General features: G+C 44.0%; 1 protein-coding gene across 2 annotated transcripts; it reads left to right on the forward strand.

The window, feature by feature from the left end:
• Nucleotides 1–1102: 1102 nt before the first annotated feature.
• On the forward strand, nucleotides 1103–236636 carry LOC134351769 (carbohydrate sulfotransferase 11). 2 transcript variants are annotated; one of them, XM_063058408.1, is made up of 3 exons: nucleotides 1103–1454; nucleotides 79401–79486; nucleotides 228561–236636. In XM_063058408.1, exons 1-3 carry the CDS (start codon nucleotides 1352–1354, stop codon nucleotides 229413–229415), a joined length of 1044 nt encoding a protein of 347 aa, XP_062914478.1. In that variant the 5' UTR covers nucleotides 1103–1351; the 3' UTR covers nucleotides 229416–236636. The 2 variants fall into 2 exon arrangements, with proteins under 2 accessions (XP_062914478.1, XP_062914477.1); XM_063058407.1 differs by having other exon boundaries at nucleotides 1147–1469.
• The last annotated feature ends 51722 nt before the right edge of the window (nucleotides 236637–288358 follow it).

Genomic DNA, 288358 nt, shown 5'->3' on the forward strand with positions numbered 1-288358 from the left:
CCCCCCCCCATATCAGACTGTAATGCAGCCAGTCAGAATGCTCTCCACAGTACATCTGTGGAAGTTTTCGACTGTTTTAGGTGACAAACCAAATCTCCTCAAACTCCTAATGAAATACTGTACAGATAATCACAAACAACAGAGGTCCTAACACAACCTTTCTGGGACACCACTGGTTACAGACTTCCAGTCAATACGGCGTTAACCTCTGCCTTCTGGGGCCAAACCAATGTTAGATCTATTTACCCACTCACTTTAGATCCTACGTGACGGAACTTTCCGTACCTGCTTACCACATGTAAATTTGTCAAATATGTCCATGTAGACATATCCACTGCCCCATTCCATTTTCATTTTCAGATTCAGATTTATTTATCACGTGCACATACAGAGTGCACAGTGAGATGAGTCATTTGTTTTAACAACCAACACAGCCTAAGGAGGTGCTGGCAGCAGCCCGCTAGTGTCACCACACGTTCTGGCGCCAACATGGCAGAACAACACAAGCAATAACAACAGAACAAAACAACAACAGCAAAACAAGCCCCTTTCCTCTCTCCCATCAACCTACCTACTCACATATACAGACAGAGAGTCCCCTGGACTTTCAGAGGACTCGTAGACACGCAGACATTGGGCTCCGGCTTCCCCAGTGGGCTTCGGCCATCCAAAACTTCCGATCGACCTTCGGGCTTTGATATTCGGTATCGACCCCAGGGCTCGCAAATAACGGGATTTTTCTCACTTGCTCAGGATATAAAAACGAAAAATGAAATATACAGGAAAAATCTTGTCCGAATTGTCTCCAGAGCGAAAACAAACCTCCGTCAGTCAGGCTAAAGCTAGACGCACCATACTTGAGGTACCAGTTCATCAATGCCACCTGCCGTTGTAATAATATTTCCATATTTAAAAAAAACAATTTCCTTGCAATAAAGCCAAACGACCCACCGAGCTTCCTGGTTACACGCTGTATCCGCACCACCAACTACCCACCCTACAGGAGTGTCCCAGATCACTGGAAAAGCGCTATGCAAATACACGTCTTCGCCTTGGAGTTCGCTCTCGAGCACAGGATCGGCGAGCACTAGGACCCAGCGGGTGCTACCGGAGATAGATAGAGAGAGAGAGAGAGAGAGAGAGGACCGCCCCGAGTTTGAGGGGTGTTGGGCACTGCCCCCTCTTGTAGTGCGGCGGCAGAGAGGGGAGGGTACGAGAGGATGGGGAAGGGCGGCCGGCGTTTGGCGCTGCGCCCCTGCGGCGAGCGAGACGGTTCAGCACTGTGAAGAGCCCGAAAGGAGAGAGGGAATCTGCGGCAGTTCCAGTACGCACGCACATACACAGCCCAGCCATGAAACAGGGGCTCCTGGATATCATGCGGATGGGCAGAAAATGCCGCATGGTGCTCGCTACTTGCCTGGGATCACTTGTTCTGGTCATCTTTTATTTCCAAAGTATGTTACATCCAGGTAGGTCAGGTTAATTTACCATTGGAGCTTTGTTTGAACTCATCTTATGTTTGCATCCGCTGTCTAGTTCTCCATTCTCTCCCCCCCCTCTCTCTCTCTCTCTCTCTCTCTCTCTCTCTCTCTCTCTTTCTCCCCTTCTCCCCTTCCCTACCAGTAACACTCGTCCCCCCTTCTCCCTCCCTCACCACACTGTCGTACTCTCTCTGAAACAAAAGAGAGGCTGCCCGCTCTGGTTTACAATCGAGAGGTAAATGACAGTATCTGTTGCTTCTGGTAATGCACGGTCCCTTTCCGTTTTAACGGGGAGAGGTAGCTGTGGGGTAGAGACTCTCAGATGAGAAGGGAAGTGGGCAGCAGGTTCCCGGAAACACCCCGGGGAATTTTATCGCAACACTTCCGAGACCTTCACTAGGGACACAGGCACCCTGAAACATCTGGGTCCCCCAATTCCGACGGCGATGAAAGCTTCCATCACCCTCTGAAGGTATCACTCCCTTTAGAGGCGATGTGCACCGTTCGGAAATGCTCCACTCAGCTACAGATGCTATTTTAGGTAGTTTTCCCCTGAAACTGTGTGTAATTTTTATTCTAACAACGGTGTTGTGTTTGTGGGTCGGAGCAGTGCGATTTTTATACAAACGTCAGTGTATCAATTTCGTTCCAGTGCTTGCGACCAAAATCTAGTCACTTTTTCCTCCCAGCGAATGAAGGGGTTCTTTCTTCCCGGGAGACCTGGTTTATTTTATCCAGGAGTTATTGCCCCTGAAATGTGACCGCCAAGTCATTTATTATTAAATATCGGGCCAGGTGTGTCATTAAGGAGAGACGCGAAGGACCAGGAGGGAGATAGAGCTTGCGTAAATAACGAAAACAGGAAATATATATTGATTGGTGGTGAGAGGGTCATCTGTGGACTCTGGGTACCCAGTAAGAGATTTTATGTAGGATAATTAGGAGGCTTGGGTGTTAATTGGGAGAGAGAGAGAGGTGGAGACATTTGCCAGTAGTGTACTTGGAAAGGACTGCGTTGTATCAAGTTAACTTTATAGGAGTCAAACCAGACAACAGCTGACTACTGAATAAAGAATTTATTATAAATACAAGAAATTCTGCGGATGCTGGAAAAAGCAACATACACGAAATGCGAGAGGAACTCTCGGGGTCTCGGTTGAAACGTCGACTGTTCGTTCATTTCCACGGATGCTGACTGACCTGCTGAATTCCCCCAGCATTTTGTTACACGTTGCAAATAATTTAACTTTTCTTTAAAAAAGTCAAAATTCAGATCTTTTGTTAACAGCACAGAGCACAAAAGCAAGTCGGGTATTTAGAACACGTGAAAAAAAATTGGTTAGGCCCAACTTTTGTCTAATTCTGATGGTCTAACTTTAGAGATGACAAGAAGATGCAGAAAAGATTTACTGGGATGGTTCCAGGGGGTATGGAATTTCAGCTTTAAGGATACAGTGGGGTTTGGGCTGTTGCTCGTGAAGAAAGGAAGAGCAAGGAGAGGTTTAATGAAGGTGTATAAGATCACAGTGGACTTTGGGTAAATACAGTGAACTGGCACAGAGTTAATATTTTGGGTAAATGATACAAGGGTGATGTGGCACCAAAGCTTTCTAACCCAGAGAGCCATAATGAATTGGGGATTTTCTGCCTGTAACGGAAAGGGAATCTAACAGACTCAGGTTTAATCTATCAGGTGTATATCATGAAATTTGTTTTGTGACTGCGGTGCATTAAAATAATATAAATTACGATAAAAATATACTTTAAAAGTAGTACAAAAAGGCGAGGTAATGTTCATGGGCCAGTCTGAAATCTGGTGGCGGAGGGGAAGAAGCTGTTCCTAAAAAGTTTAAGTGTGTATCTTAAGGTTTGTGTACTCCACCCCCCCCCCCGCCCCATGGAAGTAATGAGAAGAGGCATGTTCCAGATGGTGAAGGTCCTTTATGATGGATGGCACTTTTTTTGAGGCTTTGCCTTTTGAAGATGTCCTCTGGTGGGGAGGCCGGTGACTGACGGAGCTGGATGAGTTTATAACCTTCTGCAGCTTTTCCCGATTCTATGCAGAGGCTCCCTCCCCTCCAGATAAAATACAGTACATCTGTGAAAATTTTGGTCATGTTTCATGACATACAAAATCTCCTCAGACTCCTAAAGAAATATAGCTGTTGGTCTGCCTTCTTTGTAATTGCAGCAGTCTGTTGGGTCTAGGATAGATCTTCAAAAATTTTGATGCCCTGAAACTTGAAGCTGATCACCCTTTCTACTGCTGACCCTTTGATGAGAGCTGGTGTGTGTTCTGATTTTCCCCTTCCTGAAGTCCACAATCACTTCCTTGGTTTTACTGACGTCGAATGTGAAGTCGTTGAGGCATCACTCAACGAGCTGACCTATCTCACTTCGATGCGCCTCCCCGTCACTATCTGAGATTCTGCCAACAATAGTTGTGTCGCCAGTGAATTTATAGATGGCGTTTGAACTGTGTCTAGCCATAAGTCATGAGTGTAGGGAGGGTAGAGCAGCAGCAGACTGAGCACACATCCTCGAGGCCCGTCTGCGCTGATTGCCAGTGAGGAGGAAGTATTATTTCCGATCTGACTGACTGGTCTCCCAATGAGGAATACTCTTAAGTGTCAAAAGGGAAATGAGAAGGTACACACTTGAAAGAAATTGAACAGTAGGACAATGGGGGAAAAAGCAGAAAAAATAGGGATAATATTACAATGAACAAGTATGGACTCAATGGGCTGAATGGCCATCTTGTGTGCAGCATGCGTTTGACAAGTATGGACTCAATGGGCTGAATGGCCATCTTGTGTGCAGCACACTCTTGACCTCTACACCTCGTTGTGATTTATTCACTTTATTGAACTTTCTCTGTAGCTGTTACACTTTATTCCTCATGGTTATTGTTTTACCTAAGTCTAGCTCAATGCACTGTGTAACGATTTGATCTGTATGAACAGTACGCAAGACAAGCTTTTCACTGTATCTTGGTACATGTGACAATATAATCCAATTCCAATAATTCTAGGATACTATATTAGAAGTGAGGCAGGTGTTCCGTAAAGATGAATTCAAGCGTTTACAGGTGCCGAAGCCTGAAGACTGTACTCAATGATTTAAGAACTGTTTCTTCCCTTCCGTCATCTGATTTTTGAACGGTCCTTGAACTCTACCTCATTTTTCTCTTTTTTTTGGACTATTTATATTTTTGTAGTTTAAAGAATTTTGTGTCTCTGTTGCTGCCACAAAGCAAGAAATTGCATGTCATAGGTAAGTGATAATAAATCCGGTACTGATTCTTAAAGGAGCCGCAAGAATGGGAGAGAGGTGGGGGGGGGGCAGAGATTATTTGGAAGGGATTTGGTTGTTTTAAGGGCGCTGTCACTTTTTGCTGGGCAAAAGAACTGAGAGAAACCTTAGAGGCTGGAGATGGAATAACACACAGGTACTCAGAGGGGTGCAGGACAGGAGGAGTCATAGATAGGGAGAGAAAAAGGTTATGAAGTGTGGCTGAAAGTGATGGGCCGAAAGGCCTGTTTCAATACTGTTAGTGTGGACAAGATACAAAAATGAATTTTTTTTTGTTTTTCTGTAAATATGGTGCATACTTTATGATTGATTACTTTTGTGAATGCTGCTTATCTGATGCTATGTACCTGTGAAGTTGCTGTAAGATTTTATCTCCACTTTGCTGACATGTACTGGTGCACATGACAACAAACTCAACTTTGACTCATTTCAGCTATCACCTATCTGCTTATAATACCCCCCCCCCCAACTTATTCTGGCTTCTTCCCCCTTTCTTTCCAGTCCTGATGAATAGTTTCAGCCTGAAACATTGGCTGTTTATTTCCCTCCATAGATGCTGCCTGACCTGCTGACCCTTTACAACTCAAGTTCTCAGTATTTTTTATATTTGCACAATTTGTCCCCTTTTACATACTATTTAGCCAGCTGATGGCGCAGTGACATCAGCGCCGGACTCCGGAGCGAAGGTTCCCAAGTTTGAATCCAGTTGGGCCACTCCCGGGCACGCTTTCCATCCGTGCCGGGTTGAGTGTCGAGCTCACAACTCAGCCACGTTTTTAAAAAAAAACAACACTGTGAGAAGGATGTGGGGGGACCACTCAACCACTCACAGAATCTTTCCTCCAAGGCAACCACTTGAAAAGTGGTCGCCGAGGCTCTGGCAGAGTATGGCACACAAAAAAAAACATATTATTTTGTTTTCAGTCTTTACTTATATTTTTTGTGAAATGATATTGTATTTCTTTTTTTCTCGTAAATACCTGCAAGAAAATGAATCGCAAGGTAGTATATGGTAACACGTAAGTACTTTGATAATACATTCACTTTGAATAAAGCGATAATCTTGAAGTGACTGCCAGTGAAGGTGATGGAAGTCATGAATCAAGGCTGTCAAAAGGTAATCAGACAGGCCTTTGTGGGATAACAGTTATCAGTACTGTGGGGAAATGGAATAACGGAGTCAAAGTAGGCTCAATGGGCTGAACGGCCTCTTTTGCTGCTACATCAATTCTATGATTGATGATAGGAGTATGGCATTTTGCCCTGTCCTTGTTTGCAAGTCTACACCATGTTGTTTTGTGTAAATTTTACTGTTTATTACAGTATGTACCACGAGATATGCAGAATTGTACAGAATTCCCCCTCTGGCATCTCATTCATAATTCATCCCAAGGCCTGACCTTTAATAGAGCCTCAAAAGCCAAAATCATGTTTTGTTTTATCTTTATCTATTCTCCAAAGTCCATTTTTGGTGAAAATAATAGGTAATCTTGTTTTTTAAAAGAAGTTGGAGACATAGGGGAGTGCAGCTGCTAGAACCTGGAGCACTGGAGGAACTCAGCGGATCAGACATGGTAGCCGAGGGCAATGAACAGTCCTGGTGAAGGGTCTCAACCTGAAACCTCATCTATCCATTTCCCTCGATACATACTGCCTCACCCATTGAGTTCCTCCAGCACTCTGTGTCTTGTTTTTTAAAATGGGTCGCAAGTCCTTCCTTTCATACTGCAACTGAAAATGAAAAAAGATGGAATCTGAGATGCAACCAGCTAAAACTGGAAATACTCAGCACCTGTAGAAGGAGGAACAGAGTGATAAATTTTGGGCTCAAAAGCACAAGAGATTCTGCTGATGATGGAAATCCAGAGCAAAACCCACACACAAAATGCTGGAGGAATTCAACAGGCCGGGCGGTATCTATAGAGAGGAATAAAGAGTCAACATTTCAGCCCAAGAGTCTTCATCAGGACTGGAAGGGAAAGGGGGAGAATCAGATTAAGGAGGAAGGAGGGGAAGGAGTACAAGCTAACCAGGTGATGGGGAAAGCTGGGTGTTTGGAGGAGGGACCTGAAATAAGGAGGTGGGAGGTGGTAGGTAGAAAAAGTTAAAGGGCTGAAGAAGGAATCTGTAAGGAGAGGTGAGTGGACCATGGGAGAAAGGGAAGGAGGAGGGGCACCAGATGGAGGTCAGAAAAAGAAAGGGTGAGGGGAGCCAGAATGGGGAATGAAAAAGGGTGGAAGGGGGAGAAATTACCGGAAGTTAGAGAAATCAGTGTTCATGCCATTGGGTTGGAGGCTCCCCAGATGGAAGATGAGGTGTTGCTCTACCAACCTAGTGTGACCTTAGTGCGTAAGTAGAAGAGGCCATGTTGGAATAGGAAGTAGAATTAAAATGGGTAGCCACTGGGAAATCTAGCCTTTTGAATTGAACAGAATGAAAGGTTCCCCAGTCTACAGTGTGTCGCGCTTCAGTGTTGTGGAGGAGCCTGCAATGGATGCAGCAACAGGTGTAGATTCACATTTCCACAGCTCCTTTTTGTTCTGGAATACTTCAGTGTCCTACAGAGGTTTGCATCCAGTGAAGATTGTGAAGAGTCAGTAGCACTGAAGGAATGCACAGCATTGCAGCAGTTAGTGCTGCTGTCGTACAGCTCCAATGGCCCACGTTTGATCCTGGTTACAGTCCCTGTGCAGTTTACATGTTCTTCCTGTTGTGTGGATTTACCCCTGGCTGCTGCGGTTTCTTCCCACACCCTGAAGTTACAAAATCGTTACCCCACAGCTTGGAGTGGGTTTGAGGTGAAGCAGGGTGTCACGGTTGGGGAATGTGAGTGAGAATAGGTGACAGAGAAATGAGTGGGAGCAGTGGCATTTATCTGAGAGCTAGCTCAGAAAGGATGGGCCAGATGGTATGTGGCATGGTAGTGTGGCGGTTAGCGTACCACTTTACAGCACCAGCAATCGATTGGAAGATCAGTGTTTAATTCCAACCACTGTCTAAGGAATTTGTACGTTCTCCCCATGACCATGTGGGTTTCCTCCAGGTGCTCTGATTTCCTCCTAAAGTCCAAAGATGTACAAAGTAGGTTTAGTGAGTTGGGGCATAATATGTTGGTGCCAGAGCATGGTGACATTTGCAGGCTGCTCAGCAAGCCCTCGCTGATTTGATGCAAATGACACATTTCACTGTATGCTTTGGTGTACATTTGACAATCAAACATCTTTATTCTTCAGGCTTGGGATGGAGCATGTCAGTTTTCAGCTGCGCAGACCAACCATTGCTCTGAGCAGGAAATTTTTACACTGCCCGAAAACTGCATGCACTTTAAATGTTTTTTTTGCAATATGCATACTATAACTATTTAGAATGAAAATTGGAAAATCACATACTTTTGATTTTATTAATTGTAGGGTGTAATGAAATACAGTACAACAAAGAAAATTTTTTGTCTTTTGTAAACTTTTTCTCGTCTGTCTTTATTTCAAATCCATTGTTTACAAACACTGTCCAGATTAATTTTGCATCCAGATGAAAAATTCGTTTTAATCATCATTAGATCATCCAAATGTTCCACTTCTAGTCTGTTTCTGGATTTGCATTTGATTTAAATCATAAGACAGAATCCACGTTCGCAGCCAACACTAGAAGCATGAAATGTTCCAAAGTTGTAAACAAGAGTTAACAGTTCTTCAAATTCGTTGTTTCTAAGCACATAGTTCAATATATCAGTGAACGCCTTAGTTGACTTTCTCAGAAAGGACAAATTTGAAATCCCAATATTGCTTTGATATTTTTGGGGCAATGCTTTCGTCGTGTTATGTAATAGTAACTGAGTTTTTTTTGTGCCGGCATTCAGTGGGCCAGCGGTTTATTAACAAATGAGCTACCAACTTCCATTCTGTGTTTATTGTTACAATTTGTAAGAGTGCTGTATCTTCAAACTCTGACAATGTAAATACTTTGAAGCTCTAAAATGTTTCAAAGTAAAGGTTGAGGTAGGTTTACTATTTAGAAAAATTATGGATTATATTCATTAACACATTGGCATTTCATGATTTAACATTTCTAAAGTATATTAGCATAATTTCAAAATTGATTATAATAAAAGAAAATTCCAGCTGTGCGGCAACAAAGGTGATGTGTGTGGAAGCATTTCAGTTACCGTGCGGCCACTCACCCACACAGCTTAAAAGGAATGATGGTCTTAATGACCAACTCTGTTATACAGGATTGGTAAAGGTGGTTAAATGATTGGTATAGTGATGGTTTCTTTAGTCTGTAACAGCATAAATGGTTGGTTTAAGGGATAGGCCTTAATGAGGGAAAAGGTTGAGAGGGGAGTTGAGTGAATTCTGATATGTAGCAGCTGGGCAAGTCTTAGACCATAGCATCTATAGCACTGTAGATTGTAGTCTGTGCCAAACTGTAATTTTGCCTAGTCTCATCAACCCACATATGGGCCATAGGCCTCCATACCCCTCCCATCCATGTACTTATCCAAGTCTTTCAGGTATTGAAGTGTTTGGCAGAGCTGCCAAAGTTGGTGACAGAGGTCTGTGGGCCATATCAGAACCCATGTTCCACTGAATTGTTTGCCTAGCCCTATAATGCTTCTGAAGTTACATCCTCAACCCATAGCTGTAAATGTCAACCAAAGATACATGGGCTGTTTTTAAATGTCCATTGGATTTTATTATGGTGTACAATCTTCACTAGTGCAGTGTCAACGATATGCATTTAATTCTCCCTCAAAGAAACCGGTGGTGAAATCTGACCCAGCCTGTGTTTCACTGTTACCAATAAATAGATAGGTAGATAGATATACTTTATTGATCCTGAGGGAAATTGGGTTTCGTTACAGCCGCCCAACCAAGAATAGAGCATAAATATAGCAATACAAAAACCACAAACAATCAAACAACAAAATGCAAACTATGCCAGATGGAAATAAGTCCAGGACCAGCCTATTGACTCAAGGTTTCTGACCCTCCACTGGAGGAGCTGCAAAGTTCAATGGCCACAGGCAGGAACAACCTCCCGTGATGCCCAGTGTTGTATCTCAGTGGAATATGGCCGGAGTCCAACCGCAAAAAGTTCAATATCCGGTCTACAAACACGTTCCTCGATCATAATATGACCCGGATTGCACCATCCGTTGTTAACCAGAACAGTAAGCCCCCAACTCCTTTACACTTACCGCTCTCAGTGCACTTCTGGTCAGCCTGAACGGTCTGGAAGCCGTCTATGGAAAAGTTTTGATCAGGTACGTCCTCGTGCAGCCCCGTTCCAGTAAAACACATAACACTGCACTCCCGAAATGTTCTCTGACGCCTGGCTAGAGCCATGAACTCGTCCATTTTATTACCCACCAAACTTCTCTTCTCCACAAGTCTCTGTTGTCTTGACCCAGTCCTCTTTCCTCGCCTTTTTGATCCCCCTCTGCATCCTCTGTGTGTTTTCCTCCAGATTTCAGCAGGGGTGTCCGCCGCTCTGTTCGCTAAACCGGCCAGCATAAGCTCAATCAGTTGGTCCCTGGAATAAACAATGTGATCATGCTTCTGCCCCACTAATGAGACGTGTCGGAATGTAACTATTTCCAGCGCTAAAAAGCCAAATAAAACACTCTCTACCAGCATGTTAGAGAGGGTGCAGCTTCAACGTGTTACCATGAAAAAAAATTACAAAAAAATAACGTAAGTTAAAAAAACTAAGAAGAGAAAAGTAAGAATTAGTTGGAACAGCTGTAACAGGCTGCATGCACGACCGGTGCATGCGCACTTATGGAAGCATTGGAAAGTAGGGTAGCATAGCAGTTAGTGTAAGACTATTACAGAATCAGCAACCGGATTCAATTCCTGCTGCTGTTGTCTGTACATTCTCCTTGTGACGGTGTGGGTTTCCTCAGGGTGCTCTGGTCTCCTCCCACATTCCAAAGACGTATTGATTAGTAGGTTATTTGGTCACATGGCTGTAGTTGGGCTGGAAGGGCCTGATTCTGCCTGTGTCTCCAAACAAAAATAAATAAATACACAATGTGGAAGCAAGGGGATAGAACATTTTGGACACAAGAAACTGCAGATGCTGGAATCTAGAGCAACAGAGTCTGCTGGAGAAAGGGAGCTGATTGAGCAGCATCCTACACAATCAGGAAAGCTCGTCAGTGCCTCTAATTTCTGAGGAGGATGAAGAGAGCTGGACTACTCACATTTGTACTGCCAACTTTCTACAGGTGTGGAGAAGGGAGCATCCTAACCTGCTGCATCACTGCATGCTACAGGAATTGTACTGCAGTCAATAGGAAGGCTCTATAGCGGATAGTCAAAACTGCTCAACACATCACCGACACCAGCCCACCCAGTGTATCTACAGAAAAGTGCCAGAAATATCAAGAAGGGGAACCATCCAACCTGCTCATGGACTGTTTATTCCACCCTCTTCCATCAAGGAGGAGACTATGAAGCACCCACGTCAGGACCACCAGACTCAGAAACAGTTACTTTCCCCAAACAGGAAGGCTGGTCAACAGATCAATGCCTCCACCCGATAACCCACCGCTCCACACCCCCACTATGACTACTTGATCACCCGATAACCCACCGCTCCACACCCCCACCATGACTACTTGATCACCCGATAACCCACCGCTCCACACCCCCACCATGACTACTTGATCACCCGATAACCCACCGCTCCACACCCCCACCTCCACTACTTGATCACCCGATAACCCACCGTTCCACGCCCCCACCTCCACTACTTGATCACCTGATAACCCACCGTTCCACGCCCCCACCTCCACTACTTGATCACCCGATAACCCACCGCTCCACGCCCCCACCATGACTACTTGATCACCCGATAACCCACCGTTCCACGCCCCCACCTCCACTACTTGATCACCCGATAACCCACCGCTCCACACCCCCACCTTCACTACTTGATCACCCGATAACCCACCGTTCCACGCCCCCACCTCCACTACTTGATCACCCGATAACCCACCGTTCCACGCCCCCACCTCCACTACTTGATCACCCGATAACCCACCGCTCCACACCCCCACCATGACTACTTGATCACTCGATAACCCACCGTTCCACGCCCCCACCTCCACTACTTGATCACCCGATAACCCACCGCTCCACGCCCCCACCTCCACTACTTGATCACCCGATAACCCACCACTCCACGCCCCCACCTCCACTACTTGATCACCCGATAACCCACAGTTCCACGCCCCCACCTCCACTACTTGATCACCCGATAACCCACCGCTCCACACCCCCACCTCCACTACTTGATCACCCGATAACCCACCGTTCCACGCCCCCACCTCCACTACTTGATCACCCGATAACCCACCGCTCCACACCCCCACCATGACTACTTGATCACTTGATAACCCACCGCTCCACACCCCCACCACCACTACTTGATCACCCGATAACCCACCGCTCCACACCCCCACCATGACTACTTGATCACCCGATAACCCACCGTTCCACGCCCCCACCTCCACTACTTGATCACCCGATAACCCACCGCTACACACCCCCACCACCACTACTTGATCACCCGATAACCCACCGCTCCACACCCCCACCATGACTACTTGATCACCCGATAACCCACCGCTCCACACCCCCACCATGACTACTTGATCACCCGATAACCCACCGTTCCACACCCCACCTCTACTACTTGATCACCCGATAACCCACCGCTCCACACCCCCACCATGACTACTTGATCACTCGATAACCCACCGCTCCACACCACCACCTCCACTACTTGATCACTCGATAACCCACCGTTCCACGCCCCCACCTCCACTACTTGATCACCCGATAACCCACCGTTCCACGCCCCCACCTCCACTACTTGATCACCTGATAACCCACCGTTCCACACCCCCACCATGACTACTTGATCACCCGATAACCCACCGCTCCACACCCCCACCATGACTACTTGATCACCCGATAACCCACCGTTCCACGCCCCCACCTCCACTACTTGATCACCCGATAACCCACCACTCCACGCCCCCACCTCCACTACTTGATCACCCGATAACCCACCGCTCCACGCCCCCACCTCCACTACTTGATCACCCGATAACCCACAGTTCCACGCCCCCACCTCCACTACTTGATCACCCGATAACCCACCGTTCCACGCCCCCACCTCCACTACTTGATCACCCGATAACCCACCGTTCCACGCCCCCACCTCCACTACTTGATCACTCGATAACCCACCGCTCCACACCCCCACCTCCACTACTTGATCACCCGATAACCCACCGCTCCACACCCCCACCTCCACTACTTGATCACCCGATAACCCACCGTTCCACGCCCCCACCTCCACTACTTGATCACCTGATAACCCACCGTTCCACGCCCCCACCTCCACTACTTGATCACCCGATAACCCACCGCTCCACGCCCCCACCATGACTACTTGATCACCCGATAACCCACCGTTCCACGCCCCCACCTCCACTACTTGATCACCCGATAACCCACCGCTCCACACCCCCACCTTCACTACTTGATCACCCGATAACCCACCGTTCCACGCCCCCACCTCCACTACTTGATCACCCGATAACCCACCGTTCCACGCCCCCACCTCCACTACTTGATCACCCGATAACCCACCGCTCCACACCCCCACCATGACTACTTGATCACTCGATAACCCACCGTTCCACGCCCCCACCTCCACTACTTGATCACCCGATAACCCACCGCTCCACGCCCCCACCTCCACTACTTGATCACCCGATAACCCACCACTCCACGCCCCCACCTCCACTACTTGATCACCCGATAACCCACCGCTCCACGCCCCCACCTCCACTACTTGATCACCCGATAACCCACAGTTCCACGCCCCCACCTCCACTACTTGATCACCCGATAACCCACCGTTCCACGCCCCCACCTCCACTACTTGATCACCCGATAACCCACCGCTACACACCCCCACCACCACTACTTGATCACCCGATAACCCACCGCTCCACACCCCCACCATGACTACTTGATCACCCGATAACCCACCGCTCCACACCCCCACCATGACTACTTGATCACCCGATAACCCACCGCTCCACACCCCCACCATGACTACTTGATCACCCGATAACCCACCGTTCCACACCCCACCTCTACTACTTGATCACCCGATAACCCACCGCTCCACACCCCCACCATGACTACTTGATCACTCGATAACCCACCGCTCCACACCACCACCTTCACTACTTGATCACTCGATAACCCACCGTTCCACGCCCCCACCTCTACTACTTGATCACCCGATAACCCACTGTTCCACGCCCCCACCTCCACTACTTGATCACCTGATAACCCACCGTTCCACACCCCCACCATGACTACTTGATCACCCGATAACCCACCACTCCACACCCCCACCATGACTACTTGATCACCCGATAACCCACCGTTCCACACCCCCACCATGACTACTTGATCACTCGATAACCCACCGTTCCACGCCCCCACCTCCACTACTTGATCACCCGATAACCCACCGCTCCACGCCCCCACCTCCACTACTTGATCACCCGATAACCCACCGCTCCACACCCCCACCTCCACTACTTGATCACCCGATAACCCACCGCTCCACGCCCCCACCTCCACTACTTGATCACCCGATAACCCACAGTTCCACGCCCCCACCTCCACTACTTGATCACCCGATAACCCACCGTTCCACGCCCCCACCTCCACTACTTGATCACCCGATAACCCACCGTTCCACACCCCCACCACCACTACTTGATCACCCGATAACCCACCGCTCCACACCCCCACCACCACTACTTGATCACCCGATAAACCACCGTTCCACGCCCCCACCACCACTACTTGATCACCCGATAACCCACCGTTCCATACCCCCACCACCACTACTTGATCACTCGATAACCCACCGTTCGACACCCCCACCACCACTACTTGATCACCCGATAACCCACCGCTCCACACCCCCACCATGACTACTTGATCACCCGATAACCCACCGTTCCACACCCCACCTCTACTACTTTATCACCCGATAACCCACCGCTCCACACCCCCACCATGACTACTTGATCACTCGATAACCCACCGCTCCACACCACCACCTTCACTACTTGATCACTCGATAACCCACCGTTCCACGCCCCCACCTCCACTACTTGATCACCCGATAACCCACTGTTCCACGCCCCCACCTCCACTACTTGATCACCTGATAACCCACCGTTCCACACCCCCACCATGACTACTTGATCACCCGATAACCCACCGCTCCACACCCCCACCATGACTACTTGATCACCCGATAACCCACCGTTCCACACCCCCACCATGACTACTTGATCACTCGATAACCCACCGTTCCACGCCCCCACCTCCACTACTTGATCACCCGATAACCCACCGTTCCACACCCCCACCACCACTACTTGATCACCCGATAACCCACCGCTCCACACCCCCACCACCACTACTTGATCACCCGATAAACCACCGTTCCACGCCCCCACCACCACTACTTGATCACCCGATAACCCACCGTTCCATACCCCCACCACCACTACTTGATCACTCGATAACCCACCGTTCCACACCCCCACCACCACTACTTGATCACCCGATAACCCACCGCTCCACACCCCCACCATGACTACTTGATCACCCGATAACCCACCGTTCCACACCCCACCTCTACTACTTGATCACCCGATAACCCACCGCTCCACACCCCCACCATGACTACTTGATCACTCGATAACCCACCGCTCCACACCACCACCTTCACTACTTGATCACTCGATAACCCACCGTTCCACGCCCCCACCTCCACTACTTGATCACCCGATAACCCACTGTTCCACGCCCCCACCTCCACTACTTGATCACCTGATAACCCACCGTTCCACACCCCCACCATGACTACTTGATCACCCGATAACCCACCGCTCCACACCCCCACCATGACTACTTGATCACCTGATAACCCACCGTTCCACACCCCCACCATGACTACTTGATCACTCGATAACCCACCGTTCCACGCCCCCACCTCCACTACTTGATCACCCGATAACCCACCGCTCCACGCCCCCACCTCCACTACTTGATCACCCGATAACCCACCACTCCACGCCCCCACCTCCACTACTTGATCACCCGATAACCCACCGCTCCACGCCCCCACCTCCACTACTTGATCACCCGATAACCCACCGTTCCACGCCCCCACCTCCACTACTTGATCACCCGATAACCCACCGCTCCACGCCCCCACCTCCACTACTTGATCACCCGATAACCCACCGCTCCACGCCCCCACCTCCACTACTTGATCACCCGATAACCCACCACTCCACGCCCCCACCTCCACTACTTGATCACCCGATAACCCACCGCTCCACGCCCCCACCTCCACTACTTGATCACCCGATAACCCACCGTTCCACACCCCCACCACCACTACTTGATCACCTGATAACCCACCGTTCCACGCCCCCACCTCCACTACTTGATCACTCGATAACCCACCGCTCCACACCCCCACCACCACTACTTGATCACCCGATAACCCACCGCTCCACACCCCCACCACCACTACTTGATCACCCGATAAACCACCGCTCCACACCCCCACCTCCACTACTTGATCACCCGATAACCCACCGCTCCACACCCCCACCATGACTACTTGATCACTCGATAACCCACCACTGCACAACCCCACCATGACTACTTGATCACCCAATAACCCACCGTTCCACGCCCCCACCACATCACCCGATAAACCACCGTTCCACACCCCCACCACCACTACTTGATCACCCGATAACCCACCGTTCCACACCCCCACCACCACTACTTGATCACTCGATAACCCACCGTTCGACACCCCCACCACCACTACTTGACCATTTCCTGTCAGTCACGTTGCGTACAGACACTGCTGGGCCTTTTTGAACATACGATCTATGTATGTAAGTTATATTTTATGTATTTATGTTTATTGTGTTTTTGTTAGTGTCCTTTGTCTTAATTTTTTTAGCTGCATTAAATCCAGAGTAACAATTACTGTATTTCCTTCTTCTTTACACTTGTGTACTGAAAATGACATTAAACAATCTTCAATTTTTTTGCACCCCTAAGGTGAAAAGGGAAAGATTTAATAGTAACTTGAAGGTCAACTTTTTCCACACAGAGTGGAATGATCTGTAGAAAATGGTTAAGACTGAGACAGGTATAATTAGAATCATAGAGGAACGCAGAGTGGAAAGAGGCCCTTCAGCCGTCTGATCCATGCTGACCAAAATGCCTTTCCAAGCTAGGCTCATTTGCCTGCATTTGGCCCACAACCTTCGAAAGCTTTCCCAAACATGTAATTGTGGCCGTTGCTACCACTTCCTCTGGCAGCTCACTGCGCCTGCCTGTCACCGTCTATGAGGAAGAAGTTACCCCTTCAGTTCCTTTTTCTTCTTGAACCTTTGGGAATGTGGGAAGTTTTGTCCATTTTCCTACTTGTTGCCAGATATAAACCTTGTAAGTATTCTGTGTGTCTCTCTGCTTACATGTGCAGTAACCCTTTGACTGCATTGAAATCTTCATGCCGGCTTGCTAAACTGTACCGGCATTCATTCACCTTCCTTAAAATATTCACTTAAACATTGAAATATATAGAGCAGAGAGAGAGAGAGAGAGAGAGAGAGAGAGAGAGAGATTATTGGATCTGTGACTTGCTCTATAAAGAATGAAATCGTTATTGTTTGAAAGATCGCTGTAATGGTCTGGATGCTTCCCTGCTATAATTGGATATGAGTCACTTCTAATGTTTACTCTGGGAAATCTTGCCTCCTACCAACACAATGGGTTTCCTCGCTTCTCCGTAGTGGTGTGGACACTCTATGGGATGACGGATCCCAAGCTAGCCGCTGAGAATTTCCAGTGTGGTGACTGGACCAGTTGGCCATCCGGATCAGTCACCCGGCTTTGACCCCTGGTGCTGTCCATGAAGTTTGCACATTTTCTCTGTAACTGTGTCTATTCCCTCCCTAGGACTTGGGTCCATTGGCCACTAAAATACCCCTTAAGTAGCAAAACACGTAAGTTGAGCTTGTGTGAGAGTGAGAGCAAACAGGGGCAGTGGGATTGCCCTGTTGGGAGCTGGGGGGAAGAAACTCAAGGGTATCCTTCTGTGTCTCAATGAATTAATCCTGGTACAGACACTCAAGGGAATAGGGGAGAACAGTTCAGACCCCAGGTCAGCTGTCACAGAATGCTGCATCCCTCGCGTGGAAGCCATTCAGCCTCTCGTTTCAGTGCTAGCCCTTCAGAGAGAACTAACCAACTGGACTCGTTCTTTCTCCCCCATTTTATATTTAAAGGAATTCGTAACATGACCCAGGTTGTTGGCAGTAACTCTATTTATCTAGAGGTACAGCATGGTAACAGGCCCTTCCTTCCAGCCCAATGGACCCTTGCTGCTAATTGTACGCATGCGACCAAGTAACCTACAAATCCGCACATCCTTGGAATGTGGGAGGAAACCCACACAGTCACAAGGTGAATATGTGAACTCCTTGCAGAGAGTGTCAGGAAATGGGCCCTGGTCACTGACGCTGTATAACATTACGCTAACCACTACAGTACAGTTTTGCCCCAAGTACAATGGACTTGAGTGGTTGCCAAAAATGAGAGATAAACACACAATGGCCACTTAATTAGGTACACCTTGTTAGTGTAAATATCTAATTAGCTAATCATGTGGCAGCAACTCAGTGCATAAAAGCAAGCAGGCATGGTCAAGAGGTTCATTTGTTGTTCATACCAAATATTAGACTGGAGAAGAAATGTGCTCCAAGTGACTTTGACTGTGGAATGATTGTTGGTACCAGACAGGGGCGGATTGACTATCTCAGAAACCGCTGGTATTTGCATTCATGACAGTCTCTAGAGTTTACAGAGAATGGTGTGGAAAAACAAAAAAACATCCAGTGAGCGGCAGTTCTGTGGCTGAAAATGCCTTTTTAATGAGAAGGGTCAGAGGGGAATAGCCGGACTGATTCAAACTGACAGGAAGGTGACAGTAACTCAGTTAACTATGCATTACAACAGTGGTGTGCAGGGAAGCATCTCTGAATGAATAACATGAGAACCTTGGAGTGGCTAGGCTGCAACAGCAGACCACAGACATACAGTAGTGTACCTAATAAAGTGGCCACTGAGTGTATATGTAATTACACAGTTCCAGACATGCTGGAATGGGAAAGGGGCTGGAGGTAGGGAGGTTGTTGCTTTTCCCTGCTGCACTAACGCATCATGAGAGATGAGACGAGGGACTTCAAGCCACATGTCCATCAATCACAGCAGCCAGCATTTCGGCTTGAGGGGATGATGGCCGGGAATTAGCAAACAGCCGACGGAGGCAGAATTTCTCATTGCTTTGCGAGTCCGCGGCAGTGACAAGAGTCACTCAGTGAATTCCGGATTGTGTCCCTTCCTCGTTTATCGGCCAATTTGACCTATAGCAGAGGCTGTGCTTTATCCTGGCAGCTGCCTCCGAAATCTGGATGCAAAGTATTTGTGTTCACGCCCGTGGCACCCAGTTCACAAAGGTCATTCTTTAAGATTTTTAACACCAGCCTGAAAAGGAATAACTTGCATTAATAAGCACCTTTGTCTTGACCGTGGGATAGTGCAACATACATCGTCCTCTGAGTGTGATAATTGCAAAATGTCTAGTTGTCGGACTGTAAGACCATGAAGTATCGTGGCTGGATTAGGCTATTTGGACCTTCGAGTCTGCTCTGCTATTCCATCATGGCTGATTTTATTTCAACCTCACTTTCCTGCCTTCTTTCCATAACCTTTAACCCCCTTACCAATCAAGAATCTATCAATCTCTGCCTTAAATGCAGTACCGTGCACAGATTGCCGGATATAACTAGGGTGGCTAAGACCTTTGCACAGTACTGTATATTATGTCTTTTCAGTTACCAAATAACACTTAATACTACTGAGCTAAACAAAGCTAAGAACTCTTATTTCTGTTTCCCAGCCACCTTCCTGTTCTAACCAATATATAGTACTGTCTATCTGGCTATATGTAATGTGACATTCTGCGGGCTATGTGCAATACTTCTAAATATACCTCTTATTTACTGAGTATAGTCACAAAAAAATGAATCTCAGAGTTATATACAGTGACATGAATTTACTTTGAACTTTGCGCACCTGATGATTTGGCCTGCACAGCCTCAAATTTCACAGGTTCATCACCCTCTAATCTAAGATGGCGCCAGAAAGTGACAACTCTTTGTGTGCTGCTCTGAAGAGAATCATCAAGTATTCCCGATTAGGACTACTCCAGCTGAAATCTACTGTCAGGGCTTGTGGGTACTTCAGTAAACAACATTGCAAAGGGATAAATTTGCTATAAATGTATAGTAGAAGTAGGAATAATGAGGTTGTGTTCATAGACTGTTTAGAAATCTGGTGGTGGAGGGGAAGAAACTGTTCCAGAATTGTTGAGTGTGTGACTTCAGGCTCCTCTACCTCCTTCCATTGGTAGTAATGAGAATAAAGCATGTCCCAGATGGTAAGAGTCCTTAATGATGAATGCTGCTTTCTTTAGGCAGAACCTTTTTTTTGAAGATATCCTTGATTTTGGGAGGGGTGGGGGGAAGGAAATGGTTGTAGTTGTGATGGAACTGCCTGAGTGTACAACCCTCTGGAGACTCTTACTATGCATTGAAGCCTCTATACTAGGCAGTGATGCAACCAGTTGATGCTTTCCTCCATACTATGAAACTGTTGATACCCAGAGCCTCCTGTGTTATTTCAGATTCCTCCTCTCACTTTGGTCTTGTGCTTCTCCCATAGTTTAGTCTGTTTTAGAAACATAGAAACATAGAAAATAGGTGCAGGAGTAGGCCATTCGGCCCTTCGAGCCTGCACCGCCATACCCCCGATCCCCGTAGCCACAAGGGCCATATCTAACTCCCTCTTAAATATAGCCAATGAACTGGCCTCAACAGTTTCCTGTGGCAGAGAATTCCACAGATTCACCACTCTCTGTGTGAAGAAGTTTTTCCTAATCTCGGTCCTAAAAGGCTTCCCCTTTATCCTCAAACTGTGGCCCCTTGTTCTGGACTTCCCCAACATCGGGAACAATCTTCCTGCATCTAGCCTGTCCAATCCCTTTAGGATTTTATACGTTTCAATCAGATCCCCCCTCAATCTTCTAAATTCCAACGAGTACAAGCCCAGTTCATCCAGTCTTTCTTCATATGAAAGTCCTACCATCCCAGGAATCTGGTGAACCTTCTTTGTACTCCCTCTATGGCAAGAATGTCTTTCCTCAGATTAGGAGACCAAAACTGCACACAATACTCCAGGTATGGTCTCACCAAGGCCTTGTACAACTGCAGTAGTACCTCCCTGCTCCTGTACTCGAATCCTCTCGCTATAAATGCCAGCATACCATTCGCCTTTTTCACCGCCTGCTGTACCTGCATGCCCACTTTCAATGACTGGTGTATAATGACACCCAGGTCTCGTTGCATCTCCCCTTTACCTAATCGGCCACCATTCAGATAATAATCTGTTTTCCTATTTTTGCCACCAAAGTGGATAACTTCACATTTATCCACATTAAATTGCATCTGCCATGAATTTGCCCACTCACCCAACCTATCCAAGTCACTCTGCATCCTCTTAGCATCCTCCTCACAGCTAACACTGCCACCCAGCTTCGTGTCATCCGCAAACTTGGAGATGCTGTATTTAATTCCCTCATCCAAGTCATTAATATATATTGTAAACAACTGAGGTCCCAGCACTGAGCCTTGCGGTACCCGACTAGTCACCGCCTGCCATTCTGATAAGGTCCCGTTTATTCCCACTCTTTGCTTCCTGTCTGCTAACCAATTCTCCATCCACATCAATACCTTACCCCCAATACCGTGTGCTTTAAGTTTGCACACTAATCTCCTGTGTGGTGGGACCTTGTCAAAAGCCTTTTGAAAATCCAAATATACCACATCCACTGGTTCTCCCCTATCCACCCTACTAGTTACATCCTCAAAAAATTCTATGAGATTCGTCAGACATGATTTTCCTTTCACAAATCCATGCTGACTTTGTCCGATGATTTCACCGCTTTCCAAATGTGCTGTTATCACATCTTTGATAACTGACTCCAGCAGTTTCCCCACCACCGACGTTAGGCTAACCGGGCTATAATTCCCCGGTTTCTCTCTCCCTCCTTTTTTAAAAAGTGGAGTTACATTAGCCACCCTCCAATCCTCAGGAACTAGTCCAGAATCTAACGAGTTTTGAAAAATTATCACTAATGCATCCACTATTTCTCGGGCTATTTCCTTAAGCACTCTAGGATGCAGACCATCTGGCCCTGGGGATTTATCTGCCTTCAATCCCTTCAATTTACCTAACACCACTTCCCTACTAACATGTATTTCGCTCAGTTCTTCCATCTCACTGGACCCTCTGTCCCCTACTATTTCTGGAAGATTATTTATGTCCTCCTTAGTGAAGACAGAACCAAAGTAATTATTCAATTGGTCTGCCATGTCTTTGCTCCCCATAATCAATTCACCTGTTTCTGTCTGTAGGGGACCTACATTTGTCTTTACCAGTCTTTTCCTTTTTACATATCTATAAAAGCTTTGACAGTCAGTTTTTATGTTCCCTGCCAGTTTTCTCTCATAATCTTTTTCCCCCTTCCTAATTAAGCCCTTTGTCCTCCTCTGCTGAACTCTGAATTTCTCCCAGTCCTCAGGTGAGCCACTTTCTCTGGCTAATTTGTATGCTTCTTCTTTGGAATTGATACTATCCCTAATTTCTCTTGTCAGCCACGGGTGCACTACCTTCCTTGATTTATTCTTTTGCCAAACTGGGATGAACAATTGTTGTAGTTCATCCATGCAACCTTTAAATGCTTGCCATTGCATATCCACCGTCAATCCTCTAAGTGTCATTTGCCAGTCTATCTTAGCTAATTCACGTCTCATACCTTCAAAGTTAACCCTCTTTAAGTTCAGAACCCTTGCTTCTGAATTAACTATGTCACTCTCCATCTTAATGAAGAATTCCACCATATTATGGTCACTCTTACCCAAGGGGCCTCTCACGACAAGATTGCTAATTAACCCTTCCTCATTGCTCAAAACCCAGTCCAGAATAGCCTGCTCTCTAGTTGGTTCCTCGACATGTTGGTTCAAAAAACCATCCCGCATACATCCAAGAAATCCTCTGTTTGTTTTTAGCCAAACTGTCTGGAACTTGTGCAATATACAAAATGTTGGAGGAATTCAGCAATCATTTATGGAGGGCAATAAACAGTTGGTGTTTTTGGCCAAGGCAACAGACCCCATTGCTCAATACTTCCAGAATCTTTAGAAGCTCTGGTGTTTGAGTCTCTGGAACTTGTTCTTCATTAACTGAATTCCTTCTCTGTCTTTGCAAACATATCTTTTACAACCCTGGTGTTGCCTGTTGAATCTCCAATGTTCTGCCACAATCTCCCCAGTCAAAACTCATTACTTTCTCTGTATTTGCATTAAGGATGCCTGCTATAACAATGATGCACACGTTTATAAACACAGACGAGAATCATTTTGAAAAAGCAAATTGTTTCATGTGTGTGTTAGGGGGATTCACTGATAACATATCACCTTATATTTCAGGAACTGATTCTATTGCAACAGCATGGTGGTTAATGTTGGTTAAGGGTTCTCTGAAATGCTTCTGTTGGTAGTCAGCTGATCTCTGCCACATTTCTCCTTTATAACAGTCTGATAGGATATGCTGTTGATTAGCTGACAATTCTGTTGAGTGGTTGAACAGTATATAAAACGGTCTCAATCCTCCACCAGACTTGTAACAGGGATGTAATTTACCTTCTTTTGAACATTAAGCACTGTGATGATAGGTTATCGGTTGGGTACAATTAGTCCCCAATTACTTTAAATATTGGTGGTGTAATGCATATTGGTCTATTATACTGATACTAAGTTCTTGAATTTGGTCCTATTTAGATCCCTGCAGAAATTTAGCGCAAGTTCTGGTTATGTGATCACTGATGCCAAGCAAACAATCTCTGAAGAGTATTGATAATGACTGGGGTCACCCGTCTTGTAAAGACACTGCCCAGAAGAAGGCAATGGCAAACCACTTCTGTAGAAAATTTTGCCAAGAACAATTATGGTCATCATGATCGCCCATGTCCTAATGACATGGCACAAAGTGATGATGTTGATATATTTCTAAATAAATAGTACAAATCAAACTAAGAGTATGATATGTATACATTTCTTGTTACCGAGACAAGTCAGGCAAATTCAGATTCTTATTTAATGATGAGATGAATCACCCTGATTCCGACACATCTCAGGAACAAAGCCTAAGAATTTTCATCCTATTGCTAACCCACAGTGTGACCATGCTCATTAATGTGACCATGGAAGCGGGTGGTGGATGGTCGTATGAGCAGCCGGTGTATATCACAAGTCCTGGATATGCAACCACTGACGCCAGGCAGACGATCTCTGAAGTGTATTGATAATGGCTTGGGGAGGGGGTGTCACCCATCTTGTGAAAACATGACTAGAAGAAGGCATTGGCAAAACACTTCTGTAGAAAAGTCCGCTTACGTCATACAATGTGGCACATGATGATGATGCCATGGGGAAATTTTTTTTACAGTAGCTAATTACCTGTCAACCTCCAAATCCTTATTGCTCAACATTTTCCAGCATCTGCAGAACCTCTTGTGTTTAACATTTGTAAGGATGTTGCCAGGACTTGAGGATCTGAGTTATAGGGAAAGGATGACTGGGTTAGGATGTTATTGCCCGGAGAGCAGGAGAATGAGGGGAGACTTTATCGAGGTATACAAAATTATGAGGGGTATAGATGGGATCAATACTAGAAGGCTTTTTCCCCTCTCGTTGAGTGAGACTAGAACTAGAATCCAAAGGTTTAATGTGAAAGGTGAAATATTTCAGGGGATACTGAGGGGGAACTCCTTCTCTCAGCGGTGGTGAGAGTGTGGAACGAGCTGCCAGTGGAAGCAGTAGAGGCAGGTTCAATTGTAACATTTAAGAGAAGTTTGGATAGTTGTGTGTATGAGAGGGGTGTGGAGGGCTAGGAATGTGAAGCTCTCATGAGGAATTCTCATGCACTTTAATATTTTCAGTGAACACTTGATTTTACTTGAAGCGTGGTGACTGAACAGATGGGCAGTGAGATCTCTACGATCTACATTAAAAACTGCGGAAGTTGGTCTCTAGAGAAGCCCAACCAAGTTAGCGGAGTGAGGAAATGAGAGAACTTGCTCCTTTTGGAACTGCTTCGTGCTGGTTGTTGTTGGCCTAGTCTCAATGCCGAATCGCAGACATAAGTTGTTGGCATGGCAACTGGCATTGTCCTTGGCTTCTCGCTCAGGTCACAAGTTCCTTGTGCAGCAGCGAATTCTCCGGCTGACTTACAAGGGTTAGTGAGTTTATCAATGGACTAGGTCAGACTTGCTTTCTCAGGGGGCAGCCTGTGAAGTCAAAGCAGAACGGGAAGTATTAATCTGGAAAAAGTGTGCTGTCACCCATTATAAAGCATAGTCCAGCATGTTTTCTGTGGGAATACAGTTCATGATAGAAATCCAAAGCAATGTTTCCTCATCAGATCACAGTGTTAAAATACCATTTGAAATATATTTCCCACAACCTATGGATGCATTTTCAAAGGCTCTACACCTCATGTTCTCAATATTATTTATTTATTTTTTGTATTTGCTCAGTTTATCTTTTGTACATTGTTTGTCTTTGTAGTTTTTCATTGATTCTATTGTATTTTTTGTTCTACTGTGAATATGCCTGCAGGAAAATGAATCTCGGGGTAGTATGTGGTGATGTATACATACTTCGATAATAAATTTACTTTGAATCAATACACCCATTGGATATCTTGTAACATAATTATGATTTTAGTAAAGCAGCCTTTTTTTTGATAATTGAGTTGTTTTTAAAGCTTATAGCTTAGGCGTTCATGCTGTGTTTTCATTTGGAGAGAATGCCTGTACCATTCATCTAGAGTCTTTTACGGTGTCTTTGTTGGAATTGGAATCGTAATAACAAGGAAGAGTTCATGGACCCTTCTAGGACCCTAACTGATACTATTTTGGGCTGGGATCAGTGGATTTTTGGAGAACAAGGGAATTAAGAAACATGGGATCAATCTGGAAACTGAGTAGGGTCCTTGACCTTCCTCAGTGGCCAAGGAGGTTTAATAGACAATATAACCTACCCCTTGTAAAGCCTCCGCTTTATATGGCATTGGTCAGACTGAAGTTGGAGGTTTGTGTACAGTTTCGGGCCCCTCATCTAAGAAATAAGATGCAGGCATTGGAGAGGGTCCAGAGGAGGTTCACGAAAATGATCCAGAGGAAGAAAGGGTTAATGTATGAGGAGTGTTTGATGGCTCTGGGCCTGTACTTGCTGAAATTTAGAAGAATGGGGGAGGGGGGTATCTCACTGAAAGCTGTTGAATATTGAAAGACCCAGACAGAGTGGGCATGGAGAGGATATTTCCAATAGTGAGGGAGTGTAGGCCCAGGGGGCACAGCCTCTGAATAGACATCCCTTTAGATCAGAGGTGAGAAATTTCTTTGGCCAGAGGTTGGTGAAGCTATGGAATTCATTGCCACAAACAGCTGTAGAGGCGAGTCAAAGTTCAAAGTACATGTATGTCACCGTATACAACCCTGAGATTCATTTTCTTGTGGGCATACTCAATAAATCCAATAACTTTAAAGACTGCATTAACTGGGTTTATAACCAGTGTGCAAAAGACTCTGCAAATACAAACAGAAGTAAATAATAATAATAAGTAATAAATATCGAGAGCGTGAAATAAAATAATCCTTGAAAGTGAATCCATAGTGATGGGATGAGTGAAGTTCAAAGGTTCATTTACTATTGAAGTATGTATCCATATACAACTCCGAAATTTGTATCTTCTGGACAGCCAAAAAATAAAGAAAGAACATGAAAGTCATTCAGAGAGAAACATCAAACCACTCCCCCCCCCACAAAACCCCCTCCCTCGCACAAAGGAACAGCAACATCGACCCCCCCCAAAAAAAACCCTGCCCCACCCAAAAAAACTTAACAGAATTCAAAAGAGCATCAACTCCCAAACACCCACCCCTCGCACAACAAAAAGGAATGGGCAATTTTTAAAAAAAAACACAATATAAAAACTATAAGTCTGGAAAAAGTCCGCAGTCCGTAAACGCAGTAGTCCAGTTCATAAACACAGAACCACAATATCACTGACATTCATCGAGAGAGAGGGACACCACTTGTGGCAGAGAGACCTACCCACCTGTCACAGTGAGCTACACAGTGATATGCCCCTCACAGACTCCTTGGGCAGCAATCAAAAGGCAGGGTCTCGGTCCGAAACGTTGACTGTTTACTCTTTTTCATAGATGCTGCCTGGCCTGCTAAGATCCTCCAGCATTTTGTGTGTTGTTGGGATTTCCAGCATCTGCAGATTTTCTCTTGTTTGTGCTTGGACCAATATGCTGATTTGTCACTTCTTTGATTCGACCTACAACAGTAGTGTCATTAGCAAACTTAAATATAGCATTGGAGCTGTGCTTGACGTCACTGTCATAAGTGTAAAGTGAGTAGAGCAGGAGTCAAAGCACACAGCCTTGCAGTGCACCTGTGCTGATGGAGATCTTGGAGGTGTTGTTGCCAATTCAAGCTGAGTGGAGTTAGTGAGTGAGGAAATTGAGGATCCAATTGCACAGGGAATGATGGAGGCCAAGGACTTGAAGCTTATTGATTAGTTTTGAGGGGATGATGGTATTGAATGCCGAGCTGTAGTCGATAAAGAGCATCTGGTGTATGTATCTTTACTGTCTAGATGTTCCAGGGTTTAAAGGAAGAGCCAGTGAAATAGCATCTGCTGTGGACCTGTTGTGCCATTTGGCAAAATGGAGTGGATCCAAGTCACTTCTCAGTCAGGAGTTATGTGTTCCATCACCAGCCTTTCGAAGCACTCCATCACTGAGGGTGTAAGTGCTGCTGGATGATAGTCATTGAGGCAGGTCACCATGTTCTTCTTGGGCACCTGGATAAGTGAAGTCCGCTTGAAGTAGGTGGGTTCCTCCAGATTGCTGAAGTGAAAGGTTAAAGATCTCAGTGAATGCTCCAGCCAGTTGATCAGCGCAGGTCTTTAGTACTTGGCCAGGTACCCTGTCTGGGCCGGATGCTTTCTGTGGGTTTACCCTCCTGAAGGATGCTTGCACGTCCACTGCTTCTCCTAATCTCTAGAGCCTTGCTCTGCAGCCTCTGCCTGCGTGCAGGTAGAAGAGGGGCAGCCAAGTGATCAGATTTCCCGAAATGTGGTCATTGGGTATATTTAAAGCAGACGTTGACAGGTTCTTGATGAGTAAGGATGTCAAAGGTTACAGGGAGTACGGTTAGGAGGGATAATAAGTCAACCAGGATGGAATGGTGGAGCAGACTCGAAGGGCCAAATGGCCTAATTCTGCTCCCCTGTTTTACGGGTCTTTTACCAATGATGTCGAGATGTGAAGAGTGTCAACTTGGAGAAGAGGACACAGGCTAAAAGTGAATGGATTATTAATTAAATCAACACTTGCTAGAATAAATGCTAACCACCTCCAAGTAAAAACAGTGAAAGAACCGGCAGCAGGTAAGATCAGTACTTGTGTCAGCAGTTTTGACACAAACTCTACTGGAAGCCAGGTACTGCATTATTTGCTGTTTTGTGTGCACAGAGCATTGCCTGCAACTTTCTGAAGCAGCATTCTTGATCCAATGTACTTTTTTTTTATCCCTGTGCCATCAGCAAGTGCATGGGGAACCTGATGGTATTTTGTGCAGAGTGAAGGCATCAACTGAGTGATTACCAGAAAATAAATGCAAGCAAGACTTATCATCAAGAGGAGGGTCATAAAGTTGTAAAGGAAGAAGAGAATCTGATTTACCTTCACCGATGTAAGATGTAAAATTTGTTTTGCAGTGCAAAAATGTAAAATTACTACAAGTCACTAAATTAAATAAATAGTGCAAAATAAAAAGGAAGAATGAGCTAGTGTTCATTGATTCGTGGACTATTCAGAAATCTGGTGGTGGATGGGAAGAAACTGTTTCTGAACCCTTGAGTGTTGGTCTGCGGGCACTTGTACCCTGATGGTAGTAATGAGATGAGGGCTTGTCCTGAGGTTGAGGGTCCTTAGTGATGGATGCCCCTTTCTTGAGGCACTACCTGTTGAAGATGTCCTCGATGCTGGAGAGGGTTGTGCCTGTTGTGGAGCTGGCTGAGCCTACAGCCTCTGTATTGAAGCCTCCACGTGGTGTAACCAGTCAGAATGCTCACCACTGCCCATCTATAGAAATTTCCAAGAATCTGGTGACAGGTGAAACACTGAATGAAGCAGAATCCACTGTGTGTCTAGGCCCAACATATGGATGCAGTCAGAATGAAGATGCTCTCGCGTAGTAACGAAGGTGCTCACGCTTTCCACCACTGACCCCTCAATGAGGGCTGGTGTTTGTTCTCAAAACTTCTGCTTCCTAAAGTCCCCAATTCCTTAGTCTTGCTGAGGTTGAGTGCTCGGCTGTTGTTCCGACACAGCTCAGTCAGGGTGGTATGGTAGTGCTTTAGAGAGGTTGGGCAAACTTGGGTTTGGAGAGGGTACAGAAGAGATTTACCAGGATGCTGCCTGGTTTAGAGGGCACGTGCTATCACGAGGGGTTAGATAAACTTGGGTTGTTGTTTCTGGAGTGCCAGAGGCTGAGGGGAGATCTGAAGGGGGTTTACAAGATTGAGAGGCATAGCTAGCGTAGACAGAGAGTATCTGTTTCCCAGGATTGAAATGTCTAATACCAGAGGGCAGGCATTGAAAGTGAGAGGGGCTAGGTTCAAAGGGGATGTGAGAGGCAGGTTTTTTTTTAAAACTCAGAGTTGTGGAGCCTCGAATTCGCTGCCTGGTATGGTGGTAGAGGCAAATACGTTAGAGGCTCTTAAGGGGCGATCGGATAGGCACATGGATGTAAGGAAGATGGTGGGATATGGACATGGGGTAGGTAGGAGGGATTAGTGTTTGGCTGTTCTTGATTTGCTTTTTAGCTGGTTCAGCACAAAATTTTGGGCCGGGTGGCCTGTTCCTCAGCTGTTCTGTTCAATGTATCTAAGTCTGAAATTGAAGCATTTTGCAGTTTGTGTTGGCATTTACTGTGTACTTCAATTAAAGAGCAGCTTAGAAATGAGAAATGATTGACAAGATATTTCAAGTAACCCAGAGAGTTACTTGAGAATAATTCTTGGCTTGGTAATCACAACTCGTAAAACTATTTTTAAAAGGATGCTGCTTGGAGACCAACTTGAATTATAAGTTGTCCATTCTCATACAAATGTGCAGGAAAGATGTGGAGATTGAATTGAATAAATAAGAGGAACAGTTTTCACAGATAAGCCAGTAACCATGATGTAAAAATTTGAAATAAATGCCAAAGTAAGCATAGAAGAATGGAGAATTTTGCTTGGTATGTTACATTGGAAGCAGATTGAATTGTAATATTGAAAGGGGAATTTACTCCATACTTGCCAAGTCAAATAATGACTGTGAGACTGGGATTAACCCTTTCACAGAAACTGCATTAACAACATGATTTTATTTGGCTTCTCGACTGCGTGGTCCTAGTTATTTTTAATTCATAAAGGGATGTGGGTTTTGCTGGAGCAGACAGTGTTTACTGGCCTTGGTTGATTGCCCTTGAGGAGTTGGTAGTGGTGAGCTGCCCTCTTGAACCATGGCCGTTTGTGTTGTGAAGTTAATCCTACACTGCTGTTGGGGAGGGGGCATCTAGACCCAGCTGGAAACTAGTGATGAGTTTCCATTTTAGGATGGTGTGCAGCTTGGAGTGAAGGCGTACAGAAAGAAAAGGCAGGCGATTCTGCAGATGCTGGAAATCTGTAGATGTGAACTTCCCACTATTCAGGACATTTACAAAGACAGGTGCATTAAAAGAGCCCGAAGGATCAATAGGGACCCGAGTCACCCCAACCTCAAACCTTCCAGCTTCTACCATCCGGGAGACTGTACCGCAGCATAAAAGCCAGGACCAACAGGCTCTGGGACAGCTTCTTCCACAAGGCCATCAGACTGATGAACTCGCACTGATACAATTGTATTTCTATGCTATATTGACTGTCCTGTTGTACATGCTATTTATTACAAATTACTATAAATTGCACATTTAGATGGAGATGTAACGTAAAGATGTTTAGTCACATATGTGAAAGGTGTAAGAAATGAAGTCAATTCATTTCAATTCAATTCTAGAACAACATGCATAAAATGCTGGAGGAACTCAGCAGGTCAGGCAGCATCTATGAAGGGGAATAAGCAGCTGGGTGTTTCGGGCCAAGACCCTTCATCAGGACTAGAAAAGAAGGGGGAAGAAGCCAGAATAAGAAGTTGGGGGGAGGGGAAGGGAAGGCAAACAAGTTGACAGATGGGACCAGGGGAGGGGGATGGTGGGTGGGTGGGAAAGTGGAATGAAGTAAGAAGTTGAGAGGTGGTAGGTTCAAAAACCTGAAGAAGAATGAATCTGATTGGAGAGAACAGTAGATCATGGGAGAAAAGGAGGGAAGAGGGCCTCCAGAGGAAGGTGATAGGCAGATGAGGAGAAGAATAGGGCTAAGAGGGGGGCCAGAATGTAAAAAAGCAAGAATGGGGATGGAGAAGTTTGAGGAATCGATGTTCATGCCATTAAGTTGGAGATTCGTATTGTTCAAAGTAAATTTATTATCAAAGTACACATATATCACCATATACTATCCTCAAATTCATATTCATAAACCTCAGGTTCATGTTTTGATGAACATAGAGCAGAGAACTGTGAAGCACAGGAACAGGACCTTTGGCCCACAATGGTGCGGGGAACTAATTAAATTAGTGATTAAATGGCTAACTAAAATAACCTCTTCTGCCTACACAGTGTCCATAACCTTGCATTTACTTTGCATTTATGAGTCTATCTAAATGACTTTGAAATGTCTTCAATGATTCCACCACCAGCCCAGGCATTGCATTCCAGGTACCCATCAAATCTATGTATTTATTTTTAAAAAATCCTGCCCCTCACATCTTTGAAATTACCCGAGTCACCTTCAATGCATACCCTTTGGCATTCAGCATTTCAGCCCTTGGAAAAAGATATTGTCTACCTGCTCTATCTATGCCTCATAATTTTATAAACCTCTCTATCAGATCTCTCCCTCCTCCCCCCACCATTATGACAAGCTTTGCACCAGTTTGGTGTGCTCATCGTGTGGCGTGTCTTGGGCGTCTGAAACCTGGCGGAGCCCATCCCTCTCCAGGTTTGACCACAGCTGATTTCCTCCAACTAGGTGGCTCGCCTTGGTTGTGAACACATGGCCATTATAGTTCATCTGAGAACCTTTCCGTCCTGGCCAGTGACTTCATCATGGAAGTCTTTCGCCCAGTGGTGCCGTGTTAACATCACCCCCTCACGTGGTTTAGCCCGCCAGCTGAAGCGATTTACCGGGGTATGGCGCTTGGAGCCAACACCTGAGAAATTTAGGAGATGGATGAGGACCAGTGATGCCCGTCCACCCTGTCTGGTAGGGAGCAGCATGCCAGACATCAAAGGTACTACCTCTATCCAGAGCCGCCTATACCCCTAATACTTAACATCTGGCCAGGTTAAACTCCATCTGCTACTTCTCTGCACATATCTGCAACTGATCTATATCGCTTTGTATTCTTTGCCAGTCTTTTTCCCTATCTGCAACACCAGCAATCTTCGCATCATCTGCAAACTTAATATTCCTTCCATCTGCATTTTCATCCAGGTCATTTATGTGCATCACAAACATCAGAGGTCCCAGTATGGATTCCCCATGGAACACCATTAATCACAGACATCCAGCTGGGATAAGTCCCTTCAACCACCACCCTCTGTCTTCTACTGGCAAGGCAGTTCTGAATCCAAACTGCCAATTCACCATGGACCTCATGCAGATTTAATCTTCTGGATGAGCCTCCTATGAGGGATCTTGTCAGATGCCTTACTAAAATCCAAGTTGACGACATCCACAGCTCTACCTTCATCAATCACCCTCGTCACCTTGTTAAATATCTCAATCAAGTCAGTTAGATATGCCTTATCCTGCACAAAGCAATGTTGACTCTCCATAATTAGGCAATGGTTTTCCCAAATGCTCATAAATCCTATCCCTGAGAATTCTCTCCAGTACCTTCCCTACCACTGACGCAAGATTTACCAGTCTGTAGTTTCCAGGATTATCCCTGGTTCCCTTCTTGAAGTGTAATGGTAATTAGAAAAAAAATTGTGAAAAAATATTCAGTGCAAACATTACCTCTATCTATTTATAAAGTGTTGGCAATGTTAACTTTTTGAGAAAAAACATTCCTTCTTAGGAAATTCTCCTTGACTCTGTAGGGCAATCAAACAAGCTTCATGTTATCACGGAAAAGGGAGTGAAAGGTTTGGGAATTCACAGTGAATGTTGTACGCACATTGGCAAAGCTTGGTGTTATCAGTAGGGGGGTGATAATCAAGGTTCGTGTCACAATGTGTGCTTGTGAACATTCTCATTAGTATTTCCAGCCAGTGATTTGGAGAATGTTTGAACATACACATGGCTGACCAAAGCTGATGGATCGGCTTCAGTTTAAACAAAACTGCTAGATCTACAGTTCTTTCAGTATTAATCACCACTGATTTCCTTCCTGTAAGTCCTGTGCATGCACAATGAGCACATGCTCCCTGTACGGAACTAAGTTGGCACTTACTCAGATTATCTTCAGTTATAGGCAAAATCATCTTGCTTCTACATAGACATTTGTTCAGAAGAATTATGAGGTTGCTGGAAAACTAATGGTACTTTTAACAAATTTATTATCAAGTTGCTTATATGTCACCATGTACTACCTTGAAATTCAAAGTACATTTATTATCAAAAAATGTATACAGAATACAACTGAGATTTGTTCTCCTGCAGGCAGCCACGAAACCAAAAAAAAAAACCACCATGGAATCCGTTCAAGAAACATCAAATACCTAACAAGCAAGGAAAGAACAAATTTGCACAAATGGCGAAAAAACTAGTGAATGGCTCACAGAACATTAAACATCAAACCCAAGAGTCCAGTAGTATTCAGTTTAGTTCAGTTCAGCATCGCACCACTAGTCCAATGCTAGCTACAGGGTTGTTCTTCACTAAAGCACCCCAGTCCATATTAAAGCAAAAAAAAAGGGTAACCAGAATCCAGGAACACGTGCAACATGAACTTCAATGTCCCCTAAAATGAGTCCACAGTCTTGCTGATCAATCCTTGTAACGTGGATCCAAAGACTCCTGCATTCCATCTGACAGCAGCTAGTGAGAGGGAGAGGAAGACTGGTCAAATACAGGTAACGGCACCAAACACCTGCCCGTCCTCCACTCTCGTTCCCGTCGATTTCAACCTTGCTCGATGTGTCAATCGAAGAGAAGCAATGGAGTCGATCATGGGCTCGAGCCGCTTCTCCAGTTTTCCTGACCTTCAGGCCACACACTCCACTTCAAACCTTGCCGAACTCCCTCCAAGATTGCAAAGTGCCAGATCGCTTAATCAGCCCAAAAACACACCATCAAAATATAATTCACAAGTTCCAAATCGCATTCAGATTCATTTTCTTGTAGTGTTTCATAGCACAATGAGGAAAATGTACAGAATCAATAAAAAAAAACTACACACGAAGTCTGACAACCAATGTGCAAAAGACAAACTACAAAAACTGAGAACATGAGTTGTTGAGTCATTGAAAGTGAGTCTGTATGTAGGTTGTGGAATCAGATCAGAGTCGAGGTGAGTGAAGTATCCATGCTGGTTCAGGAGACTGATGGTTGAAGGGTGATAACTGTTCCTCAACCTGATGACATTGGACCCAAGGCTCCTGTATCTCCTTCCTGATGGCGGGATTGAAAGCAGAGCATGGTCTGGATGGTAAATTTTATATAGTACCATCCAAACGGAGGCATTTTCAGTTCTTCTTGATTATTTGCTTTAAATGCCATCACTGTAATCCTTTCAATACTCATTGAAGAGTTGATTAGAAGTTTATCTTTTCAACCAGTCCATTTTCAACTGCTCGTACAAAGCGGTTCCTGTCTTTCCTACCCTGTACTGTGAAGCCTCAGCCCCGGCAGAAATATTGCACTGGTGTTTCAACAGTGCTGGCTGCCTGATGTGCAAGCAGAACATGGACCCTACACTCTGCAGGCTTCCATCGCTCCCGTACACGCACTCTCACACACACACAAACACACTCGTGCACACTCTTTGATCTTGGAGTGATTAAATTCTGAGTAGATTATTCGTAGAATTAGGTCGGGTTAGAGTAGGTTGGAAGGTCAGCACAACAGCATAGGCTGGAAGGTCTGTACTGTGCTGGAATGTGTGTTCAACTGAGTTCCACAAGCATTTTGTGTATGTTTTGTGTTTGTGATACAGATGGATTCTTGTACGTGTGAATGCATGTGTGCGCACACATACAGATTGCACATACGTATGGATACACATAAATATATGCAGGTTCTCACACACATGGGGACACGTGCTCACACAAGCACAACTTGTACATGTCTACACAGAAACACTCTCTCTTACAGTTCTCAGTCTCTCAAACATTTCTGCAAACAACACGCACATTCACATGCTCACCTATAGCCCCTTACAGACAACATCTACCTTGCATCATGCAGCCAAAGCAACCAGACTTGCTATGAAACAAAGCAAATATCTGAGGAAAACTCAATTATGTTTTTCAGATACACATTAAAATTGGTTTGCTTTATTTGACTTGTCCAAGTTATTCTTAGGGATAACTGGAGCACATTACATCAACATTGCTGACATAACATTTCAAATTCAAATCAAACTTTTAATTTCACTTACTAGTAGCATTCACTGGCGTGGCTCGTCCCCCCGCCGTAACGCATTCACTGGTGTGGCTCGTCCTCGCGCCGTAACGCATTCACTGGCGTGGCTCGTCCCCCCGCCGCAACGCATTCACTGGCGTGGCTTGTCCCCCCGCCGCAACGCATTCATTGGCGTGGCTCGTCCCCCCGCCGCAACGCATACACTGGCGTGGCTTGTCCCCCTGCCGCAACACATTCACTGGCGTGGCTCGGCCCCCGCCGTAACGCATTCACTGGTGTGGCTCGTGTCACCTATCTTTTCCTCCCAAGCACCCATCGACCCCTTGAACTCACTGCTGTCAACATTTGCTCCCTCTTCAACTGTAAGATCCATCACCAGGAACAGCCAAATGTTCACAGTCTCTCATCATTCTTGAACTCGGTGATATCGATGAATACTTCTGGAAGTGTCATGTTGATTGTGTCAATGAATTGTCATGGTACAGCTGCGACTTTACAGCTTCAAGTGTCCAGGGTTCTATCCTGACTTTGGCTGCAAGTTCTCCCTGTTCTCTCCTATGGCTACTTCAGTTTCTCAAAGATGTGCATGTTGGTAGGTTAATTGGCTGCTGAGTGGACATTGCCCCAAGTACATTTAGGTTGATGGGAACAAAGGGAGAAAGGCTTGTTGGGTGGGAATGGGGTGGCTATGAGAGTAGGCACAGACTTGATGAACCAAGTGGCATCACAGATCAACTTTATTCGTCATATACATTTACATATTAGGAATTTGCTGTCTTGTGTTGGCGTGACGTGCACCAAAAAACAAGATTCAAAGATTATAAAGAATTATATTAAAAAAATGAGGTTAATGTACAGTGGTGGAATAGAATGTGTAAAAACACAAATGCTGCCATGTATTTACAATGTAAACTGTATTATTAAAAAGTGGTTTAAAGTGTCTGCAGTCCATTGACAGGGTAATAGATAGAGAGGGGTGGGAGACTAACTAGAATGGTTGATCAGATTAACTACCCTGAGCGAATAAACTTTCCAGGTGGTGTGAAGTTTTTGTTTTCATAGCCCTATAGCACTTTCCAGAAGGAAGCTTTTGGAAAAGGCAGTTTGCGGGGTGGGTAGTATCCGCAATGATTTTCCAGCCCACTTCTTTGTCCTGGACACACACAAGTTTTACGTAGTGATGGTAGACTGCAGCTGATAACATTTTCTGCCGACCTGGGCTATCCATCCATCTGCATACAGGCAGAGGCTGAAGATCAAGGCTCTAAAGGTAAGACCATAAGACATAGGAGCAGAATTAGGCCATCTGGTCCATCATGTCTGCTCTGCTATTCAATCATGGCTGATTCTTTTTTTTCCTCCTTTTCAACCCCAGTTCCCAGCCTTCTCCCTGTAACCTTTGATGCCATGTCCAATTAAGAACCTATCAATCTCTGCCTTAAATACACCCAACGACCTGGCCTGCAACAAATTCCACAAATTCACCACCCTTTGGCTAAAGAAGTTTCTCCGCATCTCTGTTTTGAAAGGGCACCCCTTTATCCTGAGTCTGTGCCCTCTTGTCCTAGACTCTCCCACCATGGGAAACATTCTTTCCACATCTACTCTGTCTAGGCCTTTTTAACATTCAAAAGGTTTCAATGAGATCCCCCCTTCATCCTTCTGAACTCCAGCAAGTACAGACCCAAAGCCATCAAATGTTCCTTGTATGATAACCCTTTCATTCCTGGAATCATCCTTGTGAATGTCATCTGGACCCTCGCCAGTGCCAGCACATCTTTTCTAAGATGAGGGGCCCAAAACTGTTTACAATACTCAAGGTGGGGTCTCACCAGTGCCTTATAAATCCTCAGTATCACATCCTTGCTTTTGTATTCTAGACCTCTTGAAATGATTGCTAACATGGCATTTGTTTCCTCACCACTGACTCAACCTACAAGTTAGCCTTTAGGGTGTTCTGCACATGGACTCCCAAGTCCCTTTGCACCTCAGATTTTTGGATTTTCTCTCTGTTGAGAAAATAGTCCACACATTTATTTCTGCTACCAAAGTGCATGTCGGCAGATAAGGACAACAAAGAGGTTGTCATGGGAGGTAGAGGAGTGACTATGGGATTTCTTCCAGTCTGTGGACTGGACCGTATTCAAGAACTCATCAGTACTTTTACTTCCTTGGAAGTTTGCAAAGATTTGGCATGACATTTAAAATATTGACAAACGTTGGCTGATGTGAGATTTTACTTTTTTCGTTGAAATACAGCTTGGAATAGGCCCTTCTGGCCCTTTGAGCCATGCCACCCCTGTAACCCCTGAATCACCCTTAGCTTAATCATAGGACAATTTACAATGACTAATTGACCTACCAACTGGTATGTCTTTGGACCGTGGGGGAGAAACCAGAGCATGCAGAGGAAACCCATGTGGTTACGGGGAGAACGTACAAGCTTGTTGCAAGCAGTGGCGGGAACTGAACCCGGGTCACTGGTTCTGTAACACATTGTGCTACTACACTACTGTGATGCCCACAGGTGTGTGAGGATGTGTCGTGGAGAGTATATTGACTGGCTGTATCACAGCCTGGTATGGAAATGCCAATGTCCTTGAACAGAAAATTCGGCAACAAATAGTGGGTATGGCCTAGCCCATCACTGAGAAAGCACATCTATGTGAAGCACTGTCGCAGGAAAACAGCATCTATCATCAAGGGCTCTCACCACCCAGGCCATGCTCTTTTCTCGCTGCTGCCTTCAGGAAAAATGTACAGAAGCCTCAGGACTCACATCACCAGGTTCAGGAACAGTTACTGCCCCTCAGCCATCAGGCTCTTAAACCAGAGGGGATAATTTCACTCACCCAATCACTGAATTGTTCCCACAACCTATGGATTCACTTTCAAGGGTTCTTCATCTCACGTTGTTGATATCTATTGCTTATTTATCATTGTTTGTTTTCTCTTTCCTTTTGTATTTGCACAGTTGTTTGTACTGTTGGGTGCAGTCTTCCATTGATTCTGTTTTTTGGACGTGGTGAATATACCTGCCAGAAGATGAATCATTTACTTTGAACTTTTAACAGTTTACTGTAGTTTTTGTATATTGAGAGGGGATGCTACGCCAAACCAGACAGGAATGGCTGACATAAGGATGCTGTCTATGATGCAGTGTAGAGTTGCAACAGTATATTCTGGGCACCACTCCTTTGTTGTAAGGAAATACTTGGCTCTGCAAACAACAGTTCCAGCATTCCCAATCCCTCACTCCATCCTAAAGTGGTACAAATTATTCTCCCTCAAGTACCTATCCAATTCCCTTTCGAAGCATCTGACTGGTGTAGTTTCCATCGTCCCACAGACGGTGGGTTTAACATTCTTTTCCTCAATCCCCTTGTGTCTTTTGTGTTGTGTGCTTGTCTTATCAAACAGCCTCAACAATGCCCACCCTTTGTCTGCACTTTTCATGCAAGCTGATTAGGGAAAATTGGAGACTCTGAAGGATTATTCCCTTTTTCTTTCATGGACTCCAGCTCTCGGGTAAGTTGTTAGATGGCTGAATTGTTGGCCTTTTTGTGCTATGTTTACTTTTTGTCATCAAAGGGCTGCCTTCCAGCAAAGAATCCAAGTAGACTTAGAGATCAAATCTTGAACAAGGATGCTGCAATCCCACAAGTACATGGGAGAGATTATTGATGTCCATCTGTTTGTGAAATGGAGTCCATTTACACCAAGTTTAGGAGAATCTTCTAGCCTGTCTGTTTCACAGAATTGTACCAGACAGGCCCTTCAGTCGAACTGGTGCACATTGTCTGAGATGCCATAATACATATGGAGCAGAATTAGGCCATTCGGCCTATCGTGTCTGTTCTGCCAATCATGACTGATTTATTTTCCCTCTCAGCCCCATTTTCCTGCTTTCTCCCCATAACATTGACACCCTTACTTATCAAGTAACTATCAACCTCCACTTTAAATATACCCAATCGAAGTTCAAAGTAAATTTATTTTCAAAGTATGTGTATGTCACTATATACAGCCCTGAGATTCATTTTCTTGCAGGCATTCACAGTAGGGGGAAAAAACACAACAGAATCAATGGAAAAACTACACACAAAGACTGACAAACAACTAATGTGCAAAAGAAGACAATCTGTGCAAATACAAAAAAGATAATAATACTGAGAACATGAGTTGTAGAATTCTTGAAGGAGAGCCTGAAGGTCGTGGAATTAGTTCAGAGTTGAGGTGAGTGAAGTTGTCCATGCTGGTTCAGGAGCCTGATGGTTGCAGGGTAATAACTGTTCCTGAACAGCCACAGCCATCTGAGGCAATAAATTGCACAGATTCACCATCCTCTGGCTAAAGAAATTCCTCCTTAGCTCTGATCTAAGGGGACGTCCTTCTATTCTGGGGCTGTGCCCTCTGGTCCTGGACTCCCTCACTATAGGCAACATCCTCTGCATGTCCACTCTATCTGGGTATTTCAATACTCAATATGCAAGCTAGCCCCATTAGCCAGTGTTTGGTCTAACTTTTCTAATCTTTATTCAGTACCTGTCCAAATTTTTAAAAAATTGTACAGTACCTGCTGCCACTATTTCCTCTGGCAGCTCATTCCAGATAAATACTTCCCCTTGCCAAAAAAAAAAGCTTCTCAACCTCTTATGGAATCTTTCATCTCTCACCTCAAACCCTAACCCTTTTGTTCTTGATTCCCTAACCTGGGGAAAAAGACTGAGTGCATCCACTCTATCTGTGCTTATCATGATCTGACAAACCTTGAAGATTGGTCCCCTAATCTGAGGAAAGACATCTTTGCCATAGAGGGAGTACAAAGAAGGTTCACTAGATTGATTCCTGGGATGGCAGGACTTTCATATGAAGAAAGACTGGATGAACTGGGCTTGTACTCGTTGGAATTTAGAAGATTGAGGGGGGATCTGATTGAAACGTATAAGATCCTAAAGGGATTGGACAGGCTAGATGCAGGAAGATTGTTCCCGATGTTGGGGAAGTCCAGAACGAGGGGTCACAGTTTGAGGATAGAGGGGAAGCCTTTTAGGACCGAGATTAGGAAAAACTTCTTCACACAGAGAGTGGTGAATCTGTGGAATTCTCTGCCACAGCAAACTGTTGAGGCCAGTTCATTGGCTATGTTTAAGAGGGAGTTAGATATGGCCCTTGTGGCTACAGGGGTCAGGGGGTATGGAGGGAAGGCTGGGGCGGGGTTCTGAGTTGGATGATCAGCCATGATCATAATAAATGGCGGTGCAGGCTCGAAGGGCTGAATGGCCTACTCCTGCACCTATTTTCTATGTTTCTATGTTACTGTGATTACCTCCTGGTCTCGTATGCTTCAGAAATAAGGTCCTAGTTTGTCCAACCTCTCTGTGCAACCTCAGCCCTAGCAGCATCCTTGTAAATCTTTTCCAGTCATGAGTACTTGACCTATTTAGCACACCCCTGCCGGAGGAACTTTATTGGGATGAGACACGGACAGTGAAGCTGACAATGGAATTGCAAAAGACCTTGATAGACTACGTGCTGTGAAGCTGCTCCTATTTGGTGAATGGTTCAGGAACCACTGGTTTAAAGGGCAAAAGGGACAGGAGGGGTGTCAGGGTAAACATTTTAGAATGGAAACTCAAAAGGCTACAGAAAGTAATGGATGCAGCCCAGTCAATCACAGGTAAAGCCCTCCCCACCACTGAGCGTGTTTACAAGGAGCAATGCCCCAAGAAAGCAGCTTTCATCATCAAAGGCTCTCATTATCCAGGCCTGCCCACTTCCCACAACTACCATCAGGAATGAGGTAGAGAAGTCTTGCGTCCCACACCATCAGGTTCAGGAACGGTTACTGCACTTCAACCATCTGCTCCTGAACTAGTGTTCAGGAGAGAAATAACTTCAATCACCACTACTCTGAACTGATTCTACGACCTACAGACTCACTTTCAAAGACTCTTTACAACTCATGTTCTCAGTATTATTTTTACTTGCCTGGTTTGTCAACTCTTGCACATTGGTTGGTCGCTGATCTTTGTCATATATACTTCCTGTAACATTCTGTTGTAGTTTTTTTCCTGTAAATGCCTGCAAGAAAATGCATCTCAAGGTAGTATATGGTAACATCTACTACCATATTTGATAATAAATCTACTCCGTACAAAATGATGATTTTGAAATGACTGCCAGTGAAGATGATGGAAGTCATGAATCAGGGCTGTCAAAAGGGAATCGGACAGGCGTTTGAGCGGTAACAGCTGTCAGTACTGTGGAGGAAATGTGGGGAAATGGAAGAAGAAAGAATCAACATAGGTTCGATGGGCTGAGTGGCCTTTTGCAGCTGCAATGATTCTGTGATTCTATGGCAATTTGTCCTGGGTTCCTGGCTAATTTTCAATCCGCAGAATAAAAAAAGTAGTTGATTTGACTATTATCCCGTGGGATCATGCTGTGTGCAAACCAGGCAGTGTGTTTCTAGTTGATGGTGATGGCACTTTAGTGTGGCATGGTAGCATTGTGGTTGGCACAATTGCTTTACAGAGCTAGCAATTGCCAATTGGGGTTCGATTCCTGCTGTGATCTGTAAGAATTTTGCGCATTCTCCCTGTGATCGCGTGGGTTTCCTCCGACATTCCAAGAATGCACAGTTAGGGTGTGTGAGTCGTGGACATGCTATGTTTGCACCTGGGGGTGGTGACACTTGCGGGTTGCCCCCGGAACAATCGTCAGACTGTGTTGGCTGTTGACACAAAGCAATTCATTCCACTGTATGTCTCAGTATTTCAATGTAAATATGACAAATAAAGCTAATCTTTAATCTTTATGACTTCATGGACTGTGTGGCAATGTCCTGGCATTGGAAATGGTGTGAAATGAATCCAAGTCTGAGCGTATGTGTGTTTAATACAATTTCAGACACTCTCTTGGGTTTGGACATTAGGTATTTATAGATTCAAGCAGTATAATAGGCTCTTTTCTTCAGAATATCAGTAATTCTTCAAAGGTGGAGTGGAGAGAAAGAGTAAAGTAGAGGACAGTGAGCTGAATAGTTCCTCTGGGTAACATTTCATGAGGAAAGCTTCCAATTTAGAGACACTTCCAAGGGTTTTCCTTTTGGGAGAAGTACTGCTAGACGTTAATGCAGTAATGAGGTCTGTCGTCTGCAGCTAGAGAGGGGAATGACGCATTGTGGTTGGAAGGAAAATGTCAGCCCAGTGGATTCATCTGCAGGGAACAATTGCTGAGTAATCAGTTGCTGGACAGATTGCAAAGGCATCGGGCAGGAATTCCATGAGAAAAGACAGACACGAGTGGAGATTTTTTTTCCTGTGTAAATCGTATCACTTTCAGGATCTCTGCCTTGGTTATGTATGGATTTTCATGGATTCTATTTGACTTTATTTTCCTGTGGGTATCTGCAAGAAAATTAACCTCAGTGTTGGTTATGATATACATGCTTTGATTATATTCTTGCCAACCAGGGCTCAACAAAGGTATAGTGCAGAGGGAGGGCTTTCAGTGCACTATGACAGTGCTAGCGCTGAAATCGGTATTGGATTTTTTTTTATTATGGCATGTCCAGGATACAGTGAAAAGCTTGTCTTGCCTACTGTTCATACATATCAGGTCATTGAGCTGGAATAAGTTAAAACAATAACCATGCAGATCCACAAACTGTAAACTCGTGTTCAAGGATTCTACAACTCATGCTCTCAGCAATTTTTATTTGCACGTTGGTTATTTGTCAGTCTTTGTTTATGTATTTCTTTGATTTCCTTGCAGGCATTTACAGGAAAGCAATCAAGGTAGTATATGGTGACATCTACAGTATGTACATACTTTGATCATTTTACTTTGCTTTTCAGTAAAGTGTAAAAGCTTCCGAAAGAAGCACAGTGCTGGTAAACGATAAAGTGCAAGATCGTAACGAGCTAGATGGTGAGGTCAAGAGTCCACGTTATCATATAAGAGGTCCACTCAAGAAAGCAGTGGGATAGAAGCTGTTCTTGAGCCTGCTGGTATGTGCTTCCAGGCTTTTGTATCTTCTGCCTGGTGGGAGGGGAGAGAAGAGAGAATGTGTGGTGGTGGGTGGGGTTTTTGATTATACTGGCTACTTTCCTTGCTGCCCCAGTAGTAGATGTAGTCCACAGAGTGGTGGCTGGTTCTTGTGCATCCACAACTTTGTGCAGCACATGGAGAGCAGTTGCTATACTAAAGCATTATGCATCCTGATAATATTTTCTATGGTGCATCAATTAAAAATTGGTAGAAGTCAATGGGGACATACTGAATTTCTTTCATTTCTGGAAATGTCCCTCCAACTTGTTCCACTCATCCAACTCCTATAAGTTCAAAGTCAAAGTAACTTTATTATCAAAATCTGTATATGTCGCCATGTGCTACCTTGAGATTTTTTTGCAGGCATTCACATGAAAATAAAGACATATAATAGAATTTTTTTAAAAAATCTATAAATAAAGACTGACAAACAACCAATGTGCAAACAAATACAAGCCCTGCAAATAATAGAAAAATGTAAAGGTGTGATACAGAGAACATGAGTTGTAGAGTCCTTGAAAGTGAGTCTATAGGTTGTGGAATTAAGGCAGATTTATACTTGTGCGTACTAGTTTACGCTATAGCCTACGCAAGTAGGCTACGCTGTTGTCAGCATTTATGCTTGTACGTTGGTGTGTCTGCGTATCTCTGCAATTCACCACCAAAATGCTAGTTGGCAGTGGGGTTTCTATGCCGCTGTGTTGAGTAACTCAACACGAAGAAACTCAAGCTTCAAACAATGGCGACTAAAACTGAAGGGGAGTGAATTTTCTGTGCTTGTCCAGCCACTGAGAGACATGGACGAGGAAACGTATTTCAAATATTTTCGGATGTCGGCAGGTAGATTTGACGATTTGGTTCATCGTCTCCAACGATTTACTTCGCATCAGTGTACGCACAGTATACTCAGAGACTGGCAACCACCATTCAAGTTTTAGCTTTGGGTGGAAGTCAACAGGCTGTAGCAGCTAGCTACAAACTGGCGTCAAGCACAGGGTCCTCCATAATTTCTGAGGTCTGTAAAGCTTTATGGAAAGCATTGCATCCAGAGTTCCTTCCCTGCCCTTCAGTCGCCCAATGGGAAGCTATTGCAGCATAGGAGGAAATGCGATGCTACCAAGCAGACCAATCACAGTTGTTGCGTGGTCTGCGTCGCTGCGACGTGTAGTTACCTTTTGGGAGAGGTGCACGTTAGGCTACGGCGTAAGGTTCAGTGTAGAGTACAGCGTAGGGTACGCAGCTATGCTGTACCTATGGTGTACATTTGATGCACAAGTATAAATCAGCCTTCAGTTCAGAGTTGAGGTGAGTGAAGTTATCCACTCTGGTTCAGGAGCCTGAAAGTTGGAGAGTAAGAACTGTTCCTAAACATGGTAGTGTGGGACTGTGGGTTCCTATATCTCTTTCCGGATGGAGGTCGCGTCTGATGGTAGTAATTTGAGTATAAATCAAATATTCTCTTACAGTCACTGTCACACTTGCTTCTACTGCCCCTTCAAGCATTTCACTTTGCATCACTTCTCTTTGTGTAAATGGAACATATTCTTCACCTCTTCTCTACTTCATTCACAAAGAAAAACACAATAAATATAAATACATAAGATAGCTTTATTCATTGATTGTATTTCCATAAAGTGACCCTAGGCACAGTGCACGTACATGAGGTGACTGACAGGAAATGATGGAGTGGTGGTGGTGTTGGGGAGTTGGTGAGGGGAGGTGTTGATCATTCTTGCTGCTTTTTGAGTTTAGTGGTCCTGCCGTGGATGCTACATAGCCTCCTCCGTGATGGGAGTGGGAGAAACAGTCCATGAGCAGGGTGGGAGGGTTCTTTCATGTCATTACTGGTACTTTTCTTTACATATGTCCTTGACAGCGGGTAGGCTAGTGCTGGTGATGGATTGGGCAGTTTTGACAACCCGTTGTAGAGCCTTCCTGTCCGTCACAGTGCAGTTGCCATACCAAGCAGTGATGCCACTTGTTAGGATGCTCTTTACTGTGCATCTGTAGATTAATGTGAGTAAAGGCAATGGTGAGCTTTCCTGATTGTGTAGGATGTATTCTGGGACCATGAGAGGTTGTATGTGATCTGCACTCCCAGGTGATTGAAACTGGTCACTTTCCCCTGCTGTGCCGTCGATTTAAAGAGGGGCGTGAGTTCTGAAGTCGATATGCACCTTGGTCAACATCTGAGCGATGTTTCTAAACCCTATAAAGCGTAATCTTATCCTCTGTGTGTTATTCACCTTGAATTATTATGACAGAATGCTATTAAATTTAAACTATTTCTTTCCACTTCTTAAAAGCTATGAGGCTAAACCATTTTACAATGTGAATCAAAATGGGATTTATTATCACTGACATATAATGTGAAATTTATTGTTTTGCAGCAATACAGCACAAGACATGAAAAATCTGCAAATTACATAAATTAAAAATATACACTAACTCTGTGGCCACTTTATTATGTACCTCCTGTACCTGATAAAGTGGCCACTGAGTTTGTGTTCACTGTCTTCTGCTGCTGTAGCCCATCCACTTCAAGGTTCAATGTGTTGTACGTTCAGAGATGTCTTCTGCTCATCACTGTTGTAACAAGCGGTTATTTGAGTTACTGTTGTCTTCCTGTCAGCTTGAACTGGTCTGGCCATTCTCTGACATCTCTCATTAACAAGACGTTTTTGCCCACAGAACTGCCACTCACGGGCTTTTTTTTTCACGCCATTCTCTGTAAACTCTAGAGACTTTTGTGCATGAAAATCCCAGGAGATCAGTAGTTCCTGAGATACTCAAATCAGCCTCTCTGGCACCAACACTCACTCCCCAATCAAAGTCACCTAGATCACATTTCTGATGTTTGGTTTGAACAACTGCTGAACCTCTTGACCATGTCTGCATGCTTTTATGGAATTGAGTTGCTGCCACTTGATTGGCTGATCAGATATTTGCATTCAGGAGGCAAGTTTACAAGTGTATCTAATAAGTGGCCACATATTTGATTTGTGTAATTTATCTATTTTCATGTTTTTCTGATGTGTTATATGTGTAGATAATGACAGCAGAGGGGAAGCAGCTGTTCCTAAATCATTGAGTGTGGGTTTGCAGGCTCCTGTTCCTCTTCCTCAATGGTAGTAATGTCCCAGAAGTTGTTCAATGGTCTATTCTGCAGAATGTCAACATTCTGGTAATGTATGAGGTTCCCTGCAACTGTGATGTGGTTACAGAATGTGAAAGAAGATGGTTGGTGTTGTAGCGTGGATTAAATCACCGGAGAGACAGAGTCCACTGGCAGATACAAAGCAGCTTCTTTATTCGACACAACAATGTACAGCAGGCATCATACGGACTGAGAAGCTTTTCAGTAGAAAGGTCTGCTAGCCCAATGTGGGCTCGATATTTCTATGCTAAACATAAAGGCAATCGCTACTTAAAAAGTTATAGACAATGCTTCCTTTTGAAGCTACATACAAAACATCACACCTCCTAACTTCATCCTTTCATTCCGACGCCAACATGTCTGGGTTGGTATCCACAGCCTTTAGGAATGCAAGTTAAATCCACAATACATTTATTTGGCATTTTACATGCTAACATAGAAGACAATTAATATTTATAATGCATAGATAATACTGTCTTCGAAACTACAGCATCTGGTCAAACTACGGCACCAGAAGCATCTGGTATTCACACCTTTTTAGGAAGCGCATTGTTGTGGACACAATCCACAGTACTTTGTCAAGTAGAAGTCTGGTAGCCAAAGTCATTTTAGTGGAAATGAATCATCTACCCAAAAACTCACTCTAACGGTTTGGTTTGCAAAGTGTTGGACCCAGGATCCAGTGGAACTAAGATGTAACATAGCCAGATGTCCGTAAGGGAATGCAGTCCAGGTTGCAGGGTTACGCGTTAAGCAATGCACTGAAGCTTGGTGCAGCCAATGCAAAGGTTCTGTGCGGAAGGGCCACAGTCTATGCTCCTGCTAGAGCGTGTGGAGGGGCTAAGTTGGGTGGGGAACCCCTTGGGCATTGGAACAGTGTATCACCCCAGGGGGCCACATGATTTGGAATTGGTTTATTATCTACTGAGATAAAGAAAACGGCTTGACTTGCAATCTGTTCGTAGAGATTAAATCATTACACAGTGCTTTGGGTTAGTGCAATAACAGAATGCAGAATAGAGTGCAACAGCTACAGAGTAAGTGCAGTGCAGGTAAACTGTAAGGCGCAAGATCGTAACAAGATAAATGCTGAGGCCAAGAACATATCGATGTGGCTATAAAGAAGGTAAGACAGTGTTATATTTCACCAGGAGTTTGAGGGGATTTGGCTTGTCACTTAAAACACTCAGACTTCTACAGATGTACCATGATGAGCATTCTGACTGGCTGCATCACTGTCTGGTATTGGGGAGGGGAGTGGGGGAAGCTACTGCACAGGATCGAAGTAAGCTGCAGAAAGTTGTAAAATTAGTCAGCTCCATCATGGGTACTTGCCTCTGCAGTATCCAAGACATCTTCAAGGAGCAGTGCCTGAGAAAAGTGGCTTCCATCATCAAGGACCCCCACCACCCAGAACATGCCCTCTTCTCACTGTTACCATCAGGAAGGAGGTACAGAAGCCTGAAGGCACACACTCAGCAATTCAGGTTCAGCTTCTTCCCCTCTGCCATCCGACATCTAAATGGACATTGAACCCATTACTTCGCTACTTTTTTCTCTCTCTTTTTGCACTACTTAATTTAAAAAAAAATTTATATATATTTATATATTCTGTAATTCAGTTTTGTTCTATATTTATCATGTGTTGCATTGTACTGCTGCCACAAAGTTAACAAATTTCACAACATGTGCTAGTGATATTGAACCTAATTCTGAGCTTATCATATTGGGTTAGCATTCTAACAGTCAGCAGGGAAGAAACTGCCCTTGAGCCTAATGGCTCATTGTTTCAGGCTCTTGTATCTTCTGCCCTTTGGGAGGGAGGGAAAGGGAGACTATTTGGGGTGGGTAGGGGGTCTTCAATTACACAGGCTGCTTTACTGAGTCAGTTGAAGTGTGGACAGAGTCTGTGGAGAGGAGGCTGGTTTCTGTGATGTGCTGAGCTGTGTCCACAACTCCTGAAGTTTCTTGCAGTCACAGGGCAGTTGCCTTGCGAAGCTGATGTATCCTGATAGAATGCTTTCTATGGTGCATCAATTAAAAATTGTTTAAGAGTAAACAGGAACGTGCGGATTTCTTTAGCATCCTGAGGAAGTGGATCTACTTGTGAGCTTTATTGGCTGTGTTGTACACGTAGCAGTGTTGCTGTGGTTTTAACACTACTGAATGCTATGACCATGAACATAAGAGTTTTGCTATGTTTTTTTTGTATTTTTTTTATCATGAATAAAATTTGTATTTGAAATTTAAAAAAGAAATTGGTTTGGATGTAAGTCATTGCAATGTTCAAAGGACAATAGTGAACAGTAATTATAAGACCTGCAGGAATAATTATCCTTTTCTGTTCAGTGTTAAGTTTGCCAATATTACTTTTCCCTATAGTCTCTTACTGTCTAATTTTGTTTGTTCTAATTATTTTTAGATAATCAATAAAACTTTTATACCTTGGGAACCTGCAAATGTGGAACCTTAAACAGCTGTTTGAGATTAGTAGCCAATGGAAGATGTAACCCTAGAACAATATGATTGCTTTATTCTTTCTTGGTTATTAAATAAAAACTAGACAGAGTGGATATGGAGAGGAAGATTCCAATAGGTGGAGAGTCTAAGAGTAGACAGCATAGCCTGGGAATCGAAGGACACGATGAGAAGTAATTTCTTTAGCCAGAGGATGCTGAATATTTGGAATTCATTGCCACAAACGGCTCTGGAGGCCAAGTTGTTGGGTCTATTTAAAGCAGAGGTTGATCGGTTTGTAATTAGAAAGGGTGTTAAAGGTTACAGGGAGAAAGTAGAAGAATGGAATTGAGAGGGAAAATAAATCAGCCATGACTGAATAGTTGGCCGAATAGCCTAATGTTGCTCTTGTGGTTTTAAAAACTGCTATTTCCTTTGGTATAGAGCCTTGTTGTTTTGGCGATCCAAGAGTTCCAAATATAGTAATGTATCGTACCCAGATGGCCAGATCTGACGAGGTAGGATTTCAGATTAACCTTAATCTCCTTCATTGAAAGAACAGGTTTGAGCTACCCGAATGCTAACGTTTGTTATCTGCCCTTGTGTATATGTGTGTGCTTTAGACCATAAGGTATGGGATTTGACAATGTTTGGTTAAAGAAAGAATCTTTCATGATCTCTGTGTATTTCAAAGTGTTAAGTGTCATTGGAGGGCCCTTTACATTTACTTTCCTTCCTCTTTCTTTCTCTCACTTCTATTTCCTTCCCTTTTTTCCTTGCTTTTCATCCTCCCATCTGTAATTGATAAGAGCCAAAGATAGAGTGGACAGCCAGTGAGTGACCTTTTCCCCAGGCTGGAAGTTACTAAATACAAGGAAGCAAAATTTAGTGGTTTGAGGAAAGTATGGGGGGGGGGCGCGGGAGGAGAGATTTCAGAGCCAGGTTCTGGGCTGGTGTGTGGATTGCACCACCAGGGGTTGGTGGTAGAGGCAGATACATTAGGGATGTTTAGGAGACTCTTAGATAGGCACATGGACAGAAAAATGGAGGGCTATGTGGGAAGGAAGGGTTAGATTGATCTTGTAGGAAATTAAAAAGGTTGGCACAACATTGTGGGCTGAAGGGCCTGTACTGTGCTGTACTGTTCTATGTTCTTCCATGATATCTCCCTCATTTAAAAATACTTAAAAATGTCTTCTCTCCAGATCTCCAGCCACTGCTGCAATGTAAGAACACAATTAGGTCATTGAAGCCATTCTGTCTTTTAATTAAGCTGCAGATCTGGTCTGTAGCAACCTTATTTGCCTGGCACTCTTCCATAATATTTAATCCCCTCGCTTAACAAAAATCTACGTGTCTCTGTCTTGACTCAGGAGTGGAATAACTTCATTGCCACTCATCACCCTCTGTCAAGTTACTATCACTAAAATACCTTTTACGTTTGACCATAAGACTTGGGAGCAGAATCAGGCCGCTCAGCCCATCGAGTCTGCTCCCGAATCTGGAATGATTGAGAGCTCTGAATATTATTCCTGAAACTTTATTAAGCCTTCCTTCGCTGAAGTCAATTTACAAGCCAATTAATTGATCCACAAGTCAATAGATAGGTACAGGGAGGCCATTTGTGATCCTCAAAAGGAGAAAGTCATGAAGTAAGTTACAATCTCTCTTTGAAAGAACATTATTCATGTTGAAACGAGAGTCATATTTTCAGAGCAGTGCCTTCAGTCAGATTCTAATCTCTGACAGTGATGTAGAATACAGAGTGCATCTGTCACTTTGCTTACACCTCAGTGTGGACATAAAGGTCAAATAACAAAGGCAAATGATTTATAAAGGCAGTCATTTTTCTCATTCAAAGTTGTTCTATCATGTTCTCAGCGAAAGAAACAGTATGCGGAAGATTTTGACCATTGCTGTTGTTTAGAATGTTCTTTCTGTATCGGGGATAATTAACGTTGTGTACCAATTCAGGACTAACTGACAGACTCGTGAAACAAGTAATTAAAACCCTGGATTAATTTTGCTGTCTTCTACAAGCTTTTGTCTTTAAACATACCTGGAGAAAACATGCAGTCAGCCAGAAACATAGCCTGTTTGTTCCTCTCCATAGGTGCTGCCTGACCTGCTGTCTGCTTGGTTGGGTAGCCTCCAACTTGAAGGCATGAACATTGATTTCTCTAACTTCTGGTAGATTCTCCCTCCTCCCCCTTCTGTCTTTTCCATTCCCCATTCTGGTTCCAGTCTCACCTCTTCTCTTCTCCTCACCTGTCCATCACCTCCCTCCTCATTTTCTTTCTCCTGAGGTCCACTCTCCTATCAGATCCCTTCCTTAGCCCTTTACCTTTTCCAGCTATCACATCCCAGCTTCTCACTTCAACCCCACCTTCCCCCTCACCTGGTCTCACCCATCACCTGCCAGCTTGTCCGCCTACCTCTCACCCCATCTTATACTGGCTTCCATCCCTGTCCTTTTCAGTCCTGGTGAAGGGTCTTGGCCTGAAACATTGACTATTTATTCTCCTCTGACTTGCTGAGCTCCTCCTGCATTTTGTGTTTTGCTCTGGGTATGTTTTGACTCACTCCATGCCCTTAACATAGAAACGTAGAAATCTACAGCACATTACAGGCCCTTCGGCCCACGATGTTGTGCCAACCATGTAACCTACTCTGGAAACTGCCTAGAATTTCCCTAGTGCATAGCCCTCTATTTTTACATAGCCCATGTCAAAATCAAAGTAATATTTATTATCAGAACATGCATATGTTACCACATACCACTGTGACATATTTTCTTGTTGGCATTTTCAGGAAATTAAAGAAATTCATCAGAATTGATGAAAAACTATACATAGGCAAAAACTGACAAATTGCCGATGTGCTAATTAAAAAAAAAACAAATACTGAGAACATGAGTTGTAAAGAGTCCTTGTAGGACGGAGAATCAGTTCAGAGTAGTGGTAATTGAAGTTATCCACGCTGGTTCAAGGGCCTGATGGTTGAAGGCTAATTACTGTTCCTGAGCCCGATGTTGTGTGACCAAAGGCTCTTCTATCTCCTGCCTGATGGTAGTAGTGAGGAAGCGGGCATGGCCTAGGTAGAGGGAGTCTTTGATGATGGATGCTGCTTTCTTGTGGCAGTGCTCTTCGTAGATGAATTCATTGGTGGGGAGAGTGTTGCCTGTGATGGATCTGTGAGACTACATTGTGGGCCAGAGGGCCTGATTCTGTGCTGTACTCTGCTATGATCCCACTGTGGAGTGGATTTAAGTGAGCTCAGCATCACTCGGAGATCATCTCCGAAACATACCAAGTGGAAATCGGCACCTCAGCATGTTAACTCACTGGTGGCTCCTATGAAAGCAGTCTTTAACTGAAGCTTTCCATTTGCATTGTATTGTGATAAACACCTCATTAATTTAGCCATGCTCTGGTCACATAGTGGTTATGTTACTAGTAATTCAGCGAACTATGAGTTAACTTTGACGAATAGTCCAAATATGCGCATTCTCATCTAAACACAGCAGCTTGGGAATTATTGTATTTAACTTTTTTTTGGAGCAACAGTGCAGAACAGGCCCTTCCTTGGGGTGGCCATTCAGCCCATTGAGAATGCATGGGCTAACAAGTCACAACAGCCAGCAACGCTCCTATTTAGCGCCACCCCAATCGCAATTTGTAATGACCCATTAACCTACTAACTGGTATGTCTTCGGACTGTGGGAGGAAACTGGAGCTCCTGAAGGAAACTCATGTGGTCACAGGTAGTACGTACAAATTCCTTACAGACAATGTTGAAATTGAACTCTGAACTCCGAGCTCCGAGCTGTAATAACGTTGCACTGACCACTACACTACATTACTGTGGCGTCCCACGGTAAAATTCAGGAGCTCTAGCATCATCTGTTTGGAGTTTGTATGTTCTCCCTGTGACCATGTGGGTTTCTTCTGGGTGCTCCAGTTTCCTTCTGTATTCCAAAGTACTAGTTAGAAGATTAATTGGTCATTGTAAATTATCCTGTGATTAGGCTAGGGTTAAATTGCTGGGTGGCATGGCTTGTTGGTTCTGTGCTATATCTGTAAATAAATAAAAGTCCTCCAGATCCATTAATGCCCCTCAGAGGAGGCAATCTGCCACTTCCTGTCCAACAGCACCATGGCGACCCTGCGCCTGTGTTTCAATATGGCAGCTCACCACCACCTCTCAGTAGCAACAAGGGATGGGCAAAGGATGCTGACCTTGCCAGTGTTACACAGATTGCTATATGTATATAAAAGAAAATGAATAAATCGTTGACTCTGAACTATTGCCCAAAATGGCAAATTGTTATTGTCATTTCCAGCCATATCTAAACTTGCACATGAAATGAAAAACCTAACCAGAGGACTTTAGGAACTTGGACCCCAAACCCAACACTTACTGTTGGGCCCAAAGAGTGACGTAGCACAAAAGCAGGCCATTCAGCCCATTGAGAATGCATGGGCCATCAAGCACCCATAATTTCCCTCTCAGTTCACAATAGAGACCCATATCAGAATCAGGTTTATTATCACTCACATATGTCATGAAATTTGTTATATTTTTGTGGCAGTGGTACAGTGCAATACGTAAAATTACTTCAGTACTTGGGTACCCTAGCTATACATCTGTGCCAAAGACTCTTGTACGGTACATGTGACAAGTAAAGCTAGCCTCTCTTTTAAAGCTGAAAACACATATAAGGTAGATATTTACCATTACAAAAGTGCATTTTAAACAGGTCATATGTGTTAATTGGCAAAATGAAAATTAACTGTGGTGTGTTACCCTTTAGGTCTTTTGTGGTGGTGGTTCTCATTTTGTAGGATCCTGTGTTTGCAAGGAATTGGGTTCTCCCCGGAAGAAGCTCAGTTACAAGCATCCAGTGTTGGTTTGTGTTTAGTGTGTGCCTGTTTACTGGTTATACATTAAACATGACTGAAGCAAGGAGTGTTCTGTCGAGGTAAAGGAAGATGAAATGGCACTGTGTGCCTTGATAAGTGACTGGGAAAATTGTCATTCATCCAGAAGCTCCTCCCCCTATCATGGGCTATTGTTTGGACTGGAGCTAAACTACAGTAAAATCTTAGAAGCCTCTTCTACCAGGTACTGAAGGGGTAAATGGAAAGCAAAGTTTAGAGCATAGAGTAAGACTCTGGCAGAGACCAAAGGTAGCTGTTCGCATTTGTTTGCATAAAGTACCCCACCCCAAAGGGAGATTGCTCTCAACCCAGTCTCAGCTGAAGCATTGTTTCCCTGTGCCAAGGGGCTATGGAAACATTGAAGTAATGGTGGATATTATGAAGGGATGCTCGTGCCAACAGAGTACGTGAAACCTTTCAGAAGCCACAATCGTTGTAAAACTAAAACCTCACTTGACATGTCTTCTCAGGTCATCTGGGAACAGAGCAACAAGGCACACTGAAGTACGTGAAATATTACTCCTATGCGTGACTGGTGTTTGGTGTTGAGTGCTTTGTGCTTTAAAATGAATCCTTTAACTTTTCAATGGGATTGTTAACGGGAGCCCAGCCTGCTACAAATGAGCTAATCCAGATGTTAGTGACAGGCCTCCTCAATTTAAAAAAAATTCCAATGTTGCTGCTTGTTGCATGCCTGTGAGATGCAGAGAGGCAGGAGAAAATGCTGGAAACACTGAGCAAGTTGGGCAACATCTCTGGAGAGAGAAACAGTTAATGTTTCAGATCCAAGACCCTTCTAAAACATTTTTTCCTTTTTATACTGTATATAATTTTTATAATTGATTTTTTTTGTCATGTCATACCTTGACCAACACACTACAGTAAATTCCTAATGTATGTCAAGGTACATGGCCAGTAGAGTTGATCCTTGATCTGCTGAGTGTTCTCGCCATTATTGGTGTTTAATTTCAGATATCTAGCATCTGCAGTATTTTATTTTGGGGAACATGTTCAGTAGTTCTGAGACTGTGAAGGACATTGTGGAGTTTCTGGGTTTCTGCCAGCAGCAATGCTGTACTATTGGTTTTTGGTGGGAAATGCAAATGACTGTAGCTTTTTTAAGACCAAATTTCATGCAAGCAGTTGGGGAAATCACTGTCTGAAAGTTGGATGACCCAGAACAGAACCAATTTCTTGCTACACAAAGTATATACGTCCTTAGCTGTATCATTTCCCAATGGGTTAGGAGAAATTGGTGTATAACTCTGCTCTACAAGCCAAGCTATGGGAAATTGCCTCTAAAACTTGCTGGAAGGAGGTAAAAGTAAAATATAATTTCTGCAGTGAATTTTATAACCTCAGGGTATTTTAAAATCTTTACTGCAGGTGAGGTGGTATTTGAAGTGTAGTCCCTGATGTACTGTGGCAAGCTCCTACAAAATCTCTTTTGGTGATGTTGAATGGGTGATGAGTGTTGGCTAACTACACTCAGAGTATTGTGTACAGTTTTGGGCCCTATGTCGAAGAAAGGATGTGCTCACATTGGAGAAGGTCCAGAGGAGGTTCACAAAAATTATTCCAGGACTGAAAGGGTTAACATATAAGAAGCTCTGGGCCTACACTGGCTGGAGTTTAGGAGAATGAGGGGGGGAATCTCATTGAAACCTATCGAATTTTGAAAAACCAGAGAGTGGACCTGGAGAGGATGTTTCCTATAGTGGGAGAGTCCAGAACCAGATGGCACAGCCTTAGAATAGAAGTTCTTCCCTTTAGAACAGAATTGAGGTGGAATTTCTTTAGCCAGAGGTGGTGAATCTGTGGAATTCATTGCCACAGACAGCTGTGGAGGCCAAGTCATTGGGTATATTTAAAGTGTTGGTTGTTAGATTCTTGATTAGAATGGATGTCAAGGGTTATGGGGAGAAAGCAGGAGAATGGCGTTGAGAGGGATAATAAATCTGCCATTATAGAATTGCAGAATTGTCTCAATGGCCTAATTCTGCTCCTGTATCTTATGGTCTTAAAATACAAAATCCTACCTTGGTGCCTCACCGTGGCGTAGGAGTGACACTGGCCGAACATCAGCGAAGTACGGGAGAGATTCGTTCTCTGGGAGGTCTAACCTAGCCGTGAAGGTGCTGTTCCATCGGTATACTACTAGACTAGATCTAGTAGTAGGATCGTAGCTAGCTAAGTCAAGGAGGTAAGAATGCCTTTGCTACTTTGTAGGGTATGACTCTTCACGCAAAGGCTGTACCCAACGAGGATGCCGGCAGCAGGGCATCTGATGGTGTCTGTGGCAGATGAATCCAAAAGGGTCAATGGTACAGCCACCTTGGTGGCACACGGAGGACCAGAGTGCTGGTCAACGGATGGCATCACTAGACTAGTTAGTTGTCACTGCGGGGCAGCTTCCTTATCCGCTAAGTCTGTTACACTCCTGTGTACCATTTAGCATCGGATTTGGAAGGGCAGAGAGACTTGTATGGTGGGGGAATGACACCGTCTGTCTTATTGGAAGAGGTGCAGTCGACGTTTCAGGCCGAGACCCTTCGCCAGAAGGGTCTCGGCCTGAAACGTCGACTGCACCTCTTCCTATAGATGCTGCCTGGCCTGCTGCGTTCACCAGCAACTTTGATGTCTGTTGCTTGAATTTCCAGCATCTGCAGAATTCCTGTTGTTTCCGTCTGTCTTATTACTGTGCAAGGCGTGTACAGTCAACATCGAAATCAATAGATAGCCGAAGAAGAAGAAGAAGGTCTTAAAATAATTGAGAGAATTGTGTTCTTCAATCTTTGACAGCCAGAACAAATCTTAAGGGTTGGTAATGCATCAAAACCTGGGCGGTGTTTGCACTGTGGCACAATCCATAGTGACAATTTCAGATTTTGATTACACTAACAAACTAAATGAAATCATGTAAGTAAAATGAAGCAGGTGCTTACTTAAGGATTACTGCTGTTTAAACTATTCTCATTACCACTGGTAAAATTAGTGGTGCCACGGTAGCAAAGCAGTTAACGCCACACTGTTATAGTTCAGGGTGTCTTGAGTTTGGAGTTCAATTCTGGCGCCATCTGTAAAGAATTTGTACATTCTCCCCATAACCGTGAGAGTTTCCTCCTGGTGGTCTAGTGGTCTGGCTTCCCCCCACAGTCCAAAGATGTACCGGTTGGTAAGTCAGTGGGTCATTGTAATTTGTCCTGTGATTAAGCTAGTGTTAAATTGCTGGGTATTGTGCCAGAAGGGCCTGTTCCACACTGGATCTCTATAGAAATAAATAAAATTCCACAAACGTCTGCATTTTTTGGATGGTATGTTTATCAGTTTTATTCACTGGCTGTCTCTAGTTCTCTATTCTTTTTCTTGCTGTTAATAGAGTTCAGCACTATGCACCTCTCATTGGTAAGCCCTCACCCATCATGTCTAGATTAGTTCACAGCAGTGAAGTGTAAAGGCATTTAATCAAGGTGATGGGAGGCTGATGTTTCTTCGTGCATCAATCTTTCAATCATTTCTTTTCACAGAGAACTATGTTTAGCTGCATTTTCTAATAAACAGTTAATAATGTGTGATAGCTAAATAAGTAACTGGAAATCACCATGAGCCAAAGTACGCAATGCAGGAGGAGGCTCTAATCATAGCAACACATCCCTCTATGTTGGTGTGGCGTGCCCCCGGGGCCCAGTGGTGGCTGGTGTTATTCTGTACTAGATATCTAGTTATGTACTAGATATCTACTGGATTGGGCTAATGAGAATCAGGATGCAGTAGATGGACTAAATGGCCTTTTGTGCTATAGTGATAAAGCTGGACTTGTATTCAGTGTATGTGTTTTCTTATTGGGCGAAGGAACATGGAAAAGCTTCATAGAGATGTGTGTCTTTTTATAAGCAAACTCAGAAATAAAATTATCATGGTAGCCAGTACAATCAATAATTGACTGAAAATCGACGCAGCGTGCAGCGGCCAATCCGGTGATGAATATCTGTAATGTGTCAAGTAGGGTGCCGTGCACAATTCTGATTTGATGGAGGCAGACGTGAGAGCACGGAGGAAAATCTGGTGAAACTTCTGAAATGCCTGTTTCGCTGCCGCTGCTACTGTGTGATCTGAAATCTCCGGAGGGGAAGGCCCCGAGTCCTCAGCTTTGCTTGTTGCTCGGTTGCCGGGGCGGGGTCAAAGCGCTCGGCAGAGATGGTGCTCGGTGTGGGAGGCTCGGAGTTTTCGGACGGACCCAGTGTCGGCTGTGGTCAGGTGCTTCCAGGATGCTGCATCGGCAAGTTTGTGGTGCTGAAGCTCATGGCAGGGAGAGTTTCTCCCTTCTACCATCTGCATGAGATGTTGGGGCTATCGGGACTTTGAGACTTTTTTTTTACCATGCCCATGATCTGCTCTTTATCAAATTATGGTATTTCTTTGCACTGTTGTAACTATATGTTATAATTATGTGGTTTTTGTCAGTTTTAGTCTTGGTTTGTCCTGTGTTTCTGTGATATCATACTGGAGGAACATTGTATCATTTCTTAATGCATGGATTTCTAATTGACAATAAATGAGGATTGAGTGTCCTCATAATCTAATCTAATCTAAAATGACATTGATTAAAATAATTGTATCATAACCATTTTAAAGATTATTAGTGTGGGAAGTTAGCCTGGAAGAAACTGTTTAACTATGACCCATTGAAAACGTAGAAATTAAAGTTCAATCTTTAAATGTTTGTCACAAAGAAGAATTCCATTTGATTCATTTTCTCTCTGCTAGCTCCTTATTAATCCATCAGTCCAAAGTTACTCCTATTCTTGCGGTCTCCCGAGAATCTGTTTCAAATGTTAATTACTTATTAAAATGCAAAAGTAGGCCATTTAGCATATCTGGTCCATGTCAGCACTCACTGGAGCCGACCCATCAGTCCTATTCTCCCTCTCGTTATTATATTGATGCAATCACAAAGAAGGTATGCCAGTGACAATATTTCATTAGGAGTTTGAGGAGATTTGCTTTGTCAACAAGGACTCTAGCTGTCACTAGCTTTTTTTGTTTTGTCGTGTTGCTGCTTGTGTTGTTCTGGCGAGCATTGTGGGCACGCTATGTTCCGGCGACACTTGTGGGCTGCCCTCAGCACGTCCTTGGGTGTGTTGGTTGTTAACACAAACAACACATTTCAATGTATGTTTCAATATTACATATGACAAATACATCTGAATAATCACTGTCTTACCACACCCATTGATATCGTTCTGTGTATGGTTCTGTAACCAGGTAGCATAGTGGTTAGAACAACGCCCTACAGTGCAGGTGACACTCGGGTTCAGTTCCCAACGCTGTCTGTAAGGAGTTTGTACATTCTCCTCGTGGCTGCGTGGGTTTCCTCCATTTTCCTCCCACTGTCCAAAGATGTGCCGGTTGGTAGGTTAATTGGTCATTGTAAATTGTCCCGTGATTAGGGTCAGGTTAAATCGGGGATTGCTGGGCGGCGCGGCTCCAAAGGCTGGAAGGTCCTGTTCTGTACTGTATCTCAATAAATCAATACATTTTGTGTGATTATGTACAGCGGGTAATTGTGAATCAGAATTTCATTGCAATGGTGCTTCCATTAACTTCAATGGAAATAGGATTCAGTAGATGTTTCTCACTGTAGAACAGTAGTGGAGGAACAGCCCCTCTGGCCCATCACGTCTTTGCTGAACACAATGCCAAATTAAATTAAATCCACTCTGCCTGTGCATGATCCACATCCCTCCAATTGTGGGCTTCGGGAAGGGTAAGCTGAGAGAACACACACCAGTTCCCATGGAGGGATCAGTTGTGGAAAGTGTGAGCAGTTTCAAGTTCCAGGGTGTCAACATCTGTGAAGATCTATCCTGTGTCCAGTATACTGATGCAAATGACAGAGAAGGATAATTCTTTGTTCTTTGTCAGGGGCTATGTTTCTTTAGGAGTTTGAGGACTCTAGTAAATTTCTACCAATTTACCATGGAGAGCATTCTAACTGGTTGCGTCACTGTCTGGTATCATGAGGACACTGCACGGGATTGGAAAAGACCACAGAAAATTGTAAACTCAGCCAACTCCATCATGGGCACTAGCCTCCCCACCATCAAATATGTCTTCAAAAGGTGAATGCTCAAGAAGGCAGCATCCATCATTAAGGACCCTCACCATCCAGGACATGCCCTCTTGTCATTACTACCATCAGGGAGGAGTACCAGGAGCCTGAAGCCACACACAAATGTTTTAGGAACAGCTTCTTCCCTCTGCTATCAGATTTCTGAAAAGACCATGAACACCACCTCACTATTTTTATATTTCTTTGTATAATATACAGTATTGCACTGTACTGCTGCCACAAAACAATAAATTCCTTGATTTGTGTCATTGATAGAAGCCTGATTCTGATTTCCTCTTGCACTACTAGTTTATTCTCTCACACATGCCTACTGAATCCCCCTTTAGTTCCTCTTCCTCTTACTTATACTAGAGGTAATTTAAAGGAGTGAATTAATCTTACCAGCATGTTTGTCTTTGGGATATTGAGGAAATGGGAGCAGATGGAGTGAGTCTGCATGATTTCAGAGAATTTTTAACTTCGCACAGTTACTACCGTTGTTGCAGCCATCTTCGAAAAGCAGTATCCATTATTAAGGACTCTCACTATCTGTGACATGTTCTCTTCTCCTTACTGCCATTGGGGAGGAGGTACAGGAGCCTGAAGACATGCACTCAATGATTCAGGAACAGCTTCTTCCCCTCTCTCATCAGATTTCTGAATAGTCCATGAAATCTGTGAATATTGGCTCGTTATTCCTCTTGCACTATCTATTTATTTTATAATATATAGTGAATTGTGTCTTTGCACTGTATTGCCACCAAAGAACAACAAATTTCACATCATACGAGTCAGTGATAATTATCCTTCTGAGTCTGTTGGTGCCTAAGGTCAGAATTGAGCCAGAGTCAGTGAAGCTATAAGGCAGCATAATTAACTGCTACACACACAGAATGCTGGAGGAACTCAGCAGGCCAGGCAGCATCTACGGAAAAAAGTACAGTTGACGTTTTGGACCAAGACCCTCATCAGGACTTTTGGCCGGAAACATCGACTGTACTCTTTTCCGCAGATGCTGCCTGGCCTGCTGAGTTCCTCTAGCACTCTATGTGTGCAGCTTGGATTTCCAGCATCTGCAGATTTCCTCTTGTTTATGAGTAACTGCTATGCCATCAGGTGTTAGTCAAATCTTCATTCACTTAAAAGGCTCAAAAGAAAGCCATCTGAAGCCCTTCCATAATCAAATAGACATAATGTGTGAAGTTGCTCCAAGCTTGTGGTCCCAGTGTGACACGAGGACCCCCAGTGAGGAGGGAAAGTAACCCATTTCCTATACACATTTACAAAATATTACGTGTCTCCAAGGAGTTTAAAGTACATATATGTCACCACGTACAACCCTGAGATTCATTTTCTTGAGAGCAATCATGGTAAATAAAAGAAACTCATAGAATCAATGAAAGATCTCAGCAAATAGGATGGAGAAACAGCCTATGTACAAAAGGCAAACTGTACAAATGCAAAAGAAAGAATAAAATAAATAAATAAGCAATAAATATCAAGAACATGAGATGAAGAGTCCTTGAAAGTGAGCCCAAAGTTTGTGGGAACAGTTTGGTGATGGGGCGAGTGAAGTTGTCCTCACTGGTTCAAGAGGCTGATGGTTGAGGGGTAATAACTGTTCCTGAACATGGTGGTGTGGGTCCTGAGGCTTCTATGTCTCCTTCCCAATGGCAGCAGCGAGAAGAGAACATTGTCTGGGTGGTGGGGTCCTTGATGATAGGCGTTTCCATACCAGGCTGTAATGCAACCAGTCAATATATTCTCACCTCACATCTATAGAAGTTTGTCAAAGTTTTAGATATCATGCAGAATCTTTGCAAACTTCTAAGGAAGTAAAGATGCTACTGTGCTTTCTTCATAATTGCATGTGCACTGGACCCAGGACAGATCCTCTGAAATGGTAACACCGAGGAATTTAAAGTTGCTGACCCTCTCCACCCCTGATCTCCTAATGAGGACTGGCTCATGGACATCTGGTTTCTTCCTCCTGAAGTCAATAATCAGCTCCTTGGTCTTGCTGACATTGAGTGAAAGGTTGTTGTGACACCATTCAGCCAGATTTTCGATCTCCCTCCTGTATGCTGATTCAACATCACCTTTGAGTCGACCAATGAAGTCAGCAAACTTAAGTATGGCATTGGGGCTGTGCTTAGCCTCACAGTCATAAGTGTAAAGCAAGTAGAGCAGGGGGCTAAGCACACAGCCTTGTGGTGCATCTCAGAATTTCTGAAATAGGATAAACATAATTAGGATTAAAAGGTAATTTTTCTCAGAGGAGCTTGAAGACAATGAAAAGGAAGTGCAAGGGGACTATGAAAATGCACACAGCCATGAAACTTTCAGTGAGTCAGCTCTTTCACATTGCTGCCAGTGAGCCCTGATGTCCCCCAAAGGTTGATAAATCGTTGTTTCATGCCCCCTTCATGATTTGCACATGGAAAGTAATTAGGAAGTCTAATGGAATGTTAGGCTTAGTGTAAATGGGAATGGAATGAGGAAAGGAGTGAGATTGATTGGCTGTTTGTCTGGTGTCGCAACAGCATCCTTGTACTTAATGTCAGTAAGACCAAGGAATTGGTTGTGGACTTCAGGAAGGACAAGTTGGGAGAACACACACCAGTCCTCGTTTAGGGGTTAGCGGTGGAAAGGGTGAGCAGTTTCAAGGTCCTGGGCATCAACATCTCCGAAGTTCTATCCTGAGCCGAACATACTGATGCAATTATAGAGAAGGCACTCCAGTGGCTACATTTCATTAGAAGTTTGAGGAGATCTGGTATTTTACCAAAGACTCTATAGATGTACTATGGAGAGCATTCCTAGCTGGTTGCAGCACCGTTTGGTATGCAGGGACCACCACACAGGATTAGAAGAAGATGCAGAGGGTTGAAAGCTTAGTCAGCTTTATAATGGGCGCTAGACTCCCCATCATCAAGCACATCTTCAAAAGGCAGTGTGTCAAAAAGGCAGCAACCTTCATGAAGTACCCCCAGCACATAGGACATGCCCTCTTCTCATTACTACCATCAGGGAGGAGGTACAGGAGCTTGAAGACCCACACTCAACTTTCCCTCTGCTATCAGATTTCAATTGGACAATGAACCCATGAATGCTATATCAGTATTTTTTGCTTTTTTTAAAACGCTACTTACTTATTTTATATATATATTTCTTATTTGAAGTTATAGTGATTTTTATGTATTGCACTATACTGCTACAAAACTACAAATTTCATGACACTGTACAGGCATGTGTAAAGAAAATTCTGTAAAGTGAAGATGCTTTCAAAAACAATGAAATGAGAAGGTTCTAAATATCAAAAAAACTATAAAGAGCAGTAAACAGTAAAAGAACTAAATCAAATCAATATTTGGTGTGACCACCGTTTGCCTTTAAAACTGCATCAGTTCTCTTAGGTATACCGTTGTGCAGTTTTATAAGAAAATTGGCTGCCAGGTTGTTCCAAGCCACAGCTCTTCTGCAGACTTTGGTTGTCTCACTTGCTTCTGTCTGTCCAGGTAATCCTAGACAACCCTCAATGATGTTGAGATCAGGGTGCCGTGGAGGCCATGTCATCTGAAACCATATTTTTAAGAAAAATTTAGGTTGCCTAAAGCAAATTTGTTGACTGATGCTCATAATACCATCAAACTCTAGTGATTGTAACGAACTTCTAATTATGAATCTTGATTAAGAGGCCAGTACATATAATTCAGAATCAGGTTTAATATCTCTGGCATACATGATGAAATTTGTTGTTTTGTGGCAGCAGTACGTTGCAATACACAGTAATGAAAACTATAAATTTACAATAAGTAATATATATTAAAAAAATTAAATAGTGCAAAAAGAGAGGGAAAATTACTAAGGTAGTGTTCATTGGTTCATTTTCCATTCAGAAATCTGATGTTGGAGAGAAAGAAGCTGTTCCTGAAACATCAGGCTCTTGTACCTCCTCCTTGATGGTAGCAATGAGGAGAGGGCATGTTCTAGGCTTTGGGGTTCCTTAATGATGGATGCCGCCTTTTTGAGATATTACCTCCTGAAGGTGTCCTGGTAACTGGGGAGGCTGGTGCCCATGATGGAGCTGGCTGAGTTTACAACTTTCTGCAGCTGTTTACAATCCTGCCTGGTGGCCCTTCCAATCCAGACAGTGATGCAACCATTTAGAGTGCATATGGGGAAATTTGTAAGTGTCCTCAGTACATACCAGTTCTCCTCAAATTCCTAAATATAGCTGCTGCCGTGCCTTCTTTGTGATTTATTCAATATGGTGGGCCCAGGATAGACCCCAGATTGCCAGCCAGGAACTTGACCTGCGTACCCTTTCCACTTCTGAACCCTCTGAGGACTGGTATGTGTTCCCTCAACTGAAGTCCACAATCAGTTCCATGGTTTTACTGACATTGAATGCGAGGTTGCTGCTGCAACACCACTCAAGCAGCTGATCTACCTCCATCCTGTATAGCTCCTTATCACCTTCTGAAATTCTGCCAACTATAGTTGTGTCATTGGCAAACTTGTAGATGTGCTGTGAGCTGTGCCTAGCCACGCTGTCGCGGGTGTAGAGAGAGTAGAGCAGTGACCTAAACATGCATCTTTGAGGTGTATCAGTGTTGATAGTCAGTGTGGAAGAGATGTTATTTCTGATCTGCACAGACTGTGGTCTACCAAGAAGGAAGTCAAGGATCTAGTTGCAGAGGGAGCTACAGAGGCCCAGACTGTGAAGCTTTTTGATTAGTACGGAGGGTATGGTGGTGTTGACAATAGGCGAATTGCAGTAAGTCCAGGTCTTTGCTTGGGCAGGAGTTGATTCTAGCCATGATAAACCTCTCAATGCTCTTCATCACAGTGGATGTGAGTGTCACTGGGCAATAGTCATTGAGACAGCTCACCCTGCTTTTCTTGGGCATTAGTGTTGATTGTCTCTCTTTTGAAGCAGGTGTGGACCTCCCAGCTGCAGCAGTGAGAGATTGAAGATGTCCTTGAATACTCCCGCCAGTTATTTGGCACCCTATTTACTGTGTCTGGCCACAACAAAATGAGCCTCAGGGCAGAATGTGGTGACATATATGTACTTTGATAGTAAATTTACTTTGAACAATGTATCTATCTGTAGTAATACCATTTACTCCTATCTTTTGCCTTAGTGGGTCCAAGTACGTGTCTAGATGATTCTTAAGTGTCGTGAGCTGCCACCACCTTTGCTACATGGAGTGCATTCCAGACCCCAGCCACCCCCCCCCCTCCGCCCCGTGAGAACGATTCCCCCTCAGATCCCCCTTTAACCTTTCACCTTTCCCCTTAAACCTATGTCCTCTTCTTAGACCATTGGAAAAAGGTGTCCACTTTCCCTTTTATTTATCTCTCAAATAAAATTTTAAATGTCATGATCAGATCACTCACCAGGGAAACAAACCCAGCCCTTTCAGCTGTCCTAACTACAATCCTTGAATGCAGGCACCATTGTTGAATTCCCTCTTCACTCTCTCCAGCGCAGTTTGTTAGTACTGTGACCATATGCAAGGCAGATGAAGTTTGGAGAAAGAATTTCCTTTCCTGACTGACAGAAGTGAAACAGATGACAGACCAGCTGTTTCATGTTCACTGTAAAAGCTACTAGCTTTTTATTCTGGATTTATTTAATTCCTCAAATTTAAATTCTCCCACTGCTTTGGTGAAGCGCAGACTGTATCTCTATGCTCTGTGCAATCAAGCTTTCATTGTGCCTTGGCACAGGTAACAACAATAAACAAAGTCCATCACTAGTCCAAAATAAAAAAGGATTTAAAGGATTAGCTTTACTTGTTGCATTTTCATTGAATCTCTGAAATGTGTTGTTTGCTCAAGTCATTGGCTGCTAGATTCACATCCTCTTGTGAATGCTTGCTGAGCAATGGGATGTCTGTGTCTGTAAAACACAGTAGCTCAATTAGGCCCTTCGGCCCCTTGCTTCATCTCCTCCATTCGGTTATGGCTGATTTATATTGCCTCTTAACCCCGTTCTCTTGCCTTCTCCCCATAACTTTTGAAGCCTGCCTAATCAAGAACCGATCAACCTCCATTTTAAATATAGTCTGCTGTCTGTGGCAATGAATTCCACAGATATATCACCCTCCTCATTTCCGTTCTAGCAGGAAATTCTTTATTCTGGAACTGTGACCCCTGGCCCTAGCTCCCCCACTATATGAAACACAGCTGCTCTATGTGGTGGTGGCATCCGTTAGTCTCGCGAGACCATGGATCTGCGCCTGGAAAGTCTTACTTCAGTCTGTGTTAGAGCAGCGTCTGTTGTGGCTGTAGAGGCCCACACGGTAGTGACAGTCTCAGCTGCAGCGACTGCACTTGAAGGCGCTGTCCTCCAGTGTTGTCTTGGTGCTGTTTTTCCGGCGAGTGCGGTTTTCTTCAGCAGCAAGCCTCAGCTTCTCCTCTCCTCCTTTTAGACCTCTGAGTAGTTCCAGCCTCTAGCGAGAGCGATGGCTTGCAATGTCCTCCCACCTCTCGACATTCATGTTCTATATAGGCTTTTCAATTTCTTTAGTTTTCAATAAAATCCCCCATCATACTTCTAAACTCCAGTCAGTACAGGCCCAAAGCCATCAAATGCTGTTTCCTAACTGTAACTTGCTTGTGACTGCTACATCCTCCAAACATTTCTTTTTGCCTGATCCTGTCACAAGTTTTTCTGCTTGTCTCTTTTTGTTCAGTAACACACACAAAATGCTGGAGGAAAATGCAGCATCTGTGGAGGGAATTTTAGAGAGAAATGAGCAGTCAATGTCTGGGACCAAGACCCAAGGAGTCTCATTTTGTGTGTGTAGCCCAAGGTTTGCAGAATCTCTTGTGTATCGCTTTTGCTTGTTTTTTCTTTCAAAATTGACTGCCCTGCCTCTGGAATTCGCTTCTCTCTCACCTCTCCATCTCACTCCATAATCGGAGCAGGAGTTGGCCATCAGCCCCTCAAGCCCTGCCCCATCGTTCAAAGTGGTCATGGCCGATCCGTTAGAACAGATATGAGAAGGAATTTCTTCTGAACTCTGAACCCAGAGGGTGGTGAATCTGTGAAATTCATTGCTACAGATGGCTGTGGAGGCCAAGTCTTGAGTATATTGAAAACTGAGGTTGATAGGTTTTTGATTAGTAAGGGTGTCAAAGGTTATGGTGAGAAGGCAGGAAGAGAGGGTTAATAAATCGATCATGATTGAATGGCAGAACAGACTCTATTTCATAGATTAATCAGCCTCATTGTGGCTTCAGTGAAACATTCAACACTGACTTGGAAAGATGTAGATTGTAAGTGACTTCTGGTATCAGCAATATTTGCTGGAGTTAATCGTGTGACTAGGGCATGGTTCCCTCTAAGCTGCACAGTGCATGGCCATGCAGTAACTGAAATGCTCCTGTGCATATACCCTTTGTTGCTACTCAGCTGGAATTTTCTTTTATATCACGTTTTATTAAAGTGCCACACAGTTTTTACGCTGTGTAATAAATAAACAAACAAATAAAAATTCCTGCTCAGAGCAATGGTTGAAATTAATAGATATATAGATAGATTAGATTACAGAACATTAGACTATGTGTACCTGTCTGGACTGTGTTACGTACCCCGTAACCGGGTTGCCAAGCCAGCAGAAATGGATCACTCAGTTGGAGTCTGGATTACTGGAACTAAGAAAGTTTTATTAAAGAAATAAGCAACACAGTACTCTAATAGTAAGGATATAAATGCAACAGGTTAGCACTGAATAAACACACATGTACACAGAACTAGGATAATAGGATCAATCAAGCTCTATCGCAGTCCAGGGGTAAAATGTTCAATCACAAGTGACAGAGTTCAGTTTAGTTCAGTTCACTGCAATCGTTGTTGTGCCATTGAAGAGAGAGAGAGAGAGAGAGAGAGCGAATGCTGATATTTAAAATCGGATTCAACAGACTTTTGATATTTCTCACAGTTAGCTTTCGGGCGAGCCCTTGGTAATGTCTTCTGAGGTCACCGACTGTGACCCCTCCGTTTTCAGATACGATCGTTCCTCTGCGGTGAACCCGGCACCCAGGCAAGGGTGGACACACACACCAGGTTCCCGCCGACCGAATCTTTCCATCCTGTGCGTCTATGGCTGGTCCCGTGACCAGCCCTCTAAAACTCCCACCAACTTGTGGGGGTGCACCGCTTCCAGGGTCTTGATACCTCGTGGTGTCGTGAGTGGTGTCTCGTGTGGTGTCTGTTGCCTTAGCGAACCCGTCCCTTTTTATCCCCCTGTTGGGGTATCGCCTGTCCATCGCTTCAAACAGTTCAGGTTCAAAGCAAACCAGTCTTGACAATACCCAGACCAGTGTCTCCTTCCGTTAATCTCTCTCATCTCTTCATTAACATTTCCAAATGCTGCTCCATTGTCTTACTTATCTCTCTCCTGAAGACAGGTGGCAGATCAACTGTTGATCCCACTGGTGATAGCACAGGACAGTCAACATCTTAGTCTATGTGTACTTTCGTCACAACTGGAACCGGAGGAGAATACTGAAGGGTAAACAGCTGAATCATGAACAGAAGTCCTATTCAGTCTTATTTGCTACTGCTATCAGGAAGGAGGTACAGGAGCTTCGGGTCCCACACCACCAGGTTCAGGAACAATTATATACCCTTCAATCATCAGGCTCCTAAACCAGTGTGGATAACTTCACTCACTTCAACACTGAACTGTTCCACAACCTATGGACTCGCTTTCAAGGACTCTGCAATTCATGTTCTCAGTATTATTTATTTACGTATTTATTGGTATTGTTGTGTTTTTTTGTTTTTTTTTCTCTGCTCAAGTTGGTAAAACCTGAGCAAGGGGCATAGCCGAGCACGCTCATTTCCCAATTGCTAGGACCTATCAGACTATTCTGGTGGTGTTTAGTATTGTGACTTTTTGGAGAGTTACATAAATATCGCTGTGTTGGCCTAATAGTTTAATGCTATTGTGTAGTGACTTGGGGATGGTACCAGATACTACTTTTTGTAGGATTTTCAGTTCAAAGGTATTGGTGTTCCCATTCCAGCCCGTAATGTAGCCAGTCAATACACTTTCCACTACACATTGATAGAAGTTTGCCAAGGTTTTTGATGTCATGCTTAATCTCCACAGACTCCAGAGGAAGTTGTGATGCTGTTGTGCTTTCTTTGCAATTACATTTATTTGATGGGTCCAGGACATAGAAACATAGAAAATAGGTGCAGGAGTAGGCCATTCGGCCATTCGAGCCTGCAGCGCCATTCAGTATGATCATGGCTGATCATCCAACTCAGAACCCTGTACCTGCCTTCTCTCCATACCTCCTGATCCCTTTAGCCACAAGAGCCATATCTAACTCCCTCTTAAATATAGCCAATGAACTGGCCTCAACTGTTTCCTGTAGCAGAGAATTCCACAGATTCACCATTCTCTGTGTGAAGAAGGTTTTCCTCATCTCGGTCCTAAAAGGCTTCCCCTTTATCCTTAAGTTCCTCTGAGATAGAGACACCCAGGAATTAAAAGTTACTGACCCTCTCAGTTAATGATTACTGGCTCATTGACCTCTGGTTTCCATCTCCTGAAGTCTACACAATCAGTTCCTTGGTCTTACTGACATTGAGCGAGAGGTTGTTGTTATGACACCACTCATCCAGATTTTCAATCTCCCTCCTTTATGCTGATTCATCACCACCTTTGATATGTCCCACAACAGTGGTGTCATCAGCAAACTTGTATATGGTGTTGGAGATTGTGGAGATGTTTTTGCCAATCTGAATTGACTGGGGTCTGCAAGTGAGGAAATCTAGGATCCAATTTCACGAGGGGGTATTGAGACCCAGGTCTTGGAGTTTACTGATTAGTTTTGAGGGGATGATGGTATTAAATACTGAGCTGTATTGGCAAAGAGCATCCTGATGTATGCACCTTTGCTGTCTAGATTTTCCAGGACTGTGAAGAGCCAATGAGATGACATCTGATGCGGAAACGTTGACCTGTTGCTCCGGTTGGCAAATTGGAGCAGATCCAAGTCACCACTCAGACAGGAGCTGATACGTTTCAATGCCACCCTCTCAAAACACTTCATCACTGTGGATGCAAGTTCCACTGGACGTTAATCATTGAGGCAGATCACCACAATCATCTTGGGCACCGGTACGATTAAAGGCTGCTCGAATCAGGTGGAGCCACAGCCTGCTGAAGTGAGAGGCTGAAGATATCCATGAACGCACCAGCCAGTACAGGTCTTCAGTACGTGGCCAGATACTCTGACTGGATTCACTCTCTTGAAGGCAGCCTGCATCTCATCTTCAGATGCTGAGACCAAAGGATCATCAGGAAATGTGGGGTGAGCGATAGTTCCTCCCTGTTTTGGTGGTCAAAGTGAGCTGAAAGCATTGAGCTCATCTGGAAGTGAAGATCTGCTGCCCCCATGTTGCTTGATTTAACTTTGTAGGAGATTATGGCATTCAAACCCTGTCACAGCTGTTGAGCATCCCTTATTGATTCCCACTTTTGCGGAGCTATGGGCTTGGACCCAAAGAATCCCGTGTACATCAACACTGTTGGGTCTTGTTATTGTTTTGTCATTAACAGCGTACTGTCCCTTTGCCTATGACCTTCGAAAGTACAACACCTCACATTTGTCTAGGTTGCGGTTGACAAATGTATTTAAATATTGGTGATGCAGTCAATGTCCCTGCCTGTCCTGGGGGTAGATGATTTCACTGCATATTTCGATGTACATGTGATAAATAAATGAATTGGAATCAATCTACCTCCTTGAAGGCCCTTGCACTTTATTTGTCTGCTTGCACTGCAATTTCTCCGTGACTGTAGCACAATATTCTTTTTGTTAAGTTAGCATACTTATGCATGCAGTGATCTGTATGGATGGCACACAGACAAAAGCTTTTCACTGTTTCTTCAATCAAAGGTCTGGAAGTTGAGGCCTGATGGCCAAAACCCTGAGTATGAGTCTATTGGGGAAGTTAAAGGCCCAATGTCTATGAGTGCAATGGAGACCGGAGGCCAAGAGGCGGAGTGTCCTGGGGTTGGTGTGTGTGTGTGTGTGTGTGTGTATATATCTATATATATATATATATAAATAAAGGGGCTTGTTTTGCTACTGTCGTTTTGTTGCTGTTGTTCTGCGGAACATTGTGGGCATGCAGCGCACGCAAAATGCTGGAGGAACTCAACAGGTCAGGCAGCATCTATGGAGATGAATAAACAGTTGATGTTTCGGGTTGGTTCTAGAATTTTTTTTATTATTAAGTGCAATCGTGAACAATAGCCAGATCAGAAATGCTGATCAAGTCAATTAGTTCCCAAAGAGAACTCTGATAGGCCAATCAGATGGTTCACTGCTGCTCAGCGATAGAACAGCAAGTACATAGGACAGGCACAAGGGTGGCTAGCCCCTGTACCCCAGAAACACACCTGAGCGGTGCGGCGGAGATATGTGCTATGCATCTGAAAGCGTCATGTTGACTCATAACAGATCACGTTCACGGTGGAACAGCTTAGTCAGGGATGGGGTGATCAGCACAGATGGACAAATTATACTTCCACTACCCCGTACAATGTGTACAACACTTGCGGGCTGCCTCCAACATATCCTTAGATTGTTAATGCAAATGACACATTTCACTGTATGTTTCAATGTATATGCAATAAATAAATGAATCTGAATATTACCTAATCTCATAATGCTATGGGAAAGGAGTTCAATTCAGTATTTATTGAATACATCAGAATACTATCAGATTCCTCCTCCTCCTGCTCCTCCTCCACCTATCACCTGCCAGCTTCTCATTTCATTCCCCCTTCCGGTTCCACCCACCCACCCACCTCCCCGCTCACCTGGCTTCACCTATCACCCGCCAGCTTGTATTCCTTCCCCTCCCCCAATTTTATTCTGGCTTCTTCTCTCTTCCTTTCTGGTCCTGATGAAGGGTCTATGCCCCAGAATGTCCCATAAATGCTGCCTGACTTACTGAGTTCTTTCAGCGTTTTGTGTGTTTCTTTAAATGTATATGCTGGCATTCTAGCAGAGAATATCTCAACAGATTAGTTGAAGTCGAATCAAAAACACCACAGAAGGCCACTTAAGTTTACTTGGCCAGTGAAACACCTCTCCAATTACTCCTGACGAAGGGTCTTGGCCTGAAACGTCAACTGCACCTCTTCCTAGAGATGCTGCCTGGTGCTGCGATCACCAGCAACGTTTATGTGTGTTGCTCCAATTACTTCTGCGCTTTTTAGAGCCCAGTAGATTTTTATTAGGCAATTATTTACCCAATCCAACTTCGGCTGAATTATCTTCCCCTGCCAAATCACAATGACTCACTTTAGATAAAAATACTGCTCATCCTCTTTCTCTGTTTGTCTAAATTTGTTTCCTCTGGTTGATTCAGCTGTAAAAGAAGCTCTCTATATTTACTGTTTCGAAAGATCTCATACTCTTGAGTACCTTTATGAAGCTTTTCTTGACCTTTATCAACAGCAATCTTCAATAGTTTTCTCAGAGCTTTCTAACTACCACCAAGTCGTATTTAGAGAAAAATAGTCTAGTTTTACAAAGACTGTTCTGACCCTAGCAGCTTCACTGCTTTCTTTGTAGTCTCAGGCACATCACTCATCAGTGTTATATGTGGTATAGATATGCTAGTGCATAGAATTGTCCATCATCTTCCCTCTGCCACTTTTAGGAGGAGAATGTAATGTCTGGATGGGATGTTCTGCTTGCAAGATTCCCCGAAAATGCTTTTTGTTGAAAGAACCTCTCGAAGTGTCAATCTCATTCCTCAACCGCCGTGGATGACTTCACTCACCACAACTCTGAACAGATTCCCTAGCCTAAAGGCTCGCTTTCAAGGATCGGCAACCCATTTTCTCTGTATTTTTTCCGTTTTATTTGCACAATTTGTCTTCACTTACACATTGGTTGTTTGCCAGTATTAGTTCATGTACAGTTTTCCTTAAGTTCTATTGTATTTAATTATTTTGCTGTAAATGCCTGTAAGAAAATGAATCTTAAGGTCGTACATGTTAACACAGAACATAGCACAGTACAGGGGTTAACACCCCTGATATTGTGCTACCTCTCTGACCTACTCTAAGATCGATCTAATACTTCCATTTTTTTTATCGTCCATGAGTCTATCTAAGAGTCTCTAAAATGTCCCTAGTGTCACTGCCTCTATCACTGCCCCTGGCAATTTTACCCCTGGTAGTTTTGCATAAATTCTGTTGTATTTCTTAATTTCCTATAAAAACCTGCAAGAAAATGAATCTCAAAGTCCAAAGTAAAATTTATTATCAGAGTATATACATGTCACCACATACAACCCTGAGATTCTTTTTCTGCAGGCATACTCAGTAAATGTATAGAAAAATAACCATATTCTGTAAACATCAGGAACTGTTAACTGTAAACAAACTGCGCAAGTGCAAATATAAATAAATAATGAGCAAGAAATAACAGGATAAGAGTTTTTAAATGAGTGTAGTTAACCCGTTTTGTTCAAGAGCCTGATGGTTGAGGGGTAGTAACTGTTCTTGAACCTGGTAGTGTGAATCCTGAGGCTCCTGAGGCTCCTGTACCTTCTGCCTGACGGCAGCAGTGAGAAAAGAGTATGGCTTAGGTGGTGAGGATTTTTGATGATGGATGCCGCTTTTCTACAGCAAAGTTTTATGTAGATATGCTCAATGGTTGGGAGGGTTTTACCCGTGAAGTACTGAGCTGAATCCACTACCTTTTGTAGGATTTTCTGCACAAAGGCATTGGTATTCCCATACGAGGCTGTAATGCAGCCAGTCAGCACACTTTCCACCACACATCTATAGAAGATTGCCAAGGTTTTTGATGACATTCTGAATCTCCACAGACTCCTGAGGAAGTAGAGGTGCTGTTGTTCTTTCTTCACAATAATATTTGTATGATGGATCCAGGACAAATCCTCTGAGATATGGACACCAGGAATTTAAAGTTACTGACCCTCTCCACTTCTGATCCTCTGATGATTACTGGCTCATGGACCTCTGGTTTCCATTTCCTGAAGTCCACAATTAGTTCCTTGGTCTTATTGACATTGAGTGAGAAATTGTTCTAACACCACTCATGTGTTGGCACGTGGCCAACTGGTTAAGGCATTTGTCTAGTGATCTGAAGGTTGCTAGTTCGAGCCTTGGCTGAGGCAGCCTGTTGTTTCCTTGAGCAAGGCACTTAACCACACGTTGCTCTGCGACGACACCTAATGCCCTTCCCTTGGACAACACCAGTGGCGTGGAGAGGGGAGACAACCTTGCCCAGGCCTGCGCCCTGGAAACCGTCCAAGGCACAAATTCATGGTCTCACAAGACTAACAGGTGCCTATATAAACTCAGCCAAATTTTCAATCTCCCCCTGTATGCTGATTCATCACCTCCTTTGATAGAGCCCACAACAGTGGTGTCACCAGCAAACTGTATGTTGTGTTGGAGCTGTACTTAGCCACACAGTCAAAGGTGTAAAGCAGGGGACTAAGCACACATCCCTGTGGTGATCCTGTGCTGGTGTTTTTGCCAATCTGAACTGACTCGGGTGTACAAGTGAAGAAATCCAGGATCCAATTGCACAAGGGGCCCAGATTTTGGAGTTTATTGAATAGTTTTGAGGGGATGATGTTAAATGCTGAGCTGTAATCAATAAAGAGTTTCCTGATGTATGCGTCTTTGCTGTCCAGATGTTCCAGGGTTCTGTGGAGAGCCAGTCTCAAGGTAGTATATGGTAACATAGGCATACTTTGATAAACGCAAACAACAGGAATTCTGCAGATGCTGGAAATTCAAGCAACACACATCAAAGTTGCTGGTGAACGCAGCAGGCCAGGCAGCATCTGTAGGAAGAGGTGCAGTTGACGTTTCAGGCCGAGACCCTTCGTCAGGACTAACTGAAGGAAGAGTGAGTAAGGGATTTGAAAGTTGGAGGGGGAGGGGGAGATCCAAAATGATAGGAGAAGACAGGAGGGGGAGGGATGGAGCCAAGAGCTGGACAGGTGATTGGCAAAAGGGGATACGAGAGGATCATGGGACAGGAGGTCCGGGAAGAAAGACAAGGGGGGGGACCCAGAGGATGGGCAAGAGGTATATTCAGAGGGACAGAGGGAGAAAAAGGAGAGTGAGACTTTGATAAATTTAACTTTTACCTTGATCTCTACCGTCATCTGCAAAGACGAGGATAATGCCACAACGAGCACTCTCCTTCCGAGTTCTGCAGATGTTAACAAACCATCCTGAATTGGAAATATGTTGCTCTATCTTTCTCTTCGTTGACTCAATCTCCAACTATCCTCTGCCCAGTAGCACTATGGGAAGACCTTTGTGCATGTTTTATGAAGGCAGATGTTACCATCTCTCGAGCAGTTAAAACTGTTTCTCTCCCTTTCAAATTTCACATAATTGTACACAATGTAAACTGGAGAAACACGTCAAAAATGCTGCAGGTTATGCAGCATCTATGAAGAGAAATACACAGTTGATTTCTTTTAGGCCAATACCCTTCATCAGGACTGGAAAGGAAGGAGGCAGAAACCAGAAGAAGGTTAGGGGAGAGGCTGAGTACAAGTAGCAGGTGATGGGTGAGACTAGGAAAGTGGGATGGGGGTGATTATGTGAAACTGAAGAAGGAATCGGGTAGGAGAGGACAGTGAACTATGGAATAAAGGGAAAGGAGTGGCATCTGGAGCGAAGTGATGGGCAGGTCATGATGGCCACTGGAATATGTGGGTAGGGAGTTGAGGAACAGAGGGGAGTGCTTACTGGAAGTTAGAGAAATCGATGTCTATGCCATCAGGTTGGAGACTACCCATATGGAACATGAGGTCTAGTAGATAGTCAGCTATCTTTTCATGTGGTTCAATGCCCATAGTCTTTAGGTTATGTTGGGTTATGTGAGGAACAGCAACATTGAGAGCATCCTGACAAGTTGCATCTCCATCTGGTATGGGAGCAGCCGAGTATTGGACCTGAAGTCCCTACAAAGGACTGTGAGAACAGCTGAGAGGGACATCAGGACCTCCTTAGCATCCATTGGGTATATTCATCAGGAGTGCTGGGCATGCAGGGCCCTTAGTATTGTGAAGGATCCCACCCATTCATCCAGCATCCTCTTTGTCTGTCTACCATCAGGCAGGAGACTCCGATGCATAAAAATAAAAACAGTTAGAATGAGGAATAGTTTCTTCCCCGGGCCATTAGGCTTCTGAACTCCCCGTCGCATCGTATTTGAAGTGTCACTGGTTGATCTGTTCTGTACCTGACAATATTTAATATTAATGCACTTCAGTTTGTTATTTGTGATTCATCTATTGATTTTTATCCTTGCTTTCTTAAGTTATTGTGTGTTATGTGTACTACTGTGCATTCACACTGGTTCAGAGAAATGTTGTCTAGTTTCTGTATACATTACGTGGTTATATACATTTATATACATGTATCTAGTTAAATGACAATAGACTTGATTTTAGAATGGTAGGGGACGTTAAGCATTTCATTGTGACAAATGGGAGACTTTAAAATAAGCAGTTACAGGATTATAGGGATTATGATATTTCGGCAAATGCTTCAGCTTGCGTCTCAATCAATGTTCAATTATGAACAGTTACTTTCAGACAGAGATTTCTGTTGTATTTTCCTCAGAATGAAGACTTTAAATAAACTGTGTCAGGGGATTTCTGGAAGCAGTTTGAACAGTAGAGTTTCAATTACTAATTTAAAAACACAAGAGATTCTACAGATGTTGAAAATCTAGATCAAGACAAACAGAATGCTGGTGGAACTCAGTAGGACAAGCAGCATCTTATGGAAATGAAATGAAAAGTCATTGTTTCTTGCATGGGTCCTGATGGAAGAGTTTTGGCCCAAAACGTCGGCTGTTTTCTCCTTTCCGTAGATGCTACCAGACCTGCTGAGTTCCTCCAGCATTTTGTTTACGTCACTTTAGATGGGCTGAAGGTTTGTTTCTGTGCTGTAATGCTCTGAGGCCCTCCACTGGTCAGGGCCGACCATGGATATTGTGTCCTAGTTGTCTATGTGCTGCGCGAGCCAGGGCAGTACGATATGGAGAGCAAGCTATTGCCCATGCAGCAGGTTCCCCCTCTCAGCAGCTGATGGATCCAAAGGAATGGCAGAGATGGATCAGTTTGGCATCGGCAGTTTTGCAGGAGTTGCCAGTCGGTGTTGAACTCAACTTAGGACTGCCTGAGGGACTCCAGCTCAGGATTTTTCCTCTGGTTTTACTTCCAAAGATCTTCTCCATGAGTGGGTATAACCGCAAGGCAATGGAGGTTTGAGATGAGAGTTTTTGTTCTCCTAGATGAGCTGCCAACCACAGCTGACAAGCCCTGTCTGCCTGAAGTAACTGGTTTTAGGGTGCCAGTAACCCAACTTTGACTCTTCTCTGGTTAATAGAAATGGTTCCACCAGGTTTAGTAACTAAGCTACACATGAAGGCCAGGAGCTGGACTTGGTTATCAGAAGCTATTTGAGACGTATGCCATTGGGAGCCTATTGCCACTACCTTCCCCAGCTATGACAACCTAAAGCTTCATAGTGCTCTATGACCTGAAAATACTATTCTTGTCATTTATTAACAATGAGTCAAAGTATCGTGGCTGCCTACTGAACAGCAGTATCTGGAGCACAGTTCACCACCATCTTGACAAGGATTCTAAAGGATGCATGAAAGGTATAGGCTTTTCTGGCGTTAGAGGTTGCTAAGCATTAGTGTAAAGCACCAATGCTCAATATGTTGTATAAATCCCATATGAAGACTCACTCTCCTTTTTCAAACACTCATTTTGCATTTATACCGGATCACTATTAAAAGTTAATGATCTTATTTATAATTTACACCTCAAGTCAGTAAGGCTGTAATAATGTACAAACTTGCAGTTAAATAGTGTGTAATTGTGGTCGCCCATTACAGAAAGGCTTTGGAAAGTGTGCAGAAGAGGTTCACCAGACGCTGCTTGGACTCGAGAGTAGGCCTGACCTCTAGAGCTTCCTCTGGCGGCTTGTTCAATATATTCACCATCCTCTACATGGAAAAACCTGCTCCCTTTCCTCTGTCACCTTAAACCTAAGCCCTCTGTGTTTAGATTCCCTGACTCCTCTGTCTCCCATGCTTCAGGGAAAATAATCCCAGCCCATCTGGCCTCCTTTTTATAACTCGAGCCCTCCAGTTCTGGTTAACATCTTTATGAAATCGGGCATAAATCCTCTCTTGACAACCCAAGATGCTAGAGGAACTCAGTGGGTTAGGAAGCATTTACGGGGGAAATGGATAATCAACGTTTTGAGTTGCGACCCTTCATCTGGATTGAAAAGTAGAGGGGAGACAGCGAGTATAAAGAGATGGAGGGAGGAGTGGTGCAAGAGCTGGCATGTGTAGGTGGATCCAAGTGAGGGGCGGGCGGGTGGATAGTATGGTGATTGGCTGATAGGCGAAGGAAGAGTGAGAGTGGCACCAGAAGCTGGAAGGTGGTAGGTAAAAATGACAAAGGGGTCAAGATGATAGAGTCTGAAAGGACAGGAAGGAATCCTGTCCCATCTTCAAATTAATGGTGTTGAGACAGTTTGTGCCTTCTGGCGGTATCTAAGATTTAGAAAGGAGCACCCCTGAATAGTGATCTGGAGAGTCATCTAAGTGTTTATGCTGGTGCTCTCTTGATTGGGCCTTTGGGGTGGGGGAGTGTGTTGCTAGAGTTCAGTTACTAATGGACCTCCTGTACTAACTTCGGTCTCGTCTCTTACTCTGCAGTGATGCGCCGGACACCATTTGGGATGGACGTCTGCTGCAGGAAAGGATCAAGGAGCCCTCTGCAAGAACTCTACAACCCAACCCAGGTCTGTACTCTGTGATTCACATGCCGAGCACGCTCAGGTGGGACTGGACCACTGGCAAGTTATGAAAGTCCCAGAAGTCGGTAAAATACTAGGGGGGCACTAAAACTCTGAGACCCAAGCTGCCCTGTTCTGGATACTGAGACTAAGCACATGATCCAGAGGTTGTGGGCAGTTTTACCATGGAAAATGTTTGGATTGTAACAAATTTACATGGACGGAGTTTAGCAATTTGAGTTAATCTCTTATTTCCTGAAATTACCACAACATGTTTTCCCTGGCTGGATTCTATGCAGTTGTTTTAATAAAGTTTGTAATGTGCTCGGTTCAGAGTTAAAGTGATCTGATTCGTCATTGCTGACCAGAATGTAGACTGTGTTATTATGCCCAAAAAGAAACACAATCTCATCATAATCTATAGAGAATTTGCTGCCTTTTTAGGAGCTGCTTTTGAAATAATAGATCTAGCAACGTTATTTGAGATGTTTAGGTTCTGACTTAAGCAAGCATTTGGAGAGGTTTTGCCATCTGTGTGTTCTCTGTCACTCTGTGACATGTGACTTCCCCTTCCAATGGGTAAGAGGAGGAGTAAGAACAGTGGCTTCCAGATTTATCTTGTAAGAATGTATTGTCTTTGTTTAACAGGCAGAGCTCAGAACTCAAGATTCTACTCTTTATTCTGTGTCAGAAGGCCACTTAGTTTTACCAGACGTATTGGAAGTTTATAAAGTTAGGAAATGCACAAGACATAGGACCAGATTTAGGCCAATGGGCCCATTGAGTCTGCCCTGCCATTCCATCATGACTGATTTATTACTCGTCTCAACCCCATTTCCCTGCCTTCTTTCTGTAACCTTTGACACCCTTACTAACCAAGAACCTATCAACCCCCACTTTAAATATGTATATCCAATGACTTTTCCTCCACGGTGTTTGAGGCAATGAATTCCACAGATTCACCACCCTCTGGCTAAAGAAATTCTTCCTCATCTCTATTCTAAATAGATGTTCCTCAAGTCTGAGGCTGTGCCCTCTGATCTTGGACTCCCCCCACCCCTCCCCAAAGGAAACTTCTTCTCCACATCTACTCTATCTAGATGTCAATGAGATGCCTCCCCCCTCATTCTTCTAAACTTCAGCGAGTACAGGTCTAAAGCCATCAAATACTTCTCAAACTGGAATTATTCCTTTCATTTCTGGGGTTATCTTCCTGAACTTCCTCTGGACCCTCTCCAATGTCAGCACATCCTTTCTTAGATAAGGGCCCCATAACTGCTCAAAATACTTCATGTGTGGCCTGAAGAATTCCTTATAAAACCTCAACATTACATTCTTGCTTTTATGTTTTAGTCCTCTCGAAGCAAATACTAACATTGCATTTGCCTTCCTTACCACCAACTCAACCTGCAGATTAACCTTCAGGGTATCCTGCACGGTTAGTACTTCACATTTCTATCCTGCAAATCCCACCTTTGCACTTTTGATTTCTGAATTTTCTCCCATAAATAGGGTAGACAGTCAGAATCTTTTTCACAGGGCAGAAGGTGGTCTTTATTCTTTGGAGCGTAGAAGGTTGAGGGGGGACTTGATAGAGGTGTTTAAAATTATGAGGGGGATTGATAGAATTGACGTGGATAGGCTTTTTCCATTGAGAGTGGGGAAGATTCAAACAAGAGGACATGAGTTGAGAGTTAAAGGACAGAAGTTTAGGGGTAACATGAGGAGGAACTTCTTTACTCAGAGAGTGGTAGTTGTGTGGAATGAGCTTCCAGCAGAAGTGGTTGAGGCAGGTTCGATGTTGTCATTTAAAGTTAAATTGGATAGATATATGGACGGGAAAGGAATGGAGGGTTATGGGCTGAGTGCAGGTCGGTTGGACTAGGTGAGAGTAAGAGTTCGGCATGGACTAGAAGGGCTGAGATGGCCTGTTTCCATGCTGTAATTGTTATATGGTTATATAAAAATTTAAGTTGAAAGGGGGAGATTTTAAAGGAGGTAGAGGAACAACAGGCCCTTCAGCCCACAGTGTTGCATCAAACCAATTAATTAGTAATCAAATGGTCAACTAAGCTAATTTCTTCTGTGTGCACAATGTCCATATCCTTCCATTTTCCTCACATTCATGTGTCTATCTAAACGTCTCTTAAAAGTCCCTAGTATATCTGCCTCTACCACCACCCCAGGCAGTGCATTCCACACCCCTCACATCTCCTTTGAAATTACCCCCCTCACCTTAAATGCATGCCCTCTGGTATTAGACATTTCAACCCTGTGAAAGAGATACTGTCTGTCTACTCTATCAATACCTCTCATAATGTTATGAAACTCTGTTGGATCGCCCCTTGGCCGCTCCAGAGAAAACAGCCCAAGTTTGTCCAACCTCTTGTGATAGCACATGCCCTCTTGATGTGCGGAGTAAGAGTTTACACAGAGAGTGCTAGGTGCCTGGAACAGGCTGCCGGGCACAGTGGTGGAAGCAGACAAGATACTGCTGTTTAAGAGGCTTGGCATGGTAATGTAGTAGTTAGCACAGTACAGGTGACCCAAGTTCAATTCCCACTGCTGCCTATAAGGAGTTTGTGCAATCTCCCCGTGACTGTGTGGGTTTCCTCTGAGTGTTCCGGTTTCCTCCTACCATCCAAAGCCATTGACAAGGTGCCACACGTGAGGCTGCTTACCAGGTTAAGAGCCCATGGTATTACAGGAAAGTTACTAACATGGTTAGGGCATTGGCTGATTGGTAGGAGGCAGCGAGTGGATTTAAAAGGATCCTTGTCTGGTTGGCTGCCAGTGACTAGTGGTGTTCCGCAATGATCGGTGTTCTGCAGGGGCTGGTGTTGGAACCGCTTTTTATGCAGTATATCAATGATTTAGATGATGGAATAGATGGCTTTGTTGCCAAGTTTTCAGATGATACAAAGATTGGTAGTAGTGCAGATAGTGTTGTAGAAACAGATGGGCTGCAGAAGGACTTGGACAGATTAGGAGAATGGGCAAGAAAGTGGCAAATGAAATACAATATTGGAAAATGCATGGTCATGCACTTTGGTAGAAGAAATAAATGTGCAGATTATCTTCTAAACAGGGACAAAATCCAAAAATCTGAGGTGCATAGGAACTTGGGAGTCCTTGTGCAGAACTTCCTAAAGGTTAACTTGCGGGTAGAGTCAGTGGTGAGGAAGGCAAATGCAAAGTTAGCATTCATTTCAAGAGCTCTAGAATACAAGAGCAGGGATGTGGTGCTGAGACTTTATAAGGCACTGGTGAAGCCTCACCTTGAGTATTGTGAACAGATTTGGGCTCCTCATCTAAGAAAAGATCTGCTGGCATTGGAGAGGGTTCAGAGGTGTTTCACAAGGATGATTCCGGAATGACAGGGTTATCAAGGAAAGTTTGATGGTTCTGGATCTGTACTCAGGAATTTAGAGGGATTGTGGGTCGGGGGCGGGGGGTATCTCATTGAAACTTTTCAAATGTTGAAAGGCCAAGACAGAGTACATGTGGAAAGGATGTTTCCCATGGTGACGGATTCTAGGACAAGAGAGGCACAGCCTCAGGATAGAGGGGCGTCCATTTAAAGCAGATGCAGAGAAATTTCTTTAGCCAGAGGGTGGTGAATTTGTGGAATTTGTTACCACAGGCAGCTGTGGAGGCCAGGTCATTGGGTGTATTTAAGGCAGAGATGGATAGGTTCTTGATTGGACATGGCATCAAAGGTTATGGGGAGAAGGTCAGGAAATGGGGTTGAGGAGGGCAGAAAAGGATCAACTATGATTGAATGGCAGAGTAGACTTGATGGGCCAAATGACCTAATGCTGCCCCTATGTCTTATGGTCTTGTTGTACTGGTTGGCAGGTGAATTGATCATTCTCAGTTGTCCCACTATTAAGCTAGGATTAAATTGGGAGATTGCTGGACAGTGTAGCTCGAAGGGCAGGCAGGTCTTATTCCACATTATATCTCAAAACGTTTTAAAAAATAAATTCAGATAGAAATATGAATTTGGAGCAATGTGCATCTTGTACATAGAGGAGAGATTTATGATATTTTGGCATTGAGTTCAGCACAGACATCGTGGGCCAAAGGACCTGTGTTCTGTACTGTGGGTTCAAGTCACGCTCCAAACAGGTTTCAGTTGCAGACTTCTGGTCCAAGGGAAATGTTCATTTGGCACTTCATGGCCGAGTATTAGAGAATACTCCAGATGAAGCGTCCTGATCAGAAATGTTGCTGCAGTCCAGCTAGTAAAGGGAGATGACCACAAACTTTGGTGGTTTCTTACAGAACTTATTATTTCCTGAAAAATTACTATCACGTCCGCTGGTATTTTATCAGCCGCCTCAGTATTGTGTCAAGCCAGGCAGGAAGCTGATAAGTTCCTGTTTAGTGTACAGTATTTACAGGACTGAATTGCAAGCTGCCATCACCAGGTTGGGTACTGTGTTTTGCTTTACACAGAAAGACAGATCTGCTGTGTTCCTTTCATCAGTGTTACTGGAGTAGATTCTCGGGTCATTTATACCCTTCTGTTTGTGGGGCCTACGAATTACCTGCTGCATTCTTTCCATTATCACCGTGACTGCACTTCACGCTGTAACATTGAGTTGGGCTGCTCCGAAAGAGACACTTTGAAAGTACAGCTCTTTCTTTCACATTGTTGTGTGATGGAGACATAGAGTACCACAGTACAGAAACAGGACCTTCAGCCTACCTAGTCTGTTTTCTTCCTAAAACCATTACTCCTACTGGGGCACAGGCCACCAACAGCGGGTCACAGGAGTTCTCTGTCCTGGGCTAGTCTTTCAAGTTGTCCGAAGGCGTAGCCCATCTTGGAAATTCCTTCCTCTCTCAGGGATGAGGTCTTTGGAGCTGTTGGTGTTTCTGTAGCTCTGGGTTTTTACTTGATGGGGTTGCTAGCCCAGTGCCCAACCTCCCCCCTTTTGGCCTTTCTCTTCGAGCGCAGCTGGCCCTTCGGCCCTTCCTATCCAGGTGCTTTATTTATTTATTTAATGGTATAGCACAGAGTAGCCCCTTCCAGCCCTTTGAGCCGTGCCAGCCAGTAACCCCTAACAAACCCGATTAACCCTAACCTAATCGCAGGACAATTTACAATGACCAATGATAATTTACTATTCCCAGTACGTCTTTGGACTGTGGGAAGAAACCAGAGCATCTGGAGAAAACCCACGCATTCCACAGGGAGGACATACAGATTCTCCTTACAGAGGATGCTGGAATTGAACTCTGGAACGGCCCAAGTTGTAATAGTGTCGTGCTAACTGCTGTGCTACTGAGGGACCTGAACTTATCCAAATTTCTCTTCAATGTTGCAATCAAACCCACATTCACCACTTCCGCTGGCAGCTCGTCCCGTACTCTCACCACCCTCTGAGTGAAGAAGTTCCCTATACTCTTCCCCTTGAGTAGTTCTCTTTTCACCCATGACTTCTAGTCTCACCCAACCTCAGTTGTCGGCCTATTTGCATTTACCCTATCTACACCCCTCATAATTTTGTATACCTCTATCAAATCTGCCCACTTTCTCCGATACTCCAGGGAATAATGTCCTAACCTCTGTCACTCATGTCCTCCAGTGCCAGCAACATCCTCGTAAATCTTCCCTGCATACTTTCAGTCTCATTGAATGATCAATCAACATCTTATCATTATCAATCAAGAAGATAAGCCATAGGAACAGCATTAGGCCTCATCAGCCCCTTGAGTCTCATAGCTGATTTATTATCCCGCTCAACCCCATTCTCCTGCCTTGTCTATTCCTGACGGTCTATTCTGAAGCTGTGCCCTCTGGTCTCTCACTCCCCCGCTGTAGAAAATATCCTCTCCACATTCACTCTATGCAGTTCTTTCTGTATTTGATAGGCTTCAGAGAGCTCCCCCCCCCCCATTCTTCTAAACTCCAGCAAGAACAATTTAATCTTACTAAGCAACACACACACAGAATGCTGGAGGAACTCAGCAGTTCAGACAGTGTCTATGGAGAGGAATAAACGGCGTTTCAGGCCAAGACCTTCATCAGTACTGGATCTCCAGCATCTGCAGAATTCCTTGTGTTAATGATCCTCTGTTCCATTGCGAAGTTTCTTCGTGGTATGCTGCTCTGAAGAAGATTAAATCTTCTCTTCAGGAGTTCAGTGAGATCCTTTCTCGCTGCCCTGCTTCTGTGACCTCTGCTGCCCTCCATCTCTGTGACCATGTGCTCTCCCTGACTTGGTACCACAGCCACATATCCACCTATCACCTCCCAGCTTCTTATCTCACCCCCTCTCCCATCCACCTGGCTTCACCTATCACCTCGCTTGTATTCCTTCCCTCTCCTTAACTTATTCTGACTTTTTCCCCTTTCCTTTCCAGTCCTGATGAAAGGCCTTGGTCTTGAACCTTGAAGGGAATGGTTTACAGCAGCAGAAGACCACAAGCATTCACTCAGTGGCCACTTTATTAGGTACAGGAGGTACATAATAATGTGGCCACTGAGTGTACAATTTTATCTAGCAGCAATGTCAGAGTTTTGTCTTTTTTTTTCCCAACATGTTGCGTGTGCAGAGATAGTTTTCAGCAACTTTCTAAAGTAAGTCCTGGTGGACTGAAAAAGATTCAAGGATGTGCTTAAAGCTGCATTGAAGAAACACAGCATTCCTTAACTCCAGATAATTCTTCGGCTGTAGGACATTAAGGTGAGAGGTATGTTCAGAGGAGATGTGTGTAGCAAGTTTTATTTACATAGAGACCAGGAGGTGCCTGGAATGGGCAGTCATGGGTAATGGTGAAAGCAGATACAACAGTAGCATTTAAGATACTGTTAGATTATGAAGAAGGAAAAATTAGCTTTATTTGTCACAAGTCATTCAAAACTTGGATTTCCAGTATCTGCAGATTTTCTATTGTTTATCATCCAGTGAAATTTGATGTTTCAGGTCATATCAAATCAGTGAGTTTTGTGCCGGGCAGCCCACAAGTGTCACTACACTTCCAGGGCAAACACAGCATGGCCACAACTCACTAAACCTAACTTAACAAATCTTTGGAATGTGTGGGGAAGCGGTCATGGGGAGAAGGTAGAAACTCCTTACAGACAGCAGTGTGAATCAAACCCTAATCTACAGTTGGCTGCTGTGAAGTGTTGTGCTAACAGTTACACTCCCAGGTCACCCTGATAGATGCACATGATTGACTCATCAATATACAGGCAGTGGAGGGATATGGATCATGTGAAGGCAGAAGAGTTTAGCATAGACATTGTGGAATCAAGAACTCTTCCTCAAGGATCATAGGAGAATGCGGGGAGATGTGATAGTATACAAAATTATGAAGAGTATAGATAGAGTAAGTGCAGAGATTTTCCGCTAAGGTTGGATGGGACTATCAGAATCAGGTTTTGTATCACTGGCATGTGTCATGAAACTTGTTGTTTTGTGGCAGCGGTACATTGCAATACATGATAAAAAACTATAAATTGCAATAAGAAAATATATAAATATAAAATTAAACAAGTAATGCAAAAAGAGAACAAAAAAAGAAAATAATAGTAAGGTATTGTGCATTGATTGATTGTCCATTCAAAAATATGATGTTGGTGGGAAAAAAGTTGTTCCTAAAACATTGAGGCTCCTGTACTATTTTTACTATCCTCTTGATAGTAGTAATGAGAAGAGGTCGTGCCTTTGGGTGATGGGGTTCCTGGGGCTAGAACCAGAGGTCATGGATTAAGGATGAAAGGTTGAATATTTAAAGGGAACATGAAGGGGAACAACTTCAGCCAGAGGGTGCTGAGAGTGTGGAACGAGCTGCCAGTGGAAGTGATGGATGAGAGCTTGATTTCAATATTTAAGAGAAATTTGGATAAGTACATGGATGGGAAGGATATGGAGAGCTGTAGTCTGGATGCAGGTCCATGTCACTAGGCAAAGTAACAGTTTGGCACAGGCTAGGTGGGCTGAAGAGCCCTTTTGTGTGCCATATTGCTCTATGACTCTATGATCCTCAGAAGAAAAATTTACAAATTCAATTACACACAACAGATACACTTTGGAATCCAGATCTGTGGTTGAAACTTAATAAACTCAATTTTTGGAATTACCATAAAACCATAAATTGAAAATCTATATCAGTATTAATGTAAAATAATCTACTTCATTTTCAATTCAACAGCTGGCAAATAGTAACGATAGCAGCATTCAACAGGGATTATGATATCCACCTTAAAAGCACTAGGCGGCACAGTATCCTAGCGGTCAGTACAATGCTTTACAGCGCTAGCAATCACTGTTTGGGGTTCAATTCCCACTGCAGTCTGTAAGGAGTTTACATGTTCTCCCCGTGACCGTGTGGGTTTCCTCTGGGTGCTCCGGTTTCCAAAGGCACACAGGTTAGGGTTAGTAAGTTGTGGACGTGTGATGTTGGCTTTGGAGATTTGGGGCCACAGTCCTCAAACTGTGTTGGTTATTAATGCAAAATGATGCATTTTTAAAATTATTACTTTTTAAAATACTGACACATTTCACTGTAAGTTTCAATGTACGTGTGACAAATAAAACTCATCTTTAACATTTAGGTCTGGATTGAAGCAGTCTTCTGCAGACCTCATTGATGGGAAACTTCAATGAGGTGTAAAGAAAAACACAACTTGATATTCAGTTTTTCATTTTTTGGTCAGATTCGAACCAGCCCCATTATTTCCAAAAAAAAACAACGAAGTTTCTTTTGACTGACTTCAACAGAGACAAAAATTATGGAAATTAGAACAATGTGAACTCATTATCCATTCAGTAACACGATAAGAAGCACAAATCGCAATACCGGTCCTTAAATTGCAGCTAAATATATTTTCTTAAGGATTAGAAACAACTCAAAGCTCTTATAAGATTTTCCTCTTGCAATAGAAACAAGTTGCCCATAGTTTTTCGCCAAAGCCTTTTTTTTTCAAAAGTATTCCAGTAGGGGCAGAGGTCGAAAGGAATCTTAAAGGGTTTAAAGTCAATGTAGGCAGAGCAGATGGTGCTGAATAGCAACATAATAATAACACACTTCACTGGCCAAGCACAATCCAATCAATTAGTAATTTGCTTACAAGTCTAAAAGTTGACAGTATTGCTTTTGTTTTTATATAGCCTTCCTAGTTTAAATTTTTGCTAAAAGATTGGGCACATTTTAAGTAGAGATAAAAAAAAAATCTCAGGAGCAAGGAAACTCTCCTTGTTTTCCTCGTATTCTTTCATTAAAGTGATTATGAAGGGTTGTCTAGATTCAAATACATCAAAGTTCAAAGTAAATTTGTTGTCAAAGCACATATGTCACCATACGCTACCCTGAGATTCAATTTCTTGCAGGCATTCACAGTAGAGCAAAATACACCCAAATTAATGAAAAACTCCACACAGAAAGACTGGAAAAAAAACAAAAGAGCTAAAAGAAGAGAAACTGTGCAAATACAAAAAAAAGAAACAAATAAGAATAAATAAATAAATATAATAACACTGAGAACATGATTTGAAGAGTCCTTGAAAGAGTCCATAGGTGTGTTCACTGTTGAGGTGAGTGAAGATGTCCACGAAGGTTCAGGAACCTGATGGTTGAAGGGTAGTTTTGGTGAACTTGCCATGTAAAAATTGACTGCCAGTTTCTGTGTGACTATTTCATAAGGTGTTTCATTAATTATGACTTTGGGACAATCGTTTTCAAAATGCAAGTCCAAATGCTTGACAGTTGGATTGAGAAACTTCGACTGTTGGAAATAAGTTGCACAAACATCGAAGGGTTATGTAAAGTAACGGTTCGTCTGACAGCACTTTCTAAGACTTTTGAAGTCTCCAATTTCAGAGAACGTAGAATACAGTACTGGCCCATCGACCCATGATGTTGTGTCGACCTTTTAATCTACTCCAAGATCAATCTAGCCTCCCACATAGCCCTCCGTTTTTAAAAAATTCATATGCCCTACTGAAGGTTTCTTAAATATCCCTAATTATCTGCCTCTATCACCACCTCAGTAGATTGTTCCACGCACCCACCACTCACTATGTTTATATAAAAATAAAGCTCCCTCTGCCCTTCCCTCTTTACTTCTGGTCTACCCCTTTCCTCCTACACACACCCAAACAGTCCCCTCCCTAAGTCCCAGTTATTGTGTTTCTTTCCCCTTCTCAACTTACTCCATTTGCCCATCGCCCCCACCCCCCACTGTTTCCTTCTGAATCTTCCCCTCTCCATTTCTTTCCAAGGTCCACCTTGCTTTCCCATCATCCGTCATCTCTGGCCCTTTGTCGCCTCCACCTATCACCTCCTAGCCTCTGTCACTACCTTGACTCTCTGTTTAAGATGAGATTAGCTTTACGAAACATTGAGGCACATAGTGAACTGTGTCGATTTTGCCTCAACGACCAACACAGTCCGAGGATTATGTTGGGGGCAGGCATACTTGAGACGCCAACTCTGCCTGCCTGTCACCCGTTCTTATCTACATCTACGTAGCGCTTACCAACTCTTGCTTCTCACCTCTTTATACTCGCCACTCCTCCCTGTTGTTCAGTCCAGATGAAGGGTCTCGTCCCGAAGCATTGTCTGTGTACTTCTCCCCCACACAGATGCTGCCTGACCTGCTGGATTCCTCCAGAGTTTGTTTGTTTTTTTTTTGCCTTTGGGTTCTAGTGTCTATGTTCTCCTACATCTCCTCTTCACTTTAATAGGCTTGTTTTAGATGTTGGTCCATGGCTGCCTCTCATGGCAAGATGAAGCTGCCCTCAAGGTGGAGAAACAACACCTTGTATTCCATCTGGGTAGCTTTCAACCTGATGGCATGAGTATTAATCTCTCTCTTCCCTCTCCCCCCCCCCCACCCCCACACCTTCCTCTATTCCCCAATCTGACCTCTTACCTCTTCTCACATCGCCTCCCGCTGGGTCCCCTCCTCCTTCCCTTTCTCCTGTGGTCCACTTTCCTCACCTATCATATTTCTTCCTCTCCATCCCTTTACCTTTACCACCAACCTGGCTTCACCTAAAGCCTTCCAGCTAGCCTCCTGCCCCTCCTCCCACCTTTTAATTCTGGCATTTCCCCCCTTCTTTCTCAGTCCTGAAGGAGGGTCTTGGCCTGAAAATTTGACTATTTAGTTATTTCCATCAATGCTGCCTCGCCTGCTGAGTTCCTCCAGCATTTGTGTGTGTGTGTGTGTGTGTGTGTGTGTGTGTGCCTGACTTTGTTTCAGACCTGCTACCTTTGTGCATTTGGCATGGACTAGATGGGCTGAATGGCCTGTTTCTGCTGTTGTGTTCAAGATTCTGATCCTGTCAGCTAGGACAATCCCAGTGGACGTTGGACCCCAGGAACAGCCAGAAATTCAGCGACATAGTGTCAGGATAAGAAATGGCCACTTACTAAGCTGAGGGGATTTTTTCTTTACTCAGAGGGTTGTGAATTCTTTACTCAGAGGTTTGGAATTTTTTTTCTATCACAGAGGACTGGGGTGTTCAGTCACTAAGTTTGAGATCCTTGGAGCAGCACACAGAAAGAATGAAGATTAGCTTTATATGTCACCTGTGCATTGAAACATACGGTGAAATACATTGTTTGCATGAAATCAAATCCATGATGGTTGTGCTGGGCCGCCCGCAGGTCACTAACCATAACCTGTACATGGGAGAAACCGGAGCACCTGGAGGAAACTCACGCGGTCATAGGGAGGACGTTCAAACTCCTTACAGACAGCGGAGTGAATCGAACCCCAATCTTAAGGCGTTGCACGAACCACTACTACTGTGCCATGCCTTGAGGACTTGAGTCTGTCCCATCCATTTAATTAACCAAACTAATCACAGATGCTGCAGTCAAACCCGCATCTACCTCTTCCACTGGCAGTTCGTTTTACACTCTCACCACCCTCTGAGTGAGGAAGTTCCCCCTCAGGTTCCCGTTAAATACTTTACCTTTCACCTTTAACGTATGACCAACCTGAGGGGTAAAACCCTATTTGTATTGACCCTGTCTGTACCCTTCATATTTTTGTGTAGCTCAATCAAATCTCCCTCTCGTTTTCCTCTGCTCCAGGGAATGAAGTCCTCACCTGTTCACCCTTTCCCTATAACTCAGCTCCTCAACCTCCAAACTTGTTCACCCTTTCCCTATAACTCAGCTCCTCAACCTCCGAACCCGTTCACCCTTTCCCTATAACTCAGCTCCTCAACCTCCGAACCTGTTCACCCTTTCCCTATAACTCAGCTCCTCAACCTCCGAACCCGTTCACCCTTTCCCTATAACTCAGCTCCTCAACCTCCGAACCTGTTCACCCTTTCCCTATAACTCAGCTTCTCAAGTCCTGGCAACAGCCTTGTTTGTTTTTGCTCTAGATTAGAGCATCTGCCATCTCTAGAGCCCCACAGGAATGGAACGAGATAGACATATTCCAACTGCATTGTATGCAACCTCAGAGGAGGATCCCCGTATCGCAAGGGGAACGGGAAATGAAGGAACAAAGGGGTAATACGTTTCAGAAAGGCCAACCAGTGGCTTGGCTTATAGGAGGGAATCTTTCCTCCTAGTATCCGTTACCTCTCCTTGCCACTTATTTCTCTTTGCTACACACATATTTTTGCAGTCTAAGCTAACTCAAGGCCGTTTTATACAGGCGCAGACTTAAATATCTCTACTGTATTCACGAGCGAGGAAGATTGGAGCGGAGGGAGTTGACGTCGTCAGTGTCAGCAGTTTAGTGCTGAAACATTGATTGATGTGTTCTCTGACCTTAGGAATACAGTAGCAGCCAGCTACTCCTTAGCATAACCTTTCAAGCCGCCAGTCCTGAGGCAGGATGTCGGCTGCTCCTGGAGACCTTTGTGCAACTGGGCGTCATGGGTTTTCTATGTTTTCTGTTTGTTGACTTATCAGCATAATAAACAGTGACAGTACTGACAAAAGTACATTTCCTCTACTCTTTTACTGTGTAGAGCTGACATTTGTGGAGTGATCTGCCACCCTGGTCTCCTGCAGTTCAGTTGTCAAGGCCTCTAAATTAACATCTAACTCTGCCTCCAGCCTCACCCATCTGCAGGTGTGCGGAGAAGAGAGGTCCTAACCTGGATCACCCAAAATAAAACATAGAACAGTGCAGGACATTCGGCCCACATATTATGCTGAAATTTTAACATACTCCAAGATTAATATAACCTTTCCCTCCCACATAGCCCTCCATTTTTCTTTCATCCGTGTGCCCTTCTAAAGGCTGATTTATACTTGTGCGTCAAATGTACGCCATATGTATGGCATAGCCGCGGACCCTATGCCGTAGCCTAACGCAAACCTCTCCCAAAATGTAACTACGCGTTGCGGCATCGCAGACCGAAACAACTGTGATTGGTCTGCTTGGTAGCATTGCATTTCCTCCTACGCTGCAGTAGCTTCCCATCGGGCAACTGAAGGGCAGGGAAGGAACTCTGGCTGCAATACTTTCCATAAAGCTTTACAGACCTCCGAAATTATGGAAGACACATTTTGCTTTTACAAAAGACCTACATTAGTACCTGTTTTCATTAACCGAAAGAGAATTTTCACTTTTATGAAAAAAGACACTTGCTTTAAACTTGTTTACCCCGAAAAAGACTGCCATGACCATGAAGCCTTGCACGGGCAGGTGTGTGCGCATGTGTGATGTGCCAATTTTTTTCGACAAATCGATTTTGGCTCAAAATTCTCGATTCTGTTAAGTGATACTACACTGTACATACAGAAAATTCACCCTCCTTCAGTTTCAGTCGCCATTGTTTGAAGTTTGAGTTTCTTCATGTTGAGTTTCAACATGAAGAAACTCAACACAGTGGCATAGAAACCCCACCGCCAACTGGCGTTTTGGCAGTGAATTGCAGAGCAACGCAGACGCACCAACACACAAGTATAAATGCTCACAACGGCGCAGCCCACTTGCGTAGGTTACGGCGTAAGCTAGTACGCACAAGTATAAATCAGCCTCTTAAATGTCCCTAATGTATCTGCCTCTACCACCAACCCGGAAATACTTTACTTACTCTTAGTGCTAATTTATGCAGTCATTTAAACAAACTATTACTCCTCTATTCCTTTATCTCCCCCTCCCCGTGATTATGGGGTCCTTCTCTGAGGTTGCAATCAGTGTGGTGGGATTATGTCGACCTCACTCCATCCCTGTGGAGACACACGAGAAAGCGGATGCACTAATCTGGAGCAGTCAAAACAGGCAAGGATGTTACTGTGACTGAGGATCCAAGTCATGGGGACAGGTTAGGTGCATGGGGGGGGGGAGGGGGGAGAAGAAAATGCCTCTGACATCTCAGAGAACATAGAGCAGCAAAGGAACAGGCCCTTTGGCCCGCAGTATTGTGCCGAAACAATTAAATTAGTAATCATGTGGCCAACCAAATTACTCTTCTGCCTACACAATGTCCATATCTTTCCATTTTCCTCACATTCAGATGCCTAGTGAAGCATTTCTTAAAAGAATCTAATGTACTTGTCTCTACCACCACTCCAAGTGGTGCATTCCAGGTACCCACCATTTTTTTTTAAAAACAAACTTGCTCCTCACTTCTCCTTTGAACCTACACCTTCTCACCTTATCTTGTTTGATATCCAACATTGTCACCTTGGGGAAAAAAGCACTGGCTATCCATTCTGTCCATGTCTCTTATCATCTGATACATCTCTATCAGTCGCCTCTCATCCTCCTCGACTCCAGAAACTGAGCTCGCCTCAACCTTTCAGTCCTTGGGGAACACAATGAACGAGAAGCATTGATTAGTTCTGATTTATTGTGTTCTGCTTCTGATTTAACCAGCATCTGGTTTTCATTCTTTAACCATGCTCCCTTTGGTTTGACTTTATTTTTAATTCCATGCTTTCATATTATGCATTATTATGGAGGACAACAGTGGCATGGTGGTTTAGCTACTCGTGGTCTACCATGCAGCGATAATCCTTTCCCTCTTTCTGATGAAGGATCTCACCCTGAAATGTTGACTCTTTGTTCCTCTCCAAAGATGCTGCCGGACCTCCTGAGTTCCTCCAGCATTTGGTATGTGTTACTCTGTATTTCCAAAAAGCTGCATGATCATACACTTTCCAACACTATATTCCATCTGTCACCTCTTTGCCCATTCTCCTAATCCATCTAAGCTATTTTGCAGACTCTCTGTTTCCTCAACTCTATCTGCCCCTCTACCTGGCTTCATAGTGTCCACAAACTTGGCCACAAAGCCATCAATTCTGTCACTCAAATCATTGACGTAGAACATGTAAAGAAGCTGTCCCAATACCAACCCCTGTGGCACACCACTGGTAGCCAACCAGAAAAGGCTCCCTTTATCCCCACACTTTGCCTCCTGCCAATCAGCCAATGCTCTATCTAGGCTAATGTCTTTCCTAGAGTACCATGGGCTCTTAACTTGTTAAGCAGTCTCAAGTGTGACCTTCTGAAAATGTGATCTCAACACAGTTATACAATCACGTCCGATAATAGATTAAATTGGGCTAATTTTGCACAGCCTTCTCTTTTCCGATCCACGTTAACTGCTTCTGATTTTTAATTACTCGTTGCAGAAGTTCTGAAATCTCACAGGTTCCAGATACAATGTGAATTAGTTCATAAATATTCAATATATGCTCTTAGTCTGTTTGGACAAGGACACATTGCTGGATTTTGACTCTTCACTACTATTCATCTTCAAGTGAATTTGGAAAATATAACTGCCATACATATATTCAGTATTGGAATTGGATAATTATTGTCACATGTACCAAGATACAGTGAAAGGCTTGTCTTGCATACTGTTCATACAGATCAGATCATTACCCAGTGCATCGAGGCAGTCCAAGGTAAAACAACGAAATGTAGAATAAAGTGCAACAGCTATAGAGAAAGTGCAGTGCAAGTAGACAATAAGTAGCGTAGTGGTTAGCACAACACTTTACAGTATCAGCAACCTGGGTTTAATTCCTTCCACTGCCTGTAAGGAGTTTGTATGTTCTCCCTGTGACCATGAGGGTTTTCTCCAGGTGCTCCAGTTTCCTCCCACAGTCCAAAGACACGCTGGTTGGTAGGTTAATTGGTTGTTGTAGGTTGTCCCATGACTAGGCTAGTGTTAAATCGGGGGTTGCTGGGCAGTGTGGTTTAAAGGGCCTTTTCTTGGATGCATCTCAATAAATAAGCAATAAAGATCATAAAGAAGATTTGGGAGTTTAAGAGTCCAGTTTATCATACTCAGTAATCATGCATTAGTTGAGGTAGAAGCCACCCTTGAGCCTAGGATACATTGATATGGGCTGCCTTCCTATGATGGGCTGTATGTCTACACATGGGGGAGTAGACTTAGGATGGACATGAGAAGAAACTACTTCTCCCAAATAGTAGCGAATCTGTGGAAGTCTCTGCCCAGGGAAGCAGTCGAGGCTACATCATTAAATATATTTAAGACACAGTTGGATGTATTTTTGGATAGCAGGGGAATGTAGGATTATGGGGAAAGGCAGGTAGATGGAGTTGAGTCCATGGCCAGAATGGTGGAGTAGGCTTGACATGCCAGATGGCCTTCTCCTGCTCCTACTGTGGGTTTTACCACCTTCAGTGGGTTGTTTTCCTGTGGTGAGCCCAATGTCTACAGCACACTATGAACCTATTATGCACCGTGGGCCTACCAATGCATTGGAAACTTCAAAAATTCCACACCTTCGTGCTGATAAATCAACTTGAGGTTTGCTAACACATTTGTCGTGATGAAGGATCTTGGCCTGAAATGTTGACTGTACCTCTTCCTAGAGATGCTGCCTGGCCTGCTGCATTCACCAGCAACTTTGATGTGAGCGCCATTTACTTTTTTTTAAACTTGTAATAGCAGCTTTCTGGTAGCAACTGTGTCATCCACCTGGTAACCACCTTTGTGATACATTGGTAAGTTCAGGACTAATTTGGAGGAGGATTGAATTAAATTTGAAGGAGGATTGAATCAGTGCTTTGATGGCTCAGACATAGAGGAGATGTGCGGCATTGGGCCCCATATATAAGAAAGGATGTGCTGGTACTGGAGAGTCAGAGAGGTTTACGGGAATTATCCCAGAAATTAAAGGGTTAAGGTTTGAGGAACATTTGATGGCTCTGAGACTGTGCTCTCTGGAGTTTAAAAGAATGAGAGGGGGATCTCATTGAAACCTACTGAATATTGAAAAACCTAGATAGAGTATAGAAAGGACATCCTCAGAATAGAAGGGTGTCCCTTCAGAACAGGGATGAGGAGGATTTTTTTAAAAGCCAGGAGCCTGTGAATCTGGAATTCATTGTCACAGGTGGCTGTGGAGGCCAAGTCATTGGGTATATTCAAAGTGGAAGTTGATAGGTCCTTGAGTAGTAAAGGCATCAAGGATTATGGGGAAAGTGAGAAGAATGCAAGGGATAATAAACAAGCCATGATCTAGTGATGGGACAGACTTGATGGGCTGAATGGCATGGTTCTTCTCCTAAGTTCTGTGGTCTATTGGCAATTTGGACAATACTCTCAGGGCTGGGGTATGGAGGTTAGACTGAAACAGTATTGTGGCGTTCAAGAGTGAGCTGAATAATTAAAATCAGAACTCCCTGGAAACCTTTCTCGCATTTATATTGAAAGGCCCAAGCTCGCCCTCTTTCTGGCATTAATCCTGTAGCCGTGCAGGACAGGATTCTTGGTGATTGGTTTATTATGGTCACATTTTCCGAGCTACAGTGGAAAGCTTTGTGTGCCATCCAGACAGTTAATTCCGTACAAAAGTAAGTTAAGGAATTACAGAAGGAAAAACAAGAACAGAATTCAGAAAATAGTGTTGCAGTTACTGAGAAAGTGTAGTGCAGGTGGACAAATGAAGTGCAAGGGCTGTGACAAAATTGAGTTCATCTTTATTGTACAAGAGGCCTTTTTAAGAGACTTGTAACAGGCTAGGAGCTGAACTTGAGCATGGTTACGCATGTTTTCAAGCTTGTGTGCCTTCTGCCCGATGGAAAGGGGGAGAAGAGACAACAACCAAGGTGGGAGGTATTATTATGCTGGCTGCTTTCCCGAGCTAGTGGGTGGCCTTCAAGTGAAGGTCAGAGTGTCTGTAAAGGAAAAAAGTAGTAGGAATATGAAAAGGCAAGGAAATGGAATTAGCTAAAATGGTCTTGCATGGAGCCGGTACAGACTCAATGGGCTGAATAGACTCCTTCCATGCTGACACCATTCTGTTCCAGGTTTCTAATGGGGAAACAATGTAGTATAGTGCTCCACATATGAAGTGTAGCCACATTTTTTTTTTGTAACTTATTTTTCATTAAAGTTCATCATCAAACAAAACTTTCCATAAGATTTATTTCAGATACTGTACATATATATCATATAGTCATAATTGTCACAAATCTCCACATAATATTTATCTGAGGTATACACTTGTAGAAAGGAGAGGAAAGAAAGAACAATCGAAAGAAGAAAACTATGTACATAGTAGGGAGTGATCTTTTTTTTATACAACATGTTCATTGACTTGTGAGAATAAAATCAGGCCTATGAGGTGTTATGTAGTTAAACCATTTTTCCCAGTATGAATCAAATTATTCCAACTTATGATTAACAGATGCTGTTATCTTCTCCATTTTGTAAAAATGTCCACTGTAATTTCCATCCATACATTTAAAGTTGGGCTCTCCTGTGATAACCATTTCCTGGTAAGGGTCTTTTTACCAGCCACCAGCAGTACGTTCATTAAATATTTATCTCTTTTCAACCATTCTTGAGGTATATACCCAAAATATATGATCTTACTTTCTAAGGGTATTTCGCATTTAAAGATGTCCTGTAGGGCATTGTGTATCCCACTCCAATAGTCTTTGATAACGGGGCATTCCCAGAAAATATGATAATGGTTTGCATTTTGATTTCCACAATTTCTGCAGAAAATAGGGAGGTTACTATCATAATGGAATTTCTGAGAGGGTGTAATAAAACATCTTCTCAAGTTTTTCCACCGGAACTCCCTCCGTTTCTGTGAACTGGTACACTTCCATTGATACCTCCATATTATTGTCCATTCTTCCTCAGATATTATTATCCCTTCTTCCTTCTCCCATTTTGTTTTAATGTATGAAGTTGAATGTGTTTTAAGATTTGGCAAACCCTTATACACGCTTGAAGTTATTCTACTACTGTTGTCTGAATTATATGCTTTTCTAAATAGCTCTATCAAACATGTACTTGCCTTGGTTACATTTTTAACCGTCCTATTAACATACTGTCGCATCTGTAAATACCGGTAAAAGTCTTGTTTTTCTAATAAGTGTTTCTCTTTGAGCATTTCAAAACTGAATAGTGTTCCTTCTTTCATTATATTGCAAATAGCTATTATTCCTTTAGCTGTCCAGTCCTTAAATCTAGCACCCAGTTTGTTCGGCATAAAATCCGAGTCATATGCACACCATTTAAGAATTGCAATGTCTCTCTCTAGTTTATATTTTATAATAGTTTCCCATATTTTAAGAGTCCATTTCACCCATGGGTTATCAATAGTATTTATGTAACTTTGTAGGTTGTTATCAGCCAAAATTGCCTGTATGGGGGTGGAAAGTATCCTCTCCTCAATGTTTTTCCATTGAGCGTCATATGATGGATTGCACCTGCATATCACAGCTCTCAACTGTGCTGCAAAATAGTAATCTCTAAGAGAAGGTATGCCCCATTCCCCCCTTTTCCTGTCACATCTCTTTTTAATCTAGGTTAATAGACCCGAAATGATGCTATTGATGCTGTACCTAACATAACAGTGCAATCTTTATTAAATAGTTGAATGTATTCCGAGCAGAACAGCTTGCTTGTTGTGAATCATGTACAGGACTTCCTTATTCTTTTTGTATATCGAAAGGCCTAGATAGAGTGGACGTGGAGAGGATGTTTCCTAAATTGGGGGACTCAAAAACCAGAGGGCACTGGCTCAGAGTATAGGGATGTAGGAGGAACAGAAATGAGGAGGAATTTCTTTAGTCAGAAGGTGGTGAATCTGTGGAATTCATTGCCACAGACGGCTGTGGAGGTTAGGTCATTGGGTATATTTAAAGTGAGGTTCATAAGTTCTTGATTTCTAAGGGTGTCAAAGATTATGGGGAGAGGGCAGGAAAATGGGAATAAGAGGGCCAAGATGGAAAGGTAGAGCGGACTCAATGAGCCAAATGGCTGAATTCTGCTCCTATGTCTTATGGTCTTTTTTGCAACTGACCTTTGGCACTCCTGATAACTAGTGCTCTCTCCCTCTGAGCAGCTGATCAGAGTCAACTGCTCTGGCATAGTAGTTACATTTTATTGCTGTTTTGTAATTTTGGTTCCACTGTGTCAGTAGGATGGTGTGAAGAGGCTTGTGTCAAGCAAAATAACTATATGTGTTATGTAGCATCTCGAGCAACAAACCTTTAGCTGAACCACCTTGATATTGTTGGCACTCCCAATGTTCCCTCTAATTTGTAATGTGTGCAAAAATCTTGTGCTGTGCAATTTATTTGCTCAGTGACAACAACATGTGTGCACTGAATTTTATATATAGAGGTATTAATTTTAACAGCTAGCAAAACACTGTCAATAGAACTTTGATCTTCTCTGGGTTTGATCATTTTTGCTCTTGTTCATCTACACTCTCACAAAACATATGTAGCAGGCCTGTAATGGGTAACGAAGGAGTTTCTTACCAGAGCTTTTGCACACTATCCATATGTGGTTTACTTGCTAAATTACACTTTAAAAAGTCAAGTTTCCAAATATCACTCCACTTGCAAATTCTCCAGCAACTTTTGCATCACGACAATACACACAGGTAACACCAGTTTCTGTATTGTACATAAATATCTCTCGTAGCTTCACATTCCTGACCTCGTGAGCTTTCGGGGTAGCTATTTCATTAAGCCATTCCGCTTAAGTTCTTTTGTGCTTCACGCCATCTGCTTCTTTGGAATCTGACAGTAATTTCTTCAATGTGCAGACAAATCATCACAACTCCATGTTGTCAACACCGTCTGTATCAGAAACCAGAAAAGGAAATGTGATTGTGTACGATTGTGAAATATACTTAACGCGCCAACGAGGTAGAGAGTGACAACCTTTTGAGTGCAGTTGAAATTCCTCTGTGCGCTTGTAGCTAAAGAGGTGTGCACACGCACACCTTAGAGAGAATATTGGCACCAATTACCAATAACAGGTCTGTGCAACATTCGCCCAACATACAAAGGCTCATTTGGCTGGCCCAAGGTACCTGGACTTTACTGGATTGTCCTCAGCCATGGCAGAATCTCAGATGGTACACCTCTAGGAAGCTTAAACAGCTTTTCTGACTTTCAAAGACTTGTGAACAGTAAATACAGTATTTCTTAATGTCCCTGTTATTCAGAAACATTTAAAACCTCCATTTAAAAAAGCAAGAAAAATATTTAAAAATAATATTAGCTATAAATGCATGAAAATAATTTAAAACATTAAACACAGGCGGTTCTGCAGATGCTTGAGCAATGCCCTCAAAATGCTCTGCAGTTCAAGCAGCGTATTTTTGGAGGGAAATAAACTATCAATGTTCCAGGCCAAGATATTTCATCAAGTCTGAGTCAAATTTATTGAACAAAATAGAATATTTTAAAAATTTCCTTCCAGGCAATTTCTACTGAATGGTCCTTAGCCTGAAATGTTGATGTTGTTTTTCCTTCCACAGATGCTCCTCTGTGTTTCCAGCATTCTCTGTTGGTTTTTTTTTTGCTTAAGTTCTCCACTTCTACGGGTTCTGATTTTCATTCGCTCTGTCTTTCCTATTGCTTTCTCCACCTGCTACTGAAATCAGTGAGATTTATCCTGGATCCAAGTGTCAGTTTGTCACTTGCAAGGTAATTGAGGTGAAATGGGCTTCATGGGGAGTCCTATCTGGCTGAGGAAGTGACCATTGCCACCAAGTTAGTTTGAGCTATCTCTCTCTGACTGTGTATTTGGGTTGTCATAAGAGCATGGGAAATGGGAGTAGGCCATTTGGCCCATCAAGCCTGCTCTGCCATTCAATAAGAAAATGGACTCAGCTCCACCTACCTTCCTTTTCCCCACAACTCTCAATTCTCCTGCTATGCTGGACAAGCTTGTGTCTAAACAAGAAAATGTTGATAAATGTGGATCGTACTGTTACTATTGTACCGCAACACACTGTGTAATGATCTGATCTGCGGGAGCAGTATGCAAGACAAGCTCCTCGCTGCATCTCGGGACATGTGACTATAATAAACCCACTCCAATTCCCATTCGCATTCGAAACTGCCAATTGGAAGGAATTATGGAGATAGAGAAAGCTGAGGTGAAGGACTGATTTGAATTGCTCAACTGGGAACAAATGTGAAGAATAACTGGAATTTGGCAATGAATGGAATATAGACGACATAGTTTGGAAATGTAAGTGGCACAAAATGTTTTTAGAAGAGTGATGTCAAGTAAAATCTACCACAACATTGAGTAGCCGAGCCAACCGGGCCGTAAATTCAACACGGAGCTGCAGAGGTGAGAGGGAAGAAAGAAACCTTCATTGATGATGCAGTTCTTTGTCAAGTCAAAGTAAATTTATGATCAAAGTAAATGTATGTCACTGTGTACAACCCTGAGATTCATTTTCCTACGGGCATTTGCAGGAAAACAAAGAAACGCAATAGAATTTATGAAAACTACACATAAAAATAACCAATGTGCAAAATAAGACAAACTATGCAAATAAAAGTAAATAAAGAATGCTGAGAACATGAGTTATAGAGGTCTTGAAAGTGAATTGTGGAATCAGTTCAGTGTTGAGGTGAGTGAAGTTATCCACAATGGTTCAGGGGCCTGATGGTTGAATGGAAATAAGTGTTCCTCAGCCCAGTGGTGTGGGGCCTAAGGCTGAAGTACCTCTTGCCTGATGGTAATAGCAAGAAGAGAGTATGGCCTACATGGTGAGGGTCCTTGCTGGTGGATGCTGCTTTCTTGTGCAGCGCTCCTTGTAAACGTGCTAAATGTGGGGGAGGGCTTTGCCTGTGATGAACTGGGCTGTTGCCACTTCTTTCTGTAACCTTTTCCACTGGGGTTTGTGAAGCTCTGGCAAGTCAAGAGTGTAGGGGCTGGGTCTGAAATTGTCCAGAGTCATTGGTGGCAAGTTCTGCTCATCTGTATGAAATAGGACTTTTTGCAGTATTTGCCTGACCTTAGGGTTTATGAACTTTGTACAGTGCTGTTATTTCTCACTGAATTCTTAATGCCTGGAGTGTGTAAATAATTTGAAAGGTCACTAAAAGCCAAGTAAAACTTTAATATTTTTGCTCTTCCAATTATAATACTTTATCTGTTTTATAACTGCTGCAAGGGGAGTACTTTGCACTTAGCTGTTATTAACTGGATAGTAGGTTAGTCCAGTCTGTATGCTTGGATTAATTTAGAAAATTTCTACAGGCTAGATCACTCAAAATGTGTAAGACTGGACTATTCGTTAAGTCAGCCCAGGCTACAAAATTAATCTTTAACTGGCAAATAAAATTATCCAGTTAACATATCTGCACTTTCCTGTGCTAAATTTAGCAATAAACTATCTGCCTCTCAAACCCACAGTCTTTACACAGTGAGTATCTTTCAACACACACACACAAAATGCTGGAGGAACTGAACAAGTCAGGCAGCATCTATGGAGGGGAGTAAACGGTCGATGTTTAGGACTGAATCCTTCAATGATACTTCTACTGTATCTATCTTTGGGCCGATGCCCACCCCCAGCTGTAAGAATGGGGTTCAATTCCTGCTGCTGTCTGTAAGTTCTTTTGTGATGACACACTTTCCTTCAGATGCTCCAGGTTCCAGCAACATTCCAGAGATGTACGGTTAGAGTTAGTGAACTGTGGGCGTGCTATGTTGGCGCTGGAAACATGGCGACACTTGTAGGCTGCTCAGCGCACACTCACTGATTTAATTGGATGCAACCAAGGCATTACACTGCATATTTGATGTACATTTGACAAATAAAACTTGTCTTTAATCATTAACGTTTGACTGCTTGTGCCCCCTCCACAGATGCTATCTGACTTGCTGAGTTCCGTCAGCATTTTGAGTGTTCTCAAGATTTCCAGCATCTGTAGAATCTCTTGTATTGGTGTACCATTCTCACCTTTGGTTGGAAGGTTATGGAATCAAGCCTCATTTCAGGACAAAAATCCAGGCCAGCGATTCAGTACACAAAAAGCTTCTGCAGATACTGAAAATCTTGCGCAAGGCACACAGAATGCCGGAGAAACTCAGCACTAGGTCAGGCAGCACCTACGGTGGGAAATAAACTTTTGATTTCTCAGACTGGGACTCTTCCTCGGGACCCGGCCTGAGACCCGACTGTTTAATTCCCTCCTTCGACTCTAGCTGACCTGCTAAATTCCTCCTGCATTCTGTGTGTGTTGCTTACCATGCATTACTGAGGAAATGCGATACTGTCAATGGTTCTGCTTTTTGGAAAGATTTCAAAGTGAAATGCAAGCCTCTGTGGTACTATCACTGGCCAATATTTACTCCATAATCAATATTGCTCAAACATAATTGATTATCAGTTCATTATCACTTTAGTAGTGCTAGCTATGCCTAAATTGACTGCCATGTTTTCTATATTACAGTACTGACTGAATTCTTCAGTAATTCTTGAGCACTTCCGTCCCAGGTGTGGAAAACCACATTTCTTTTCTTTCCAGGGCCTCTTGGTCTGTTGTCAAACAGGTAAAACTGCTTGGGAAATGTACAAACTCCTTACAGAGAACAGCAGTAATTGAACTTCTGGTGATTGCTGGCACTATAAAGCATTATGCTTATGCTAACTGCAAGCTGCCTTCAAGCTATATTGAACTATGGTTCCAAACTTTCTAACGAGCTGATATTGTAAAACACTAGGTTGTGCACTTCAGATAAAGGGCCTGTACCAACAGGCTACAATTTCCATTAGCATTTCTGTCAGGTTCTATTTGAGCGAGTGCACATGAGGTTCAGGTTCCTTGAGTTGGCGCTTGTCTTGTGCTGAAGTTGACTGCAAAGGGAGGAGCCGCATGTCTAGACTGTGAGCTCAAAGCATTTCCAACCATTCGAGGTTATAGTGGCTCTAGGCAGAGAGGGAATTAGAAAGTACCACCATGACACCACCCGCTGTCCCCTCCCTATCTAATTTTAGGAGGTAAAAGTGACTTGTTAAACCTATCTGCAGTGTGGCAAGTTTGAAAACAACAGCTGCATTTCTGTCAACACACATAAAAAATGCTGGTGAACACAGCAGGCCAGGCAGCATCTATAGGAAGAGGTACAGTCAACGTTTTAGGTTCTGTCCCAGGTTTGAAGGGGGAAGGTGCCTGAGGGTAGGGAAGGAAGAAACCATGGCCACTGTAGAGCTGCAGCTGTTCTTGCACAAGACGTAGTGGAGGCAAATTGCGTTTTCATCCTTGGCCAAAGTCCATTTGATTTATAATTCGATACTAATAGACAATCAGTGCAGGAGTAGGCCATTCAGCCCTTCGAGCCAGCACCTCCATTCACTGTGACCATGGCTGATCATCCACAATCAGTATCCAGTTCCTGCCTTATCCCCATAACCTCTGATTCCACTAATTTTAAGAGCTCTATCCATCTCTTTTTTGAAAGCGTCCTGAGACTTGGCCTCCACAGCCTTCTGGGCCAGAGCATTCCATACATCCACCACTCTCTGGGTGAAAAAGTTTTTCCTCAACTCCATTCTAAATGGCCTACCCCTTATTCTTAAACTGTGGCCTCTGGTTCTGGACTCACCCATCAGTGGGAACATGCTTCCTGCCTCCGGCGTGTCCAATCCCTTAATAATCTTATGTTTCAATAAGATCCTCTCTCAGCCTTCTAAATTAGTCATAGTCATACTTTATTGATCCCGGGAGAAATTGGTTTTCCTTACAGTTGCTCCATAAATAATAAGTAGTAATAGAACCATAAATAGTTAAATAGTAGTATGTAAATTATGCCAGTAAATTATGAGATAAGTCCAGGACCAGCCTATTGGCTCAGGGTGTCTGACTCTCCAAAGGAGGAGTTGTAAAGTTTGATGGCCACAGGCAGGAATGACTTCCTATGACGCTCAGTGCTGCATCTCGGTGGAATGAGTCTAGTGAAATTCCAGAGTATACAAGCCCAGTCGCTCCAATCTTTCAACATATGACAGTCCCGCCATACCGGGAATTAACCTCGTGAACCTACGCTGCACTCCCTCAATAGCAAGAATGTCCTTCCTCAAATTTGGAGACTAAAACTGCACACGATACTCCAGGTGTGGTCTCACCAGGGCCCTGTACAGCTGCAGAAGGACCTCTTTGCTCTTATACTCAATTCCCCTTGTTATGAAGGCCAGCATGCCATTAGCTTTCTTCACTGCCTGCTGTACTTGCATGCTTGCTTTCAGTGACTGATGTACAAGAACACCTAGATCTTGTTGTACTTCCCCTTTTCCTAACTTGACTCCATTTAGATAATAATCTGCCTTCCTGTTCTTACCACCAAAGTGGATAACCTCACATTTATCCACATTAAACTGCATCTGCCATGCATCTGCTCACTCACCCAGCCTGTCCAAGTCACCCTGCATTCTCATAACATCCTCCTCACATTTCATACTGCCACCCAGCTTTGTGTCATCGGCAAATTTGCTAATGTTACTTTTAATTCCCTTATCTAAATCATTAATATATATTGTAAACAGCTGCGGTCCCAGCACTGAACCCTGCGGTACCACACTGGTCACCGCCTGCCATTCCGAAAGGGACCCATTAATTGCTACTCTTTGTTTTCTGTCAGCCAGCCAATTTTCAATCCATGTCAGTACTCTGCCCCCAATGTCATGTGCCCTAATTTTGCCCACTAATCTCCTATGTGGGACTTTATCAAAGGCTTTCTGAAAGTCCAGGTACACTACATCCACTGGCTCTACCTTGTCCATTTTCATAGTTACATCCTCAAAAAATTCCAGAAGATTAGTCAAGCACGATTTCCCCTTCGTAAATCCATACTGACTCAGACCGATCCTGTTGCTGCTATCCAGATGTGTTGTAATTTCATCTTTTATAATTGACTCCAGCATCTTTCCCACTACCGACGTCAGGCTAACCGGTCTACAATTCCCTGTTTTCTCTCTTCCTCCCTTCTTGAAGAGAGGGACAACATTAGCCACCCTCCAATCCACAGGAACTGATCCTGAATCTACAAAACATTGGAAAATGATTACCAATGCGTCCACGATTTCTAAAGCCACCTCCTTAAGTACCCTGGGATGCAGACCATCAGGTCCTGGGGACTTATCAGCCTTCCGACCCAACAGTCTATCCAACACCATTGCCTGCCTAATATAAATTTCCTTCAGTTCATCCATTGCCCTAGGTCCTTTGGCCACTCTTATATCTGGGAGATTGGATCTGTCTTCCCTAGTGAAGACAGATCCAAAGTACCTGTTCAATTCGTCTGCCATTTTCTCGTTCCCCATAATAAATTCACCTGTTTCTGTATTCAAGGGCCCAATTTTGGTCTTTTGGTGATGACCACTGGCAGGAAGAAATTACAGCCTGGATCCAGCGATCTGCTGTGAATATGTTGCAGGGAGTGGGAAGATGCTAAATCAGTGGTTTAGTTGCTGGCCTAGCAGCTAGAGCTGTGAGTTCAAATCCCATTGCAGTAGCTGAGGAATTTGAACTCAAATAATTAAAACAATAATTAAATGAGGGAGATAAAAAAACCTTGTCACCATAATGTTAATCATGAAGCTCTTTGATTGTTTCCAAAAATTTGAGATTTATCAAGGAAGAAAACATGCCAACACAAACACAAAATGCTGGAGGAACTCAGCAGGTCAGGCAGCATCTATGGAAATGAATAAACAGTCGATTCATTTCCTCCTGCTCACACAGAGCTACCAACTTTCCGTAATCCAGTCTAGATTTGACACCAAATTCACACCGATGAATTTGACTCTTAACTCTCCTCAGTTCTGCCTTCATTTGCATCAGAGGCAATACCCAATGTGACAGGCAATTGATGAGGACTTGTCAGTGATGAAAAATCTTCAAAATGAATAATAACTATGCCTTCATGACGAAATCTGCAGATGCTGGAATTTCAAGCAACACACAAAAGTTGCTGGTGAACGCAGCAGGCCAGGCAGTATCTCTAGGAAGAGGTACAGTCGACGTTTTGGGCCGAGACCCTTCGTCAGGGCTAATTGAAAGAAAAGCTAGTAAGAGATTTGAGAGGGGGAGGGGGAGATCTGAAATGATAGGAGAAGATAGGAGGGGGAGGGATGGACCCAAGAGCTGGACAGTTGATTGGCAAAAGGGATATGAGAGGATCATGGGACAGGAGGCCTAGGGAGAAAGAAAAGGGGGAGGGGGGAAAAATTGGCAAGACCCGACGCAGACTGGGAGATTGTTTCGCTGAGCACCTATGCTCTGTCCGCCAGAGAAAGCAGGATCTTCCAGTGGCCACACATTTTAATTCCACGTCCCATTCCCATTCTGATATGTCTATCCACGACCTCCTCTCAGGTTGGAGGAACAACACCTTATATTCCGTCTGGGTAGCCTCCAACCTGATGGCATGAACATTGACTTCTCTAACTTCCGCTAATGCCCCACCTCCCCCTCCTACCCCATCCATTATTTATTTATATACACACATTCTTTTAATCTCTCTCCTTTTTCTCCATCTGTCCCTCTCGCTATACCCCTTGCCCATTCTCTGGGGTTTTCCCCCCTCCCCCTTTTCTTTCTCCCTAGGCCTCCTGTCCCATGATCTTCTCATATCCCTTTTGCCAATCAACTGTCCAGCTCTTGGCTCCATCCCTCCCCCTCCTGTCTTCTCCCATCATTTTGGATCTCCCCCTCCCCCTCCCACTTTCAAATCTCTTACTAGCTCTTCTTTCAGTAAGTCCTGACAAAGGGTCTCGGCCCAAAACGTCGACTGTACCTCTTCCTAGAGATGCTGCCTGACCTGCTGCGTTCACCAGCAACTTTTATGTGAATAACTATGCCTTTGCAGCATTCACTCAATAGCCACTTTATTAGGTACATCTGTACACTTGCTAATTAATGCAATAATCTAGTCAGCCAATCATGTAGCAGCAAATCAATGTATAAAAGCATGCAGACATGGTCAATAGATTTAATTGTTCTTTAGATCAAACTCCAGAATGGGAAGTAAATATGATCTAAGTGACTTTGACTGTGAAATGATTGTTGGTGCCAGACAGGGTGGTTTGAGTATCTCAGAAACGACTGATCTCCTGGAATTTCATGCATAATAGTCTCTAGAGTTTACAGAGAATGGTGCAAAAAAAAACTAAGAAAAACGTCCAGTGAGTAGCATTTTGTGGGCAAAAATGCTTTGTTAATGACCGAGGTCAGAGGAGAATGGCCAGACTAGTTCAAGTTGACAGAAAGGTGACAGTAACTCACATAACCGTGCGTTACCACAGTGGTGTGCAGAGGAGCATCTCTGAATGCTCAAAACGTTGAACCTTACAGTGGATGGCTACATCAGCAGAAGACCATGAACGTACACTTCTGTGGCCACTTTGTTAGATACAGGAGGAATCTAATAAAGTGGCCACTGAATGTAGTGTCACACACGCAAAATGCTGGAGGAACTCGGCACACAAGGCAGCATCTATGGAAATAAAAGTACAGTCAACATCTCAACCCGAATCGTTGACTATATGTTTTCCGTAGATGCTACCTGGCCTGCTGAGTTCCTCCAGCATTTTGTGTGTGTGTGTGTTGCTTCGATTTCCAGCATCTGCAGATTTTCTCTTGTTACTGAATGTAGTGGGACAGTTACAGAGGAAGTGCAGTGTAAGTAGTAAAGTACAGTGAAAAGGCTATGATGAGGTAGATAAAGAGATCAAAAGTTCCGTTCAAGAGTTATAACAGCATGATCGAAGCTCTCCAACAAGCCATTCAGCCCACAATGTTGAGCTGAACTAACTGAAATAGTATTTAACACCTATCCCTTCTGCTTATACAAGGTCAATATCTCTCCATTCTCTGCACATTCTAAAAGTCTTTTAATACCTCTGTTGTAGTTGCCTCCACTACCACCCCTGGTAATACATTCCACTCGGTGTAGAAATACTTGCCCTGTACATTTCCTTTGAATCTAGTCACCCCCTCACCTTAAATCCATGCCCTCTGATATTAGATATTTTGACCCTGACAAAATGATACCAGTGATGTTCTCCATCTGTACCTCTTGGGATCCCTCTTAGCCTTCACTGCTTTAGAGAGAACAATTCAAGTTCTCCCTGTAGCACATGCCTCCAATCCAGGCAGCATCCTGTTAACCCATTCAAAGCCTCCAGAAGACAGAATGTCTGGAGTGGATGCCGTTATAAAGCTGCCTGCAAACCTCTTAATGGTAATGAAATCCCATTAAATAGTGTTTTGTCAGGTAACAATTCCACACATCATTGACTTCACCTCAGACCACAAGCACTCCAGCCCGAGGGCAGCCATTTCATCGACATGCACTTTTAGCTTCTCTACGAACTGGAGATACTTCCACACTCCACTTTCTTGTTCCCTGTTAGGCTTTGTTTATGTATTTCTAAAGAAGTTATGAGATGAATAAGCCCTGTCTGTGCTGTGCTGTTGGTGTGTAAATAAACTCCCTGCTGACTGATTTAAACTTGGGAGCTTTACACCACGTTCGTTCCTAAATTAACAAACCCTGTAGCCTCTGACAGAACAGGCTTCGCTTATCCTTCTGTGGTTTTTCAGAAATGGCTCTGACACATAGACTCTCTTCGTACTCAGTCCACTTATAAACTGCTTCATTCTGATGGAATGGGCGGCAGAGTGGCGCTGCGGATAGTGAGGCTGTCTCACAACCCTGGCCTCCAGTGTTGTCTGTGTGGCATTCCCAGGTTCTCTATGTGACCATGTGGGTTTTTAATTGCATCTCCAGTTGGCTCCCACCTCGTAAGTTCTTGGGTTAGTTGATTGAGATGCTCTAGGCGGTGGTAAAAGCAATGGATGAGATGTTAAAGGATAATTGTGAAAGTCGTTGAGTCATTCAGCCTGGAAATAAGCCCTTCAGCTAGCTGGTCCATGCTGATCAAGTCGCCCTTCCTCGATGGTCCCAATTGCAATTGGAATCTGTTTATTACTGAGATACAGTGAAAAGCTTGTTTGCATGCAGATCAGATCATTACACAGTGCAATGGGGTAGAACAAGGTAAAACAATAACAGAATGCAGAATAAAGTGTAACAGATACAGAGAAAGTACAATGCAGGTAAACAATAAGGTGCAAGATCATAATGAGGTTAGTTGTAAACTCAGGAGTCCAACTTTTTGTACCAGAGAATAATTCAATACTCTTATAATAGTGGGTCAGAAACTGTCCTTGAATCTTGTGGTGCATTCTTTCAAGCTTTTGTATCTTCTGCCCAATTGAAGATGGATGCCAATGTTTGAAACCTTTCCTATCCATGTTCCTGTCTAAACTTCTTTTAAAAGTTGTTATTGTACCTGTCTCAGCCATCAGACAAATCAACATATAGGAGGGAGGTTGAAAATCTGGTTGAGTGGTGCCATAACAACAACCTCTCACTCAACATCAGCAAAACTAAAGAGCTGATTATCGACTGCAGGAGGAAGAAGCCGGAGGTCCATGAGCCATCCTTCATGTGGGAATTGGAGGTGGAGAGGGTCAGTAGCTTTAAGTTTCTTGGTGTCAACGTATCAGTGGGTCTGGCCTGGGACCAGCACGTAAGTGTTGCATGGCAGCAACTCTGCTTTCTTAGAAGTTTGTGTGGATTTGGCATGTCACTTAAAAACTTTGCCAAACTTCTATAGATGCACAGTGGAGAGCATCCTAACTGGATGCATCACAGTCTGGTAGGGAAACACCAATGCCCAAGAATGGAAAAGGCTGCAGAAAGGGGTAGATGCAGCCCAGACTATCACAGGCAAAAGAACCCCCACCAATGCGCATATTTATAAGAAGCACCGCTGTAAGAAAGCAGCATCCATCATTAAGGCCGATGCTCTCTTCTCACTGCTACCATTGAGCAGGAGGGTTCGGAAGCCCTAGGTTCCACACTGCCAGGCTCAGTAATTACCCTGCAACCATCAGACTCCTGTATCAATATGGATAACTTCACTCACCACAACTTTGAACTGATTCTATGACCTACAGCTCACTTTCAAGGACACCTTTTCAGTAATTTTTTTAAATTTGCAGTTTGTCTTCTTTTGCACAGTGGTTGTTTGTCAGTCCTTGTCTGTTTATGTATAGTTTTAGGTAAATTCTGTTGTATTTATTTTTCCTGTGAATGCCGGCAAGAAAATGATTCTCGATATAGCATATGATAACATACAGTGCTTGTACTTTGATTATAAATTTACTTTGGAGTTGCATTTCCTCTGGCAGCCGATTTCATACTCTCACCGCCATCTGCATTAAAAAAAAAGTTCCCCTCTAGTCTCGATTAAATACCTTTCCTCTCACCTTAAACCTATGCTCTCTACTAGTTTCTGACTTCCTAACCCTGTAAAAAGGACTGTGCATCTCCCTTGTGATTTTATATGCCTCAGTAAGATTCCTCTTGCACTCCAAAGAAAAAAAAAATCTTAGGCTGTTCAACCTCTCCCTTTTATTATAATCCTAGCAACATCTTTGTAAATCATTTCTGCATTCTTTCCAGTTTAGTAGTATCTTTCCTAAAATAGGGTGATGAAAATTGAACACGAAGCTCCGTGTAGCCTCACTGGCACCTTATCCAACTGCAACATAACCTCCCAACTTCTATATTCAGTGTCCTGACTGATGAAGGCCAGTGTGTGTCTACCTTGACTCTATTTTCTAAATCGTAATCAGGTTTATTATCATCAACATATGTTGTGAATTTGTTGTTTTGTGACAGCAAGACGTAGGAATTAAAATAAGTTTTAAAAATAAATAGTGCGAAAATAGTACGTTAATGGGCTCTTCAGAAATCTGAGGTTGGTAGAAAGGAAGGTGTTCCGAAAGTGTTGAGAGTAGTTCTTCAGGCTCACACTTTCAGGGAACGATGTACCTGAACTCCATGGTTTCTCTGTTCTACAACACTCTCCAGGGCCCTACTGTTCACTAGAACAACACTACTCAGTTTTTTCATTCCAAAATACAGCAATTTAGACTTAATCTGAATTAAAGCAACACACAAAATGCTGGAGGATCCCAGTAGGTCAGGTAGTGTCTATAGAGCCCCATCAACAGTCAACGTTTTGGGCCGAAACCCTGTGTCAGCATTCTTCATCAGAGTCTTGGCCCGAAACATTGGCTGTTTATTCCCCTCCATAGATGCTGCCTGACCTCCAGTGTTTTGTATGTAGTGTTCAATATTTCCAGTAGCTGCAGAATCTCCCGTGTTTATGATAATGTTGTGTAGTAATTTGTAGAGTCTTAGCACTTAGATTTAAAAGAACAGAACAATCCATCTACCTCCTTCCTTCCCAGTCCTGATAGTGTCTCAGTCCAAAACATTGACTGTTTATTCCTCTGCCGTCTGACTTGCTGAGTTCCTTCAGCACTTTGTGAGTGTGTTACTGTAGATTTCCAGCATCTGCAAAATCTCATGTTTATTATTTGAATCAAAATCCAGAGGTATTGGATTAGTAGGTGAATGCGATTGCACTGAAAGTGAGCATTTGCTGAATGGGCTGAATAGCCTCATTCTATTGGCTTTGTTTTTTTTAAATGAGAATATGTAGGTTCTTTAGACCTTGGAGTCCAGCATGCGTGCTTAAACAATGGTGGCAGCTTACTGACAAACTTGCTTCTTGTACCGGAGGTATTCCCGCACTGTTCCAGAACTTCGGCAGCTTGTTATTTGGTGATGCATTACTCGGGTTTCAGCTGGGATATTATAACCATTTGTCCTGTCAGCCAACTAGAAAGGATCTCCTGAGGAAAAGTAGGAGACGTGTGTTAGCCAGCATTTATCCTGAGCCAGCACTGGATGTGTAGAGAGTCAATACGGATGTGTGAAATAGCAACTCTTTTTGCCTCTCTGCACATTTCCAGCAGTTCCAGTTTTATTTGAGATTTTTCACATTTGCATGATCTGCCAGAAATGGTGACTGAGGCAGGCACACTAACAACATTTAAAATTAATCTTGGTAAGTATATGATTTAAAGGGCTATGACCAAATGAGGGCAGATGGGATACAGCTGGTAGAGAGGAGTTGGGTCTATGAGCCTGTTTCCATGCTGTGTGACTCCATCCACTCCATGCTGTCTTCTCCCTGCTGCCATCAGGGAAGAGGTACAGGAGACTTAGGTCCCACACCACCAGGTTCAGGAACAGTATTACCCTTGACCAGTGGTCCCCAACCACCGGGCCGCAAAGCATGTGCTGCCGGGCCGCGAGGAAACGATATGATTTGGCGATATGAGTCAGCTGCACCTTTCCTCATTCCCTGTCACGCCCACTGTTGAGCTTGAACGCACGCGAGGTGATTACCTGCGCGTCATCCATGTCAGCATGGGAAGAAGATCAACTCCTTGACCTTGCAAATGACAGCGGGCTGAAAAGTATGTTTGACATAACATCTGTGCCGGCATTCTGGATCAAAGTCAAGGCTAAATATCCTGAGATAGCCACGAAAGCACTGAAAACATTGCTTCCATTTCCAACATACCTCTGCAATGAATGCAACGAAAACCAAATTGCAGAATAGACTGGACATAAGGAACCCTCTTCGAGTATCGCTGTCTCCCATCACTCCTCGATGGCACCGTCTTGTTGCAGGAAAACAAGCCCTGGGCTCCCACTGATTCAGCGATATTGGTGTGTTGCAATGATTTTATATGTTCATATGGGGAAAATATGTGCTGTGTGTTTAATATCCAAACGTTACTTAAAATCTTATGATGCTATTGACTTACTTATATAACCATATAACAATTACAGCACAGAAACACGCCATCTCTGCCCTTCTAGTCCGTGTCGAACGCTACTCTCACCTAGTCCCACCGACCTGCACTCAGCCCATAACCCTCCGTTCCTTTCCTTTCCCTATAGCTATCCAATATTTCTTTAAATGATAATATCGAACCTGCCTCTACCACTTCTACTGGAAGTTCGTTCAACACTTACTTCAAGCTCCCCTGTCCTCCCCTGATAATTGACTTATCGCTATATTCATGCGAGGAAAATATGCGCTGTGTGTTTAATATTAAATTCGTTAGATAAATCTATTTAGAAACGAAATTGAGTGTATTATCCACTTATCACCTATATTCTGGTCGTGAATAACACCCCCCCTGGAACAGAATCACCAAAAACAACTTGTAGAAAAAATTGGCACGTACACGCATGCGTAAATCACGCATGCGCACTGGTGTCCGCGCAAGACTTCATGGTCATTGTAGTCACTCGGGGTAAACAACGTATTTGATTGCTACTCTTGTCTGTTGGCAACCCTACCCCCCCCCCACCCCCCGGGTCGGCCGGTCTGCAAGAATATTGTCAATATGAAACAGGTCTGCAGTGCAAAAAAGGTTGGGGACCCCTGACCTTGACCATCAGGCTCCTGAACCAGTGTCGATAACTTCACTCACCACAGCCCTGAACTTTTCACTGAGCACACCCATGGACTCACTTTCAAGGACTCTACAACTCATGTTCTCAGTATTATTTATTTATTTCTTTATTTACTCACTCACTCAGCTCAAGCTGGTAAAGCCTGAGGTGTGGGTATTACCAAGCACACTCATTTCTCAATTGTTAAGAACTTTCTAACTATTCAGAATGAGAATCAGGTTTATTATCATTGGCATGTGTCATGAAATTTGTTAACTTAGCAGCAGCAGTATAATGCTATACATGATCATATAGAAAATAAAATTACAGTAAGTGTATATATGTATATTGAATAGTACAGAAACAAAAGTAATATGTATTTTAAAAATATATGTTCTTGGGTTCAATGTCCATTCAGGAATCGTATGGCAGAGGGGAAGAAGCTGTTCCTGAATCGCTGAGTGTGTGCCTTCAGATTTCTGTACCTCCTTCCTGATGGTAACGATGAGATGAGAGCATGCCCTGAGTGATGGGGGTCCTTAATAACATCGCCATTCTGAGGCACCGCTCCTTGTAAATGTCTTGGATACTATGGAGGCTAGTACCCAAGATGGAGCTGATTAATTTTACAACTTCCTGTAGTTTCTTTTGGTCCTGTACAGTAGCCCCCCCCCACCCCCGATTCTAGAGAGCGATGTAGCCTGTCAGAATGCTCTCCACAGTATATCTATAGAAGTTTTCGAGTGTTTTAGGTGACAATCCCTAATGAAGTATAACCGCTGTCTTGTCTTCTTTATAGCTGCATCAATATGTCAGGACGAGGTTAGATCCTCAGAGATCTTGACACCCAGGAACTTGAAATTCCTCATTCTCTCCACTTCTGATCTCTCTGAGGATTGTTCATGTTCCCTGGTCTTACCTATCCTGAAGCCCACAATCAGCTCTTTTGTCTTACTGACACTGAGTGCAAGGTTGTTGCTGTGACACCACTCTACTAGCTGGTATTGATGGTGGTGTTCTTGTGGTGTTTAGTGTTGTGGCTTTCTGGAGATTTACATAAATATTGCTGTGTCAGCCTAATTGTTTAATGCTATTGTGTAGTGACTCTGGGATGATACCAGTTGTAGATATTGCTATTGGGTATATCTTGTTAAATAAGTTGTTCCTGCTTTTTCATCTGTAATATTATATTTGGACTGTTATTATGGAATGTTGTTTCTGTGATAATGGATCAGTCATAATATAATTTGTAGAACTCTGACTTTAAAACTGTATAAGGCTTGTATTTATTATTTATTTATTTAAAAAAATTATTATTACTACTTTCTGTATTTTCTCTTTGTTTAGCTTTTCTTTGATTCTATTGTATTTCTTCTACTGTGAATGCCTGCAAGAAAAATACCAAGTGTAGTATTTGGTGACAAGTGTGTACTTTGATAATAAATTTACTTTGAAGTTTGAACTATCTTCAATGCACAGAACAGTGGTGCAACTATGAATGCAGCTGTCACACAGCTGCCGTGACCTGGATTCAGTACTAGCCTCCAGGGCTGCTGGTGTGGCATTTGCATCTTCTCCCTGTGGCAGTATGGTTTTCCCGTGGTGCTCCAGCCTCCTCCAACACCCCACGCCAGTGGGTTAATTGACTGCGATACACTTGTGCAGGTGGGCAGTCAGAGATTCTAGTATTGGGTAGGGACCAGAGGAGGTTTACAAGAAAAAAATCCCAGGAATGAAAGGCTTAACATATGAGAGCTGTTTGGCTGTAGGCCTGTGCTCACTGAAGTTTAAAAGAACGATGGGGGATCTCATTGAAACCAGTTCAATGCTGAAAAACCTAGGAACAGTGGATAATAGGAGGATCTTTCCATGATGAGAGAATCTAGGAGTAGAGGCCAGGGCACAGCCTCAGAATAGATGGAATGTTCGTTTAGAACAGAGACGAGCAGGAACAACTTTAGCCAGAGGGTGGTGAATCTGTGGAATTCTCTAGCACAGACAGTTGTGGAGGCCGAGTCATTGTGTGCATTTAAAGCGGAGGTTGATGGATTCTTGATTAGTAAGGCAGTCAAAGGTAACAGAGAGAAAGCAGGAGAATGGGGCTGAGAGGGATAATAAATCAGCCATGATGTACTGGCAGAGCAGACTCGATGGGCTGGATGGCTTAATTGTGCTCCTATATATATTAGGGTCTAACCCTCTGAGAGAAGAAATTTCTTCTCATCTCAGTCTTAAATGGGAGATGCTGAATCCTAAAAATATGCCGTTTAATTCTTACCCACCAGGGATAGGATCCTCACAGCATCCACATCGTTAAGCCACGTCACATGTCTCAATAAATTCACTTCTAAGCTTTACAGTAGAGGCCCAATCCCTCAAGAGCACTCGAACATAAATAATGGTTGTTTTCCTATCTCTTCTGTGATCATCAGCCCTTTGGCACTTCCAGCTATCACCTTCTAGCTCTTGACACTTTTCCCAATCCGTCCCTCCTTCATCTGCCTATCGCCCCGCTGGATCCCACCTATCACCTGCCACCTTTGACCTCGCTCCACTCCTTCCTTCCGCCATCTTGTACTGGCAATTTCCCATCTGTCTCTCAGTCCAGGCAAAGGGTCTCAATCCGAAATGTTGACCACCCACCATTCAGACCACGCATTCTTTCTTCTTGCTGCTGCCATCAGGATGGAGATACAGGAGCTTTAGGTTCAGGTTCAGGAAAAGTGATTACCCTTCAGCCATCAGTGTCAGTAACCTCAACTCTGAACTGATTCCACAATCTATGGACTCCCTATCAAGGTCTCTACAACTCATGTTCTCAGTATTATTTATTTATTATTTCTTTTTGTATTTGCAAAGTTTTCTTTTGCACATTGGTTGTTAGTCTTTGTGTCTAGTTTTTCATCGATTCATTTGCATTTTACTGTTCTATTATGAATGCCTGCAAGAAAATGAATCTCAATAATATACAAATATTTTGATTTTAAAAAATTACTTTGAACTTTGACCCTCCATAGATGCTGCCTGACCCACCAGGTTCCTCCAGCTTGTATGTTGCTCCAGACTCCAGCATCTTGTGTCTCCCTTTGATAACCTTTAACCCTCATCAGTGGCAACGATTTCTAGCAGAAGGGAAGGGACCTCACTGCTAAGTGTACTGAGATACTAACAATAAATCTGAAGAGTGTAATGCGAATTTACTGGAGCCACCAGTTTAGAAATGGAGTTTTTTAAAAAACTTAACAACCTGAACTGAACACAATATTCCAAGTGTGGTGTAACCAGGGTTTTATAAAGCTGTGACATTACCTCATGGCTCTTGAACTCAAATCCCCGATTAATGAAGGCCAAAACACCATACGCCTTCTTAACAACCCTTATTAGTTTGCCCAGCAACTTTGAGGGATCTATGGACACAGACATGGACCCCAAGATCCCTCTGTTCCACCACACTATTAAAAATCCTGCCATTAATCCTGTGTTCTGCCTTCACATTCAACACTTACAAAGTGATTCACTTGAGTGTGCTGTAATGTTCAATTTTCTGTGTAAAGAAGCAAGAACTATAATTCAGAGAGGCAAGTTTAAATGTAATTCAGCCATCTTCAGCTATTGATGAACAGATGCGACCTTTCTAAACAGGCAGTAATCACCTCCCCCTCCACCCTTTCCAGCTCCTTAGTTGTGTAATATTAAAGATGATAAATATAACCTGGCTATATAATTATAACAAGTTAATTTTTTCCCCTCAAAACATCAAATAAACGTTTCTAGGCTTACTTTGAAAAATTTAATTGTAAAATAAAATTACTGTTTATGGCCCCTACCAATAATAGTATCAGATTCACTCTAGCTGACAGAAGCCACTGTTTTTACTATTAAAGGGCCACCCCACCCTCAAAATTACAGGAATTATTACACCTGAGAAAGTAAATAGAAACCTTTGTGTCTATTGGTGTGATAGTTTAGTCTCCTACGGAAGCACTCCAATTCCTTGTGATCTGGCCGACTTTGATCAGTGATGGATTCCTGACAAAACACATGGTGCCACAGTGTTGCCCATCAGGCCAGATGTTTCTTCAAACGAGTGAGTGAGGATTTAACTGGTCATAGGTACTGCTGGGGTCAGGTGAGAGAGCTGTGTAAGCAGGGGTGTTGGCCCCATAATAAACAGACGAGGCTATGCAAATGTCCTTTCATGTTATCACTCAGTATTTAAATGTAATGGCTATACAGGGGTATGCGCACAGTGCCCTTAGGGTAGCATCAAAGGGGACTACAGCACAGAGGAAGGCCCTTCAGCCCACCTAGCTGATGCCAAACTATTATCCTGCATAGTCCCATCGACCTGCACCTGGACACTAACTGTCTATGGCCCTCGCATCCATGTACTCATTCAAACTTCTCTTAAATAGCTCAGAGAAATAGAGGGCTATGAGTAACCCTCGGTAATTTCTCAGGTAAGGACATGTTCGGTGCAGCTTTGTGGGCCGAAGGGCCTGTATTGTGCTGTAGGTTTTCTATGTTTCTAAATGTTGAAATCAAACCTGTATTTGGCACTTCTGGTGGCTCGTTCCACACTCTTGCCACTTTGAATGAAGAATTTCCCCCTCATGTTCCCCTTAAATATTTCACCTTTTACCCCAGCCCATGGCCTCTAGTTGCAGGCTTGCCAAACCTCAGTCAAAAAAGCCTGTTTGAATTTACCCAATCTATATCTCTCATAATTCTATGAAATCTCCCCTCATTTTCCTACACTCCAGGGAATAAAGTCTCATTTTATTCAACCTTTCCCTATAACTCAGGTCCTCAAGACCCGACCATGTCCTTGTAAATTTACCAAATGTAAAGATCTCCACATTTCCACTCGTGTTTACAATTGATTGTGTGCGTGTTAGCATAGGTACACATGAGTGTATGCATATATGTGAAAGACCGTCTACTGTATGAGCAACACACACAAAAATGCTGGAGGAACTCAGCAGGTCAGGCTGACCCAGCCTGAGACATCAGCTGTTTATTCCCCTGTACAGATGCTGCCTGACCTGCTGAGTTCTTCCTGCATTTTGTGTATTGCTCAAGATTTCCATCAAATGCAGAGAATCTCTAGTGTCTAATCTATGCACAGATTTAAATGCTCTATCTTAGCCAGCCAGAGCTCTAACATCCAGAATTCTCTCTGCAGCCCTCTCACCCTTTCTCTACCTCGCTCTCCTCCTCTGCCCCCAAAGCCTACTTCCTTGACCAAGGGACCAAGGTTTTGACCATCTTCACAGATGCAGTTGTTTGATGGTCAAGTTGAATTTAGTGAGGTACATTGGAAAAACTTGTTTGCATCAACATCATTGACACATAGATTCCGACAACGCACAGCAAATAAATTAAACATGTTCTGTGAAGTGGCATCTTACTGCAGTAAAGGTGCTATATGAATGTACATTATTTATGGGTGGACATACATAGCGGTTAGTACAACACTTTACAGCATCACTAATTGGGGTTCAATTCCTGCTGCCATCTGTAAGGAGTTTGTATATTCTCCCCACGACCTTGTGTGTTTCCTCCAGGTGATCTAGTTTCCTTCCACATTCCAAAGATATTTAGTTAGTGTCAATAAGTTGCAGGCATGCTACGTTGGCACCAGAAACTTGGTGACACTTGCGGGCTTCCCCCAGCACATCCTTGGACTGTGTTGGCCATTGACACAAATTTCACTATGTTTTGATGTATATGACAAATAAAGCTAATCTTTAAACTTCATATTGCTGCTGTTACAGAGAACCTATCTCACCTTGTTAACCTTTTTTTCATTAGAATGCAGCATTTAATATGGAAGTATTGTCGTGAAACAAACTAATGAGTGTTCTGTGTTGTGGTTGCTATAATTAACTTTGTTATCTATCATCCGTCATCCACTTGACAAAGTAGCATCCATCTTCAGGGATCCCCATTACCTAGGCCATGCTTTCTTCTCACTGCTGCCATCAGGAAGTTATAGGAGCTTCAGGGCTCTCGCCATCAGGATCAGGAACAGCTATTGCCCTTCAACCATCAAGCTCTTAAACCAGAGGGGATAACTTCTCTCAACTTCCCTTGCCCCATCATCACTTTCAAGAACTCCTCATCTTATGTTTGTGATATTTATTGCTTATCTGTATATTGTTATTTCTTTTTATTTTTGTAGTTTGCTCTGTTTGTTCTGTTTTGCATCCTGGTTGTCTGCCCTGTTGATGTGGTCTTTCATTAATTCTATCATGGTTATTGGATTTATTGAGTATGCCCGCAAGAAAATGAATCTCAGGTTTGTATATGGTGACATACCTGTATATGTACTTTGTTAATAAATTTACTGTGAACTTTGAAATTTGTTTGAGCTAGCTGCTGGGTGCTATACTCAAACCTGTAATTAACAATTACAGCCATCACCATGCCAAGAACATTTTATGATTCCTCACTCTCGAAGTGTACTTGCCCCAATGGCAATTGTTAGGCAGGGCATTTAACTGCAAGTTTTACAGTGATATTCATCAATAATCAAGAGTGAAAAATTATTTGGGGAAACTGAAAGGAAGGCAATTAAAATAATTTAATGCTTGGAAGATTTTGCACAAGAGGAGAAATGAAGAGAAACCTTTAAATTGATGATCTAGCAAAGATTCAAGGCACAGAATGTCCACTGACAATTAAAGTCTAAACAATGTTTCAAAGCTTTCCGTACTTTTGATTGGAAGGGAAAGGGCTTGGATCTTTATCATAAGCACTAGAGATTCTGCAGATCTGGAAATCCAGAGCAACACACGCACGATGCTGGGGGAACTCAGCAAGTCAGGCAACCTCTATGGAGGGGATAAAGAATTGATGTTTCAGGTTGAGACAGTTTATCAGGACTGGAACGGAAGGGAGAAGAAGGATCTTTAAATCATATTTGTGTTCTACTGTTTTCTGAGAAGATTAAAAATGCTATCCTCATAGCCAGAGTTCTGGATCATGCAATCGTGAGTTCAGATCACTCCATAACTCCATTCGAAGAAGGAAGTCTGAGAATTGGAGCGGGAATGCGGAGGAAGCCATTTTTGAATTTTTCGTTTTTTTTCCATTGGCGTTCAGAGAGGCGGGACTGCGCAGGCGTGCGACGTCCGGCAGTGAAGCGCGGAAGATTTAAAAGGAACAGAGCCTTGTACAGCAGGCAGCGTCGTTTGCGGGCTGCGGAGTGAGCCGGGAGCAAAGTGAAGGCTTAAGGGCTTCGGCTCACTGGGGTTAGGCGGAAACGGGCGAAGTGAGGAAGGTTTGGTATTCATTTTTTGTTATTTGAGGAGAGGGGCAGTATGAGTGTGAGGGCAGCTTGTTGTTCTCGGTGCCGGATGTGGGAGGCCCTGGAGTCTCCAAGTCTCCTGGACGTCCACATCTGCACCAGGTGCGCCGAGATGCAGCTCCTAAGGGACCGCGTTACGGAACTGGAGCTGCAGCTTGATGACCTTGGTCTGGTCAGGGAGAGTGAGGAGTTGATAGAGAGGAGTTACAGGCAGGTGGTCACACCGGGGCCACGGGAGGCAGACAAGTGGGTCACGGTTAGGAGGGGGAAGGGGAAGAGTCAGGTAATAGAGAGTACCCCGGTGACTGTGCCCCTTGACAATAAGTACTCCTGTTTGAGTACTGTTGGGGGGGACAGCTTACCCGGGGGAAGCGACAGTGGCCGTGCCTCCGGCACAGAGTCCGGCCCTGTAGCTCGGAAGGGTAGGGAAAGGAAGAGGAGGGCAGTTGTAAAAGGGGACTCGATAGTAAGGGGGTCAGATAGGTGATTCTGTGGACGCAGTCCAGAGACCCGGATGGCAGTTTGCCTCCCTGGTGCCAGGGTCCGGGATATTTCTGATCGTGTCCAAGATATCCTGAAGTTGGAGGGTGAGGAGCCAGAGGTCGTGGTACATATAGGTACCAATGACTTAGGTAGGAAAAGGGAAGAGGTCCTGAAGGAGAATATAGGGAGTTAGGAAGGGAGTTGAGAAAAAGGACCGCAAAGGTAGTAATCTCGGGATTACTGCCTGTGCCACGCGACAGTGGGAGTAGGAATGCAATGAGGTGGAGGATGAATGCGTGGCTGAGGGATTGGAGCAGGGGGCAGGGATTCAAGTTTTTGGATCATTGGGACCTCTTTTGGCGCAGGTGTGACCTGTACAAAAAGGACGGGTTACACTTGAATCCTAGGGGGACCAATATCCTGGCAGGGAGATTTGTGAGGGCTACTGAGGTGACTTTAAACTTGAATGGTTGGGGGGTGGGAATCAAATTAAAGAGGCTAGGCGAAAGGAGGTTAGTTCACAACAGGGGGATGGGAACCAGTGCAGAGAGACAGAGGGGTGTAAAATGAGGGTAGAAGCAAAAAGTAGTAAGGTGAAAAGTAAAAGTGGCAGGCCGGCAAATCCAGGGCAAAAATCAAAAAGGGCCACTTTTCAACATAATTGTATAAGGGCTAAGAGAGTTGTAAAAGCGAGCCTGAAGGCTTTGTCTGTCAATGCAAGGAGCATTCGTAACAAGGTGGATGAATTAAAAGTGCAGATTGTTATTAATGAATATGATATAGTTGGGATCACAGAGACATGGCTCCAGGGTGACCAAGGATGGGAGCTCAACATTCAGGGATATTCAATATTCAGGAGGGATAGATATGAAAGAAAAGGAGGTGGGGTAGCATTGCTGGTTAGAGAGGAGATTAACGCAATAGAAAGGAAGGACATTAGCCGTGAGGATGTGGAATCGATATAGGTAGAGCTGCATAACACTAAGGGGCAGAAAACGCTGGTGGGAGTTGTGTACAGGCCACCTAACAATAGTAGTGAGGTTGGGGATGGTATAAAACAGGAAATTAGAAATGTGTGCAATAAAGGAACAGCAGTTATAATGGGTGACTTCAATCCACATATAGATTCCTTGGAATGTATGCGGGATGGTTTTTCGAACCAACATGTCGAGGAACCAACTAGAGAGCAGGCTATTCTAGGCTGGGTACTGAGCAATGAGGAAGGGTTAGTTAGCAATCTTGTCATGAGAGGCCCCTTGGGTAAGAGTGACCATAATATGGTGGAATTCTTCATTAAGATGGAGAGTGACATAGTTAATTCAGAAACAAAGGTTCTGAACTTAAAGAAGGGTAACTTTGAAGGTATGAGACGTGAATTAGCTCAGATAGACTGGCAAATGACACTTAAAGGGTTGACGGTGGATATGCAATGGCAAGCATTTAAAGATCACATGGATGAACTACAACAATTGTTCATCCCAGTTTGGCAAAAGAATAAATCAAGGAAGGTAGTGCACCCGTGGCTGACAAGGGAAATTGGGCATAGTATCAATTCCAAAGAAGAAGCATACAAATTAGCCTGAAAAAGTGGCTCACCTGAGGACTGGGAGAAATTCAGAGTCCAGCAGAGGAGGACAAAGGGCTTAATTAGGAAGGGGAAAAAAGATTATGAGAGAAAACTGGCAGGGAACATAAAAACTGACTGTAAAAGCTTTTATAGATATGTGAAAAGAAAAAGATTGGTTAAGACAAATGTAGGTCCCCTACAGACAGAAACAGGTGAATTGATTATGGGGAGCAAGGACATGGCAGACCAATTGAATAATTACTTTGGTTCTGTCTTCACTAAGGAGGACATAAATAATCTTCCGGAAATAGTAGGGGACAGAGAGTCCAGTGAGATGGAGGAACTGAGGGAAATACATGTTAGTAGGGAAGTGGTGTTAGGTAAATTGAAGGGATTAAAGGCAGATAAATCCCCAGGGCCAGATGGTCTGCATCCCAGAGTACTTAAGGAAGTAGCCCAAGAAATAGTGGATGCATTAGTGATAATTTTTCAAAACTCGTTAGATTCTGGACTAGTTCCTGAGGATTGAAGGATGGCTAATGTAACCCCACTTTATAAAAAAGGAGGGAGAGAGAAACCGGGGAATTATGGACCGGTTAGCCTAACATCGGTGGTGGGGAAACTGCTAGTCAGTTATCAAAGATGTGATAACAGTACATTTGGAAAGCGGTGAAATCATCGGACACAGTCAGCATGGATTTGTGAAAGGAAAATCATGTCTGACGAATCTCGTAGAATTTTTTGAGGATGTAACTAGTAGGGTGGATAGGGGAGAACCAGTGGATGTGGTATATTTGGATTTTCAAAAGGCTTTTGACAAGGTGCTACACAGGAGATTAGTGTGCAAACTTAAAGCACATGGTATTGGGGGTAAGGTATTGATGTGGATAGAGAATTGGTTGGCAGACAGGAAGCAAAGAGTGGGAATAAACGGGACCTTTTCAGAATGGCAGGCAGTGACTAGTGGGGTACCGCAAGGCTCAGTGCTGGGACCCCAGTTGTTTACAATATATATTAATGACTTGGATGAGGGAATTAAATGCAGCATCTCCAAGTTTGCGGATGACATGAAGCTGGGCGGCGGTGTTAGCTATGAGGAGGATGCTAACAGGATGCAGGGTGACTTGGATAGGTTAGGTGAGTGGGCAAATTCATGGCAGATGCAATTTAATGTGGACGAATGTGAGGTTATCCAGTTTGGTGGCAAAAACAGGAAAACAGATTATTATCTGAATGGTGGCCGATTAGGAAAAGGGGAGGTGCAACAAGACCTGGGTGTCGTTATACACCAGTCATTGAAAGTGGGCATGCAGGTACAGCAGGTGGTGAAAAAGGCGAATGGTATGCTGGCATTTATAGCAAGAGGATTCGAGTACAGGAGCAGGGTGGTACTACTGCAGTTGTAGAAGGCCTTGGTGAGACTACACCTGGAGTATTGTGTGCAGTTTTGGTCTCCTAATCCGAGGAAAGACATCCTTGCCTTAGAGGGAGCACAAAGAAGGTTCACCAGATTGATTCCTGGGATGGCAGGACTTTCATATGATGAAAGACTGGATGAACTAGGTTTATACTCGTTGGAATTTAGAAGATTGAGGGGGGATCTTATTGAAACGTATAAAATCCTAAAGCGATTGGACAGGCTAGATGCAGGAAGATTGTTCCTGATGTTGGGGAAGTCCAGAACGAGGGGTCACAGTTTGAGGATAAAGGGGAAGCCTTTTAGGACCGAGATTAGGAAAAACTTCTTCACACAGAGACTGGTGAATCTGTGGAATTCTCTGCCACAGGAAACAGTTGAGGCCAGTTCATTGGCTATATTTAAGAGGGAGTTAGATATGGCCCTTCTGGTTAAAGGGATCGGGGGTATGGAGGGAAGGCTAGTACAGGGTTCTGAGTTGGATGATCAGCCATGATCATACTGAATGGCGGTGCAGGCTCGAAGGGCCGAATGGCCTACTCTTGCACCTATTTTCTATGTTTCTATAACAGCTGGAGAATTTAAAATCAAGGAATTAAGTTCTTGGAAGTTTTTATGTTTTATTGTTTTACAACATTGAATCACAGTTGATTTAATTTGCCTTTTTTTTGACACTGATCAACAGAAAAAGGCTTTTTCATGTCAAAGTGAAAACGGATCTCTACAAAGTGATCTAAATTAATTAGATTGAAAGCCTTTTTTGGTTCACTAATGTTCTTTGGGGAAGGAATTCCACCTCCCTCATTGGGTCTGGCCAATATATGACTCAAACCGGCCGTTCCACTTTTCCTCTTCTACCTTCTGGGAGAATATACAGGAGCTTAAGCCCAGGTAACCAAACTTAAAGAGCTCCTTTCTCACTGCTATCAGACTAACAAACTGAACACCTGTTTCACTCAGTAGCCTCCAACCTGATGGCATGATCCTCCTCCTGGTTTAAAAAAAATCCATCCCCCTCCCCTCTTCTTTTATTCCCCACTCTGACCCCTTACCTCTTCTCGCCTGCCTATCACCTCCCCCTGGTTCCCCTCCTTCCCTTTTGCCTCTGGTTCACTCTCCTTTCCTATCCAATTCCTCCTTCTTCAGCCCTTTACTTTGCCCACCCGCCTGACTTCACTTTCTAGCTAGCCCCCTTCTCCTCCCCCCACCTTTTTACTTTGTCATCTCCTCCCTTTCCTTTACAGCCCTGATGAAGGGTCTCGGTCCAAAACGTCGACTGTTTATTCATTTCCATGTATGCTGCCTGATCTGAGTTCGTCCAGCATTTTGTGTGTTGCTTGTTTCACATCTCCTTCCCGGTGATGCTGCCACATTGTTGAACGTTTAATTCTACCTCTTCTATTATTCTTGCTTCAGCATTTCTTTCTGCACGACCTCAGATTACATCGCTATCTTTGCACTCAATGCCACATTTATTGTTTATTTGTTATTACATAATCTGTGAGTTTCACATGAGCGAGGAATTTCTTTGCACCCTGGTGTATATGGCAACAAACTAATCTGAGTCTGAGACCCACAATAATGTAGTTGACCCTTCAATGGCTACTCAATTTGGAGTGATGATTCGGGATAGACCATAACTGGTGGCTTTGCCTGTGACAACGTTGTCCTAGTGGTATTGTGAATGATCAAAGTCCATGAGACATAGGAATAATCCATTAGACTATTCAACCCGTCAAAACTGCTCTACCATCTGATCATGGCTGATTTATTATCCCCCTCAACCCCACTCTCCTATCTTCTCCCTGTAATCTTTGACACCCTTATTAATCAAAAACCTGCCAACCTCTGCTTCGAATATACCCCATGACATGGCCTCTACAGCTATCTGTGGCAGTGAATTCCACTGATTCACCACCCTCTGGCTTAAAAAAAAATCCATCTCATCACTGTTTTAGAGTTGTAGAGCCATAGACTGCTACAGCTCAGGGGCAGGCCCTTTGGCCCATCTAGTCTATAGTGAACCGTTTCTGCCTAGTTCCATCAACTTGCCCATGGATCATAGCCCTTCAAATCCTTCTCATTGGTGTATTTATCCTAACTTGCCTTAAATGTTGAAATCGAAAGCGCATCTATCCCTTCCAGAGGCTGCTCGTTCCATGGTCTCACCACTCAGTGAAGAAGTTCCATCTCATGTTCCCCCTAAACATTTCACCTTTCACCCTTAACTTTCGGCCTGTAGTTTTGGTCTCACACAACCTCAGTTGTAAAAGCCTGCATGCATTAACCTTATCTATTTGCCCCATAAGTTAGTTTTAGTTTAAAGAAATTTTAAATGAGTGACGTTCAGTTATTATTGTCACATATATTGAGATACAGTGAAGGGCTTTGTCTTGCATTCCATTCACATAGATCACTTCAACATTTATCAAGGTAACACAAAGGGAAAAGAATACAGAATATATTGTTCCAGGACAGAGAGAGTGCAGGGTAGGTAAACAAATATAGTTCAAGGGTCATAATGGGGTAGATTCGGAGGTCAAGAGTTCCTCTTTATCATACAATCATTAATGTAGAGCAGGGGTGATTTCCAGCAGACCAGTTCATTGCAGAAGGAGGCCACTCTGCCCATCCCCCTATTGTGTCTGTGATCGAAGTTGCCGGGGATATAGAAGTCTTTATTCAACACAACAAAGCGGGCATCATTCTGAGATGCTCTCGCAGAGGCTCACAAACCCAAAGGTCCAGTACATTTTATAACCTTAAGATCAAAGGTAACAGGAGATAAGTCAGTACAATTTCAATAGTTGCAATGATGTTGTTTACGTCAGTATTTTGGGTTGGCAAGGCTTCCTTTACAGATCTACGGTGACAGACGCCTCTGAATGTTCAAAACCATTTGCTGGAGCAAAATATTTCACACAAATAGTCTATATGCTTCTGGGGATAGAAATCCCAGACACCCAGATTTAATGTTGTCAGGGCTGTCTCTGAGTGCACATATATGGTAGGTACACAAAAATTATTGTTTGCCTTTACCTGTGACCATGTTTGATATGCTAAGTGACAACATATGGCTAGTCTGCCAGCATACACTCAAATCGCAACGGTGCAAATAATTTAGCCATGTTGCCTCGTTTGATGCAAGCCAATTAACACAACCCCATTATTTTAATGTTGTGCTCTTGCATATGCAATCTCTTAATCTGTGGAGCAGCCTGTGCTTTTAACTTCAAGTCACTGCTTGCAATTTACAAAAAACTGAAGGCTAATTGCAAGCTTCCTGAACTTACTTGCATTTATAATATGAACTGAAGCCTGGTTCATGTTTGAATTAATATTCACATAACTCCAGAATACTTCCTAACACCACTCTGTGCTGTACCCAGGAACAGACTATGCAATCTATCCCTCTCCCTACACTATTCACACAGCCTTCCCTTCCAAGCACATGTTCAATTCTTTCAGATTTATCATTCGCACCTACCTGCACCAGCAGTCCTGAGCCATAACAAGTTGTGGCACAGTACATTTTCATCTTCCCACCGACTTCCTTTGCTAATTATTTAAATTTGTGTTGACAGGTCACCAGCCACCTTGCAAGTGGAAGCTTTTTCTCTGTTTTTTTGGCTTCTAAAAAATCGCTCTGTACAGGATGAGATCATTGGCAATCTCACTCCGAAGTCTAAATCTGCAATTTCATTGTTAGGCTTACAGGAATCCTCGTCTTGTTTAACAAAAAAAGCTGATGCTGGAGACAGCATTTTCTTCTCCGCGGCTGAAGGCCAGAGTGGGGATATGTGTAAACAAGCCCCAGTTAGTAATGGAAATATGGCAATGTGGTGGTGGGGTGCAGCATAGTAGTGTAGTAATTTATATAATTGCTATTTTACCGTCAGCTGTAAGATCAGGGTTCGATTCCCACCACTCCCTGTAGAGTTTGTGCATTCTCCCTGTAGATTTCACGTAAGTTTCTTCTGTGTGTTTCAGTTTATACTCAAATTTCAAAGACTTGCAGTTAGGCTGAGTGAGTTGCGGGCATGCTGTGTTGGTGTTGGACGCGTGCAGGCTGCCCAGTACAATCCTCACTGATTTGACTTGGCGCAAAGGACACATTTTGCTCAATGTTTCAATGCACATGTGACAAGTAAAGCTAATCTTTGAAATTTGGGCCACCTTGTTTCAGCTTTAAACTGTTAATGACTAGGCTAACTAACAGCTGCTTTGTGTTAATGTAAAAACCTGGCTCCCTCTCCCCCCCCCCACCTTCCTCAAGAGATGAAAGAGATATCACAGGATTTTAATAATCACAGCCTCTTCCCTTCCAATTAAGCCAAATTGCTTGAAATGTTTCTGCTTTGGTGCTAATGCCAGGGAACAGTAACAGCATCAACTTCCTTTGGTAAAGTGGACTAGCAACAAAGAATGTTGCAGGTGACTTCATATGATTGTTATCAAATATAAATTTTGGTGTCAGGTACTCTCTGCAGCTATTGGGGCAGATGACTAAAGAATCAGGTCAAAGAGGAGGAGAATGAGAGAGCGGTAGAGAGGTGGGGAGTTTATTGTATTGTGCACAAGGAAAGTGAGGTACAGGTAGAACACTAAACTTGCCTGCAGCCGCACTACGGCACGCAGTTCAGGCAGCATACAGAACATAATTTCTATGAGACGGTGAAGACAAAAGCAAGACATTAGTGCAAAGAAAGCCACAATCAGAATCAGATCTATTGTCACTGACATATCTCATGAAATTTGTTGTTTCACGGTGGCAGTACAGTGCAATACTTAAAATATTAATATAAATTAGATTTAAAAATTAGTTACAGAAAGAGAGCAAAAATAGTGAGGTAGTGTTCATGGACCTTTCAGAAATCTGATACCTGAAGGGAAGAAGTTGGTCCTAAAATGTTGGGTGTGTGCTTTAGACTCCTGTACTTCCTCCCGGTTGGTAATAATGCGGAGATGGTTTGGCATGGATGATGAGGGTCTTCAATGAGGCATTGCCTTTTGAAGATGCCCTCGATGGTGGGGAGGCTAGTGCCCTTGATGGAGCTGCTGAGATTGCAATCCTCTGCAGCCTTTTTCTGATCCTGTGCTGTGGCCACTCCATAGCAGGTGGTAATGAAACCAGTTTAAAATGCTCGATCAGGGACAAAACCTCCACAGTGCATGATGTGTTCTGTGGTATTCCAGTGCTAGAGGTAGGATTAGGGACGGTTCAAGGAACTTATGGAATAGGGAGGCAACTGCCAAGCCTGTAACCTTGGCAACCGACAGCATGGCAGGCAGTGTGGAAGAACTGAATTAGTGTAGAAATGGTGCTTGATGGTTGGCATGGTCACGGAGGAACAAAGAACTGTTTGAGTCATCTCTAATACATAGAACACAACATACATAGCTCTCCAGTTTTTTTTTGTCCATGTGCCTATCTAAGGATCTCTTGTATGCCCCTAATATATCTGGCTCTACCACCACCCAGGCAGTGCATTTCAGCTATCTCCCACACTCTGTGTAAAATAAACCTGCCTTTGATCTCCCCTTAACTTTCCTCCACTCATTTGAAAAGATATCCTCTAATATTGCCCCATTGCCACCTTGGGGGAGAAAAAGGCTGCCCACTCTACCTATGCATCTTATCATCTTACACACTTCTATCAACTTGCCTCTTGTCCTCCTTCACTCCAAATGAGAAAAGCCCCATCTCGTTTGAGCTTTCCTCACTGGACACTCTCTCATCCAAGCAGCATTCTGGTAAATCTCCTCTGCCCCCTCTCTACAGCTTCCACATTCTTTCTATAATGAAACCAGACTGAGGACAGTTGCAAAGTTGTTGTTCTTAAACCACCTCAGCCTGTGTGGTGGAGATTGCCCCACCCTTGTGTGATTTGTAGGAAACTCAGTGGCTTCCTGTGCTACTTGAGAGGGTATTTAAGAAATGGTGAATCTGGAGTCACTGACCGACCAGGTTAGTAAGGCAGAAAATTAAGTCCTTTAAGGTGGGGCTGTAGGAGACAGGAATCTGGAAGAACCCAGCGGGTCGAGCAGCATCTGTGGGAGAGAATGAATTTTGAGTCCAAACCTTGCAGCTGAAGTACTGTTTTGGCCTAAAACATTAACAATGTATTCCCTCCTGCAGACGCTGCTTCACCTGCTGAATTCCTCTAAGTGGACTATTTGTAATTTAAGATTATTAGTGAACCGAGTAAGTTTTTATTGCTATCCAGTTGCTGCATGGTCACCTATACTAGTTTATTATTTTAAGTTTCAGGTTACTTAATTAACCAGCTTTTCACTATGGCCCACTTTATTATGCTTGTTGTCTTCTGCTGCTGTTGCCTATCCACTTCAAAGTTTGACGTGTTGTGCATTCAGGGATGCTCTTCTGCACACCACTGTTGTAATGCGTGGATATTTGACATACTATCACCTTCCTGTCAGCTTGAAACAATCCAGCCATTCTCCTCGGACCTCTGTCATTAGTAAGGCTTTTTTGTCCACAGACCTGCTCCTCACTGGATTTTTTTTTTATTTTTCACACCATTCTCTGTAAATGCTAGAGACTTGTGTGTGAAAATCCCTGGAGGTGAGCAGGTTCTGAGGTGCTCGAACCACCCTGTCTGGCACTAACAATTATTCCACGGTCAAAGTCATTTAGATCACATTTCTTTCCCATTCAAATGTTTGGTCTGAGGAACAACTGAACCTCTTGTCCATGTCTGTATGCTTTAATGCATTGAGTTGCTGCTACATGATTGGCTGATTAGATACTTCAATTAATAAAGTACCTAATAAAGTGGTCACTGAGTAGATTTCTCAGCTGTTTTCTTGGAATTTAGATTCATATCAATTGATCTGCTATTGAGCACTTTTAGATTACAGTGTTACAGGTTCAGTAATCCAGCTACTGTTTTCAATCAGTGGGCTTGAACTCATACTCTTACAGACTGGTGGTTCTGATGAATGGGAGTACACACAAGGCCCAATTCAGACCTGAATACTGTACCTGTAAGCATTCAACACTGAGTTTGTTGCCAAATCTATCAGGTAAACTTAACCATTCCCTTCCTATAAATACACAAAATGAAGAAGCTGGTGAAAGAGTAAGTGTTATTTGTCTGGGGTTCTCTCCTTCGCTCTTTTCCCTATTTTATTTGCCTTACCAAACGTTCGAAAGGTCCTCTTTGAAACATTTAAGTACGGTTCTGACAGGAAGACAGGTTAGTGCTTATTACAAAGACCCACAGATGGAGGACAAGGATAGGTGCTGGAGGGATTCTGGCTTCTGTCCCCCTTTCTTTCTGGCCCTGATGAAGGGTCTCAGCCCATCTGTTTATAGATGGGGAAATGTGAATGGGATTCACATTCACCTCCCCCCCCCACACACAGAAGTGTGCTGCATTTGAGTGGGAGATGAATGGAGGGATGAAGGAGGCCTCGTGCTCTAGAAGCAGCTTAATTTAATTCTCTGTCCCCTCCCTCTACTATTCCATCCCTTCCTTGTCTTGTTCCAATAATCACCATCCTTTCCTATCAGACTCCAGAATCTTTATCCCAGCCACACTTACAGTACGCTGGAGGAACTCAGCAGGTCGGGCAGCATCAGTGGAAACGATGAGTCGACGTTTCGGGCCGGATCCCTTCGTCAGGACTGAAGAATGAAAGAGGGGGAGGATTTGAAGAATGCTTGTAGGTTCAGTTGAAAGACCAGTAATTTGAAAAACAAAGGGGTGGGGGAGGGGAAGCATCAACATCATAGGCAGGAAAACAATGGATAGTAGAAGAAGGAGGTGGAACCATGAGGGAGGTGGTAGGCAGCTGGGGGAGGGGGCAGAGTGAAATAGGGATAGAGGAAGAGATGGGGAGGGAATTACCGGAAGTTGGAGAATTCTATGTTCATACCACGGGGCTGGAGACTACCTAGACAGTATATGAGGTGTTGCTCCTCCAACCTGAGTTTAGCCTCATCATGGCAGTAGAGGAGGCCATGTATGGACGTATCTGAATGGGAAGCAGAGTTGAAGTGGGTGGCTACCGGGAGATCCTGTTTGTTGTGGCGGACGGAGTGGAGGTGCTCGACGAAGCGGTTCTCCAATTTGCGTCGGGTTTCACCGATGTAGAGGAGGCCACACCGGGAGCACTGGATGCAATAGATGACCCCAACAGACTCACAAGTGAATTGTTGCATGTGGGTGGCTACTGGAGATCCTGTCTGCTGCCTCCCTTCCTCCCTTCCTCTATCCCTATTTCACTCTGCCCCCTCCCCCAGCTGCCAATAACCTACCTCATGGTTCCGCCTCCTTCTTCTACTACCCATTGTTTTCCTGCCTATGACATCGATGCTTCCCCTCCCCCACCACTTTGTCTTTCAAATTACTGGTCTTTCAACCGAACCTACAAGCATTCTTCAAGTCCTTCCCCCTCCTTCACTCTTCAGTCCTGACGAAGGGTTCCAGCCTGAAACGTTGACTCATCGTTTCCACTGATGCTGCCCGACCTGCTGAGTTCCTCCAGCATACTGTAAGTGTTGCTTTGATCCCAGCATCTGCAGATTATTTTGTGTTCTTTATCCCAGCCTCTATCTCTATCTCTAACCTTCCCTCCCCACCTGGCTCCATCTGTTCATCACCTGGATCCTCCTATCTCCTGTCAGCTCCCGCCTAACCCCAGATCCTCACCCTTTCCTTTACACTTGCAGTCCTGTTGCAAATCTCAGCCTGAAACATCGAGCTCCTCTGCAGCTTGTTCAGCAGAAGACGACATTTGGTATGAAGATCCCCACTATCTTGGCCATGCCATTTTCTTGCAGACTCGATGGGCTGTATGACTTAACTCTTTTATCATGTCTTGTGGTCTCATTGGTAAGAGTGTCAAAGGTTATGTGGAGAACACAGGAGAATCTGATTGAGGGGGATAATAAATCAACTATGATAGAATAGCAGAGCAGACTTGATGGGCTGAATGGCTTAAATCCATTCCTGTGTCTTTATGGTCTTGTGGCCTGCCATGGAGTAGGAAATACAGAGGCATAAAGCTCAACACCACCGGGTTCAAGAACAGCTACTTCATATAAACCATTCTGTTCTTGGACCACCTGGTACAACCCTATTCATCAACTGTATGACCACGGAGATTTTTTTTGTTCTAATTGTGATCTTTCAAGTAAAAGTTTGTATAATTTATGTGAAATTCATGATTTCCTTGTGAATGTTTCCTTGTCTTGTATGCTCAGTGCTTATGATGCTGCTGCATGCAAGTTCTTCATTGCACCTCTGTCTACTTGTGCGTGTGGCAATAAACTCGACTTTGACTCCTGTAGATTAGCAGGAGGACCTTCCGGCCAAACATGTTCCAACTCCTAGCTCTCTCCTTACGCAACTCTTCAAGCATTCATCTGGGAACTTTCTTTATGAATGTGAAGAGAGTTCCTGCCTCCACCACCCACCTTTCAAGAAGTGAGTTCCACAAGCCCACTCATTAAGTGAAATAATGTTTTCTCAAATTCCTTCTAATCCTACCTCTAATTATCTTAAATCTCTGCCCTTAAGTTATTAACATTGCTGTTAAAGAAGGACTACTATCCATTTTACACAGGCTTGTCAAGTTCCATACTTCATGTTAATCTCCACCACCCCACCAGCCCTGCCCCATCCCCTTCTTTGAAAGAAACTGCCCCAGTCAGGACAATCCCTCCTCGCATCCTCATAAGTTCCCTCTACACACTCTCTCCCTCATGTTATCATGCCTTTCTCCTCCAAGGCTCTGTGCCACCACCTACCCAACAAGTTACAGTAAAGCAGTGGTTTCCTTGTGTTTAGATTGGGGGGAGTCACTGAACTGGAACAGGACTTCTTGAAAACACCCTCCAGCCTGGTTAAATGCAAAGTACTATTCCGGCTGCCCCCTCCCCCTTTGCGGGTCACTGCAAAGATAAAATCCACGCTCTTATTCCCAAAATGGAATTTTGCAGAAGAGTAGGTGTTTTAACTGGCCGAGGCAGGGCCAGATGCAAGGCTGGGTGTGGTGTAATGTGTTCCCTGGTTAGCTTCCCACCAGCTCGACGTAACAAGGGCACAATTTAATCGAGCATGAGCCACACGTACACTATTAACCTGCAGTGTTTGTTCAAAAAACAGTACACCTAGCCAAGGCTTTGGAATGTTGCAAGCCAGTCACTTTAAGAGCTCCCTGAACTGTTGTCCCTGCTTTCAGTATATCTGACTAGCGAGAGGTTTGAGCTCCAGTTTGTTTCGTTTTTGGTTCCCAATCAGTTCATTGTGGGCTCCTATCTGTGGCTGGCTGTGGATGCTACGGCAGCAGCACAGTGCCTTACTATGTTCCCGTTGTTTGGGAGAGCTGCCAGTGTCAGTTTTGGCATACTCGGGCAAGTCAACTGAATGAGGGATCTTTGAGTTTGCCCTGGACACTCGATGCTCATTGCTTAATAAAGTAACAGTGATCTTGGAGCCTGAGCCAGAAATGGATCTCAAAGACTTTTTTTACATCATGGCATTGACATGTGAAGAAGATTATGGTATCTGCAACTTCCCGGAGGAAAATTCCATTGGTTTCCAGCATGCAAATGAGGCGAATACCAAGTGATGCTCCTCCTCTTTAAATCCATTTAAAATGAAACATCTGCTTTTACTTCTTTGTAACTTTTCTCCTGTTTGTGAGTACAAGCAGCCTGTCTCATTGCCAAGGAGGCATGGTGGCGTATCAGTTAGCGTAACGCTGTATAGCACCAGTGACCCAGGTTCAAGTCCTGCCACTGTCTGGAAGGAAGTCGCGCATTTTCCCTGTGTCCGCGTGGGTTTCCTCTGACTGCTCCGGTTTCCTCCCACATTCCAAACATGCACAGCTTAGGGTTAGTAACCTTTTGGTATGCTATACTGGCCTGGAAGCAGGGCTGCCTTCAGCACCTGGAGTCATGGAGCGTGACAGCACAGGAGCGGGCCCCTCAGCCTATTTAGACCATGGCAAACTATTAATCTGCCTAGTCCCATGGACCTGCACCCAAACTATCGCCCTCCACACCCCTCCCATCCATGTCCCTGTCAAAATTAAATATTTCACCTTTCTTTCCGAGACAGGCAGCCGTAGGAATCAACCTTGATGTGTGATTGCTAGCTCTGTAAAGTGATTGTGCCAGCCGCCACGGTACTGTACCACCTTCAGAATATGTTGGTTGTTGATGCAAATGGCGCATTTTGCTGTACGTTTTGATGTTTATGTGATAAGTGAAGTTAATCTTCAGAATCTTTTATGTAATCATAAGAATGGCGCAGGTTTAGAATTAACTCTACATTCTGGTTAACTTTTACCATTGAATGTAGCTCACAGACAGTTGTTCTTGTGGGAGTGCCTGTCCATAAAGTAAATGTGTTGCCCATATCCATCTGTTCCCAAGTTTACTTGATGCTCTGGGGTGCTTTGTCCCAATATCTTGCATGGTTTTTTTTTGCAATGTTAAATAGGTCAGTAAGTCGTGCAGTAGGGTGTTCACAGTTAAGTGATGGGAGACACATTCATAATTACCATTAACTCAAAGGGTCCCTTATCTACTGAATGCTCGATTCACCTCCCCATCCAACACACACATTGGAAGACTGTTGTTTGTATTAGAGTCATAGGACACTACAGCACAGAAACAGACCCTTCGGGCCATCAAGTCCAGGCCAAGCCGTTAATCTGCCTCGTCCTGTTGACCTGCACCTGGACCATAGCAATTCTTACCCCTCTCATCCAATTATGAGATGTTGAGGTGCATGCCAGCAGCTATATGTCATTAGAAGTTTGGAGGGATTTAGTATGTCACCAAAGAACCCAGCAAATTTCTAAGGGTATACCACGGAGAGCCTTCTGACTGGTTGTATCACTGTCGGGTATGGAGGCTGCAATGCGCAAGTTCAGAAGAGGCTGCAGAGGGTTGTAGGCTGGGCCAGCTCCATCATGGGCAAAACTCACCCACTATCAAGGACATTGTCAGAAGGTGGCGCCTGAGGAAGGTGGCATCCATCAGGGAGGATCTCACCACCCAGTTTTTATCACACTTTCCCAGATAATGTCTTGGCACACGGAGACAAAAGTTGATTACAGAACGACAAGTTTCAAAACTGGCATGCAAGGGATTTTGCTTTTCTGTGTCATGGTGGTATAACAAGCTGGACTTTTGACCTCACAATCTACCTCATTATGATCTTGCACCTTATTGTTTATCTGTGCTGCACTTTCCCTGTAGTTGTTGCACTTAATTCTGCATTGTTATTGCTTTACCTTGTTCTACCTCAGTGCACTGTGTTACGATCTCGTCTAAAATAATGTCAGTACGCAAGCTTTTCATTGTATCTTGGTACATGTGACAATAATAAACCAAGTCAAATCCCAATACCAAATCTCACAATGGCAACTCTGGAATGTAAATTCAGTTAACAACCTGGAATTTGGGTTTCTAAAAAAAAGGGCCAAACTAGTCTTTGTCATGTTGGTAGCAAAAAAAAAGTATCTGGATCATTCGTAAAAACTATCTGGTTCACTGGCATCCCTCAGGTGAGGAAATCTTCTGCTCCTTACTTGCTCGGACCTTTGTGTTACTTTGCAGGGCTACTTCAGAGAGTATTTAAGATTCAGACCACTTGGTTGATTCTTAAATGCTCTGTACAGTGCCTGTTGTCTAGCAACTCATACAATTTTGCTGCCTTTAAACAGAGGAGTGAACCTCCTATCTGGAATTTTGATTTGTTGAATTAAAACCCTGTGTGGCAGGGTGAAGATACTTCCCTACCAAAGGAGGTGCAAGGTGCTCCTTCCCTCCGCTCACCTGCAGGTTGCTCTTGGGCAAGGTGTAGCACCTGCTTAGCCCCTCCCCACCCCCACCCACTGATCAGGGTCACGTGAAGCCACTGGAGCAGGAGGTGGATGGTCGTATGAGCAGCTGGTGCATATCACAAGTCCTGGTTATGTGACCACTGACGCCAGGCAATCTCTGAAGAGTATTGATAATGGCTAGGATCAAACACCTTCTCTTGAAAAATTTTCCAAGAGCAATAATGGTCGTGGGAAGACCATGATCAGCCAAATCATACGACATGAAACATGGCAAATGAATGAATGAACAACTTAAAACTCAGCTCCTTTCAATAATTGGCCCCAAATGCCTGCCATTCCTGTCCCATGCATTACTTAATTGCATGCAAAGTGGCTTTTGCCTGACATTACTGTGTTACACCTTGTTTTACTGTGTAAAGTGGCCCCAGAGAAAAGAGGAAGCAATAAACACCGGCTACACCAGCTGATGATGTAAAAGGTGATCATAGTCTTAAAATCTCTTTGCAAGCTGTTATATGACCCTGGGAACCATCAGCATCTCCTTCTGTTTCCTTGTTACAGACATTTGTGGCCTAGTGTGTGACGTTCTGGCTGTCTCTGTAGCCTTTTAGACTGTCGGAGTTCACAGCATGGGTGCTGATGGTATAAAACGAACAGTAATGTATTGTGACATGGGATTATCGTTTGGGTTCCTCAGGCAGTAATTCAAGCCAGATTGCTTGCTGCTTTTAGAAACAGAAGGATGAAATGAAATATGTGATAAGCACAGACCTGCAGAGCATTTGCTTATTAGGGGCTTTGGGCGCGTGTGTTTTAATGCATGGGGTAGAGAAGTCAGGGATGAATCTTAATGGTACGTTTCAGCTCCAGATATTTTCTCTTCGTAGCAGTCAAATAATTGAAAGGCCAACTCGTTAGCAAAGAGCGTTAATGTTCTCAATTGGTGTAACACCATCACCGATCGGGGTTCAGTTTCTGCTGCTGTCTGTAAGGAGTTTGGGACTGCAGGCAGCCTGCTTCATTACCAGAGTGACACAGCAGCAGGCGCCACGCTTTACACCACCGGTGACCCGGGCTCAATTCCAGCTGCCATCTCTAAGGAGCTTGTGCATTCTCCCCCTGACCACATGGTTTGCTCCCACATTCCAAAGGTGTCCAGGTTAGGGTGAGTGAGGTATGGGCATGCTAGGTTGGTGCTGGAAGCATGGGGACACATCGAGCTGCCACCAGCACAACCTTTGTTGATTTGATTTGACGTAAACGACGCATTTCACTGTATGTTTTGAAATTTCAATGTATGTGTGACAAATGAAGTGAATCTGATTTTGAAATCTTTACAATAAAGGGAAAAGGAACATGTTTATTCATTCATTGCAAATGTCTGATAATTTAATCTCCTTAAAGATTAAAGATAGATGAGCTTTATTTTGCACATGTACAGCAAAACATACATTAAATGCATGGAAATGCATTGTTGCATCAATGACAAACACAGACTGAATATGTACTGGGGGCAGCCTGTAAATGCCACCCATGCATCTGGCACCAACATCGCAAGCCAACAGCCTACTAACCCTAACCCGTACATCTATGGAATGAGGGAGGGAACCAGAGCACCCGGAGGAAATGCATGCAGTCACAGGAAGAACATAAAAACTCCTCGTAGGTACCAGCAAGAATTGAACTCGATCACTGGCACTGTAAAACGCTCTGCTAACTGCTATGCTATCGTGCTGCCCTCCTTCAGATCTGCAGTAAATCCGGATTAGAATAGACTTCATGAACACCAGCATCACAGTGACGGGGCAGAATCTCCACGCATCTTCCTTGATATTTAACACTTTCCTCATGCAACTTCTCTTCAAAAGGGATTGTACTAAATACAAAAAAAATGTATTTTTCAGAATTTTTATTAGTACCTACAATATCTAAGTTAACAAATTTGCATAAATTGAACTCCCTAATTTAAAACAAAACAAAATCCTTTAAATCTTGGGAATCTCAAATACAGACATCACATACCATTCTAGATGTTTAATGTCATTTCCAGAACAAAGGAGGATGAAATAATTGTTACTCCAGCTCTCATGCAACACCAAAAAAAAACAATAAGATAAAGAACACAATTTAAAAAAGCACAATAAATACAATAAATAGAAATGCATAAGACAATTTATCTGCATTGATTGTATATGCAAACAGTACTGTGCAAAAGTCTTAGGCACGTATATATATATATATATATATATATATATATATATATAGCTGGGATTCCTAAGACTTTTGCACAGTACCGTAGTAATTTTATGCATTGCAAAAAAAAACCCATGACATTTGCAAGTAATGAAAAACCCGATTGTGATATGGGCCTCTATTGTGGACAGAGAGTGGGAAGGGGACAGGGAGAGGGGAATCATGGTTAGGGAAAAGGAGAGGGGTGGGAGAGGGAAACACCAGAGAGACATTCTGTAATGATCAGTAAACCAGTTGTTTGGAATCAAACCTTGCCGGGTGTCTCAGGGCTGGTTGTATCTGCACCCCTACCACTGACACTCCTCCCATGGTACTCCATTCTTGCCATTCCCAACATCCTTTGCTCCCACTAGATTTACAAACTTGCTCTCCACTCCACGTTGACAAATACTTAAGGCTTAATTTCTCTAGCTATATGTGCACAGTAACTGTGTACGTAGATTGCAATGGAGAATTACACAAAGGTTCCAGTGCAGAATGTGCTCACTACACATGACAGGTGTATGATGATGCTCTGGCTTTCATTAAGCATTGTGACGTTCCCCTCCCCAGTAACCCTTCAGGCACACCCTTCCAAAAGATAAGGTATTCTGCAGATAAAAGTTGCTTGTGAACGCAGCAGGTCAGGCAGCATCTCTAGGAAGAGGTATAGTTGATGTTTCGGGCCGAGACCCTTCGTCAGGGGTAACTGAAAGAAGAGCTAATAGGAGATTTGAAAGGGGGAGGGGGAGATCCAAAATGATAGGAGAAGACAGGAGGGGGAGGGATGGAGCCAAGAGCTGGACAGGTGATTGGCAAAAGGGATATGAGAGGATCATGGGACGGGGCCTGATTTGCTGCGTTCACCAGCAACTTTTATGTGTGTTGCTTGAAATTCCAGCATCTGCAGATTTCCTCGTGTTTGCGTTTTTATATTCTGCAGAATGCTGGGAATCTTGAGCAACACACAAAATGCTGGAGGTTATTTCTCTACAAACATCAGGCTCTTAAACCAGCGTGGATAATTTCACTTACTTTCAAGGACTTTACAACTCATGTTCTCAGTATTATTTTATTAGCATGATTTGTCTTCGTTTTTCATTAATTTTGTTGTATTTCTCTTTTTCCCTGTAAATGTGTGCAAGAAAATGAATCTCAGGATAAAATCTGGTGACATGTACATACTTTGTTAATAAATTTATTTTGACTTTGAGATCCTGGTGAAAGGTCTTGGCTCCATGGATGCTGCTTGACCTGCTGAGTTCCTCCAGTATTCTGTATCTGTTTTCTGTATTCCTCCACCACCCTCACCATCTGCCCATCAGCCTCACACTAATCCCACTGGCTCTCCACCACCACTACTCCCACCTGCACCCACTGCCCCCTATTCCATGGGGCCAACTGCCTCTCCTATCAGATACTACCATCCTAGGCCTTTCATCTCATTTGTCCATCGCTCCCTGACCTCCATTGCTATGCCACTCTCTGCTCCCCAGATGCCTGTCAGATTCCAGTTTATTATCACTGACGTTTGTCGTTTTTGTGGCAGCAGTACAGTGGAAGACAAAAATTATCAAATTAATATAACTAACATAATTCTAAAAATTAACATAAAATTTAATATAGGCGGTCCAAACAAAAAATGAATAATGAAGATGCCACAGTGACCAGTAACTATACTTCATTAGGAGTTTGAGGAGATTTGGTAAGACACCAAAGAAACCAATTTCTTCCAGCATTAATAAAGTATGACTATGACTATAACTAAACTTTCAAATTTCCAAGTTAGATGTACCGTGGAGAACAGCCTAACTTTTGCATCCCCATCTGTTATGGAGGACTCACTGCACAGGAATGGGAAAAGCTGTAGAGGGTGGTAGACTCGGCCAGCTCCATCAATGGCACCAGCCTTCCCGTCTTCAAGGACATCTTCAAAAGATGATGCGTGAAGAAGGCAGCAGACATTGTTAAGAATCCTCACCACCCAGGACCTCTCAGTTATTACCATCGGCTGGGGAGTACAGGAACCTGAAGACACACAAGTGTCGCTACGTTACCGGTGCCAACATAGCGTTCCTACTATTCACTAACCTTAACCCTATCAATGTCTTTGGAATGTGGGAGGAAACCCATGAGGACACAGGGGAAATGTACAAACTCCTTACAGACAACAGTGGTAATTGAACTCTGATTGGTGATCGCTAGCACTATAAAGCATTACGCTAACTGCAAGCTGCCTTCAAGCAATATTGAACTGTGGTTCCAAACGTTCTGATGAGCTGATAATGTAAAACACTGGGTTGTGCACTTCACATAAAGGGCCTGTACCAACAGGCTGCAATTTCCATTAGCATTTCTGTCAGGGTCTATCTGAGCAAGTGCACATGAACTCTGTTCATTCCTTGAGTTGGCGCTTGTCTTGTGCTGAAGTTGACTGCAAAGGGAGGAGCCGCATGTCTAGACTGTGAGTTCAAAGCATTTCCAACCATTCGAGATTATAATGGCTCTAGGCAGAGAGGGAATTAGAAAGTACCACCATGACACCATCCGCTATTCCCTCCCTATCTAATTTTAGGAGGTAAAAGTGACTTGTTAAACCTATCTGCAGTGTGGCAAGTTTGAAAACAACAGCTGCATTTCTGTCAACACACATAAAAAATGCTGGTGAACGCAGCAGGCCAGGCAGCATCTATAGGAAGAGGTACAGTCGACGTTTCGGGTTCTGTCCCAGGTTTGAAGGGGGAAGGTGCCTGAGGGTAGGGAAGGAAGAAACCATGGCCACTGTAGAGCTGCAGCTGTTCTTGCACAAGACGTAGTGGAGGCAAATTGCGTTTTCATCCTTGGCCAAAGTCCATTTGATTTATAATTCGATGGTGATGACCACTGGCAGGGAGAAGTTACAGCCTGGATCCAGCGATCTGCTGTGAATATACTGCAGGGAGTGGGAAGATGCTAAATCAATGGTTTAGTTGCTGGCCTAGCAGCTGGAGCTGTGAGTTCAAATCCCACTGTAGTAGCTGAGGAATTTGAACTCAATAAATTAAAACAATAATTAAATGAGGGAGATAAAAAACCTTGTCACCATAATGTTAATCATGAAGCTCTTTGGTTTTTTCTAAAAATTTGAGATCTATCAAGGAAGAAAACATGCCAACACAAACACAAAATGCTGGAGGAACTCAGCAGGTCAGGCAGCATCTATGGAAATGAATAAACAGTCGATCCATTTCCTCCTGCTCACACAGAGCTATCAACTTTCTGTAATCCAGTCTAGATTTGGCACCAGCTCCACACCGATGAATTTGACTTTTAACTCTCCTCAGTTATGCAGTCATTTACATCAGAGGCAATACCCAATGTGACAAGCAATTGATGAGGACTTGTCAGTGATGAAAAATCCCGAAAATGAATAATAACTATGCCTTTGCAGCATTCACTTAGTAGCCACTTTATTAGGTACATCTGTACACTTGCTAATTAATGCAATAATCTAGTCAGCCAATCATGTGACAGTAAATCTATGTATAAAAGCATGCAGACATGGTCAAGCAGTTCAGCTGTTGTTCATACCAAACATCAGCATGGGAAAGAAATCTGCTCAAACGACTTTGAATGTGGAATGGTGCCAGACTGGGCAGTTCGAGTATCTCATAAAGTGCTGGTTTCCTGGGATTTTCACACACAATAGTGTACAGTTTACAGTGAATGGTGTGAAAAACACCTTGTTAATGAGAGAGGTCAGAGGAGAATGACCAGGCTAGAGTAAGCTGACAGGCGGGTAACAATAACTCAAATAACCATTCATTACAACAGTGGTGTGCAGAAGAGCATCTCTGAATGTACAACACATCGAACCTTGAAGTGGATGGCCTACAGCAGCAGAAGACCAGGAACATACACTCATTGCCACTTTATTCCATGTGGGAGGTACCAAATAAAGTGACTGTTGAGTGTATGTTAAAATATTCAAACCAAATGAGGAAGAAGAAAAATCTCATAGGATTTTATATTATTTTTTAGATAACAACTTGTTGATTTTGATCTTGGCTTTCTCAAAGTTATGAGGAATGGGGAACTTTCCCGTCTTGTGAGACTTGATCATCACTACGTGACATATTTATGCAGTATTGAGTCATAGAGTAATGGTGTTCTACAACACAGAAATGCAAATTGTTTATTATCAACATATGTACAGTGAAAGAATTTGTTCGGCATGTTATCCATACAGATTAAAGATAAAGAAAATTATTCGGTTTATTTGTCACATGTACATGGAAGCATGAAAACACACGGTGGAATGTATTGTTTGCATCACTGACCACTACGGTCCGAGGAGTTTGCCGGGAGGCAGCCTGCAAGTGTCACCACATTTCAAACACCAACATAGTGTGCCCACAACTCACTAACCCTCACCTGTATGTCTTTGGAATGTGGGAAGGACAATGGAGAACCTGGAGGAAACCCATGTTCTCAGGGCGAGTACTCTTTACAGGCAGTGGTGTGAATTGAATTATGACAGTAAGATCACTGGCTACGCTACCATGCCGCCCTTTTCATGACATCATTATTTCATTGCTTCAGTATATTGAGGTAGTAGAATGGAAAAACAATAACAGAGTGCAGAATAAAGTGTTACAGCTACAGAGAAAGTGCAGTGAAGGCAAACATCAAGGTGCAAGGCAATAACAAGGTAGATTGTGAGGTTAAGAGTCCATCTTATTTAGGGAACCCTTCAATCATCTTATAACTGCAAGATGGAAGTTCTCCTTGAGCTTGGCAATACGTGCCTTCAGAACACTAAATCCTTGCCGACCTCTTTACCCTTCTCCACTAATTCCATTTGCTCACATTACTACCATATGTGTCTATGCTTTGCCTATTTATATGTCTGTTAAGATCCCTTTTAAATGTAGAAATTGTATTGGATTGCAACACCAGTTCCGACAGTGTGCTTCAGAACCCAACCACTTGCTGTGTAAAAACAAGACTTTCCCTTTTCCTTCTGAGATCCCTTTTAAAACTCCTTCCTCTCACTGTAGACCTGTGCTGCTTGTTCTTGATATCCTCACTGTAGGAAAGTGATTTTGACTATTTACCCTGCCTATCCTTCTCATAATCTTGTGTACTTAGAACAGAGAACACTGGGCATTGCAACACAGTACAGGCCCTTCGGCCCACCATGTTGTGTCGACCTCTTAACCCACTTTAATATCAATGTAACCCTTTCCTCCTCCGCGACCCTTCATTTTCTATCAGGTCACCCAGCAACTTCCTTCGCTCCAGGGAAAACAAGCCCAGCCTGTCCAGTGTTTTCCCCATAATTAAAGTCCTCCAATCCAGAGTGTTTTGGTGAATCACTTCCTCCAGCGCAACCACATCCTTCTCGTAATATGGCCCAAAATCTGACCTAACGTGTGCTTTGTAACATTGCAACATAACTTCCTGATTCTTGAATTCCGCACTCCAATCTATGAAGGCAAGAATGCCGTATGTCACCCTACCTACCAATCAGCACTGCCAGTTTTAGGGAACTATGGACTAGGATCCCTGGGTCTCTCTGTTCATCAAAGTAAATGTATTATCAAGGTATGTATATGTCTTTATATGTTATCGTGAGATGCATTTTCTTGCAGGCATTCACAGGGAAATTAAAAAATGCTCGAGTTTATGAAAAACTGTACATAAAGACTGACAAACAACCAAGGTGCAAAAGAAGACAAATCGTACAAATAATAAAATAGATAAATAAATACTGAGAACATGAGTTGTCGAGTCTTGGAAAGTGAGTCCGTAGGTTGTGGAATCAGTTCAGAGTTGATGTGAGTGAAGTTATCCACGGCGGTTCAGAAGCATGATGGTTGTAGGATAATAACTGTCTCTGAACCCGGTGAGTCAAAAGCTCCTGTACCTCCTTCCCAATGGTAGCAGCAAGAAGAGAGCATGGCCTCTTCAAGATCATTTACTGCAAGAGATCAGTCAGTCCATTCAGTCCCAGGAAAGAGGAGAAATAATTGCTAGGAAACTGGGCAACTGCTTTCCCACAGAGAGGCAAGAGAGTCACCTAGAGATTAAAAGGGTAGAGTTAACCCTCTCATAAACATCTTCTTTCTTTCGCTGCTCCATTTGAGATAGCAAAGCCAAAATATTGTCTTTGTGCATGAAGGTGTCAGAACTTGCATGTTAATTACTTGCACATTCACAGGAGATTCTGCAGTGCTGGAAATCCAGTAACACACAAAATGCTGGAGGAACTCTTTAGGTCAGGCAGCTCTGTGGAGAGGAATAAATCGATGATGTTTTGGGGTGAGAATTGGAAAGGAAGGGGGATGAGGCCAGATTAAGAAGGTTGGGGGAGGGAGAGGTGTACAAACTGGCAGGTGAGGAGGAAGGGTGGGTGGGGGGAAGGGTGGATTAAGAAGCTGGGAGGTGATAGGTGGAAGAGGTAAAGGGTTGAAGAAGGAGGAATCTGATAGGAGAGGTGAGTGCACCACAGGAGAAGGGGAACGAGGAGAGGCACCAGAGGGATGTGATAATTACTTGACTCTTACCAGTGAAGAAGAATAGATAGGTTTTCCTTTGCCAAAGTTTATTTCACTTTAAGCTGCTTGCCTATTGCTCCCCAGCACAAATCCCTCCTCCTGCTAATTACACATAGAGTTATACATCTCACAAACAGGCCCTTCAGTCAGACATGTTCATGCCCACCAAGATGCTTACCTGACCCAGTCCCATTTGCCTGCGTGTTCAAAGTAAATTTATTATTAAAGTGTGCATATTTCAACCTGATACTACGCTGAGATTCAGTTTCTTGTGGGCATATGCGTAGAGAAAGTCCAGAGGTTGTTCATGAGAATGATTCTGGGAATGAAAATGTTAACATGAGGAGCGTTTGTCTCTGGGCCTGTAGTTGCTGGTGTTTAAGAAGAATGAGGGGTATCTCATTGGAAACCGAACGAATGCTGGAAGGCCTTGATAGATTGGATGTGGAGAGCATGTTTCCTATAGTGGGGGAGACTAGGAGCAGAGGTTAGAGTTTCAGATAAAGGATGTTCCCTTAGAACAGAGATGAGGAATTCCTTTAGCCAGAGGGTGGTGAATCTGTGAAATTCATTGCCACAGAGTGCTGTGAAGGCCAAAGTCATTGGGTATATTTAAAGTGGAGGTTGGTAAGTTCTTGATTATTCAGGGCATCAAAGGTTATGGGGAGAATGCAGGAGAATGGGATTGAGAGGGTTAATAAATCAGCCATAATGGAATGGTGGAGCAGACTCGATGGGCTGAATAGCCTAATTCTGCTCCTGTGGTGTTATGGCCCTATTCCTCTAATTCTTTTCTATCCAGATACTTTGGAAATATTTTTTTTAAATATTGTGATTATTCCCACCTCGACCACTTCCTCTGGCGGTTCATTCCTTCAACCCACCATCCTCTGTGTGAAAATGTTTCTCCACAGGTTCTCTTTAAACCTTCTTCTCACCTAAAACCCCTGCAAATTGGATCCAGGGTGAGGGCCTGTTCCTGTGCTGTATAACTTTATGACAACGGTCTGAGTCAGCTGATGTAGCCTTCAGAATCAGTTTTACACATGTCATGGAATTTATTGTTTTGTGACAGTAGTACAGTGCAAGACACTTGTTACATACACCTGTTAGGGTGCATTCTCCAGTTACCTTATAAGGTAACCGTAGCCTTCAGCCAGGAGCAGATGTCATCAGGTGGTTCCCAACCTTCACTGAGTGTTTCGACGCTTAACCACGACACTCTCCAGTTGGTGGGCCGGCAGTGGTGGCCAAATCACTGCCCGTCTGCTCCTGGCTTCTAGCTCCCCTCCTCTCGCCTACTCCAAATCCAACAAGAAGCTCGTTCTGCCTCTTCCCCCATCCTACGAGCTGCTTGTTTTTTGCTCCTTTCATCCAGGCACAGATCTGACCAGAACCGCCATGCTGATTTGGCTGGGAAACCTCTGCAGCCGATCGCCACAGAGAACAACCATGCCTGCCATCCCTTGTCTTTACACTCCTGCAGTAAGGGCTGGTACTTCAAGGCCTTTCTCTCGTTGGCCTCTTCCCATCCCTCCTCCCATGGCACAGTCAGCTCAACCAGAATTATTTTCCTGTCTTCCGTTGACCACAGTACAATGTCCAGGCATAAGGTTGCGTGTGCCACATCCGGGAACTGCAACCTCCTTCCCACATCGACCCTCATCTCCCAGGACCTGGCCGTTAGCAGCAGATTGGGCTTTGGTTGTTTGGTTACAAAAGACCTAGCTCCCTCTTTGATGAAGGTGATGACCTTCCTCAAATCTGTGCCAGCCGTCCTCTTTTTGCATCTCTCCCGCTCTAGTGTGTCAGCAAGAGCCAGAAGCACCTTATCATGGCGCTACCTATACCGTCCTTGAGTTAGAGCTGTTTTACACCTGGACAGTATATGAGCCAGTGTCCCTTTTTGACCACAGAGCTTACAGTTTGGGTCCTCTCTCATCCCCCATGGGTACAGATGTAATGGTGAAGGAAGGGTGTCATACACGGATCGCAAGAGGAAGGAAATACGGAAGGGCTCCAGTCTCCATAACACTGCCCATGAGATCTTGCGCTTAGGCAGATCCCATTTTGTCCAGGCACCCTGGGATCCTTGTTCCACTGCCTTTGAAATCCGCTTCTCTTCCTCACGGATCCGTACTTCTGCCTGTATCATGTCTCGCCTGTTCCTTATACTTGCGTTTCCCCACTTCTGGAAGTGAACTGAGCCGAGGCCTTGCCGCCCGACGCAGGGGTTGCCGATGATATCTCGCAGCTTCAGAGAACACACTGCCTCCTCCACAGCTGCGTTGGCTGCCCACTTGCCCCCAGATCTGGTTGTAACACCTGCTTGCCTTACCAAGACATCATTAGAATCTCTCAAGCTTAATAAAGCCCTGCATTTTGCCACCTAGAATTCCTCCACAACAGATGACAGGGGAAGCTGCAGTTGCCCAGAACGAATGCAGAGGCCCACTAAAGAGAAGCTTGGGGGAACTCCCAACCATCTCCGCAGATGCTTGTTGGTTTTCCTCTCGATGCCCTCTACGACTGTCATGGGGAACTCATAAAGTGTGAAGAGCCAGAGAAGCCTGGGCAGAATGCCATATTGGTACAGCCAGGTCTTGAATTTACCCGGAAATCCGGATTTGTCGATCTTCTTCAGCCTTTCCCGTGTCTGCTTCACAGCATTGGTTACATTGGCCCCATCTGTCAGTGACACATTAAACCACTTCCCCAAGCATTTTATCGGGTTATCTTCGATGGAAGGGATGACCTCACCCTGAACTTGGAGGCTAAACTTGCTAGTAACTTTGCCCTTTCTGATCACCATGCACCTGGACTTCTTGGCCTTGAAGGACATCCTCGCCCAAGTGGCTACATTACCCAGGGTTTCCAATACCCATCTTGCTTGGACATGTGACACAGTTGTTATAGTGATGTTGTCCATGACTCCTCGTAGAGCCGGCTGAACAATGCCTGACTCCAGTGTCGGGCCGTGGGTTACATGTTCTGCTGCTGATAATAATAGGTTCATTCCCATAATAAATAGGATGGGGGAGATGGTGCACCCTGTTGGAATCCCCTTCTGGAGGTCCTGCCAACTAGTTGTGAAATGGGCTGATGTAAATCTGAGCTTGAATCCTCCTAGGTAGCTGGTGATCATGTCTCGAATAGCCACTGGGATGTAGTAGTGGTCGAGTCCTTCTGGGAAGAGGTCATGTGGAATAGACCCGTAGGCGTTCGCGAGGTCTAACCAGACAACTGTTAGATCGCCTTTTTTCTGCTTGGCCTCACGGATCAAATGGCTAATCATTGAGGTGTGTTCCAGACACCCCGAAAAGCCTGGAATACCGCCTTTCTGGATGGATGTGTTGATATAGCCGTTCTGCGTCATGTAAGAAGTCAGCCTTCTTGCGAGCACAGGAAAGAAAATCTTACATTTCACATCCAGGAGAGAAATTGTCCTAAACTGGGCAATTGTGGAAGAAACCTCCTCTTCCTTTGGAATAAAGCATCCCTCTGCCAATTTCCAACTTGATGGAATAGTACCTTTGGCCCAGATCTTTCTCATGACCTTCCACAGCCTCCGAAGAAGCTCTGGACATTTCTTATACACCTTATAAGGTATGCCGCTTGGGCCTGGGGCAGCTGATGCTTTAGCTTTCCGGATGATGTCCTGGATTTCCTGCCATGTAGGCTCCTTCACATTCAGCTCAATTGATGGATTTTCCGGTCTACGCTCAGCCCGATTGGTTCCTCGTCCCTGACCCCTCCATGGGTCGCTGTGTGCCTCCCGCAGGAACTCCTCTACCTCTGGCTTCGAGCTGGATGGTAGACCAGATTTTTGTTGGCTGAGAAGAGTCCTGGTGAAGCTGAATGGACCTCTCACAAACTGCGCTCGCCTTTTCTCTTTCTTCCTTCTTTGCTGTCGCAGATGTTCCGCCCTCCGGAGTTTGCACAGCTTTTCCCGCAGCATACTGGTTAAGTCCTTGATACCTTCTTTTTCGGCCGGTGAGCTGGTTTTAAACCTCTTGTTGAGTGCCTTTAATTCGCCTCTCAAGCGACGAATCTCCGTTTCCCTCCTATTTGGTTGCCGCGGTAACTCCAGCTGGCTTCTCCGCTCCATTGGGCCAAATCATTCCTTAGCTAGATTGTACGCTATGGTCATGAGTGAGTTGATCTTTCTGTGTACTGGACCTGCTAAGGCAACTTCCAGGATGCCATCTAGGTCATCATCGAACTGCATCCAGGCGATGTTGTCTGGTGATCTAGGCCATTTGATCCTGTCTTTCCTTGACGAATGGATTGGGGTAGCCGAAGAGGAACCCACTAGGTCTGTTGTTCGGTGCTGAGGCGACTCAAGTGTGGAGAGATCTTCAGCTCTGTGAGGTGCTTCCTGGCTGGAATTCTCCTTCGTCTCACCGGACACTAAGTCTGTGCACTGCACTTGGGTCACCTTTGATCCACATTTGGACTTGCTCTGGTGTGTCTTGAGCCCTCTGATGTTTTTGCAGACTTTCCCGCAATGACATCTTACCGGAATTCCTCTCCGGTCAGTGTTGTTTGCTTTAGCTTCCTCATAGTCGTGTTTCCTGTCCTGGCCATTGACGGTATGACCATCCTGTTGAGTCTCTCATCCTCCCCCCCCCCCCCACACTCGGGAGACTCTGGGGGTATTGCTGTTCGTGTTCAGTCGTAGCTTGAGTGGTGACTAAGTTTAAAAAATAAATAAGTAATGCAAAAGATGAATGACGTATACATGGGTTCATGGACCATTCAGAAATCTGATAGCGGAGTGGAAGAAGCTGTTCCTAAAATGTTGAGTGTGTATCCTCAGGATCCTCTACCTCCTCTCTGATGATAACGATGAGAAGAGGGTATGTTCCAGATGAGGAAACCCTTAGTGATGGATGCCGCCTTCTTGGGGCACCAATTATTAGAGATGGCCTTGATGCTGGAGAGGCTGGTGCCCAAGATGGAGCCGGCTGAGTTTGCAGTCCTCTGCAGCTTCTGATCCTGCGTAGTCGTCCCTCCACACCGACTGTCAGTGCAAACGGTCGTCCCTCCACACCGAATGTCAATGCAACCTGTTGTCCCTCCACACCGAATGGCAATACAACCGGTCGTCCCTCCACACTGAATGACAATGCAACCGGTCGTCCCTCCACACCGAATGGCAATGCAACCGGTCGTCCCTCCACACCGAATGTCAGTGCAACCTGTCGTCCCTCCACACCGAATGGCAATGCAACCGGTCGTCCCTCCACACCGAATGTCAGTGCAACCGGTCGTCCCTCCACACTGAATGGCAATGCAACCGGTCGTCCCTCCACACCGAATGTCAGTGCAACCGGTCGTCCCTCCACACCGAATGAGAGTGCAACCGGTCGTCCCTCCACACCGAATGGCAATGCAACCTGTTGTCCCTCCACACCGAATGGCAATGCAACCGGTCGTCCCTCCACACCGAATGAGAGTGCAACCGGTCGTCCCTCCACACCGAATGGCAATGCAACCGGTCGTCCCTCCACACCGAATGGCAATGCAACCGGTCGTCCATCCACACCGAATGTCAGTGCAACCTGTCGTCCCTCCACACCGAATGGCAATGCAACCGGTCGTCCCTCCACACCGAATGTCAGTGCAACCGGTCGTCCCTCCACACCGAATGTCAGTGCAACCGGTCGTCCCTCCACACCGAATGGCAGTGCAACCGGTCGTCCCTCCACACCGAATGGCAGTGCAACCGGTCGTCCCTCCACACCGAATGTCAGTGCAACCGGTCGTCCCTCCACGCCGAATGGCAATGCAACCGGTCGTCCCTCCACACCGAATGAGAGTGCAACCGGTCGTCCCTCCACACCGAATGGCAGTGCAACCGGTCGTCCCTCCACACCGAATGTCAGTGCAACCGGTCGTCCCTCCACACCGAATGGCAGTGCAACCAGTCATCCCTCCACACCGAATGTCAGTGCAACCGGTCGTCCCTCCACGCCGAATGGCAATGCAACCAGTCGTCCCTCCACACCGAATGACAATGCAACCGGTCGTCCCTCCACACCGAATGTCAGTGCAACCGGTCGTCCCTCCACACCGAATGTCAGTGCAACCGGTCGTCCCTCCACACCGAATGTCAATACAGCCGGTCGTCCCTCCACACCGAATGACAATGCAACCGGTCGTCCCTCCACACCGAATGAGAGTGCAACCGGTCGTCCCTCCACACCGAATGACAATGCAACCGGTCGTCCCTCCACACCGAATGACAATGCAACCGGTCGTCCCTCCACACCGAATGAGAGTGCAACCGGTCGTCCCTCCACACCGAATGACAATGCAACCGGTCGTCCCTCCACACCGAATGACAATGCAACCGGTCGTCCCTCCACACCGAATGGCAATGCAATCAGTCAGACCGCTCTTCGCTGTAGATCTGTAGAAATTTGCCAGGAGCCTTTGATGACATACCAAATCTCCTCAAACTCCTAATGAAGTAGAGCTGCTGGTGTGCCTCCTTTGTAATTGCTTTGGTGTGTTGAGCCCACCGTAAATCCTGTTTTGGAGGGTCTCAGCCTGAAACGTTGTCTGTTTACCTCCCTCAGATACTGTCGCACCCTCCGCCTCCAGCCTTTTGTGTGAGTTGTTTAAGTGTTTCTGTCCAGGGATAAATATTGAGTAGTGTACACAGGGGAGTGTTTAAGTAGTAATAGGCCAGAAAAAAAAATTAATGCTTGACAATTAAGGTCCTCAGTTTAAATTGGTCTCTGAGGAGGACAGCTCTTACCACTTATGTGCAACAAAAAGCTTTTATCAGCAAATGCCTGTGATCACTTTTGATAGATAACTTCCTTCCTTCCTCAGCTTGTGCATTTTGATCATTTATTAATTCCACTCAGAGAAAGCTGTGTCTAACAGCTTTTAGACAGGCTCTACTTGCAACAGTGCCCTGAGTCTTGAACTTGCTTGATTGGGGTTTATAATATTAGGTGAGTGGTCTTTGAAAACGGAGGTGTATGAAAAGTTCTTCTTGCAGAGGCAAAAGACTCTTTATGATTTGATATCACAGAGATTACAGAGGCTGGATCAATGGGGATATTTAAAGAAGAATTATATGGAGTCATCGAGTCATATACAGCATAGAAACAGGCTACTTGGCCCATCTAGTTCATACTGACCTGGTATTCTGCCTTTTTCCATCTACCTGCAGCCAGCCTATATCCCTCCATACCCCTTTCAAAGTTCAAAAACTTCAGAATTTAAAGGAAATTTACTATCAAACTACATATATGTCACCATATACGTTCCCAAGATTCATTTTCTTGCGAACATATTCAGAAAATCCAATAACCGTAATAGAAACAGTGAAATGCCACACTCAACAGGGCAGACATCCAGTGCGCAAAAGGCAACTAACTGTGCAAATGCAAAATTTTTAAAAGAGCAATAAATATTGAGAACGTGAGATGAAGAGTCCTTGAAAGTGAGTCCATAGGTTTTGGGAACATTTCAATTATGGGGCAAGTGAAGTTATCTCTTCTGGTTCAAGAGCCTGATGGCTGAGGGGGTAGTAACTGCTCCTGAAGCTGGTGGTGTGAGTCCTGAGGTTCCTGTGCATTCTTCTTACTGGCAGCAGCAAGAAGAGAGTATGGCCTGGAGGTCCTTAATGATGGATGCTGCTTTCATGCCGCAGTGTTTCATGTAGATGTGCTCAGTGGTGGGGAGGGCTTTACCCATGATAGACTAGACTGTATCCACTACTTTTTGTAGGATTTTTCGTTCAAGGACATTGTTGTTTCCATACTAGGCTGTGATGCAGCCTCTTAATGTACACTCCACTGCACATCTATAGAAGTTTGTTCTAGTTTTAGATGTCATGCAGAATCTTTTTAAATGTCTAATACTTTCATCCATGTGCCTATCCAAACTTCTCTTAAAAGCTATAAATGAACCCAAATCTATTAGCTCTCTCACCCGTGTATCTATCCAAACTTAACTGTTACAATTAAGCTGGTATCCACCACTTACACTGGCAGCTCATTCCACACTCGCACCACCCTCTGAATGAAGAAACTCCCCCTCGGATTCCCCTTAAATATTTCACCTTTCACCCTTAACCGATGACCTCTAGTTCTGGTCTCACTCAAACTGAGAGTAAAAGCATTAATTTTTGCAATATCAGGGAAATGAGGGTTGTGGGGGACTAGCTGAGAATGTGGCCCAAACACAAGTAAATGGGACAAGCATAGGTCGGCAGCTTGGTTGTTGTGGATGAGTTATGCCGAAGGGCCGACGGTATTTCCGTCCTGTAAGACTCAGTGCTTTGAGTTGGTTTGGCGTGTGCAGAAAAGAGATTAAAGATCAGAAAATATTAGCTTTATTTGTCACACGTACATTGAAACCTGGAAGCGTACAGTGAAGTGTGCCATTTTGTTCAACAACCAACACAGTCTGAGGGTTGTGCTGAGGGCAGCCAGCAAGTGTTGCCGTGCTTCCGGTGCCAGTATAGCACTCCCACAGTTCACTAACTCTGAACATATATCTTTTGGAAGGTGGAAGGAAGCCCATGTGGTCATGGGGAGAATGTATAGCTTTCTTACAGACAGTGGCAGGAATTGAACCCTGATTGGTGATCACTGGCCCTGTAGAGCATTGGGCCAACCGCTACATTACCATAAGGGTTAGCAACTGGAAGAAATGTCCAGGTTGCATTTAGTTCTGGTCACCCCTTTACAGGAAGGATGTGGAGGCTTCAGAGAGGGTGCAGCAGAGGTTTACCAGGATGTTGCTGGGATTAGAGAGTTTGGACAAACATATTGTTTACTTTTCTCTAGAGAGAGGAGGCTAAGGCTCTCAGTTTATAAGATTACGAGAGGCATAGATAGAGTAGACAGCTGTATATCCTTTTCAAAGGATTGAAATATCTAACACAACGCACGCAAAATGCTGGAGGAACTCAGCAGGTCAGGCAGCATCTGTGGAAATGAATAAGCAGTCAATGCCTTGGGCCGAGACCCTTCATCAGGACTGGAAAACAAGGTGGGGAGATGCCAGAATAAAAGAAAGGTGGGGGAGGGGAAGGAGGCTAGCTAGAGACCGATAGGTGAAGCCAGGTGGGTGGGAAAGAAGAAATCCGGTTGGAGAGGAGAGTGGGCCATAGGGAAAAGGGGAAGGAGGAGGGTTCCCAGGGAGAAGTGACAGGTAAGTGAGAAGAAGGAAAAGGCTGGAGCAGGGATTTGAAGAGGGGAAGGGAGGGCTTTTTTTTTACTGGAAGGAGAAATAGAAATTCATGCCATCAGGTTGGATGCTACCCAGACAGAATACAAGGTGTTGCTCCTCCACCCTGAGGGTGGCTTCATCTTGGCATGAGAGGTGGTCATGGATCGACATGATGGAACAGGAATGGAAATCTGAATCAAATAATGGGGTGGGAAGAGGTATAGTCAAGATATAACCAACATTGGAGGGCATGTATTTAAGGTGAGGGGTGTAAATTCAATGAAGGTGCCCAGGGCAAGTTTTTTATATACGGATTGGTGGGCAACTGGAATGTGCTGCTGGGGATGGTAGTGGAGTCAAACATGAAAGAGGCATTTAAGAGGCTCTTAGATAGGATATGAGTGTGCAGAGAATGGAGGGAGATGGGCAGTATTTCAGTACTGGAACCTTGCAGCCATGATGGTGACATACATTCTCTTCATCAATATCTTCCCCATGGGATCCTGTGGAGATATTGCACACTCATGAAGGAATTGATTGTGTAGAACAAGATTCCCTTGTCTAGAAAGTAGAGTGTTCTGACAGGCGAGGGGGGCAGTGGGGTCCAAAGTTTCATTGCTTCAAAATGAGTCCCAGCCACGAAGAACAGCTCATTAGTGATTATGCCTTTGGGTTTTGGCCAAATGTGAGTGTGGTGGTGTTGCTGGGGACATTGCTGACCATTTTTGAGCCCCGTATCTGAGAAAAGATGTGCTGGCATTGGAGGATCCAGAGGAAGTTCACAAACCTATGGACTGGGGGTCAGAGGCTGGAGGTTAGGCCTCTATGGGTTTAAGAGACCTGTCGGAGTTTGTGTGAATGGTGAGTAGATGGGAGTAAAGGGGCTTGTTTTGCTGTTATTGTTTTGTTTTGTTGCTGTTGTTTTGTTGTTGTTGTTGCATTGTGGGCATGCTATGTCAGCGCCAGAATGTGTGGCAACGCTTGCAGGCTGCCCCAGTACATCCTTCGGTTGTGCTTGTTGTTAATGCAAATGGCGCATTTCGCTGTATATTTTGATGTACATGTGATAAATACATGAATCTGAATAAAACTGTAATTACCATTCCCACTTAATCTGATAACCTGAATATTAGTTTCACCTTTTCAAGCACAGGATATTTACACTTTAATGCTTCACCTTACTGAACTGGCGACGTGCATTTCACAGAACTCTTCACAGTCCCAGTGGGGCCTAATTGGACTTCTTGGGACACTTAATCAGCTTTCACCCCATCGCACTTCATAACTGCTTCCTGATTTAGATTGCGACAGAGCTTGCAAACACAATTAACGCTGTTCATTTCCTTCATTGTCAGAATCTGGAGTCTCTGCTTCTTCCTGCTCCCCACCTAGCACCCCGCCCCCTTCCCCCCCACTGTAATACGATTAACTCCAACACTTCATACTTCTTTCTAGCCTGAAACGTTTAATGGGGGAGCGAACCTGGCCTCATTCATATTGCTGGTAAATAGCTGTGCTCTTAACGGTGGCCAAACAAACAATGGACAATGGAAGTTATGACCACATCGTACAAGGTGACTTTACCTCTGACTCTCAGCAAGGGCCACCATTGTTCCGGCATCTGGCATGGACAACACGATAGCGTCACGGTTAGCGCAATGCTTTACAGCGGCCAGCTGTAAAGTTGGGGTTCAATTCCCGCTGCTGTCTGTAAGGAGTTTGTACATTTTCGTCATAACTGCATGCGTTTCCTCCAGTTTCTTCCCAGACATACAGGTTAGGGTTAGTGAGCTGTTGGCACGGTATGTCGGTGCCAGAAGTGAAGCGACATTTGCTGGCTGCCCAGCACAATCCCGATTAGATTGACACAAGACACTACGTTTTGCTGTATGTTTCGATGTACATGTGACAAATAAAGCTAATCTCTAACCAGACTGTTACCAACACCTTCATCTGGGGCTCAGCCATATTCCATTTTCCTCTATTTTCAGTTTCTCCCAGTGATGTCCAAATTCATTAATTTTTCCAGGAAGACCAGCATTTATTGATGATCCCCAAGTACTCTTGAATTGAAAGGCTCACTTGGCCACTCGGCACTTAATCAGAATAATGGGGCTTGGAGTCTCAAATAGGTTTGATTGTGTAAGGAGGGCTGATTATCATCCCTAAAAGATGTTAATAAAACTGAATTTCATTATGATCTGGTAATTTTGTGGTCATCACTACTAATGACTAACTTTCATTTAAGGCCACACTCATGTTCCGTCTGGGTAGCATCCAACCTGAAGGCATGAGTATGGAATTCTCTAACTTCTGGTAATTTCTCCCCGTCTCCGTTCTCCTTTTCTGGTCCTCATTCTGGCGCACCTTACATCTCTTCCCAACTGTTCATCACCTTCCTCTGGTTCCCCTCCTCCTCCTCTTTCTCCCATGGTCCACTCTCTTCAGCTTATTAGATTTCTCTTTCTTCAGCCCTTTACCTCTTCCACCTATCACCCTCAGCTTCTCATTTCATCCCCCTTCCCCACCAGCCAGCTTGTACTCCTTCTCTCTCCCCTACCGCCACCTTCTTATTGTAGTTTCTGTCCTTTACATTGCTAATCCTGATAAAGGGTTTAGGCCTGAGGCAGCGACTGTTTATTCCTCTCCACAGACGCAGTCTGACTTGCTGAGTTCCTCTAGCACTTTGTGTGTGTTGCATTTAAATCTTAGGTTATTAATGAATTAACACCCACAGATGCCCACAGTCTAATAAAGTCATTAGATTGTTAGTCTTCTGGATTACCATCTTGGTAATTTATCCACTGCACCAGTTTATGGGAAAAGGGTTTGAATCCTTGACCTTCTAGATAGAGTTGGGGGAACTGGCATTAAGTTATTAAAGTGTCTTGACCGGAAACATTGACTGTTTATTCCTTTCCATAGATGCTGCCTGGAGTTCCTCCAGCATTTTGTGTGTGTTGCTTTGGATTTCCAGCATCTGTGTTGGTAATGTTGGTACTTGTATCTCAGCTGTAGCTTTGGAGGATTGAGTCTTTATGCTGTACATTTTTCTATGGCTTTATAGTCTTCATTCACTTAGATTTTGCCTTTGTTTGAATGAGATTGATAAGTTAGTGGAGCGGGAGCAGATAGAGTTGGAAAATGCTGAAAATAAGCTCAGTAAGTGAGGCTTTGGAAAGAGGAACAGTCAATGTTTCAGGTCTGCAGCTGTTGATCAGAAGTGATTACAATGGTCAATAGTCAAATGTGTGGCTTTGCTGAAGAGAAGGTTGATATCATTGGTGTGTCAACTCTTCTGGACTATAGGAGCATAAAGAGAGTAGCAAACACTCTCCAGTCCACCACAGACTTGTCAATTCCTTCCATCTAGTCCAACTTCACCATGAGTTGCATCAGGAAGGCTTGTAGTATTATTAAGGCTGTCTGCCACCCTCACCATACCGTTTCTCTCTCATTTCTCTCTTCTACCTTCATGGGCACCAGCCTCCCCACCATCAAGGACACCTTCCAACAGTGATGCCTCAGGAATGTGGTATCCACTAATAAGGACCTGCATCACCCAGGACGTGCCCTCATTGCTACCATCAGAGAGGAGATACAAGGGCCTAAGGGGACACAGTGATATAAATTAATTACAAATATATACACAAAATAATTGATTGCATAAGTATTCACCTCCGTCTAGTCAGTATTTAGTAGATGTGCCTTTGGGAGCAGTTAAAGCCTTGAGTCTGTGTGGATTGGTTTCCACATCTGGTCACTGCAATTTTTCTCCATTCTTCTTTACTAAACTGCTCAAGCTCTGTCTGAATGCATGGAGATCATGAGTGAACAGCTCTTTAAGTCCAGCCACAAATTCTCAATTGGATTGAGGTCTGGACTCTGACTTGGCCACTCCATGACATTAACTTTGTTGTTTTTAAGCCATTCCTTTATGCTTGAGGTTATTGTCTTGCTGGAAAACAAATCGTCTCCCAAGTCGCCGTTCTCTTGCAGACTGCATCAGGTTTTCCTCCAGGATTTCCTTGTATTTTGCTGTATTCATTTTATCCTGTACTTTCATGAGCCTTCGAGGGCCTGCTGCAGTGAAGCATCCCCACAGCATAATGCATCCACCCTCATGATAGGGATGGTGTGTTTTTTAATGATGTGTGGTTTTTGGCTTACGCCAAAAATAACATTTAGTGTAATGGCCAAAAAGCTCAATTTTGGTTTTATCAGACCACGAACCTTCTTCCAGCTGACCTCTGAGTCTCCCACATACTTTCTGGCAAACTCTAACCAAGATTTCATGGGAGTTTTTTTTTCAACAGGTGCTTTCTCTTTGCCAGTCTCCCATAAATCTGCGACTGGTCAAGCACCCAGGAAACACTTGTTGTATGTGCGGTCTCTCCCATCTCAGCCACTGAAACTTGTAACTCCTCTAGAGTTGTCATAGGTCTCTTGGTGGCCTCCCTCACTGGTCCGTTTCTTGCACGGTCACTCAATTTTTGAGGATGGCCTGCTCTAGGCAGAATTACAGCTGTGCCATATTCTTTCCATTTCTTGATGATCGACTTAACTGTACTCCAAGGGATATTCAGTAACTTGGAATTTTATTGTATCCGTCTTCTGATTTGTACTTTTCAATTACCTTTTTGCGGAGTTGCTTGGAGTACTCTTTTGTCTTGGTATAGTTTTTGCCAGGATACCGACTCACCAGCAGGTGGACCTTCCAGATACAGATGTATTTTTACTACAATCAATTGAAACACCTTGACTGCACATGCTGATCTCCATTTAACTAATTATGTGATTTCTAAAACTATATGGCTGCACCAGTGATGATTTGGTGTGTCATATTAAAGGGGGTGAATACTTATGCAATTGGTTATTTTGTGTTTAATATTTGAAACTACATTAGATCACTTTGTAGAGATCTGTTTTCATTTTGACACAAAAGAGCCTTTTTCTGTTGATCAGTGTCAAAAAAAAGCCAAATTAAATCCATTGTGATTCGATGTTGCAAAACAATAAAACATTAAAACTTCCGGGGGGGGGGGTGGCGAGTGGGGGGGTGAATACTTCTGATAGAGTGTGTGTGTATATATATTTCTACACCCAAGACTTCTGCACAGTACTGTATGTTTGCCTGACTTCAGTTTGCATCAGGACAATACACATTATTCCATTGTTTCGGACACACCACAGTATTTAAAGATGTATTTGTTATTATCGCGTATCAATTACCGAATCAGGCTTGCTATCACTGACGTATGACATGAAAATTGTTTTGTGCTAGCAGTACAGTGCAATACAGAAAGTATACCAAAAATTACAATAAAAAACATAAGAAATAAATGAGTAGTGGAAAAAGGGAGCAACAATAGTGAGGTGGTGTTCATGGAGTGTTCACTCTGTTCACGCAAGCAAGGAATTTCATTGCAGTAGATATGGCAGTAATCAGATCTGATTCATTATGTACGCTTGTCACAAACTTAATTGCAAACTTTCACTTGTTCCATTAGTATGGAATACAATCCATCCCACGGTGACTGAACCACGTCAGTACGTTTACACTGTATGGTGTGAATACAACCGGTCCCACGGTGACTGAACAGTACGTTTACGCCGAATGGCGTGACTACAATCGGTCCCACGGTGACTGAAACATGTCAGTACGTTTACGCCGTATGGCATGAATACAGTCCGTCCCACGGTGACTGAACCGCGTCAATACGTTTACGCCGTACGGCATGAATACAATCTGTCCCACAGTGACTGAACAGTATGTTTACACCAAACGGCGTGAATACAATCCGTCCCATGGTGACTGAACAGTATGTTTACACCAAACGGCCTGAATACAATCCGTCCCATGGTGACTGAACCGCGTCAGTACATTTACGCCATATGGCGTGATACAATCCATCCCACGGTGACTGAACAGTACGTTTACACTGTGTACAGTGTGATTACAATCCGTTCCATGGTGACTGAACCATGTTAGTACATTTACACTGTACAGCTCAAATGGGACTAGCTTAGATAGGAATCTTAGTCAGCACGGGCCATTTGAGCCAAAGGACTTACTTCTGTGAGAGAGAAGAAAAGATTAGCTTTATTTGGCACATATATATCAAAACCTATAATGACACGTGTCATTTGTGTGATGTTACATCAGTGAGGAATGTGTTGGGCAGCCTGTAAGTGTTGCCACTGTTTCAATGCCGATATAACACGCCCACAACTCACTGACCATGACCTTGGAATGTCTTTGGAATGTGGGAGGAATCCACAGCACTCGGGAAATCCATGCAGCCACAGGAAGAACGTACAAACTCCTTACAGACAGTGGCAGGAAATCAAACTCCAACCCTACAGTTGATGCTATAATCACGTTACGCTGACTGTTGATCTACCGTGCTGCCCTGGACTGTATGACTATGGCTCTGTTGGAATTGTGGAAGCAGCTACCAGCTTTGAGCTTCTTTCCAACACCTTAGATTGAACCCTTCCTCCATTATTGCTCCTTCACCCTGACACATAAACGGATAAGTCCCATCCCAGTCTGATACAGCAAGCCCCGCATCCAAATGTCGAGGCTCGTTTATGGGCCTCTTATTAGGAAAGGCAGGTTGAAGTCCAATGTAAAGATCCATTTCTCTGCTAGAAATTCCTGAGATTATTTCACCCAAGGAGAGAAAGCACAGCTTCTGTGAATTAATCAAAAATGGATGATATTATTGGACAGCATCTGATCTCACTGCAACTCCTGACTTTTGCTGGTGAAAAGATTATTCATTCACTGGCGGCCTGCATCTTTAAGTTCCCTAATCAGATACAGTGCTTTCACTGTTTATGTTCTCTGTAAATGTTATTGTGGTTTATGAGTGGAAGCCAGAATGACAGTATGTGAATGGTGCACAGTTTAACATGATGCACATCTCAATAAAGTCTGCTGCAGGCTGGATCAGTGTCAGAAGTGTCCCAGGGAGTGTGATGAGATAGCCCAGAGCTTGAACAGACTTGACTCTGTTGGCTGTGATCTAAAGTATCTGAATCAATGCAGCAAAGTTTGGGCAAAGATGTTCCTCTAGCTCCACTTTTCTGATCTGAACCCCTTTCCCATGCGCCAGATATGATTTTCAGCTTCTTTTCTGGTTGTGAGATTACCATAAAGTGTCCGATGCCCATTACAGAAGCTGCTGGATTTTCTTTCAACTAGAAAGAGTGCAGACGAGATTTACAAGGACATTCCTAGGACTTGAGGGACTGAGTAATGTAGAGAGGTTGAGTAGGTTTGGACTTTTTTTCCCCATTACACCTTAGGAGAAAGAGGGTCATAGATATGCTGAATGCCCACGGTCTTTTTCCCTGGGTTGCGAACTTGTCGCCCAGAGGTGCAATGAGCTGTCAGAGAAATTAGTTGAAGAAGGTACATTTAAAGGGTACTTGGGCAGTACGTGGATAGAAAACATTTATTTGTATGTGGTTCCCAACCTGGGTCCACAGACCCCTCAGTTAATGATGGGGGTCCATGGGTAAAAAAAAAAGTTTGGGTATCCAGATTCAGGGGGATTTGGGCTGAATGCAAGCACATGGGAGTGATTTAGATGGAAATCTTGGTCAGCACAGACCTGCTGGGCTGAAGGGCCTGTTTTCTTACACTGTGACACTCTCGGTGTAGAGAGTGGGTAGTTTTCCTGCATCATACCCAAGTGGCAGTTCCTCACACTAGTCACTCAGCTGAGTTAAATCCAAGCCTATGGGCCCCTTGACAGTGTCCTCACTGACCACAAGCAGAATCACCGGCATGTGACATGAAATTTGTTAACTTAGCAGCAGCAGTTCAGTCTAGCAGAGAGAGAAAAATTAATAATAAATAAACAAGTAAATCAATTACATATATTGACTAGATTTAAAAGAATGTGCAAAAACAGAAATACTGTATATTAATAAAAGTGAGGTAGTGTCCAAAGCTTCAATGTCCATTTAGGAATCAGCTGGCAGAGGGGAAGAAGCAATTGACAATGTCACATAATTCACCCAACAGCCAACGTGGGAGCCAAGAGTCATTAACTTTCTCCTTTCATTGAACCAACACTTTATCCCAAGTCAATTAAATTCTGTAGGTTTGGTGAGGGAGATGAATATGATAGGCTGAATCCCAGACAATGTGAGGAGGTGCATTTTCATTCTGCAATACACATCTCAGAATAGCACACTTTATACAATAGTTACAGCACAGTAGTTATAATCCACTAAATCTGAATTTGGGATGAGAATTTGCATTCAGTTCATAACTATCTGGAAATAAAACCGTTTGAAACTGTCTGGCATGAGGGGAGTCTCGCCCAGATTGGCAGATATGTGAATCCAGGCCTATTTATATTTGGCCCTCTGAGCTTTTGTTTTAATTCATTGAAGGGATGTGGGGTTCACAGACTCAGCCAGCTTTTTATTGTCAGATTCTGATTCATTTATATATCATATGTACATTGAAACATGCAGTGAAATGCTTCATTTGTTTGAACAACCAACGCAACCCAAGTTAATATGGAAAAATATGGGTCTGGTCCACGGGTTGAGATTCTAAATTGGAGAGAGGCCAGTTTTGATGGTCAGAAAGGATCTGCCAAGTGTGAATTGGAATAGGCTGTTTTCTGGCAAAGGTGTCCTTGGTAAGTGGAAGGCATTCAAAACTAAAATTGTGAGAATGCGAAGCTTGTATGTGCCTGTCAGAACAAAAGACAAAGTTAACAGGTTTAAGGAACCTTGGTTTTCAAGAGCTATTAAGGCCCTGGTTAAGAAAAAAAAAGGAGATGCATAGCAGGTATACACAGGTAGGAACAAATGAGTTACTTACCGAGTATAAAAAATGCAAGAGAACATTTAATCAAGAAATCAGGAGGGTTAAACAAAGGCATGAGGTTGCTCTAGCAGACAAGGTGAAGGAGAATCCCAAAGGATTCTTCAGATATGTTAGGAGCAAAAGGATTACAAGGGACAAAATTGGTCCTCTGGAAATTCAGAATGGTGATCTATGCGTGGAGCCAAAAGATATGGGAGAGATCTTAAATTGATTTTTTTGCATCTGTATTTACTCAGGAGGTGGACACAGAGTCTATAGAAGTGAGGCGAAGCAGCATCGACTTCATACAGCCTATATAGATTACAGAGGAGGAGGTGTTTGCTGTCTTGAGGCAAACTAGAGTGGATAAATCCACAGGGCCTGACAAGGTGTTCCTTCTCACCCTGTGGGAGACAAGTGTAGAAATTGCAGGGGCCCTAGCAGAGATATTTAAATCATCCTTAGCAACAGGTGAGGTACTGGAAGATTGGAGGATAGCTAATGTTCCACTGTTTTAGAAGGGCTCTAAAAATAAACCAGGAAATTATAGGCTGATGAGCTTTACATCAGTGGGAGAGTTATTGGAAGGTATTCCACAGCCCAGATATATGAGCACTTAATTAGACAGAGACTGATTAGGGATAGTCAGTATGGCTTTGTGCATGGTAGGTCATGTCTCACCAACCTTATAGATTTTTTGAGGGAAATTACCGGGAATGTTGAGGAAGGCAAGGCAGTGGATGTTGTCTACATGGACTAGCAAAGCATTTGACAAGATCCGACATGGGAGGTTGGTCAGGGAGGTTCAGTCACTTGGCATTCAAGATGAGGTAGTAAATTGGATTAGACATTGACTTTGTAGGAGAAGCCAGAGAGTGGTTATAGACGGGTTGCCTCTCTGACTGGAGGTCTATCACTAATGGAGTGCCACAGGGATCAGTGCTGGGTCCATTGTTGTTTGTCATCTGCATCAATGATCTGGATGATAATGTGGCTAACTGGATAAGCAAATTTACGGATGACACCAAGACTTGGGGTGCAGTGGACAGTGAGGAAGATGATCAGAGCTTACAGTGGGATCTAGAACATCTGGAGAAATGGGCTGAAAAATGGCAGATGGAACTTAACGCAGACAAGTACGAGGTATTGCACTTCGGTAAGACCAAACTGGGTAGATCTTACACAGTGAATGGTAGGGCACTGAGGAGTGCGGTAGAGCAAAGGGATCTGGGAGTCTAGGTCCATAATTCATTGAAAGTGGCGTCACTGGTAGATAGGGTCATAAAGGAAGCTTTTGGCACATTGACCTTCATAAATCAAGGTATTGAGTACAAGATATGGGATGTTATGTTGAAGTTGTGTAAGACATTGGTGAGGCCTAATATGGACTATTGTGTGCAGTTTTGGTCACTTACCTACAGGAAAGATATAAATAAGGTTGAAAGAGTAGAGAGAAAATTTCCAAGAATGTTGCCAGTACTGGAGGACCTGAGTTATAGAGAAAGATTGAGGTTAGGTTGTCCCTTGGAACATAGGAGACTGAGGGGACATTTGATAAAGTGATATAAAACTATGAGGGGTATAGATAGGGTAAATGCAAGCAGGCTTTTTCCACTGAGGTTGGGTAGGACTACAACCAGAGGTCGTGGGTTAAGGGTGAAAGGTGAAAAGTTTAAGGGGAACATGAGGGGAAACTTCTTTACTCAGATGGTCATGAGAGTGTGGAATGAGCTGCCATCACAAGTGGTGCATGTGAGCTAGCTTTCAAAGATAAAGAGAAGTTTGGATAGGTACATGGATGGGAGGCTTATGATGGGCTATGGTCGGGGTGCAGGTCGATGGGCTAAGACCCTTCATCATGACTGGAAAGGAAAGGGGCAAAACCTAGATTAAGAAAATAGGCAGAGGTGGGAGAGTACAAGCTAGCAGGTGAGACCCGATGAGGAGTATGAAGTAAGAAGCTAGGAGGTGATAGGTGGAAGGGGTAAAGGGCTGAAGAAGAAGGAATCTGATAGGAGAGGACTGTGGACCATTGAAGATGATGTTGGAGTATCATGATCAGTTCTGATCACCACAGATTAGCTCTATTTGTCACATGCATCAAAACATACAGTGAGATATGTCGTTTGCATCAAATCAGTGACTATTGTGCTGGCCAGCCCTCAGGAGTCAACACATCTCCTAGCACCAACACAGCATGCCCACATCTCACTAACCCCAAATTGTACATCTTTGTAATGTGGGAGGAAACCCAGGTGGTAATGGGGAGAATGCAGAGGTGCCTTACAGACAGCAATGGGAATTGAACCCCGATATTGTGGTGTTGTAAAATGTTGTGCTAACTGCTATGCTTTCCCACTATAGGCATACTATAGGAAGGATCCATGCTGGATCATGGGGAAGGAAGAATGAGAGAGTCATTCAATTTAGCCAACTAGTAGACAAGCTCATTAGTTTAATCAGTGATAGTGACCATGGAGGGAGATGGCCCAGATCAGAGGGATCTATCTTCAGTGACCCAAGGAGAACTGAGTACTGGGACTCTCCTTGGTGATGAACAAGGTGAGCGAGACAAGTTAATTAATGCAGCACCTTTCCTTAGTAAATCATTCCAGAGATTTCACTGGAAGAATCGTCGGATAAAATTTGTCACTGATCCGCAGCAGGAAGATGATTAAAAGCTTGATTAAGGAGTATCTTGAACATAAAGACAATAGGAAATAAAAGAGGAGTTGTTTAGCACTTGCTCTGCACTTCAATTAGATTATGGCCAATCTTTCATCTCTGTGCCACTTAGTCATAGAATCACAGAACACTACAGCATGGAAACAGGCCCTTTGGCCCATCTTGTCTGTGCTGAACCATTAATCTACCTAGTCCTGTCGATCTGCACCAGGACCATATCCCTCCATACCCCTCCCATCCATGTACCTATTTAAATTTCTCTTAAATGTTGAAATTGAACCAGCATCTACTACTTCCACTGGCAGCTCAATCCACAGTCTCACCACCTCTGAGTGAAAAAATTCCCCCTCAAGTTCCTCTTAAAAATTTCACCTTCATCCTTAACCCATGACCCTAGTTGTAGTTTTAGCCAAGCTTCGTGGAAAAAGCCTGCTTGAATTTACCCTATCTATATCCCTCATAATTTTGTATACCCCTATCAAATCTCTCCTCAATCTTCTACATTCTAGGGAATAAGATTCTAACCTATTTAACCTCTCCCTATAACTCAGTTCCTCAAGTCCCAGCAACATCCTTGTAAATTTTCTCTGCACTTTTTCAATCTTATTTAGAGTACATCTTTCCTGTAGGCAGATGACCAAAACTGCACACAATACTCTAATTTTGGACTCAACAATGTCTTATACAATTTCAATATAACATCCTCACTCTTGTACTTATTGCATTGATTTATGGAGGCCAATGTACCAAAAGCTTTCTTAATGACCCTATCAACCTATGACACCAGTTTCAATGAATTATGGGTCAGTATTCCCAGATCCCTCTGTTCTACCACACTCCTCAGTGCCCTAACGCTCACTGTGTAAGACCTACCTTGACTGGCCCTTCCAAAGTGCAACACTTTATACTTAACTGCATTACATTCCATCTCCCATTTTTCAGCCCATTTTTTTTTTGTTGGTCCAGATCCCACTGCAAGCTTTGATAGTCTTCCTCACTATTCACTACACCCCCAATCTTGATGTCATCCGCAAATTTGCTGATCTGTTTACCACATTATTATCCATATTGTTGATATAGATGACAAACAATGTGGACCCAGCACCGATCTCTGTGGCACTCCACCAGTCACAGGCCTCCAGCCAGAGAGGCAACTATCTACAACCACTCTGGCTTCTTCCACAAAGTCAATGTTTAATCCAATTTACTAACTCAAAAACGACTGAACCTTCTTGACCAACCTCATCAAAGGCCTTACTGAAGTCCATGTGGACAACTTTCACTGTCTTGTCTTCATCAACTTTCCAGGTATCTTCCTTGAAAAACTTTATAAGATTGGTTAGACATGACTTACCATGCATAGAGCCATGTTGACTATGCCTAATCAGACCTTGTCTATCCAAATATTTTATATTGGGTCCCTTAGAATATCTTCTAATGACTTTCCCACGACTGATATCAGGCTCATCAATGTACAATTTCCTGGCTTATTCTTAGGACCTTCCGTAAATAACAGAACAACATCAGCTATCATCCAATCCTCTGGCACCTCTCCAAATGGCTAAGGATATTTTAAATATTTCTGTTAGGGCCCCTACAACTTCTGCAGTAGTGTCCCACAGAGTCCAAGGGAATACACTGTCAGCTGCTGGGGATTTATCTACACTAATATGCTCAAGACAGCAAACACCTCCTCCTCTGTAATCTGTATAGGGTCCATGACCTCGCTTCTGGATTGCCTCACTTCTATAGACTCTGTGTCCATCAGAGTAAATACAGATGCAAAAAATCCATTGAAGATCTCCCCCATCTCTTTCAGCTCCATGCATAGATTACCATTCTGATCTTCCAGAGGACCAATTTTGTCTCTTGATATCCTTTTGCTATTAATATATCTGTAGAAGCCATTGGGATTCTCCTTCACCTTGTCTGCTAGGGCAACCTCATGTCTTCTTTTAGCCTCCTGATTTCTTTCTTAAGTGTTCTTTTGCATTTCTTATACTCTCAAGTACCTCATTTGTTCTAACCTGCCTGTACCTGCTATGCACCTCCTTCTTTTCCTTAACCAGGGCTGCAATATCTCTTGAAACCGAGGTTCCCTAAGCTTGTTATCCTTGCCTTTTATTTTGACAGGAACATGCAAACTCTGTACTCTCAAAATTTAACTTTTGTAGGCCTTCCATTTACCAAGTACACCTTTGTCGGAAACCAGGCTATCCCAATTTAGACTTGCCAGATCCTTTCTGATACTATCAAAATTTGCCTTTCTCCAATTTAGAATTTCAACCCAAGCAGCAGACCAATCCTTTCCCATAATTGCCTTGAAACTAATGGCATTATGATCACCAGATGTAAAGTGTTCTGTCACCTCCCCTGTCTCATTCCCCAATAGGAGATCTAGAATCGCAGACTCTCTCCTTGGGACTTAAATTTCCTAAATCCATACGTATTCCTGAACACATTTAACAAACTCTTCCCATCCATCCCTTCTACAGAAAGGGGGCCCCAGTGAATGTGTAGAAAGTTAAAATCTCCTACTACCACAAACTTGTGTTTCTTGCAACAGTCAGCGACCTCTCTACAAATTTGCTCCTGTGAATCCAGTGGACTGTTGGGTGGTCTATAATATAACCCCATTAACATGGTCGTTCTTTTCTTATTTCTCAGTTCTACCCATAAAGCCTTCACTAGGTGAGCTCTCCAGTCTGTCCTGACTAAGCACTTGCCATCCCATTTTCCCTGACTAGTAATTCCACCTTCCCCCTTTAATCCCTTCCGCTCTATCATGCCTAAAACAGTAGAATCCAGAATGCCGAGCTGCCAGTCTTGCCCCTCTTGCAGCCAGGTCTCACTAATGGCCAAAATGTCATAATTCCCCGTGCTGATCCATGCCCTAAGCTCATCAGGCTTTCCTGCAGTACTCCTTGCATTGAAATAGACACAGTTCAGAACATTAGTCCCACCACACTCAACCTTGTGATTCCTGGCCCTGTATGTAGGCTTGACAACATCTTCCTCTGCAACCACTCCACTCTCTTTTCTGGTGCTCTGGTTCCCATCCCCCTGCAACTCTAGTTTCTCCCCATGCAGCAGCAGCAAACCTTCCTGCTAGGGTATTAGTCTCCGTCCAATAGAGGTGCAAACCTCTACAGGTCCCACCTTCCCTGGAAGAGAGCCCAATGATCCAGAAATCTTATGCCCTCCCTCAGGCACCAGCTCCTAAGCCACGTGTTAAACTGTAAGATCATTCTCTTCCTGGTCTCACTAGCATGTGACACGGGTTGCAACCCCAAGATCACCACCCTGGAGGTCCTGTCCTTTAACCTCGCATTATCTCCCTGAACTCACTTTTCAGGACCTTGTCATCCATTCTACTAATGTCATAGGTACTGACATGGAACTCTGGCTGCTCACCCTCCCGTGTATGAATGCTGTAGACCAATTGGGTATGTCCCTGACCCTGGCACCCGAGAGACAACAAACCATCCAGGAATCTCATTCTCATCCACAGAACCTCCTTTCTGTTCCCCTAACCAACGAATCCCCTATCACTACAGTTACCCTCTCCCCCCACTTCCCTTCTAAGCCACCCAGCTTTGCATAGCAAGATCCCAGCCTTTGCTCCATGGTGATCAGAAGCCACAGCTTAGAAGGAAACCTTCCTGCCTACTAGCCCAACTGACTGTAGGGCCATCCAACATTCACACAGCAGCCCCAAGGAGTGCGGTTAAATCCGTGCACAGCAAGGTTACGGGAGGATTCAGTTCAAGGTCACATCCCCACTTCTTCCCCCCAAACTCTCTCTTTTAATGCCGTGCCTCAGGGGCACAACACCTTAACAACACTGGGATTTAATTTTGAACGAGGCAGTATTAAAACGCAAATTACTTGCGATGTCAAGGAGCGAAACCTTTCTTTAGGCATGCTCAGAGCACAGAGCTGATAGCTGCATTATTTCAAGCTTACTGGGGTTTGAAACATAACTTACAAGCAAGATACCAGAATTTATTCAGAAAAAGGATGAATAGACGAGGGTTCCCTTCCCCTGAGACTATGGTGACCCATATTTAAAATCATGTGAGGTTTTCATATGGTCAACAGATAGAGAGAAATAGAGTTTCCGCTTGTGTGGTGAACAGGGCTACAGGCTATTCGCAAAAGATCATCAAAAAGAAATGAAGAAATGTACATATTTACCACATCTCTAACCTCAGGGCTTTCACAGCAGTTTGCAACCAGTGAGATATCTTTTGAAATATTGTCAGTGTTAGACCATAAGACATAGGAGCAGAATTAGGCCATTCAGCCCATCAAGTCTGCTCCACCATTCCATCATGGCTGATTTATTTTCCCACTCAACTCCATTTTCTTGCCTTCTCTCTGTAACATTTGACTCCTTTAGTAATCAAGAACCTGGCAAACCAATTATTCCAGTGACTTCGCCTGCTCAACCATTCGTGGCAATGAATTTGTTAGATTTATCACCTTCTAGCTAAAGAAAGTCTTCATCTCTTTTCTAAAGGTGCATCCTATTCTGAGGCTGTGCCCTCTGGTCCTAGATTCCTCCACTATTGGAAGCATCCTCTCCACATCCACTCTATCTAGGTCTTAAATTATTCAATAGCTTTCAGTGAGATCCCCCTCATTCTTCTAAACTTCAGTGAGTACAGGCCCAGAGCCATCAAATACTCTTCATATGCTAACCCTTACATTCCCGAGATCATTCTGGTGAACCTCCTCTGGACCCTCTCCAATGCCAGCACATCCTTTCTTAGATATGGGGCCCAAAACTGCTCACAATATTCCAAATGTGATCTGGTGCTATACAAAGCCTCAATGCTGTAAGGTCACAGATAAGTTACAGGCTCTCACAAACAAGCAGAGTGATTGCAACAAATGAAAGGTGCCATTCAACACATTCAGCCTGTGACCTGGCCCATTGCATTTCCCGGCAGTAAGCACTCTGTTGGAAGAACTCAGCGTGTCGGGACTGGTGCAAAGTTTTGACTTGAAATATCGACACTTCCTTTCCCTCACCCACAGACGCTGAGTTCCTTCAGCAGATTGTTGCTCCAGATTCCACCATCTGTGGTCTCTGGTGTCTCTGCCATAACTTCTCCTTTAGCCTTGCAAATTATTCTCTCTTGCTGCTGAAAGTCTCAACTGATTCAACCTCCAATATCGGAGAGGCCGTGAGTTCCAGATCATTTGTATAAAAATGCTTTCTCATGCCCCACCCAGAACTGTGCCCAGAACTCTAGAGTTCAAAGTGGTGTGGTGTATGTACTGTGTGTGTACATGAGTGGGTGGGTGGGTGGGGGGGAGGAACGGGGCCTGTTCTGCTGTTATTGTTTTGTTGATTGTTGTGTTGTGTTCTGTGTTGTTCTGCGGAGCATTGTGGGCATGCCGTGTTGTTGACGGTATGTGTGGCAACATTTGCAGGCTACCCCCTGTCGCATCCTCGGCTGTGTTGGTTGCAAATGGCGCATTTCACTGTGCATTTCTAGGTACGCGTGATAACCTCGAATCCTGAATCTTGTATTGTTTGTTAGCATTTGTCCCGTATCCCTCTGAACATTTCCTATCTGTATACCAGTCTTCGGAACTTTGTAATTGTATCTGCCTCTACCACTTCCTCTGGCAATTAACCACCACCCTCTTTATGGAAAAATTTGCCCCTGTGCCAAAGTCCCTGTGGTCCCCTGCTCCTTATTTATTAGCCCCCCACACAGGAAACAATTGGATGCAAGTGGTCATCTGAGTGAGGCAACACATGTGTTCAAACAAGAAGTAGGCCACTCTATCGAGTTGTGGAACACCAGCACAGCAAACCTCAGCACCAGCAGCAAACAAGAGAAAATCTGCCAATGCTATAAATCTGAGCAACACGCACAAAATGCTGGAGGAACTCAGCAGGCCAGGTCAGCATCTATGGAAAAAAAGTATAGTTGACGACTCGGGCCAAGATCCTGGCCTGCTGAGTTCCTCCAGCATTTTGTGAGTGTAGCTCCAGCAGCTTCGACCTTGACCTCAGGTGCTGTCCATGTGGAGTTTTCACGTTCTCTGTGAAGGCACATCGCTTTCTTCTGAGTGTGCCAGTTTTCTCCCACATCCCAAAGAATTGTGACAGATACAGCGTAGATAATGACTTCAGGAATCTGGAGCAGGCCTTGAACCAACAATTTTCTGATTAAAGGTGAACACTGCAGATTAGACAGAACCGCCTGCCCCCACACAGGAATCTGATGACACCAATCGATCAGTGTCACGTACTTCTTCTTAACGGAGCCAGAGAATAACTTGAGCCCGATTCTCAACATCCATAACAGAAAAAGTATATATATAATCAAATAAAATTCAGCACTGTGAAGTACATCAACAGAAGCCTTTCAGCAGTTCTTATCTCCAATTTAAGTTAGCATTATTCATGATTAAGTTCTGTGAAGAAATGAACATCCTTATTATCAGTCAACCATCAGGCTCCTGAACCAGGATAGGTAACTTCAACACTGAACTGATTCCACCACCTATGGACTCACTTTCAAGGACTGTTTACAATTCATGCTTGCAGCTTTATTTATTTATGTTCGCATTTGCGTAGTTTGCCTTTTGTTATTTTTGTCAGTCTTTGTGTGTAGTTTTTCATTGATTCTATTGTATTTCTTTGTTCTACTGTGAATGCCTGCAAGAAAATGAATCTCAAGGTAGTGTATGGATTTGCTTTGGGCTTTGAACTTTGAACCTAAACAGCATAACAGAACTTGAGCACTTCTTCCACAAATAATTTCATGCAAAACATGTTGGGTGAAGGGTGGGGAGTGGAATAGGGGGTTGAGATGCCTCAGTCGCTCACTCGCATACTGTTGAATGATATCTCAAGTAACATGCCTTTTGGAATAAAAAAAATGGGCCCACTCCTCACTTGTCAAAGAGTTAATGTTCCATTAATGAGCATCCTGCTAGGATTATATGCCACACATTCAGCAATGTCAGGAAGGTGACTGCTTTCATAAAATGGGTTTATGTTCCCATTAATATCAAAGATTAAAAGGTTCTGTACTTCAACTTAAAAGGACCTCCTGTTCTCTGTAAACCTTACCTAAGCACTCCCATCCCAATGAAATAGATGTATTTCAGATGTACACTCTGATCTTTAATAAATTCCTTTTGCATTGTACACAGATGTGGTAAAATATCTCGAGGGCGTCACTGAGCCTTAATGAATAAAGAGTTAGTATTAATCCATGTAAAGAAATATCTCAGGAGAAGCCAGAGAGTTTATATATGAACATATCACCAGCATTCAGTAAGATCATGGGAGATTCATCATAGCTTCATCTTCGAGAAGTGATGCCTCAGGAAGGTACATCCATCACCCAGGACATGCCCTCTCTCATTCAATGAGAAGGCACACACTCAATGATTCAGGAGCAACTTCTTTCACTCTGCCATCAGATTTCTAAATGAACATTAAACCCATGAACTCTACCTCACTACTTTTTTCTCTTCTTACACTAATTTAATTAAAATTTATATGCTTACTGTAATTTCCATTTTTATTATTGTGTTGCAATGTACTGGTGCTGCATAACAACAAATACATTAGTGATATTAAATCTGATTTTGATCTATGAATTGATGTCTGTACCTAGTCAGTTCTAGTTTATTTCCTTGTTTGTCAGCAGTCCACCTTCTCCAACTTTATAGCTGTTCAAAAACCCTCCTTATACTGACCATGGAAGTGGGGAGATGCAAAGAGTCATTTCATTTTGTGTAAAGTTACAAATCCTTATTTTTTAAGTTCCTCAAAGATCTGAACATTCCCACAAATAGAAACATCACTAATGCCCTACATAATTGTAGCATCACTTCCCTACGTTGAGTTCAGTTACTCTCATTGCAACAGCATTCTTGGAAGGTCAGCAATCTTGTTGGAAGAACTGAACAGGTTGAGCAGCAACTGTGAGAGGAAAATTTTCAACACTTTGCATCAAAACATTGCACGTTCTGGCATTTGCAAATCTCCAATAACATTGTAACAAATTTCCTAATTAATAGCTGTACCTGCACACTAATCTACTGTGCAGCAAGCTTGGTCAAAGAGGTTGATATAATGGCCTGTCCAAGGGCAGAGAGTTAAGAGGGTTGAAGGAACAAATTACACTACTTCTTTCTGGTAACACGCACAACACGCTGGAAGAACTCAGCAGGTCGGGCAGCCTCCGTGGAAATGAACAGTCAACGTTTTGGGCCAAGACCCTTCATCAGGAGTGAAGAGGGAGGGGGCAGGGGCCCTATAAAGAAGGTGGGGGGAGGGTGAGAAGGAGAAGGCTGGTAGGTGCCAGGTGAAAAACCAGTAAGGCAAAAGATAAAGGGGTGGGTGAGGGGAAACAGGGAGGTGATAGGCAGGAAAGGTGAAGAAGGAATAGGGGAAAACACAATGGGTAGTAGAAGGAAGCGGAACCAGGAGGGAGGTGATAGGCAGCTGGGGGAGGGGGCAGAGTGAAATAGGGATGGGGGAAGGGAGGGGGAGGGAATTACCGGAAGTTGGAGGATTCATTGTTCATGCCAAGGGGCTGGAGACTACCCAGACGGTTTATGAGGTGTTGTATTTTGTCTTTACTTCTTTCTGGTATCTAGTCCTCTTTCATTAAGCCTTCAATCAGTTGGCCACTTTATTAGGTACATCTGCTTGTTATTGCAAATATCTAATCAGCCAATCACATGGCAGCAACTCAATGCATAAAATCATGCAGACATGGTCAAGAGGCTCAGTTGTTGTTCAGACCAACCATCAGAATGGGGAAGAAATGTGACCTAGATGACTTTGACTATGGAGTGATTGTTAGTGCCAGATGGGATGATTTGGTTATCTCAGAAACTGCTGATCTCTTGGGATTTTCATGCACAACAGTCTGTACAGAGAATGGTATGGGGGGAAAAAAAACAGTGAGCAGCATTTCTATGAGTGAAAGTGGTTTTTTGATGAGAGAGGCCAGAGGAGAATGGCCAGACTGGTTCAAGTTGACAGGAAGGTGACAGTAACATGCATTACAACAGTGGTGTGCAGAAGAGTATGCTGTATCTGAACATCCAATGTGTCGAACCCTGAAGTGAATGGGCTTTAGCAGCAGAAGCCTGCGCCAGACTCCACTCCTGTACCACTGAGTGTAGATGCAGTTAGGCCATTCAGCCATTCAGGTCTGCTCCACCATTCACCTAGATCATGGCCGACCTTCGACCTCAGCACGTTTTCCTGTACTACCTCCATAGCTTCTGATTCCTGTCCTATCCAGAAATCCATTGATCCCTGCTTGGATGCACATAACAACCCCGAGGGTTCCAGGATGGAGAATTCCAATGATTCACACCCTCTGAGTGGAGGGATTTCTGCTCATCGTGGTCCTAAGTGACAAGCCCTGATTCTGCAACCCTCCCCCTGGTTCTATACTCCTCGGGCAGGGTAAATGGCTGGCCAGTACAAATTTTCTATGTCTCAAAGAAGATCACCTCTCCTTCATCTATAAAATGTGGGCCTCGTCTACATGACCTCTCCTCACTAGATAGAACTCCCATTCAGAATCAAAATCAGGTTTATTATCACCAGCAAGTGACGTGAAATTGTTAACTTGGCAACAGCAGTTCAACGTGTTACGTACCCCGTAACTGGGTTGCCAAACCAGCAGAAATGGATCACTCAGTTGGAGTCTGGAGTACTAGAACTAAGAAAGTTTTATTAAAGAAACAAGCAACACAGTAATCGAAAGGATAATAAATGCAACAGTTCAGCGATGCTAAACACACATGTGCACAGAATTAAGATAACAGCATCAATCAAGCTCTATCGTTGTCTAGGGGTAAATGACCAAATTTCAAAGTGACTCAAAGTTCAGTCCAGTTTAGTAGTTCAGTTCGCAGTAATCGTTGCCATGGCGATGGACAACGTGGGGGGGGAGAGAGAGAGAACAGGAACAACTGATCATTCAGACACGGCTTCACTCATAGACCGGCGAGATGGCTCACAAACAGCTTTTTGGGCGGGTCCTTGATGATGTCACCTGAGGTCACCGACTGTGACCCCTCCTCCAGATGCGGTCGATCCTCTGCAGTGAACCCGGCACCCAGGCAAGGGCGGACACACACCGGGTTCCCGCTGATCGTACCTTTCCACCCTGGCCGTTGTCTGGTACTTCCCACCGACTCGTGAGAAGCGTACCGCTTCCAGGGTCTCGTTACCTCGGGTGGCGTGTGTGTCCTGCCTTAGCGAACCGGTCCCTTTTTATCCCCCTGCTGGGGTATCGCCTGTCCATCACTTCAAACAGTTCAAGGTTCAAAGGGGGGAGCCGCTCCAGACAGCTCTCTCTCCCCCGTCCCTTCATTACACATCTCCAGACGCTGCTCCATTGTTCCTTATCTCTCCTTCCCCTGAGGGCAGGTGGCAGACCACTTGCTGATGTCACTGATGCTAACCCAGGCCAGCAAACATCTTAATTTTATGTGTATTCTCGTCACAAACGCAATACATAATCTAGCAGAGAGAGAAAAAATAATAAATAAAACATAATAATATACAAGCAAATCAATTATGTATTGTTACGAGAATACACATAAAATTAAGATGTTTGCTGGCCTGGGCTAGCATCAGTGGCATCAGCAGTTGGTCTGCCACCTGCCCTCAGGGGAAGGAGAGATAAGGAACAATGGAGCAGCGTCTGGAGATGTGTAATGAAGGGATGTGGGAGAGAGAGCTGTCTGGAGCGGCTCCCCCCTTTGAACCTTGAACTGTTTGAAGTGATGGACAGGCGATACCCCAGCAGGGGGATAAAAAGGGACAGGTTCGCTAAGGCGAGACACACGCCACTCGAGGTAACGAGACCCTGGAAGCGGTGCGCCTCTCACGAGTGGGTGAGAAGTACCAGACAACGACAAGGGTGGAAAGGTACGATCAGCGGGAACCCGGTGTGTGTCCGCCCTTGCCTGGGTGCCGGGTTCACTGCAGAGGATCGACCGCATCTGTAGGAGGGGTCACAGTCGGTGACCTCAGGTGACATCACCAAGGACCCGCCCAAAAGTTGCTTGTGAGCCATCCCGCTGGTCTGTGAGTGAAGCCGTTCTGAATGATCAGTTGTTCCTGTTCTCTCTGTCTCTCTTCCCCCACCTTGTCCATCGCCATGGCAACGATTACTGCGAACTGAACTACTAACTGGACTGAACTTTGAGTCATTTTGAAATTGGTCATTTACCCCTAGACAACGATAGAGCTTGATTGATGCTGTTATCTTAATTCTGTGCACATGTGCGTTTATCATCGCTGAACTGTTGCATTTATTATCCTTTCGATTAATGTGTTGCTTGTTTCTTTAATAAAACTTTCTTAGGTCTAGTACTCCAGACTCCAACTGAGTGATCCATTTCTGCTGGTTTGGCAACCCAGTTACGGGGTACGTAACAGTATATTGAATAGATTTTTAAAAATGTGCAAAAAGCAGAAATACTGAATATTAAAAAAAGTGAGGTAGTGTCCAAAGCTTCAATGTCCATCTAGGAATCGGATGGCAGAGGGGAAGAAGCTGTTCCTGAATTGCTGAGTGTGTGCCTTCAGGCTTCTGTACCTCCTACCTGAGGGTTACAGAGAGAAAAGGGCATGCCCTGGGTCCTTAATAATGGATGCTGCCTTTTTGAGACACCGCTCCTAGGTACTTTGTAGGCTAGTGCCATGGATGGGGCTGACTAGATTTGCAACCTTCTGCAGCTTCTTTCGGTCCTGTGCAGTAGCCCATCTATACCAGACAGTGATGCAGCCTGTCAGAATGCTCTCCACGGTACATCTATAGAAGTTTTAAAGTGTATTTGTTGATATGCCAACTCTCTTCAAACTCCTAATAAAGTTTAGCTGCTGTCTTGCCTTCTTTATAACTACAACGATATGTTGGGACCAGGTTAGATCCTCAGAGATCTTGACACCCAGGAACTTGAAGCTGCTCACTCTCTCCACCTGATCCCTCTATGACAATTGGTATGTGTTCCTTTGTCTTACCCTTCCTGAAGTCCATAGTCAGCTCTTTCGTCTTACTGACGTTGAGTGCCAGGTTGTTGCTGCGGCACCACCCCACTGTTGGCATATCTCACTCCTGTACGCCCTCTTGTCACCACCTGAGATTCTACCAACAATGGTCATATCATCAGCAAATTTATAGATGGTTTTTGAGCTATGCCTAGCCACACAGTCATGTGTATACAGAGAGTAGAGCAGTGGGCTAAGCACACACCCGAGGTGCACCAGCGCTGGTCATCAGAGAGGAGAATATGTTATCACCAATCCGCACAGATTGTGGTCTTCCAGTTAGGAAGTCGAGGACCCAATTGAGGAGGGAGGTACAGAGGCCCAGGTTCTACAACTTCTCAATCAGGATTATGGGAATGATGGTATTAAATGCTGAGCTATAGTTGATGAACAGTATCCTTACGTAGGTGTTCGTGTTGTCTAGGTGGTCTAAAGCTGTGTGGAGAGCCATTGAGATTGCGTCTGCTGTTGACCTATTGTAATAGGCAAATTGCAATGGGTCCAGGTCCTTGCTGAGGTAGGAGTTCAGTCTAGTCATAACCATCCTCTCAATCATCACTGTCGATGTGAGTGCTACCAGGCGGGAGTCATGAAGGCAGCCTACATTATTATTCTTGTGCACTGATGCAATTGTTGCCTTTTTGAAGCAAATGGGAACTTCTGCCCGTAGCAATGAGAGGTTGAAAATGTCCTTGAATACTCCCGCTAGTTGGTTGAAACAGGTTTTCAGAGCCGTGCTAGGTACTCCATCGGGGCCTTCTGGCTTGCAAGAGTTCGCTCTCTTTAAAGACAGTCTAATATCCGCCTCTGAGACAAAGATCGCAGGGTCATCAGGTGCAGCAGGGATCTCCACAGCTGTAGATGTGTTCTCCATTTCAAAGCGTGCATAGAAGGTGTTGAGTTCATCTGGTAGTGAAGCATTGCTACCATTCATACTATTGGGTTTTGCTTTGTAGGAAGTAATGTCTTGCAGACCCTGCCAGAGTTGCCGTGCATCTGATGTCGCCTCCAACCTTTTTCAAAATTGTCTCTTTGTCCTTGAAATAGCCCTCTGCAAATCATACCTGGTTTTCTGGTATAGGCCTAGGTTGCCAGACTTGAATGCCACAGATCTAGCCTTCAGCAGACAATGTACCTCCTGGTTCATCCACGGCTTTTGGTTTGGGAATGTACAGTAAGTCTTTGTAGGCACATGCTCATCCACACAGGTTTTAATGAAGTCAGTAACAACTGCATCATACTCATCCAGATTCAAAGATGAATCCCTGAATACAGTCCAGTCCACCAATTCAAAGCAGTCCTGTAGGCGCTCCTGTGCTTCTCTTGTCCAGCCCTCTTGGTCCTCACTGCTGGTGCTGCAGTCTTCAGTCTCTGCCTATATTCGGGGAGTAGAAGTACAGCTAGGTGTTCAGACTTCCCGAAGTGAGGGCGAGGAAAATGTCTGGTGATTATTCATTGCATTGCCTCTATGACAAATATATTCTTTGTAAAGCAAAGAGAGAGAAACTGTACATAATAATTCAAGGATATAAACGATACACCCATCATATGAACCAGTAATTTGACAGCATTAATTTGACACCATTAATTTGAAGCTGACAGCGATGCAGGTCGATGCTTTCCTGGTGTCATGGATTCTTGATTACCTGACTGGCAGACCACAGTATGTGTGCTTGCAACACTGTGTGTCCGACAGAGTGATCAGCAGCACTGGGGCTCCACAGGGGACTGTCTTGTCTCCCTTTCTCTTCACCATTTACACCTCGGACTTCAACCACTGTACAGAGTCTTGCCATCTTCAGAAGTTTTCTGATGACTCTGCCATAGTTGGATGCATCAGCAAGGGAGATGAGGCTGATTACAGGGCTAGCTTTGTCACATGGTGTGAGCAGAATTATCTGCAGCTTAATGTGAAAAAGACTAAGGAGCTGGTGGTGGACCTGAGGAGGGCTAAGGTACCGGTGACCCCTGTTTCCATCCAGGAGGTCAGTGTGGACATGGTGGAGGATTACAAATATCTGGGGATACGAATTGACAGTAAACTGGACTGGTCAAAGAACACTGAGGCTGTCTACAAGAAGGGCCTGAGGAGACTGAGGTCCTTTAACATCTGCCATTCGATGCTGAGGATGTTCTACGAGTCTGTGGTGGCCAGTGCGATCATGTTTGCTGTTGTGTGCTGGGGCATCAGGCTGAGGGTAGCAGACACCAACAGAATCAACAAACTCATTCGTAAGGCCAGTGATGTTGTGGAGATGGAAATGGACTCTCTGACGATGGTGTCTGAAAAGAGGATGCTGTCCAAGTTGCATGCCATCTTGGACAATGTCTCCCATCCACTACATAATGTACTGGGTGGGCACAGGAGTACATTCAGCCAGAGACTCATTCCACCGAGATGCAACACAGAGTGTCATAGGAAGTCATTCCTGCCTGTGGCCATCAAACTTTAAAACTCCTCCCTTGGAAGGTCAGACGCTCTGAGCCAATAGCTAGTCCTGGACTTATTTCCTGGCATAATTTACATATTACTATTTAACTATTTATGGTTTTATTACTATTTAATTATTTATGGTGCAACTGTAACGAAAACCAATTTCCCCCGGGATCAATAAAGTATGACTATGACTAATTTCCTCCAGCACTGGAGTACAGTGACTACAGTGTGGACTATCTACAATATTACTAGTACATGACTTCATTGTCACCTTCCAAACCAGTTACTTTTCCTATCAAGGAAAATATGTTCTGCAGAGTGTAGGAGATCACGATTGCCTACAGGCCCCTCCCCCAGATATAGGTTCACAAAAAGATATTGGTAAGATTGAATATTTACAAATATCTGAGATTAAAATGGTTAGTATGTGTGCCAGTTTAGTGTAGTGCACTCAGAATCTATGAATTTTGTTGATCCCAGGGTGCTCCTGCAGTTAGCAGCAAGCACCAGCCACATGGATATATCTCTTTCAACAATAAACCTTTCTTTTCGGTGTGTGACAACCTATGCTCGCAAATTAATTGGGATATTTTCTGTTTGCGCAATGCATGAGCTGTTGCAGACTGCTGACAAGGAGCACACTGTGGGCCGTTGAAGGAACCTGAACATGCCAGACCGGTGTAAATGCACCAAGTGTCCGCTGCTGGACGCCTCCACTCTGACTGTCATCTTTACTTGAAGCCAATCATGACAGTTGCTTCACTGAGCCAGCAAGTAGAAAGAAAGATTTGCATTGGTACAGAGTCTTCAACATCCTTTTCAGCATTTCCCAAATTACTTCATAGTCTACGGTGTCTAGTTAATATTGTACAGAAAACACTGCAGTCAATTTGTGCATCAAGCAAAGTGATAAAGTCAAAGTATTTTTATTATCAAAGTGTGTATATTTATATACGTACATTTATTACTAAAGTATGCATATGTCACCATATTACTACCTTGAGATTCATTTTCTTGCAAGCATTTGCAGGAAAAGAAATACAATAGAATTTATGAAAACTGTACCTAAACAAAGACTGACAAACAACCGGTAGGCAAAAGAAGACAAGTTGTGCAAATAAATAATACTGAGTACGTGTTGTAAAGAGTCCTTCGAAGTGTCTTTCTCTGATAAAATAGTGTCTTTCAATCAAGTAGACAAATTGTTCATGCCATTGTTAGAATGTCCAATTACATGGTTAGAGACCCCTTTATAGGCGGAGAGAATTTATTAACTGTTGGTGTAAATCCTGGAACAAAAGTCATTAAAAATTGAATATTCCGTAAGTTTTGATCTTAACAGTTTCTGAGATTCAGGACTTAGCATCTCTAGAAATTTGAGGTTTGACCTCAAGCCTAGGCAGTGCCTTTGACTCAGTTCAATCTTACTTTGACCTGGAAGAAGTCCTTAAGACCGTAAGATAGACCGTAGGACAGGGGCTCCCAACCTGGGTCCATGGATCCCTCGGTAATGGTGAGGGTCTACGGCATAAAAAAGGTTGGGAACCCCTGCTGTAGGAGCAGAATTGGGCCATTCAGCCAATCATTCTCCACAAGTACAAAGATGTGGGTTTCTACAGTGTTTTTCATAACCTCAGGACCTCCCAAAAGACTTGCTTGACAGCCAGTACAGCACAGGAATAGCCTCTTTAGCCCACAATGTTGTGCAAATAGGCTGGATGAATAATCTGGATTTGAACTGTAGTCACTGCTGCAATGTAGGAATTGCCATCGAGTTGTACAGCACAGAAATGATTTCTTCAACCTCCCACACCTAGGCCAACATTTCATTCAGATCCATTTATTTATCACGTGTACACTGAAATTCAACATTACATGTTAACAACAACACAACCTAAGGACGTGCTGGAGTCGCCACACATTCCAGTGTCCACACGGAGTGCTCACTATGTTTGTAGAACACAAACGCAACAACAGCGGGGGCAGGAGTCGAACCCCGATCTTACGGCCGGTGCTGTTATAGCATTACACTAACCGTGACGTACCCTGCTGTCTCCAGAATATATCAGCTTGCATAAAAGGTTGAAAGGAGTTTAGAAATTCAATCCTGGAGTATATGAATTTCAAGTGCTACATGATTATTTCTAGCATAAACAGTTTCAAAATTTATTGCCCTTGTAAAAGTCACAATGCTTAATGATATTTTGGATTGTACACAATGAATGATGTGTCTTTGAATCTAACATCAATCCACAGACAGTGGTATGCCCACAACTCAGTAACCATAACCGAACCCCTTTGGAAATGTGGGAGGAAATTCACGTGGTCACAGGAAGAATGTGCAGACCCTTTTACAGGGAGTGACAGGAATCGAACCCTGATATTACGACTGGCCCTGTAATAGCACTGCTTAAGTTTTATATTCTTTGCCCCCAGCAGTGAAGATAAGAATGCCATCTGTATGCCTGCTTCACCACCCTATCCACCTGTTGCTTTCAGGGAGCTCTGCTGAACTTGGAAGACACTTTGAATACAGCAAGCTCCCAAGAGATGGTGTTGTGATACGGTGTGAGGTACACTACTGTGCGAAAGCCTTGGGTGTGTGTGTGTGTATATATATATATAGAGCTAGGGTGCCTAAGACTTTTGCACAGTTACTGTAGTAATTTTATGCATTGCACTGTACTGCCACAAAAAGAAACAAATTTCATGACATATGTGAGTGATGATAAACCTGTCTCTATTGTGGACTGAGAGTGGCGAGGAGGCAGGGAGAGGGGAGTCATGGTTGGGAAAAGAGGAAGGAAGGGAGGAGGGAGTGTGAAGCACCAGAGTGACATTCTATAATGATCAATAAACTATTGTTTGGAATCAAGTGACTTTGCCTGGTGTCTCAGGGCTGGGTGTGCCTGCATCTGCACCAACCCCCACCCCGCCCCGCCCTCACACTGCTTCTCTGCCACTTGTCCCATACCCCTCCTACAGTGCTCCACCTTCACCATTCCCAACATCCTTTGCTCCCGCCAGATTTACAGATTTGCTCTTCACTCCACGTTGATAAACACAGTACAGTCCAAAAGTCTTAGGCACCTGAACTATATATAAAGACAAAAAATTCTGTAGATGTTGGAAATCCAAAGTAACACACACAAAATGCTGGGGGAATTCAACAAGTCAGGCAGCATCTATGGAAACAAATGAACAGTCGATGTTTTGCTTCTCCCTTCCTTTCCAGTTCTGAAGAAGGGTCTCCGCCCAAAACATCAACTGTTTATTCATTTTCATAGACACTGCCTGACCTGCTGAGTTGTTCCAGCATTTTGTGTATGTTGCTAGATATATATATATACACCACCTGCAATAGAGCTTGTGGGTCCAGGATAGGACTGTATAGTCATCAAAGATCTCACCGTTAAAGGAGTGGACGTTGTCATCGGATTTTGATGGACAACCGAAGAGAAGAATATATGTGCCTAAGAATTTTGCACAGCACTGTAGGTGAATTGTTTCTGCCTTCCACATTTCTCCCATCGTTAGAGGTGGTGATACTCCAGGATTCTGCTGGACATGGTTTTTTTTTCAGATGACTGTGTAGAATGAGTCATTGTACTGGAGGAATCTTCCATCCTGTGCTGGTATGCACCCTTGAAGTGCTCGTAAAACAGCAATAAGCCACAGCAGCTCAAACACAGGCTCCTTCAGCCGCCAGCCTCGCTGGGAACTGCTGGGGGATCTTAGGTAAATAAATGGTTGTATCGACATAGTGTAGTCATGCAAAAATCATTTCAGGATAACATACAAGGACTAAGCTTGGGAACCAAAGCACGATCTTAAAGGCCTGAGCTTACAAAAATGGAATGGAGAATTGATACATTGTTGGGACATGATGCATCCTGCCGTTTGTCCCTTCTTCATTCATACCATGTATCACAACTTAGTAGATCCCCCCAATAAAACTCAATGGAGCCTATGCCTTTAAGCACTTGTGACCAGTTGTTTACTGTGGGTGTGTGAAGGAGGTTCTCAAGGGATCCAGTACCAAGGAACTGTTAACAAGGGCAATTCAGTGGAAGCAATATTTTTTAAACAAAACTGAAGCTCTGTACCTCGATAATTTGAGCAGGAGCCATCTCCAGAGATGTAGAGAAACCCGGCAGAGGAATCAATGTGTCTTTGTGTGCTTCAGGTGACTGCAGCTCAGTGCAAAGAGAGTGGGCAATGGGCTTGCTATTCTCTTGCATTGTTTCAGTGTCTGCACCACGCTTAATTCAACAGCCCAACTTCAACCCCCTCAACCCAGATATCTAGCAGTTTAAAATAAATCAACTCCAGGAACTGTTGCCCCTTCCTTTCCCTGGCTAGGTTTCTAAGTGTATATTATTAAGAACCTTATTTATGCACTATATATATTCACTATTGCAATATTATGCACTATTTTATATTCATTCCTGGATTTGGTGATGTTGGCAATACAAGAATAAAAAAATTAAGATTAATGTAGGATGATTGTAAATAAGTGGTTGATGGTTGGCAGAGATTTTGTGGGAGAAAAGGCCTGTTTCCACGCAGTTTATGTACTTCTCTAAATTTTCTCTTTAAACACCCATGCCCAAGAACGGAAAAGCCTACGAAAAGTGGTGGATACAGGCCAGTCCGTCACAGGAAAAGCCCTCCCCATCTTTGAGCACATCTACAAGGAGGGCTGCCGCAGGAAAGCAGTATCCATTGTCAATGACCCACACCAACCAGGACATGCTCTTTTATCACTGCTGCTATTGAGAAGGAGGTACAAGAGCCTCAGGACTCTCACCACCAGGTTCAGGAACAGTTATTACCCTTCAACCATCAGGCTCCTGAACCAGCATGGATAACTTCATTCACCTCAACTCTGAACTGATTCCACAACCAACAGGTTCACTTTCAAGGACCCCACAACTCATGTTCTCAGTATCTATCTGTGTATTATTTATTTATGTGTTTGCACATTGGTTGCTTGTCAGTGTTTCTTTGTGTGGCTTTTTTCATTGTTACGGTTGTATTTCTCTGTTCTACTGTGAATACCTGCAAGAAAATGAACTTCAGGGTAGTAAATGGTGACATAAAAATACTTTGATAATTACTTTAAATTTAATGTTGCTGTTGTGTCAGCTTCATGACAATCCCTTTTAATTCCCATGAGAAGATGGTGACCATCTGCCTCGAACTTGTAGTTCATACAGTAAAGATGTTTTTACAGTACAAATGAGCGGTGAGTTTTGGGATTTAGACCTACTACCAAATAAGAGGCACTGAAGCCATCAGTGGGTGCCATATCTTCCACCCTTTCTCGGCAGTACCACAACATTTTCTCTCACAGGAAGGGAGGAGATGCAGGTGCTCCTGCCCATGTGAATGGTACTGAGCTAGAGAGATTCAGGTTCCTAGCAAATGAACATCACCAAATAGCCTGTTCTGGTCCTACCATGTGGACACTACCAGCCAAGAAAGCTCACCAATGCCTCTACTTCTTCACAAGGCTAAAGAAATTTGACATGCCCCCGCTGACTTTTACCGATTATTACTGATGCACCACAAAAGGCATTCTGTCTGGATGCATCATGGCTTGTTTTGGCAGCTGCGCTGCGAATCACCGTAAGAAAGTTCAGCAAATTGTGGACCCAGCTCAGCACATCACCCCTCCATGGGCTCTGTCTATGCTTCTCACTGCCTCAGTGAAACAGCCAACATTATCAAAGACCCCTCCCCCACACCACCCACCCCCATCATTCTCTCTTCTGTCCTCTTGTGGATGGCACCAAGATTAGGGGTGTAGTGGACAGCGGAGACAACTATCAAAACTTGCAGGGTCTGGAACGGGGGGAAAATGGGCGGAAAAATGGCAGATGGAATCTAATACAGACAAGTATGAGATGTTGCACCTTGGGAGGTCCAACCAGGTCTTACATGGTGAGTGGTAGGGCACTGAGGAGTGTGGTAGAACAGAGGGATCTGTAAATACAGATCCATAATTCCTTGAAAGTGGCGCCACCAGTCATTAAGAAAAGTTTTTGGCACATTGGCCTTCATAAATCAATGCATTGAGTCCAAGAGTTGGGATGTAATATTGAAATTGTATATGATGTTGTTGAGTCCAAAATTAGAGTGTTGTGTGCAGTTTTGGTAATCTACCTACAAGAAAGATGTAAATAAGATTGAAAAAGTACAGAGAAAATTTTTTAAGAATGTTGCTGAGACTTGAGGAGCTCAGTTATGGGGAGAGATTAAATAGGTTAGGACTTTATTTCCTAGAACATAGAAGATTGAGGGGAGATTTGATTGAGGAATACAAAATTATGAGGGGTATAGATAGGGTAAATGCAAGCAGGCTATTTCCACTGAGGTTGGGTGACACTAGAACTAGAGGTTGTGGGTTAAGGGTAAAAGGTGAAAAGTTTAAAGGGAGCATGAGGGGGAACTGCTTCACTCAGAGGGTGGTGAGAATGTGGAACGAGCTGACGGTGGAATTGGTGCATGCTGGTTTGGTTTCAACATTTAAGATAAATTTAGGTGGGTACATAGATGGGAGGGATATGGTCTGGGTGCAGGTCGATGGGACTGAGATTAATGGTTTGGCACAGACTAGAGGGGCCAAAAAGCTTGTTTCTGTGCTGCAGTTTTCTATGATTGTGACCCTTCCATCAGGATGAAGATACAAAACCCTGAATTGTCTACTCAAGGGAATTGTGAACTTTCAGTCACTGTATTAAGTGTCTCAGGGTCTGTGGATTCGCGTAATTAAAAAATAAGCCGCTGTTTTAAAAATACGGTCAATCACTAGGTTATGTAGTGGTTCTGTTCCTGAGAGCTGTCTATAAGCATTTTCTCTCTCTGCAGATGCTGCCTGAACTGTTCAGCTTTTTGTTTTTGCTTTGGCCGTATACTTACTATTGTAAAATATCCTAGGGTATATGTGCATCAACAAATTTTTTTTTCTACAATTTATTCAAATTAAGGTATTCTCCATTCCCAAGAAAATCTCCAAGAGATTTGGAGGACTGAGAAAGAGCAGGAGTATTGGATAACCAATAAGCTAGCACATTCCTCATGTGTTGTATAGTCCTTTTCTCTGCTATTTTTGTTCTGTGGATACTTTACCCCCAGATCTTAATTATAACCCTCAGCAAGTTCTTGTCTGGGCTTGTTTCCTGGCTTCATTAACCTGGTTCACATTGCACTTTTTGACAGTTAGATGTTGTCCAAGCAAGTCATAATGAGAGACCAACATCTAACTCTATAACGCACACCGAGTAACTCAGTGAATTGCCAGCCAGGTTATAGGAAAGCTTCTATTCTCTTGGTTAAAAAGACAGGCAACATCATGAGAAAAGTGCTCAAGCTAATCAGTACCTAATTCACTAGAAGAGGTGAAATGAATCCAGTACAGGTCCCCTCAGCTTGTGATTTATATATGTTCATATAAATCAATGTTTGGGAAACCGCCGGCATGAATTTGCCGGCTCCAGTGGGGCTGCAGACATCTGCCAGGTGGGAATTCGTTCTTTGGCTGCATTTCCACCTTGCAAACTTAGAACATAGAGCAGTACAGTAAAGTACAAGTTCTTCAGCCGCAATGTTGTGCCGACCTATATAAACCTTCTTCATAATCAATAAAACCCTTCCCTGCTCCATTTATTTTTACATCCAGGTGCTTATCTAAGAAGTTTCCTAAATGTCCCCAGTGTATCTGCCTCTACCAGCAGGTGCATTCCAGGCATTTGCCACTTTCTATGTAATTAAAACCTCACCTCTGACACCCCCCCCCCCAAACTTTCCTTCATTCACCTTCAAATGGCATCTTCTGGTATTGGCCTTTGCCACCATAGGCCGAGGACACCAGCTGCCCACTCTGTTTGCAGCTCTCATAATTTTATACACCTCTATCAGGTCATCCCTCCAAAGAGAAAATCCCTAGCTTGCTCAAGCTACCCTCATATGACATTTTTTTTCCCAATCCAGGCAGCATCCCAGTATATCTCCTCTGCACTGTCCACATCCCTCCTATAATGAGGTGACCAGAACTGAATACAATACTCCAAGTGTGGCCTAACCAGAATTCTATTGAGCTGGAACTTTACCTTGTGGCTCTAGAACTGATTCGTGAAGACCAACGTACCACACGCCTTCTTAACCACCCTATCAACTTGCACAGCAGCTTTGAAGGATTAATGGATGTGGACCTCAAGATCTCTCTGTTCCTCCACACTGTTGAGAATCCTGCTATCAACCCTGTAATCCACCTCCATGTTCTTGGATTCAAGTTACAAACAGTTCCCAAGAATGGAACCTGTTGTATCTGGGGAGGACCTATATCATTACCACCTCAGCAACTAAACAAAGTTAAGGGACATGTCTACAAAAGTTCACAAATACAAAACCTTTCCATAACTTGGGGAGGACCTGTAATTTTTAAATGGAGTGAATCATTGCTATGTTCTTTTTTATCCTCCCATAAAATGCAATAGGTTTCAATAGATACATTTAATGTCAGAGAAATGTATACAATATACATCTTGAAATTCTTTTTCTTTGCAAACATCCATAAGAACAAAGGAGTGCCCGAAAGAATGAATGTCAGTTAAATGTTAGAACCCCACAGCCCCCCCAGCTCCCCCCACCCACGCACAAGCAGCAGCAAGGCAACAGCTCCTCCTCCCCACCAGCAAGAAAGCATTGGCACCCCCCACCAAGCACTCAAGCATGCAGCAAAGCATCAATAAAGACACAGACTTGCAGTACCCTAAAGACTACTCATTCACCCGGTATTCAACATACCACAGGCTCTCTCTCTCTCTCTCTCTCTCTCTCTCTCTCTCTCTCTCTCTCTCTCTCTCTCTCTCCCCCCCCCCCCCCCACCAATAAGGGAAAAAGAGGTTTCTCCATTTCATAGTGAGAGGGGAGACATAACAAAACAACTCGCTGATTTATGGTGTTACAAGTCTGTTGCGTCACTTTTTCCAAGCTCTGTGCAGCTGGGCACACAGCCAACAGCCAGCCTGCTGCTTCTGATCTTCCTTGTTCTCCCACGATGCATCAGTTGGCGGCACCAGCCCTGAATCAGCCCGCCTCCAGAGCCACAAAAATCCAGCACCCTGAAGGCGATATCGAAAAGTGGCCGGTCTGAGGCCCTGAGAGCGGGTCTCATTCCCGCAAAGAACCAAAGTCAGAGTGTAACTCCAGGTCAGGGTCCTCAAAAGAACCTTGAAAAGGAAAAAAAGCGATATCAGAGATAGAAAACAAATGTTAAATTATTTGAATATTTAGGTACTCAAGTTTAAATTTATTGTCAAAGGCATGTGCACACAGGGTATAAATAGCATGAAAATTAACATTTTGCAGCAGTAGCACAGTACCTGATAAACATGACAGATGTAAGTTAAAGTAAAAATTAAATTAACATAAATTATACATAACCAACATATCACAACAACATTATGGCAAGTTTACAAGTTAGGAATAAAGAAATATTGTGGGAATAAAGAAATATAAAGAGATAAAATATAAATAAAAATAAAGAAAAAGTGGAGATAAAGAAATGTTGGGTGGTACAGTAGTGTAATGCAATTGAACACAGATCGTGTTCCCGTCTGCCCTCTCATCACCATCTGAGATGTGGGTTTCCTGCAGTTGCTCCGGTTTCCACTTCATTCCAAAGACGTATGGGGTAGTAGGTTACTTAGTCACATGGATGTAATTGGGTGGTGCAGAATGGCCTGTTCCCATGCTGTATCTGTAATAAATAGTCTGAGGTCCTCTACGGATTTTTCTGGTCAGTTCAAGAACCCAGCGGCACTGGGAAAGAAGACATTGTTGATCCCTGAGGTGTGGGTTTTCAGTCACCTATACCTCCTGCCTAATGGCAGGATTGAGAAGATGGCATGGTCCCGATGGTGTAGAACACAGCTGATGGGTGTCACCTTCTTGAGACATTGCTTGAGGTGTGGGCTTCATGAGCAGGCTTAACTACTGTTGCCTTGGGAAGTTGTTGAGATTCTACCTCTTCTCAAGCTTATTTACTGTGCCCCCTGGTCACTTCAGAAGGTAGCTGAGAGCTGAGTCTGGGCTAGACTATCAGCCAATTCCCTCCCTTCAGTCAACTGAATCAATAATCAGACTGAGTCAGTGATCAGACAAATTTTGATGATCACTTTTACTCTTGCCAGCTTTATGGTGTATAAATAAATTTCACAAATACCTTGCAACATACAGTGAAATACGGTCATTTGCGTCAATGACCAGCTTAGTCTAAGGATTGTGCTGGGGGCAGCCCACCAGTGTCGCCATGCTTCTGGCGCCAACATAGCATGCCCACAGCTTATGAACCCTAACCCTGTCTTTGGAATACAGTAGAAAAATGGAGGACCTGGTGGAAACCCATGCTGTCATGGGGAGAACTTACAAGCTTCTTACAGACGGTGGCAGGGATTGAGCCCCAATTGCCAGCACTGTAACAGTACACTAAGCATGCTGCTGCCGTGCCACCCTTTCTATGCTATCATGTTGCCCTTTGATGCTGGTCAGGCAGCATCTGTGGGAAGAGAAACAGAGTCACTGTTTCAGATGATCAGATCAGAGAGTCTCAACCTGAGGCATTATCACTGTTTTTCTCTCCCCAGGTGCTGCCTGACCAGCTGAGTGTCCCAGCATTTTCAGGTTTTATTTCAGATTTCCAGCATCTGCCGCTTTTCAATTTTGATTTAATTTTTAGACTTTTTTGAAACAGTTTTTGTTTAATTCTCTGGGGGATATTATTGAACCAGGTGGAGTTTTATGAACTGTACAGATGTAGGCTTTGTGGTTTAATTTAATCACTTGAGTTTAAATTGCCCAGTAGACATGGATTAGAACTCACATCTCTGGATCAGTAGTCTAGACCTCTGGATGCTGGTTGTCTGCCTTAGCCGCTCTACTTACATATTGTGCCACAGTTCAAATACTGTCATCATTCAAATAATTTATATCATCTGCAGTTATGAAATAGTTGCCAAACCATTTTTTCTCCGAAGGACATAATTGAATTGAATGTTATTTTTAAAATTTGAATTAAAGTCCTCTGATTAGCTTAAGTGTCATAAATAGAACATAGAACACCAAGCAGAACAGGCTCAGCATCAGGCCTTCCAGTCCATGATTTGTTGTGTCGAACTAATTAAACTAGAAATTAAATAACTAATCTCCCCTCCACTCTCTATGTAAAAAAAAATGTACCTCTGACATCCCCCGCACCACTGTACCATACTTTCCTCCAATTGCATTAAAATTATGCCCTCTTATATTAGTCATTTCTATCCTGGGAAAAGGCTCCTGCTGTCCACTCTAACAATTCCTCTTATCTCATACACCTCCATCAAGTCACCTTTCATCCTTCTTTGTTCCAAGGAAGTGCTATCCAACATGCTGTATTGCGATTCTTCTTTTTCAAATTTTATTTCTAGTAAATTTTTTAACCTCAAATCCTTGAGGCAGTGTTGGAATTATGTAAGTCATAGCTTACAAAACATAAAATTATCCATAAAATAAAAACAAACATAGAAATAAATATCAATACAATAACCATGTGTGTCTATTTAGACCTCTGATAACAGAAAAGGCTGTCATTCAGCGATATGCTTCACCACTATTTCCTCCCCAGGAAACCTGAATATTTGCCCCAGTTTTGTGTATAGATGTCCAATCTATCAAACTGTTTGTAAGCCTTGTTCAAAAGCTGCCACTTTGGCTATTTCTGTGACCCACGCCTGAAATGATGGTCCCCCCAAGTTCCTCCAACCTCTACGTATAATTTGCCTTCCTACCATTTTACTTGTCTGGATCCAATTTTGAGAGTGTTTATCCCCAAGTAACTCAAGTGTGTCTCCCAAGACAAAAAGTCTGGGCAGAAAGGGAGTTGAATACCTGAAACTTCACCAATATACTTATGTATCATAATCCAAAATTCTTGAATTCTGGGACAGGACCAGAGCGCATGTACTAAGTCCCCGTTATCCACCCCACAGCGCCACCATTCAGGGGTATTTTTCAACCCTAATCTATGTAACCTTGCTGGAGTCCAATAGAAGTGGCGATTCTAACCTGAAGTGGTTTAGTTTGTATTTACATTGCATGTAGGGAATCAATTGGTTAGATTTCGGTGGTGATTCTCAGTCGCAGGGTTGTTATCAAGACAAATACTTTGGGAAGTGCACCCAGACTCCCATTGTTAACAGGCCATGCTTGGTTGGGGTTGCAAGGAGCCAGTGCACACAAAGAGGTGATTGATCCCCAGTCAAGCACTGAATCAATCCACAAGAAGCCTCTGTGCTTACATTGAAGGACCTTGGTAGAATTTACATTGCAGCCTGCCGTGTCTGTCCTGGCCCAGGCCAAAGGTTGATTTACTTTTGCCAGTGCTCTGTTGGTGCCCAGGACTGAATAAATGCTACAGATAAGAACTTCTTTCGCTGGTCATGATCAGCACGATGGGCTTGCTTCTTCTGTAAATACAGGAGGGGACTATTAAACAGAGGGGTGTCATAGTCACCAAGGTAGAAAACGGTAGTTGTGTCTGTAAACCAAGAACACTTTTGTAGCTTTGCTTACATACACAGAAGTTGTGAGTTCCGCCCCATTTGAGCTTCACTGCACCAGAACTTGTAAACGTGATTATAATGAGCAGGGAGAGTGTTGCATGCAGTTGCTGGGGGAGGCCGGTGATCAGCAGACTATTTTGAGCCGAGCTAGCATTCTCCTGGCTCAAAGTTCCCCTGCAACTTTTCATGTCACAAGTTAACGAACTGGATGACAGAAACGATGGCTCAGTGGTCATGTTTGCAGATGTTCAAAGATGGGTGAATGGGCAGGTAGCGTTGAGGAAGCAGGGAGCCTGCAGAAGGGCTTCGACAGATTAGGAGAATGGGCAAAGAAGTGGCAGTGTAGGGAAGTGAGTGGTCGTGCACTTTGGTAGGAGGAATAAAGATGTACTCTACTACCTGCCTGCCGTTTGGTAGGGGCAGATACATTCGGGACTTTAAAGAGATGCTTAGATTGGCACGTGAATGTGAGGATAATGGAAGGCTGTGGACAATGAGTAAGCAGAAAAGATCGGTTCAATTGGCTATTTGGTTTTGCACAACATTGTAGGCCAAAGGGCCTGTTCCTGTGTTGTACAGTTCTATGTTTTATTTCCTAAACAAGGAGCAAATTCAGAAATTGGAGTGCAGGATTCCATAAAGGTTATTTTACAGGTTGAGTTGGTAGTAAGGAATAAAAGCATAGTGTATTTTCTAAATAGCAAGCAAATTCAGAAATTCGAAGTGCTGATGCAGGATTCCCTAAAAGCTATCTTGCAAGTTAAGTTGAGAGTGAGGAAGGCAAATGCAATGTTAGCATTCATTTCCAAGAGGACTGAAATATAAAGAGCAAAGATGTAATGCTGTGCTTTATAAAGCATTGGTCAGACCACATTAGGAGTATGTGGGCAGTATTGAGATTAACCCCACCGCCCTCAGCTCAGCTCTCTGTGGTTGTTTAAGTTATAGTGAGGAAACTGCACAACCTTCTCATGTCAGCCATTTCAGATCCCCACCAATGTCTGGGTGAGAAGATGTTTCCTTAGCTGCCCACAATCCATCCCCCAATTCCCTTAAATCTCTGTTCCTTGGTCTCTGATAGGAAGATGCCACCTAATCAGAGCTATCGTTATTGCTTACAATTTGATTAGTTCTCTTCTCAAACTGCTCTGTCTGAGAGAAAACAGGCGCCTCCCAGAAAATCCCCTCTGATAACCAAACATTCCCAAGCCTGTCAACTTCCTAGTAGGTCCGTAGCTTAAGTAAAGCTCACTATTGGTTTTTGAGCAACACACAAAATGCTGGAGGAACTCGGGAGGTCAGGCAGCATCTGTGGAGGGGAATCAACAGTTTCAGGCCAAGGCTCTTCATCAGGACTCAGCCAGAAATGTCGTCTCTTTATTTCTCCCCATAGATCCTGTCTGATCTGCTGAGTTCCTCCAGCATTTTATGTGTGTTACTCTGGATTTCCAGCATCTGCATTATCTCTTGTGTTTACACCATTTGGAGTTTTATTTTCATTCTCTCTCAAGGCCAACATTTACTGTCATTTACTAGTTCTTTGACATTATTCATTTACAGGATGCCGGTATTGTTGGCAACGCCAGCAATTATCGTCAGTTCCTAGTGTATCTGCCTCTGCTTTGTCTTCATAAGTAAGGGTTGATCAGGTTAGGCCTATAACTCATTGGAGTTTAGAAGATTGGTAGGTTATCTACTTGCCACATATAAGAATCTAAACAGGCTTGACAGGGTTCTTGATGAGAGGCGGTTTTCCCTTCTGGAGGAATCTAGAATGTGGGAAAATTGAGGGGTGATGAGGAATTGGAAAAACAAGGAAACTGCAGATGCTGGAATTGTGAATTCAAAACAGAAAATGCTGGAAAAGTTCAATAGGTCATGCGGCATCTGCAGAGAGAGGAACAGTTCAAAAGACAAAGTCAAAGTAAGTGTATTTTCAAAATAGATACATCTTACCATACACTATCTTCAGATTCATTTCTTTGCAGGCAATTGCAGAAAAATAAATGTAATAGAATTTATGAAAAACTATGCATAAACAAAGACTGGCAAACAACCAATTTGTAGAAGAAGACAAAGTGTGCGAATAAAAAATAAACAATACTGAGAACATGAGTTGTTGAGTTCTTGAAAGTGAGTCTGTAGGTTGCAGAGTCGGTTCAAAATTGTAGTGAGTGAAGTTAGCCAAACCAGTTCAGGAGGATGATTGTTGAGCATAGTAACTGTTTCTAAACATGGTAGTGCTGACGCTGGGGAAGACAGCCTCTTGGTTACCGGGGAAAATTGGAGTTGAGATCAGAATCACGTCAGTCACAACGTTACTGAACAGCGGGGCAGGCAGTGTGTCTCCCTGCCGCTCTCACAGACAATCTTACATCATCTGAGGCGGCACGGTAGCATGATGGTTAACACAACGCTATTACAGTGCCAGCAACTGGGGTTCAATTCCCACCGCTGTCTGTAAAGAGCTTGCATGTTTTCCCTGTGACGGAGTGTGTTTTCTCTGGTTTCCTCCCATGGGTTAGTAGGTTAATTGGCTTTTGGGTAGTGCGGACTCTGTGGGCTGGAAGGGTTGGTTACCATGCTGTATCGCTAAATATGAAGCATATGAAATGGACTTCTGATGTGTATAATGACCATTTCACACAACTACTTATTCATACTAGTTATTGGCACATGGTAATCTTCTCATATCCCTTTGAACAGTCTGCTTCCATCTGTATTCCCATCCTGCTAATGAAATGCCATCAGCAATCTTGGATACGTGATTCTTGACTCCCTCAGTTTTAGGGTCGGCCCGGTAGCACAACACTTAACTGCACCAGCAATCACTGAGCGGTATTCAATTCCCACCGCTGTCCATAAGGAGTTTGTACGTTCTCCCCATGACCATGAGTTTCCTTTGGGTTCTCTGGATTTCTCCCACATTTCAAAATCGTATAGGTTACTAGATTAATTGGCCACATGGGTGTAACTGGGCAGCACAGGGCCTATTGCTACATAACATCTCTAAATAATATGTAGATACTTTGATGTAAAATTTACTTTGACTTTGGTATAAGGTATATCCAAGTTCTTTCTAGCAGTAACATTCTTCTCAAAAGCTCTGAACTATTGCTGCCACCTGTCTATGCAGTCAAGTTTAATATTTTGCAATGTTCAGTCAACTTCCCAATTAACTTCACTGCCAGGTGTTGTAGATTTTATCTGGCCGTAGCTGCAAGGTTGGGAAGGGTGATAGGAAACAGAAGGGTTAGTTAGTCACAACTACCAAACTGGCCAAATAGCGATGGAACCTTTCACAACCTCTTGCCAGCCTGTAATTATGGAGGCAAATGACAATCAGTCCTTTGTATTCATGTACACTTAACACAGAGCTGCATTGCACCACAATGACGAGAGCCTTGTCCTGAAGCAAAGTGGAAATAGAAGCAAACATACAACGTCCTTCTTCGAGTATTTGCCGTAGCTCCAGGGTGGTGAATCTGAGGAACTCATTGCCACAGACAGCTGTGGAGGCTAAGTCATTGGGTATAGTTAAAGTGGAGGTTGATAGGTTCTTGATTATAAAGGCATCAAATGCTATGGGGAGAAGATAGAAGAATGGGGTTGAGAGGGATAATAAATCAGCCATGACAGAATGGCAGAGCGGGGTTGATGCACCAAACAGAGCAGGGAATTGATTGTGGACTTCAGGAAGGGTAAGTCGACAGAACACACAGCAATCATCATCAAGGGATCAGAAGTGGAAAGGGTGATAAGTTTCGAGTTCTTGGGTGGCAACATCTCTGGAGATCTGTCCTGAGCCAAAGGTCCCCGTTTCTAAACCCTAACCCCCCTCTCTGTGCTCAAAACCTTCTCTACCAACCTAATAAAAGCAACTAAAACTCACCTGACACAGAAAGAAACCAGCCAATCAAGTCTACGCTGCTTCTCCGATCATTCTGACAATGGCCCCTCAAACACAGACCAGTCCCCAGCCCCACAGTTCAAGGAAGCAGCTGGACAGACTACAAGCAAACAATCCCCACTCGCATACAGAAACGGTGAACTAAGTTTTGGTCTTTGACACCAGAAGAGCCATGAATGGATTCAGTCAAGCGTGTTATTGGTGGTTGTAGTATGGATGTGCGCCACTTTTTAATTAAACCGCATTTCTTGTCTTTATGCCACTTCTTTCCATCTCACTGTGAGCAGAGAGCTGCGATTGTGACTCTCAAAGCATTTCATCTTCTAAGTCTTCTTACGTTTTTTTTTAATCCTTTGATTCCTCCTTTCCACAGATGACTGAGCTACAAAATTCTTTCCCTCAGCATCCCTACTCCTTCTTTCTTCTCACACACCTCCTCATATCTCACCTTCCAATCAAGCCTGGTTAAATGGCTGTGTCATTAATTCCGTTATATAATGCTCTGACGTACACGTATTTTTCTGTAAAGGGAAATTGTTTAAGGTATCTTGATGGGAACATCTGATTCAGGTGTTTAAAAGTGTAATAGAGGAAAAGATTAAAGATTAGCTTTTATTTGTCAAATGTGCATTGAAACATACAGTGAAATGCATTGTTTGTGTCAACAACTAACACGGTCCAAGGATTGTGCTGGGGGCAGCCCCTAAGTGTGGCTGTGCTTTGGGTGCCAAAATGGCATGCCCATAACTTACTAACCCTAACTGTATGTGTTTGGAATGTGGAAGGAAACCGGAGAATCTGTAAGAAACCCATGTAGTCACAAGGAAAACAGATGAACGTTTCTTGCAGGCATTTACAGGAAAATAAAGAAATGCAATAAAATTCATGAAATATGCAAAAGTAGACAAATTGTGCAAGTAAGTAAATAATACTGAGAACATGAGTCATAACTGTTCATGAAAGGGAGTCTGTAGGTTGTAGAATCAGTTCAGAGCCACAGTGAGTGAAGTTGTCCATGACGGTTCTGGAGCCTGATGGTTGTAGGGTAATAACAATTCCTGAACCTGATGGGATAGGACCAAAGGCTCCTGTACCTCCTACCTTCTGGTAGTAGCAAGAAGAGAGCGTGGCCTGAATGATAATGGATGCTGCCTTCCTGTGGCAACGCGCTATGTAAATGTGCTAAATATGTCCAAGTAAATTTGCAGGCAGCTCACAAATTTGCTGGATATCCCTTATGCTCATTTCTTCTAAAAACTTGCAAAGTCCTTGTCAGTGCCAGACAATTTTAAATTCCCTTGTCCAACACACAGAAGAATAGAGCCAAGATTCTGCAGATGCCAGAATCTGGAGCAACAAACAATCCCAGTATATTGAGCAGCATCTGTAGAAGGGAAAGGAATTGTCAACATTTTGAGTCGAAACCCTGCATCAAAACTTGGATGCAGGGTTTCAACCTGAAACATCAGCAGTTCCTTTCCTGTCACTGATGCTGCTCAGTCCCTGGAGTTCCTCCAGCAGATTGTTTACTCCACAGGAGAACAGTCAAAGCAAAAGGCACATAGAGGTTATTTTTCAACTTGCAATTAGTGCAAATTAACTGCTTCAAATTATCTGCCTATTTTACAGCCAACATGCCATTCCTGGGTTGGGAATTACTCATGCGCCACAGGGGATACATATCAATTACTAATGAATTTTTTAAGTGATGGTATTTTACAACACAAGCCAGGAAATGTGTCTTGGGGTTTCTCATTCAATCCTATCTCACTCTTTTTTACTGTATCGTGACACCTTTATTCTGAGTTTGTACTGGCAAGGGCTTTACTCTTTGGAGAGAAGGAGGATGAGAGGAGACATGATAGAGGTGTACAAGATAATAAGAGGAATAGATAGAGTGGACAGCCAGCGCCTCTTCTCCAGGGCACCACTGCTCAATACAAGAGGACATGGCTTTAAGGTAAGGGGTGGGAAGTTCAAGGGGGATATTAGAGGAAGATTTTTTTACTCAGAGAGTGGTTGGTGCGTGGAATGCACTGCCTGAGTCAGTGGTGGAGGCAGATTAACTAGTGAAATTTAAGAGACTACTAGACAGGTATATGGAGGAATTTAAGGTGGGGGGGGGTTATATGGGAGGCAGAGTTTGAGGGTCAGCACAACAATGTGGGCCAAAGGGCCTGTACTGTGCTGTACTGTTCTATGTACTGGAGCTTGACAGTATTTCCAATCAATAAATGTCAGCACATTGGCTGAATGTGTCTGTATGTTCAAATTCCCATGTCCAGGACTACAGTGTCATGAAACATGGTTGTCAAGCTATCTGAGTGGCAGAGGCCCTCTTGTTTATTTCAGATGCGAAAACTGCTTGCTGTCCAGTGCTCCACCTTTAGCGACTGGCTAGAATTCCCTCACTAAATCACACCATCATTATTAAAGCCTAATGTATTGACCAACTTTCTGGTCGTCTGCCACAAATATTTGCTCTTTCAGTTTTGTCTATTATGACGCTCTTGTGACATGTGCCCACCATTGAATACATTAATAAGGAGTGCTGCCACAAAAAACAGCATCAATTATCATAGACCCCCACCATCCAGGCTACTACCATTGGGCAAGAGGTCCCACACCACCAAGTTCAAGAACACTTATTACCCCTCAACCATCAGGCTTCTGAACCAACATGGGTAACTTCACTCACTTCAGCACTGAACTGATTCCACAACCTGTGGACTCACTTTCAAGGAGTCTACAAGACGTGTTCTCAGTAACAGTTTTTTATTTGCACAATTTGTCTTCTTTTACAGTGGTTATTTGTCAGTCTTCGTTTATGTAAAGTTATTATAAATTCTATTGTATTTCTTTATTTTCCTGTAAATGCCTTCAAAAAAATGAATTTCAAGGTAGATGATGACATACTCTGATAATAAATTTACTTTGACTTTGGGTTATTTTGTGATATTTAAAGGCGGTGTATAAATACAGGCTGTTGTTGGTGGATCCTGTGATTTAGCAGGAGTGTTTGATATTGGGCAAGTTCAAAGATTCAGTGGGGCTATCTAAAGAAAATGATGTTGGTGTCCTCCCATAGTTGAAAACAGCGAGTAAACCAAGCCATATATTTATCCACAGTTGTTTATGATAGTTGTGTGGTGCAGCTGGTAGCCACTGCCTTTCAGCTCCAGAAACCCGAGTTTAATCCTGACGTTGGGTTCTGTCTGTGTGGAGTTTGTATGGTCACCCTGTGACTGAGTGTGTTTCCCCCAGGTGCTCCGGTTTCCTTCACATCCAAATGAAGAGCAGAATGGCTGCTGAATGTGTAGACGAGACCATAAGTCATAGAAGCAGAATTAGGTCATTCAGCCCATCGAGTCTTTTCCACCATTCCTTCATGGCTGATTTATGTTCCCTCTCAAACCCCATTCTCCTGCCTTCTCCCCATAATCTTTAACACCCTCACTAATAAAGAACCAATCAACCACTTTAAATATATCCAATGACTTGGCTTCCACAGCCGCCTGTGGCAATGAATTCCACAGATTCATCACCTTATGGCTAATAAAAAAAATTCCTCCTCCTAAAGAGACGTCCTTCTATTTGGAGGCAGTACCCTCTGGTGTACGACTCACACACTATAGGAAACATCCTCTCCACGTGCAATTCTAATTCCAGTTCTGATTTAAGACATTTCTTACTGTGAGTTGATTTGAGTATGTTTGGAAATGCATTAGAATGCCTTAAAAGGCAAATTTTTCTGTAAAGAAATCTACAACCTTATGTCCCTGTTGAACAATTCACCTTGCACCTCAATCACTCGATAGTCAGAAGTCAAGTTTATTGTCCTGTCCACAAGTACGTGTGTGCAGAGGCACAGACCATCAGACACAACATTCTCAAGAAAAACATAAATTAGACATAAATTATGCAAGTAAAAACACAATTAGAACAAAACAATCCATCGTCATGCAGAGAGTTGCTATACTGAGGTAGTGATTAGGATTGTGCCAGTTCATTCAAGAACCAAATGGTTGAAGGCAAGTAGCTGTCCCTGAGCCTGCTGGTGTGGGACTTCAGGCTTTTGCACTTCCTGCTTGATAGTGGCTGTGAGAAGATGGCATGGTCCAGGTAGTGGGGATATTTGATGATAGACGTTGTCTTCTTAAGGCAGTGCCTCACTTACATACTTCTTGTAGATGGGAGGTATATGCCTGTGATGTATTGGGCTGAGTACGAACAGGTTGCTCAACTGAGAGATGAGAACAGTCCACAATCAAATCTGACTGTGTACAATATATAGATCAGGCCAAACCTGGGAGCTTTGTATTTACCAGAGCAATTTAGATTTCCTAACAAGGAGATGAGTCCTGCGGACCCCTACAATGTTGTGACCTGTGAACCATTCACTCCAGTGTCCCTGGAAAAATTGTATCATATTAACAAGTTATATTTCAGTTCAAAGCAACTGTGAATTCTCAAATCTAAATTTACAGTGGTAAAACCAGTGAAAAACACTTCAGGAATTTACATTGACTAGAGGCTGTGAGTTAGAGGCAAAGACAGAAGATAGAAAACCCACACAAAATGCTGGAGAAACTTAGCAGGTCAGACAGCATTATGGAGTCGATGTTTCAGGGCGAGACACATCATCAGGGCTGGAAAGGAAGAGGAAAGAAGGGAGGAGTGCAAGCTGGAAGGTAGGTAGGTGGGGGAGGGGAAACTGGGAAACTTCTTCTCTATACCTTTCCAGACCTGATGAAAGGTATCAATTCTTTATTCCTCTCCATAGATGCTGCTTGACATGCTGAGTTCCTCCAGCATTTTGTGTTCATTGCTCAAGATTTCCAGAATCTGCAGAATTTCTTGTGTTCAAAGAAGATAGCTCACTCGTTCTATTTGGCCAACCCTGAACAGATGTGCTAACTGTGACTCATTCACATCAGAGACAGGAGGATGTGGGTTCAAGATGTATTTCAGAAATTTGAGCAGAGTATTGTAGAGTCGCACAGATGTCCTAACTTCAGACTAACTGATGCCCACTGATCATCCCCCACATTCATTATACATTAATCCCAGTTTCAAATCTCAGCACGTTCTCATGAACTCCCCTTGGAATTAGAGTTTTCTCTCAACAAGCAGTGTGGATCTGGAATTCACTGAATGAATGAATGAATGAATCCGAGTACTACAGCACAGAAACAGGCCCTTTGGTCCATCTAGTCCCTGCCAACTTAGTCTTCTGCACAATGAACATAGCTCTAAATATCTCTTTCATCCATATACCTATCCAAACAGAATCTACCACTCATCAACACATTGGGGGCAATTTGCAGTGGCCTGCATGCCTTTGAATTGTGGGATGAAAGAGGAGCACTTGGAGGTCACTGAGAAATGGTGCAAACACCATATAGGCAGCTCCTGGGGTCAGGAGTGAACCTGGGTTGCTCGTACAATGAGACGGTTGTGCTGCCAGGATGGTGGCCCGATGAAGTCATCGGGGAGTGTGGCACTGACAACTGAGGTGTTGAACGGAAACCCACTATATGCTCTTTCAGCTGGTTAGGACAGGAACAGGAAGAGCAGCAGTTACAGACAGAATTCACACTTGAACAACGTCACAGAAAATATAACTACTTCATATCCATGGGAACTTGCTATGCAAAGATCAGCCCTGCATTCCTTGTTTCACATCAGTGGCCAGATTGGAAACAAATTTCATTGACAGTATCCTCAGGTTGGGTAAGACTCGAACCAGAGGTCATAGGTTTAGGGTGAAAGGTGAACTAATTGAGGGGAATCTGAGGGGAAACTTTTTCCTGACAAATCCATCCCCATCCATCTCACCAGTCTACCAATGTTCTTTCATATGTGCGGGGTGTTCATAAGTCAGGCTTTGGTACCCAGGGAGGACTTGTATAGCCTTTGTAAAATGCCCCTGGTATGTGGGTGGGTTGTAGAATTTGGAAGGAAGATGATGGAAATGTGGGAAAATAAAAGAGGGATTGGTGCAAATGGGCATTTGATAGCACAGATTCAGTGGGCTGAAGGGCCTGTTTCTATACTGTACAACTCTACAGCCCTATAACCTGAAAACAGTTCTCTGAATATACTAATTGTTCAGGTGTCTCTCCTAAACACCAATCACCTTCGGCTTGTACTCCTTCCGCATCCCCCACCTTCTTATTTGGGCTTCTTTACCCTTCCCTTCCAGATCTGATGAAGGGTCCCGGCCCAAAATGTCACTGTTTATTCCCCTCCATAGATGCTGCCTGACCCAGTGTCTTCCTCCGGCATTCTGTGTGTGTCACGCTCAATTACCAGCATCTGAAGAATCTCTTGTGTTAGTGAGAAATTATTCTAGTTTGCCTTGTTGTTTCAAAAGTGGTCCTTTTTTGCATGTAGATCAGGACAGTCCCAGTTTTCAATGCGTTTTTGTTGTTGCCTTCGGAAGGTTACCACAGATCACTGAGGCCTTGGAGCCCAGCATGAGCTGGACTCAAGGGCACTCTTCAAAGTATTGTCTCTTCTTCTTATCGCTGAAGGTTTATTTACAGGCAGCTTCCCAGATAATGCATACAGAATACAAAGTAAGAATCTGCGAGGAGGGCTCCTTTAAATTAAATCTCACATTGCCTTGAAAAATTAAAAATTGTTAAGGTTCAATGGCATTTTAAGCCTTGGTGTGCTCTGAGTTAGTAGGTTCTGGGTTCAAGCCCCACACAACTCTGTCTGGAATCAGCAGTAGAGGTAATCTGTTTTCATGGTTTTCCAAATGGATGAATCCACCCTCAAGATTCAGAAGAATTAAATTTTTTACCAATTTTGTGACTTTTGCTGTAAGGATTGACTAATACATTGAGTGGAAGACAGAGAGGGCTGCACCTAGTTTCTAGGCAATGTCTGTTAATCTGTTTTGATAGAGTCACAGACTCCAAAAGTTGACTGTTTCTCTTTTCACAGATGCTGCATGTCTCGAAGAATTTTTCCCATGTACACGCAAAGTGCTGCAGGAAGTCAGCAAGTCAAGCAGCATCTTCAAAGTTGGTGTTTCTAGTCCTAATGAGACCCTTCATTAGGACCAGAAAGGAAAGGGGAAGAAGCCAGAACAAGGAGGAGGGGGAAGGGAAAGGAGAAGGAGTACATGCTGGCAGGGAATGGGTGAAATCAGGTCATAACCTCCCACTGCTGTCCCTATCTCCTATGGTCCATTCTCCTCACCTGTCAGATTCCTCCTTCTGCACTCCTTAAGCTCTCCCAATTATCTCCACCCAGCTTACTACTTCAACGCCCCCTTACCACCACCCACCTTCTTCCTCACCTAGTCCCACCTATCACCTGCCAGCTTGTACTCCTTCCCCACCTTCTAACTTCTTATTCTGGCTTCTATCCTAGTGCTGATGAACAGGCTTGGCCCAAAGCATCAACTGTTTATTCCCCTCCATAGATGATGCCTGACCTGCTGAGTTCCTTCAGCATTTTGTATACGTTACACAATATGAAGGCTGCTGCTTTCTGTAAACTAAGTAGAAAACTAGACAGTGATAGAGCAACTTCCCTTTCACAGAACAGCCCAACTCTGCATGATTAATGGTCTTTGTACTTAGGTTGAGCTTGTTGAACCATGGTTTCTTTTGGCTAAACACAAAATAGCCAGCAGCAGATATTCAAGTGTGCTATTTAGTCTATCAAGTTGTGTACAAAATGTTTAGTTCAAGACCGAAAGACTGAAGAACACACTAAACAATAGCTGGATCTGAAATGTTAGTCTGACCTCAGTGAATAGAAACTGCAATCTTTGGCCACTTTATTAGGTACGCCTGTATACTTGCTCGTTAAAGCAAATATCTAATCAGCCAATCATGCGACAGCAGCTCATTATATAAAAGCATGCAGACATGGTCAGGAGGTTCATCTGTTGTTCAGACCAAATGTCAGAATGGGGAAGAAATATGCATGAAGTGACTTTGACCATGAAATGATTGTTGGTGCCAGATGGGGTGGTTTGAGTATCTCAGAAATAAATGATTGATCGCCTGGGATTTTCGTGCATGGCAGTCTTCAGAATTTACACTGGCAAATGCGAGAAACAAAACATATCTTGTGACTGAAAATGCTTTGTTAATGAGAGAGATCAGAGGAGAATGGCCAGACTGGTTCATGCTGCCAGGAAGCCTACAGTAGCTGAAATAACCACATGTTACAACAGTGGTGTGCAGAAAAGCATCTCTGAATGTACAACACATCACCCTTAAAGTGGATGGGTTACAGCAGCAGAAGACCACGCACTTGCACTCAACGACCACTTTATTAGGTAGAGGAGATGGCCACTGAGTGTATATCGCACCTTTATTGACCTCAGAGTGAAGAACCTTTGAAATATAGCCACTGCTGTACATTTGATAAATGTCTACCAAGGTTTCTGAAAAGGTGACATGCTTTTGTATAATGAACAAACCAGTCCTCTGGTTGTACGCTAAAGTGGCCACTGCATGTAATTTTCTATCTTGATATTGATAACGGATGTAATTTTAAAGAAGAAGGACACATCGTCCAATCTGTAAGTGATGGTTCAGAACATTATTATTTTCACACAGGGATCAAGCAAAACTACTTCATCTTCTTCCATATGTGCATTGAGGCAAGGCCAGTATCCCCAATGTCAGTGACCTAAATTGCCTCCGGTTCATGGTATCCTGATACTAAATCAAACATTGTCTTGTTCTGATTGATCTAAGGTCTCTCCACATGTTGAGCTCACCCAGCCCTGAAACCCTTTCGTGTTTCTCTAATTCTCATCTAGCTGTGTTGGCACTGGAATGTGTGGTGATACTTGTGGGCTGCCCTCAGCACATCCTTAGGTGTGATGGTTGTTAACGCAAACTACACATTTCACTGTATGTTTTGATGTACGTATGATAAATAAATCTGAATCTAAATCTGAGATTAAGGGGAGATTTGTTGAGGTATGCAAAATTATCGGGGGAATAGAGGGGGATTGTCAGTCAGGGCTTTGAATGTGTGGAATGAGCTGCCAACAGAAGTAGTGAATGTAGGTTTGAATTCAGCATTTCAGAGACATTTGGTTAAGTACATGGTTGGGAGGGGTATGGAGGTCTATGGTTCTGGTGCAGGTCAATGGGACTAAGCAGAATAATAGTTTGGTATGGGCTAGATGGGCCAAAGGGCCTGTTTCTGTGCTGTAGTGCTCTATAACTATGAAATTTGAATTCTGAAATGATGTGCCTACCAAATTCAATTTTCCTGTCCCTCTGCTGTGGGATCTCCTTCCTAAGGTCTGCCCTCCTCTTCCAAAACTTTGGAATCTCCTCAGTAATAATTCTTGAGATCCTTTACCTGCACGATGGGATATTCTGTCTAAAAACTGGAACCTCCTCCCTATGTTCCTGAACTCCATGTAAGCTTCCCCAAATACTGGCATTCTCTCCCTAAGTTCAGGCATCTTGCTAAACTCCAGAATACCAAATGCTGGCACCCTCCCTGAAATGAAACTGGCAACGCTGCATATTGCTGGGAAACATGTTCAGTGATGGTGCACCCAAGAGAGTAACATTTTCAAAGTTTAAGATTTGCTTTATTTGTCTCATATACATCGAAACATCCAGTCAATGACCAACACGGTCCAAGATGTGCCAGGGGCAGCTCGAAGTGCTGCCATGCTTCTGGCCCAACATAGCATACCACAACTCACTAATCCTAACCCATACATGGGAGGAAACCAAAGCACCTGCCATCATGAGGCGAACCTACAAACTTCTGACAGACCCCAGCAGGAATTGAACCCTCATCTTCAGTTTAGTGTCCTGCAGCGCCATGGCAGAGTGTTCCAAAAAAAGAAAATATAAAATGTACTTCACCCCAGACTACACTAAAGTGTACCCCTGCCTAATAGGGGTCAAAAATAATGATAGTGTTGCTCGCTGCACTGTTTGCAACAGTGACTTTTCTATTGCCCATGGTGAGGTAAATGACTGTAAAAGACATGTTGAGGTGAGTCCTGGATTATGTCTCAACTAACCTTGAAGGACTGGTGCCAAACTATGAAAGTTTGCCAATTGATGAGTTCTGGGGGAAGCTGTCCAAAGTAAAATCTGTGAGCACAGAGCAGTTGAGATTCAAAGAGCTCTGACAGTTGATGAAGCTGCTTTTGGTGCTGCCAAATTCTAATTGTGATGCAGAAAGGGCATTCAGCATGGTGCGTCACATTAAGACAGAATTCAGAAGACAGCTGTCTCACAAAACACTTATGAATCTGATGTCTTGCAAAATTAACAAATTCATTGACACAGACTGCTATGAGGTTGAGACCTCTGGTTGAGACCTCCCTGAAATGAGTTTTTGCAGGGTGGGATGTCTGTCTTCCAACCGTTGGCGTTGTAAAGTGTTGCACTAACCTCTACGCTGCTAGTGCAGGTGGAATTTTAGAAATCCTTAACAGGTTCAAGAGCTACATGGACTTGCATGTTCTTGCTGTTTTTGTAAATTGTTTAAAACTGGAATTTAAAGACTGCTTGGGTTCACTGTGTATATATAAATACTAATTAATGGTATTGCAAAGCAGCATTATAATCAACACACATCAAAGTTGCTGGTGAACGCAGCAGGTCAGGCAGCATCTCTAGGAAGAGGTACAGTCGACGTTTCAGGCCGAGACCCTTCGTCAGGACTAACTGAAGGAAGCTATAATCTATCATTTTGAGTTGTGATGTTCTGGTTGCATGTTTGAACTGTGACAATGATATGCTTGAATCTTAAGGATGTATCTCAGAACAGGTTAAACATTCAACTACATTTTGCAACCATCTGAGAGGCAACAGGGTGGCTTTATACATTGTTCTAATGTAAAGATAGTCATTCAGCACAGAAAAAGGCCAACCAAATCTAGGACAACCACCAGCGCCAGTTTCTGCTAATCCTACACTAATCCCATTTTACTCCCTCCACGTTCCCATTAACTCCCAGCCCAGACTCTACCTCTCACATACACACTAGGGGCAACTTACAGTGAGCGGTCAAGGAACGTCCCGACCTGTATGCCTTTGGAATCTGGGGAGAAACCAGCAGAAAACTTGTAGTTATAGGGAGAATGTGCAAACCCCTGAGATATAGGCAGAGTGATATCTGTGAGAGTCCTCTTGTAGGATTCCCTAAAGGTCAACGTAGGTTGAGTTGGTAGTAAGAAAGCCTATAAAGTGCCCAGGACATCTTCAAGGAGCAGTGTTTCTGAAAGGCAGTGTCCACAGTGTCCATTATTAAGGATCCCCAGCATCCAGGGCATGTCCTTTTCTCACTGTTACCATCAGGTAGCAGGCACAGAAGCCTGAAGGCACATCCTCAGCGATTCAGGAACAGCTTCTTCCCCTCTGCCGTCCAATTCCTCAATGGACATTGATCCCATGAACAGTATCTCACTTTTAAAATACATATTATTTCTGTTTTTGCATGATTTTTAATCTATTCAATATACATATACTGTAATTGATTTACTTATTTATTTATTTATACTTTCATTCTTCGATATTATATATTGCATTGAACTGTTGCTGCTAAGGTAACAAATTTCATGACACATGCTGGTGATAATAAACCTGATTGTGTTATAAGCATTCATTTCAGGAGGACTAGAATATAAAAGCAAGGATGTAATGCTGAAGCTTTATAAGGCATTGGTTAGACCGTACTTGGAGTATTAAGAGCGGATTTGAGCTCCTTATCTGTGGAGCAGATTTGATGAGCTGAATGGCCTAATTCTGCTCCTAGGTCATATGGCCTTATTGTTAAATCTAGCATTTAAGTAGTGGTGGAACAGAGACCATGGGTCAATAGAAACCATGGGTCAAAATAGGTGCAGAGGAGATGTGGGGTTAAGTTTTTTACGCAGAGAATGGTGAGTGCGTGGAATGGGCTGCTGGCGACGGTGATGTAGGTGGATATGATAGGGTCTTTTAAGAGACTCCTGGATAGGTACATAGAGCTTAGAAAAATAGAGGGTTACGGATAACCCTACGTAATTTCTAAAGTAAGTACATGTTCGGCACAACTTTGTGGGCCAAAGGGCCTATATTGTGCTGTAGGCTTTCTATGTTCTATGTTTTTTAAGCACCTCTCATATCTGCCACCATCACCATCCCAGCATCATATTTCAAGTGCCCACCACTATGTGAAATAAAACTTGCCCTGCACATCTCCTTTGAACTTTCTGCTTCACTCCTTAAATGCACATGCTCTAGTATTTCACATTTTGATGTTGGGAAAATGATAATGTCTACCTAGGCCTCTTATAATTTTATAAACTTCCATAAAATTGGCAAGGACAACAAGCACTTACATTTATATAATGCTGTTAAGATAACGAAATGTCATTAGATTCGTCACAGGACATTCATCAGTAAAAAATGCCAAGCCACGTTTTGTCAGATGGATAGAATCACGAATAAAGAGTAGAGTGAGATGGAAATACTGAAGTTTAAGGAGGGAATTCCAGAGGGCATCTTGTTGCCTGGATACACGACCGCAAGTGATGGAGCGGGTAACGTAATGATGTCCGTTAAAAAAGATGCAAAGGGAGATAGGGAGAACTATTTTGGAATTGTTGAGGAGCTCTTCAGAGGAGTAAGATATTTATTCACATGTCGCACAAAAACATAGGGAGTGGGGATATTGCTTCTTATGAGGAAATTTAAAACTAAGGGACATAGTTTTATGTTTACCTTTTAAGATGGAGATGAGCAGAAATTCCTTCTCTGGAGTTGTGAACCTTTGGAATTCCAAAGAGGAAGAAAGATTAAAGATTATTTGTCATGTGTCGAAACATAGGTTGGAATGTGTTGTTTGTGTCAACGACCGACGTGATCTGAGGATGTGCTGGGGGCAGCCGACAAATGTCACCATGCTACCAATGCCAATATGGCATGGCCAGAACTTGCTAACCATTGTGCCTTTGGAATGTGGGAGGAAACGGGAGCACCTGGAGGAAACCCAAGCAACATGGGAAGAATATACAAACTCCTTATAGACAGTGGCAGGAATTGAACCCTGATCTTCCAGTTGCTGGTGCTGTAAAGTGTTGCACTAACTACTACACCACCATGCTATCCTGCAGAGAGGAAGAATGTTTCTCGCTTTACCACTGAACATCAAACATTCTTTTACACATTTTATTCTTGCAATATTCCCCCCCCCCCAGATTCTAGCAATTTATAGCAGCCAATTAACCTACAAACCCCGTTTTCGGGATTGTGGGAAGAAACCAGAACACCGGGAAGAAACCCTCTCAATCGTAGCAAGTACATGCAAACTCCACATCGACAGCACCCGAGATCAGGATTGAACCCTGTCACTGAAACTGTGAATGGCTCCTGTACCATTGCCCCAGTATGAAGTGAAGATTAAATCAAGGCTGAGATAGATGGTGGGCATGCTACGTTGGTCCCGGCAGTATGCCGACACTTATGGGCTGCCCCAACATGTCCTCAGACTGTGTGGTCATTGATGCAATAGATGGATATACCTACGACAAATAAAGATAATCTTTAATCTTTACGTCAATTATTGATCAGTAGAGGAGTTTGTGGGAAACATTGCACATCATTATCCTGGTGAACCTACGGAGGGATTAATGGGACGTGTGACCTGCTCCTGCCCATATTGGGCAGCATGGTAGTGTAGCCATTAGCATGACACTATTTACAGCATCAGTGACACAGACTTAATTCCTACTCCTGTCTGTAAGGAGTTTCTCCCCATGACCATGTGGGTTTCCTCCAGGTGCTCTGGTTTCCTCCTACACTCCAAAGATGTACAAGTTAGTTGGTTAATTGGTCATAATTGGCCAGCACGGGCACGTGGGCCAGAAGCGCCTGTTACCGTGCTGTGTCTCTAAGTAAAATAAAATATTTTATATCTTCCTTTAGGAAGCTCTGCAGGACATGTGATGTGGGCAAGCAGATTCAATAGTAGCTTTCAAAGTGGAATTAAAAATTAATCTTCTGGTAGCTGCCAAGAAATCCAGAGGGGATAATTACAGGCACATCAAAAACTGGGTTCTTTTAAACACTTTGAACATTTTGTTCAATGGGTAAAAAAAACTGATTAAAAAATGAGTGCAAAAGAGGAATAGTGGGGTAGTGTTCATGGGTTCACAGACTGAAGGGGAAGAAGCTGTTCCTAAAACAATGGACATTGAAGCTTTGGACACTACCTCACTTTTTTATATACAGTATTTCTGTTTTGCACTTTTTAAAAATCTATTCAATATACGTAATTGATTTACTTGTTTATTTATTTTTTAAATTTATTTATTTTTTTCTGTCTGCTGGAACATTGTATTACATTGAACTGCTGCTGCTAAGTTAACATATTTCACCTCACCCGCCGGTGATAATAAACCTGATTCTGATTCTGATAAAACATTGAGTGTGTTTCTTCTGGCTCCTGCACCACCTTCTTGATGGTACTAATGAGAAAGGGGAATGTCCTGGATTGTGATAGTCCTTAATGGTGGATGCTACCTTCTTGAGGAACTGCCTTTTGAAGACAGTGGCAGAATTGAACCTGGGCACTGTAATAGCCACAGTAGCTGCCCACCAGTGCTGCCTGACTCCAACTAGTGATCTCTAATTGGAGCCTCAGTAGGTTTTCGCATTTCCATCCTAATAGAATGGCAGACCATTTATAGTGGCACTGCCATCCATCTCAAGCTTCAGACTCTAACAAATTTCTACTGCTGTCAGCATAATAAGATTTTAATCTGCCTTCCCCAAAGTTCAAAGTAAATTTATTATCAAAGTACATTTATGTTACCATAAATACATTTTCTTGTGGCCATTCACAGTAGATACAAAGAAACACAATAGAATCAATGAAAAACTATACAGAAAGACTGACAAATAACCAATGTGCAAAAAAAGACAAACTGTATAAATACAAAAAAATACAGTAAGTAAATAAATAATACTGAGAACATAAGTTGTGGAGTCCTTGAAAGAGTGTCTGTAGGTTGTGGAATCAGTTGATTGTTGAGGTGAGTGAAGTTGTCAGCACTGGTTCAGGAGCCTGACGGTTGTAGGGTAGTAACTGTGAACCTGATGGTGTGGAAGGGCTCCTGTACCACCTGCCTGATGGTATGAGTGAGAAGAGAGCGTGTCCTGGATGTTGACTGATGCTTCTTTCTTGTGGCAGCGCTCCTTGTAAAGGAGCCCCCATTCAGCACTCCAGCGAGAGGCAGTGAGGCCACACAGATATTTATTGCCTGCTCCTGTGCTTTGGGTTAGAAGGAAAATGGCGAGCTCAGTGGATGTAAGCAAACCATGACACCCTGCTGCTTCCAGCTCCCTTTTTAATCCTTCACCTCACTATTAGAAGCCAGTAATTGGAACACCCTGATCCTTGACTCATGCTCTGGCCCTGCACTGTTTGCAGTGACATCGGGCTTCATCTGTGGGCACAGGACCATGTTTTTTGGGGGGCTGTGCAGCAGTGGGAATATCTTGTGGCAGGGATCAGATTGTGACACCTTGCCAAATTGTTTCTCTGGTTACACAGATCAGCTGTAAATTATCGTTTGTGATTGGAACCAGCTCACCCTGCTGGGGTCCAGCTGTGAGCTTCTTGAGACATGTCCACTGAGAGATAAATAATGTTGACTGGGATGATCTTGTGATGCATCTCATCAGCACAGAGTGCAGGATTAGTTCAGGAAACAAACCCCATCTCGGCTCGTAGGGGAACAGCACAAGCATATTAAATGCAACATGACAATATTTCCCTCAGTATTTTAGACCACACATAAATGTAAGCTTAAGGAAGTCAGTTTCTTATAATCGAACAATCCTGGTGATTTCCATTGATATCCGAACATTGGACGCAAATTAGATGGACTCATCAACAGTTACTTAGTCGCTCATCGGTAATACATCAATAGCAAATGGATTTATTAAACACAGTGCAGTTGTGCAGCTTATTTTCTTTCTGGGGAATGGTTTTGGTTACCTCAGAAACTTTAGAGCCCATTTTAAGGTATAAGACAGATCGCTTTATGTGTGGAAGAGATTGGGATTTCAGGCCATGGTTAAAACCACTGGTGGGCAATTCTCAGCCCTCCATGGCCTTATATTGTCTTCAGACTCCACTAGCACCAAACCACTCTGCGCTACTCCAACTCCTGCCTTAAGTTGTCCCAGACCTCAACGAATGGCCCCTCTCCCTAAGTCTTGCCGCCTTTCCGTCCTTCTGTAAAGAAATTTTGACCATGTTGTGGACCAATTTATTTTTTATTGATTTATTTATCTAGAACTATAGCTCTAGAACAGGCCCTTCTGGCCCAACAAGCCTGCGCCGCCCAGTGACACCCCTGTGACCATTAACATACTAACCGGTGTGTCTTTGGGATGCAGGGGGAAACCAGAGCACCCGAAGGAAACCCAAGCAGTCACAGGGAGGATGTACAAACCCCTTACAGATGGTGGCAGAATTGAACCCGAGATGTTAGAGATTTAATAGCGTTATGCTGATACGCTACTGCACCAGCCCTAGATGTAAAGAGCCTTGGGAAAATGGCTCTCCAATAGAGGTACTATATAAATGGAGTTGTCGTTGACTACCTTGTGCATTATGAGTTCCTTTATTCAAGCACTGGTGGCTGTCATCTCTGTTATATGAACCCTGAGTTCTCGAACAGACTAGGATCTACAAATTAAATCTGTGATCATCGGCAAGTACACCCCGATCGAAATCAAAGTAAAATTTATTAGTAGAGTCAAGTTATACAGCACAGAGAGGCCCTTCGGCCCAACTCACACATGCTGGCCAAGATATCTAATTGAGCTAGTCCCATTTCCCACATTTGTCACTCTAAACCAGGGGCTCCCAACTTTTATTATGCCATGGACCAATACGATTAAGCAAGGGTTTCTGATTGGAAACCCCTGCTCTAAACCTTTCCAATCCATGTGTCTGTTTAAATATCTTTTAGCCATTGTTAGTGTACCCACTTCTACCACTTCCTCTGGCAGCTCATTCCATTTTAGATTTTAGATCTCATCACTGATCAGCAGGAACTGGCACAGGAGTGTAATCTGAGACATGTGATTCCATTAATATCATGGCTGTGCTACAATGTGAGTCGGGGATACAAGGGAACTTCTGGGATTCATTTGCCAGTTGGTCGATTCTGTTAATTGATGTTTTCTTTGGTTCTTACTTGGAAACCAAGAGCAGCTTTATGCTGATGTAAGCGGCTCATGGATCAGGTGTTGAGTCCTTCAAGCAGATGAGCCCATGTTAGTGAGGCGGGGAATGGAAGAGAGAAAGGGCGCACTCAATTACAAATGTTTGTAAATGTTAATATCAAAAATACTACAGATGCTGGAAATCTAAAATAAAAAACAGAAAACGCTGGAAATACTCAGCAAGCCAGGCTGCATCTGATTAATTGTTAAGTTTAACATACCCAAAATTGCTGGAGGAACTCAGCAGGTCAGGTAGCATCTATGGAGAAGGATAGGTAGTAGATGGTTTGGGTCAAATTCCTTCATCAGAACTGGACAGAAAGGGGGAAGAAGCCAGAATAAGGGGGGGAGGGGGGCTAGGGGTGGAGGGAGGAGTACAAGCTGGCATGTAGGAGCAGGTGAAAGGGAAGTGGATATGAAGGGAGACGCTGGGAGGTGATAGGTGGAAGAGGTTAAGGGCTGACAGAGGAGGAATCTTATCAGAGAGACCAGATTTCTCCTCCTATCAGATTCCTCCTTCTTTATCCCATTAGATCAACCAGAAATGCCAGTTTGTATGGTTGCTAATGATTGGCTGGTCAAGAACGTGGGCAGTACAGCAGTGAATTGGTTAACATCATGCTTTACGACGTCAGTGATCAGAAGACCAAGATTCAATTCCTGCTGCTGTCTGTAAGTTTCGTCCGGCTGCTCCCATTTCCTCCAAAGATGTACAAGTTAGGTTAGTGAGTTGTGGGCATGCTAGGTCGGCGTCAGAAGCATGGCCATACTTGCGGGCTGCCCCCAGCACATCCTCAGATTGTGTTGGTCATTGACACAAACAGTGGATTTCACTGTATGTTTTGATGTACGTAGAACATTACAGCACAAATCAGGCACTATGACCCAACATTTTGTGCCGACCTTTTAACCTACTGTAAGACCAATTTAACTCTTCCCTCCTATGTATACACCTCCATTTTTTCCACACACCCACCACTCTGTGTAAAAGAACTACCTCTGACATTTCTCCTATACTTCCCTCCAATGACTTTAAAATTATACCGGCTTGTAATAGCAATTTACACCCTGGGAATGCTGGCCTTCATAACAAGGGGAATTGAGTATAGGAGCAAAGAGGTCCTTCTGCAGTTGTATAAGGCCCTGGTGAGACCACACCTGGAATACAGTTTTGGTCTCAAAATTTGAGGAAAGACATTCTAGCTATTGAGGGAGTGCAGCATAGGTTCACGAGGTTAATTCCTGGGATGGCGGGACTGTCATATGTTGAAAGATTGGAGCAACTGGGGTTGTATACACTGGAATTTAGAAGGATGAGAGGGGATCTGATTGAAACATATAAGATTATTAGGGGATTGGACATGCTAGAGGCAGGAAACATGTTCCCGATGTTGGGGGAGTCCAGAACCAGAGGCCACAGTTCAAGAATAAGGGGTAGACAATTTAAAACTGAGTTGAGGAAAAACTTTTTCACACAGATGCTTGTAGTTCTGTGGAATGCTCTGCCTCAGACGGCAGTGGAGGCCAATTCTCTGGATTCTTTCAAAAAAGAGTTAGATAGAGCTCTTAAAGATAGCGGAGTCAAGGGATGTGGGGAGAAGGCAGGAAAAGGGTACTGATTGTGGATGATCAGAATGAATGGTGGTGCTGGCTCGAAGGGCTGAATGGCCTACTCCTGCACCTATTGTCTATTGAAAAAGGTATCTGGTTATCCATTCGATCTCTTATCATGTTATACACCTCTGTCAAATATGGGTTCACGTTAGCTCATCTGCATCCATTCTGGATTGGAAACCCAATCTATCACCACTGCACTGGAAGTGTCCTTGATTGGTACAATGTTTCTCCTTAAGGAAATTAATAAGGATATTTTCAGCTAAACACTTCTGGCATAGTAACAATTTCTGTAGACAATGTGTACCGTTTACTGGAAAACAAATCAAGCCGCTCTGAGACTAAGCACAGGGGGGTGACACTGAATGACACACTCCAAAGTAACGAATTAATAAGTCGCAGAAAGTACGTATTAAGAAACCAGCAAAGAAGAAGAATCTTGTAATGGATTAAAAAAAACTAATTAAACTAAAACCAGCGATATAAAGAAATAAGCGGTAGCGTTAGCGACCTTAGCATATTTAAGCGGTCAACAAAACAAATTCCCTCTGACTTACTCCCTGGCTCTAACCAGACTAAACTGACCTTACACAAAGTGTGAGTACGCAACTATACTCATTTGCTTCTACCACGCCCCGACCCACGTGACAAATTACCCATAATAAACGCGCAACACAGAATACAATACAGACAGACAGAAAATAGATAGATGATTCCGACACAACGGTCTCGCTGCAACTTGGCAGCGGAGCCCTATGTTGCTCAGACACTATAAAGTCGACTCTTCAAAAAAAATGTGATAAACAGCATTGTTTTGTCTTTTAAAACACAGGTCCCCTCCAATTGATTTTGTGACCTTGGTGTTTAATCAGAGCAGGCAGGATTTCTTAACACCATTAATTCTAAAAAAACAGCAGTTTAGTAGTTTAAAGGTAGATGTCTAGGGTTGTTCAGCACAAGATATTCTGAGGCTCTAGGAAGAGACATTAATCTTCTAGGTGAGGGAAGAGATAATTTAATCACAGTTATGAACAGAGAACATGTTTTAAGCAAACTCTCAAGTTTCTTAACTATATTTTTATTATTGAGCTGACCTTTAATTTCTGGATGTTTATTTTGTAGAATGTACTAAAATTAATGGCAATGTATGACTCTGCTCGTTCCTTGAATGGTTCTATTTAATGGTGTTTGGGCATTTGTCCAACAACTCTGTGTGATGATATGATGTGCCAATAATGCGTATTTTCATTAGTAGACTGAACATCCTATGGAATGTGAAATATATGCCCTCATACATGCCACAGGCAGGAGAGAATACTGTAAGTCACAATTATTGACTAGTTACACTGTATAGCATGTCAGAGATCTAAAGGGACTTTCATCACCTTATCCTGGTTTCATTCTAAATATTTGAAAATACCTTGCTATCAGACCGAGAACAGTAAATTGCAATATTCAGACTTACTTATACTCTAGATACAATTATACACAGAGGCAAAGACACATAGAGAATTACGTTAAAAGAGAAACATTATCTCACAACTCATGTGGAGACCCATTAAGTATGGTAATGGTAGAACAATGAGACCTAATCTTCAAAGTAAATTCAAAGTCAACTTAAATTTAATATCAAAGTACATATGGTGGTTGTCTCTCGGGGTCCGAGGAAGACTAAATGTTGTGTAGTCATCTGTGGATATGCATGTGGCTTCGGAGGCCAAAGGCCGAAACACACATGTGGTTGCAGGTTGGACCTGGAATGGCTGTTGTTAGAACAGGTGCATACACAGCTTTGTGGTGTCGGTCTCGTGCTGCTGCAAGGCGCTGATTTCAGTCACCCTCAAAGTCAGATGCAGCTTTCTGATCAGGGCACACCACGTAGCCCTGACGGCTGCGGACTCCTAAGTTGTCGAGGCTGGAGGTCTGCCCATTTGATGTACGATTTCAGATTGTCTTTGAATCTTTTTTTTGGGGCGGCCCTGATTGCGACTGCCATGCTCAAGCTCACCGTAGAGCAGCTGCCTGGGGATTCTTGTTTCACCCATGCGGATTACATGGTCAGTCCAGCGTAGCTGGGACTGGAGGATCCTTGCCTCAATGCTTGTGCTGTTGGCTCTGTCAAGGACTTCCTGGTTGGTGATTCGGTCCTGCCATCGAATCCTCGTGATCGACCGCAGAAAGCGCATGTGAAACTGCTCCAGCTGTTTGATGTGCCTGTGGTACAGGGTCCAGGTTTTGCAGCCATACAGGAGAGAGGTGAGGACCACAGCCTTGTACACCTTGAGCTTGGTTGAAAGCTGAATGTCCTTGTGCTCCAGAACTTTGACACGGAGTTTCCCGAGTGGCTGGCTGGCTTTCTGGGTCCTTGCTATGATGTCTTTGTCAAGAGATCCATCACTGGAGATGGTTCTTCCTAGATACTTGAAGCTCTCCACATTCTTCAGGACAGTGCCATCGATGGTGATGCATGGCTGAGGAGGGTGACTGTTTGATGCAGGTTGTAGGAGAACTTCTGTCTTACCAAGGCTGATTGTCAGGCCAAACAGCTTTGAGGCTGCGGAGAACTTGTCGACAATCGTCTGCAGGTGGTTCTCCTGGTGGGCCATGAGGGCACAGTCATCAGCAAACAGGGCTTCAGTGATGAGCCTCCTCAACGTTTTGGTCTTTGCGGCAAGACGTCTCAGGTCAAACATCGATCCCTCTAGGCGATATCTTATGTAAATACCCAGGTCTAGGTCCTTAACAGCATGGTTCAGCACTTGGGTGAAAAAGAGGTTGAAGAGCACTTGTGCTAGAATGCACCCTTGCTTTACACCATTTGAGATGTTGAAAGTCTCAGATGGGGAACCATCTGAGAACACTTCTACTGTCATGTCTTCGTGGAGCAGGCGAATGAGTGTAGTGAATTTCCGCGGGCAGCCAAGCTTCCTAAGGATGATCCACAGCACGTTTCTGTTGACCATGTCAAACACCTTCGTCAGATCAATGAAGACAGAGTATAATGTCATGTCCTGTTTCAGGCACTTCTCCTGTATCTGTCTCACTGTGAAGATCATGTCGACAGTGCTGCGTTCGGGATGAAAGCTGCATTCCGACTCGGGAAAGTTCTCTTCTGACACTGTTGGAATCAGTCTGTTGAGGGTGATGCGGGCGAGGGTTTTTCCAGCAGTGGAAAGTAGTGAGATGCCTCTGTAGTTCCCGCAGTCAGTCCTTGAACCTTTATTTTTGTAGAGGGTGATTATTGTTGCATCTCTGAGGTCAGGGGGCATCTCCTTCTTCCCAAATGCTAGTCAGGGTGCTATGGAAAGCCTCAAGTGATTCCTTGCTGAGTGCCTTGTACAGTTCAGCAGGTATTCCATCCTTGCCGGGCGCCTTGCCACTGCTCATCTGCATGATAGCCGCCTTGACTTCATCTATCGAGGGAGGATCATCTAGCTCCTCGTGAATAGGCTGTTGGGGGATTTGGTCCAGAGCAGATTGGTCGACCGATGAAGGGCGGTTCAGGAGCTGTCTGAAATGCTCTTTCCATCTGTGTTGGATGGTCTCTTTGTCCTTTATGTACATGTCACCGTATACTACCCTGAGAATCATTTTCTTGTAGGCATTCACAGTAAATACTAAGAAACACAATAGAATCAATGAAAAACTGCACACAAGATGAGCAAACAACCAATGTGCCAAAGGCAACAAGTTGTGCAAATATGAACAACAAACAAAAACAAAATATGCCTGCCTTTTTGTCGGCTACGTGGAACAGTCTATGTTCCAAGCCTACACTGGTGTCACTCCCCAGCTTTTCCTATGCTTCATTGACAATTGCATTGATGCTGTTTCCTGTACTCATTGACTTCATCAACTTCATCTCCAACTTCCACCCTGCCCTCAAATTTCTGACACTTCCCTTCCCTTTCTCAATCTCTCTGTCTCTATCTTTGAAGACAGCTTATCTACTCATGTCTATTATAAACCCACTGACTCTGCCAAGTTGGAGTGAAACCATTGTGTTGGACAATACCTCTTCCCACCCTGTTACTTGTAAAAATGCCATTTCCTTCTCTCAATTCCTCCGTCTCCACTGCATCTGCTCTCAGGATGAGGCTTTCCATTCTAGACCTAATAAGATGTCCTCCTCTTTCAAAGAAAGGGGCTTTCCTTCCTCCACCATCAATGATGCCCTCAACTGTGTTTTGCGCACATCTGCCTTCACCCCATCCTCCCGCCACCCCACCAGGGTTAGGGTTCCTCTTGTCCTCAGCTACCAACCGATCTGCCTCTGCGTCCAGCATATAATTCTCTGTAACTTCTGCCATCTCCAACGGGATCTCACCACCAAGCACATTTCTTCCCCCCCCACACCCACCCCACTTTTTGCTTTCTGCAGGGATCGCTCGCTTGTTCATTTGTCCCTCCCAACTAATCTCCTTCCTGGCACTCATCCTTGCAAGCAGAACAAGTGCTACACCTGCCCCTATACCTCCTCCCTCACTACCATTCAGGGCCCTAACAGTCCTTCCAGGTGAGGCGACACCTGTGAGTCTGTTGGGGTCACCTACTGTATCTGGTGCTCCCAGTATGGCCTCCTCGATATCAGTGAGACCGGACGTAGATTGGGAGACTGCTTCGCCAAGCACCTATGCTCTGTCCACGAGAAAAAGCGGGATCTCCCAGTGGCCACACATTTTAATTCCACTTCCCATTCCCGTTCCGACATGTCTATCCATGGCCTGCTATGCTGTAGCAATGAGGCCACAATCAGATTGGAGGAGCAACACCTTATATCCTGCTTGGGTAGCCTCCAATCTGATGGCATAAACATTGATTTCTCGAGCTGCTGGTAACACACCCCTACCTTCCCCCCCATCCCACTTTTCTTCAACCCCCATTTCTGTTTCCCTGTCTCACCTTATCTCCTTACCTGCCATCACCTGCCTTTGGTGCTGCTCCCCCTTTTCTTCCATGGCCTTCTGTCCTCTCCTATCAGACTCCCCCTTCTCTAGCCCTGTATCTCTTTTACCAATCAACTTCCCAGCTCTTCACCCCTCCCCCTCCTGGTTTCACCCGTCACCTTGTGTTTCTCTCCCCTCCCCTCACCCTCGAACTCTAATTCCTCATCTTTTTTTCTCCAGTCGTGATTGAGGGTCTCTACCCGAAACGTTGACAGTATTCTTTTCCATAGATGCTGCCTGACCTGCTGAGTTCCTCCAGCAGAGTGTGTGTGTGTGTGTGTGTGTGTGTGTGTGTGTTGCTTGGATTTCCAGCATCTGCAGATTTTCTCTTGTTTATAATAAATAAATGTTAAGAACGTGAGTTGTAGAGTTTTTGAAGGTGAGTCAATAGGTGGTGGAATCAATTCAATTTTGGGGTAACTCTGGTTCAGGAGCCTGACAGTTGAGGAATAATAACTGTTCCTGAACCTGGTGGTGTAGGACCTAAGGCTTCTGTACCTCCTTCCTAATATAGCCCTCCATACTTAACCCAAGCACGATTCTGCAGCGGGTCCTGAAGAAGGGTCTCATCCCGAAACATCAACTGCTAATTCCTCTCCTTAGATGCTGCCAGACCTCCTGAGTTCCTCCAGCATTTTGACTGTGCTGCTCTGTACTAGTAATTTTTACATTTCTTTTTACAGAGAGTAACCTCTACAACTTTGTCCTTGCTATTGAATAAATAGAGGAATAAACATTGTTCCATTCTGCTGTGAATTCAGACACATCTGCTGTTATTTCACATAATCTGCTTCGTATGAAATCACAATCATCTCTCAGTGGTTAAGTTATAGACATTCCTCCTGAATACTTAGGGAAACAGCTAAGAATGTCATACAAGACCCATTGTCTGTGGTAAACAGAGTAGATTCATATAGACTAGTCTGGTATACCCTTTAGATATGGAAGGTTACAGGGTGATATTACTGCTGTGTTTATGAAAACTAAAATATTTAATAGAAGAGGTAGAGACAGGTGTGGGTTAATTCAACGAAACGGGAGTGTGGGCTGAAAATTAAGGCGAAAGTCATCCAGAGTAGATGTCAGGAAGTATTCCTTCACCAAAGAGTATTGGTAATGTATACAGCTGTGATACTAAAGATTCTGCAGATGCTGCAAATCCAGGGCAATACACAAAATGCTGGAGGAATTCCTTGAGACAGTCCAACAGTTTCTTCCCCTCCATAGATGGGACCTGACCTATTGAGCTCCTTTGGCACTTTTTCTGTTGCTCTGCATACATCCCCGAGTCTGTGCTGTTGATGGACAGATCTCCATTAGAAAATTATAGAGTTGCCTACTTGATGTTCCTCCGAAAAGGTCGTGGAGTAGGTCCCTTTCATTTCCCAACCCTTCTTGTTGACTGAGCAAACTTGTAAAATGTCCATTCACAAACCAGAGACAATCTGCGTGAGCTGGGTGGTGGGGATACCCGATAATGGATGCTGCTTTCCTTCGACAGTGCTTCATGTTGATGTGCTCAATAGTGGGGAGGGCTTTCAGTGCTGAACCCTGAGGCAGTTTAGGCTGGATAGGGTTTGAATGCCGCACTGGTTATGACCTTTTATTGATGAATTTGATTCACCTTTGGTGTGAGCTCAAGGTTCTGAACTGAATCTGTGGGCAAGTCAATTTTGTAATTTTCCAATATCCTATTCTTCCAGTCATCTGGGATGGAAGTTGATTGAGGTGCCTAGCCTTTAGTCAGTAATGACAAAAGACAGAAAATATAGTAAATAGGTTTTTCCTCTGAAATAGAGGAAAAACAGGTACTGTTTGTATGAGCTTTACCAGGAAAAGCATCTACTGTCTATCCCTGGATAATGAACACCCAATTTAAGGACAGCCCTACATATGAACAATCACTCATGATATTATTAAATTCAAAAGCCTGACAAACACACATTGCCATGAGTAACAGAACTATTTTCCTCTCTTTCTCCTCTTTAAATAATTGTTTCTCTTCAGTCTTATGGAAAGTCTCTTTGGAACTGGAATTGAAATGGGTTTATTATTGTCTCATGTACTGAGATACAGTGAAAAGCTTGCCTTCCATACTGTTCGTACAGATTGGATCATTTCGCAGTGCATTGAGGTAAAACAAGCTAAAATGAGAACCCCGATTGCCGATCGCTGGTGCTGGAAAAAGGTTTGCTAACCACTACACTACTGATTCCCTAACTAAAAATCTTTCAACCCCAGTGTTAGATGGTCAATGCTTGGGCATTCACAAATCTCTGGGTGAGAGAATTCCAAAACTTCACCACTTCTTTCTGAAGAAATGAGCCTTCATCGCAGTCACCTGGTTCTGATCTCTCCAACCAGTGAAAGCAACCCCTCAAAGCCCCTCCGAGTACCTTATTTATTTAATTTTAAAAATTCAGATATAAACGAAGGAGGGTTGCTTGGGATGAATCAGCAGGGAGTTAAAGTAATGAGTTTTATTTTCTGTCTGGGAGCTGCCTGTCCTATCAGTACAAGGTGTCACGTCTGGAGTCTATTAATGTGATGCACTGCTGTCTGTTAAGCTGCAATCATTTAGCTCTGCCTTCTAATGACTTCTGTGCAGGACCATGTAAAACATGAAAGAAAATTGGTCTGTGGTGACTTTACAGTGTAGCTGCCTGCTGAGACGGTAGCGGCAATATTCGTAACAGAAGACTGGCCACGCCACCATGGATCAGGTACAGAGAGGGAGCCACATGTGCATATGCCGAGCGGAAATACAGCACACCACCTGGTGTGCAGGACTCCAAGGGCTTTTACAAATGAATGAACAGCTCACCAGGCAGCCCCAATTAATTGAAACAGCATTGGTACAGATAGTCAGCAGATCATAGCAGTTGTTCATTGAACCTCTGCAATACTTTATTCGAAACAGGTAGTCCCTTGTGTCTGTGCATTCCCAATAACAATACCAATCCCCCACTTCCCCACCCTTCCAACACTTGCAAATGACGTCTGAGTACTGCTTAAGTGTGTGAGGTTTTGCTTCTATCACCTTTTTTCAGGCAGTGTGCCCATTTTATATATCTATCTATCTAATCTTGTCCTCCCCACTCACCCACCTTCCCCCCCTCACCTGGTCTCATCTATCACCTGTCAGTTCGTACTCCTCCTCCCTCCCCCCACCTTATTCTTGCTTCAGTCCCCTCCCTTTCCAGTCTTGATGAAGCGTCGCCCGAAACGTTGACTGTTTATTCCCCTCCATAGATGTTGCCTGCGCGGCTGAGTTCCTCCAGCATTTTGTGCGTGTTATTGATCTATCTATCAATCTACTCATTTGGTGTTAAGGCCAAAAACATCATGAAGGATACCATCTATTCTGCTCATAGACCGTTTGTCCCACTCCCATCAGGAAGGAGGCTATGTAGCATCCACACCTGGACCACCAGACTCTAAACCAGGGGTCCCCAACCTTTCTTCTGCCATGGACCCCTACCATTAACTGAGGAGTCCGTGAACCCCAGGTTGGGAACCCCTGCTCTAAACAGTTACTTTCCCCAAGGATGAGCAACATCTCCACCCACTACTTTATCATTTCCTGTCAAAGTCACCTATGTACAGACACTCCTGTACCTAGTGTCACAATCAATTTACGTATCTATGTGTTTTTTTAATTATCTGTGCATTTTTGTGTTGCAACGCCCCTGGAGTAACAATTATTTCATTCTCCTTTACACTTGTGTACTGGAAATGGCATTAAACAATCTTGAAGCCAATAGTAATTTCATGTCCTGCACTGTACTGCTGCCACAAAACAACGATGTTCACAATGTGTGTTAATAGTAAATAAACCTGATTTTGATGCTGACCTCTGCATATCACTAACACCTCAATTCATGAGGTTGTGAGCTCAAATCCCATTCGTGACTTGAGAGCTGACTCCAGACTGTCAGCACCGCTGTTTTTCAAGGGGGTTGTCAAACCAAAACCATATTTCCTTATTTATCATATTCAACCAAAGAGAACTAAGTGATTTGGCCTCTTGTCCCATTCAATCAGATCACTGGCTGACTGTTTCTCTCTGTATTGCTTTCCTGCATGAACCCCATGCGGTTCAGAGCTTCGTGTTCCTTGGAGGGAATACCACCAGAATGTTGGAGGAACTCAGCAGGTTAGGCAGCATCGCTGGAGGGGAATGAACTCTCGACATTCCAGGCCAAGACCCCTCATCAGGACTGGAAAGGAAGGGCAGCAGAAGCCAGAATGAGAAAGTGGGGGGATGAGGGTGCGGCGAAGAGGGGAAGGAGTACGAGGTGATGGGGAGAAACCAGGTGAGGGGGGAAAGTGGGCGGGTGGGGAAGGGGTCCTGATGAAGGTTCTTGGCCTGAAATGTCAACTGTTTATTCATCTCCAACATAATCAAACTGCACCAATCCCATTGTTTCTTCTCCCCCCTCTCATCAAGTGAAGGTACTTAAGACGAAAAGCATAAACCACAAGGCTCAAGGCAGCTTCTACCCTGCTGTTATAAGACTATTGAACAGTCCAGTTAAGGTGGACCCTTAACCTTACCATATACCTTATGAAGGCCTTGCACTTCATTGCCTGACTGCACTGCACTTTCTCTGTAACTGTACCATTTTATTCTGCATTCTGTTATTGTTTTCCCTTGTACTACTTCGATGTACTGATGCGATGAAATCATCTGTATGGATGGCATGCAAAGCTTTTTGCCTTTCCTCAGTACACGTGACAATAATAATCAAGTTGGATTGCTGCCGTGAATATCTAGAAAGCTTTGAGAGTTGGAATGGGCTTGGTGTCTTCACTGTATCTTCAGTGGCCACTTTATTCGGTACCTCCTGTACCCAACAAAGTGGCCGCTGAACGTACGCTTGTGGTCTTCTGCTGCTGTGTCCAAGATTTGATGTGTTGTATGTTCAGTGATGCTTTTCTGCACACTACAGTTGTAACACAGCAGTTATTTCAGTTACTGTCGGCTTCCTGTTTGCTTGAACCAGTCTGGCCATTCTCCTCTGACCCCTCTCATTAACAAGGCTCTTTCGCTCACAGAATTGGATGTTTTTTCTGCTTTTGAACCATCCTCTGTAAACTTTGGACACTTGTGTGTGACGATCCCAGAAGATCAGCAGTGTCTGAGATACTCAAGCCACCCTGTCTGGCACTAACAATCATTCCACAGTCAAGGTCACTTAGATCACCTTTCTTCCCCATTCTGATGTTTCTGAACAACAACTGACCCTCCTGACCATGTCTGCATGCTTTTATGTGTTGAGTTGCTGCCACGTGATTGGGTGATTAGATATTTACATTGATCAGCAGGTTTACAGGTGTACTTAATAAAGTGGCCACTGAGTGTATTTCTGGTAGTGCTGGAACAATGTGGTCTGGATTTAATGCTAATAAATCCTAAAACTAATGAGCAAGAGACTGGCTGAGAAGGTGTGGGCCCCAGTGAGACAGAGTTCATTCCGTGAAAAATGGTTTGAGATGTGAAATATGCAAACCTTATCCCTTTATTACGCAGGATGCTAATCCTTTAATGTGTTTTATTACAGTATGAATTCTCAAGCACGGAAGTCATGCATCAGTTAAGAAGAAACCTGGTTGCACAGACGTGTCGAGCAAACAGTGCCAAGAGCCGCAAGCGTCGGGTTTTAACACCCAATGACCTCAAACATCTGGTGGTGGACGAGGATCACAAGCTGATCTATTGCTACGTGCCCAAGGTGGCGTGCACAAACTGGAAGAGGGTGATGATGGTGCTCACAGGCCGTGACAAGTACAGCAACCCAATGGAGATTCCGGCCAATGAGGCTCACATCCCGTCAAACCTGAAGACTCTCAATCAATACAGCATCTCAGAGATCAACCACCGGTTGAAAAACTACCTGAAGTTCATGTTCGTACGCGAGCCCTTCGAGCGGCTGGTGTCGGCCTACAGGAACAAGTTCACCAGAAGGTACAACACGTCCTTCCACAAGCGCTATGGCACCAAGATCGTCCGACGGCAGCGGAAGAATGCTACCCGGGAGGCCCTGCGCAGCGGTAATGACGTGAAGTTTGAGGAGTTTGTGGGCTACCTCATCAACCCCCACACGCAGAGGGAGGAGCCCTTCAACGAGCACTGGGAGACCGTCTACTCGCTGTGCCACCCATGTCACATCCACTACGACCTCATTGGGAAATATGAAAGCCTGCAGGAGGATGCCAACTATATTCTGCGTTTGGCCGGAGTAGACAACTTAGTCAAATTTCCTACCTACGCCAAATCCACCAGAACTACAGATGAAATGACAGCTCAGTTCTTCCAGAACATTAGCTCAGCCTTCCAAACTCAGTTGTTTGGCCTCTACAAGTTAGATTTTATAATGTTCAATTACTCTGTGCCAAGCTACCTGAAGTTGGCGTGAGAATATCCACCCAGTTTATTTAAAATTTTATTTGTTATTATAATGGCATAAAAAAAACAAATTTTCTTCTTGTAAATGTAATGAAGATTTGCTAATTTGCTGCGAGCAGCAAGAAGCGGAATTTATTTAAGTAACTTTGTAAAAAAAGAATCTCTTTCTCTCTCTCTCCTGTTTCACATTTGCCGTATCCTTTAAAAATGTATAATTCAGCACAGATAAGATGGGCCAAAGGGTCTGTTTCTGTGCTATAGCACTCTACGACTCTCTCTCTCTCTCCCACTCCCACCCCCTCTCTCCCCCTCCCTCTCTCCCATCTTCTCTCTTTCTTTCTCTCTCTCTCCCTCTCTCTTTCTTTCTCGAGGCAGAATTAGCCATCTAGTTTCAAGAAGTGCTTTGCTGTGCTGATTTGCAGCCTCTGACTCATTTGTGTAAGATAAGAGGCTCTGTGATTCCTGTTGGAGGTGTTTTGCCTGCAAAGGATTCCCCAAACTCAAGGTTTAGTGAGGAACGCTGTTAATATCTCACCTTTAATGTGTGCAAATACTCTCTGGGGGACAAGACTGTAACAAATGGCTTGTGAACTGCAAGGGATCTTGTTTCACATTTGCCGTATCCTTTAAAAATCAGCATTTCAGCAATTAGTTTCAAGTGTTTTTGGTGATTTTAAACCGCAATTACGGTCAATTTTTCTTTTAAGAAAGCTAACATAAAGCTTCTGTCATCTGATGCCAGGTCTCAGATTAATAACAGATTGGTTTTTGAGTTACTTACAGCTCCTTAAATTCCCCTTGTGCACACACAAAAATTCCTCGAGATGGCTTTGTCGTTCTTTCAGTGACTTCATTTGCCCACAAAGCATGTGAGAGAACCTCCCCCAAGGGGGCTCGTCCTTCCTTTGTGGCTGCAGGCCACATCTAACAGCATTTTCTGGATAATCTGCTCTCCTAGTCCTGTCTAACCTATGGGTTTTGCTGTAGGGTCTTGCCTAGATGGACAAGGGAGGAATGAGAGTGTGTTATAATAAAACAAAACTGCAGATGCTGGAAATCTGAAATAAATCTGTAAATGCTGGAAACTCCTATATCAGGCAGGTCATTGAAAGAGAAACTGAATGCTTTGGCTGGGAAGGCTCTTTGACTATTTATTAGATACACCTGCACACCTGTCGTTAATGCAAATATCTATTCGGCCATTCATGTGGCAATAACTTCACACATAAAAGAATGCAGCCATAGCCAAGAACTTCAGTTGTTCAGACCAAACATCAGATTGAGAAAGAAAGACATATGATCTTAATGACTTTAACTATGGAATGATTGTTGGTGCAAGATGGGTTGGTTTCAGTATCTCCGAGACTGCGGATCTCCTGGGATTTTCATGCACAGCGGCCTCTAGAGTTTACAGAGCTAAAAACAAAAAAACATCCAGTGGGCTGCAGCTCTGTGGGCAAAAATGCCTTGTTAATGAGAGAGGTCAGAGGAGAATGGCCAGACTGGTCCAAGCTGACAGGAAGGCGACAGTAACTTAAATAATCACACATAACAACAGTGGTGTGCAGAAGAGCATCTCTGAATGCTCAACATATCGAAACTTGAAGTGGATGGGCTACAGCAGCGGAAGACCACAGACATACACTCAGTGGCTACTTTACTAAGTACAGGAGGTAACTCATAAAGCAGCAACGGAGTGTAATTCTCTCCTCCATCCCACCGCCCCACCCGATGCTGCTTCATCAGTGTGTTTTCAGTATTTTCTGTTTCCTTTATGAAAGAACAAGGTTACTGTTGTTCTCACTAAATCCACACAAGGTATCTCAACCCTGTGAATTTTTCAAAGTTATGAAAAGTCAAAGTACATTTATTGTATGAGATTCATCTTCTTGCAGGCAGCCACACAATAGAATCCATGAAAACCCCACATGATGAAAGACCGACGAACATTCAATGTGTGAAAGAAGAAAAGATCATGCAAACAATGAAAAAAATAAGCAGATAATACACAGAAGATGAACTGCAGAGTTGCCAAAGGTGAGCCTGCAGCCACGGAGCCAGCTCAGCACTCAGGCAAGTGTAACTGGTCCAGAACCCAAGAGCCGCACCACCAATCATCCAATGTCCAATCCCTGGTACATTGTTCAATTCAACTGCTGTTTGAACTCAACTGTTGAGATGTATTTTAAAATTAAAGTGATCTTTTTAAGCTGTGAAGCACAACTTTCAAAAATGACTCTTGAGAACTAGATACTCCCAGGAGACTAATGGTCATAGAGATATATCCATATCTTTAAACTAGACTCGATGACTCGATATCCAAACAGTTTAAAATCCCAAGGTACGCAGCTGGGCGAAGAATAGATGTTCATTATTGAGTCATAATATTGACATGTTTCTTTTATTCTTGGGATATCTCAGGAAAGGCCAGTGTTTATTGCCCATCCCTTACTGCCTTTAAGAAGTGGGGAGATTTCTCCTGCATGTCTGCCATCTAAACACTGCTTCCACGGTGCTTTTAGATAAAGTGTTCCAGGATTTTGACCCTACCTTGAAAGTGCCCAGGAAGGAATGGGGCGGATGCAGCTTCAAGAGGGCAGCCGATGTGATGTTCTGCTTGCAATTGGATTGCCATTGACTCCATTCTCAGTATGGAAGCTCACGAAATAGGGACTCTAGACTCCGGCACCAATATTTCCATAACGATCTCCCTCAAGGACCTCAGCATGGCTTTGGTGGATACTCCGGGTTTCTTTGCTGAACTCTTCATTGAGATGCAAGGGAAACCCAGAGTGATGACTCTGGGCTCGGATACATGAACTACAGCAGAGCGCAGCTCTCTCTTAAGTGAATAGCACACACTGAAAAGAAAATGACAGATAGCAAGACACATTTCAAGCTGGTTATTCCCCTCCCATCAAAGATTGACCCAGCTGGGTGGAATTTCTGGTGACTCCCACTGCCTTGCCATTGGGAATGTGCTGGACAAGGGTCTTCATGCCTCGGTTTGGTGTTTCTCCTGATCTATAACCAGAGCAGGGGAGAATTACCTACCCTCACCACAGCCCCCACATCTGCGCACACACCGATATCCAGACCCACTGACAGAAACTCCGGATGGTTTTGGCATCCGTAAGACATCCACAAAGTCATCGAAGATTTATGATACAGAAGGGAGCCGTGTGGTCCATCCTGTATGTGGTGGTTGAGAAAGAGCTGCATTGTCCCAGCCAGTCTTCCATCTCATGGTCTGTAGCCCTGCAGGTCATGGCTCTCCAAGTGCTAACCCAAGAGCTGTGGAGGGTTTCTGCCTTGATCTTCTCTTCAGGCAGTGAACTCCAGACCCCACCACTCTCTGGGTGAGAATATTTTTCCTCAAAAACCCTCTAACCCTTGTCCAGTCACTTTACATTCAGCAGCTTCTCATTGCATCTGTCTAGATTAGTAGATTAGCAAGGTTAATTCAATGCACAAACTGTAAAATCCAATTAAAACAATGTGAAAATGTTTTACTTTTGTCTATATTCCTATTGTATTAATCATTCAAACTCTACATCTTAGTTCACATTTCATTCCTTTAATTAATTTGAGAACATATTTAAAGTACTTTGTTAAATATTTGTTCGATAAGGATAGTTTTTGCAAACAGTTTGATTAAATGGACCATTGTTACTTAAAATGATGTTAATATCTGATGGGTTATTTATGTTCTGAAGAGGTTTGGAGCAATGTCTATTTCAATGGCAGCCACTATTTATTTCTTGTTTGTGTGCAGAAATGAGAATGTGTAAATTTGAAGAATCGGTACTGGGCTCCAGCTATTTATTTTTGCAGGTGAGGTTTGATTCAATTTCTCTCATTGCTTCATCACTCATCAGTTCCATCAGTCCATCAGACACAGGATAAAAGTGAGGCCATTTGGCCCATAAAATCTGCTTCGCCAATCCATCATGGCTGATTTATTATCCCTCTCAACCCAATACTCCTGCCTTCTCCCAGTTGTCTTTGATGCCCTGACCAATTGAAAATCTATCAACCTCCACTTTAAATATACCCAGTAACTTGGCCTCCATAGCCATCTGTGGCAACAGATTCCAAGCTTTACCACCCTCTGTCTAAAGAAATTCCTCCTAATCTCTATTCTAAGGGAAAGTCCTTTTATTTGAAACTATACCTCTGGTCCTAGATTCTCCTATTATTGGAAGTATCCTCTTCGTGTCCATTCTGTGTAGGCCTTTCAATATTTGGTAGGCTTCAATGAGATTCCCCCCCCCCTTCTAAACTCTCGCAAATACAGACTCAGAGCCATCAAACACACAACTTCATGTGTCAACCATTGGAATCCTGGGATCATTCTCAGGAACCTCCTCTGGACGCTCTCCAATGCGAGCACATCCTTCCTTAGATATGGGGACCAAAGCTGCTTGCAGTATTCCAACTGCAGTCTAACTATCCAGTTATGCCCATGTGACTAACTAACCCGTACGTCTTTGGATTACGGAGGGAAACTGGAGCACCGGGGGGAAATGCAGTTGTGGGGAAACATGCAAACTCTTTACAGACTTTGGCAGAATTGAACCCAGATCGCTGCCCCTCTGAAAGCATTATGCTAACTGCTGTACCACCATAAACACAAAATACTCTGCAGACTCTGGGGTCAAAGCAACACTCACAACACATTGGAGGAACTCAGCAGGTCGAGCAGCATCTGTGGAAACGATCAGTCAACATTTCGGTCCTGATGAAGGGCTCTGGCCCGAAACGTTGACCGATTGTTTCCCCGGATGCTACCCGACCTGCTGAGTTCCTCCAGCATGTTGTGAGTGTTGCTACACTGCCAGGCTACCTGAAAATAAAGTCTCAGCATTACATTTTTACTTTTATATTCTCGTTCTCTCAAAACGACTGCTAGCATTATATTTGCCTTCCTTATGACTGACTCAATCTGCAAGTTAATCTTTAGTGAATCCTGCACTAGGGCTCCCAAGACCCTTTGTATCTCTGATTTCTGATTCTGCTCCCCATTTAGAAAATCTTCTATGGCTTTATTCCTTCTCCCAAAGTGTATGCCATGCAGTTCCCTCCACTGTATTCTATCTGCCATCTCTTTGTCCATTCTTCCAATCTGTCTAAGTCCTCCTTCAGATTCCCTGCTTCCTCAACACAACCTGCCCTTCCACCGACCTTTGCAGTAGCTGAAAACCAGGCCACAAAGCCATCAATTCCATCAACCCTGTCTATCCTGCCTGTTATTTCTTCAGCAAATTCCAACAGATCTGCCAGGCAAGATATCCCCTGAAGGAAACCATGCTGACCTTGACTTACTTTATCATGTGCCTCCAAGTACACTGAATCCTCATCCTTAAAAACAGACTCTACATTTTCCCAACTAGTGAAGTCAGGCTAACTGGCCTGTAATTTCCTTTCTTCTGCCTCCCTTTCTACTTAAAGGGTGGAATGACATTTGCAATTTTTCTGTCTTCCAAAATCATTCCAGGATCTAGTGATTCTTGAAAGATGCCTCCACAATCTCTTCAGCTACCTCTTTCAGAACCCCGGGGTGTAGTCCATCTGGTTCCAGTGATTTATCTACCTTCAGAACGTTCAGATTCCCAAGTATCATCTCTTCATTAAGAGTGACTACACTTCTTCCTCCTGACATGCTTGAATTTCTGTCAGGCTACTGGTGTCGTTCACAGTGAAAACTGAAACAAAATACTTATTCTGTTTGTCTACCATTTTTTCCCCATTACTACCTCTCCAGTGTCATTTTCCTACAGTCCATTGCCCATTCTTTTACTCTTCATATATCTGAAATAAGTTCTGCTATTCCCTTTTATATTATAGTCTAACTTACCTTCATATTTCATCTTCCCTGCCCCCCCATAGCTTTTTTAGTTGTCTTCTGCTTTTAAAAGTTTTCCAGTCCTCTAACTTCCCACTAATTTTTGCTATATTGTATGCTCTCTTGTGCTTTTACGCTGTCTATGACTTCCCTTGTCAGCCATAGGTGCCTCACCCTCTCTTTAGAATACTACTTCTTCTTTGGGATTTATCTACCCTGCGCCTTCCAAGTTGCTTCCAGAAACTCAAGCCATTGCTATTCTGGCATCATCCTGCTAGTATCCCCTTCCAGTCAATATCGGCCAGCTGCTCTCTTCCATGCCTCCACAGTTATTTTTACTCCATTATAATGCCAATGTATCTGATTTTAGCTTATCCCTCTCAAATTGCAGGGCGAATTCTGTCAAATTATGATCTAGGCCTCCTAAGGGTTCCTTTGCCTTAAGTTCCCTGATAAAATCTGGTTCATTACACAATACTGAATCCAATATAGGCTTTCCCATAATGGGATCAACCACAAGCTGCTCTTAAAAACCCATCTTTTAGGCATTCTACAAATTCTTCCTCTTTGGATCTAGCACCAGTTCTATTTCCCAAATCTACCTGCATTTTGAAATCCCCTTGACCATCATAACATTGTCCTTTTTACACGCCTTTCCTATCTCCTACTGTAATTTGTGTTCCACATCCTGGCTGTTGTTCAAAGGCCTGTGTATAATTCCCATCAGGAACATTTTGCCCTTGCAGTTTCATAACTCTACCCACAAGGATTCTACATCATCTATGTCACTACTGTGACTTCATTTTTTACCAACAAAGCTGTGCCCACCTGCCTGTCCTCTCAATGTGATGTGAAGCTCCCATCTGTGACCTTCTTCCAGCCGTGAGTCTGTGATGCCCATGTCATCCCCTAACTTGTCTTCCCAATTTCCAATTTCTCAGTATCTTGAAGCTTACTGTGATATATGTAAAAATAAATATGGACCAGGACTTCCTTTGTGCTTATGCTGAAATACTATGTGAATGAAGTTGGAGCCACATCAAACAATGACTTACACCACTCTTAAAAAAAGAAGAGGATTTCCCTGATTTCAGGTAACTTAAGAGATCTTGTGACGTTATTCTCTTTGAAGAGAATGCTATTTTCGTACATGCATCCACTGAAAAGTTACAAGAACAAGTAATTTAATATCTTTCATTAAATTTTGTACACTGTAAATGGCTTACTCCATTTTGTTCCCTGTCTATCTAGCTAGATGTTATCTCCTGGGTACTACCCTGTTACTGATTGCCAGTAATTGTGACATGTTTGTTTAGTCATGCCACCTTTTTTAAGAATTTCACTTGAGCCTAATTAATTATTTTTCTAAGTAACTTTCATTAAAATGCGGGATGAAAACAATTGGTTTGTGTGATCATTTGAAAGAGGGTTAACCGCTAAATGAAAATGAGTACTTTGTAGCCACTGGGATAAAGGTGCCAAATTGGCAGGGAGTTCACTCTTGTTACAGTACTGTGCACCAGTGTTAGGCACCCTAGTGTTTTATATGGTTTCAGATGATGTGGCCTCCACAGAACCCTGATCTCTCCCGAGGCTATCTGAGATTATCTGGAGAAAGAGAGTAAGCGAGAGAGCCAAAGTCTGCAGAACTATGGCAAGTTCTCCAGGATGCTTGGAACAACCTACTAAATGATCTTTTTATAAAACTGCACGGCAGTGTACCTAAGAGAATTGATGCTGTTTTAAAGACAAAGGATGGTCACACCAAATATTGATCTGATTTAGTTTTTTTACTGTTGACTGTCTTTATAGTAACTTTTTGATATTCATGTGTCTTAAGACTTTTGCACAGTACTGTATGTTGTTTCAAGTTCTCTTCTGGAGACTTAAGCGGATAATCTAACCATGGAAAGCATACGAAGCAGCCCTTCAGACTTACTGTTCTTCTGAATGCCCTCTCATGTTAGTTTTGAAGAACAGATATCCTGCCTATTGATCTTATATTTATAGGCATCTGTTAGTCTCGTGAGACCATGGATTTGCGCCTTGGAAGGTTTCCAGGGCACAGGCCTGGGCAAGGTTGTATGGAAGACCGGCAGTTGCCCATGCTGCATCTCCCCCCTCCATGCCACCGATGTCGTCCAAGGGAAGGGCATTAGGGCCAATACAGCTTGGTACCAGTGTTGTCGCAGAGCACTATGTGGTTTATTGATAATTATTTGGTCAATAATCACCAAATTTCCATGGACACCTCCTTAAAGACACACTTCTGCTTCTGGGAACTTACTCTAGGTAGGAGATCTAACAGATACACACAGTGGCCATTTTATTAGGTAAACCTGCTAATTAATGCAAATATCTAATCAGCCAATCATGTGGCAGCAACTCACTGCATAAAAGCATGCAGACATGGTCAAGAGGTTCAATTGTTCAGACTAAAGAGAATAAGGAAGAAATGTGGATTGATTGTTGGTGTTAGATGGGGTGGTTTGATATGGGATTTTCATGCACAATACTCTAGAGTTTACACAGAATGGTGCAAAAAACGATATCCAGTGAGCAGCTGTTCTGTGGGCAAAAGAATGCCTTGTTAATGAGAGAGGACAGAGGAGAAAGGCCAGACTGGTTCAAGCTGACAGTAACACAAATAACCATGCATTACAACAGTGGTTTGCAAAAGGGCATCTCTGAACGCACAACATGTCGAACCTGAAGTGGACGGGCTGCAGCAGCAGCAGGAGACCACAGGCATACACTCATTGGCCACTTTATTTGGTATGGGAAGTTCCTATTAAAGTGGCCACTGAGTGTATTCAACGACGGTCAGCACATCACCCAGACAAAATGCAAGGTGCTCAATGACTTGCTTCTCTTTCTCTCCAGCAGTAACAGACAATGTAAAAACTTAAAAGATAAGAGCAGGAGTTGGCCATCTGTCCATCGAGCCTGCTCCACCATTCAATAAGATCATGGCTGATCTGACCATGGACTCAGCTCCAGCTACCTGCCTTTTCCCCACAATTCTTCATTCCCCCGCTCTGTCTAAGGAGCAATTTACAGGGATCAGCTAACCCACTGACTCACATGTCTTAGGGCTGTGGAAGGGAACCGGAGCAGCCCCCCTCTCCACCTTGGGAATCCCATGTAGTCCTTAAGACTATAACACAGGGAAACGTGCAGACAACACATGAGGTCAGATTGAGCCCAGGTCACGGGAGCTCTGAGACAGCAGCCCTAATCGCTGTGTTCTTTGGTACATTGGAATTGTCACATGGTCTGAGATACAGTGAAAAGCTTGCCTTACATACTGTTCATACAGATCAGATCGTTACACAGTGCATTGAGGTAGAACAAGTTAAAACAATAACCATGCAGAATGTAGTGTACCAACTACAGAGGAAGAGCAGTGCAGGTAAATAAATAAGGTTCAAGATCATAACAAGGCAGATTGTGAGATCAAAGGTCCATCTTATCATACTAGGGAACCACTTAGTAGTTGTATAACAGCTATACCTAAGCCTAGTGATAGGTACTTTCCGGCTGAAAATTTCCAAGCTCAATGCACTCTTGAAAACTGGGTGGAACTTAGGGGTGCATCCTTGCCCATAACTGAGCAATCTGCAGATGTAGCAATCCTGACATTAAAGAGCCGACCAATTAACCCTACACCAACCTCAACATTGCCTGCCTTCCCACATTGGCACTGATGGTACAGATGATTTGTCAGTCCTCCATTGTTCACATCAGCTTCAATGCTCTGCACACTGCCTTTCAGTGTGTTTTTTTTAACAGTGAAAGAACCTCCCTCTGTGGAAAAACCACACAAATAATTTTGCTTTGGCTGATTATCTTGGCTATAAACGCTGAGGATCTGTAACCTTATTTCTGAAGGCTGAAAAAGATCTTCAGTTGGAATTAACTTGTGTAAAATGGATGGGTTCCATTGCATTTATGGTGTCTGTCTGTGTGTGTGTGCCAATCTCTCCCAGGAAGTGTTATTAACTACCATACATTGCATTGGACAGAACCCTTTAACTTTCTCCATGCCATTTATATAAATGTCACATTGTTGCACACAACATCAGTTGTGAGATTTCCTTCTGATTGAATATGTTCATTGAATAAACCACAGATAAACTTGTCACACAGTGGTGACACAAGGGATGGCAGATGTTAGAAGCTGGAGCAACAGAATGGAAGCTGTCAACAGAAGTGGTGTACAAGGATGTTGCCAGGACTTGAGGGCCCGAGTTATAGGGAAAGGTTGAATAGGTTAGGACTTTATTTTCCCTGGACCGTAGGAGAATGAAGGGAGATTTGACAAAATGATGAGGAGTTTAGATAGGGTAAATGCAAGCAGGCTCATTCTCCTGATCTTGCAAAAAATCATCAATACTTGCAGGCTTTCTCCCCTCATGTTGGGGGAAACTGGAAATAGATGTCATAGCTTAAGAGTGAAAGGTGAAATGGTTAAGAGGAACCTGAGAGGGACCTCCTTCACTCAGAGGGTGGTGAGAGTGCGGAACGAGCTGCCAATGAAAGTGGTGGATGCAAATTCGGTTGCGACATTGAAGAGAAGTTTGGATAAGTACATGGATGGGAGGGGAATGGAGGACAATGGTCCAGGTGCAGATAGGTGAAACTAGACAGAAAAACAGTTTGACCAGTTGAGTGGAAGGGCCTGTTTCTGTGCTGTAGCGCTCAATGACTCTGTGATGTGTTGGGATCATTTCCCACCACAGATGCTGTCTAACCCCCTGAGTTCCTTCTGCATCTTTGTATACTTAGCTAAGAATTTGAAATTTCATAAGTAAATTTATAATCAAAATACATATATGTCACCATATACAACCCTGAGGTTCATTTTCTTGCAGGCATACTCAATAAATCCATGATAGAATAATAATCATAATATAATCAATGAAAGACCACACCAGCATGGACATTCAACCTGTGTACAAACACAAAAATAATAAAATAATAATAGTAATAATAAGTAAATAAGCAATAACTATTGAGAACATGAAATGAAGAGTCCTTGAAAGTGAGTCCATATGGTTGTGGGAACATTACAATGATGGCGTAAGTGAAGTTATCCCCTTTGGTTTGGGAGCCTGATGGTTGAGGGGTAATAACTGTTCCTGAACCTGGTGGTGTGAGTCCTGAGGTTCCTGTACCTTCTTCCTGATGGCAACAGCAAGAAGGGAGCATGACCTGGGTGGTCAGGGTCCCTGATGATGGATGCTGCTTTCCTGCAACAACGTTTCGTGTAGATGTGCTCTATGGTGGGAATGACTGTACTCATGATGGACTGGGCCATGTCCTATACTTTTTGTAGGATTTTCTGTTCAGGAGCATTCCATACCAAGCTGTGATGCAGCCAGAAAATATATTTTCCACCACACATCTATAGAACTTTGTCAAAGTTTTAGAAGTCATTCTGAATCTTCGCAAACTCCTAAAGAATTAGAGGTCCTGCTGCACTTTCTTCATAATTGCCCTTATGTGCTGGGCCCTGGACATGTCCTCTGAAATGATAACACTGAGGAATTTAAAACTGCTGACCCTCTCCACCGCTGATCCCCCAATGAAGACTGGTTCATGGATTTCTGATTTCCTGATCCTGAAGTCAAAAATCAGCTCCTTGGTCTTGCTGATATTGAGTAAGAGGTTGTTCTTGTGGCATCAGTCAACCAGATTTTCAGTCTCCCTCCTGCATGCTTCTAACTTGCGTGTCCTGGATGGTGAAGGTCTTTCATGATGGATGCCATCTTCATGACAGTTCTCGTGCCCATGGTGCAGGTGAGTGAATTTACAAACCTCTGCAGCTTTTCCAAACCTGTGCAGTGGCCCCCCTGTTATGTTTTGTAACTTCAAAACATTAAATTAATTGCAATAAAAAGACAGGAGTCCAAAATGATGCAAGTCTTAGTTTGTGTTTATTCTTTAAGCGAGGCATGCATATATTACATGGTAACGTGATGACTTTTGCAATTCACGTATTTATACATATAACCCGTAATGAATTATTTAAATGAACATGAATAGTTAATCAAACAATATATTTACATGATTACTCAAATATGCTGAAATATTAAATACACAGCACCCTCCATACCAGACAGGGAAGCAACCAGTCAGATTGCTCTCCACGGTAAATCTGTAGAAATTTGATGGTGTCTATGGTGACATATCAATTCTCCTCAAATTCCTAACGCAGTATAGCCGCTGTCATGCCTTCTCTGTAATTGCATCAATGTTGGGCACGTAATGGATCCTCAGAGAAGCTGACACCCAGGAACTTGAAACTGCTCACCCTCAGATATCCTTCCCAAACTATTTGTGTCCATCAATGAACACAGCTGTTGGGAGCCAATTGTATAAATGGATATCTGTTTAAATGTTCAATATGTACATACATGCACACAAAATACATGAAGGCAGCTTTCAAAAAATTTGAAACCCCCATATCGCATGGGAAAAGGTGAATTAATGTTATTTGTTTGGTTGTTTCAAAAGTACAAACATGTGCTCACAAGGATCAAAAGACTCCTCTGTTTCATTGAGCCATTTTTATCACAGAGGGACTTGTTTTCACTGACTAACCAGAGGAAGAGGGTTTAAAGTAACCACACAAATTAAACACAGAATGGGAGAGGAAGAGAATTTGATACTGACCACCAAAAAGGAAGAGTCCATATACCTAAAGAAGAGAAATACTTACAGTCAATGAGAGAAACAACGCGTAAACAGGCTCTTCAGCCCATTGAGTCCATGACAATAACCAGATTCAGATTTCTAATTACACACATCAAAGTTGCTGGTGAACGCAGCAGGCCAGGCAGCATCTCTAGGAAGAGGTACAGTTGACGTTTCGGGCCGAGACCCTTCGTCAGGACTAACTGAAGGAAGAGCTAGTAAGGGATTTGAAAGTGGGAGGGGGAGAGGGAGATCCAAAATGATAGGAGAAGACAGGAGAGGGAGGGATGGAGCCAAGAGCTGGACAGTTGATTGGCAAAAGGGATATGAGAGGATCATGGGACAGGAGGCCTAGGGAGAAAAAAAAAGGGGGAAGGGGGAGAAAACCAGAGGATGGGCAAGGGGTATAGTCAGAGGGACAGAGGGAGAAAAAGGAGAGAGGGAAAAAGAATGTGTGTATATAAACAACGGATGGGGTACGCGGGGGAGGTGGCTGTACCTCTTCCTAGAGATGCTGCCTGGCCTGCTGCGTTCACCAGCAACTTTTATGTGTGTTGCTTGAAATTCCAGCATCTGCAGATTTCCTCGTGTTCAGATTTCTAAGTTAGTTGTCAATCAACCATACAGGAATACCCATGAATACAGCCAAACAAAACAATGTTACTCCAGGATTAAGGTGCAAAACACAATACCAACAGTCCTACATAGCACAAGGCACATATAACAGTAAAATATAATCACATAAAAAATATAGTCCAAGACCCTGAGTTCATGAATGTTGCAGCAGTCTGCAGTTAAACACAAGCTTGTTTTCTGCCAAGTGAACACTGAGGAGCACAATCGTCTCCAGCTTGGATGCTGTGCCAGGCAGCCTCTGGTGGAGCGCACCAACTCCCAGGCAGCGGTAAACAGGCAACACCATGGCTTGAGGCCTAGTCTGTACCGTGACTGAGGACACACAGCTCCCAAGCGGTAACCTTTATTTATTACACATACATTAGAAAAAGAACAGTGAAATGTGTCCCCTACACCTCCTCCCTCACTACCACTCAAGGCACCAAATAGTCCTTCCAGGTGAGGCAAAACTTCACCTGTGAGTCTTTTGGAGTCATTTCCTGTGTCTGGTGCTCCCAGTGTGGCCAACTGCATATTGGTGAGACTCAACGTAGATTGGGAGACGGCTTCACCAAGCGCGAGAAAAAGCAGGATCTCCCAGTACCTATTTTAATTCCACTTCCTAGCTCTTTACATCACTCCTCCCCCTCTCCTGGTTTCACCTATCGCCTACTACCTAGTATATCTTCCTCCCCTCTCCCCTCCACCTTCTTACTCTGACTTCTAGTCTTTTTTCTCCAGTTCTGATTAAGATCTTGGCCCAAAACATTGACTGTTTACTCTTTTTCATAGATACTGCCTGGCCTGCTGAGTTCTTCCTGCACTTTGTGTTTGTTGCTTGGATTTCCAGCATCTGCAGATTTTCTCTTGTCTGAGAAATGTGTCATTTGTGTTAACAAGCAGCACACCCAAGGATGTGCTGGGGGAAGCCCACAATTGTAGGCATATATTCCGGCAGCAACATAGCATGCCCACAATGTCCATCAGAACAACACAAGCAGCTGCAGCAGCAACAAAACAAATTCCTTCCCCACCCACCCACACACACAGACATGCCACCTCTGGGCCACCTCTGGGCCTCCAGCTATTTACACTCATCACAGATAAGACCAAAAGACATAGAACCAGAATTAGGCCATTCAGCCCATCAAGCCTGCTCCACTATTCCACCATGGCTGATTTATTATCCCTCTCAATCCTGTTCTCCTGCCTTCTACCCATACCTGATGAGTCAAGTATCTATCAACCTCTGCTGTAAATATACCCAGCAACTTGGCCTCCACAGTCATCCGTGGCAATGAATTCCACAGATTCACCACCCTCTCTTCTTTAGGAGGCTAAAGAAATTCCTCCTCATCTCTGTTCCAACTGGATATTTAACCAACTAGCAATTTACAGTAATCCTAAATTGATCCAGTTTTTGACTACCATAAGACCATAAGATATAGAAGCAGATGTAGGCTATTCAGCCCATCGAGTCTGCTCCACCTTTCAATCACGGGCTGATCCAATTCTTCTAGTCATTCCCACTCTCCTGCCTTCTCCCCATACCCCCCAGCTAATCAAGAACCTATTTATCTCTGCATTAAATCCACCCAATGACTTGGCCTCCACAGGTGCTCGTGGCAACAAATTCCACAGATTACCCACCCTCTGACTAAAGTAATGTCTCTGCATCTCAGTTCTAAATGGACGTCCTTCAATCATGAAGTCTTGCACTCCTGTCCTGTAATCTCCTACCATTGAAAATAACTTTGCCATATCTAATCTGTTCAGGCTTTTTAACATTTGGAATGTTTCTATGAGATCCCCCCTCATTCTCTTGAACTCCAGTGAATACAGCCCAGGAGCTGCCAGACGTTCCTCATATTCTCTCCACATTCTCACCAGCTCTCTCCCCGATTCTCCCACTCACCTACACACTACCAGTCTGCATGCCTTTTTGACGTGAGAGGAAATTACAGTACCTGGAGGATATCCATATAATATAGGGGGAAAATACAAACTTCTCACAGGCAATACCTAAGGTGAAGACTGAATCCATTTTTCTAGGCTTGAGAGGATGCAGCTCTACTGCTGCACCACTGCACCACCCTCTATCTTACCGCCTGTTACGCCACTGGTGTTCAGGGCAGCAATGAAGGTCCTGAATCTCTGGGGGGTGTCCATCATCATGCCAGTAGCTTCCTCTCAGTTTTCACTGCTGTCAGTCACGCAAGGGCAGATGAAAACTCAGGAAGACCACCACACTCAGATGCAGAAGGATCCTTCATTGCTGTTTCTGTAACAATTTTGTTTTACCGGTCAGCGTTGTCAGGACCTGTTTGGCATGGGTGACCCTACCAAGAGCCAAAACATAAAGCCCTGGCTCCAGCCAATATAGCTCTCTATGTCATTGAGGTATCAAGCCTCCAAACCCTACAACGAGGTTGTAGTCCTCTTGGAGGACCCTCACTATAAACACAGGAAATTCTGCGGATTCTGGAAATCTAGAGTAACATACACCAAAATGCTGAAGAAATTCAGCAGGTCAAGTAACACCTATGGAGAGGAATCAAGTGTTGATGGTTCAGGCTGAGACCTCTTTATCGGGCTAAATATCAGCAGAGCTGCAAGGGAACGGGGACTAACTGAACAGCTCCTTCAGAGAGCCAGCACAGAATGATGGGCCAAATGACCTCCTACTACACTGCCTGAGACAGCAGGTCTGGGTTTACACAGTTTGATGGCGAAAGGCTCTGTCCTTCATTAACCCTTATCCTCACTAGCTGATTGAAAAAAAGGTCTTTAAGAAGATACATAGGTGCCTGAATAGATGTTTTGTCCAAGGCAAATAGTTTGAGCGGATATTTGTTCCAATGTGGGCAGACGTACCTTGAATCACACAGAACATTTCACACACTGTGCCAAGTGAAAGTGATATTTTGACTGCAGAGCAATAACCTTAGGTGCAAGCACATAATGCATCTTAGGTTACTGGAGACCTCAGGAAAATCTGTACACCAGACTGCAAACAAACCAGGCAGAAAACAGCAAATCTCAGGTATCATATTATAAAAGGGTTCTGTATATACCAATGATCTACTTACTAAAGAGTTACTGTACTTTTCCATTGCCCTAAACAGGGATCTGGAACTTTCCAGTGTTACACCAGCAGTGTGGAATAGGGAGAAAGTGAACCTCTTTGTTAACACCCTGCTTTTTCCCTGAAGTATTTTCCAAGTCTCAGGTGACCCCCTGGTACTCGGATTTGGAGAGTGAATTTTAATTTTTGCATCAAGAAAATAAACCCGTTGAAGAGACGAAGATGAACATAATTTAAGACGTGGTTAATTGGGGCTCCTAATGAGATCACTACATGCAGAAGCTAGGAACATTTTGGAACATACAACGTGTTCAGCTCTCTCTGGGAATGTGCCATTATTCTTGGAATTTCCTATTAGCTTAATCTGCTTTAAAGGGCCAGTGTCTTGGTGACAAATTGCTTGGCAAATCGCTTCTGCTTTCAGTGGAAGAGAAAGCAGGCAGAACGTGTCTGTCTCTTGCTAGATGATAAACAATAGAAACATGGTGTTTATATTGCTGGAGTAATACCAGAACTAGAGCTAAGTGGTCCAAAATCGTAAATCCCACTCCAACATATGTGAAATTTAGATTTCAGTATATTAAACAAATCTGAAAATGCTGAATCAGTAACAGTCATTAACAGAGACAAAAGAAACTGATAGAAATAAGGAACCACATGAGAGGCACAAAGGGGGTTGATAAGACTATAATGCCGTAAGGTATAGAAGCAGGTTTAGGCCATTCAGCCCATCAAATAAACCATCATGGCTGATTTTTTAGCCCTCTCCACCCCATTCTCCTGCCTTTTCCCCATTATTTTTGTTGTCCTTACTAATCAAAACCTATCAACCTCTGCTTTAAATATACCCAGTGACTTGGCCTCCACAGTCATCCGTGGCAATGAATTCCACAGATTCACCAGCCTCTGGGTGAAGAAATTCCTCCTCATCTCTGTTCTAAATGAACGTCCTTCTACTCTGAGGCTGTGCCCTTTGGTCCTTGACTCCTCCACTTTAGGAAACGTCCTCTCCACGTCCATTCTATACTCAATAGGTTTCAATGAGATCCCTCCCCTCCCTCACTTTTCTTAACTTCAGCAAGTACAGGCCCAGAGCCATCAAATGCTTGTCATATGTTAAACCTTTCATTTCCAGGATTATTTCTGTGAATGTCCTCTGGACCCAGGTTAGAGTTAGAGTCTTTTCCCCGGGGTGTAAATATCTAATACTAGAGTGCATGGGATTAAGGTGAAGGTGAAAGGTTAAAGCAGGTTTGCAAGCAATGTTTTTTACACAGAGAGTGTTTGGGTCCTGGAACAGATGGTGATGAGGAGGCTAACAGGAGTGAGATAGATTGGCTGGTTGAATGGTGTCACAACAACCTCACATTAAATCAAATTTATTTAAATCTTACATCCATCCCGGAATGTGAGGGAGTAAAAATCTTTGTGTTATGACTCCGTGGCAATGTACAGACATGTAAATTTATAAGTCTAATGGCTTGTAGAAAGAAGCTGTCCCATAGCCTGTTGGTCCTGGCTTTACTGCTGGGGTACTGTTTGCCATACGGAAGCAGCTGAAACAGTTTATGGTTGGGGTGACTGGTGTCTCCGATGATCTTCCAGGCCTTCTTTCCGCACCTGCTGCTGTAAAAGTCCTCAGTGGGGTGAAGTTCATATCTACAGATGGGCTGAGCAGTTCGTACCACTCTCTGCAGTGCCCAGTGATCAAGGTTGGTGCAGTTCCCGTACCAGGGGGTGATACAGCCAGTCAGGATGCTCTCAGTGGTGTCCCTGTAGAAGGTCTTCAGGATTTGGGGGCTCATGCCGAACTTCTTCAATTGCCTGAAGAGATACTGTGGTGCGTTTTTTTTTAACCACATAGCCAGTGTGTACAATGCAGAGAGAGAAACAGAGTGCAGGATTCAGGAAAGAGAACTCAGGAGAGCACACTGAAATGCTCATTGAAGGGTCAGCAGTGGAAAAGGTGAACAGCTTCACATTCTTGGGTGTCCACATCTCAGATGATTTATCCTGGGCCCAACACATTGATGCAATCACAAAGAAGGCATGCCTGCAGTTCTACTTCATTTGAAGTTAGGGGAGATTTTGTAAAAGTTTTTCTTTGCAAAATTTCTGCAGATACACGGTGGAGACCATTCTGCCTGGTTGCATCACAGCGTGGTTTAGAAGCTATGATAAACAGGATCACAAAAGGTACGGAGGCCTGTAGACTCAGTCAGCTCCATCACGGGCACAGCCCACCCCACCACTGAGGACATCTTCAAGAGCTAGTGCCTCAGGAAGGCAGCATCCATCATTAAGGTCCCTTACCTTTCAGGACATGCTGCTTCTCATTACTACCATCAGAAAGGAGATACAGGAGCCTGAAGGCACACATGGGTGATGATTACTAAGGAAAAAAAGTCGCACAAACCTTACTCAATGCATGTTGAAATGTGTGGCCTTACCCTACATCAAGAATATCTCAGAAGTGACACTTGACTGCTCGAACCTCAAGGCATCACAATCGCTCACAATCCAACTGCAACTTTAAAGAAGATTGTCTCAAAATCAAGGTACAAGTAAAAGCAACGTGGTGTACGGGATTGCCTGTGGAGACTGCAACAAGAACTGTGTCAGCAAGATAGGATGTAAGCTCTCAACTCATTTACGGGAACACAAACTGGCAGTAGGGAGATAACATCCACTGCCGCTGATCCCGGTACATGAACACCGAGAAGGACTCCACTTTAACTGGGCCACAATGGAGTTCTGGCGCAGGAAAACACAAAGGAGGCATGAGAATTTTTAGAAGCGTGGTTCTCTTCTGATAATTCTGTAAACAAACAAATTGAAATAGATGCCACTGACGATCTCCTAAAATCCAAAGCGACGTGAGCCAGTAGAATTCAAGGGTCAACTGAAGGGGTAGCCAATCAGGACCGAGGCAAGCAAAAGGAACCTATATAAACGCGAGCACTTCCAGAGAGAAATATCAACAACTACACACTGAGGATGCCACCTCAACTGCTGATGAAACATCTGTAATCTAATTGCCAAGCTCGGGGAACACCACAACATCAAACACCTCAACCCGAGCTACCAATATTCACCACTATGCTAGACCCACTCAATGTTTTAGGAACACCATTTTACCCTCTCCCATCAAATTTCTGAATGAGCTATGAATCCATGAACACTACCTTGTTATTTCCTTTTCTTGCATTATTTATTTTGTAATTTATAGTAATTTTATATCTTTGCCCTGTACAGCTGCTTCAAAACAACAAATTTCACATCACGTAAGACAGTGATAATAAACGTCCTACAGAGGAGATGGTAAACACAGGTATGAAAGCAACTGTGAGATGACATTTCAGAGCAGCTTGCATTTGAGCACACCATGGGAAAGGCAATTCGAGATTGGGTGTTCTGCATGAACCAGATTAGATTAGGGAGTTTAAGGTAAAGGAACCTTTAGGAGACAGTGGTCATAATATAATAAAATTCACCCTGCAACCTGAGAGGAAGAAGATAAAATTAGCTGCATCAGTATTATAGTGGAGTAAAAGGAACAACAGAGGCATGAGAGAGGAATTGGCCAAGGTTGATTGAAAGAGGATACTAATAAGGATGATGGTAGAACAGCAATGGCTAGAGTTTCTGGGAACAATTTGGAAGATGCAGGATTGGTTCATTGCAAAGATGAAGAAGACTTCTAAAGTGAGAATGAGGCAACTCTGGCTGACAAGTCAAAGACAGCAAAAAAAGCAGAAGAGGGAGCATATAATATGGCAGAAATTAATGGGATGATAGAGGATTAGGAAGCTTTTAAAATCCAACAAAATGCAACTAAAAAAGTGATAAAAACTGAAAAGATGAAATATGGAAGTAAGCTAGCCAATAATATAAAAGATAATGCCAAAATTTTTTTCAGATACATAAAGAATAAAAGAGATGCAAGAGTGGACATCAGACCATAGGAAAATTATGTTGTTGAGGTAGTAATGGGGAGCAAAGAAATGGTGGATCAAGTGAATAATTATGTTGTGTCAGTCTTCACTGTAGAAGACACCATCAGCATTCCAGAAATTCGGGTGTCAGGGCAGAAGTGAGCGAAACACACACAAAATGCTGAAGGAACCCAACAAGTCAGGCAGTATCTATGGAAATGAATAAAAAGTGATGTTTCGGGCCAAAAGGGCAGTGGAAGGAGATGGGAGTTCGGAGAAGGGAGGGATTTGTGGGAGGAGAGGAGGGCAGAGGAAGGAGGATAGAAAAGGTGTGAGGGTAAGGAATGGCAGGGAACGGAGGAAGGAGTGGGGATGGGTTTGTAGGGAGCGTAGAATGCAAGGGATAGGAGACAAAGATAAGCACGTGTATGTAGGTGCCGATGAGCAGGAGAGGGTGAATGAATCAAATGAGGAAGGAAGCTTGAAGGATTAGAAAGCAGAATTGGTGGCAGAAAAGAAGTAGTTAAGAGTGAAGGTGGAGAGGAAGGGGTGGGTGTGGAAGGAGTAGAAGAGAAATACTCCAATTTCAGCCTCATTAACACCTTCAACATAACATCCTAAGGAGAAAGAGAGAAGAGATGAAATCGGAAGGTAAGCTTGCCAATAATATGAATAATGATACAAGAAGTTTGCTTAGATATATAAGGAGTAAAATAGCAATGAAAGTGGATATTGGATCTCTGAAAAATGGCGCTAAAGATGTAGTAATGGGGTTGAAGAAATGTCAGAGGAACTTAATGAGTATTTTGTGTCAACCTTCACAGTGGAAGCCATCAGCAGTTTTTCATAAATTTCAGAGTGTCAGCGGGCAGAAGTGAGTGTGGTTGCCGCCACTAAGAAGGTGGTTGGGAAACTGAAAAGTCTGAGGGCAGATAATTCATCTGGACCAGAAGGACTACACCCCAGGCTTCAGAAAGAGGTAGCCAAAGAGATTGTGGAGGTATTAGTAATGATCTTTAAAGAATCACTGGATTCTGGAATGGTTCTGGAGGACTGGAAATTTTCAAATGTCACTCCAATATACCAGAGCTCCAGTTTCCTCCAATATCCCAAAGATATGCAAGTTGGTGGTTTAATTAGCCGCTATAAATTGCCCCTGGAGTGTAAGTGAGTGATAGAATCCAGGCAGAGCTGATGGGAATGTGGGGAGGATAGAATGGGATTAGTGTACATGGGTGCTTAATAACTAATGTGGATCCACTGATCTGAAGGTCCTCTTTCTGTGCTGTATTTGCTTCCTGACTCTTATTTATTCCAGATTTTGAATTATTCTCTCCTGACATCATTACACTTAAGGACTGCTCCAAAACTCTCTGACTAACGCACAGTGCTGAAGGAACTCAGCATGTCAGACAGCATCTATGGAGGGGAAAGAACAGTCAACATTTCAGGCAGAGTCAACTCATCAAGGCAGGTGCCCCTCTTCCTTCCCTTTCTCCCATGGTCCACTGTCCTCTCCTCCTAAATTCCTTCTTCCACCTATCACTTCCCAGCTCCTTACTTCAACCCCAACCACCTCCCTCTTCATCCGGCTTCACCTATCATCTGCCTTTCCCCTACTTTCTTATTCTGGCTTCTTCCCTGTTTCTTTTCAGTCCTGATGAAGGGTCTCAGACAGAAACACTGACTGTTTCTTCCTCTCCATAGGTGCTGTCTGATTTGCTGAGTTCCTCCGGCATTTTGTGTTTACTCCTCTGGATTTACAGCATCCACAGATTTTCTTGTGTTCATGAATCACCGGAGACTCTTCGTTCACATTCCAAGCTTCTACTGTATGCTCAAAATAATGTGTGTTGTTTAGAGGACATAGCAAATGAGAAAATATTAACCTCCAGGAGGGAGCTTGCAGCCAAAGTGTGTAGGCAGGAGAAACTGGGAAACAAGGTGACTTGAATTATGGTATAAAAGCACCAATTAATCAGGCAGTATCTGTGGGGAGAGAAATAAAATACAAATGTTTCAGGTCCATGGCCTGAAGGAGGAGGGTCAGGAATGCCTGACGGCAGCAATCCTCTCTTCCATCTCTCCCATGGCTCTTGTGCTCCGGGAGATTCTGCCTATCATGCAGCTCTTTGTTTCTTTTGGTAAGACGGCAGCGCACATAGTCGCAGTGGCCACTGCAGTTCCACCAAAGATACAATTGTTCATCCTCCACGTCTTGTTTGGGATCACGAGGCACTGCTGGTTACGAAGGACATCAAGTTCTGCAGGTTTACCCCACTAGGGAGTTGCTGTATAGTGGAGGAACTGGACTTGGTGAGCACCGCTACAGGAAGGTGTCAGAGTCAGTTCGTGGAGGCAGTGTGCAGTCCAACAAATGGAGCGAGTGATTGCATTGGACACTTTTTTTGTGATTGCAAGGCTCTATTGGACTTGGGCAATGTAGGATGCTACAAGTCCGGTCCACTGTTTTTTTTGGAAAGATCGATAGCAGGGGAGCTGTGTATCCTCAGTTGTAGCATGGACTGGGCCCTCAGACCTCAGAGATGCCGGAGCCATCAAGTTCAACCGACAGGGCAAGATATGGGCCTTGCTGTGTCTAGATAAGGAACTGTCTTTCGTTGTTTGGAACTGTCTCTTTGTGTCCTCGCCTTCGCTAGATAGGTCCAGCTGTTTGCCGCTACCTTGAGTTGAGAACCGTCTCTGTGTCCATGCCTTCGCTAGGTAGGTCCAACCGTTTGCCGCTACCTTGTGTTGGGAGACCATCTTGTTGTGTCCAGCATTCTGCGTATGAGTCCCGGCCCTACGTCCTGTTCCCAAGGAGGGGTCCCACCTCTGCGTTCTGTGTATGAGTCCCGGCCCTATGTCCTGTTCCCAAGGAGGGGTCCCGGCTCTGTGTTCCATGTTCCTGTCTCTCAAGACCAATGCTCTGTGTTCTGCGTTCCTGTCTCCCAAGATTACCAAGGCTCTGTGTTCTGCGTTCCTGTCTCCCAAGATTACCAAGGCTCTGTGTTCTGCGTTCCTGTCTCCCAAGATTACCAGGGTTCTGCGTTCTGCGATCCTGTCTCCCAAGACCACCAAGGCTCTGTGTTCTGCATTCCTGTCTCCCAAGACCAAGGCTCTGAGTTCTGTATTCTTGTCTCCCTTGACCAAGTCAAAGCTTCGTGTTCTCGTTCTGTCCATGTGCCTCGCCCAGCCCAGGAGTGCCTCGCCTAGCCCGGTGCTGGGGTTCCCACGTCCTGTCCAGGAGTCTCATGTCCAGTCCTGTTGCCACTCCTCGTCCTGTAGCCATGTCTTCTCTTCGCCTAGATCCGGGTCCAAGCCCGAGTCAAGACCCAGGTTCCGGATCCCTGTCCAGTCTCTGGTTCGGAGTCCTTGTACAGGTTCCAAGTTCCTTGTTCCTCGTCCAGGTCCCACTTTCCTAGTCTAGTCCAAGCCCAGGCCCTGTATCCTAGTCTTGTCCAGTGTCATTTCTTCCCCACTTCCCTTGCTTTCTTGACCCACCTAGTCCTGTTCCTAGTACTTCAGTGTCTATGTCTTGCATTTGGGTCTGCTCCCAGTGCCCCCGCTATGACAGGGCTGGCCTGTCCCATTGGTATGTTTGCCTGTGGCTGCACTGGCACTTGATTATCAGACTGCTGCAGGCTTGGTCTTGCCAGCAACATCACTCAGGGACCTGGGCTATGTGATATATTGTTTAGTGTGCCTGTATGTTGTTACGTACCCCGTAACTGGGTTGCCAAACCAGCAGAAATGGATCACTCAGTTGGAGTCTGGAGTACTAGAACTAAGAAAGTTTTATTAAAGAAACAAGCAACACAGTAATCGAAAGGATAATAAATGCAACAATTCAACAATGATAACCACACATGTGCACAGAATTAAGAGAACAGCATCAGTCAAGCTCTATCGTTGTCTAGGGGTTAAATGACCAATTTCAAAATGACTCAAAGTTCAGTCCAGTTTGTAGTTCAGTTCGCAGTAATCGTTGCCATGGCGATGGACAACGTGGGGGAAGAGAGAGATAGAATAGGAACAACTCATCATTCAGAACGGCTTCACTCACAGACCAGCAGGATGGCTCACAGACCAGCGAGATGGCTCACAAACAGCTTTTTGGGCGGGTCCTTGGTGATGTCACCTGAGGTCACCGACTGTGACCCCTCCTCCAGATGCGGTCGATCCTCTGCAGTGAACCCGGCACCCAGGCAAGGGCGGACACACACCGGGTTCCCGCTGATCGTACCTTTCCACCCTTGTTGTTGTCTGGGACTTCTCACCCACTCGTGAGAAGCGCACCGCTTCCAGGGTCTCGTTACCTCGGGTGGCGTGTGTGTGTCTTAGCGAACCTGTCCCTTTTTATCCCCCTGCTGGGGTATCGCCTGTCCATCACTTCAAACAGTTCAGGGCTCAAAGGGGGGAGCCGCTCCAGACAGCTCTTCCTCCCACATCCCTTCATTACACATCTCCAGACGCTGCTCCATTGTTCCTTATCTCTCCTTCCCCTGAGGGCAGGTGGCAGACCAACTGCTGATGCCACTGATGCTAGCCCAGGCCAGCAAACATCTTAATTTTATGTGTATTCTCGTAACAATGTTTACTGGTGTCTTGTATATGCTCTACCGTATGTGCCTTGTGCTGTGTGTGACTGTTGGTACTGTGTTTTGCATCTTGGCCTGGAATAACACTGTTTTGTTTGGCGTATTTATGGGTATTCATGTATACCCATGTGAGGGGATGACAAATCAACTTGAACTTAAACTTAAGAATGGTTGCTGTTTGCTGAGTGTTGGCCAGCCTAATGAATACTGGGTAGCAATGATGCTGCTCATGCCAGTTAGCTCAATACTCTCCATCCAGGCAGACGGATTCTCTCCATTGCGTCTATCCACCCTCTCTCTTTACACATGGCCATCCATTTTTCTATCAACCCTGTGCCTATTTAAGAGTCTTTTAAGTATCTCTAATGTATCTGACTCTATGCACCTACCATACCCTGTGCAAAAATCCTACCTGTGATATGCCCCCATACTTTCCTCCAATCGCCTTAAAATTATGCCCTCTCACATTAGCCATTTCCACCTTGGGAAAAGTTGCTGGCTGACCACGCTGTCTAAGCTTCTTATCATCATGTACTCCTCTATCAAGTCGCCTCTCATCCTCCTTTGTTGCAAAGAGAACCATAGAACCATAGAACATTACAGCACAGAAACAGGCCTTTTGGCCCTTCTTGGCTGTGCCGAACCATTTTTCTGCCTCGTCCCCCTGACCTGCACCTGGACCATATCCCTCCATACACCTCTCATCCATGTACCTGTCCAAGTTTTTCTTAAATGTTAAAAGTGAGCCCGCATTTACCACTTCATCTGGCAGCTCATTCCACACTCCCACCACTCTCTGTGTGAAGAAGCCTCACCCAACCTTTCCTCATAAGACTTTTGTCCAATCCAGGCAGCTTTGTGCTAAATCTCCTCTGCACCCTCTCTAAAGCCTCCATAGTGAGGTGACCAGAAATAAGCACAATTCTCCACGTACGGTCTAACCAGGACTTCGGACAGCTCCAACGTTACCTTGCAGCTTTTGATCTCAATCACCCAATTAGTGGAGGCCAGCATAGGGAGGAAATCTACCTATGGGACAATTTCCTCAGCACAAACTCATCCTATTGAGCCTCAGCTGGGAGGGTAGTACAGCAGTCAGAGAGGCTGCCTCACAGCTTCAGGGATCTGGGTTCAATCAGAGATTTGGGGAGGGGTGAGTGCGTGTGTGTGTGTGCACGTGTCTGTGTGCGTCTGTGTGCGTAAGTGCGTGTGTGTGCGTGCATGTGTGTGTGAGTGTCTGTGTTTGCGCGCGCGTGTGTGAGTGTGGGTCTGTGTGTGTATGCACACACATTATTTGGGGTGTAATGTATTGATGTAGATTGGAAACTGATCAATAGATAGGAATTGGAGAGTGGGAGTAAATGAGTCTCTGTTAGGGTGGCAGGCAGCAGTTTGTGGGATAGTATAGGGTCCAGTACTTGTGCCTCATTTACTCATAACATGTATTAAGGATCACGATAAGGAACGGGATGTACTACTTTGATATTTGCCAATGACACCAGATAGAATAGACAGCTGGCATCTTTACCCCAACTGTTGACATACCTAATACCAGTGGGCGCACTTTTAAGGTGAGGGGGAAAGTTTGAAGTAGATGTGCAGGGTAAGTTTTTTTATACAGACTGATGGGTATCTGAAATGCGACCACTGCGTGGGTGGTAGTGGAGGCAAATGCGATAGAGGCATTTAAGATAGGCGCATGAATATGCAGAAATGGAGCATTATGCACCTTGTGTAGGCAGAAGGGATTCATTTAGTTAGCCAGTTCATGACTAGTTTAATTAGTTTGGTACAATTTTGTGGGCCAAAGGACCTCTTCCTGTGCAGTACTGTGCTATGATCTAGTTAAATGATCATCTAGTAACCTTGCTACCATGTGCCTCATCTGAGGTTCTCTCACCAGTAAAAGCATCTCAATATCTACCCAGTCATGCCCCTCTTAGGGGTCTTATGTCACTCTTTTATACATCAGCCAGGGGAAGAAAATTGGATGTGTCTCCCTCCACCCTATAGAGGGGCTAGTGGAATATAACATGAACCATCAAGTATGAGTGTGTGAGTGTGCGAGTGTGCGAGTGTGTGAGTGTGTGTGTGTGAGTGTGCGAGTGTGTGAGTGTGTGTGTGTGTGTGTGTGTGTGTGTGTGTGTGTGTGCGCGCATGTGCGTGTGTGTGTGTGAACTGTTTTTGGTCGTGTCCACCTGCGCCTCAGGAGTGACAAGGGCCCTTTACACTTCATGAATTGTCCCGGTAACTCGGGGAACAGTGCCGCCTGTCTCAGGTTTCCCAACCATTCACTTGTAGGAAAGGGCCACAAGTGATTATAAATCTCTGGCAGAGTGCTTGCGTAAGATTAGATTACCTGCACTGTAACCCGTCTGGTCACTCTAATTACTGTCACATGTTCAGTCCATTCACTGTACTGTAATCTCCCCATTTAAAACACATAAACAATTTCCCTCTACAGCCACAAACAGAGAGCCTTTTCATTCCCTGTTTGTGGGACTCCTGCCCATCAGAATTTATCCTGGGAAATCCTTCCATTTTAAAACATTGGCTTGATGAGCACCAAAGATCTGAGCTTTCCTGTGGGTGACCGATTCCAGTTTAATATGTGAAGGCCTTGTCTTTCACTCTAGATGTCTCCAGTTATCAGACACATTATATTTTTCAGGACTTATAACAGCTCATGTGGCTGAGATATTAAACATAATTTTAAGTTATTCTTTGAGAAATGAAATTTAGCATTGGAGGGCCATTCACCATTAGCTCCATCTGCTGGTCTTCACATCTCAAAGATTAAAGATTAGTATAGTGCAATCTCTCAAGTTGAGTATATATTCCCCTAAGGGGCTGTCCTTCAGTGGGTCCACCAGGATCCACATATTCTCCTGCAGTGCGGGCAAGAGTAAGTCGTGACTGTGGTTAGTTGTTGGGTCTTTTAGTTGTTCAGTCTCTCCTTTCACAGCTGCCGCTTGTTCTCAGCGGCATAATGGAGGTTGTTGTCATGTAACACAGCTCCCTCTTGAACAGATTTCCCCCAGTTGTATCTATTGAGTGCAATGCCTTCCCAGTTTGTGGATGTAATGTTGAACTTCTTCAGGCCGATCTTGATGTTGTCTTCTTTTACCCATCAAGAACACACTGACTTTTCTTCAGCTGGGAGATGTGAGTTTGGCATCTGGATGACATGACCTGTCCATCGACATTAAAGATTAGCTTTATTTGTCACACGCATATCAAAACATACAGTGAAGTGTGCCATTTGCGTCGATGGCCAGCAAAGTCTGAGGACATGTTGAGGAACAGCCCTTAAGTGTCGCCATGCTTCCAGTGCCAACATAGCGTGCCCACAACTCACTAACCCCTCATAATCCACACGTCTTTGGGATGTGGGAGGAAGTTGGAGCACCCGGAGGAAATCCATGCCGGCACAGGAAGAACGTACAAACTCCTTACAGACAGCAACAGGATTTGAACTCGGGTTGCTGATAGTGTATAACGTTATGCTAACCGCTACACTACCAGGCCTATAGAAATCCAAAGAGAGATGTCATCATTTAAATTGAACCAAACTCTTACATTTATATACTACCTAAAATGTTCTAAAGTGTTTTACAGACAAAGGTGAATGCTTGGATAGCAACAAAAACAGCAGCAAGTTGTACACATTAGGACCTGATCAATGGAACTTGATAATATTCATACTCACTCTTGCTGACGACGTTGATTGGTGGATCTAGAATATAGAACATGGAACTTTACAGCACAGTACAGGCCCTTCGGCTTACAATGTTGTGCCAGCCTTTGAACATACCCTAAGTTTAGTCTAACCCTTCCCTCCTACATAACCCTCCATCTTTCAGCCATTCAAGTGCCTATGGATTCTTAAATGCACCTAATATTGCCTCTACCTCCAATCCTGGCAGCATATTCCACGCACTCCCAACTCTGTGTAAAGAAAAATATCTCTGACACCCCACCCTTATACTTTCCTCCATCACATTAAGTTTATGCCTCCCTCTGGTATTAGACATTTGCTCTCTGGGGAAAAGTCTCTGGCTGTCCACTCTGTCTATGCCGCTTATCATCTTGTGCACCTCTATCAAGCCACCCCTCATCCTCCTTCACTTCAAAGAGAGAAGTACTCGCTTACTCAACCTATCTTCATAATACGTTCCCTCCAATCCAGACAGCATCCTGGTAAATTTCTTCTGCACCCTGTATAAAGCTTCTACATCCTTCCCATATTGAGGCGACCAGAACTGACCACAATATTCCACGTGTGGTCTAACCAACATTTTATAGAGCTGCAACATTACCTCATGGTTCTTGAACTCAGATCCCTGACTAGTGAAGGGCAACACACCATACGCCTTCTTAAAAGCCGTATCAACCTGCGCAGCAACTTTGAGGGATCTATGATACAGTATAAGATCCCTCGGTTCTTCCACACTGCTAAGAATCCTGCCATTAACTCTGTACTCTGCTTTCCTAAAGTGTATCACCACACTTTTCAGGTTGAGCTCCATCTGCCATGTCTCAGCTCAGCTCTGCACCCAATGCAACCTACGACAGAGGTTGGTCTGGGTCAACCGTGGACGTTGCGTCACAGCTGTCTACGTAGTACGCAAGACGGGGCAGTGCAATATGGAGAGCAAGCTGTCGCCCATGTAGCAGGCTCCCCCTCTCTGCACAGCTGATGAATCCAAAGGAATGAAAAGATTGATATAGTTTGGCACCGAGGTGTCACTTAAGTTGCCAGTCATCGTTGAAATCAACGTAGGACTTCCTTAGGGACTCCAGCTCCGGACTTTTCCCTCAGGGTTTACTCCTGAAGCCTTCCCCATGAGTGGGTATAGAGCCGCAAGCAACAGAGGTTTGAGATCAGAGTTTTCCTTCTCCTAGATGAGCTGCCAATCACAGCTGATGAGCCCTATCTGCCCAAAGTGACTGGTTTTAAAGTACAAGTAAGCTACCCTTGCCCCTTCTCCTGTCAGGAGAAACGGTTCCACTGGGCTTAATAGCTGAGCCACACATGAAGGCCAGGAGCTGTCATGGTCCAGTCCATGAAGTCCGCGTTCTGGTTCACGGTCCGGTCCGTGGACTCCAGACTCTGGGTCTTTCGGCTGTCTCTTGTTTCAGTTGGGCTTAATCACAGGCACCTGATGCTCAACTTGGGGCTGGGAATATAAGTGGCTCTGGGTTCGAGTGTGGTTGCTGGTTTGTCTTGACAGTATCCCGTCCTCACCTCCGTGAGGTAAGTCAGGTTGTCTTTGCCGTTACCCTGCGGTTGGATCTGTTCCTTCCTGTCCTTGCCTCCGTTGGGTAAGCCAGGCCGTCTTTGCCATTACCCTGAGGCTGGACTGTTCCCTTCCCTTCCTCTTCCTTCTGAAGCCTTTGCCCGCAACCCGTGTCTGAAGCTTTTGCCTGCAACCCGTGACTGGAGCCTTGCCCGCAACCCGTGTCTGAAGCCTTTGCCTGCAACCCGTGACTGGAGCCTTGCTTTGCAACCTGCATCTGGAGCCTTGCCCGCAACCTTGTCAAGTTCAACCACCGGAGCGAGACCGGAGCCTTGCTGTGTCAAGATAAGGAACTGTCTATCATTGAGTTGGGAACTGTCTCTGTGTCCATGCCTTCACTAGGTAGGTCCAACTGTTTGACATTACCTAGTGTTGGGAACCATCTCGTTGTGTTCAGCATTCTGTGTAGAGCCCCAGCCCCAAGTCCTGTTCCCACGGAGGGGTCCCGGCTCTGTGTTCCATGTCCCTGTGTTCCTGTCTCTCAAGTCTAAGGCTCCATGTTCCCATGCTCTAGACCAAGGCTCTGTGTTCCTGTCCTCCCCAAGACCAAAGCTCTGTGTTCTGCGTCCTGTCCATGTGTCTCGTCCTGTGCTGGAGTTCTCTTGTCCTGTGCTGGAGTTCCCTCATCCTGCCCAGGGGTCTCTCATTCTGTCCTGTAGTCTCGTCTAGCCCTGTCTCCCAAGACCATGTCATGTCTTTGCCTAGTTCCGGAGTCCGAGCCCGAGTCAAGACCCAGGTTTTGGGTCCTTGCCCAGTCTCTGGCTCAGAGTCCAAACCCAAGCCTCGTCATGTCCTCGCCTCGAAGAACCCAAACCTCGTCACGTCCTCGCCTCGAAGAACCCAAACCTCGTCATGTCCTCGCCTCGAAGAACCCAAGCCTCGTCATGTCCTTGCCTCGAAGAACCCAAGCCTCATCATGTCCTCGCCTCGAAGAACCCAAGCCATGTCCAATCCTGTAGCCATGTCATGTCCTCGCCTAGTTCCGGAGTCCAAGACCCAGGTTCTGGGTCCTTGTCCAGTCTTTGGCTCGGAGTCCAAGCCCAGGCTCCTAGTTCCTAGTTCCTGGTCCTGGTCTCACTTGCCTAGCTAATGTCCTAGCCCAAGTCAGTGTTCTTGTCCCAGCTCTCTAGTCAAGTCCTGTTCCTAGTAGTTCAGTGTCTGTGTCTTGCATTGGTGTCCGCTCTCAACCCCCAACCTTATGACAGGGGCTGGACTTGGCTGTCAGAAGCTATCTGATTCACATGCCATTGGGAGCATTTTGGGAGAACCTACAACTATCCCAGTATTCACAATTTCACCAAACTTTTGTCTGTTCTCAGGAGAGCTGACAAAAATGGCTCAGCCTTCTTCAGAATGGTCCCTATGGAGCTTTTTTTAAAAAAGTGCAGTTGTTTAAAACCTTATCCATGACAGCACATCATGCCTTCAGTACTGAGCTGGAGTGTCAGGTGGGATTTTGCATTCAGTAGGGTTTTAACCTGTGATCGTTGCAGCTTCACCCTTCAGTGTAATGGAAAGAAACTGGCTGGATCATATCAGATAAACTACTGAAATCTCAAAACCAATTGCCAATTGATGCAGATATTTTTTTTGTGGTAGTCCTTCGGATTGGAAGAAGACACGCTATTGTGCAGTTCATCTGTGGACACGGAGATGGCTCAGTCTGGAAGTGTAGAGTCTGGCACAATAGGGGCACTGGAAGTCCATTGTGATAATAATTGTGGCTGCTGTTCTGTGACGCTGCTCACGGTTTTCCATCAGTTTCTGGCAGCGCCTGTCTTCAAAACTGGTGTAGGCTTCATAGCACAGGGCTCGCCAGCGGGTTCTGTCAGCAGCCGCAGCTTCTAGTTCCCTTGGCTGGATGTCACAGTAGTGTAGGGTTTCCTTCACAGCGTCTTTGCAGTGCTTGCGTGGACGACCTTGAGGTCTCTTACCGGTCTCCAGTTCACAGAGCAGCTGGCGCAGCATATGGTGATCGTCCATTCTGATGATGTGTTCCACCCACCGCATATGGGCTCTGACGATCAGGGACTCAATGCTGGTGGACTCCACGCGATCCAAGACCTCCAGATTGGAGACACCGTCTTGCCAACAAACGCCAAGGATAGAGCGGAGGGTGCACATGTGAAATTTCTCCAGTTGTTTGATGTGTCATCCGTACAGAGTCCACATCTCAATCCATATAGGAGAGAAGGGATGACCACAGCTCTGTAGACTTTCAGCTTTGTGGAGATGCGGACGTTGTGTTGATTGAGCACTCTGGTACACAGTCTACCCAGAGCCTGGCTGGCCTTGCTGATCCTGGAGTCAAAAGACCCATCACTCGAGATGATGCTTCCCAAGTGTTTGAAGCTGTTTATATTTGTCCGCTGTGTGTCGTCAACAGTGATTTTTGGTTCTACGGGGTTGGTATTTGGCACGGGCTGGTGAAGTACTTCAGTCTTGTTCAGGCTGATAGTCAGGCCAAAGGACGTAGAGGCGTCCGAGAATTTGTTCAGCATCAACTGTAGATCACTGTCTTTGTGCGCCAGCAGTGCACAGTCATCAGCAAAGAGGGTTTCTTGAATGACTGTATGGAGGCACTTCATCCATGCGTTCAAGCGGCGAAGGTCAAAGAGAGAGCCGTCCAATCGGTTCCTGATGTACACTCCCTCCTTCAGACCTTGGACAGCACGTGACAACATGCAAGTGAAGAACAGATTGAACAGGACTGTGGCTAGTACACAGCCCTGCTTCACTCCATTGGAAATGGCAAATGCAGCTGACGTATCACCATCGCAAAGGAACTGTCCTGTCATTCTGTCATGGAGCAGCTGAATCATCTTCACGAATTTCCTCGGGCATCCGTACTGTCTCAGGATGATCCAGGGTGTCTCCCTGTATACAGTGTCAAATGCCTTTGTCGGGTCAATGAAGACAGAGTAAAGAGGCTTGTTCTGCTCGATGTACTTCTCCTGGACTTGCCTCACGGTAAATATTATGTCTACCGTACTCCGTTCTGGCTGAAAGTGTTGAGGCGAATGGGTGAACCCAAACGCAGGACACTGACACGGAGAGACAGAGTTAACACCGACAAACAACAGCGCGGAAACAAAACTTAGATTTCTAAGCAGCCTAGGACGTGAACTACCACACTGGCTGAAGCAACGATCTGGCGATGAGTGAATGGAAAGCCAGGGTATTTATGCTGCAGGTTCGATGAGATTCAGGTGCACTGCAATCAGGAAGCCCGAGAGAACAAAAGGAATGCCACGCCCACACACACACACACACACACACACACACACACACACAGGAGCAGGAGAAACACGGGGAAAAGGGAATTAGGTGAACATGAGGAATAAACAGAAGGGACGGCCGGAACCATGGTAGAATGCCACACTGCGCCTCCGGGAGCTTCCTTTCCGAGACAGTGACAAGTCTGTTCAGGAGAATGTGGGCAAAAGTCTTGCCTGCGATGGACAGCAGTGAGATCCTCCTGTCGTTTCCACAGTCTAATTTGCTTCCCTTGTTTTTGTAGAGAGCCACGATGAGGGCATCGCAGAAGTTGTCAGGCATCTCCTCTGTGACCCAGATGTCTTCCAGGATATCTTGGAACGCCTGTAAGGCGTTTGGGCCTACTGCTTTGTAGATCTTAGCAGGAATGCCATCCTGCCCTGTTGCATTATTTGAGTTCATCTGAAAGATTGCTTTCTTGATCTCATCAGTAGAGAGCGGCAGGTCTGGGTCATCCAGGACTGGCTGCTGAGGGATCTGCTGTAAGACATCAGGATCAACTGTGGACAGCCGGTTGAGTAGGTTGGAAAAGTGTTCAGCCCAGCGGTTTTTCAGTCCTTCCTGGTCTTTGATCAGGCTCGACCCGTCAGATGACAGCAAGGGGGAGCATCCTGATTTAGAAGTACCATAAACTTTTTTAGATTATGAGAACACTCAGTCCTCTTTTATTGTCATTTAGAAATGCATACATGCATTAAGAAATGATCCAATGTTTCTCCAGAGTGATATCACAGAAATCAGGACAGACCAAAGACTAACACGAACAGAACCACATAATTATAACATATAGTTACAGCAGTGCAAAGCAATACCATAATTTGATGAAGAACAAACCATGGGCCCAGTAAAAAAAAGTCTCAGAAGTCCCCAAGTCGATCGACTCCTGAGTCCCCGATAGCAGCAGCAAAAGGGAGAAACTCCCTGCCATAAACCTCCAGGCACCATCGACTTGCCGACGCCTTGGAAGCAGCCGACCACAGCCGACCACAGCCGACATTGAGTCCGTCCGTCCGAAAACTTCGAACCTCTGACCAGCCCCTCCGATACAGCCTCCTGAGCACCATCCTCTGCCAAGCGCCTTCAGCCTCACCCCGGCTGCCGAAGCAAGCAAAGCCGAGGGTTTCGGGACCTTCTGCTCCGGAGATTCCGGTTGCCATACAGTAGCAGCGGCAGCGAAGCGGGCATTTCAGAAATTTTCCAGTTGTTCCTCAGTACTCTCACCTCTCTCTCCATCAAATCAGGATTGTGCACGATCCCCTACTTGACAGATAACAGATATTCATCACCGGAAAGGCCGCACACGCTGCCGTCACGCCACCATCTTCTCTTATGGCGCTGAAGAACTCTCTGGTGGCATGCATGTTTGCATGGCATTCCACCTGCTCAGCCTTTCCCTGCCACCGCTCGTCCTGCATTTCTCACAGTTCCACCTGTACTTTGGACTGCAGGTGTTTAAACTTGTCTTTCTTTGAGACAGATGACGGGTCAATCTGCCAGTCTGTATAGGCCTTGTTCTTGGCCTGAAGGGCTGCTGAGATGGTCTCGTGGTTTTCATCAAACCAGTCTTGATGCACTCGGGTTTTCAGTCCGAGTACAGTTGTTGCAGTCTGCGTGATGACATCTTTGAACTGCGTCCACTGTTCAGAACAGGTTCCCACAAGCGGTGAATTGCCGGAGAGGCTTTCATTAAGTACATCTTGAAAATGTTGGACTTGACCTGGGTCTTGCAGTCTGCCGATGTTGAATGACACTCTGACGGTCTTTGGTTGCTTACGATGCAAAGGGGCTATGTGCAGGTTGAGGACCGACCGAACCAGCCTGTGATCTGTCCAACACTCAGCACCTTGCACGGCCCGGGTGATGGTGACGTCTTGAAGGTCACACTGGCGCACTATGACATAGTCGAGTAGGTGCCAGTGTTTGGACCTGGGATGCATCCAGGTTGTTTTGTACTTGTTTGCAAGTCTGAACCTCGTGTTAGGGATGCACAGGTTATGCTCAGCACACTTGCTCAGAAGCAGCAGGCCGTTACTGTTTAGTTTTCGAGCCCCATGTCTCCCAAGGACTCTGCCCCAGTTGTCACTGTCTGTCCCCACCCTAGCATTGAAGCCACCCAAGATGATGGGTTTGTCGCTGGTGGGGGTTGTCCGAATATTCTGGTCCAGGTCCTCGTAGAAACTTTCCTTGTCTTCGTCTGGACTCACGAGAGTTGGTGCATAGACACTGACAATGGTGATATGCCGGGATTGCTGAGAGGAAAGCGGAACTTCATGATGCCTTCATTTATTCCAGTGGGTAGAGTAGGGATGTTCTTCAGCAGAGCAGTTTTAATTTCAAAACCTACTCCGTGGATCCTGTCGTCAGTCTGTGGTTTCCCTTCCAAAAGAACGTATATCTGCTCACTGCTTCCTGTAATGACCCCTCGTCTGCAGCCCGGCCTCACTGAGTGCAGTGATGTCAATGCGATAACGGCGAAGTTCAGCCGCTATGAGTGCTGTTCATCTTTCAGGCCTTGCCACCTTGTCTCTATGCAGCAGGGTGCGGACATTGCAGGCTCCAAAGGTGAGTTTTCTTTGATTTGTTTTTCTTGATGCATGCCGACCGCTAAGGAGATGATCCACCAGCTGTGGTTAGCTAGCCAGATGTTGTGGTGCAGGCAATGTTTAGGGTACCTTTTCTATCCCCCTCCCTCATGCGAGGGTGGGCAGTGCTGTCCTAAAAAGGGCTGCCCAGTCACCCTGGATGCTGCCGGACATCTCTGCTGCCCCGGGTACAGAGACGAACAACCACTGGTCCAGAGGCCACCTACGTGCAGGTTTGTGACTACGACAGCCATGGTCATCTCCACCTGTTGCTTCGCCACTCCCCCACCACCGCAGGGCTTGACGAGTTGAGTTTGGACTGAGATGAATCGCACAACAGAAACCTGTGCGTGATGGAATCATAAGTAGAACAGCCGTTGCACAGGGGCAATCCCACTCTCAGCAGGTGAGACCTTGATCCAGTGGCATGGACAACAGTTACGGCTGGAGACCTCTCCTGCTGCAGTGGACGACCAGGACGTCTAAGTGTCTTGTCGTGCTCTTAGCACCCCACAAACACCTGTTGGCCTGCCTTCTGGACAGTTGGACCATTAATCGGTCTCCTCCGCTCGATCTGCCGGGGCCAGACTTCACACGCTGGGACAGCCAGATCCCCTACCTCACCGAGGGTTGAAGACCCATCAGCTACCCTCACCTGGTCTGGCCTGTCTGCTGAGACGGTTTACTGGGGTGTAGCTGCTGCACATGTTACAGCTACTTGGAGCCACAGGTGAGGGCTGAGCGCCAGGTGGGGATCAAAGATGGACGAGCTGCCCTGACAAAGGGCATGGCAGGCCCCCCCACCAGAGGTGCTACCCCTCCCTAGACACCCCATACACCCTACAGATACACTAGGGACATTTAAAAGACTTTTAGATAGGTACATGAGTGATAGAAAACTGGAGGGGAGGGTTAGCTTGATCTTAGAGGAGGTTATAAAAGGTCAGCACAAGATTATGGGCTGAAGGGCCTCTAAGATGCTGTACTATTCTTTGTTCTATTTTCTACACTGAAGTTTGGAGAAGATGAATGGGTTGGATTATATTTTGTTGATCCTGTGACATTTGGAGGATGTAGGATGAGAGGGAAAGGTCATCCATTCCCAATAGAGTCTGTCAGAGTGAAAGTCAAGTTTATTGTCATATGCACACGTACATGTGCCACTACCACAGATTCTGGCTGCTCTCACAGGAGGGCAGCTGAAAGAAGATGGCAGACACGCATGTGAGAATGCACACACTCCAGCCAATCAGGGATCCTTTTAATTGTAATTGGTTCTCTTCCTTTGGTTTCAGTCTTGTCAAGTCTTGACTGAAGCATTGTGATGACAACGCTCCCTGTTTACATTATGGGAAAGAAGATTAGTGATTTAGATAGACGGCTGTGAAAGGAGCAGTATGAATTTAGTTCTAAGTTACTGCTTTCAAGCCACAGAGATGTCATTAGTTTTTAATTAGTTTGAGTGTTTTTAGTCAGTGGCCCTGTTGGCCTAGTGTTTATTTTCCTTTTTTCTGTACAGTCCTTATTAAAACTCAATGAAGTGTTCACACTGTGCCTGTGTCCTTCCCTCTGCGCCTGGGCCAACTCTGAACTCCTGGCACCATGTCCGCCCAAGACCAATGAGAAACATACTTTACAGCAACGTCGCAGACACATCACATCAGATTAGCAGCATAAGTGGCTTGGCAGCATAGCGGTTAGCGTAGTGTTACTACATTGCCAGCTCTATGACTGGGGTTCAATTCCTGTCACTGCCTGTAAGGAGTTTGTAAGTTCTCCCTGCAATCACATGGGTTTCCTCCAGGTGCTCCAGTTACCTCCCACATTCCATAGATGTACTAGTTAGTTGAGGGCATGCTACGTTGGCGCAGGAAAGATGGCAACATTTATGGATCGCCTAACACACTCTGAGGTGATTTGATTTGACGCAAACAATGCATTTCGCTGTATGTCTTGATTGTACATGTGACCAATAAAGTTAATCTTTAAAAAAGAAATTCAGAAGAAAAACATAAATTCTGTACAGGGAAGAACATAAATGGAGCAAAAAAGGGCCAAAATTCATTTTAATAATCAAAATATGCAATGGTACTGTAGCAGTTAGCACAACGCTATTACGACTTGGGGTGTCAGGGTTCAGAGTTCAATCCTGGCGTCCTCTGTATGGAGTCTGTAGATCCTCCCCGTGGAATGCATGGGTTTTCTCTGGGTGCTCTGGTCCAAAGACGTACTGGTTAGTAAGTTAATGGGCCATTGTAAATTGTCCTGTGATTAGGTTATTATTGAATCGAGGGGCTGCTGGGTGGCATGGCTCAAAGGGACAGAAGGGCCTGTTCCACGCTATATCTCTAAATAAATAAATAAAAACAGTCATAGTGTTGCTATAGTGATTAGGATTGTGCAGGTTGATTTGAGAACTGAATGGTTGAAGGGAAGTAGCTGTTGCGGAAACATGCTGTTGTAGGAATTCAGGCTTCTGTACACCCTGCCCAGTGATAGCTGCGAAAAGATGGCATAAGACCATAAGATACAGGAGCAGAATTAAGCCGTTTCTGTCACACATGAGGAGACCTCTCTGTCTCGTGGTATTTCTCTCATTCAATGAATGTTGGTGATATCGAATAATGGTATCGTGGTTCTGCGTATATGGGTTGGACTATTGCGATTATGGACGGCGGACTTTTCAGAATTATGGTTTTAATATTCTTTGCTTTTTATCACCCTTTCCTTTTCCATGTTGTTGTGCGAGGGGAGGATGTTTGGGGGTTGATATTCTGTTTTGTTCTGTTAGTTTTTTTGTGTGGGAGAAAGGTTGTTTGGGGGTCAATTTTCCTGTTCTGTTTTGTGTGAAGGGAGGGGTTTTGGGAGTTGATAATTGGGATGCCGTTACTTTTCATGCAGAGAGGTGGGCTTCTTTCTGAATGACAACTTTCATGTTCTTTCTTTGTTTCGTGGCTATCTGGAGAAGACTATTTTCAGAGTTGTATGTGGATACATTCTTTGCTAATAAATGAACCTTTGAACCTTGGAATCATTTTCATGAATCTTCTTTGAACCCTCTCCAATATCAACACATCCTTTCTTAGATAAAGGGCCCAAAACTGCTCACAATACTCCAAGTGAGGCCTTACCAATGTCATATAAAGCCTCAACATTACATCCTTGCTGTTATATTCTAGTCCTCCTGTAATGAATGCTAACATCACATTTGCCTTCCTCATCAACCACTCAACCTGCAAGTTAACCTTTTGGGAATCCTGCATGAGGACTCCCAAGTCCCTTTGCACCTCAGATGTTTGAATTTTCTCACCATTTAGAAAATAGTCTAAGCTTTTATTTCTTCCACCAAAGTGCATCACCATACATTTCCCAACACTGCATTCCATCTGCCATTTCCTTGCCCATTCTCCTCATTTGTCCTCTGTAGCACCTCTGCTTCCTCAACAATACCTGCCCCTCCACCCATCTTTGTGAAGTCCGCAAACTTGGGCATAAGGCCATCAATTCCATCATCCAAAACATTGACATATAACATACAAAGCAGTAGTCCCAGCAGGACCACCTGTGGATCATCACTAGTCACCAGCAGTTAACCAGAAAAGAAACATAGAAACATAGAAAACATACAGCACAATACAGGCCCTTTGGCCCACAAAGCTGTGCCGAACATGTCCCTACCTTAGAGCTACCTAGGCTTTACCCATATCCCTCTATTCTTCTAAGCTCCATGTAGCCATCCAGGAGTCTCTTAAAAGACCCTATTGTTTCCACCTCCACCGCCGCCGCCGGCAGCCCATTCCATGCACTCACCACTCTCTGCGTAAATAACTTACCCCTGACATCTCCTCTGTACCTACTTCCAAGCACCTTAAAACTATGCCCTCTCATGCTAACCATTTCAGCCCTGGGAAAAAGCCACTGACAATCCACACGATCAATGCCTGTCATTATCTTGTACACCTCTATCAGGTCACCTCTCATCCTCCATCACTCCAAGGAGAAAACGCCCAGTTCACTCAATTTATTCTCATAAGGCATGCTCCCCAATCCAGGCAACATCCTTGTAAATCTCCTCTGCACGTTTTCTATGGTTTCCATGTCCTTCCTGTAGTGAGGTGACTAGAATTGAGCACAGTACTCCGAATGGGGTCTGACCAGGGTCCTATATAGCTACAACATTACCTCTTAAACTCAATCCCACAATTGATGAAGGCCAATGCACCATATGCCTTCTTAATCACAGAGTCAACCTGTGTAGCAGCTTTGAATGTCCTATGGACTTGGACCCCAAGATCCCTCTGATCCTCCACACTGCCAAGAGCCTTACCATTAGTACTATATTCTGCATATATAAAAAAAGGAATAAAAGGCTCCTTTTATTCCCACTCTTTGCTTCCTGTCAATCAGCCAGTACTTTATCCATGCTAGTACTTTTCTTGTAATACTCTGAGCCCTTAATTTGTTAAGCAGCCTCATGTGTGGCACCTTGTCAAAGGCCTTCAGAAAATCCAAGAATGCAACATCCACCAATTCTCTTTTGTCTATCCTGCTTGTTACTTCTTCAGAAAATTCTAACAGATTTGTCAGGCATGAATTTCTCTTAAGTAAACCATATTTTATCAACATATTTTTATCATGTGCCTCCAAGTACCCCTATACCACATCTTTAATAATCAACTCCAACATCCTCCCAACCACTGAGGTCAGACTAACTGGCTTAGAATTTCCTTTCTTCCGCCTCTCTCTCTTCTTGAAGACTGGGGTGACATTGGCAATTTTCCAGTCCTTTGGAACCATGCCAGAATCCATTGATCCTTAAAAGGTCATTACTAATGCCTCCACAATCTCTTCAGCCACCTCTTTCAGAACCCTGGGGTGTAGTCCTGGGGTCTAGGTGACTTATCTACCTTCAAACCTTTCAGTTTCGCAAGGACCTTCTCCCTAGTAGTGGCAAATTCACGAACTTCTGCCCCCTGACATGCCTCGGGTGGTGGCGATCGTTGATGATAAGGCATATATTCTGCCTGAATGATTAGGGACAGAACATGGACTAAACTTCCCTCAAAGTTGCCATGCAGGTTAGTAAGGTGGTTAAGAAGGCGTATGGTGTGTTAGCCTTCATTAGTCAGGGGATTGAGTCGAAGAGCCACAAGACAATGTTGCAGCTCTATAAAACTCTGGTTAGACCGCACTTGTGTTCAGTTGAGGTCACCTCATTATAGGAAGGATGTGGAAGCTTTAGAGAGAGTGCAGAGGAGATTTTCCAGGATGCTGTCTGGATTAGAGAGCATGTCTTATGAGGAATGTTTGATTGAGCTCAGGCTTTTCTCTTTGGATCAAAGTAGATTGAGAGGTGACTTGAAAGAGGTGTGTAAAATGGTAAGAGGCAAAGATCAAGTGGACAGCCAGAGAATTTTTCCCAGGATGGAAGTGGCTAATACGAGAGGGCATAACTTTAAAGTGATTGGAGGAAAGTGTAAGGGGGTGTCAGAACTAGGGTTTTTTACACAGAGAATGGTGGTAGAGGCAAACACATCAGGGTCATTCAGGAGAATCTTAGGTAGGTCCGTGAATGAAAGAAAAATGGAGGCTTATGTGGGAGGAAAGGGTTGGATGGATCTTGGAGTAAGTTAAGAGTTCAGCACAACATTGTGGGCCAAAGGACCTGTACTGTGATGTATAGTATTTTCTAGGGTGTGTTACCCCTCACCTGATTTTCCTGTCTGCATATTCATACTCTATCACTCTGAGAGAGTTAAAGGGGATAATCTGGAGAAATGCAAATCACATCAGGCTATGTCATGCGATCCATGTTGATTTTATTCATATTACCCCACAGTCTGCCTTTGATCAAGATGTGGCACATTGGAACTGCTGGACACAAAGAGATAAGCATCCAATTAACTCATCTTCTACCAGCCAGTTTACCGCGACATAGGGGCGGTTAATAATCACAGATCTGTTCAATTGCTTTTAAACACCGCCAGCTGTAAGACAAAGAGACCCCATAGCAGTTGAAACATTCCACTGTCACTGTCACCTGCCTAGCAACGACCAACCACTGTAAATCAGATTTATCTAATTACTCAAATACTGCATCTCTAAATGTTACTCACTGGAATATATCAATCTAATTTGCCTTTTAATGGATTAACACAATCTTTCTCTCTGGAGAGCGCATTCCCCAGATATAAGGATGTAGATTAATCAGATGCCATTGCAGTCTTCAGAAACAGATTCATTATCACTAATATACACTGTGAAATTTGTTGTTTTGTGGCAGCGATACAATGCAATACATAAAAATTATTATAAGTAGCAATAAGAAATGTATAGAAAATAAATAAACAAAATAGTGAGGGACTGCTTAGAAATCTGATTGCAGGAGGGACAAAGCTGTGCCTTTTTCCTGATGGTGGTAATGAGAAGAGAACGTCCTGGGTGGTGAGGGCTCCTTCTTGAGGCACTGCCATTTGAAGATGCACTCAATGGTGGGGAGGCCAGTACTCATGATGGAACTGGCTGAGTTTACAAACCTCGGCAGCCTTTTCCGATCCTGTGCAGTGGTGCCTCCACATCATCCAGTGATGCAGCCAGTCAGAATGCTCTCCACGGTACATCTATAGAAGTTTTCTGGAGTCTTTGGTGACATACCGATACTTTTATATAAAGTGTTTCCATAGTTAGGTCTCTAGAAATCCCGTTTAAGTAGAGTGGTGAAGGTAGAGTACCACGCTTGGAATAAAAAGCTCAAAGTTCAAAGTTTGAAGTAAATTTATTACCAAATTATGTATATCTTATACAACATTGAAATTCACTTTCTTGCAGGCTCCCACAGGAAAACAAAGAAACTCAGCAAAATCTATGAAAAACCAGACATAACAAAGACCAACAAACAAATATCCAGTGTGCAGAAGAGGACAAATTGTGCAAACAGTTAAAAACCAGTGAACAAGTAACACAGAGAAGGTGAGTGGCCCCAAAAGTGAGTCCAGAGGGACGGACGGAGTCAGTTCAGTGCTGGGACAAGTGGAGATGGTCCAGGAGCCCAGCGGCTGCAGGGCAGCGACTGCTTCCAAACCTGGCAGTGTGGAGCCCAAGGCTCCGGCATCTCCCGCCTGATGGTAATAGCGAGAAGGAGGGAGGCGAGTCAAAACACAGGGAGACGAGAAGCTGGCATTGAATGAGAGAGGGTCATAGTAAATGATCCCTGAATTCATCATCCAGGGAGCTTGTCCCAAAGATAAAAATGCTCAGGCACCGCTAACCTTTACAAATGTGCAGTTGATCAGACAAATGGCCCATTCAATGAATCTCACTAGCATGCAGCATGTGTGATTAGATAAAAGCAAGCCCAGGAACAGTGTGTACTGAATGCCAGTCAGCCCACTGTTCTCCAGCTGTAATTAATGATTTGGGAAACCCTTCCTCCACAAATTCTTCTCCAACAGCCTGACTTTATTGCCTTCTCCCCCTGGAATTATGAAGGGGTGTGAAAAGAATAAAACGTTTAAACATTTCAGTTGAGTGGTGCTCTGTAATGAAACAGAAATTGTTTCTAAATAATTGATAAAGCCATTCAGTGCGTGGCATATGGTTCGCGGTTTTGACCTGCCAGGATGTAGTAACGAGCAGTTACATCTTGATTTGAGTCGTGCTCCTTGAAAGTTCAAAGTAAATTTATTATCAAAGTACATATACATCACCATATACAACCTTGGGATCCACTTTCTTGTGGGCATACTCAATAAATGCATAGAATAACATCCATAACAGAATCCCTGAAAGACGGTACCAACTTGGGCACTCAACCGGTGTGCGAAAGACAACAAACTGTGCAAATATAACAAGAAAGAAATAATAAATATAGATAAATAAGCAATAAATATTGAGACCATGAGATGAAGAGTCCTTGAAAGTAAGTCCATTGGTTGTGGGAGTATTTCAATGATGGGGCAAGTGAAGTTGAGTGAAGTTATCCCCTTTGGTTTAAGAGCCTGATGGTTGAGGGGTAATATCTGTTCCTGAACCTGGTGGTGTGAGTCCTAAGGCTCCTGTACCTTCCTCCTGATGGTGAGAAAAGAACATGGCCTGTATAATTCTGACATGTAATTTAAAGATGCATCAGATATGATCTAATTAATATTTTCTGTCAGAAAGAAGGCCAATATTTATGCTCAGGGCTACTTCTCTAGACTCTGAGAGAGGAGAAGAATAACAAGTGCGATCTTGCCATTGTGAACAAGCTGATGGAGCAGAGATAGGCTTCTTGTCTCGCTTTTTGTGGAGCTACTTACATAGTAACCTCCCTGAAGAATCTATGAACCCAATCGTCATTGTAGGCCTCAAAATTAGTGTCAAGAGCAGCACAGTGGCATAGTGCTTAGCACAATCCTGTTACACTACCAGTGATCGTTCATGGGGTTCAGTTCCCACCACTGTCTGTAAGGAGTTTGTGCTTTCTCCCAGTGACCACATGGGTTTCCTCCGGGTGCTCTGGTTTCCATCTACACTCCAAAGACGTCTGGGTTAGGGTTAGTGAGTTGTGGCAGTGCTGAGTCAGTGCCAGAAACCTGGCGACACTTGCAGGCTGCCCCCAGCACAATCCTTGGACTGTGTTGGTCGGTGACGCAAACAACACATTTCACGGCATGTTTTGGTGCACATGTGCCAAATAAAGGTCATCTTTAATCTTTTATTTAACTAAATCCTTTGAAGATTGATGAGAGTCCACAAAGCCACATGAAAAGGGTGCACGCGACAGCAGATCAACGGAAAAGACTGTGGCCAATCACCTTATCCATACTCCTCATGATACTATGAACCTCTAGAACCCTCTGTCTCTTTCTCTGGGTCACAATCAGTAAGAACGAGCTTCCTATTGTGTTCCAGTGAAGGAAATCTGCCTTCTTTATCAACCTGACCCACAGAAATGTGATTCATCCTTAATGACCCTCTGATGTTGTCCAGCACATGGTCATTTAGGTACAGCGGTCAAGTGGCCTATATGTCTTAAGGACAATTCACCTTGGACTTTAGTGGCGTTCTCTGTGATATCTACACTCAGTGACCTCTTTATTAGATACCCCTATACACCTGCTCATTAATGTAAATATCTAATCAACCAATCACGTCACAGCAACTCAACGCATTAAAGCATGCAGATGCAGTCAAGTGGTTCAATTGTTTTTCAGACCAAACGTCAGAATGGGGAAGAAATGTAATCAATGTTGGTGTCAGATGGGGTGGTTTGAGTATCTCTGAAACTGCTGGCCTCCTAGCATTCTCACACACAACAGACTCTTGAGTTTACAGAGAATGGTGTGATAAACAAAACAAAACATCCAATGAGTGGCAGTCCTGTAGGTATAAATATCTTGTTGAGAGAGATTAGAGAAGAATGGCCTAACTGGTTCAAACTGACAGGAAGGCAACAGTAACTTAAATAAACATGCATTACAACAGTGGTGTGCCGAAGAGCATCTCTGAACACACAACATGTTGAACCATGGAGAGGATTGGCTACCGCAGCAGAAGACCATGAACATTCACTCAATGGACACTTCATTAGGTATCTCCTGTAGCAAATAAAGTAGCCTCCAAGTGTATATTCTATGAAAGGAATGCATTTTTTAAAACTGTTTCAATTTCTCTTTCTTTTGGGATTCAAATATTAATGTCTTGGCTGCTCTGACGGAATAATTTGGAAGTTTTACTAAGTCAAAGGCACTAGTACAGACTGTTGCTTAGTCCTTTCGATGCCATTCAAGTTGGCCATGATAATGAAGATGGAAGTCTGAAATTTATCAGAAGTCCAGCAGACAAAGCCCATTGGTCAAAGACTGCAGACAGACTGGACATTGGAGACCTGGAGGCCCCTTCTGGGATTGTGTGGGTGGGTGGGAGGGAGGAATGGGGCTTGCTTCATTGTTGTTGTTTTGTTGTGCTATGTGTTGTTCTACCGAGAGCTGTGGGCCAGGGTTTAATGCATTGTCCACCAAAATGAATCCTCTAATATGCTGGGTGAGAACGGTACAACATTGTCTAAACATTCGTAAGTTTTAGCCAGATATGCAGATGCTGGTCCCGTGTTACAATGAAGATCTGTTTCAGGGGTAGAACTATGATCCCCAGGTTGACTCCTAACTTTGGGTGCTGTGTATCTGGAGTCTGTATGTTCTCCTGATGGAAGATGCCATAGGGGCATTGTTAGGAAATAAGTAACGGCATCCATCATTAAGGGCCCTCGCCGCACAGTCCTTGCCCTCTGCTCAGTACTACTGTCAGAGAGGGGATACAGGAACCAGAAGATACAAACTCAACTTTTTAGCAACAGCTTCTTCCCCTTCAATATCACATTTTTGAATGCAAAATTAACCCATGAACACTACCTCACTATTCTTGCTGTCTTTTTACACTACTTAATTAATTACACACACACACACACACACACACACACACACAGACACACACACAGACTGGTTCAAGCTGACAGGAGGGCAACAGTAACTCAAACAATCAGACATTACAACAGTGGTGTGCAGAATAGTATCTCCGAATGCACAACACATCAAACCTTGAAGTGGATGGGCTACAGCAACAGAAGACCACACTGGGTTCCGCTCCGATATATAATAAAGTGGGTACACACACACACACACACATATATATTAGATACATACTTTTGCACAGTACTGTAGTAATTTTGTGTATTGCACTGTACTGCTGCCACAAAAAAAAAATTCATGACAAATGTGAGTGATGATAAACCTGATTCTGATATGGGTCTCTATTGTGGACTGAGAGTGGGAAGGGGGCAGGGAGAGGGGAATCATGGTTGGAAAATGGGGAAGAGAGCAGTGAAGGAACGGGAAGCACCAGAGAGACATTCCAAAAGAAATAGCTGAAGAGATTGTGGAGGCATTAGTAATGATCTTTCAAGAATCTCTAGACTCTGCCATGGTTCTGGAGGGCTGGAAAATTCCAAATGTCACTTCATTCTTTAAGAAGGGAGGGAAGCAAAAGAAAGGAAATTACAGGCCAGTTAGCCTGACTTTATTAGTTGGGAAGATATTTGAGTCGATTATTAAGGATGAGGTTTTGGTGTACTTGGAGGCACATGATAAATTAGAGCAAAGTCAACATGGTTTTCTTAAGTGAAAATCTTGCCTGACAATTCTGCTGGAATTCCTACCAGGCAGGATAGACAAAGGAGAGTCACTGGATGTTCACTTGGATTTTCAGAAAGCCTTTTACAAGATGCCTCACATGAGGCTGCTTAACAAGATAGGAGTCCATGGTTTTACAGGAAAGATACTAGCATGGATAGGAGATTGGCTGATTAGGAGGAGACAAAGAGTCAGAATAAAGGGGGCCTATTCTGTTAGGCTGCCAGTAAGTAGCGTTCTGCAGGGGTCACTATTGGGACCTCTTCTTTTCACATTATATGTCAATGATTTGGATGACGGAATTGATGGCTTTGTGGACAATACAAAAAAAAAGGTGGATGGGCAGGTAGTGTTGAAGAAGCAGGGAGTCCGCAGAAGGACTTGGACAGATTGGGAGAATGAACAAGAAGTGGTAAAAAGAATATAGTGTATGGTCATACATTTTGTTCAAAGGAATGAAGATGTAAATGACTTTCTAGGTGGGGAGAAAATTCAAAAATCAAGGATGCAAAGGGACTTGGGAATCCTTGTGCAGGATTCCCTAAAGGTTAATTTGCAGATTGAGATGGTGGTGAGGAAGGCACATGCAATGTTAACGTTCATTTCAAGAGGACTTGAATATAAAAGCAAGGATGTGACGCTGACAAGAGGAAATCTGCAGATGCTAGAAATTCAAGCAACACACACAAAAAATGTTGGTGAACACAGCAAACCAGGCAGCATCTATAGGAAGAGGTACAGTCGACGTTTTGGGCCAAGACCCTTCGTCAGGACTAACTAAAAGAAGAGAACCACTATCTCTTCTTTCAGTTAGTCCTGACGAAGGGTCTTGGCCCAAAACGTCGACTGTACCTCTTCCTACAGATGCTGCCTGGCCTGCTGCGTTCACCAGCATTTTTTGTGATGTGATGCTGAGGCTTTATAAGGTATTAGTCAGACTGCTCTTGGAGTATTGTGAGCAGTTTTGGGTCTCTTATCTCAGAAATGGTGTGCTGACATTGGAGAGGGCCCAGAGGTGTTTCACAAGAATGATTTGGGAATGAAAGGGTTAACGTATGAGAAGTATTTGATAGCTCTGGGCCTGTACTCACTGGAGTTCAGAAGAATGAGGGGAGATTCTCATTGAAACCTATTGAATGTTGAAAGGTCTAAACAGAGTGGATGCTTCCTATAGAGGGTGAGTCTAGGACCAGAGGGCACAGCCTCAAAATAGAGAGATGTCCATTTAGGACAGAGATGAGAAGGAATATATTTGCCAGGGGATGGAGAATCTGTGGAATTTATTGTCGCGGATGGCTGTGGAGGCCAGGTTATTGAGTATATTTAAAGGCTACTGGGAGAAGGCTGGAGAATGGAGTTGAGAAGGATAATAAGTCAGCCATGATGGAATGGTGGAGTAGACTCGAAGGGCCAAGTGGCCTAATTCTGCCCCATGTCTTTTGGTCTTATGGTCTTATGGAAACAACCCACTCCACCATCAAGGCCATCTTCAAATGGTGATGCATGAGAAAGGAGGCATCCTTCGTTAAGGACCTTCTACCAAGGACAAGCCCTCTTCTCATTGCTACCACTGCAGTGAAGGTACAAGAGCCTGAAGACCAACACTCGATTCAGAAACACCTTTCTAAGCGGTCCATGAATCCATGAACACTACCTCATTATTCTGTTTTTGGCACTATCTATTTATCTTTTTTAATTTATAATAATTTTATGTTTATTTTAATCTTGTCACGTATGTATAATTTGTGTTCATTTATATATACTTAGCTTATGTTTGTCATGATTGTAACATGCTGTGCTGTTCCTCCAAGTATGTGTGCTTACGACAAAGATAAATTTGAACTTGAACAACCTGTCTGACCTGGTCTAATTTCTCAAGCAAAATTCCGTTTCTGATTCCGATTTATTTGCTACAGTACATCAAAACATACAGTGAAAACAACATAACCTAAGGATGTGCTGGGGGCAGCCTGCAAAGTGTAGTCACAGATTCCAGCACCAACACAGCATGCCCACAATGTTCAGCAGAACAACACAGAGATCATCAAAACTGATCACAAAAAAACAACAAAACAACAAGAGCAAAACAACCCATTTCCACCCTCCCTCCCACCAATATATGGACAGTCCTAAAGTATCTGGAGAAGTCTCCCGTTTCCAGTTCCCAGTTTCCAGTCTCCAGTCTCAAATCCCCGGTCTCCAATCCCCAGTCTCCAGTCTCCAGTTTCCAGTCTCCAGTCTCCAATCCCCAGTCTCCAGTGTCCAGTTCCAGTCTCCGGTCTCCAATCCCCAGTCTCCAGTCTCCGGTTCCAGTCTCCAGTCTCCAGTCTCCAGTCTCCAGTTCCAGTCTCCAGTCTCCAATCCCCAGTCTCCAGTCTCCAGTCTCCAGTCTCCAGTCTCCAATCCCCAGTCTCCAGTGTCCAGTTCCAGTCTCCGGTCTCCAATCCCCAGTCTCCAGTCTCCGGTTCCAGTCTCCAGTCTCCAATCCCCAGTCTCCAGTCTCCAGTCTCCAGTTCCAGTCTCCAGTCTCCAATCCCCAGTCTCCAGTCTCCAGTCTCCAGTCTCCAGTCTCCAATCCCCAGTCTCCAGTCTCCAGTTTCCAGTCTCCAGTCTCCAATCCCCAGTCTCCAATCCCCAGTCTCCAGTCTCCAATCCCCAGTTTCCGGTCTCCAGTCTCAAATCCCCGGTCTCCAATCCCCTGTCCCCAGTCTCTATTTTCCAGTCTCCAGTCTCCAATCCCCAGTCTCCAATCCCCAGTTTCCAGTCTCCAGTCTCCAGTCTCCAGTCCTCAGTCTCCAGTCTCCAATCCCCAGTCCCCAGTCCCCAGTCCCCAGTCTCCAATCTCCAGTCTCCAATCCCCAGTCTCCATTCTCCAGTTCCAGTCTCCAGTCTCCAATCCCCAGTCTCCAGTCTCCAGTCTCAAATCCCCAGTCTCCAATCCCCAGTCTCCATTCTCCAGTTCCAGTCTCCAGTCTCCAATCCCCAGTCTCCAGTCTCCGGTTCCAGTCTCCAGTCTCCAATCCCCAGTCTCCAGTCTCCAGTCTCCAGTCTCCAGTCTCCAGTCTCCAGTCTCCAATCTCCAGTCTCCAGTCTCCAGCTCCAGTCTCCAATCCCCAGTCTCCAGTCTCCAGTCTCCAATCCCCAGTCTCCAATCCCCAGTCTCCAGTCTCCAATCCCCAGTTTCCGGTCTCCAGTCTCAAATCCCCGGTCTCCAATCCCCTGTCCCCAGTCTCTAGTTTCCAGTCTCCAGTCTCCAATCCCCAGTCTCCAATCCCCAGTTTCCAGTCTCCAGTCCCCAGTCCCCAGTCCCCAGTCCCCAGTCCCCAGTCCCCAGTCCCCAGTCTCCAATCTCCAGTCTCCAATCCCCAGTCTCCATTCTCCAGTTCCAGTCTCCAATCCCCAGTCTCCAGTCTCCAGTCTCAAATCCCCAGTCTCCAATCCCCAGTCCCCAGTCTCCAGTTTCCAGTCTCCAGTCTCCAATCCCCAGTCTCCAGTCTCCAGTTTCCAGTCTCCAGTCTCCAATCCCCAGTCCCCAGTCCCCAGTCCCCAGTCCCCAGTCCCCAGTCTCCAATCTCCAGTCTCCAATCCCCAGTCTCCATTCTCCAGTTCCAGTCTCCAGTCTCCAATCCCCAGTCTCCAGTCTCCGGTTCCAGTCTCCAGTCTCCAATCCCCAGTCTCCAGTCTCCAGTCTCCAGTCTCCAATCCCCAGTCTCCAGTCTCCAGTCTCCAATCCCCAGTCTCCAATCCCCAGTCTCCAGTCTCCAATCCCCAGTCTCCAAACCCCAGTCTCCAAACCCCAGTCTCCAGTCTCCAGTCTCCAGTCTCCAGTCTCCAATCCCCAGTCTCCAGTCTCCGGTTCCAGTCTCCAGTCTCCAATCCCCAGTCTCCAGTCTCCAGTTTCCAGTCTCCAGTCTCCAATCCCCAGTCTCCAATCCCCAGTCTCCAGTCCCCAAACTCCAGAATCCAGACATTGGTCATCAGGCTTCAGCTTCTAGGTTTCTGACCGATCTTTTGGCTTCAATCTTCGTTATTGACCCAGGTACTAGCCGATGATGGGACTCTGAACACTAGGCTTAAACAATGGGCTCGCCAACTCATCAACGCTTGTGCCTCCTGCTTGCACAGACATCCAATCCCGGAATAGCTCAATATCTACGGATATCCTCCGTCCCATTTCCGAGCGCAGAGCAGAGGCCCAGTCACGGGATCTCCCTCATTACCCGTCCACCCAGCCAATTGCTCGGAGTCTTGACAGTATTTCACTATTCCATTGGCATCAACATTACTCTCAGAACATAAACCTTCATCAAGTGTGTACTGCCTAAAATGAAACTTGAAAGAGTGCTCCTCCTTCAAAAATTATGGAATAATATACTGATGAAATTAATTTACCATTAAAGTACTTTGTCTATTAAATTATGAGTACTTTCAAAATAGCTTTTTATGCGAAATTCTGATTAACTATGCATAAATATATTGTCCTTATTATTTCTACACACACACACACACACACACACACACACACACACACACGTATGTATGTATGTATATGTATGCAATGTATGCTGTGCTTTGCAGAAGTCTTGGGCACATATACATAGACCTTTGCACAGTACTGTATATTATGTCTTTTCAGTTACAAAACAACACTTAACACTACTGAGCTAATACATAGCTAAGTACACTTACTTCTATTTCCCAACCACCTTCATATTTTGAACAATACCTGTGTATATAGTCAGTACTTTGATTTATGAAGGTCAATGTGCCAAAAGTTTTCTTTGTGACCCTATCTACCTGTGACACCACTTTCAATGAATTATGGATCAGTATTCCCAGATCCCTCTGTCCTACTACACTCCTCAGTACCCTATGTTCTCTATGTAAGACCTACCCTGCTTGGTCCTACTGAAGTGCAAATTCGCACTTGTCTGCATTAAACACCATCTGTCATTCTTCAGCCTATTTTTTCAGTGGGTCCAGATCCTGCTGCAGGCCCTGATAGTCTTCCTCACTTTCCACATCACCCCCAATCTTGGTGTCATCTGCAAATTTGCTTATCCAGTTAACCACATTATCATCCAGATTGTTGATATAGATGACAAATAACAACATACCAAGCACTGATCCCTGCGGCACTCCGCTAGTCACAGGCCTCCAGTCAGAGAGGCAACCATCTACTACAACTCTGGCCAATGACAAAGCTAATTACTAATCCAATACCTACCTCATCTTGAATACCAAACGACTGAACCTTCTTGACCAACCTCCCATGCAGGACCTTGTCAAATCCCTTGCTGAAGTCCTTGTAGACAACATCCACTGTTTTGCCTTCATAACTTTCCTGGTATCTCCCTTGAAAAACTCTACAAGATTGGTTAGACATGACCTACCATGCACAAAGCCATGTTGACTATCCTTAATCAGTCTGTATCTATCCAAATACCCATATACAGTGACTATAAAATGTATTCATGACCAACCCCCCCCAGAAGTTTTCATGTTTTACTGTTTTACAACATTGAATCACAGTGGATTTAATATGGCTTTTTTTGACACTGATCAACAGAAAACAGCTCTTTTGTCAAAGTGAAAATAGATCTCTACAAAGTGATCTAAAGTACTGGTAATTACAAATATTAAACATAAAATACCTGATTGCATAAGTATTCACCCCCTTTAATATGACACACCAAATCATCACTGGTGCAGCCAAATAGTTTTAGAAATCACATAATGAGTTGAATGGAGATCAGCGTGGGCAGTCAAGGTGTTTCAATTGATTGTAGTAAAAATACATCTGTATCTGGAAGGTCCATCTGCTGATGAGTCAGTATCCTGGCAAAAACTATACCATGAAGACAGAAGAACACTCCAAGCAACTCCACAAAAAGGTTATTGAAAAGTACAAATCACAGTGGATTTAGTTTGGCTTTGTTGACACTGATCAGCAGAAAAAGACTATTTAGTGTCCAAGTAATCTAAATTAATTACAAATATAAAACACAAAATAATTGAATGGAAATCTGTTTTTGGAGACCTGTGTGCAGTCAAGATGTTTCAACTGACTGTAGTAAAAATACACCTGTATCTGGAAGGTCCAACTGCTGGTGAGTCAGTATCCCGGCAAAAAACTACACCATGGAGACAAAAGAACACCCCAGGCAACTCTGCATAAGGTTATTGAAAAACACAAGTCAGGAGATGAATACAAGAAAACTTCCAAGTAACTAAACATCCCTTGGAGTACAGTTAAGTCAATCATCAAGAAATGGAAAGAATATGGCACAGCTGTAAATCTGCCTAGAGCAGGCCATCCTCAAAAACTGAGTGACCGTGCAAGAAGGGGACTAGCGAGGGAGGCCACCAAGAGACCTATGACAACTATGGAGAAGTTATAAGCTTCAGTGGCTGAGATGGGAGAGACTGCACATACAACAATTGTTGCCCGAGTGCTTCACCAGTCACAGATTTATGGGAGAATGGCAAAGAGAAAGCCACTGTTGAAAAGAACTCACATGAAATCTCAGCTAGAGTTTGCTGGAAGGCATGTGGGAGACTCTGAAGTCAGCTGGAAGAAGGTTCTATGGTATGATGAAACCAAAATTGAGATTTTTAGCCATCAGACTAAACGTTATGTTTGGTGTAAGCCAATCACCACACATCATCAAAAACACACCATCCCATGGTGGCTGCATCATGCTGTGGGGATGCTTCTGCAGAAGGCCCTGGAAGGCTTGTGAAGGTAGAGGGTAAAATGAATGCAACAAAACACAGGGAAATCCTGGAGGAAAACCTGATGCAGTCTGCAAGAGAACTACAACTTGGGAGAAGATTTGTTTTCCAGCAAGACAATGATCCCTAGCATAAAGCCAAAGCTACAAAGGAATGACTTAAAAACAGCAAAGCTAATGTCCTAAAGTGGCCAAGTCAGAGTTCAGACCTCAATCCAATTGAGAACTTGTGGCTGGACTTGAAAAAGGCTTTTCACTCACGATCCCCTTGCAATCTGAGAGAGCTTGAGCAGTTTAGTAAAGAAGAATAGGGAAAAATTACAATGTCCACGAGTGGAAACCTATCCACACAGACCCAAGGCTTTAATTGCTGCCAAAGGCACATCTACTAAATACTGACTTGAAGGGGGTGAATACTTATGCAGTTAATTATTTTGAGTCTAATAATTGTAATTAATTTAGATCATTTTGTAGAAATCTGTTTTCACTTTGACACAAAAGTCTTTTTCTGTTGATCAGTGGCAAAAAAGCCACTGTGATTCAATGCTGTAAAACAATAAAACATGAAAACTTCTGGGGGGGTGGGGTTGAACACCTTTTATTGGCACTGTATTCTTTCACTTAAGATACCTTCTAATAACTTTCCCACTACTGATGTCAGGCTCACCGACCTATAATTTCTTGGTTTATTCCTAGTGCCTTTCTTAAACAGCAGAATAACATTAGCTATCCTCTAATCCTCTGGTACCTCACCTGCTGCTAATAATGGTTTAAATATCTCTGCTAGGGCCCCTACAATATCTGCACTTGGCTCCTGCAGGGTCCAAGGGAACACTTTGTCAGGTGGTTTATCCACTCAAGACAGCAAATGCCTCTTCTTCCGTAATCTTCATAGATTCCATGAAGTCAACACTGCTTTGCCTCACTTGTATAGACTCAAGCAATACACATCAAAGTTGCTGGTGAACACAGTGTAGACTCTGTGTCTGTCTCCTGAGTAAATACAGATGCAAAAAATGGATCTGAGATCTTCCCTATCTCTTTTGGCTCCACGCATGGATTACCATTTTGATCTTCTAGAGGATCAATTTTGTCCCTTGCAGTCCTTTTGATCTTAACATATCTTTAGGATTCTTCTTCACCTTGTCTGCTAGGGTAATCTCATGCCTTCTTTTAGCTCTCCTGATTCTTCCTTAAGCATCTTAGCATCTTCTTGCATTTCTTATACTCCATATGCACATTATTTGTTCCTACATCTTTTTTTTTCTTAACCTGTTCTTCAATATCTCTTGGAAACCAAAGTTCCCTACACTTGTTATCTTTACCTTTTATTCTGACAGGCATATACAAGCTTTGTACTCTCAAAATTTCACTTTTGCTGGCCTTCTACTTACCAAGTTCACCTTTGCCAGAGAACAGCCTGTCCCAATTCACACTTGCCAAACCATTTCTGATACCATCAAAATTGGCCTTTTTCCAATTTAGAGTCTCGACCCACAGACCAGGCCCATCTTTTTGTATGTTTACTTTGAAGCTAATGGCATTGTGATCACTAGGTGTAGTGTTCACCTACACAAACTTCTGTCACCTGCCCTGTCTGATTCCTTAATAGCAGAGCAAGTATTGCACACTCTGTCATTGGAACTTCTATGTACTGATTAAGGAAACTTTCCTGAACATATGTGACAAACTCTATCCCATCTAGTCCTTTTATACTACGGGACTCTCAGTCAATATGTGGAAAGTTAAAATCACCTATATAACAATGTTACGTTTCTTGCAACAGTCTGAGATCTCTCTACAAATTTGTTCTTTTGAATCCCTCAGACTGCTAGGTATTCTGTAATATAACTCCATTAAAGTGGTCATACCTTTCTTATTACTAAGTTCCAACCATAATGCCTCACAAGATGAGCACTCCAGTCCGCCCTGGCTAAGCACTGCTGTGCCATTTTCCTTGACTAGTAATGCCACCCCTTTAATCCCTCCCGCTCTGTCGCAGCTAAAACAACGGAACCCCGGAATACTGAGCTGCCAGCCATGCCCTTCCTGCAACTAAGTCTCACTAATGGCTACAATATCATAATTCCAGGTGTTGATCCATGCCCTGAGCTCATCTGCCTTTCCTACAATACTTGCATTGAAATATATGCTGCTCAGGTCATTAGTTGCATTATGCTCAACCTTTCGATTACTAACTTTGCAGAGGTCTTAACAACATGTTTCCACAACCTCACCACAATCTGTCCCGACACTCTGGTTCCCATCCTCCTGCAAATCTAGTTTAAACATAACCACACTACACCCCACATCCCCCCAACCCCCATGCAACACTAGCAAGTCTTCCTTCTAGGATATTAGTCCCTTTCCAGTTCAGGCACAAACCTTCTCTTCTGTACCTTCTTGCAAGAGACCCAATGATTCAAAATTCTTATGCCCTCACTCCTACACCAATTCCTTAACCAGGTGTTAAACCACATAATCTTCCTATTTCTGGCCTCACTAGCACGTGGCATGGGTAGCAATCTTGAGATCACCACCCTGGGAGTCCTGCCCTTTAACTTAGCACCTAACTCCCTGAACTCACTTTGCAGAGCTTCATCACTCTCTTCCTACTTATGCTATTGGTATCTACATGGACTACAACCTCCAGCTGTTCAACCACCCACTTCAAAATGCTGAGGACTTGATCAGAAATGTGCAGAACCTGCACCCAGGAGGTAACATGGTAACATACTGTCTGGGAATCTCTGAGAATATACTGTGTGTGTATATATATATATATATATATATATATATATATATGTGTGTGTGTGTGAGTGTGTGTGTGTGTGTGTGTGTGTGTGTGTGTGTATTAGATTATGAGAACAATCAGTCCTCTTTTATTGTCATTTAGAAATGCATACATGCATTAAGAAATGATACAATGTTTCTCCAGAGTGATAACACAGAAATCAGGACAGACCAAAGGCTAACACAAACAGAACCACATAATTATAACATATAGTTACAGCAGTGCAAAACAATACCATAATTTGATGAAGAACAGTCCAGAGGCACAGTAAAAAAAAATAGTCTCAAAGTTCCCGAGTCGATTGACCCCCGAGTCCCCAATAGCGGCGGCAAAAGGGAGAAACTCCCTGCCATAAACCTCCAGGCACTGTCAACTTGCCGATACCTTGGAAGCAGCCGACCACAGCCAACCCTGAGTCCATCCGTCCGAAAACTCCGAGCTTCCAACCAGCCTCTCCGATACAGCCTCCCGAGCGCCTTCGACCTCTCCCCGGCCGCTGAAACATGCAAAGCCGAGGATTTTGAGGCCTTCAGTTCCGAAGATTCCGGTTACCACACAGTAGCAGCAGCAGCAAAGCAGACATTTCAGAAATTTTCCAGGTGTTCCGCTGTGCTCTCACGTCCATCTCCATCAAATCAGGATTGTGCACGGTCCCCTACTTGACAAATAACAGATATTCATCACCGGCGAGGCCACGCACGCTTATAATCTTATTATAATTTATAGTCTTTTTGATGCTTTGCATTGTACTGCTGCCACGAAACATCAAATATCATGACATTCACTATGTCAATGATAATGAACCAGATTCTGATCCTGAAGAAATGGGCACGCGCTGGACAGTGAGGCTCCTTCTCGAGGTACCACCTGATTTGGAGTCCTAGCCTGCCCAACCTCTCCCTGTAGCTCAGGCCATTGTGTCCCGGCAACACTCTTGTAAACCTCTGCACTCTTTGAGAATCAGAATTAGGTTTAACGTCTCTGACATTTGTTGTTCTGCGACAACAGTATAGTGTAATAAATAAAATACAATGCAGAACTGTAAAATGCTATAAATTACAATAAGAAATATATATACATAAAATTACATTAAATAGGTAGTGCAAAAATCGTGAGGTATTATTCGTTGGCTGGTTTATTGTCCGTTCAGAAACCTGATGGTGAAAGGGAAGAAACTGTTCCTAAAACATTGAGTGTGTGTCTTCAGGCTCCTGTACCTCCTCCTTGATGGTAGCAATGAGAAGAGGGCATGTCCTGGCTGATGGGGGTCCTTGATGATGGATGCTGCCTTCTTGAGGCATCACTTAATTGCATTCCAGCGTAATGACATCTTTCTTATAACAGGGTGACCACAACTGTGCACAATACTCCAAGTGTGGCCACACCGACGTGGCTGATCTTTATGTCACAGTTGTACAGGAGGTTGGTGAGGCTGCACTTGGAGCAGCAGATTACAGTAAGAGACCACTGTGATTGGTCCATTCAACTGCACACCCAGCTCAAAATAGACCAAATGAGAGGTTTAAGAATGGGTTGAGGTAGAGACAGCTGTGATTGGAACTATCACACCCTCCTAAATCACTGGGTGGATAAGAAATAACCCCGGTTCAAATCTCATCGTCTTTTTATAGCAAAAATAAGGAAACTTCTGACCTGATCCCTATAATTTCCCTCCACATCTCTCAGTAAATTCATGCCGTTTGGAAGGGTTTCTACAAAGGTTAACAGTCCAGCAACCTTGTACAGCAAATGGAGGACTTCACCTTTGGGGTTTTGTTTGGATGTTGCTTTGGTTCAGTTCCGAAGGGGAGGGGTGGAATTGTTGAGCAAAGAAAGGTAGACTAGAGTTTCAGATACTGTCAGCACGGCCCACATTTATTGTCCCTCCTAGTCACCCTAAGAAACAGAAGCAGGTGGGAACTATTCAAACTCCTTGAGTCTGGTCCATTATTCTGTAAAGTTATGGAAAGGGGCCTCATGTGGAGTATAAGTGCTGGTAAGGTGTAAATGGGCTGAATAGCTGTGTCTGTGCTGTATGAAAGTGCTAATCCTGAGCTTGTTCATCTCCAACCCTTCATGCTTTGATTTCCTTCACATCCCCAAGCCTATTGATCTGAGTCTTGAATGACTGAGTATCCACAGTTCTCTTAGGACCAGACTCTCGAATGTTCAAAGACCTTCTGAGGTCGCCAGTGGGCAGTGCAGGTTAGGTCTCCATTCATACAGTTAAAGGACAATAATGAGTCTAAGTGGTGCCAGCAGATGTGGTTGCTTTAGTATAAATGGATGGTTGATAGTTAACCCAGACTCAGAGGGCAG

This window comes from Mobula hypostoma, chromosome 9 (assembly GCF_963921235.1).
Source record: "Mobula hypostoma chromosome 9, sMobHyp1.1, whole genome shotgun sequence".
NCBI lineage: Eukaryota > Metazoa > Chordata > Chondrichthyes > Myliobatiformes > Myliobatidae > Mobula > Mobula hypostoma.

Coding starts and splice junctions, on each gene's coding strand:
- LOC134351769 (XM_063058407.1), top strand. CDS start 1,352: ATGAAACAGGGGCTCCTGGATATCATGCGGATGGGCAGAAAATGCCGC. Junction 1,470..79,400: donor CCAAAGTATGTTACATCCAG/GTAGGTCAGGTT, acceptor CTTACTCTGCAG/TGATGCGCCGGACACCATTT. Junction 79,487..228,560: donor AACTCTACAACCCAACCCAG/GTCTGTACTCTG, acceptor GTTTTATTACAG/TATGAATTCTCAAGCACGGA.